The 243793-nt window shown below is 43.1% G+C and overlaps 4 protein-coding genes and 1 long non-coding RNA gene across 12 annotated transcripts; all 5 read right to left on the bottom strand.

Moving 5' to 3' along the window:
* Positions 1-671: 671 nt before the first annotated feature.
* Positions 672-68982, bottom strand: CCDC34 (coiled-coil domain containing 34). 3 transcript variants are annotated; one of them, XM_048948269.1, is made up of 14 exons: positions 68698-68982; positions 66830-66962; positions 64886-64993; positions 55240-55398; positions 53922-54063; positions 52342-52452; positions 47117-49446; positions 35196-35365; positions 25257-25395; positions 23309-23464; positions 20629-20784; positions 7494-7638; positions 4065-4181; positions 672-958 (listed from the first exon to the last, which is right to left on the bottom strand). In XM_048948269.1, exons 1-7 carry the CDS (start codon positions 68874-68876, stop codon positions 49436-49438), a joined length of 843 nt encoding a protein of 280 aa, XP_048804226.1. In that variant the 5' UTR covers positions 68877-68982; the 3' UTR covers positions 672-958; positions 4065-4181; positions 7494-7638; positions 20629-20784; positions 23309-23464; positions 25257-25395; positions 35196-35365; positions 47117-49435. The 3 variants fall into 3 exon arrangements, with proteins under 3 accessions (XP_048804226.1, XP_048804225.1, XP_048804224.1); XM_048948268.1 differs by lacking the exons at positions 35196-35365; positions 47117-49446; XM_048948267.1 differs by lacking the exons at positions 672-958; positions 4065-4181; positions 7494-7638; ... (3 more) ...; positions 35196-35365; positions 47117-49446 and having other exon boundaries at positions 49500-52452; positions 68698-68981.
* A 4418-nt stretch (positions 68983-73400) lies between these two features.
* Positions 73401-131898, bottom strand: LGR4 (leucine rich repeat containing G protein-coupled receptor 4). Its single transcript, XM_048948257.1, has 18 exons — positions 131389-131898; positions 110896-110967; positions 99033-99104; positions 97694-97765; positions 88536-88751; positions 87832-87903; positions 86686-86754; positions 86015-86086; positions 85857-85928; positions 85151-85219; positions 84821-84892; positions 84165-84230; positions 82901-82972; positions 81827-81898; positions 81416-81541; positions 79935-80056; positions 79254-79328; positions 73401-76325 (listed from the first exon to the last, which is right to left on the bottom strand). Exons 1-18 carry the CDS (start codon positions 131571-131573, stop codon positions 75046-75048), a joined length of 2856 nt encoding a protein of 951 aa, XP_048804214.1. The 5' UTR covers positions 131574-131898; the 3' UTR covers positions 73401-75045.
* A 3720-nt stretch (positions 131899-135618) lies between these two features.
* LIN7C (lin-7 homolog C, crumbs cell polarity complex component) lies at positions 135619-148269 on the bottom strand. Of its 3 annotated transcripts, none has more exons than XM_048948278.1 (5): positions 148121-148269; positions 143257-143375; positions 142193-142264; positions 141653-141862; positions 135619-139103 (listed from the first exon to the last, which is right to left on the bottom strand). In XM_048948278.1, exons 1-5 carry the CDS (start codon positions 148155-148157, stop codon positions 138948-138950), a joined length of 594 nt encoding a protein of 197 aa, XP_048804235.1. In that variant the 5' UTR covers positions 148158-148269; the 3' UTR covers positions 135619-138947. The 3 variants fall into 3 exon arrangements, with proteins under 3 accessions (XP_048804235.1, XP_048804237.1, XP_048804236.1); XM_048948280.1 differs by lacking the exon at positions 148121-148269 and adding an exon at positions 147930-148114; XM_048948279.1 differs by lacking the exon at positions 148121-148269 and adding an exon at positions 147399-147886.
* Positions 148270-174329: 26060 nt separating this feature from the next.
* On the bottom strand, positions 174330-205817 carry BDNF (brain derived neurotrophic factor). Of its 4 annotated transcripts, none has more exons than XM_048948272.1 (2): positions 205623-205817; positions 174330-175320 (listed from the first exon to the last, which is right to left on the bottom strand). In XM_048948272.1, exons 1-2 carry the CDS (start codon positions 205623-205625, stop codon positions 174559-174561), a joined length of 765 nt encoding a protein of 254 aa, XP_048804229.1. In that variant the 5' UTR covers positions 205626-205817; the 3' UTR covers positions 174330-174558. The 4 variants fall into 4 exon arrangements, with proteins under 4 accessions (XP_048804229.1, XP_048804231.1, XP_048804232.1 ...); XM_048948274.1 differs by lacking the exon at positions 205623-205817 and adding an exon at positions 204880-204970; XM_048948275.1 differs by lacking the exon at positions 205623-205817 and adding an exon at positions 204755-204813.
* Positions 205818-206387: 570 nt separating this feature from the next.
* Positions 206388-228797, bottom strand: LOC125694701 (uncharacterized). The gene is made up of 3 exons (XR_007377666.1): positions 228605-228797; positions 215270-215372; positions 206388-209899 (listed from the first exon to the last, which is right to left on the bottom strand). It is a non-coding gene; the product is annotated as an uncharacterized LOC125694701 (long non-coding RNA).
* Between the last annotated feature and the right edge of the window lie 14996 nt (positions 228798-243793).

Raw genomic sequence — 243793 nt, 5'->3', positions numbered from 1 at the left:
AAAATAAATAAATAAAAAATAAAAAATTATGGGGTAATGGGAAACTTAAAAACACAAGTCCAGCTGTATAACTCCCAGAAATTATCAACTCAGGCAAACCAACCATGTCAGAGTAACCCTCAAGAGGTGCTTAGTCACACTAATAAAGGAGGTGAAATGGAAAATACAGTAGGGCTGGAAGACACCCAACAAAAACTGAGAAAGCAGCCATATTCTGACAGACTGTGGGTCAAGAAGCAGATGAAGGCACACTATGCTTCACAGAGTCAGATGCTTTTTTGGAATTGCTTACAGTTTGATTCAGGCAAACATCCACAAAAGTCCAGACAGCAGAATCGAAGCAAACTCAAACGTTTGACCTCATCTAGTTTGCATGCCCAGCTGTATAGAGGAAAAAGCATTCAAAAGAAGGATTTAAACAGCAAGTTTTGAGTGAGATCCTTCATAAATATCATGATATTCAACAAATAAGAGTTTCTTAGGGAAAGCAGAACGTGTTGCCCTGAAAATTCAGAACATTTTGAAAATGCTGATTTGAATGAATTCAAATTAAAAAATGGAAAGAGAGTTTTTTTTTAAATCTCCATCCTGCATAATATCAAATTTTTAGTGGTAAGTTGAACAGACATTTCATTCATGAGAACTGAGGCTAAGAACTGGATCTCCAGGACCTCTCTTTTAAGTGCAGCTTTCCAGTGATGCTCCAGGATGAGACTGTGACCTTGGCTTCAAGGCTTGAATCATCTTGTGGAGATTTTGCAGTCACTTTTCCAGTCTTAACATCAAGAGATCTTCATAGAAAGCACTGAAGAGCTTGCTCACAGCCCAGCAGTCCTTCAGTTGGGCTCCAGAGGCCTCACAGGCAGGTTGACATGGCAGCCCTTTGGAGATGCTGGCAGATGCCCCTCTCCCTCTCCTGGAGAGGCAGGAGTGGCTGTGTCAAGGCCACACACTGCAGCTGTAATGAAAAACAGACCAAACCCCCAGAATTTGAAAAGACAGGCAAACATTTTTCATGCCAACTTTATCTTAGATCATACCACTGATGTCAGTACTGAGTGCTTCAAGGATGAAGGCAATCACAGCTCTCAGTGGGCTCTGCCTCTACACTGCTGGCAGAGAAGGAGCACATTTTCCAAAATATATTTTGGTGCAAATTCACTCTTCAGAATGAAGATCTGCCGTGAAGATCAGGAGAGCTTAATGATGCCATCAGTAGTTGGGTGCCTGTGCAGGATCTGACTGTGTTAACGGTTAGACAAGGCTAGTGCTGAAGGAAGGGCAGGGGGCTGGCATAGGACAGAAGTGCTAAGGGAGTCTGTACAAATGGTGTAGGACAAGCTGGAGCAAGACCAGGAAGTAGGATTCAGAAAGACCTCTGCAGCTACTTTCAAAGCACCACCCCAACAGCCCAAAACAGCCAGTGGGGTTTTTGCTCATAATTGATGGGCAGCAGGCCAGGTTCATAAGCCAACTCATATGTTTAGGGAGACCAGCTGTGGTCAGGTAATTATATCAGTTTGCCCTGCTGCAGTCAAACGCAGCCTGACAATCACAGAAACCAACACACCTACGCAGCTTCCCAAGAGCTGCCTGGGCCACTGACACCATGCAGAGGCATAAGGGAAAACCAAGCAGGTAAACAGCAAGCACACATCTCAGGCCTGAGGGAACCCACAGGCAAGGGATGTAGGACTGCTTTGTCCCAAGCCCTGAAAGAGCAACAGAGGCATTACCCACATGCCCCACGAGTGGAGGACAAGACATAGGGTGCCTAAATGCTTTAAGGGTGTCAATAAGTGAATCTCAGAGTTTGAAAGTGTGTGTTTTCCCAGCACATTCCACAGGGAATATATGAAAATAAAATCACTAACTGGAAAAAGAGGGCTTAAGAAGCTGGAATAATAGCTGATAAGGAAGTGGGAAGCTGTTGGAAACAAGGAGTATAGCACGATGGAAGAGGACAGGGAAGAATTTACAGCACAGAGAGGCCTGGAAAGCCTAGAGCAAAAGCAAGCAAACTAGCCCGAAAGAATTGCAAAGAGCCCTGCAAGTGATGATTTGGGAACAAACTGACAGAGGGACTTCAGCATGGTAGATCTTAGCAAATCATAATCGCTAGCTACATGGTCTTAAGGCACTCCCCAAAGTTCACCTGCCTGGTCAATCCAGAAAGGGAGTGGCAATTAAATTCCTGGCAGCCAGCCCACTAAACAGGCAGAGGGGAGGGGGAATGTGTAGGGCACTAAGCTAGGAAGCAGGAAATGCAAAAGGAAGAAATGTCCCTGAGATAATCCTATGTGACTTCTCAGCCCGGTTCTCAGCTGAGAAGATGAGATGCCTTGAGACCCAGACCATCGCAAGCTCAGAACAGCTTTCTACGCTGAAGAGCCTATGGTCTGTACACAACGATTCCTTGTTTGTTTTTTTTCTTTTCTTTTAAAATGTTGCTTTCAGAAAACAGGCTGCTGATTCTCATAATCCTTTAAGTTGTGGAAAACTGAAACTGCAGGCCCTCTGGTCTGAAAGGATTCAGTTGTGTGTTCCCTGGAGAGTGCTTCAATGTCTGAGATGCAAGCAGGTACACTCCTCCCTCTTTGAAATCCTTCCCTCGCAAGGCAGCAGATATCTCCTTCCACCAGTTTCCTTTTCTGCTATAGGCAAGCCCTCTCTGAAGTGCAACCTGGTTTGAGGAGGAGCAAGTCTACTCCTTCCCTGCTCCCTGACTGGAAGGTATACTTCTCAGTAATGTGAATTTAAGCACCTTAGATTAAGAAGTAGCACACTGAATTCTGGCTTGTTGGATAATGCCCCTAATCCCTCAGCTGTTACACCAGAGGACAGGCATCTTTCACTTGTGGAGTTCTTTGGCTCACACACAAGTGAAATTGCTTGACTTCCTATTCACAACCTGATTTGCTCCTTGCTCTTGATGCAAGAGAACAAGAAAAAAAAAAAAAGGAAATAAAAAGAAAGATTCTTCAGAGAAATGAGTGGAGCAACCACAGAGCAGATGACAAGTACCAATGGGAAGAAAAAAAACAACAGCTGCACTACCCAATAGTGAGTGCATGCAACAGAAAGGACAGAGGAAGCAGAACAGACAGACTTATGAGGAAGAGTCAGTGCTGTTTACTTTATTCATTTAAAATCTGTTTTGTTCCATTTTTGTGCTAGATCACTGTTTGCCAAACCTCTATTTCCCACAGAGCTGTAATGCTTGTTGGGTCAGAGTATTGTTCTCTGAGATATCTGGGTTATTCTGAGATGTGGAAATGATCCCTTTTGTATTTAAAAAAGAAATACAAATGCTGCTGTTGACTAGCTCACATTCTGACCACCCATTTTTATACCAGGCTTGATACGTTGAATGTTCTCAGCCTGATTGATCCCAAAAAATAACAGTTTAGCATAGAAGGGCTTGTTGGAACAGGCAGAAACACTTCAGGGAAACACAGATTTAGTCAGAGGATTTAAATGTCAACATATAGAAAATTATCTTGTCTGGATGAAGAATAGTTTTACAGGCTGGGATTCTCAAAAATAGTCAACAGGAGGTAGGCACCCCAATCCCATCTCTCAAAGCTTTTTTTTTTTAAATCCCATCCTGGAATGTGAATCTCAGGCTAGACGAATGGCTCTGATCCAAACATGAATAAATGAGGACAGCCTCAATACAGAGTCACAAAAAACAGAGAAAGAAAATACCTCACCAGGTCACCTGGTTTATACCCCTGCCCCAGGCAGAATTATCTATACCTATATCACTCATGACAGATGTTTGTCTAACATTTTTATAAAGACTCCAAAGACAAAACAACCAGCACCTTATTATCCTGTTAGAAAGCTTTTTCCTATTGTTTAACCTGCACCTTTCTTCCTGTAGAGCAAGATCACAACATTCTGTCACATAAACTTTTAGGAAAGGCTATTTCTGTCCCTCTGCATTCAGGATACTGAAGGTAGCTTGATTCTACTTTCTGCACATTTAAGGATTATCCCTGTGTCATCTTATGTCTTCTCTTTTGAAAGCTGAACCACGCCACCTGATTAGCCCTTCTTACCTCTTTGGTCACATTTGAAACCTCTTATTATACTCCACGCTTCTCATTGGATTCTTTGCAACCAGTCCACATCTTCAAGTGCAACACCAGAGGAGTCCAACTGATGTTTTTCCAATGCTGAAAAACAGCAGAAAGGTGACATATACATATATGATATATCTCAACGTTTACATCAAGCAAGCTACATTCCTCTTGGTGCATTTTGGTATTCAAGACTGCACTCCATCTTTTTTTCACAACAGCATGACTTATTTTTGACTCATTCAACTCCTAGAATAAAACTTCTCAACTTAGTAAGTTCTCTCCTTCCTTCTATGCTCCTCTTATATCCAGCTGTTCATCTCATTGAGAGACTTCTCTTATAGAATCTCCTAATTCAGATCCTGAGTAGCAAATTCCAATGAACTGATTATTTAAAACAGAGGAAGTAGATTTACCTCCTATGGAGCTTGCTCATTTTTCAATATGGTGTACTGTGAACAATTAGCAATTATAGAAATGAACTCCTCTATTTCCCTTTGGCCTGTGCAATTTGTTTAAAAACAAAAACAAAATGAAAACATTAGAGCATAATAGTAATTCTAAATAGACTGCAAAACATCAGCCAGCCTCCATTGTTCATTATAATCATAATTGGCTTGTAAGATTTCAGAGAAGAGCATGTCAGCTGATGCTAAACACATGTGCTCATTGTTATTAAGTGACAAATCTGATTATCAGCTGTGAGCACAGAAAAACTGATTTTTAGCTGAAGAAACCTTGCAATGAAATTCCCCTGCTAGGTAACCTGCACAGAGATATGTTTTCAGCATATGCTGCGTTTAAGGCTGCCATCCACCTTACCATTAATTGTGCAGTGCAGACAAATCCTTCATTTAGAGTGCTCCATTAACAGAATGGTGCAGAAAGCAGCCCTTCTCAAGGCTGTGAGCATGGGCTGCAGGTTAGTATCAGTACCTTGGCCAAATCAAGGCTGACTAATTTGTTGTAACAACAATTGGCTATTACATATTCAAGAGTTTCAGTTAGCAGAACACGACACCTAAGTTTCTGTATGTAATTCCCAGCGTATACAATTACATATACATTCTACTTGCTAAGTACTAAACAGCTCTGCCAGTACTCTCCAGGGAACACACATACTTGGTATGCACATGACCTGAGGAATGGTGGCAGTGCTGTTAGTTGTCAGGGCAGCCAGCATCCAGGGAAATCAGGCACAAAGGCTTGGAATACTGCTTGCTAGAGATATCTCAGTTCCTAACCTGCACAGACCAGGGGTTGCTATCAGGCTTAAAGAAAAACACATGCTCCAGTCTGATCTAAACCACCAGGCATCTTTGCTTGCTTACTGCAATGTTCAGTGAAGTCCGACTGGCAGCACATTAAGTTAGAATTTCAGTTCAGGTGTCCATCCATTGCTCAAAAGTTAAACAGGCTTCTCCTGAGTACTGAAGACATTCCCAAGGCCCTGACCAATGCTATGTGTGTATTGTACTCAGCTCTGTCAACATTCTCCATGCAGGATTAGATAAGATGCAAGATCTTGTCATGCCTACCTCACCCTTTTTTTTTAGTGATTTAAGACCTTGTGCCTACATGAAAGACATACCTATAAAACAACAGTGTGTATGAGATGGAGCTTAGATCAGCACCTGTGTTCACAAGGACCGTGATGTCCCAAGAGTTGTGTCCCACAGAAATACAAATAGATACTCCTACAAGTTTTTAGAGATATTTGGGCTCCATAGGTGCTCATTATCTTATTTGATATTTATTACAACGGCACCTTGCTAATGACAGGCAGTCACAGGAGCCTGAAAGGCACAGGAAGCCTGCAGCTAATCAGAGAGCTGAACAACAAGCCTGGATTGTTGATGGTAAGGCTGTCAGTACTATTTTCTAAAGCCACCAACATTTATTTCCCAGATGTTTCCACCATGGGTGAAACAGTAGAGAATACACACTTGCCATTGTATTGCACGTTTACAGTCTTCTTCCCAATTTTGTCACTGCTCCTGTGAAATATATGCACTGAAAATTTGAGTATTGAGATGGTTTCTCTGGAAATTTAGCTTTCGAGAACAATATTTTCCATGGATCTGTTTTTAATTCAGAAGTGATGTGAAAAGCTCTAAGTATTCAGTGTGTTGCATTGTTTTTGTACCTATTTTTCTTTCCTCCACAGCAGATTTCAGGAATTTGCTGCTGCCTCATTAGGGTGAACAGAGCATCATAGGTGAATACTGTTGGCACGTCTGATCTTGACACGTTTCAAGATTTCATTCGCCACCAGGAGGTGCAAATGATCTTCTCACCAGCACCACTTTGGTGCTCATAATTACCAGTTTCATTCAAGGTGGAAGCAACCTTCTCTATTCTTTCACTAGTATTTTTTTCCTTATTGCTCTCCCTGCACCCTTCCTACTCGCTGGCACTGACGTCTTTCAAAGCCCTCACCAAGTATGATTTTGTGTCTCTGCGTCAGCTCTGTGCTGCTGATGTTGCAGTCAGAAATATTTGGTAGTTCTTGCACACTGGAAAACTACCCCTACCATATCATGGCAGTCACAACAGATTAGTTCTATGGGGCTTTACTATCATCCTTTAAGCAGTATGGCTGGATCGCACAGTCGGTCCTGTTGAGAGTTCACTGCAAGCCACAGAGTGAGAGCCAAGACCATAACAAATAGCTGGGATACACTTCTCAAATGAATGCACAGCCAGAGCTGGTCACAGCCCCAAAGCTAATAGCAGGTAAAAAAGGAAAGAGCCCTGTCCTTCTCACCTCATGTAGATATGAAGGTGTTATGGACAGGTGGAGTTTCCTACTGCATGTACGTTCAAACCCAAATATAAATTTAGCCCCTATGAGAACTGGCATCTGAGCTGAGCCCAAAGCTAAGAGGAGGAATTTCTTCCACGCAGGAGCAGCCAAGTACGTAAGATATAATCACAGGGTGATGGCAGGCTCTCAAGATTAGGAGGTCTCACTGGACCTCTGGTAAAGATAGCAGAATTTTTAGCAGATTTAGCTAGCTTCCACACTTCTAACTGTGAGATCTTACAGCAGCAGCTCAGAGCTGAATCTAGGAAGCTCCTTAACACTAACTTCTTTCCAAGGAATTTTCTCTTAACCCTTTACACACAAACATACACTCACATACAATCAATGGGCAGCATAATAATGCTACAATATGACTGCAGTACCAAGTCTGCAAGACAATCAGCACTGCTAAAGCAGCCAGTTCCAGTGCTAATCCATGCCTCAGCCCACCTGAGCAGCCTGGCCTCTAAACTCCTCTGCTATTTCTGCCTGCGTAAGTAGGCAGGGTTACCTAGATACCCCTTTGCTTTAGGAGGAAAGTAACAGAGAGTTAGAAGTAGGCCACGCTTCACTGCCTCCCCACGAAGCAAACAGCACCATACCTTGATTTCCCCTGCAGAGCTGCTGGGCTTATGCTCCTTAGGAGAGAAGAGGCCCCAGGAGGAGGTCCAAAACCTCAGGGTCTCACAGACCACAAGCTGCAGCCTCCAGGATGATGTCCTGGCTTCCTCACAAGACCAGTGTGCTCTGTTAATGAGAGGAGAGAGGAAAAAAGATTAGACAAGTCAGCAGTTCATAGGCATTTCCATAGAGAACATGGTAATGATTAGCTTGCATCAAAAGAACTGCAGAACTTTTTTTTTTTTAACTCGTGTTTATTTTAATATTCTTAAAGTCAGGTGCATGTTTTCTCTGCAGCTTGGGAATTGGCCAAGTGAGGCAGCATTTGAAATTTCTTTCTTTGTCTCAGAAATTAAAAAAAAAAAAAGAAAAAAAAAGAAAAAAGAAAAACTCAGGAAAAAGGGTCTCAGTCTGAATGTGCAGGTAACTTTCTTAGGGTTAAAATAACACTGTTAAAGGGATATTTCCAGGGCAATTCCACAGTTCACTAGTGGCTGTGCACTGACCCAGGCCAGTCTCTACAAACAACAACATATATAGTCCTGTAGTTAGAATCATAGAATCATAGCATCATCCAATTTCCCTGCAATGAACAGGGACACCACAGCTAGATCAGGCTGCCAGGGCCTTATCCAGCCCCACCTCCAGGGACAGGGCATCAAGCACAACAGTGTTAGCAATCTGGACTTCATTTCTGAGCAGGGCATATGATCCACATCAATACTGAAGAGTGAGAAGAAAAAGAGGATTGAGATGCTCCAACAGTGCGGGGCACATGCAGCCTGGAGACATGGCAGTGAAGAGAATGCAGAGGGTTTATCTGCTCTGCATACACCAATTGCCAGTGCCAAGGATAAACTAGAAAATGGCAAACTGACAAAAAGCTTAATTTCCTCTTCACTGACAAGCAGATAGGCTGACACAAAAACATGCCTCTCATTAGCTCCATAGTTATTTTAACAGGAAATCTTGAGTTATCGAAGATTATGACAGCATTATTGAGTATGAAGTAGTCTAAATTCACTTATTTGTACCCTCCAGCAGACTCTAAGTACAAAATTGCAGGGTACTTATTTTTCCTAAATAGGGCCTCTAATTGAAAAAAATGATTATTTTCTAGTGCTGAGATTACTGTCTAGGGCTCAACTAGGAAGGAATTAAATAGGATCTGAAAAATAGTTAATTAGAAAGGCACGTGCAGTTAGCAGTTCTGGTTCCTTTTTGCCCAAGTTTTACAGCAATACTGAAAATCAGGAGCATCACGAACTGCTGAGAAATTATTTCTGGAATAACTTTCATTATCCGGTGAGCCATATTATGAGATCTCTCAAGTCAAGGGGATTTTTCCTGGTGACTCTAAGGGTAAATCACATGAGCACAGTGGGGTAATAAATTAATGTACTCTACACGAGCTGCAAAACACAGTGACAACACATAAACACCATTAAGTGGCATACAAATCATTTAAAAGGGGATCCCTTTGCTCCTTCCTTGGATAAGAGGACGGTGAGAGCTCGAGTCAAAAGGCACAGAAGCAATTTAGCAACAGACAAAGGTGACCAAAACACACACCGCTGGATGACCTCCAGCAAGACCAGCCACAGTAATGTGCTTCACTAAAACATAGGTGGCACATTTCTACCAGGCTTCTGTCTAAGAATGGATAGCTTAAGAGTACTCATCCTTTTGTGTCAGTTTAACAGTGTCTCAACAGTGAGCTGAATGTCTTTGACCAGAATTTTCCAGATCTGTATTTGAGTTAATCATAGAGCATAATCTCTAGCAATAATTTTGATGGGTAGTTAGGATTAACTCAGCACTAACGTATGTTAATTTTTATTGGAAGAATGAAACAGCTTTCTGATGCAGGGATAGATTTACTCGTTTACCCAACTACATGTAGTGTGCCAAGGATTTTGTGAGCATCCAAAGAAGAAACATGCACACATAAAGTGAGTCCAGGCTAAGTCTCACCTCAGCTTAGAAGAAATGAAACCAAGAAGTGGCCTGCTTGGCCATTTTTGCCCGCACTCTAATCCTAAGGCAGGCCTACAGCAATTGGACAGATTGATATGATGGGACATGGTGTTTCACCAGAGGTGTAATGACAAAGATATAAAGGAATGATATAAAGGAAGGGAAGAAGCTCATATCAGAAGATTCCAGGTTTGCAGGGGAGGGATCTCCGGAAAGAGCTCCTTCCCCAGGGGCAGTCAGCCCTTACATGGGGTGTAAGAGAAGCGCAGCCAGGCTCCAGCCCTTCTGGTCACACAGCTGAATTGCCTTCACCTGTGCTCCCAGGGCTGATCAGGTCCTTTCCCCAGGTGCTCAATCAGTGGTTCAGGCCATGACTCAACAGTTCCCATATACAGGCATTCGTCTGTAGCTGAACCAAAAAAGCACACTTACCCCAAAGGTAATATGCAACCCTTATAGCATTTAAAATACTGGTTTACTTGCAGGGAAACTCTTTTCCAGCTCAGAAACCAAATAAAACATTGGGAACTTGACACCCATGTAGTCTGGAAGAAGACAGCAGGAACTCAACAGAAGGTATAACTTGAATCACTTGTAACTTTGCAGAGAACATCAGAAAAATATTTTTAAAAAATATTGTGCTGGAAAAAAACCACAAATGATTAAAGTAGTTGGTGACCACAATGATGGGTACATTTTGAAAACCAGAGCAGAATACAGTTCTTGGTTCTTTTAATAACAAACAGCATGTTTCTAATCGCTAGCATCAGAGTCAAGCTAAACATTTCAAACCACAGCACCGAAGACAATAAAACTTCACAATCTGATGTGTCCTACTCAGCAAACTGTAATGCTGCTTTATGCCCACCTCATCTGCTGTCATATCAACATTCTTTCTTGTTGCCAGCTTCTGCTTGAAACACTACTTCTTAAGATCACTCAGTAATTCAGATTTAGGCAATCATTCAGTTCTCTTAAGAGACTTTGCATAAGAAATCAAGCAGAAGAGGCAGGAAATCAGCATGGCTGAGCAAGGACCTGCTGGTCAAACTGAGGGAAAAGAAGAACATGCAGAGGCAGTGAAAGCAGAGACATGTGGCCCGAGAAGAACACAGGAATGCTGTCTGGATGTGCAGAGATGGGATTAGGAAAGCCAAGACACAGATGGAACTGAACTTAACAAGGGATGTGAAATGGAACAAGAAGGGGTTCTACAGGTACACTGGTCAGAAGAGATAGGCAAAGGAGAGTGCACCCCCTCTGATAAATGAAAAAGGAGAACTGGTTATAATTGACATGGAGAAGGCTGAGATACGCAACAAATTCTTTGCCTCAGTCTTGACTGCCCATCAGACTTCTCACACCTCTCACACCCCTGAACCTCTAGGTGGGGGCCAGGGGAGCAAAATGCCTCTCTCTTTGAGAGCAGAGCAAGTCAGAGACCACCTCATGAGACTAAATATGTACAAGTCTATGGGGCCAGACAACATGCATCCAAGGCTCTGAAGGAGCTGGCTGACATGCTTGTCGAGCCACTCTCCATCTCATTTGAAAAGACATGAGGCAGCAGTGTGCTCTTGCAGCTCAGAAGGCCAACAGCATTCTGGGTTGCACAACAGAGGGGTGGCAACAGTGTGAGGGAGCAGACTGTCCCCCACTACTGAGCCTTTGTGAGTCCCCATCTGGAGTACTGCATCCAGGTCTGAGGCTCCCAACACAGGAAAGAATTGCAGCTGTTAGAGTTAGTCCAGAGGAGGACCATGAGAATGATCAGAGGGCTGGAGCAGCTCTCATAAAGGAAGGCTGAGGGAGCTGGGCTTGTTTATCTTGGAGAAGAAGAGACACCAGGGAGACCGGAATGACTTTATACTAAAAGATGGGAGGGAGAGTTAGGCTAAATGTTAGGTGAAAATTCTCTACTCAGAGGGTGAGGCACTGGCAGAGGCTGCCCAGAGAAGACGTGGATGCCATCCTTGGAGGCATTCAAGTCCAGGTTGTGTTGGGCCCTGGGCAACCTGCTCTAGTGGTTGGCAATTCTGTCCATGACAGGGATGCTGTGGTAGATAATCAAAGAACCGTTTGAGTTGGAAGGGACCATTAAAGGTAATCTAGCCCAACTCTCCTGCAATGAACAGGGGCACCTACAGCTAGGTTACAGTGCCCAAATCCCTATCCAGCCTGACTTGAATGTCTCCAAGGACATTCAAGGCATCCTCTATAACCCAGGCAACCTGTTCCATTGTTTCACCACCTTTATTGTAAAAAACCTTTTCCAAATCCAATCCAAAACTCCTCTCTTTTAGTATAAAACCATTTCCCCTGACCAATCAGAACAGGCCCTGCTAAAGAGCCTGTCCCCTTCTTCCTTATAGCCTCCCATAGATGATCTTTGAAGTTCCTTGCAACCTAAGCCATCATGTGATTCTATGATTTGTTCCCTTTAGAGAACTTAGTCAAATAACTCGTTATTCTAGAGTGCTTAATACCAACAACTCCCACAGAAACATCGCTGGGGAAATTGCTTTTAAAACCTATACCTAACTGGCCTTCTTTCAGAAGAAGCAGTTCAGTGATTTCACGGCATTCCCTGTCCCCTTCTCTTTTTGTCAATATAAAGCTGGAGGGCAGCATGATGAATACTACTGGCTAGCTGTACCACGCCTGCCTGTTCTTCTCATCAAGAAAAAGAGTAGAAGGGCTATTAATCTCTGGAGAACACAAAATAAAAGTTGCAGCTATCTGACAGGATAGCAGCCTGTCTGCCTGCAAAAGCTGCTAATTCATACAATGCTTGCATGATGAAGTATTAGCAACTTTTGGTTTTAGTGTATAGTTACAGATAATGCCATGTGTCTAACGAACGCACAGAAGACTCTGATAGATGGCTGGCAAACATTCATCTTGTTGGCACTTATTAGTAAAGGCCATAAATACAGTAATGAGTGAAAATGAGTCAGAATGAAAATATATTAGAGCTTGTCATAATTTCAGTGCTCAACTCAATGATTTTCCACTTACACCAGGGAGGAGACTCTGCAGATGAGGCCTCTGGAGGTCAGTCAGAAAGGATTCCTGGCTCTTCCCCAAGCTCCCTGTGTGATCTTGTCTAAGCCATTTTTTTCTTCCATACCTCAAGCCTCTGTCTAGCTCTAAAACACACTGTAAGTCTCTCTTGGAAAAAACAAAAGGACAGCACTTAGGTCAGATTAACCGACTACACAGATTCACAATAGAGAGCAATGAGCTAGGGTTAGACCTGTTATGAAAATAAGAGACCTTCTTTTTCATAACAGGTCTTGGAAGTTGTAAGGGATCACCAGCTGAGCACCAATCAGCCACGTAATCTGAAAAATACGAACACCTCACTAGGATGCAAGCTGGAGCAGAACATGCAAGTGTGCAGGAGTCCTTCATCTGCCAGCAATGCCTCAGCTGAAGAACTGGCTTCTCACTTTGGGTACATTTCAGGGAAGTTGAAGCACCAGAAGGTCTCCTGAGTAAGGCAAGAGAGGGAGACCAGAGGCCCAGAACAGCCACCCTACATGAAAGGCCTGAATTAATTGCTGTCACGTAGCCAAAAAGAAAAAGCAGGCTGAGGAAGGGAGGAGTAAAATAACAGAGTTCAAGGCTGTTGCAAGATGGAGCAAATAATCTTTCAAATATCTTTGGTGGTTAGGAAAAGAAATAAAAAGTTTAAATTGCAATAACAGAAATTTATGTTCAAACATTACAGGAAAAAATTCTCTAACAGGAAGGGTGGTAAAGCACCAGAATAAATTGCCCTTGGAAGCTGTGAAGCATCCACCTTTGGAGACTTTTAAGAACAACTGATGCAAACATCTCTCAGAAATAACACTGGGTTAGTTAATCTTGCCTTGGGGCAGCATGATAAACCCTGATCTTTCAAAATCCATTCAGCCTGCGATTCTGTGATAGTATCTGTGCAGACGTCATGTGTTTGTACAGCACCTAGCCCTCTTCTTTATTCTTGAAAGACAAACAATAGTTACTAATTAGTTTTATAATAATTATATTTCAAAACATACAAGTTTTATGCAACTTATATATTACTCGAACTCCAACTTCGTTTTCAACAGAAAAAGTTTCACTGGTTTCCCTGCTGAGACAGAGCATCTGTTAGGAACAATTGTTCATTTTTCAGTGTCGAATTTGCAAAATCAATTCACACAGCTCTGATCAGTAGTGGGAAGAAAGATCACTACTGCTTTGCCAATAAAGTCTTTTTCATTTTCACATACTCTTCTATGCTGGAAACAGGAAAATAAATACGTAAAACTTCCTAAATTATCTATTCTGCTTCTTAAAAATTGAACATAGCAAGGTCCACAACTTCCTCGTCAAATACCTTTTTGCCTTACCTCAATCAATCTGAAAACAAAAGCACCATAATTCCAAATTACATTGGCTCTTGATTCACGTGAGATTTATCATTAAAATGAAAACTACTTTATTCTTAACATGTGTATTTCAATGACAGTTTAGGCTTTTATACTCTCATACTATTATCTCTGTTCAAGTCCTAAAGTTGTGTTCTCTCTCTTGGCAGCCTTATTTCATGTGCATGTAGAGGCAAACCCCTTGACTGGAACAAAAATGTTGCAATAAAACAGAAGAGCAGTCACGTTGCTAACAGGAAAATTCAGTGGCCATGTTATTTTCCCCCTCACAGGTATTACTGGTTGTTTCTATTTAGTTCAATGCTTCATTATTAAACTGACACCAAAATCCCAGTAGGCAGTAATAAATTTAACCACTGTTTCATTTGTTGAAGTCTCAGATACACCCTTATGCCTAGCAGCAAAGGATGTGATTCACTTCAGTTCTGTCTTTTTAGGATTCTGTACTGCATCTAGACGTCTGCCCAGTGAAAAATAAACGACCAGAGCCCATCTGTGCTTCAGTGTAAATCTGACTGGGGAGTTGAATCCCATCAGACTTCCAAATTGGAAGTAGACTGACCAAGTAATGCAGTTTGACACAGTGATCCACCATCAGCTTGTAAAGGGGCCTGGAAAAAGAGCAATATGCAGATAGCGTGCCAGTTATACACTGACTTCCCAGGTATTGTGCTGGTCCACACATATTTTGCTATATTCCCATGTTATACAAGAAATGTTACAAATTCTCTCTCTCTTTTTTTTTTAATGACTATTAAGAAAAAAAATAGTATTTTCCCTACCCTAAGGCCGCAGAAGGTCCCTAGAAAGCAGCTCCTGATGTCATATTAAATATAGAATGGAATAGTTTAGTTGCAAGGGCCCTACAAAAATCTCTAAGTCCAACCACATGGCCACTTCAGGGCTAACCAAAAGTTACAGCATGTTATTGAGGGAGTTATCTGAATGCCTCTTGAACTCTGACAGGTACAGGGCACCAACCACCTTGCAAGGAAGCCTGTTTCCAGTGTCTGACCACCCTCACAGTACAGAAATGTTTTCTAATACCCAGCCTGACCCAGCTTGTCCATTAAGCCAGTAGGAATCTATTGACGAACAGTATTAAAACCAAAGTCATTAAAGCTTTTTATCCATTAAAATTCAGAAGGTGAATCACAATTACATGCAATTTTAGTTAATACTGAAGAACAAGGGAAGGAGAAGTTAGAGAGCACTTAGGTAGGTTAAATACGTTCAAGTCAGGCTAACATATACAAAAACCTGAGGAAGACTGGTGAAAGCCCCCCAGCAATTGCTTATCTGATGAAAACTATGGAGGACTAATAGCATGCCAGAAGACTGCAGAAGGGAGAAAATGGTGATCATACATACAGAGGAGCAGAAATAGAACAGCTGAGAATTTTCACGCTTGACAGCATATTTCAATCATTGAAAAAAATACTGGCATGTAATAATTAACTAATCTATGTGTAAACACTGAGAATAAGTTCATAAGTGGCAGTTAGCGTGAACCCAAGTTAAGAGAAAGTAATGTACTGCCATTCTAGTTTTTTCTCTATTATATTGTGTCAAGTCTTATGATTATGCAGAGGCATAGATAACACAAAAGTTTACATTAGTAAAGCTTTTGGTATTTTCTTACAATCACACTGATGGCTGCCTAGATTAAAATGCAAAAGGTCAGGTACAAAGCTGGTTAGAAAAGAGAACACTAATCAAATACTTATCTATGTTTAATGTAAATGGAAGCTAGGATTCTCCCAAGGATGCCACAGGATTTTTACTACAACCATATGAATGACCAGGACTAGGCAGCTAATAGTCAGGAAAATTGGGAGTGAGGCCATTAATTGATAAATGACATGAAGATAAGGGGAGAATCAATACACTGGAGACCAAACTTGATTCTACACAATAGAACTGGTCTGTAAAGAAGAGAATGCTGTTCCATAATGACAAGTACACAGGAATGGATAATCAGCCATTAGAATATCTGACAGCTAATGGCCGGATGGTAGGTTTGCATAAAGGGATGCAGTAGTGCTGCCAGCCTGAGTCAGCGGGTCATCCTCTGAAAAAAGTTTATGGCACAATGGGATGTACAGTCAGCCTGGAAGTCACATTTTCAGTCTACTTAGACGGGGCATAATGTCTAATTTTAGGGTGCTGCATTTCAAGAAAGAAGAGGAGGTATTGGAACTGGCCGAAAGCCTGGGCATGGAATGCTTAGCCTGCAGAAAGGAACATATAAGCCAGGCAGAATACTAAACAGAAAGATATTGCAGAAAGGACAGGAAACCTACTCTCAAGATACGTGAAGTATGAAATCAAGGTGGATTAAATTTCATGACAGAACACTCAAGAATTAATAAAATCAAATATTCTCAAGTTTGGGATAGTAGAAGTCAAGCATACGTTGACTGGAGAGAGTTCATCATTGTAGATGTCTAAGAATGAGCAGAAGAACATCTGTGAGATCTCAAGAATGAGTTGTCTGGCCTTGTATTGAGGTAGAAATTAAACAGTCTGTTGAGATCCCATTTAGTTCCATTTCCTTGGCATTCAGCATTTTTAAACAATGAAAAGACAAAAGCTCACAGCTTCTACAAATCACACACAATTCACTTTTATATGCTCAGAGTAGCGTTGCACAGCGTACACTCGGGGCACTAGGAGGAAAGAAAAAGAAATAAACCAAATCACATGGACTTTTTCTGTGGGAGAGTGACACTGGTTCCTTTACAGTCATAAGGCATTACAAAATGCCAACAAAAGGAGGAAAATCTCCCAGATTGCAGGCTCCTATCCTAACCACCCTTCAAACGTGCTCTACTGTAATTCTTTTCTAAAACTCTTCTACAGCTGGATGTTCAAAGGCTTCTCTCCTTTCAAGTGTGAGTTTTTCACCAACAGGGGTGAGCGTAATAACTTCTTCAGAGAACTAATATGTGTGGTGAAGAAGAAGTATAAATTAAGAAAATGAAAAAAAGGAAGGAAAGGAGTCCTCCAAAGACAAAACAGACAAGGTGACACGAAGTGGAAAGTCAATGGGAAGACAAACAATGTGTTTTTACTAAAGCTGTTAATTCACTCTTCACATCTCCCACTCAAGTCATCAATCACAACATAAACTAAATAGAGCTGAGAGCACAGCTGCTTGCCTGCCACTGTAAATGAACCTTCTGTATATGGAGTCCTGCTCCAGCAAGCTGGCGTCTTCAGAGGAAAAAACCTCAGCTAGAAAAATAAACAAATCAGGTACCACAATCCTCCTCCCTATATTTTTTTCCCAATGAATATATGCTACTAAGTTTTAACCCCTTACTGCTTGCTAACTAAACCAACTAAAACCTGCTTTCTCTTTTCTTGTAAAATTCTTCCTCCTTAACAGTCAGAGCTGAGGAAAGAGGCAAGGGGAGAGATCCAGCATGAAGCAAGAAATGTTTTCTTTTCTAAGTCAACTTAAGTCTTAACTCTTTTAAGCAAGCATTTTGACTGTAGAAACATTGCTTATAGAAGGATTGTTGAGCAGAAAGCTTGACAGCAGCAGGTACTAAATAGAAAGCCATCTTAGTCAGACATTGTGGAAAGCTGCAGGAAGAGTCAGCAAGTGTCCAGACTGGCCTGTTGCCCTGCTTGCACTTTGGACAGAACGGCTGTGTATTGCAGAGTCTTCATTCACCTTCTCAACATATAGCAACCGAAGGGAAATCTGTGACTCTACAACAGCTGAAATTCCTGCTTGGAAGTCACGAGCATTTGGGGTATACCAAGAATAAATATCTAGATGCATAAAGAGTCTTGCAAAGAGCAAAATTTGTTCTGTAAGGAATATATGTCAGCTACTATGCACGCATTTTACACTTTTTCCAAGCCTGTGTTTACTGCTGTGTCAGATTAAACGATACAGATGTTATACATTGGTCAGTGGCTCACAGATCCTGATGGTGACATGCAGGGATCTACCATGAATCTACATCTTACCTCTGTGCTACAAGACATACAGTGAAACATTTTGCCACTTACAGTCCACTGGCTTGGCACTTCGGGTTCTGAACAGCATTTCTGGTGCAGTGGCTTTAAGAAGTCATGAGAGAGAAAATGCAGGAAAAATAGGCTGCCTCCCTAAACCTCTTGAGCCTGTTGTCAGGCCTTCTGTGATTCAGAAAAACTTGGCTTTTTTCCTGGCATCATTCCTGAGCAGCACTCTCTCCAGCACTGTTTTATCCGCTCACACAAACAGAGCCATCTCCCCCTGCATATAAATACACAAGGAAGATTTCTAGTTGAACTATTGTCTCCAAAAGCTACTGAAAGTAAAGGCAGCATGAATTAAAAGCAGACATAAACTCTAAGGAAGACATGACAACAATGATAGTTAGGTCTGGAAGTTTGAGGAGGTGCTCTGTATTGCTTCATGAGCAAGACAGCAATGCTTCCAGGTAGAGTACCAATAAATGAAAGTAATCACAGACTTTGAGGCAGAAACTACCATTCAGAATGAGAAGTATTATCTTTGTTTTATGCCTTAAAATCATACTGAAACTATATAGTTTTGAATAAGAAAGGGTGGATCATATCTAGCTCCCATTACAACTCCAGGGTCTATTTTGGGGCATGCATAAAGTTTGACTGGATGAAAATTAATTGCAGACTTTTTGTAAGAACAGAATAGTGCATAAATACTTATTCTAAACTTCAGCAGCACTGCAGTGAAAAGATACAGAAATCACAACATATGATTTAAAGAAGAAACAAAATCACAGAGGAAGAGTAAAGTAAGGCTTTTGTTGGCTATGAATGTGGCTCAGATTGCCCTAGAAATACTATTTTATGACACAAGAGAAGTTAATCACATATTCCCAAATATAAATGCCATCATTAAGCAGTATGTTGGGTACAATTGTAAATCTATGTAGTGAGATGCAAATGCAAGTTCTGAAGAAATGTGGAGGTTACCTTTGCAGATGGTGTTGTGTTCCTTCTTTAATCCAAGAAATGCTACAGAACAGGTATGCAGCAACATTTCTCAATTTGTATGGTACCATACAGTTACTTATTTTAGAGGGTGCTGCACAAGCTATTAGAGTCTCACCTAAAAGGTTTTCAAAGTTGGAATACTATGGATAGAAAACAGGAGGGCAGAGAAGACCTGGTTTGAGTAAAATGGCTACATTTCTGGGAGGCAGACACTGTCAAAAGGATGAAATCCTGACTTCACTGAAGTCAAGGTTAGTAAGAGAGGGAGTACAGCATCTAATCACATCTGTAATTAGGAAGTTACTTTTCATACCACTGAGAATCCTGGGCTGAGTTAATAACAAAAAACATATTGAATCCAAATCAACTTACAAACTCCACTAGCTTTCCTGAGGCTAACATCAGCTCTTTCCATTCCTGTTATGTCACACAGCTTGCTTTGGCTAATCTCAGTTCCATGGGCTTAATCAGAAATAGGCATTTCCTGCCATGTTTTTGTTTGTTTGCCTTTTCCTGTGGGTGATTAGAGTATCTTTGTAACTACTTGCATTACAGATTAAATACCACCTGCAGGTGGGCTGAAGTAATCACATTCTGCTGAATGTTTATAAAAATAGTAATTGCTTTCATTTCCTCATATACACAGTGCACACACTATTTGTTGTATAAAATTATGTTAAAATAAAGAAGTAGAACTATAAACCTTTACAGACATGGAAAACCTCACTTAGTCTTCAGCTTAACTGCACATAGCAATTGTAGATGGAAACAACTTGTTATTGCAGAAGCTGGTATGCTTGAATAATTTTAAGTGCTTTGAAAACCTTTTGCCAGTACTTTACAAATAGGTAGCAGCATTTGGGATGCCTAGGAAGCTTTACTTGCACAAACACTGAATTAATCTGGTGCTCAGGAAAAATATTCAATGTCTGTCACAGGGCTTACCATATTGTTCTTTCTAATACACGACCAAAAAACTTCAGGAGTCCAAGTCTCCTTTTTGCATGGTGATGTGCAGTCTCCTGATTGATGAAACCTGTCCAGACCTCTGAAGTGCCTGCACTCCATCTCTCCAGTCCCAGTGATCCTCAATTTAAACAGCCTCTTTTTTTTTTTTCTTTTTTTTTTTTTCCCTTCAAACACTGCCCTCCTTGTCAGAGATGTTATCTGGCTAGTAGAAGAATGCCAAACGCTTTGAGTTCATGTAGACCTATACACCCACAAAGTCCTATGCTGATTAGAGCAAATAAGTCATGTTGTACAGTTTATGCAAACAAAAGTTGCACAACAGAATTTAGAAGCATTACAGTGGCCAGGTACTAACTGGAATCTGCTCCATTCCCCTTGTTTGATTATTCCCCTCAAAACTGAATGATGGTTTTTTATGTGTCTAATTCCATCAGTGGCAAAATAATTTCCAACATCAGTTGTTGGTTTTGACAATAGAACATGGTTGTTCTGATATCATACCATATCACAGCTCACTGAGCTTGCTCATGTGGGAGAGACCTCTGCTAAGCAAAACAAAGCTCATAGGAAATGCATGACTGAGCAGGTATTGGCTGAAAAGCCATGTACGTGAGGACACAGATCTTGTCCCAAGGAAATTAGGTTTTTTTCCTGGGAATCACTTCTTCCAGTTTCAAATGCAGCAAGCCCTGAGCCCACAGCACCATACCACTGATACCAACAAAGCATAAACTAGCATGGAAAAAACATCAATGCTTCTATTCATGCGTACCTAATCTCAGAGAGCTGAGGTGGAGTGCATCTTCATCACATCTCCACAGCAAGCAAGAAACAGGTATTCAGACAGCTTTCTGGCGTTACTGGCTGGTGAGTGGGTCTAAAAAGGATGCCACTAGTCAATCAGTTGTCATCTCTGGTTCAGGAGCTTCTTTGTTAAGAAAAAAAAAAAAAAGTATCGTTAGTTCTTTAGTCCTGTGTCATTACCATTCTTTCATTAGCTTACCTGTTACTAAAATTGCAACATTAACTAAGCTGTACTAGATTTATCTTGAAACAGATTTTCAAGATCATTTAAATCATTGGAACCGTCATAAGCCAATGTGACAGATAAGATCACAGAATGGCCTGGATGCAAAGAAGCACAACGCTCATCAGTTCCAACCCCCTGCTGTGTGCAGGTCACCAACCAACAGCCCAGGCTGCCCAGAGCCACATCCAGCCTGGCCTTGAATGCCAGCAGGGATGGGGCATCCACAGCCTCCTTGGGCAACCTGTTCCAGTGCCTCACCACCTCTGGGGGAAAAACTTCCTCCTAATATTCAACCCAAACCTCCCCTGTCTCAGTTTAAAACCATTCCCCCTTGTCCTATCACCATCCACCCTCGTAAACAGCCGTTCCCCTTCCTGTTTACACACTCCCTTCAAGTACTGAAAAGCTACAATGAGGTCTCCCTGGAGCCTTCTTTTCTCCAGGCTGAACAAGCCCAGTTCCCTCAATTTTTCCTCACAGGGGAGGTGCTCCAGTCCTCTGATTGTCTTTGTGGCTCTCCTTTGGACCCTCTCCAACAGCTCTCTATCTTTCTCGTACTGGGGGCTCCAGACCCGGATGCAGTACTCCAGATGGGGCCTCACAAGAGCAGAGAGGGACAATCCTGTCCCTGCTGGCCACCCCTCTTCTGACGGAAGATTGTTTCAGATGCTGTTATTGTTTTTCTTATTGGTTTATTGGTAATTTGGAGAGCCCTTGTATTCAGATATCACTAAGGAGATGCTTTTTATATGCTTTTTGCTTTTGACTGGTCTTTCTCTAGAGAAAGACTTACACACCAGCCACTGTAAGGGGCTGGGGATTGTACTCTGGATCCCACTTCCTATTCCACACCAACTGGGGAGGAACCACCCCCAAAATTCTGCTTGTGCGATGCAGCCAGCTGAAGTTGCTATGCACAACATCCTTAGTTACTGCTGGCTTCCCAAACATCTTGAAAATTACTCAAAATTAAATTAAACAGATAAAACATTTTTATTTGATTTGCCAAACTGATCTTTATAACGAGCTACTTGAATTCCTTTGTAATGCTACTTCTCGAAGAGCCAAGAACTGCTTAGGAATAGGCTTAGGAAAAAATAGGCTTAGGAAAATTTGCAACTCATCTTGACTTTTGGAAGTGAACATGGCTGGCATGGCATGGCAATCATTATTTTAAAAATGCAGTCTGTAGGCAGCTAAACATGGTATTTTCTTGCATATTAAATACCAGCATTTGGTTTCGAATCAATTTCACAACATGCTTGTGAATGCAGACCATACAATGATGCCAATGTACAGCATGAAGTCATCTCTGTGCGCTATTAGAAGAACAGAGAGTAATTTTACACAAAAGGTGTCTACATCTGGTACTGTTCATAAACACTTTCCACTTTTCCCATTCACAATAAAAATAGCAATGTAGGAAAATCTGGGAATCTTTCAAGAATTGCTATGAATTACAGGAGAAGGAAAGTTCCAGCAATTATGGAGATTTGCCACGGACGTTTGCATACTTATCCCAGCAAATGTTTGATGGTTTCATAGCAATTTGCAAACACATCATGTGCACTGATCGAGAGGTTGCTATTTTCAGGAACGAACCCAGGGCTCTTTACATACCTGGTGAAGACAAAATCTCTCAGGGACAACTTGGAGATAAAGTCTGAGGGGTTTTGTGAGCCCCCTGCTTCCCAATGACAGGGACTGTTTTAGGCCACACACAGTGGAGAGCTGGAGGATCTTCTGCTAAAATCATCTACCCCTTTCCCTTTCATTCAGACTCATCTTTGCATTCACAAAAGGGTGACCCTTCTGTGCTGCTAAACAAAATGTATTTCTTCTGCCTATGTTTCTTTCAAACTATTAGCATTTTTCTGGAGCCCACTTATATAAAAACTGAACTCCGCATCTGAACTTAGCAGTCACTAAAAGAAGCAATCTCTTCATCCAGTATTAAAACAAATTAAATGCATGTCAGTTTCCACCCCAGAATACTATATTCCTCCATTCAGTAATAACATTCTAATTTCTTCAACTACTTTCAGCTCAAGAGGACACGAAGCTAAAACAATGTGCCTAGTTTTTTAAGTAATATTTCCTAATGTCATCAGTGTTTACCTTAAATGTAAACATTCTCCATTCATTCCCTGGCATGCTGATGTAGTGATCTGGTAGAGTGTGTTAGAATTCCCTGAGCAGTTTTTCACACAGTGAAATTTTATGGATCATCCTACAGTTACATGCTCAAAAAATAAATATAAAATAATTAAAAAAAAAAACAATAGCAGCAACAGAAAATGCAGAAATTCAGATTCTAGTACTTTTTAATGGAAACAAACTTGGCAGAAAACCAAGCAGCAACCTTTCCTTTCCTTTTATTTATGCTGTATGCCTAAGAGTGACGGTACTTTTCATAACCAACCATTTCACAAACGTGCAGAGTTGGAGGGCTGGCACAATGCGACTCTCACAAAAGAGTATCCACTTTCAGCCTTTCAAAGGTTTGCAACAGTCCATTCCAGAAGCTGAGTTCTGCAGGAGTACCAGCTTAACAGAAGCCTTCCACTTCTTTAGTTGGCTGTTGACAAGGAAAAAAGAAAAGATAAAGACAACAGGGGAAGGTAAAAGCCAAGCAATTTTACTAGCAATACAATAATTGACAAAAATTTACACTGCATTAACAATTGGATTCATTCTAGTGAATGGCAACAAGGGTTTACTCGTTGAAAAGCACAGCTTTTCAGAAACCTGAATTTGACCTAGACAGGTACAGGGGGACAGACTTTAACTGAGACATACTGGCGTAGCCTCACTTCCTTCAAGTACCTATGCTTACAGACATGAACTGAGATATCCAAAGTTCATTTGTTTTTCAGACCACAAAAGTAGGGCTTCATGTTCTACCAATGTATTTTAGTAAAGCTGAGTAATGGAGTCTCACTTTGCTTTAGCCCACACATTTTCATGTTTCCCATACATCTGTTACCTTTTTCAGGCTTTCACTAAACCAAAAACACATCTGAATTTCCAAACATCTCCTGACTCGGTTGAGTTTGTTCCCGTTACTTCGTTTTTTCTGTTGCACATATATCAACTAATGTTAAACAATGAAGACAACTAAAGTAGTGTCTTCTCCACAGGTTATTAAATGACCATTAATCTTTTCCTTTCAGCTTGAAGTCCTCCACAGAGCGACGGAGTTAACTTAATTTGGACATTACACAGAAATTCAGATGTGAAAGCTGGAGCAGAGAACATGGCTGAAGAGGTAACCAGAATGGTGCAGCAAATGAGAAGACTTTGCACAATATCATGGCAGCCTCTCTGAAAGGCAAACTATCTAAGTTGTCAGAGCAAACAGATAGTTATCCAGCATCCAAAAATATACTTTGTTTGCACATATTTAGCTAAAGGAATATTAAATAGTGAGATGATAGTTAAAGAATAGATAATGAGATAATGAATGAAAGGGAAACAAAGAACAGGAAAATGTGATTAGTCATCTTCATTGCACTGGCCTCAATATTTTTGTTACTTAAATCAATGACAAAATCACTCTTAACTATAGGTGAAAGACGTTTGAAACCATTGTGTGTGCTTGCTTCTGTTGTGATAAGCTTCAAGCTGCACCTCCCAACATGTATTTGCAAGCACTCAAACAATTCTTACAGCACTATCTGTTTGTCCAAAACAAAACCACGGGTTTGAAGAAAGAGTACATGCAAAGACAGTATGTTGCAATTTGAAATGTCAAAATATGTTTTAAAAAAAAGTTCTAAAGTCACCTATGATACTTGATACTCTATTCCCATGTTTCTCTTAATTTGTTTATGTAACACTGCTGCAAGCTGCTGAACAGGAATGGCTGCATTTTTGGGATGGATGTAGTAAGCCCATAAGCATAGACTGGGGAATTTAGGGTGAGGGAGAAAGCGAGGCCATATACAAAGGACAGAAAGAGCAAGAGGGCTTCAAGACCTCAAGTGAGGGCAAATTCTTGGCTGCACTGGAGATTACAGGAGTTTGTTCAATTGTTTCAGGAGAATCTAGATGATAAAGGTGGCTATGATGCGCTTGTATCTTGTGTAATCCATCTCAGCTGTGGAACACAAGGACCAAAACAACCATTCTCTTGAGATGGCCTCCTCCTTACAAATTTTCAGTTCAAAAACCTATCTCCAAAGACAGCAGTTTGGCAGCTTTAAGACTGATTCTGGGATAAATAGGATATATTCTTTTAGCTATTCAAGTAAAGGAAGGAAGAACAAATAAAATATTGAGATTCTTCCTGCAGAGATATTACCACTCAGCATACTTGTATGTGTTAAAATCTTTCCTTTGGATTACTTTCCAGTGAGCTCTCACAGTACCTCCTGAAGTCTGCCTCAATCGCATTTCTGTGCTCTGCCAAATGTCTCCATGACTATATTTTCCAGTATGATAGGACTTCTGTGATGCAAACTGCATTACCATGTAACCATCATCTGGCTTCTTCCAGCAAACCCAGCCCTGCAGCAGAAGTGAAAGAAGGCACTGTGAATGTTTCATAACAACTGAGATGAATGCAGACTAATCAGAAGCAAATCTAAATTGAAATAATTGCCTTCGTTTGACAAATTAGAATTCATACAGTCAGCCTGACAAGAAGTGCTACAATTTCTTTCCAGTAGCAAATCCAAAATCAGCTAAATAATATTTAAACCCCTCTCACATCCACCTCCAGTTCATTTTCCACGAGGACACCCCCAGCTCATGCCGAAGGGCAACATGGTTCCCACTTGGTAATTCATCTTCAGTGCTCCTTCAAGCACAGAAAGTGTCAAAGCTGTCAGCTTTTGTTTGAGCTGATGAGCAGCGTGTAGACAGAAGGCAGAGAAGATGTACAGCAGGATGTGGTTGCACAGTAGGTGGCACTTTCCTCTATGAGGTTTCAGTCTGGCAAGAAGCCCTGGTCAGTTCCAGACAACAGATACATTGTCCAAAGGTTCAGAAATTGAAGTGTTATTTTTTCCAGTGCTTTTCACTTGCAGAACTGCTGATCTGCTGTTGTCTAAGAATACAGCCTCATGTCTCTCTTCGCCATGGGGAACGGGCTGTCGTTGGAATCCTGTAAATATTGTAGTGAAGTCTTGTGCTGAGTGTTCTGACCACATTCAAATCAGGTCAACTTCACTCCGCTGTGCAAAATGATCTTAGTGGTTTGATTTGGATGAAACTGTTGTGTGCTTTGCACACACCTCTTCTATCAACTGCTATTTCTGTGAGAGTGGCTACTTTCCAGGAATGGAGAAATTGATTTCTGTGTGTGCTTGAGAAGGTGAAAAAGAGACAATTCAGCTGAGTTCACAGTTCACCTGGCACTGTTGTTAGAATCTCAGAGGAGATGGTATGAAGCAGTGACCCCCTGAAATCCTTCATCAGGAATTAGACAATACAATAGTTACAGTGGTTTAAAATTAATTTTTTCCACGGGCCCAGAAATAGTCTAATCAAACAAAACAAACATGTGGAATGCATCAGGCTTAAATTTTCAACATCAGCAACACTAATAGACCTTTTCTATAGCCAGGCACAACCCCTGTAATTCTACAAATTAGACTGAGCCCCTGGGAACTGTGCAACTGCAGCTGCTACACAGATGTGCAGATAGAAAATAAAGCAGATTCTTCCAAATAAGACTGGATGGGGTTCTGAAGCTAATAAAATTACCACTGATCTAGTGTTGACTGATAACTTTCTTCATAAGAAAAAGCCATACATTTTACCCTGTAGCAAAACACAGTCAGAGCTGAAAAGCGTCTTCCCACGGATGGGTGACAAAATCAAATTCCTCTCACTATCTAAACTCAACTGTGCTGCAACAAGAACTGAGGACAAACTCCCACTTCAGAGATGGTTAGATGACTAAACAAACTTTCAAAAGTCTGGCCTTGAGCACTTGTTTTTTTGGCACTTTTGACAACCACAGCTCTAAGATCTAAAGAATCTGACCGTGGCAAGTTTGTTTGGCGTGGAGCCCGTGTGGTTCAGCAAAATGCTTTAACAAAATGACTTTATAGAGCTCCGTGAACTTTACCAATTGGAAACTATAAATAAGTCACCAATGTTCAGGCACTGAACTGAACTTCAACAACCTTTAAGAAATCCTAATTAACACAGACACTGACAGCACACCGAACACTTCGGACTGCTCCTTTATGTGGGCATACCCATTCACAGCTAGATTCAAATGGCCAGAGTGGAAAGAATCCCCCTGCACTTAGGAAGAGAGGATAAAAAACGAACAAAGCGGTGATGAATATAGAGCGTGAAGCAGGAAGGGACAGGAAACAAGGAGGAAAAAAAAAAGAGGACAAGGATTGAAAATGGACAAGAGTTGTAAGTGGATGTCACTGATGTGACAAATTCATAGGTGAGGGGGCAAAAGAGATCTTTATCAGTAAGCATCCTCCCAAACACACACATCTTACTGCAGAACTGTTTAAAACAGATTAGAACTGATTAAAACTGCATTGTAATCAAAAAGGCCTTTTATATGCTCCTCTTGGAACCTCATCAAAGTGTTGCCTCCTTAGTCAATATATTTCTTTAAGTCCCCAAACGTGCCTGAAACATTCCCTTTTGCTACTGCCGTAATGGCCTACAATCACTACGAGCTGTGGTCTTTTCAGCTAGGGTAAACAATATTGTGCCAATATTTGGCTGACAAAAACCTCCAGAAACATACCAGGAGCTTAAAATGGAGACATTGTAATTTTGTAGACAGCACTCCTCCCTGTGAATTACTGTTCTGCTAGCATCCTACCATGCCATTAGGAGACAGCAGTCTGATACCAGCCCAGCTAACCTAGGGCTTGTTTACAGTGCAATGTATTTGCTAAGGCATCACCACACCAACGTAACTACTCCCTTTCTGCTCTCTAGCCACAAGCAATCTCTCCAACATTTGCAGTACGCACCACAGAAGTTTCAGAGACCCTGGCAGCCTTTCACAGAAGTAAGCAGCACAACAGTGGTGCCTTTGCCCAGCTCCCAGGGCACACGCCACAAACATCTTTCTCAAGCCAAATTATTCCTACATAGCTTCCTTGGAGTGCAAGGTATTTCCATTCTATACCAGTCTAGAGCTGCTTATATGGACTAGTGGGTCATTGTCCATTTTCCACCATCCGAGTCCAATGACTGAGAAGACTTGCTCATAACGTGCTGTTTTTAAAGCTCTTTCCAGATAAATACATGATGATATTTTTAAGGATGCCTTCCTGCAGCAGCTGAAAACATTACAGACTCTGACACCTACCTCATGGGGAACGGCACGCAGAGCTGAAGCTCAAAGCAGCACTGAGGCAATATCACAGGGAGCTGATCCTATTCCTCACCCAGTCTTGCAGATCACCCCCTGCACGCGGCTGATGCTGTGGCTGATCAGCATGTGGTTGATCCTCCAGAGAGAGGCAGGTCAGCATGCTGCACACTGGCCCAGCTTCCTCCATTTCCACCCTGGAGGGGCAAAACTCACAAGGGGAACTTAGGTATAAAGAGCCATAACGCGCAGAGCAGCTGCTATTTCTCTTTGTGCCCCACTCAAGAAGCGAAGGGAAGAAGCTACAGCTTTGCTCATCAGCTTTTGGCACTGCCTCTTTCTTTACATGAGGATAACTGGAAGGCTGGATGAACTAGGGACTTGGTAATGAGTGATAAAATGCTTTTCAAACACCACATGTGCTTCTGATCAGTATTCCCTGGACAGCACTGCAGGGCTGCCATTGCTGCAGAACAAGACTGCCTGTTTCACTTTTATGTATTGCTGGTAACACAGAGGCAGCTAATCGTCCCGGTTCTGTAACACCGTAAGTAATAATGCTTGTCCTCAAAAGTTTGTATGTAAGACAGCCCGTGGAAGAAAGGAAATCATATCTTTGTTTTGCTATGGCAACTGATGCACTGGGATGTTTTTGCAAGGTCACATCGGAAACCTGCAGCTGAGCCAGAATTTGAACCTATCTCTTCTGCGTGCAATTACATCACTGCCCTAACAGGTCCTTCCTTCCTGTCATACATTTGTTGTCTGACTTCTAGCTAAAGGCTTGAACCCAAGAAAATCAGCATGGAAAACAAGCATTACATGGTTGCATCTAGAAAACAATTCCATCAGCAGTCAGCAGACAAAAATTCCTACTACACCTGCAGATCAAGACAGAGCAGTTATTCTACTGGCAAATCACAGTCAAATGCTACCTAGCTTTATTATGAGGCTCCCCATCGCATGTTCTAGGAGGTATAATTCTGGGCCAACTTTGAAAGCTATCCATGGGAAAAAAACAGCAAAGCTTGTTTGTATCTGTGCTGTGGAGGTGTGAACAGTACTAGGAGATGGAAATTTAGACCTAATGTACCAGCAGAAAGAGCTGGACATTGCTCAGCACATTGTTCAGCACAGCTGCTGGTTCACTGCCCGTTGCAGATACCTTTGCTTTCCTCAAGGAGCCCTAAATTAGAGCCTAGGATCTGACTAAGCAGAAATTGTTTGTTCTCTCCCAGAATGTCATGACAAGTGCATTCATTCTGGGGAAGGTTTGCAGATACAGCATCATCAGCGCTAATGTCTTTGGACTGATGCTGAGCTTGTACAGAGCACACTGCTACTTCTCAGAACAAGCACAGTAACAGAAAGGACAACGCAGAGAGGGAACACCAAGAAAACTCACAGCAGCAGATACTGTGAAATGGATAGCCTTAATTTACTGCATATTCTTCTCAGAAGTTACGGTAATAGAACATAAAAATAAAAGAGTTCCACATATTTCAGTTGTTCACAGAGCTGAATGAGATGCACGCTAGCATTGCAAATTCTACTCCAAAAATTTAAGTGCAAGTAATAATCTTTTTTCCCCACTTAGTTATTGCTGTAAATCTGTCACATTCAACACTTTCACTTCACTGAAAAATCCTAGTTCACAAAAAAGAAAAAAGAAAACTGGCTTAATTTTGGATTGGGTCAAAATGCTTGTGTGTTTTTTTGGGTTTTTTTGGGGGGGGGTGGAAGGGGGGAAATTTCCCTGAAATCTGATAAAGTACATCCATGTTGAGAAATAAAATTTCACAACAACAACAAAACTCTTGCTGTACAAAGCTGTACACGTAGCTTTGCTCCTGTGTTCCTGCAGGTCTACAGACTAATACACTTCGAAGAAACCTTATTTCAGAACTATTCAGTGGCTATGAGAGTTTTCAAGACTCCTAGTTCTTTTACTGCTTCAGCTGGGACCCTTGGGCCAGCCTATGCCTTGGGTTTCCGTGTTCTTGCCACTCCTTGGAAATGCAGCTTCTATGGCGTGGGGAAGGTCACAATTCAGAAAAGCCAAACACAAAAAGAGAACCAAGCCAGTCCAATACAAATCAGCCTTACAGGCAGAGTTTCAGTAGAGTTGTGAAGTTGATTTGGTGAAAACTTGCCAAAGTCTTTTATTGCAGAAGAGCTGCTTTAAATGTCAGCATGGGTTCTAAGAGAAAACTAGAACTATATGCCTTAAGAGACTTTGAAAGAGCAGTTAGATCTAGGGAAACCTGCCTCCCAAAAGCAAAAAAAAAAAAACCCCAAAAACCAACAAAAAAAGCCACAAAAAACCATTTATTTTTTCCAAAGTCCCTCTTATTCCAGAAAGTTATCAAACAGCAGTCTACACTGTCATCTTCTTGACAGCGACTTAGAATAGAGCCAAATGACAAAAGGCAATGTCGATGTATTTTGGTGGCACAAATTTCAAAAGCTCTCTCTCACATAAGGCCAAACCCTCCAAGAGATGCATGAGACAAAGTGGATTCACTGATTTTCCTGAACATACTTCTGAAACTTTGTAAAATGACTCAAGGAATCTAAACTGTCACGGTTAAAAGGTAGCAGGAAGATTTACAGGAACAAATAAATGAAACTGTATCATGCATCACGTTGACCTTCCAGCTAGAAATCCAGACAAAACAGGTGATAATATAGTTAACCAAAATTGAATCTAATGAAGGTAAAAATAGTTGTGCTCTCTTTGTGGACAAGATGTTATCTGGAAGGAAAAGCAGAGGGTGTTTGAAGACAGACAGATACATTTCTCAAAAAGTCTTTCGTAAAATACCAGGTCATTTAGGAAGTTTCCTCTTTGAATGCCTTTCCTTCCTGCCTTCTGTAACATGCCTTTCTCATTAACTTAAGTGGGAAAAGCAGGCACATTAAAATAGTTCCCCTAGGCTATAGTAGGGAATGTTTCTGGCACTTCCACCATTGTCTTAACTCCACCTACCACCAGAAAAACCATAGTGAGAGAACTGGAGTAAGGAGAGCATCTATGACCTTGTGCCCATTAAAAGTACCTTAATCAGAGTACGCAGGGATCTGCTATCTGAGACTAACAGGCCCAGTAGTGAAATATTACTATACAGAACCTAATTTCCAGATGTGTTTCCAGCACGATTACCTGGAAGCAAGCAAGGCTAGGAAGAACATAGGGACACAAAGAAAATCCTGATCCTAAAGCTCACGGGAAAAAAGAGGAGGTAAGGTAAACCCGATTTTTTGGTACTATAAAACACTTATTTGATTTGGTTCTCATAACTGTAATTAGTTAGCTGACAGGCATACAAATGTTGTTAAGCCAAGTAAAGCATGTAACTTTCTAAAGGATTTGCCAAAGTAATAATTAGATTTTTATGTAGCAAATGCTGTTACTACTCAGGGACTGCCCTCTCTACTGTGGGTATAAAAAGATGCTAGAATAGTATTATTAGAGCTGAGAAAAAGGCTTGTTAACGCATGAACTTCTGAAAGCATTTGTTTCAAAGTTAGCAATGCCAACTCTGGGTGGCTACAAATACAGAACACAATCTAATTAGACCTAATCCTTAGATCTAGTAAAATTAGGCCCTAAAACCACAAACTTTACCTGAATAGTAAGGGAGATTAGGATTTGATCCCATGTCCCTGATGTTAATTTGTCACCCTAAATTGCCTGGTAGTAAACAATGGAAGGCCAATCCGGTGAGGTTGCTAGAAACTTAGGGAATATAATGCCTGGCAAAGATAAAGAAAGAATACTGTCTCCTGTTTACACTGGACATCAGCTTTATATGATTATCCGACCAGTTAGGATTAACTGGGCAATTATCCTGGCAAACAATGGGACATTGATGATAGTAAAACAAAAGCATCTCAGAGCACCTCCTTTGTTAGCATTGCTACCAGCTGGAGCCCCACTGAATTGTGTCCCTCCTGGCTGTCCTCCCAGTGCTATCAGTCCCCAAACAAGGACTCCACAGTTACAGGGGAAGCAGCGAGGGAAACAGTTTCTCTAACCTGTGAGCATTTAAGAATTCAAATATTTTTCCTCACTATAAAAGGAGCTGAAAATTTGGAAGGGAAGATGTCCACAGACAAATCACATGCAGAAGAACAGATAGGCGTGAGAGAACAGTTTTGCTTTCCACCCTTTTGGAATATTTCCTTCAGATTTTCATCTCCTTTATCTGAGCAAAAGCTGCATTTCAACGCTGAATTTCTAAAAGAAAAAAAAACAGAGAGAACGAGAGAGAAATAGCAGAATAGGAATATCAAAAAACTCAGCTAGATTGTTGAATCTTTCCTGGCAACAATTCCAGTTCAGCAAATGGATTCATCTCATCAGAAGATTTCTGACTGGCAGTAGCCAGAGATACATAAAAAGATAAAAGAATGAAACAACAGCCTCATTCCCATGACTATTTCTAGCACAGAGCACTCTGTTAAGGCCTGGCATGGCAGCTGCCATACTCTGTGGTGCTGTTTCCTACCCAATACCATAGCAGGCCTAACCAAATCCCAATAATTCAGAAGCTTAGACCTAATTCATCATCTGGCCAATTATATTTAGCCATAATGTTTTCTCTCCTGTACAAGGTGAACATTCTCACTTCTGCAACGCATCAGGATGATGATGTCTGAAGAACACTTCATACTAAATCTTAAAACAGCTACAGTCTATAGCTAACAAAGTCTAAGACTTAATAACTTCCATGAATTCAAGTAGCTTTTATTTCTCATATTTCATTCCAGAGACCGATAGTCACTGAAACTTCATCAGCTTCAAATATACACTAAGTAAATAAGAGTGCTCTTCAGTTTAAGGAAATTAGTTGCATATACAGATATTTTTCCAGAAATTGAAGGCTGTGGTATTTCTTTTCTCCTGCTTTTTTGTGTCCAATATTTGGTGGAGATTTACTGAAGTAAAAAAGAACCACAAGAAAAGAGGAAAAATTACTTGAAAGTCATGCAAGTTAGCAAAAAGGAGAAAGCATGGAAGAGGGTCTTAGTACTTCATATTGCTAAGCAGGAAAGAAGTTGGGCAGAGATACTTTTTAATGAATGCGATGCTACATTTACATTCTTGTTCTCTCTGGAGATTTACACGTATTTTTAAGTTTTGACTGATAATAAATAGTAGATTTCCTGCCATTAACTGCAATGCTCCCTTTTCCCCTCCCAGGTTAATGGGCTCCATCCAACAGATCGAGCCCTTTGCACACAATAGCTCCCTTACTGCTGAGGCCCTGCAGAGGCCTGCTGAAAGCACACAAAAATATTTCTTCTGCTCTCTTCCTGAACTTCTTAAACTCTAGGTGACACCGAGTAAAGTACACTTTAATGGGGCCTCAGTCAAGTAAGCCAACCTTGCTGAACTAAGCAACGCTAGGTAGAAATAGAAAATAACTTTAAAAGACATTCTTGTTTCTTTCTGGAGGCTTGGTTCTTACTTTCCTTCGCAAGGAAATACTTATGTTCCCAGTTTTAATCCTCACATTACTGTAGAGTCAGCCAGCATTATTCAGATAAAGCAGCTACAGTTCATTATGCAGTGCTGCATTTGGTTTATGGCAGTACTTCTCCACTGCCACAGCAGTTGTCTGCTGGACTATGATTGTGATTTTCACTGAGTAATTTCCTCTGGTAGTCACCCAAGTCCAGTTAGCTAGAAGCAAGAGATGATCTAGGTCTTTTGTCACACTCCTTGAACATATATAATAAACACTGTCTTGGGACAACATTCCGCATTCAAACTGTACTTCGTATTGCTCAACAGCATGCTTTACAACATTAAAGAAAATCAGCAAAAGATTAAGAGAAACTTGTGCACATTAGAAATTCACCTTCACTCAGAAATTGGTTTAAAATCAAGCAAAGTATTCCACATCACAAGGATGTGCATGTACAGGGGTTAGACACTATCCTTCAAATATTTTACACTTTTATACTGTGATAGTACTGCGATAGTAGCATATGTTGCTTATTGATTTGACAATCTGTGTGCAGTAAACAAGCGAGGATCTACACAACTTACAAACATTCGGGGTCTACGGACTCCCTAGTGATACAAGTAAAAGAGTAAACATTGGCTGGCAGGGCTACTTAATGCTGGAGGTAGCAGGGCTGAGGAGTACACAAGGAATGAGCAGGCACGTAAGATGCACGGGTAGCTGGAAAATGTATGGGAGGATTTTAAAAAGCAGAAGCGTTGATTTCAACAGGATCCTTCATCCAAAGTACAGTGAACCTCTCAACTTCACGCAGGTGTTACAGACCATATCTTCCATCAAGACATTTGTGATCTTTCCACAGCAAGCAGAAGTAGTAACCTTAACCATCTCTTTCTCGTACACACCTAGACTAATATCCACCTTCCTTAACATTGATAGGAAACACTTCACAATTGTTTTTACTTTCAGTAGAAACTGAGAATAAATCACTCTATTCCACAAGAACATGAAATTTTCTATCTTTAATCTCAGTGTGATACTGCAATGAGAGAAGCCAGGAGTGTTTTAGTAGACATTATTTTATCCTTGCTGTGCTTTTCTCTGGAACAGAAGTTATGTTTAACTGTGTGGTCATGCAAGTGCTGGGAAAAAAGATGGAAGACATAAGATGTCTTCAAAAAGATGCTGAGCTACTAGTATTGTAAATCTCAGTCCTTATACACTCAAATTGCTATGAATATGATAAATCTACATTATCAAAATTGTGCAGTCTTGAAACAGTTTTAATTTGGATTAGAATAAGAGTCATAAAAGACCTGAAATCTGAAACAAACCCAAACCCCAAGCCTTGATACTGTCACACGTATTTAAAGAAATTTGACTATACCAAAACCTGTCAAAATTAGCTAATGAGCCATAAATCAGCATGAGCCATAAACACTCTTTCAGGTGTAGAAAATAGTGGGAGATGTAGATTCTTCTTACCAGCTTAATCTGCACTTTCTATTTAGGTTTTCTTGTCTTTCACTGACCTCTGGGCACAGTCCTGGTAGGGCTCCAGCATCAAATTTCTGTTGACAGCAGACTGTTTGCAGAGTCCAAAAAGATTAACTAAACTTTATCTTCCAGGATTCCACCTCCACCAGTTTCTTACGCAGTTGTGCATTTGCTGGATTTACATGTATCTAAAACTTCTTCATGACTGAAAAGACACAAATACACATTCCTTCATGCCTACTAGTATTTATACACAAGCAGCCAGTCTCTACCACTGCACAGCTACAGAAAATGCACCTCTTTCATGCTGGCATTAATGTATTTCATTCAATATTCAAAAGCAGTCTTAGGAAGGAGAGTAACATTTTCTTTAGTATTAAGCAGTTCCCAGTTTTGAAAATCTTACCACATGAATTAGATGGCAAGTCTATAAACCCTGAGGCAACGTAGGATACACACACTCCTTTTAATACAAGAATTTGATCATTTAAACAGCCACATGCATTCTGAAATATAGTCCTTGGAATTTTCACTTTACCCCCAGGCATTCTTTAAACAAAGGCTGCCTACATTTGCTGCACAGGTCTTCACACAGAGGTTAAAAACAACATCTTACAGTAAAAACCACAGCAACAAGAAAAACGCCAGTTTAAATGATGAGCCACAGCTGGGGATCAAGGGGTCAGCATTTTAACCTGAAGGAAATCCCTCTTCCACTCTTCTTATTATTTATTGAGCTAATTACTGAACTATACTGCCATGAAGAGCACTGTTTCTCCACTTTCGCATGTTTACCTCTATATTTAGAGCAACTGAACAAAAAATGGCACAAGTAGGAAAGCAATCCACAGCTACTACAATACCAACTGCCTCTATATTCCTTTTGCCTCTCCTTACCCCACAACCCACAACAAATTTTGCTTTCTCCATAACTTCGGTTCACTATATTTAGGTTAAACAGTCGCAGCCCTTAAGCTGAGATGCTTATCTCCTTTCAACTGCTAGCATCTAAAAGTGATCACAGTCCTCAGGCCTTTGTGAACTTTGCAACTTGCTGGATTTTTCTTCCTATGTGTCTATTCTAAAAAAACCAAACCCATGGAAAAACTAACTGAAACCAAATGCCAAGTGATCAGGGCCAACCATAACACGAGAGCCCTAAAATAACAGGAGAGACACTGCGGTAATGCCTGACCTTCTGAACTGTACATACGGGTTGAAACAAAACAGCCCAAATTCATGTCTTAAATGGTGCTTACTAATAGTTTATTTGTAATGCAGAAGAACACAGTTTATAGAGCCATGATTTTAAAGCTTCAACGACTTGCTTTGCATGCCAGAAATGACTTCACTTTTGGAATAAGCTTAAACAAGGTCACAGTTGAACTTTACTAGCTTGTATGGTCAAAAAACATTGAAGGAGGCAGTTTCAATGGCTGTAGACACTACCTCTGTCTTCTACCACGCTCCCACCTCAAAAAAAGGCAGGTAGTCTAGCAGATTTTCTGCTCCAAGTACAGGGTTATTTGGCTGGCTCAAATCTAGCAATTCTACAATTTCAAATCAAAATTTACAGACAACACAACTTCAACAAATTTTTTACAGGGAAGTTGCCAGCCTGTTTCGATGTGCACCCAGCCCTTAATCAAGTGGTACATCCATCAATTACACTTGGATTAGATCCATAGAAACGTGTGTGATCCTTATAATCTACCCATAATCTATAATCTTACTGAGGACAGAAAAAAAACCACAGCCCTTCGTATACATCTAAAGTGTTCAGATCATAATGCCATCAGGAGGCTTAGTGATGAGAAGCAGTTATCTTTGTGAAGATAAAGAAACAGTGATGCCTCAGTGAACAGTAACTTCAAACAAGAAAACTACTGCAGTGTTAATTCTACAGCGTCTATGCCACACATGTACAATGAAACCTGATTTAATCAAAAGCCCTGCTGCTGCTGGCAGAAATATAGACAACACTTCCTGTTCCTGCATATTTTTACTTCATTTAAAAAGTTTCATATGAATAACAAGAAAAATACAGTTTTATCTTCCCTTCCACCTTGGTGTTGAGTACATGCATATCTGTGTATCCATGCATATAGCCCTCTCACAGCAGAAGCTACCAAAGACCCTGGAAGAGATGTGCATGTAAATAGGTAAAAGAGCCCAAAACCATGCAATTTGCTATATTCTAATTGATAGATTAACTGAAATAAACAGTTTTGACAGTCGAGAAAGTGTTGAAAGAGATGTGACAGCCAGACTATAGAGGGGAATAAAAAAAATATTTCAGTAAAATGTTTCTTAATGTATGAAGAACTCAATAATAAAAACGGAATCATTCATCATACACAAACAGATAGGGCAGTGCAGCCAAAGGATGAGCTGTTACGAACAGCTCATTCTGGCTTAGGATCATACTTAACTGTACTAATTCCTCCAGCCCGTAGGTGAAGTCCTGCTAGAAATACTGCTGGGCAGAAACCAAACTTTCATCTGACCAGAACCACTGAACACAAACACTGAGACCTTTCCAACAGAACTCTTAAAGAGGAAGTAAAAATACGAGGGCTGCTTCAAAACTAACGTCTCCTATTTTATTCCAATGGCTCCACGCATCAGAGGTGAAATGTTGGTGATATGGCAGTACAAGTTGAACCTTCCTACCAATACTCCATTACATTTTGTTGTCATGTGACAGGTGGCAGCAGAGGGGCAGTCTGACAAAGTGGCATTGGACATGGAAGTACGTACGAAGCAAAGGTGTGAATCCTCCACGCAGAAAAATTGCAGCCACTGACAGTCACCAGTGCTTGCTGAATGTTTCTGGAGACAAGAGAGTGGATGTGAGCACAGTTTGGGGGTTTTGGTATCAAAAGTGAAGAATATTCCTTTCTTTTTTTTTTCAGCTGGTTATAGCTGCAATAGAAGAATACCCAGAACTAATCAGGGCTTTGACAAGGATGCCTATGACTTACAGGAAGCTGGCAAGGACATGGAGTACCAACATACTGCTCCACCATTCCATGTCTTTGTACTTGATCTTCTGCTGACAGCACTCATAACGTTTTCAGGATAGCACCACAAGATGCAGACATGACTTTGCAGGGGAAATAATAATTGCAGGCTGCAATGCCTTCCTTCTGAAATTCATAATGATTAAAAGTCCAATTATTTCATATGATCAAAACAGAAATCCTTCAGCCCTGACATCTGCCCAGTCCGACGATATGAAGGATGATCTTGATCTTTACAAAAACATCCTTGCGACATCTGCCTCCTCTCCCACCCCTTCAAACTACCAAGCTATTCTCAAACACTTGTACAAACAGGAAAAGGAAACTGAACTCACACTAACATTCTAAGCTTCAAAAATTACTGAGCTCCCTCGTGCTGCATCATTTGTTGCCTTTTGAATCTTAATGAGGCACAAAAGCTGTACTCAATTCTTAACAGTTTTAATTCTTAACACTGAGGGTTAATTTACAGCTTACTCCAAAGCAGCACAAGCAAACAAAGAGGTCTTACTCCAGAACTTTGAATTGTTATCTACACAGGATTTCAAAAGTTTTGATTTCTGATTCCAGAAATTTATCTTAGCTCTTCTGTATACTGTCCTCTCCTTCTAAAAATAATCTTAAATTCCTGACTGATAAATCCTTTTCTTAAGTCAAGAAAGCAGGATGATTTTGCAACTTTTCCTCTATTTATCTGGTATTTTCATAAGTGCTGGAGAGCAACAAATAGCAGAGACACTTCCTAATGATTTTGCCTACATCGGTTTCTTGTGAACTAAAAATTCACAATAATGCAGACCCATTAAAGAAAACATATTCCTAGCATGGTGTGAAAATCAAGCATCTGACAATCTAAGTAACAACACTTTGCCTGTTTTTGTTAAATTAAAACACTCAGACTGCAATTTATGTATTAATGAAAGGAAGCTCGTGTAATGTTGATGAATTTTGTCCTTAGTCCAGTTTAGAAAAACTTTTGGAAAGCACCTACATCAACACAACACTTCAAATGCAACGCCTGTAAGCAGCAAACTACCTCCCTGAATGAATGAAAACAAAATCCATGACTGTACATTTTTAAGACTATGACAAACAAACTAGCTTGTGTCTCATACCTGATTGTGCATTATTTGCCATGGCCCTCCCTTATGCTGGTCGGGAAGTTAAGACTTTGTATTCCTTTGCCTTTCTATAAGCTGACTGTGATACCAAGACTTCCTTGGAGAAGTAAGAGAGAAAGAAAATGATTATGGAGTTAAGCAGCCAGCTACACCAAGGAATGCCTGCAAGGCATGCACCGTGCTGCGTCCTCAAGATGAAATATTTGTTTTTCAAAGCAATTGAAGAGAAGGAACTTCCAACAACAAAAAAGGACCTAGAGATTCATTAGGATTTACAGTTCAACTAGATGAAAGAAAAATCCCACTCACTTCTATCAACACTTCCATCTGAACAGAATATACTGAAAATGGTTTTAGAGTCAAACCCCTTGGCTTTTGCCTACTGCACTCATCAACTGATATTTTCTTGGAATTATTAGGTTGCAAACTTTTAAAAATTATTATTTATTTAAATCAAGCTGGACATTCCCATATTCTGAAAAACAAAAGTTCATGGGAGCAGTAATATTGATTCTCATCTGGGTTAATAACTGACAAATACTGCAAACCTTCCATGAAGATGAGCTTGCTTAGGATAAACAGAACTGTTGTCAGATTCAAAAAGTAACCTTTCCATTAAAAAAGGGCGTATGTGCTGGTCATAACCTATGGATGAGCTGAGCCAGATGCATTTGTTTTCATGGTGTGATGGTTGTAAGACCAGCCAGAACGTCACATCACTGTCAACACTGCTGAAATGCACCACAGCGCTGCGCTCATATCCGCTGTTTTCTCTCTGGAAACATTCAGCAAGCTTCAATCAACGTTGGGTGCAATGCTTACTGCGTGGAGGAATTCAGTGACACATCTTTGCTCCACACACTTTCCCATGTCAGACACCATTCTGTGTGAGTGCTTTTTGTGATGTTTTGAGGGCATCTATGAGAGCTTCTTCTTCCCAACTGATTATGATTTTATTGTGGCTAGATGGCTAAATAGCAAATTACTTTCCACATATTCTGAATCCGGCCACAAGCTGCTACACCAACGTTTCACAGAAATTTCCAATCATTTCACTTGCAGCAGCATGCTTGGAATTCTAAGGACTTTATTTCAACTCATACAAAGTTTTCTCTCAGTTGCTGGAAAGCACTAGAAAGTGGGTATCTGAGCTATCTAGAAGGATCTGTGAATGACATTCCCTGTGACAGACCAGACTCAACTGAGGTTAGCAAATAAAATTCATTAAAAACTAGGCCAACAGGATAAAGCCCCTTATTAAAAATCGTAATGTGTGAAAAAACGTACCATTACTAAAGCATACACAGAGTATCTACGCATATCATCACCTCACCATTTTAACAACTTACAAGCTTCATTAAGTCTTATATATGTTTCCTCATAAAAATCTTCCAGATTCATCTTGCAACTTGCAGGGTGTTCACTTTTGCAAAGTAAATAAAAATAGAAGCTTTTTTTTTTTTTTTTTTGCTTTCCCTACATGGAGTGATTTTCTTGCAACCTGAGATGCTGCTACAGATCAGATGCAGAACCTATACTATACATTTATCCATGATTCAAGTTGGGCTTGTTCAGCCTGGAGAAGAGAAGGCTGCGGGGTGACCTCATTGCAGCCTATCAATACCTGAAGGGAACCTACACCCAGGAGGGGAGTAAACTCTTCAAAAGGGCTGACAACAGCAGGACTAGGGGAAATGGTTTTAAGTTGAAGGAGGGAAGATTTAGGTTGGATGTTAGGGGGAAGTTCTTTACTAGGAGAGTGGTTAGGCCCTGGAACGGGCTGCCCAGGGAGGTTGTGGATGCCCCGTCCTTGGACGTGTTTAAGGCCAGGTTGGACGGGGTCCTGGGCAACCTGATCTGAATATGTATGTTTGGTGGCCCTGCTAGGCAGGGGGGTTGGAACTACATGATCCTTGGGGTCCCTTCCAACCCGGGTGATTCTGTGATTCTGTGATTCATTTGTGCCCTGCTCCGAGTGATGCTGGACTGAGGACACACAGCCTGCTAGTGACTATCCCACCAGAAACCTGCACAAGCATATATATAAAATACATGTTTTATATTTTTAAAGCCTGTATCTTGCCTTTCTCCATCTTACAGAGCAAATTAAGCTTCTGATTAGACACAGTATATTTAAAACCCAATACACAGGTGCAACTTAAATGTGAGGCTCTGCACTGAAAAACTGCTATGCTGTTTTTGCTTGTTTAGGAATAACTGGAACCCAAGCAAAGAGTAATTTTATCTAGATTGACCAGGACAGTTCTGCACCCAAGAGTGCAAAGAGAATTAGCTGATCATCAGGAAATCAATGGAGGATTGACTTGCAATTCACAACACTGCTTCTTCTGTTTTAATAGTATTTGGAGGGGTTGGGGTTTTTTTTTTTCTTGTTTTTTTTTTGTTTTTTTTTTTTAATTATCATTCAACCCAAGACTGTAATGAAAAAATACCAAGTATAAGTCTTAAAAAAAGAGCTGTGACAGTAGCAAGAACGGCAGATAGTTCATTTTGAGACACAGCTAATGCTGCAGAAGCTGTGTACAAAAATGGCTGAAGGTAAACCTGACCAAGCAGCAGAGACCTACACTGCAGATATCATCATCAGAGACAGTATTCATGTGAAAGAAGAGTGAACTTTTAGAGTGCAATTTGCTTTCCTAGGAGACACATAACTGCATCCTGAGCATACAGTATCTATTCACTGATATAAAAGAACAGTCAGAGAAGTTTACATTGTAGGTTTCTCAAGTTAGGGGAGATGAAACCTAATCCATTCGATTTTTGGTTTTCCTTTCCCTCAACGTATTTGAAATAAACTTGAAGAAAGGTAAACCCAATTTAAAGTGATCAGGAGCTTGTCAAAATTCACTTCCCTTCAGGCATACCAAAAGTTGCTCAGCTAAGGAAAAAAATAGCACTTAAGATGTGTACTTGAAAGTGTACTTGAAAGTACACTGCAATGCAACCAATTCTTCACGTTGCAAATAATGTTTTGTTTAAAATAAAAGACATAGACTCACTACCTTCTCCAGCAACGGGAAAAACTTGTCCTTCCAAAAAGCTGGATTCCAAATTACACCTCAGGCTGCAGGGAGTCAAGGTTTCGTATTTATTTTTGGTGGTTTTTTTTCTTAAAAACTATACAAGAGAAATGGACTGGACTTCACATGCAGAAAAACTGCCATGTTTTCTAATTGATAAGAGAGAGGAAAAAGTGTATAAGCAATCTGTGTTCCAAAGATGTAGATGCTAATTAAGAGCACGGTATCAGATTTATAATCAGTTAGAATTTCCTCTATTGCCAAACATTTTTATTTGATTTTCTGGCAGGCATTTTTTGGCTTTTTAATTCCAGACATTCTTTGATTTTTGTTTACAGAAAGCTTTTAGTTTTTTAGCTTTTGAAAAAAAAAATAAAAATTCATACTGCCAAAGTCAATTTAGCTGCTTACCAGAGCACGACTTTTAAACTCATCATCAAAAACAATACTGTGGCAGTGAAGATGGAAACAAAACTAAACGTGGTGGAAAACATACAGTGATCAGGCTTCTAGACAGCATTTAATTGTATCTGCTTGAGACGGTGTCTCCTATAGCAGCAGATCATCAGTGCAATTAAAAGCAGTCCTGTATATGCTAGCCATTACAAAAAAAAAAAAAGACAATTCTAGTTCTCTCTTCTCATTCAGCTATTCTGTGTAACTGGGCCTACTACACCCTTTTTCATGTGTGCTTTTTCATGGCAACCAAAGTGCTAATTTACGAATGCTGCTAGCTTTCAGATGTTCTAACATTGGCAGGAAGAAGTTACTTTGCTTCTCTTAGATCTAACACAGAGTTGGAGGCAGAGCTAGATGTATAACTCAGGAGGTTTAAATAAAATTCTTTGATTTCATCTTGACAGTGTTCTTACCCACTACGCTGTCTCAGTGTTAATTAAAGAGTTTACTTTGGAACTCCACAAACTGACTGAGCTAGACAAGAATTATGTTTTGAGATCGTGATTAAAAAGCATATGATTATTCATTTTACTTCCTCTTTAAGAAGTCAAAGTGACACTAAAACTTAGCCAGATGTTTTTCATATATATAAGAATACACATGATATATAAGACTCCAAAGAATTGAACTTGAAATCCTTATGCAAATAAAAATAGTTTCATATGTGTTTCTACCCTTTAAAAAGTCCCAAGATAAAAAAGAACAGAAGTATTTCACAGCGTTACAAGGAAGAGGAAAACAAACCAAGCCCTGGATACATTTTGTAGATTTTATCATTAACTTGTGAAGCACGTCTTTTGTTTGCCAGTGATTTTGTCTAGAAAGTTTAGATTACAAGCTCTTATAATAGAGAACCTAGACATAATTTAACATCGAATATGTGCACAATTAAAAGGAAGAAGTAGCACACTATTGCAGTACTCATATCACAATTAAAGCAAAAATACTAATAGTTCTTCCCAGCTAGCCTCTGCATTCATCACACAGGGAAATAACATTTGCAGTGCACAAACAGGACTGGACATCCATGCACTCCTACTCTGCCAACCACCTGTGTGCAGCCAAATCTTAACTGCAGCTAAGGAACAGGGTGGTAAGAATAATTAGCTTTCTGGCATCAATAAAGGAGCTGTATTTTCCTATATAAATAAAGGATAAAAAATAAATAAAGGATAAAAAGTGCAAAATATTGTTCACTCATCACCAAAATTTTGACATAAAATAGTTTGTATTGTTTGCTATAAATAGAATATATGATGATTAAAAGATAGATTTTCCCCTAACCTCCTGACAAAACCAAACCACATTATTTCTAATAGGCAACAATTACTAAGAGTATCAGCGATTTTCATTAATTTCTCCCTTGTACATTCAGGTGAGTGGCCTAGTGACCAAATGAGAATATATTAACTGGAGATGTTCAATCCTTTCTGCTGGAAATATTTCAGTAAGCATACATAAGTAAAAGTTCATGCATCAGAGACTGAAATTCACACATCCTATCTTCCAAGCCAGCAGCTTTAGAATCATTATTACTATTTGTAAGTTATTTTCATTAAAAAAAAATAGCAATAGCTATTTTCAATAGCAATAGCTGAAGGAGGTCAAATGCTGTGAATTTATTAGTAAGGACAATAAACAAATGATAGAACACCATTCAAATGTATAACTAGCCATAAAATAGATAAATATTTTATCTAAGTGTATCAAACATTGGAACAGTTACACAGGATATACTTCAAAAACATCACAGGTTTATGTTTAAATTTGGAGGTGTGATTCTGCTCTTCAATAGTATTAAAAGCCCTAATGTTGAAGCATAATTCTATTTAAACATTCTAATCCTGAAATCTTATACCTTTGAAGCAGTCTCAGAAAAACCCTAACAGTTTTATGCACGAGCAGCACACCCAGACCACCTGAAATAACAAGAAAAAATAGGAAGGTGTTTGCTTTTTTTTCCCCCAAAAGGTTTGCGTTGGAATCCCATGAAACTTGACCAGCACACCCACTGCATTCAGGAGATTACATATAATCTTAGCAATTATCAAAGTCAATCATCTTAACCACAACAGTGAAGCAAAAAAAGATCCACAGTCAGTGTTTAAGAATGGACTATGATTCCCATATCTTCTGTTTCACTAGCAGATTAAACTAGCATCAGAGTTACTTCCCTTGCTGAATTTGTTGGGACTGTATTACTCACTTTCCCTATACAGATTATTTCAGTACCATTAAACCATTACAACTCAGTCATTTTCCAGCCTAATGGGAACAAGAAATAGTGCTAAATTCTGAAAAGCAAGGTGAGGTTGAGATTCACACAAGAAAAATAGGAATTTTCATATTGTTAATGCCAGCTAGGATAGCCTGACACATCATGGGCAAGTGCTAGCTAAATGCTAGCAAATCAGTTCAGCAGCTTTGGCCCTTAATTTAATGCATATCAGACTGCCTAGATTCTATTGACGATGGTTATTAAAGCTGTTGCCATCCAGACTTGGGATCATTTTGATATAACCCTGACAAACCATGGGTAGGGTGGCACAGAAAGAGAGATGGACAAGCATGAGAATTTGTTTGCTCCAATTAGACAACAAGTACACATTTATGCCATATGAAACAAGTAATGCAGCATGGTTACCATACTCTGCCCTTTCACAACTGAAGCCTCACTTGGATTTTTGTTTCCTGGAAGTTACACCTAGTACAGAAGGTTTTTGTAAACCTCACCCATCCTTCTACATTTATCATGGCCTAAATCAATATGCTGTGAGCTGGACCAGACATCCTTACTGAGAGCAAAATCATTTCTGAACAGTGGAAATAAAAGGCAATAGCACATGAATTTCCTAGGATCTGTCCTACATAATTCAACCAGAATTTTCCCAGTGAAGGCTGAAGTGTGGATTTCTCATATTGGCATCTTTGGAGGTCTCTTTGAACAATAGCATAACAGCCATCTTCTTTTATTTAAGGTACTTCGCTACATAGCTTTCAGTAATTTATATAACAGTGGATGCATGTGTGTCAAGTAAAGGGAAAACTGAAGAGGTTTGTTTTCAGCCCGACCATCTTCTTAACTAAAACAGCTTATGGATTTCATGCCTGCACATTCATATGTGTGCAGCACTATAAAACAAAGTTATAGGCTTACAGAGATGTGAAAAGAAAGTCAACTCTGCTCGGTGAAATGTCCTCCTGCCAACCTGCATTCATAGTCCACAGGTTAAGCTCAAGTCTTGCAATGCAGTCCAACATCAAGTGCCTTCTCAAATTCTGAAAATGACAGATCCATAGACCTACAGAAAGGTTGCCACACCAAATTCTCCTTCCTGTTTTCTTTTAAGGGAGTACTGAGGGTTGAGTGCCACAGCTGAGGTACAACAATGTATAGAGAACATCCTGCCCCAGCAACGGTAAAAATATATGAAGAGGAGTGGGGCTCCAGCTACAGAGAAGAAAATTGAGCCTATTTGAACTTTTCATACTGCTGCATTACTTATGATAAACTTGCTGCCTTAATGCCAAAACACATAACCCTACGCTATTTAAACGAATTACCCGTGGAAGTCAAAGACCCATTTTCCACTGAATCCATACACAAAAGCACCCACTAAAACATTTTTCTGGCTGGGTTAATGACTTATCACATTTGGTGCTAGTAACATTAAAATCAATGCAGCTCTGACTTCAGCAGAATAAATCTGTGTAACAATCCATCAAATCCATCACTGAATTTAATCACTGCAAAATTCAGTAGATTTTGCCATGAAGAGCTACAAGTATCTCAATTTTTTTAATCACCAGCTGGCCAATTTTCCATAAATGCGGATTTTACTCTGAATTAAATATTTGCAGCCTCTGCTTGATTCACTAAGTTCACAGAATCACAGAAACACCAAACTTGGAAAAGACCTACAAGATCATCCAGTCCAACCATCCACCTATCACCAGTAGTTCTCACTAAACCACCTCCCTCAACACAACGTCCAAAAGTTAGACCAAGCAAACAATTAAGTTTTTGGATACTACAAAAAAAAAGCTCTTGTAATTTTGCAATATTTTATGCCCATAACTAGCTTTAGAAATTGCTATAACTCATTGTAAAACAAGGGCATAACCTTACATATGAAACAGAATGCACGACAGCTTCAGCCCTGCTTTATCAATGATCTCCTAAGCACCTTTCAAGTTAATCAAGTGTTTATAAGCTTTACTAGATCAGGGTGCTCAGATTTCCTTTTCATTACTGAGTTTAAACAAAGTTCATCGTGTTGCCCAGGGGACAAGAGTCTGGAACACTCACCTTTTGACCACAACCACAAAGCACAGAAGCTTCCATATTTACTCACAAAAATCTCCCTGTGAAAAAGATAACAGGAGCACTGACTGCTCTTGCAACTGGATTCCAAAACAGCAAGTTAAGAAATCAATTTTAGAATTAAACACGACACTTGCAAAGTCATTATTAGAATTTGAAGCATTATCTGGTTAATATGAAACTCCAGCTACCCAGCAGAATTAGTAACAAGAATTCCAACAGCATGTTGGAACTTTTATCATGTCACATTAATGGGACTATTTTCTAAGAACACAATGCTTTCTACAATAATAGTGATCTCTTACTAACCATATTTTTCTCCTCTGTCTGCCTGTGATCCACTTTACTGCCTGTAGACTTTCAGCCCTGAAACATCTCTGGGGATCCACTGTCAATTACTAGGAAGTCACGCTGTTCTATGGAGCACCTACACAGCAATTTTCAAAAAACAGACAAGTCTTGTAGGAGATACAATCCTTCACAGTAAGGCTGAATGTGGTATTCTATTTGTTACTAAGAGACTGAGGTGAGAAACAATTGTGCATCCTAGGACACATAGATTTGGAAGTGGTCAATGAAGTCTTAGAAACAAAAGATCCACAAAAAACGAGTGAATGAAAATAAGGTAAGCTTGAGACTCCTATTATTTCAGTGGCATGCACACCAACATAAAAGATCTGGGGTTGTTTCTAATGAGCAATTATAGATCCTGCAACTTTTACTGTGAAATTTCACAAGTTGAGAAATCCGGGAGAGAATTTAAGAGAATACAGAATGCTGCTTAAAGCTTCAAAGTGTTAAGATCTTATCTTTCTAATGCCTGAGAAAGGGATAAACTAATTACCTGCCACAACAGCACGAACTTACAGCCTTCTGTAATAGACTGATACAGTCTTAAATCAGGGTACAAGGCCAGGACATTTGGCTTTGTGGTTGATAAACTGCTGGAAAAAATCCAAACAATACTTCTCTTCCTTGCTCAGCAAAAACGTTATGTTGACTGAATCAAAGCCAGTATGTACATTCATGAGCTATCTTGCCTTAGCCTTATTTGTAATCTAATTAGGACAGAATAGTATTTATGATGCTATGGATGAGGTACAGCAAGGGTCTCATTTTAAAGTTGGTATTTTGGGCGTTACAAGTCCACTTACAGATCTCTCTCCTGAATGAAACAGCATGCTTTATTTGAAGGCAGGACAAACCTTTCCAGAGAAAAATTGGCGGAGAAAAAATAATACCACCTAAGGATGAGAAAGAAAAAGAACAACAGCTTTAGATGTTTATTAGTATTTTCTAAAATCTCTAAACTAGAATTCCAATAAGTATTCAGCTGAATTATTTTGGCCGAGTCATCTGAAAGAAAACTACCAGGCTTCAGTTATTACTAATATATCCATATTCCTGAACCAAATATGTGTTTAAGATTCTTCTACTTGGGTGAGGACATGAAATCCTGAAGGTCCACTCTCTTTAATTCAGTGTAGAAAGCTCTTTTAAGTAGCTATCTGTTACTATACAAGCCAAAAGAATGCTTGTCAACTATGTGTTACAGCAGAATAGTCAGAGATGCTGTCAAAATCTGTTAACAAAACCTGTTACAAATACTACCAACGCCTATATTCACGATAGGCCATTTTACATCAAATAGATGCTATCGTTAGTTGTTACAGCATTATTTCACTGGTACTGGTGGCCATCTGCTATTTCAGAAAGACTGCCACAGAAGATATTAGCATGACAATGCAGAGCTTCTCTAAATCAGTGTCCTAAGAAATCTTCATCAATTAATCTAAAATTCATTATTTACGTCATGGTAAAATGCTATCTCTTCATCTGAGCACTGATAAACATCAGGTAGCTTACAATATTGCCCAACTTCTTACTCACAAAACTCCACATGGGAAGGTCAGCTCAAAAGACTGACAACTAATACACTCATCCACTGGTTTCATAACCCATTCAGCATAGATGCTTATAGAGAAAGCTAGACAGAGTTCTACATCCTGATGATATTAGAGATTTCTGCAAAGCCCCTATACTCCTAATTTACATAATTATGACACTCCACATATTTTGTGGTGTCCAAATTTCTCTTTTTATAGTCAAGTTAAATAGATACACAGGAGTGCATGAACAATTAAGCTTAATTTTTTGCCTTAGAAAAAGCAACCTGCAGTTTTACATACTTAAGAATATGACAGTAACCTACAAACAAGATTAAGGGAACACTGTAGTAAGTAATGGAAGTGACCTTCTGAGATCTTGCTGCCTTTCTTGATAGCTGCATGAGGAGTCTTTGTTTCACTTAGAGACTAGAAAAAATAGGAAAATAACTTGGTAAATAAATACAGCATAAAAGGACTAATTTCTATTTATACATGTATTTTTAACTGTTTGCCCTATGACAAATACTAGACTGCAGAAACTCATGAACTCTTAGCAGACATTCAACAACTAATATAATGATCACCTATACTGTATATTATATATTCATGAATATTTTACACTTTATTCAGACATTGTGACAGGAAAAAATGAACAGACCCACCACGGACTAAATATCTTAAGAGACAGTCGAAGTGAATCGCATTAGATCAGCCCATGCACCCACAGTACATGCTGAACCAATCTATATATTCATTAACACACGGCATGGTGTTAAAATACAAGCCTATACAGAAGAAGTTAAAGCTCTTAGATACTGGTCTATTGAACAAAGTCCGAGTTTTTACCAGTGGTGAATCAGGCTTACCTGATTCCCATTTTTGTACTATGTCACTGAGAACTAAACATACAGGGCTGCTGGCTGCAGAGCCTCCATCTCCTTCACAATAGAAGCTTTCTCTACGCAAGGATAATTGCACTCTAATCTACAACTCTGACTGCTTGAAGCTTGCCATTTCTCAGAAGAGCATCACGTCCTTACACTATGTGCTAACAGAAGGTTATTATTCTCAGTTACACAGATAACTTTAGGCAGACACCAAGCTCAGAGATCCAGTGAGAAACATTTCTAAGAAATACAAAGGTTCTCATTGTCTATTCAGTTATCAAAATTGGTACGTCATGATCCATGTGCTCTTAAGTACGTTCATAGAATAACAGAATATCCCAAGTGAGAAGGGTTCCGTAAGGATCGTTGAGTCCAACTCCTGCTTCCACACAAGACCACCCAAAAATCAGACTGTATGTCTAAGTGTGCTGCCCAGCTGCTTCATGAATTCTGCCAAGCTCAATGCTACACCCACTTCTCCAAAGAGGCTGTTCCAGCACCCTTATCACTCTCTCAGTGAAGAACCTTTTCCTGATGTCCAACCTAATCCACGCCATTCCCTTGGGTTCTGTTGTAGGTCATCAGAGAGGGGAGATCAGATCCGGCCTCTCCCGAAGAAGCTGTAGGCTATGATGTCTTCCTTCAACCTCCTCTTCTCTGAGCTGAACAAACTAAGGGACTTCAGGCACTCCTAAGTTTGTATGTATAACCAAGGCTGTCCCTTCTCAGCTGAAGAATTGGACCCTTCATGCAGTTGATGATTTCCCAGCTTTCTAATTTGTCTAATTTGACCCATCGGGTCCCTTGAACTTCTATGCATTCAGTTGAAACAGCAAATCACAAACAGTAATCCTTTTCCAGGAAGACAGTGAAATTTAAGAAAATACCACAATGCTCAGACTGGATTGTAGTCATCATTTGTAGTGCCAACTGTCCAATTATGGAGCACTTAAAAGTCAAAGTAAAACTAGGCAAGACTAAATAAAAAAAGCAGTTAGATCTTATAAAAGGATAAGAATGTTATTAGGTACAGCAGGTTAGGGCTTTTTCTTTTTTTCTCCCCCAAAGATGAGGATCAAAACAACAAAGACTGTGACTTCATCAGATTTCACACTCTTTTTGTTTGATTATCAAGTCTATATAACTCCTGCACTTTTTACTTCCCAATTGTTTCATGTATCATAGTTAGAGACTTGGAAGGTGGCATATGAACAATATATTTGAAGAAACAGTGCTCACTCAGCCTCGCAAAGAGAAGGCTCAGTGGAGATTTAATCTATATTCCAACATCTAAAAGACAGCCACAGAGAAGATAATCCCTTCACCACATGGTAACAAGGAGAGAGAATGGACACAGGTTGCTCCAGAGTAACTTGCATCTGCATGTAAGAAGAAGAAATCACCAAGAGAACAACTAAACATCAGGAAAAAGTTGCCCAGAGAAGTGGTGGAGTCTTACTCACTGAAAATTTACAAGATTGAGATTGACAGGACATCTGATAATGCATTTCAAGGCTCTCTTTCAAGAGGGGGCTCGATCAGATGATCTTGGGAGATTTCTTTCAACCTAGACTCCTGTAAACGAGCTTCTCTATGTCAACTGGGTGAGGAAGTCATCCATACCCTCCAGAAGCTCCCTTAGTCGCTTTTTCTCTGCTGTATTGCCCTTCCAGCAGATTTCATGGTGGCCGAAGTCTGTAGCAGATGTCCACAGCAGGATCCACACACCTTGGTCTCCCTTTAATCCTAACTTATAAGGTCTCATCTGGCTAATCATCAGTCCTTAGGTAAAGCTTCATGAGTTGTTGCTGCAGCTCTCTCCTTGTTGGCCCATCCTTTCTGTCCTAAAAGTGAATCCATTGCAGTGCTCCAGCAATGTAAGCTTTCGGAATATACTTCTGTGGTCCCAATGTCATCACTGTTCTGTAGCTGCACAGAGGCCTCAAGTTTCTTGTAATAAAGCCAGTAACTGTTTCAAAGTTTGTTATAATTAGAATTGCTAAAATAACGCAGTTATACTGTTGCCCAAAATCATAATCAACTGCACAAAATAAGCCTTTCAATGACAAAAAAAAAAATGAGGACAGCAACAATCCCGTATGCTTTATTGATATTGAAGTACAGTTCCATTAAAATTGCTAAATGTCACTTTAAAAAAAGAAAAACACATTGAAATCAATACACAAAAGCCCTTAACAATGTGATCAGTCAGTCACCTTCAAATACAAAACCTGGTCACAGCAACAAAAAAAGGAGACAAGTTTGTATGTATAACTTTATACTTATGTTCCAGCTCTCTCAAGCTCATAAGAAAGACTTTGCTTTCTGTGCTGCAACTACTTTCTATGAGAGGATTGTACACAAAGGTTGTTCTTGGGTTTATATATTACTGTAGGTGAAAACTTATGTGACCGACAAGATACAGATCTCTTACTGTTCTTCATGGTAAGAGCACTTTCTTCCTTTGGAGGAGGAATGTGTACTGGTTTCCAAGGAATGGGGTTGCAGTATGCTGGAGCTGGATATGAATTCCCATCAGGACGCCCTAAAATGTTTAGAAAATAAATAACTTAAAGTTATTAAGTAACTTAAGTAAGTTTTAAGTAACTTAAAATTAATATGTACTCAATGGGCTTTATAATGCATACAGTTCTAATAATCACCTAGGGTAAGACAGAACAATGTCTTCAGAGGAATACAGTAAATGCATGTGACAATTCAAATGATTCAAAGTGATACATCTTCCACCCCCTATTACCAATGACTGGTGTATTCCTCATCTGTATTAAAAAAAAAAAAAGCAGGTTGAATTCTATGCAACATTCAAAATGCTCAGTCTTTTGTATGCTTAAAAGATGCATGTGTGTGTGAACTGGCTACATCACATCACTTCAAAGCATTTATAAATATTACTTCCTGTCACCACATATATAAAATAGACATATTTTTTCCATCTTTGCTTAACTACAACTCTTCATTTTACCGAGTAGAAAAACATGTAAGTTTCCCACAATTTAATTGTTTGTTAATTATTAGCCTCGGGGACTTAGACCAGTGTAAGAAAGCCTAAAACACTGCAGAAGGAACACGTTGTTCTGTCAGTCACTTGTCTGTAGTGAAATTCCAGTGCACACATCACGAGGTTGAGTAAAACAAAGTCTATGACACATTCTATTGCATGAACACTACTGAGCATAGAAATACTTCTTAAAAAAAATGAAATACTTAAGTGTTTGCAGCTGTCAGGAAGTAATGAGCTACAAATGCAAAACATGAAAGCAAAGCGTATCACCATCCACAAGCAGATGTAAGCAAAAGAGCAACTGGTTGCTCATCTGCTACATGAATTTTCTTAAGCATTCAAAATCTAGGATCTAGGTCCTATAATACTTTCTGTCACAAACGCAAATAATAATAATGATTTGATTCTATGAAAAAATAAAGATGAAAGTATAGTCTATTTTGTTTTTTTTTAAAGGACATCTAATCAACTGAAATGTAATACAAAATACTACTTCTTACTGCTCTTCAGCTTTTGTATCACGTAGAATTACAAACAAAACATAATAACTAAGACTCTCAAATCTCCACACCATCATCAGCATTCTCTTTCACACTTCCCCTCAGAGTGAAAAAAGAATATGACAGCAGATGTGAGGAGGTGTGAAGCAATTGCAAAGCTAAATGGAAACTGTCACTCAGCATCGAAGTTAAATCCCACGTAACCCTTTTCAAGCAGAACTTCTGCCAGACCTTTATTAATCTCTGCATCTCAAAAACTGCCCCTTTTCTAACACGGATTCTGGTGCAACAAGAGGGCACACGTTTCCTGACACACAAATACTAATTTTACAACAACGTCATCACAGCTGATATGCTTCACAGGAACCAGTAATTAGCCTGATAAGGAACTTAACAAGATCAAAATCAATTATAATTTGGTATACCACATTATTCTCAAGTAGCATTCTTCTCCTCCTAAAGTCATTGCATATGCACGGTAAGAGTACAAACCTGCAGACTTCCCATGTGGAAAGCCATAACCATTTAATACAGGGCGTGGTTTATTTCTAGCATTACGTAGCCATTCATTAAAGATCTTCTCTGCTCTCTCTTTCTTCTTTTGCAGCTCAGCCTGCCTTTCTTTTTCTTTTTCCTGAAAACAGAATAACGTAAGATGCCTACAAAGCATGTCGGTATGTTTTTACAGGCACTGCAATTGGATTTAAATCAAGTTTAATTGATACTGTGAGCATGACTTACACGAACTTACATTAACAAAGAGAGGAGTAAAGGGAATGAATATCGGTTTAAATCTCTCTTAAGACTCCCGTTTACTTTGGTTTCAAGTTCCTTGTGTTGTGCTTTTTAGACACCAACAGAGACACAGAATTGGTTTAAACAGGATACGAACACAACCAGTACAGAACAGTTAAGTGTGTTCCAGTTATATGAGAAATTAGGAAAGTCTACAAAATTAAGTCCTTGAGGCCTCTAAATTGGTCTGAAACAACTTAGGGTATTTTTAAAGATAATCCAAAGGAATTAGTATATACACTTAAGAAATACGAATCTTTTTTGCACGTTAAGAACGACAGCTACAATTACAGCAGGAACATGGACAAATTCTTCTAACCACAATCCCCCTAACACTTAACAGTAGCGTCATACAAATTCAATAGAAAAATAAAACTGTACCATTAATTAAATTTAATTACAATCAATCAACTTTAAGCATAATAACTGTAGTTGCCCACTCATTTTCAGGCACAAGAATTACCAGTATGTAACATCTATATGTAATTTGCCCTAGGACCCAATGTCTGTGTTTTAGGCAGCTTACAACATGTAAGGGGTCTTCTAGAGCACACTATAAAAATAAATGGCAGGTTAATTATTCAATCTGAGTTAACATTAAAATTAGGACTCCCAGCATCAGACTGGTATAGAGAAATAGAGAGAAAAATACTTCTAATTTGAAACACGTTTAACAATCAAGATAGTAGTGGTACTGAGAGAAAAATGACTAGAAGGATGCCTATTTTCTGCTGGGGTTGAGAAATAGAGATACAGTTTGTGGTTCCTATTTCTGTTTCTCTTCTCACATCACCATTGCAGAGGGTTTGCTTGGCTTTGCAATAGAACTAGTAACAAATATGCATTTAATGTGCATCTTCCTTTGCTGGCCACACTTCAACACATCAACAGTATAACTTTTGAAACTATTCTTAACATACATCACTCCATCTGATAAATTCCAATTAATTTAATCAAGCACTACACTTAATATGTTAGGTAAAGCCATTCAAATACATAATTAACTGACAAATACCTTCTCTTTCTTCCTCTTTTCTGACTCTTCAGCTCTCTTCTTCTTTAACCATTCATTATACTTCACTTCAGCCTTTTCCTGTAACTGCATTTTTTCTAGTTCCTTTGTGGCTTTCTCTGCCATTTCTTTGCTCAATTTTCGTTCTCTTTCCCTCTTTTCCTAGACGAAAAAGATGAAAGAGGAAGAATGTAAATAATGCAATATATTTCGATGGGCAGTTATTTCGAGGAATGCTTCTATTGCATAATTACAAATAAAATTATCACAACCCTGAAAACGAAACCCACTCATCGCTAGACACAAGACATGATAAAAATCTCCTTTCAGACTCTCTGTACTATTATGCTTACTCTGACAATTGTTTATTTAGACATCTTTTTTAAAAGACTTCCAATGCTTTTCAGTATTTCTGGAAAAGAAATCTATGCTGCAATTCTTGATGAGCATGTTGTAGATTAAGAAGTCTGCTTTTCAATTAAACTAGAGCAAACCACGGTTCTAAATGGAAGTCAGTCTGCACCCTTCTGAGTCACTGCCACGCACATGAGCTCTGTCAGATAAGATACACAGAGGTTTATCACTTCTGTGTCTTTCCCAAGTATGTGAATATAATGGCACACAGCATTTTGAGAGCCATTCTCTAAGCTAACGAGCACATACTGAAGGAAGCATAGTCACATGAAGACTAACAGTACCCCTCACCGCTCTACCTTGTAGCCTTTCAGAAATGCCTGGGATTCTACTGGTTCAGTACTACCACATCTTAGCTCACTTAGCTCTGGAGAATCTGCATACGCACACAAAAATCTATACTAGACAAACTATACATGCGACATGGAGGAGAAACAGAAGATTTGAGATCAAAAATTTTGCATTCATAGAAAAGAACTGCCGAATAAAAAAGCTTTTAGGAGGGTAGGGAAGCTTCTTAGATAATGAATTCTTAATTACAATACGTTAAATGAGCTTAGCCAGAATCATACAATCGTTTTGAGTTGGAAGAGGCCTTTAAAGGTCATCCAGTCCAACTCCCCTGCAATAAACAAGGGGACCTATAGCTCCATCAGGTGCTCAGAGCCCCCTCCAGACTGACCCTGAATGCCCACAACGATGGGGCATCCTTCACCTCTCCAAGCAACCTGTTCCAGTGCCTCCTTACCCTTACTGTAAAAACCTTTTTCTTATATCAAATTTACTTCTCCCCTCATTTAGTCTGAAACTATTTCCCCTTGTCCTATCACAACAGACCTTGCTAAAGAGTCCAGCTCCTCCTTTCTCACAGCCCCACTTTAGATACTGAAAATCCTCTCTCATGACTGTCCAGAGCCTTCTCTTCTCCAGGCTGAACAGCACCAGCCCTACTATCTCCTTACCCTTCCTTGCCCCCCCCCTTTCTCTCCTGAGGCTCCAGCCCAGCAGTGCCTTGCCCTGCCATAAATGGTTAACACTTTGGTGGTTGCTGTTTCTCTTTGGGCCTGTGCCCCCTGTCACAGAACTGCAATGACACCAGGCAAAGTGATGGGCAGGACTGGCTCCCTCACCCTGTTTTTGATGCAGCCTAGGATACGGTTGGCTTTCTGGGCTTTGAGGCCATACTGCTGCCTTGAGACCAGCTTCCCATCCACCAGTACCCCCAGGTCTTCTTTGGTAGGGCTGTGCTCTATCCTTCCATGCCTCAGCTTGTACTGATAGTGGGGTTGCCATGACCCAGATGCAAGACCCAATACTAGGCTTTGGTGTACGTCATGAGCTACACCTGGGCCCACTGCTCTGCCTGTCTAGGTCTCTCTGGATGAGGAATGGATGGCATCCCATTCCTCAAGAGCGCAGACCACAACACACAGCTCGGTGTCATCCACAAATTTGCTGAGGGTGCACATGATACCAATGGACGTTCATTGAGAAATATGTTAAAGAGCATCAGTCCCAGTTCTGACCCCTAAGGGACACCATCTGTCAATGATACCCATCCAGATGTTGAGTCACGGACCACTGCTCTCTGGGTATAATCTTCCAACCAGTTCCTCATTCACTGAACAGCCCGCCCACAAAATCCATATATTTTCAATTTGGAAAGAAGGATTTTGTGGGGGACTGTATTAGCTACTATTTGTGCTGCCCCAAAGTTAAGCAAGTCCCTATGTGAACAACAACATGCCATGCATACGACCATGAAAGCCAAAGCTATTGCTGAAGTTTTACTTCCAATAAGGAATTGCAAGGACTGGGAGGGGCCCCTACAGAATTGCAGACTCCACAGCTGCCCAGAAATTATTCTGCAAATAAATCAGAAGCGCTTCCTTTTTCTCTCTAGCACAAAACAACTCCTTCAGAAAGGTGGTTTACATCACATTCCCAGCTGCTTTAATAATCTGGTTTGCGTCAAGCTCCTGTCAACTCCAGCCTTCCCAGCTTCCCCCCATTCTCACTTCTTGTTCTTATCCAAGTCTATCGAAAAGGCTAGGAATGTGCATGTTAATGCACATGATGTCCTTCAATCCGTCCTTCACACTGCTTCCACATACGTCAGGGGAAGGGAAATTATATAATTTGCTTATGTGTGGCGTTGATATAAGAAAAAACTCTCTTTGATCTTGTGCTCCAAACAGACATACCTATTATTCACTAAACCACCAGCCAGTTGACATATACTCTAGAATATGATTACACACGTTACATAAGTTAAGGTATTGATTGTAAAACATCCCATTACTTATTGCAGGAAGAGCCTGTTCTCCTGCCACTCCACCCAATCACATTATTAAGCAGAAAGGATACAAATCTGGCCTGAAGGTTCACTGCTATGGGCTGCGATCCTATCAGGTCTCGGAACCCAATAAAGACTGGGCTGGGTCAGTACTTGGAAACCCCGCACCCAGAACAAACCCAGCCATGGCACAAAGCAGCCCTGGTGACTCAGTGGGCAGTGTGTGCCTTACTGAGTCACTATCAAACCAGTGTCTCATCAGCAGAACTACTAAGCTTTCAAGAAAAAAAAATCAGACCTATGTTTATGTTGAGATTTGTCAAAGAAATTTTAAATGTCATGAGGCATCACACTTCACTTAGCCTTACTTACTGCCTTCTGCCAAAAAGAATTTCTAAGGCAGAAAATGAGCCCAATTACACTGAAACAGAGACAACGTTCCAGCTGGAAGAAAATTAATAAAACATACACTCCTGTATTTTCATATTAATAATTGACCGAGAGGCTGTAAAAAAGGATCAACTGTAGAGCTGCTTTATATTCTCCATTTTCTGTATACAGTCTCATGGCAGGGGGGGCAATCCTTAAAGGTCCCTTCCAACCCATGTCATGATTTTGTAAACAGAAAGATTTCCAGAAATTTATGCTGTTTCGATTTTTTTAGATCCTTCTCACAGCAACCATTTTCCTGTTTTCTACTCCACAAATATGACGTGTTTTTCCTTTCAGACGTGCCCGATGACCCTATTGCACAGTTCTGACATCTTTGTTTCTGTATTCCAGCATCATTTGATACTGAACGATTGATGGAATATAGGAAGAGACCACACTGTCAGCATCAGAACATATCTGCAAATTTCCTTGCATATCTTCACAGCAATCTGGAATGTCAGTTGCATTTAACAACTTCAGAAATAGGGGTCATTCAGCCAATTGTTATTATCTTTTCAATTTAATCCTATTACACAGCTCAGTCACCAACCCTGGCTCACTTAAATACGTCTATAACCTCTCCAGAACTGGCAAGCAAAAAAACATAAGAGGAGAGAAAGGAAGTCAGTGATACAGCACTACCAACAGGCAGGTTTACAACAACGTTCACACAGTCAATGTGGACTTGATTATGGTCTAGAAGTCAGAGAGTTCTAAGACAGAGCATCGTTCTCCTGAACTGTGTTTCTGTAAAGAATTACCATGTGGGTATTTAAACAAGTGGCAAGCAGAAAGTCTTAGTGTACGTGGTCCATGAATATTCTCAAGGTCTTCAGAAGAACGCAGACTCCGTGAAAGCTGCCACAAAACACAATTACTCTCATTTTAATCATCTGTCACTCTGAATTCAAGCTCTGCAAGACTACCCACAATTAATTTTGACACTAAATGTGAGAAATTGGTTCATTCTACTACAGAAATCTAAAAGTAAGCCTTACACAAAGATTCAGTTACAATCTAAAGTTATATACATTGGCCTTGCACAACCTCAAAGATAAACACAATGTGAAGAGACATCAAACACTGTATTAAAAAAAAACAACACTATTTTGTAATGTATTCCACATTCCGGGTTTAGATGCTTAGAAATATCACTCCCTCATAAATATAATGAAATATTCATTAACTGGAAGAAAGGCAGCATGAGCACCACTTTCTAGCTTGAAAGTCATGCTGGAACTGCTGAACAGTCCGTATGCTGTATTAACAATGGTGAGAGGTAACATGCATTCAGCAGTTTTTGGAAAAAGGGTTGTGATGCAAGTCTCTCTTCTGTAAGGAATCATACAGCATATCAAGAAAGAGAAGTTGTCTCCAAGAATACTGCCATTCATTATTTCATCGCGTGATGGTTCCAACTTCCATATTTCCTATTGCTTCTTCCTTAAAAGGACCGTCAGCCAAAAGCAAAATAAATGATAAAAAGATGGTTTTTTCAATGAAAAACCAGCAACAGCAAATTCTCCCATCCTGTAATTTTTCACATGATGGTGGTGATTTTCAGCAAGGAAGTCTTGCTGAAAGAAATCAAAGAGGAATAAAAAATCTGGCCATAAAAATTCTAAGAGTAACATCTTTTTTGCAATGTCTTGTTCTCTTATCAACAACAACACATTTGAGATGTTAGTCAAATTAATGTTGGGAGCAGATTTTTTTTTATTTCAGTGCAAGGTGTGTAATTTTACTCCTAACTCTCTCAGCTTTGCTGGATACCACATTCATATAACAATGTATTACATGCAAGTTAAAGGATATTAACAAGATGAGTTAGAGAATTACAGCTGTTTGGATGCAAACATTCTGCTTTTGAGATTCCAGTTACTCTTACAAATGTGTATTACATACACATACAGGTTTGGGCTGGCATTAAATTTTCTTCATAGTGGCTTATATGGTTCTGTCTTGGATTTGTGACCAACACAATGTTGGTAACACACCAGCATTTTCTATAAGACTGAACAGTCTCAAGGCTTTCTGTTTCTCATGCTGTCCAACCAGCAAGAAGGCTGGGGGTTCTCACAAAGCTGGGAGGAGATGCAGCCAGGACAGTTGACCCAAACTGACCAAAGTGATATTCCATATTACATGATGTCATGCTCAGCAGTGAAAGCTAGGAGGAAGGAGCAGGAGAGGGAGGGAGACATTTGGAACTACAGCGTTTGTGTTCTAAATAACCTTTAGGCACAACGAAGCCCTGCTTTCCTGGCAATGGCTAGATGTCTGCCTGCACTTAGAAAGCAGTAAATTAATTCCTGATTTTGCTTTGCTTGCACGTGAAGCTTTTGCTTTACACCTATTAAACACTTTTTATCTCAACTCCTGAGCTTTCTTGCTATCACTCTTCCAGCTCTCTTCCCCACCTTGCTGTTGCACTGGAAGATACAGAGGAAAGTGAGAGAACAGCTGTGTGGTGCGTGGCTGCCTACCAGGGCTAGCCAACAGTATATAATGGAAGTTCCTATACATAAACCTAAGTACATACACAAACTGATTTATCTTGATATTTATAAGTTTATATTCTACCAACGTTATAAAAATGAAGTAGTTCAGCAGCTAATAAAGGTGGATTTCACAGAATTGGAAAATACATTAAATAGAATGTAGACAGTGAAAAGAACTGCATCCATGTCAATTTAAGTGTTTAATCAAAAACTGCTGTTGTCAGTCCTTACCTTTAATCTAACTACTTTATCCTGCATGAATTCACAAGGGGTTTCTATAAGGAATTTATAACATAATACTCTAAGGAATTAAATGGTCACATTATTTTTACAGACGTTTCACAGTCCATGCATCCACGATGCATTTCTCAAAGCAGCTGGTACTCTGATTTGATAGCAATTAATCACTATATCACTACTTAAATGTACCTAATTTAAGCATTCAATCCCACAGCTGTTGATAGGAACCAAAGAGATTCACATCTGTGGATCAACAGTTAGGTAAAGAAGAAACTTTGCTACTGTTAACTACAAGCTTCCTATTCAACAAATAGGGCAGAACAACAGGAGTTGGTCTGTGTAACTGGGGTTCTTCACATATGGACTTGTAAGCACAGCAGTCTTGAAACCTTAAACCCAGATTATGCTTAGAATTATAACAGGAGAGGCTGGGACCCTGTTTACATGAAGAACATTTAGTGTGAGACTGTATAGAAGTCCATAATCAAAACCACCCTCAGTTCTTTTCAGAAATATCTGGAAGAGGATGTAGAGTAAAGAAGAAAGGGAGCCTGGAAGGACAAAGGTTTTATAAACCAATGAGTTCTGTGTACTGCTCCTCAACCATGAGAGAGAAGATTCTGAGAGTGAAGTCAAAAAAAAAAAGCATGAGAATGAACAGACATGAAGAAAACAAGCTTTCACAGCCACTGATTCTAACCTAAAGGAATGAGCCAGCAGGTAGTTTTCAATGTCTATTCAAACTTTAGATCTGTGATGACCGGGGGATTGGAGGATGTCAATTCCTTTATTTTTAAACTTCACAGTTCAGCTGTAAGTTGTCTGCAAAGAGCTTGTTACTGAACGACAGCAATTAGCAATCAAGCAATCATTTGAACATATCAGAAACATTAAGATACATTCTAATGGCTTTGCTCAAAGTGCAGTTCTGTGCACCAGTCAAATCCATTACAAAATAAGGCTACTTCAACAGTGAAAACGTGACGTTGGACAGCTTTGCTTTTCCAGCACTTGTAATCATACACAGCTCATTTTTTATCCATAAACCTCACAGTAATGAAGAAAAAGATTTGAGTGTTGGTTCCAAATTTTCTTCTGGAATCTAAATCCATGCCTGGAGATACCTTCAGAGTTAAAATATTTTGACCAATATTGCTTTGACTTGTAACACAGAGCTCTATTACATCTAAAACAGAACAAACCAGACAATTTACTGTCTGCCCACAAGTGACTCAACCTTCAGAGACAGAGAAAGTAAAATTATTTTTGCCCAGCAGAGGTCTAGTATCTTAATGATTTGTAAATTTTGAAGGCATTATTAGAACCACAATAGCACCTGACAGCTGATTTTTACTAAGTTTCTCCTTCCTCGTGAGCTGCAAAATTCCTTTGTATTTCCATACACGTTTCACAGCTTAGAACGTTCTCTGACAGTTCACTCTCAACCTTTGAAATCACAAAAACTTACACGCACCGAAGTTTATTAAATGGTGACCACACCTTGATTTGCAAAAATAAGGTATGCAAAGCGACTGGAAGCATGCAAATGACATTAAATAAATACTGTCCTCAAGTACTTCTTCCTAACTTGAAGCTAATGGGCTCTATGGAACAGTCAGAGCCCTACAACTGACACTGCCACGTAACCAAATGCTACTGGCTTGATAAATAGAAAAAGAGCAGAATTCTTCCAGGCCCACACAAATATTCTGGCATGGATCTGCCTTATAAAGATTTTTCCAGCAGCGTCCTGGAGCTGCTGAAAGACTTTGTGCTCAAGATGAAGGGAAAAGTTTCACTTACACTCAAGCATCCCTCACTGCCTTCATCAGTACAGTACTCAGCAAAGGGGAAGGATTCAGATTTGCAGAGATCACAAAGGTAACATCCCTGAGAGGATCATCTCTTGTGAAGCACTTTCTGTATTCTCTACAAAGAGGTGAGAATCACCAACAGGATACAAACAGAGTGAGTGCTTAATAGTTATTTTAGTGAAGAAAACTGAGTTTTGTCCTCAAGGAGCACCTTCTCAAGCTAACAGGAGGAAATAGAGACCTTTTGCACATGCAATTATATTTTCTGAGAAAAATCATAGCAAGTATTCATGAATCCAACCTCAAACTTCACATGAAATCTGTCACAAACACAGATTTAGCCACTGAATTGACATACTTATCATTCAGTAAGTGTTATCCACAGGCAATCTTGCGAAGACTTGCACTGCAGAAGAATATGCTGCAGAAATGTTAAAACTCTAGAGAAAGCTAAGCCTTGAAAATCAGTTTTTTCTTGCTTTGAGAGTGGTTTACAGAAAAGACAAGCCAATGAATCATCTGATTGAAATGAAAAACAGATTACTATTGGTAAGTGCTTGGGACGTGGCCTAAGAATGACCATAAGCTTCCAAAACATAACACGTACAAGTCCAAACACAAATACTTTCTTCCCCCCTGCTGTTCTCTGAGCTGATGCTGCCATCAAAAAGACCTGCTCATCCCACTGCCAACAGAAAGGAAGAAGTTAACCAGTAAACCCACAAAGTTACAGGGAGTGCATAAAGAGGTAGAGATGTACAGAAGCTGACTGAGATAGACAGACACCCAAAGAGAATATTCAGTTTTGAGCTGTGAAGTGAACCGTTTTAACATGTAATCACACTCGTTCAAGCCAATGAATAGTTGCAGGAAGCTGTTAATTTCTGTTTTAGAAGGGGAAAATGTCACTGTGCTGAATGATCAATCCTATGCTTTTTGCTGAATACTTCAGTAAGGAAGGTCCCCTTCCTCATCACAGCAAATGCTTAAATCAGGATTGCTGTGGTTCAAGGTTATGCTAATCATCCAGTCAGCAATGAAGCTAGGAGAAATTAGGGAGCTAGGTTCAAACACCAGTTTTTCTAGGGGTCCTAGACTAAATTAGGCCTTGATACCTAGCCAAAGCTCTGCTGTTGGGAAACTTTCCTCTGATTTTACTGAGAACCAGCAGTACAGAACAGTAAGAAATTGGAATTGCTACAGACCATAAGACAGTGAGCAAATATGCCCATGAATTACCAGGGGCTAAACAAAACCAAATCTCCCCAACTTTTCTATTTTTACCACTCAGGACACACAGTGTTTGTATTACAGAGAGCTGTACAGTGTCCTCTTGAGATCAGCATTCTGGCTGCTTCTGACATGGGATTTTGGCATCCTCTCCAGAGAGCTGAAAAGGATTGCCTGATCCCATTGTGAAATGACTTTTTAAATGAAGAAATTCCCAGTTGCAAGCTGTGGGCTACCGATAATATCCTGAATCTGGCCTCACACCTCAATTATCTCTCTCAACTCCACCATACTATTTTCCTGTCCACAATGGTATTTAACTGAATCCTTTTCCTGGCTCTGTTTGGTGTACAAGGCACTGCAGTTAAGTTGGAGACTATAATCAATATGCTAAGGCGTTGAACCTAGGAAGCCAGAAAGCTTAGGGTACACCAAAGATCAGAACCCCAGCTGTAATTAGCAGGCTGCTGCACAAGATGTGAGACAGCTATCAGTTACCTGACTACTCAGAAAACAAATGTCTTTGGGAAAAAAAGATTACAAAAAAAATCAGTCTTGGAAAATTGGTTAACTGTGTGAGCATGTTTTTGTAATTTTCAGTTGAAACAGTCTTTCTTTCAGCAAACTAAAAACATGGCTGTCCAAACAGTCTAAATAAACGGCACTCAGGTTTACTTAAGCACAACATGTGCCAGCATACTGGCAGATGACATATAATTTACCTCTTCTCTTTTTTTTTCCATCCATTCTCTGAGCTTCTTTTCAGCTGTCCTTTTCCTTCTCTCATATTCTTCCTTTTCCTTCATTTTCTCAAGTCGTATATTCATCTCCTAATCAAAAAAAAAAAGAAAAAAAGCACACATCTTCAACATGTCATGACCACATATACCAGCGTGCTCAATACTGGAAACAGTGCTGAAGTTAAAAAAAAAATTATTATTAAGCATTACATTTGGAACACTTCAAAATTTTGCAAAAAATGAATGACAGTTAACACAGAAACATTATGAAATATAACCAATGGAAATGTAGAACTTTTACAGTACGAAGGCAGGCTGAGGGAGCTGGGCTTGTTCAGCCTGGAGAAAAGAAGGCTGCAGGGTGACCTCATTGCAGCCTTCAGTACCTAAAGGGAGCCTACAAACAGGAGGGGAATCAGCTCTTGGAAAGGGTTGATAACAGCAGGACAAGGGGAAATGGTTTGAAGTTGAGGGAGGGAAGATTGAGGTTGGATGCCAGGGGGAAGTTCTTTGCTATGAGAGTGGTGAGGTGCTGGAACAGCTGCCCAGAGAGGCTGTGATGCCCCGTCCATCCCTGGAGGTGTTCAAGGCCAGGTTGGATGGGGCCCTGGGCAGCCTGGGCTGCTATGAATTGGGGAGGTTGGTGGCCCTGCATGTGGCAGGGGGGGGTTGGAGATTCATGATCCTTGAGGTCCCTTCCAACGCTGGCCATTCTGTGATTCTGTGAACTGGAAACAGATATTTTTGTTGGGCTCCAGAATACTTCAACACAAATCATTCCTTGGCTCATTTAAACATCACTCAATGGGATCTCAAGTGGTATTACTACTTTTCTGCAATACTTAAAGTTTAGATTATTTATTACTCTGTATTTAGGAAGGCATCAAAGCTAAGTGATGTATTTATCTGTGACATTTAACATCAAAACTATAGGAACATTAGGGCTTAAGCCCAAGTTTAAAGAAACCAAAATTTTTAAGGATTTCACCGAGTTTCAGAATAAGATCCATATTTTAAATGCAACAGAAGAAATTCTGAAGTATATCATCTTTGTAAGACACAGTAAATACACAATAACTTATGACTCTTTGAGGAAATGAATCAATAAAGAAAAATCATGATGAAGACAATGTAATACATCAAGACCATATGAGAAATCCTTAAACAAACCTACTTGCTGTATGACAGCAGAATGGCTTTTTTTTCATGCTTAGAAATCAAAACAGGGGGACAGTTGCCAAACTAGAATCTAAAAGGAAAGATGTGAAACGTGTAGACAATACAAACAGATCAGAAAATATTGCTCAAGTTCAGTGTTATTTTGGTGTTACACTGACCTCTAAAACACTGTTTTAAGACCTTCCAGTGTTGGGAGTTACAGAAAGAGCCTGAGGCAACCCATATATGATACATACACTTTACAGATTAAATGAATCACAGAAAAGTGAGGCTGCTGTTCAAGGTCAAATGGTAAATCAGTAACTTAAGTGAGAAAATATCTACCTTTGATGCGATTATTCTAACCACTACCCAGTTCTTCCAATTTGACTTTCAACAATAGTATCATTCAATCAACTGCAACAACAAATATATTAATCACAAAAAGATAGGGCGCTCTCACTTACTTCTGCCCCAATCTCAGCATTCAAGAACTGCTGGTTTGCAAGCGGGACAAAAGATGGAAGGAGGGAAAGAAATCCTGGGATAGAGCAGCACAGCCTGGGAAACGACACCAAGCAGTTGTGCAATTACCCACTGAGTGGGTAACAACACTGTGCCTCATGTACAACCAAGCAGCATGCAGTGCTTACACCCAGCACACACCCTGTCATGGCTAGCTTTTCTAAAACCAACAGAAAATAAAATCCTGGCATTTGATGCTTGCTATTTGCCACTAGATTTTATGTCAAGCTAAGATACATTCACCTCTGCAGCTCTAGCTTGTAAGTGGGCACGTAGTTCCTTCTCTTTTCCAATGAACCATTCTTCCCATGGTGAAAGATGATCTTTCAAAGGCGAGCGCTCATTTGCTTCTGTTATTTCAGAGTCATCATCCTTCCTGAGTGAAAAATGAGAAACGTACAGGAACGTTATCTGTCAGAACTCTGACTGAAAGTCCATCCAGTTTTGTTGTCTCAAAAAATCCACATTTCTCTCTATTGTAGCAAAAATTACATTATTCTTCCACTTGTGTAGTAACCTCCAGGATGGTAAACAGCATTCTTCTTGTGTTCCTCACCATCCCCCTTGCATTCTAGTTACCAAGTTCTAGCTTGTAACTTTTCTTTCTGTTCCATACTGTGGAAGAGGTTCAAACGTTACCTTCTATGAACTAATCAAATCCAACATCAGAAACATGGAAGCATTTCTGTCACTGAGAGGCTCAAAGGAAATACACCTTAAAAAATACGGCTTGTGCACACTTAGTGATATTATACAAGGTAAGACATTTAGCAGAACACTTTGCATAACTCACTCATAACTTTACTCATGAGTAATGCAGCGATCCTACCTCCAGGCCAGAAATATATTTTACAATATTCTGTACCTGTACTCCCTCCTAAGCAAGAGAGTACAGTAGGCTTTAATTGAAAACATGCCAGAAGATTTCTTTAAGCTCTTCTCTCTCTTACAAGAATTTTTTCTTAACAACAAAACAATGAGATCAGACTTCATGTTAATATTTTATATGAACACATGCACTCCAGAAACACCTACCTACACACTTCACTACAGGGAGCAACTCTGCTTGCTTAACTTAAGCTATGAAAGAGGCACCCAAACAAGCATATTACATAATGCTCCTGAAATTAATCTTCTATGCGTACGTTTAAGAATAAAACATATATAAAGTCTTGCACACAGAACACACATAGACAACCTGCAGAGAAAAGCATTGCAGGCCTAGAACTCCTTGCACAGAGCTGTCCACCTGCTGTGATGTGTTATGATCCACACAAAACCTGAATTTCGTAGCATCCCCTGCTAGGACGCCAGCATATTCATAGCCTTCATCAGAGTAATTAAAATAACAGACTTGATAAAGTAGTGCACTCTCAAGCATACATTTGTATTTAAAAACAAGTATCTTAAATTGGTTTAGATGAGTTTGGCACAGTACTGAAGTTTGATGAGCAGAATCCACATACAGTTACTGAAGTCACACCACCTGACATAATACTGATCTATACTGAAATTATGACCATTACACAAGGCCTCAATTTCAGCTCTTCTCTTCTATAAATGCTAATTTTCCCATGTTACAAGTTAGCCGGAGGCAGACGTTTACGTAGTTTCAAGAGACCACCACCACACACCAACTCTTTGAGATACAGTGGAGGAGTGGCTGTGTAAGAAATGGCTGTTATTATCGTACCTGCAATCTTGGCAGTTACACGGGGTAGCTACTAGATGAACATCTGGTGGGCACCCATTAGGATCAGAGAATGACTTGGGTTAGAAGGATCACCAAGGATCATCAAGCTCCAACCCCCTGCCACAGGCAGAGCTGCCAGCTGTGAGATCCAGAACTGGACCAGGCCTGTTCCGCTCTCTCTATAAAAAACTATCCTGGTGTCCAATCTAAATTTTTCCTCCTTCAGCTTAAAAGGTGTAAAAGAAGAGGAAAGACTGCAAGCAGGCTGACAGGCTGCTTCAACCCGGGGTTTCTCACTGTTCTCCAGATTTCTCTTGGATGTTTAGCTCTTCTTTCAAGAAACAAGGCGAAGCTCAGCGTCCCGCCTTCCCTCACTGCTCATCTCAGAGACGAGCTCTCTTTCCCCCGCCCCACCGACCTGCTCACTCCCCAACGGGAGGCCGTATTCGAGAGCGAACCGGGCCTCTCCTCCTCCTCCTCCTCCTCCTCTTCCTCGCGGAAGCCGCGCCGGGAAGAGGGGAAGGAGCAGCTGGAAGGGCTGCGCGGCTCTTCGCCCTCCGAGCTGCTGAAGGACGGCGGCGGCGCGGCCCTCCTCATGGCGGCCGACGGCTCGGAGGGGAGCTCTTACGCGCTCCCGCGCAGCACCGCAAGGCTTCACCACAGCGGAGCTCCCGGCGGCCACCGCGCCGCCGCCATGGAGACCGGCAAGCGGCACCGCCCCGCGCATGCGCGTTGTGGAGACAGCGCTCAGATGGGGCCTCACAAGGCAGAGCTGAGGGGACAATCCCCTCCACTCGAGCGGGTAGAAAAGCGCAAAAATAACCCCGGCAGACAGTGATCTAAGCAGCCCTGTAACACTGACTGCATCACTAAGCAGCAAATCCATATTCTTGGTGTTGAAGGAACTTTAAGCACTTATAAGTAGACCATAGAGCTGATCACCACCCAATAGGTTCAAGTCTCATTAGCTACAGTCTCTAATAGACAACTGATGACACCAGTCAGAGTAACAAAACGATTCAAGCACTGGAGACAAAAGTATCACTAGAAACCAAGCATCAGGCTGAGTAAAGTTACAAGCATTTTGTTGGCTTGCTTTTCAGATCATACAACACCAAGTACAGTATGCAACCTGTCAAGCTTTGCAACGTACAAACGACCTGTATCTATATCCGTACAGCACGTGTCCCTGTACATACTAAACTAAAGTTGTTTGATGCCCTGCTAAGCAAACAGCATGAGCAAAGCTTCACATTGTGACAGGCATGAAAACGTCAAGTATGTCAACAAGCTGCAGACCAAGATAATTTCAGTATATCTTACGAAAGCCAATTCATTTTCTGGGCAATTAAAGTTACTGAAACAGCAGAAATTCAGTTTGGAGAAGGCTCCGGGGAGACCTCCTTGTGGCCTTCCAGTACTTGAAGGGAGCATATAAACAGGAGGGGGAATGGCTGTTTACATGGGTTGGTAATGACAGGACAAGGGGGAATGGTTTTAAAGTGAGACAGGGGAGGTTTAGGTTGGATATTAGGAGGAAGTTTTTGACACAGAGGGCGGTGAGGCAGTGGAACAGGTTGCCCAAGGAGGCTGTGGATGCCCCATCCCTGCAGGCATTCAAGGCCAGGCTGGATGTGGCTCTGGGCAGCCTGGGCTGCTGGTTGGTGACCTGCACACAGCAGGGGGTTTGAAACTGGATGATCTCTGAGGTCCCTTTCAACCCAGGCCATTCTATGATTCTATGATAAAATCCATCTGCTGTGGCAATAATTAAATATGGTTATTACTAAAGCCTAAACCCAAGCTGACATGACGAAGAACAAAAGTTGCCACAAACGATGTAGAGAATGAATACATATGTAAGCATCCACATGTATACACACACATGTGCACACACCCACATGCCCCTACAGCTGTTACTGTTGTGAAAAACCTGCCAAAAGTGCTCACCTCAGAAGTGACAAAAACCTAAGCTCAGTCTTTCAGAGCTAACCAAATTTACACCATCACAGACTGCATGCTTTAAGCTATATAGCAAGAGGGAGTTAAATTCAGAGTAAACCCATACTCATGGACCTACAAGTTGGGTCTGTTCAATGACATGCCTGAACTTCCAAATGATCCTAACAACGTGCTTATGTAATTCCTAACTGTCATCCACACTACTTGAAAAACCATTTTCCATAGAAAATGGTGCAGAGAAACTAATGTTACAGGTGATGAAACACCTGTAAATTTCTGTAAACAGAAATGAAGTCAATTCTAGACCTAAATAAGCTACTATGAATTATTAGCTACAGCGATTTGACAACTCTATGAAATGTGAAATTTGCCAACAACTCCTCTGAAACATTTTTTGAAATTTAACTGTAATCTGATCAGCTCAGCCTCAGAGAACGTAAGGAACCTCTCAGTTGAATTTAATTAACACTAATCAGATTTAACAAGAAGAATCAAACGAGATTGCTCTCAGAAGTCACGTCTAGTTCCACACGTGCATTCAGGAACACAGAAAGAAAACAATCCAGCTTAAAAATAAGTGAACTAAATGAAGGCATAAACTAAGGCATAGGCTACATACCTTTAGTTAGCTGGCACCAACCAACCAGATGCCCACGAAGAATGTATGTCTACATTTTACTTGCCAACTGAAAAGACACAAAATAATCGGAATAAACGTAGTTCAGGTTAAGAAGTCTGAGCCTTTGCACTTTGTGACGTGGAGAAAAGTGGTGCCGCACAAAGCTACTTAGCTCCACACTCACAGTCAGAGCTGACCAAGCGCTCTCTGCCTGTGCACCAGTATTTTTATGCCTGTGTCTGTAGTTCTGCTTAATTAAAGTGCTCTCGGATTGCTTCAGTTTTCCTTCATTTTCCAGCCCATTCTCACCCTTGCAGAATGCCATTCCCACTACTGGTCCCAGTTCAGGCTTTCTGTTCATTGCAAATACAGAGCCATCTCTTTTTCAAGGACCGCAGCCTTGAGAATGAGCTTCTCTCTTCAAGGGCATGTGCAAGAATCCTATGAAACAAATCTACAGTGGAAACCCAGCTTTACAATGCAATAGCATGATTCCTGCTCCACTCAGTTGGCTGGATTTCAGCTTCTACGTAATCAAAATGCATCTGTTTTTGTACTGGTTGGAGATCATAGCACTACTACTGTTGAACAGCCTTCATTTTTTGAGCTACTTATGCAAAATCTTTACCTCAGCCCTCCTTTAAAACTTCAGTTTTTAGCAGATTTATTCGCTTACTCTGGGACTGACATTTGCAGAAGGCACTAGTGAGCTATGCATCCTTTTGTTACTGGAAACCAATGGTAAAACTCGTAAGTTGTTACCCTCAAATCTGAACAATTTCCTCATAGTAAATACAGCCACATTCACCATTAACTAGTACTCTCAAATAAAACCTAAATAATGATTGTTTTTTCCTACTGCAGTGCCACTACTGCAACAATATGGAACGTGCCCGTTCATCCTCCCTGCACAACAAGCAGTAGATAAAACACAGTCATTTATCATGTATTATCCCATTACACCTTTCATTTGTTCCCTTACTTTCTGAATCATATTCAATTACTAGCTTGAGAGTAAACAGCTCAGATTCTACTGCAGAGTATATGAAAGGCAATATTAAAAACCTCCAGCTAAAAATAAACTTATTATACTAGCAGTAAGAGATCAAAAGCATCTATGTAATTAGAAGTTATTAAATTGAGAGTACGTATGAAATAAACTGTACATTGTGCTTTTAATTAAAAACATTACCCTGTAAATTAAAACCAAAGGCTTAAAAATTACAATCAAAGTTTAAAGTATCCTGGTACAACTCTGAGATTTCTGAGTAAATTTGTGATTAAACTCAGGAATTTCTACCTTGATGGAAAAGGTCAGAAGGGAATTAAACCCAGCAGTTGTCAAGTGAATAAATTATTTACGTAATTTCAGATAAAGGGATCTCACCTGAATACTTTCTTAGAGCAAGTTGACAGCTGTCCATAAACTACTTAACAGGGAGAAGGCGTGGAATATCTCAGCAACAACTTCTGGCATCTTTGGCTTTTCCCTCTGCACCACTGCAGAAAGCTTCTTGCTCAGGACATCAGGAAAAGGAAGAAAAAGCGAATCCTTTCTTTACTGAAAAGCTTTCATTTGTTTAAAGTCAACAGCAAATTCTTTTTGCCCTGCTACACCTGGTGCTGGAGTCCAGTACAACAGATGCTTAGGGTTTCTGTGAATTCCAACAAGGATGTGTGACAAAGGAGGGATTAAGTACCTGGTGGCTGGATTTCTCTGCATTCTCCCCAAGTGATTGTCCACAGGTGCTGGGCATTTGGCGACCGAGACAGGCAAGTTCTGCAGCACTGCTTCTCAATGAATTAATTTGAGTAGCTACGGCCTGCATTCCTTCTCCTCTACCAGCTGTTAAAACCTGAGCATGTTGCAAGACACTGGACTGACTGCATTAAAAGACAACCGCCAGCACAACTCAACCAACATTAGTGCTGCATCATGAAATACTGCAACTCCAAATGAAGAACATTGGACCATTTCAAAAGCATCTCAGTGAAGGCTCATTTTGTAAAATGGAAGACAACACACATCTTTACTCAAGAGCACTGTGGAAAATTCAGCTGGCTTTTTGGAGCTGGATAGCTAGATTTCCTTCCTACTGTTATAAAATGGCATCTGAAATTTGTTTTCATTTTCCAAAATATTATTGTCACCTGCGAGTAGCCGACCAACGGAGGGACCATGTAATAAACCACCTCTTCCAAAATCATGGTTTCAAACAATGGAAATGCCACAGAAACAGTCAGCATCTGTACCATCTTCCAAGCCATATTAAAAGCTTGAACGCGATACATAATGTCTATTATAAAGAGACTGCTTTGCAAAAATGTAAGGACTTCTCTCAAAGTTTTAACCTTCTGCAGTCCAAGAGGCTGCATTAATCAGAAACGGTGAATCCACTGAATCCACAGTAAACTGGCAACTTTCTTAGTTTGCTGCCTTTTCCTGCCCCAAACCCAAACCACGTTAGTTCTGCTGGTTGCTGTCTGCAGTTTTGTGCCTGTGCACCATTTTCAGCTTTGGAAAAACAGATAAATAACCATCAATGTTCATGTACCCTTTATTTGCTTTCAGTGTAACATTCCATGCTAATTGCAGATGTAATATTCATGAGTATAAATATAAGAACTAACAGTTCTGCATTGGTTTTCTCCTGTTTTTACACGTGAATATTTTGGCTTACAAAATTAACAGCATACAGTAAATAATCCTCCCATATTTTGTACAAACTACATGATTTTGATATACAAGGATTCTGTTTTTATTACAGTGACAATATACAACCATGTCTATTTACAATGCAAAAAGTATATAAACCACATTTTAAACATTCTGCTACTGGCAGCCACTATTGTTTAGGAGGTAGCTTTAATTAACAAAATGAAGTGAAGCCACATTTCCCATCATGTGTTCTATCAAATAATTTACAATACAAAGATAAAAATTCATTGTATGAACAGTATATACAGGTTAATTCTCAAAAACTGCAATCTAGCTTTAAATCGTAAGAAGACTGTTTCCAGAGTAACTGGGATGGCAGTAAATTCGCTCCTGATTTATTTGTTCAAACAACATAACTACTTAATTGTGCATCCATCATTTCATATCGATCAGATAGCAAGATTTCAAACTAAATGCAGATACATTGGGATCACTTAAATCATTTGGATCTCAGGACATAAACGGTTTAAAAATAGCGCACTGACCAACACTCACTGTTCTTCTATTGCGAAGAATATTGCTTTCTGCTTCCTCCCCACGTGCTAAAATCTACAACTGCTCACACTGACATCATTGGTAAGCACTAGCACTCAACAGGCTGCAGAACATTAGCCAGACTTTTGTTTTTTTAACCAACCCACAAGCTGCATACGCTGGCAGCACTGCTAACACAGTGCCTGATGCATCCAAGCTCCTTCCAACGGCGTGACCCTACTGCGTAATACTGAAGAAGATGGCTGTGGTTCACCTGAAGTAATGCATCGTCACTGAAAAACATCTTCGGCCCTATTACTCCTGACAGCTCAATATTCTTATTGCATTCTCTGCAGACATTGCGGATTACAAGTGTTTTTATTACAACAACCTTTTTTAAAAAGAAAAAGTCTGAACATTGGCTTGAAATACAAAACAAAAATGGTATTCCCATATTGCTCTCACAGTTATGCATGGGAGAACTAATCCCTTTTTTGGCCCTGCAGTAAAATTCATCCTGAGATTCGATGCTGAATACAAAGCTAGCAAGAAAGTTGCCGCTTAATTATAGAAAAGTCACATTTAAAAATAATGTCTTTAATATTAACGGCTGTCCTTTATATTGTGCTTTGGCAGAAAGAAAAACAACACGTCAGAACTTATCGACAGCAGAAGTAAAACACAACTGGAGTACAACGTGGAAACAGATCATCAGCATGTAAAACCGGTATAAAAGGAACCGCTATTGCTTGGACAGAGTAAAAACATCGGGTAACAAATTTGGTCGACCAATTATTTACAGTCAGGGCAATTTATTTATTTGTTTAATTCTTTTTAAACGTATGGCTCAAGAAATGACTGCCCACTTCCCTTCTTTTAGAAATGACACTAAAGAATGATTACAAAAGTGCTTCCTGCTCGCAAAGGCTGAAAGAGGCAACGGTCTGTGAAGCGTGGCAGCTCCTCGTCAGGAGAGCCAGCGGCCGAGCCGCTCAGTCTTTGATTCTTGGTATGTTGTATGCGTAGCGAACCAGAGGGAAGCCTCGGCTTTGGTAGAAGCAGGCCCGGCCACAGGCCTGCACTTGGTCTGAGCTGTCTGACACGAAGGAATCGTCTTCGTCGGCGTAGTCAGAGTGGGCCGACTGGGTGCCGCAGTCCGACCAGTAGCCATCCGGCCTTTGGCAAGACACCACCGCCAGCGTGGGGCAGCTGTGGGATTTGATCAAGTGTTTGCATGGCACGGGCTTGGACAGGAGGAGCGACTCGCAGCACTCGCACACGGCGATGCTGCCGCCCTGCAGGTGCGTGTACACGCCGCAGTCATAGTAAAAGTCCTGCGTGGCGCATCCTCCCTGAGCGCTGACAGCAATGGCTACCGCTCCGCTCTTCCTGCTCACCTGGCGCCTGAGCAGCTTCCAGTCCTCCTTGAACTTTGGGTTGAAGAAGACGTACAGGACCGGGTTCAGGCACGCGGGTAGGGGAAAAAATATCAAGGTAACAGACTTCATGATCTCAGGGCTGATAGAAATCGCAGTGATCAGCGGCGCAAACGAGAAAAACGCGACGGGGCAGAAAAAGATGCAGTTTGTGAAGATGAGCCACGCCACGTGCTTAATCATGCTGGACTGCGAGTTTTCTGAGAGGTCCTCTTTTTCCAAGTTGCAGTACAGTTTAGTGTAGATAACAGCCATCAGCAAAAATGCCAACGAATTCAGAAGCACTAAAGTTACTGTGAAGCCCAGGGACGGCGTCTCTCCAGTGGGGAAGGGCAAGCAAAGGGGCGACGCCGAATACTTTGCTTTATGGAAAAGTGGTAAGCATCCTGCTACCACAGCACACAGGAAAGCAAGAACTGCTGCAATCTGAAACTGTTTTTGGTGATTGCTTTTCCCCTTTTTAATGATTTCCTTTGCAGAGAAGCTCCGTTCAACAGCCGCCAACATCAGGAAAAAAATGGCGCTTTCTGATGAAAATACCGCAAGGAAGCCAGTGACTCTGCAACCGCTGCCTGTCTCCCACCATATGCCAAATTCAGCAAATCTTCCCCAAGAGATAGCATCCAAGAAAGTTAAAATACCAGTATAGACTCCCATAAATAAGTTAGAGATGGAAATCAGACCTATGAACAGTTTGGAAGATGGCAATGGAGCACAAGATGCAAATACTGTTAACATGACAAGCAGGTTGAAGAACAAAGCAACCAAAAAAATAAACCAGACAGTAAGTCGAATCATCCAGCTTCCTAGTAAGTATTCACAAGGTTTAAAAGCACCTACAAAAAAACAAACAAAAACAGAAGGACAACAAATTTAGGGGGGAAAAAACCCAAAAACTGCCGTAATAAGCAAGATCTTCAAATGTCTTCCAAGAGTGCTACTTGTTCATTAATTGATGAATAGAGTACCCAGCTGAACTGCCAAACACTCACTTGAAAGTAAGCTGTTCTGCTGAAGCTATTTACTAATTAATTATGCCTGAAATAGTAATTACTGCGATGAATGGTTACTTGGGAATACTTTAAATAAACAAACTTGGTAAACACGCTTAACAACCTTTTAGCTCCTCAAAATAGCTTTTATTAGTGCCCCCTACATACTTCATTATTGTGGGTTTTTTTTTTTTTGTTTTTTTCTTTTTGTTTTTTTTTTTTAGATTTCATACTTTATGAAAAAGCTGGCAACCATACAAAATCAAAAGTTCAAAACCATCTTATAAGGGGCAAGGATTTCTTTTTTTTTTTTTTAAATTAACATGCTCTCCAAAAACACCCTTTACAAACATGCCTTTTGGAGATGCTTCTGATCACAAGGAAATACGTGTAAAACAGCCAACAAATTCAATTTATCAGCTTTAACAGGGACAGGAATTCACCATGAGTCCTCTCCCCAACTCTGACTTTCAGGAGAGCTTTGTGAGCTTGGAAAGCCATATACGAAAAAAGAGATTTTCTTCTTCTTTTGCCACTGAGGTGAAGAGCTAAGTGGTAAAAGAAGAAAAGTTTAAATAACAATGTCTAACAAGCAAAATAATATGAGGCAAGACCAGCAAAAAAGGTCACTCTTTCTGCTTACCCTTCTAATCCTTCTAATTGCTATTTATTCCATAGGGAAATCCCACTGATTTTATGTAACAATTAGAAGAATTTAACATCTCCTTTATCCGCATTAGGCTCCGCTAATTGTCCTGAACACAATACCAAGGGATCACTCCATGCAGTCAGGCCCTCTGTGAGCTGAAGGCAAAGCAAAAAGCCACCAAACCCCACCGCCAAACCAGGCTGGCAGAGCAGCTCCTGAGCTGTGCATCCAGAGCCCTGGGTCCTGGCCCCACACAGCTCCCACCCTCTTTTTAGGCAAGTGAAAGGTAAGCAAAACCCAATCCTAATGCTGGCTGCAAAGAAAGCTTCAACATCAGCACAAACATCTCCCAAAGCCTCAAGCAATTTGCAGAAATAACTGAGGTGACAAGACAGGAAAGAATCTTTTTTGCTCGTTTGAATGAGCAAGCTTAATTTCTGAGAAACAAAATAATGCTGCTAATTGGATTATCAGACCAGCAGAACAAGCAGTAAATCCCCCTCCCTCTTCTCCCTTTCTTTCTGCAGGTATTCCTGAGCAGGAGGTCCTCAAGGGACCTAAACTGATTATTCTTAAAAATAAAAACAACTTCCTATCTAAGAAATTTTAAAATGCGAGCTGTGCTTCCAGAATCAATTTGAAGTCTGTTCTCTAATTGCTGCATCACGGTGCATCTTTAGACAAGGAACAAGAACATTCCAAACCCAATGGGAAAATTCGTGCCAGGGAGAGTGAATTTTGCTGCTCGAGTTCAAAAATCCATTCCTGCCATTAAGCAAAGTGGAAAGTGGATCTACGGGCTGAGCAATGATTCAGAATTTAGGTGGTGGGTGGAGTGTCCTACTTATGACCAGACAACAGCACAGCAGGGAAAATAAGTTGTTAGCATGGGAGGGACTGGTGAAAAACAAGGCAAATTGTGAACTCGTAAAACAAGCTTTTAGTTCCTTGTAGAGCTACAGCATCTCTGGTATGGGCAAAAAGGCTTTAAAGATTAAACCTGTGTAACACATCATCTGAACTCATTCTGCAAACAGGAGCTCAAAGCACACAAGCAGCAAATTAGTTCTCAGCACACAGTTACGTTAGTAGTGTATTTCACTTTCGGACCACTTTTTTTTTTTTAACTGTAATCTGGAAATCTTTGTAATATTCTGTACACTAAAGCTAGAACTATCTCAAAAGATGAAGGGCTAACAGGTAAGTTTTCACAGCAGATGTTAAAATACCAGTCTAGGAAAAAAAGAATAAAACTTGGAAAACTTCTGTTGATCCAGAATCAGCTTCACTGGAAGCATACTTCTCCCCTGATCTGTGTTCTCCTATCCATGCAAACAGGAGGATACAAGATGTGTGAAAGTTTCTCTCAACAGCTCATGGCAAGGGTGAGGAAGTAGGAGGCACCACAGCCAGCAATTTAGGAGCTGAGCGGAGCCGTATGTGGAAACGCACAGTGGAAGGAAGATAAGCAGAAGGGCAGCAATGAAACTGCCCAGAAATATTTGTCTACAAGATCAAAGACTTTCAACACTCGTGAGCCATTCAAGCCCAAACTGGAGCTCTGGTACGCCCAATAAGGGTACTTACTGTACCAATATCCACAGCAGTTTAAGATGTTACTCCAGCTACTTGAAACAACCCTCTTGCTGTCAGTGCTGCCATGGAGAGGCTAAGAGAACATCGTCAGGCTTAGTTTAAACCCCAATGACAATAGTTTAAGCTTTTAAAAGCACAGGCTGACTTCTTGCTGAAACATGAGCATTCATAGCATCTGCTCTGCAGATACTTCATTGACAAGAGATACAGAATGAGGGGGCACTGCATTAAACACAGCATGCTCCAAATGTAAGTATCACAGTCTGGTACGTTCTGCTTATGGAAACTAACTTCAGTTTTTTGGTAATGTAGTTCTCCCATACGGTGCCATGTCTAAAGCTGAGCCTGATCTTTGTGACTGCACATCTAAAATAACATTAGCATCAAATGAAGTTTCCCAAGTGCTACAGAATTTAACCTTCTCTATATGGAGGGAATGAGGAAAGAAGTGTACTTCTGCAGACAGCTGTCTGCATAACACCGTGCATGAAGTTCAATATGTGGCTAAAGCACTTTATTAGATTTACCTGTTGCTGGTGTACAGTGAATAATAGCCTGACCCAGCTCCGCATTTTCCTCGTTTCTTAGACCATCTGCATCAGCTATATCCAAGCAAAATGAAAAACAGGTTAGTTGTAGAAAGAAAAAAACCAAAATGTAATGAAGCTGCCTAGGACAGAAACACAGCTTTGAAAGATCAAAGACCAAACACTTTGCCAGCTTTCAAGCCTGTAACAAGTGGAGCACTTCTGGTTTGCCCCATAAGGACGAACACTCAGTGCAGAAACTGCTGCAGCAGTTTAAGTTACTACTGCCTGTTGTAGCTGCTCACAGTGCTTTGTAACAAAGAAACATCTTTCATCACCAGGGAAAAGATCTACTGGCCTTGAACTAGACAGTGCAAGGACAAGCTTTCTGAACACGAGGGCTGAAACACTGAAATCATGAGAACAGTTCTGCTCTGGCACAAAATGACAGAAACAATCTTGGCAGTTTAATACAGTTTTAACCAAAAGAAAACAAACAAACGGGCACATCTCACACTATCAGATAAATCCACTTCACAGTTTTAGAAAGAACATGGCACCCGTCTATCTGCAAGCAGTTGCTCAGTGCTTTCAGAGCCAGTTTTCCATGTCTGCTTATTCAAAGACAACATGCACTGTTACTTGGTCCTGCATGTTCCTCATTAGGAGAAGTGCACTTACCCTTTTCACGATCCCCCGTGGCATCTTGATCTTGTTGACCAGAATCTTCAGTATTTGAGTTTAAGTAAGAATCACAGCCCCAAAACGCACAGCACTGGTAAGCATACGGTACAGATAGAGACCTGAAATACAGGCAAAACAATGAAGACTGTAAGCTGATGCCACTTTGAGGTTTGTCACTATTGTAAGTATTAAGGGGCACATTTACTGTTACAACTAAGATTTTTGTCGTGGTCATTAAGGAAAAAAAAAATTCAAATTGGATCAGCTGTAACCACTTTTGATGAATTTTTTTCACAAGAAAAGGACTGGTGATGCATCCAAGCCTTGCCTGCAACAAGAAGTACTAAGACAATTCTATGATGTTTTGCTCCCTTCAATCACCTTTTTCCTCCTTTCTGGTCAATGCTTGTGGTGTTACTGTACAAATTAAAACTGCAAATTAATCAAGTTAATTTACACAGAACTGTTTCATAAGAAAGTTAATTCCTAAACGATCAAGATGTTATAAATGCATTTTTTTCTTTAAAAAGAAAACATAAAATTGTTTTTGCTATTGTCTTTCTGCATGCCTGCCAGAAATGGCACAGGCTATTAATCCCGGTAGAAATGTGGTACACCTGCATTCAGAGATTTTAAAAGTCCATGTAAACAATTAGATAATAGCAGACCAAAAGCAACAAGTTTTGTGACTCAGGGCTACAGTATCAACTATCTGCACCATCGTTCAGCAACTATGTTGTTGTAAATACTTAGGAGGAAAAACGGTCTGAAGGCTCCCACAGTGAATTAGTTCTCAAACACAGAGCACAAGCGAAAAGCTGATCTGTTGTTTCCATGGCACTGCTGAGGCCCAATTCTAAGAGTGACACTGAATCCTCTGCTACTCTTACGCAAATTAACATATCTTCATCTCCTTTTTTTCTTTTTTCCGCCGGGCAGTATAGGAAACAATTTCTAACTGCTTCATGAAGACTGAAATACCAATGTACAAAGATCTTTCAGAAAGGAAATCAGTTCACCACCTCCTGATCCACCACCTATTGAAATCAGTAACAGGTTTCCCTTTGAACGATTACTCTCATCATTCACCTCCAATAATAAACAGCACATGTTGCAGATACGTGTGGTGATTATGGAATCAGGCACCTGCAAGCCTGTTCCCATTTTCCACACGCTGAAAGACAGATGTGCTCAGCTCAGTAACAAATGGAATCTATCCAAAACACTGCTATAAAGTCAGATGATTATATCTGCTTGAAAAGTGGCAGAGGAAAAATACAACAGGTTCCAGGAAAATAGCCTGCAAGTGACATTTCTATCAGAACAGTCGGGATGCCAACACTGAGGCACTACAGGACTTGCTGAAGGGCCTGATCATTTGTCATATTATCTAAGTTGTCTTCATTTATTGTCAAATTGCTTGCTACTAAGTAAGTGAGGAAGTAAGTGAGGTACTGCAGTGCTATTAACCAACGTACCGAAGCTTTGCAAAGTTCTTCGCCGCCAAAGCTTCTTTCAGCTCAGGATTTCCTGCAAGTTTAAGTTGGTTCAATCCACTCAATCCTTCTGTTGGAACTGAGGTGAGTTCATTGAAACTTAGGTCTCTGAAATGTGAATATGAAGACAGCGTTACAACGATGTAAGTTTGAAGCCTCTAAGGTCTCACAGCAAAGCTGTGGTCTGGAAAACGACTCTCAGTGCTGCAGGCACTTTAGAGTATGCCTCATTCTGTACGAGTACGCCCTGCATACATTCAGCTAGCAAGAGCCTTCATGATCCAGGAGATGAAATGTATGATGGACATGTGCCAGTTTTAAGCTAAAAGCATTTACTATCTCTGCAATTTAACGACAGAGAGAGGAAATTACTGTACAGAATTGCCTACTTACAGATTAACAATAGCTGCAATGGTGGTGAAAGCTTCCTTGTGGATCTTACGAATTCGATTTCTACTGAGGTCGCTGCAATGAAAGCCAACTATGATTATTTTAGCAGTTTCATCTAGCCTTTGCAACAACCACTGTTCAGAGGAAAAGTACATCCGTTATACATAATGACACATCCATTATACCTCTGATAGAAAGGCCAAACAGCCTTCCCACTTCCCTCCTCCCCTTGTTAGACAGGTGCAGTGGGGAACCTCTAGGACAGGCAGCCGTAACCAGCTTCACCCCATTCCCTGTGCGACCTGCTGTAGGGAACCTGCTTTGGCAGGGGGGTTGGACTCTATGATCTCTGGAGGTCCCTTCCAACCCCTATAATTCTGTGATTCTGTGATTCCCAAGGCAGCAACTATATCCACTAGAACTCCCTTTTCCCCTTTCTTCCTTGGCCTCGGCAGCTCAGCTGGCACCACCAAGGCAGAGGCAGGCTTTGGCATCACCTATTCCCAGGCTGAAGGTGCCAGGAAGATCACTTTGGTGACAGCCACACCTGCAGCAGGGCAGGAGGGAAGGGGTAGGGGGAACAGAATAAAGAGAAGGGCATCTCCTTTCTTGGATTTCAAAATCCAGATGCAGCTCCTGCTGGATCGCTATGATTTATATTAAGATATTCCTTTCAAAACCACTGTCAACTTCTGAAATTTCTTTCCCTGCTAACTTCACTGTTTCTATGTAATCTTCATACAGCTAGACACGTGAAGGCAGGGGATAATTTTGACTACTGGTCTGCTCCTCCCAAGGAAAACAGATAGACGCTTCAATAAACAGCATATAATGCAAAACAGCAGATGACCAAAAAACTTCTCTTTAGATACACATACATGTGAATGTCTACAAAAGCAAAATAGAGTGTAAAATCGGCAGCTGCTAATATAGAATCTCTTGCATATTGTTTGCTTCACCTTAGGATGCAGCATAGTTGGCCTTCTGACATAAGATTCACAACACCAAACCCAATGTCAGTTTACACTGGAGTCAAGATTATTTTGTTTTATTCAGTATGTGTCTATGTACACTTACAGCACACGAAGGGAGGACAGTCCTTGAAAGGTATCATCTGTGACTTCATGGATCTGATTATGCTGTAAGGAACTGTGAAGAAACAAAACTTCATTGGCAAACAGCCTAACTTCAAACCAAGGGATAGCTTGATGGCTGCTAATAAAAGGTAGCCTTCCCAGGGGCAAAGTGTGTTCTAGTTTCCCCTTACACAAACTACATTTCACATTAGCTACAATAGCATAAATATGATGCTCCCTTGTGGCACTGTTACTCAATCTCAATTCACAGATCTTATAATTTAAAGGAGATTGCTGAGTGTGAACAGAATTATTTCCAAGCAAAACGTAGCACTCGACAAACTATCAAGAGTCACTGAGATTTAACACAAATCTACTTAACCCTTCAAGGAATCTTTCGGACACTTTAATCCTGGGTGCACTTCCAATTCTCAATACAGAGATTTATGAAAGGAAAATGCTGAGAAGTGCTTCAAGAACTAACAGGCAAATTACATTTCCAACACATTTGCCCTCGATGTCGCTTTCCGGCAAACTCCATTGGTCCCCCTTGTGTATACAGCAACATGCTCTAACAAGGATTACATCAATGGTGCCTTTGTTGGAGAGTAACAGGCTTTCCTCACACACCATGAGCTCTGAAGATGCTTTGCCAGATGTTTTACAGCAAAAAACAGGTACAGTGAGCCCAAAGTTGTCGGAGTATGGTAGCAAAGACCTGTGAAAAGCCTATTATCCCCAGTCTCATTAAGAGTTAAGAAAGTAGAGAGCAAGGGAGGTTTAAGGAGAAGCAACAACACTGGTAGCTGAAAAAAATGCATAGCGTCTTGAAATAAAACTTCAGAAGCTTTATACCAATGAAATAAGGAAGAACAAACACAGGCTTTGAGACGGAGAATGCACCTCACAGGAACTACAGGAAAAGGTATTTTACCTGAGCACAGGCTGTTGGTTGAAGGTAACTGAAGTACGGAAGAAATACAAGGCAGGAAGGAAAACACCTCAGTGCTCATTACATTTTGTGCACATAGCAATACTTCTACAAAATTCAAGATTCATGCGTCCTTCACTCTTTTTTGTGCTATAGGAACAATAAAACCTGAGCTGCTGGAATTTTCTGCCCAGCAGCCTTCAAATGACTCAGCCACATGGCCTTAAACTTGGAAGTGTACTTATGATCAAAAGCGAAGCGAAAACATTTCTGGAGATCGGGACTCGGGGTACTAAAGAGGTAATAAAGATAACCACTGTGTATTTCTACTCACATTTCTTCCAAGGAGTGGCAGCCCGTAAAACTTGGGAGGTCCTTTATATTGTTATAAGACAAGTCCCTTCAAAACAGGAAATGGAAAGAGGATGCTTAGTTTAACTCTGCTCTACCTCAAACATCTCACCACTGCATGTATGCGTAGCAAAAAACCATACTGTGCAAGCTCCCTGAATTCTGAGAGCTGTAATATAAGATCACTTTTAGATTTAAGTGGCCACAGAGTATGAGAAATCTAGTGCAAATTTGGATTCAGGGTGCTGCTTCCTCCCAGAATTGTCCACGAAACTCAGCAGTAAAAAAAAAGACGAGAAACTTGCAAACAACATTTAAATACCTTGCGAAAGTTAAGTCCCACATCATCATCCTCTAACTCAACTCATCTTCTATAAAACAAAAGACACTCTTCTCTCTTTCTCAGGAATGGGTTTTGTTCTAAATTTTCTTGGGTATCCTTTGTAAACATGGCTTCGCCTACTCCCAAATGGTTTTGTTTTCTAGTTTGTTCTTTTGCACTCATTCTAAACATATCCTTACTGATTTTTTAGTCTTGCCTTTATAATAATACCTGAACAATACTTTAAGTTAGCTCTACGTTCTCTACATCAAAAATTTTCATCCAAATGAAAACAGGAGCAAAATGAGTACACTTACAAAGTTCGCAGCATCTTTTGCTCTTGGCATAAATTAACAGGAATACTGTTTATCTTGGTCCCCGTTAGAGTCCTATTAAAAAAAAATAAACATCACCAAATATAAATATCTGTATTGATTGATAACATAAGCAGCCTACCCAGGAGCAGAGCTGGGATGTGTTTGTAGCTGTCAGGTGCTGGATTAAGGCATTAAGACATTTATTGACAAGTAGAGAACATATACCCAAGTTGCTCTCTAGATCCCCTAAATCACATTTCAATCATTTCAAATCAGGCAAAACCAAAACTAATTTAAAAAACGGAAATTGCTTCTGCAGAAGATACTTACAAACTCTCCAGATTAACGGTTCCTGTCAGATTAGGAAACCACTGCACCATGCTGGCACCCCGAATGACCCTAAAAAAGTTCCCACAAAAATTAGCTGTCAGCTATCACGCAAATGAATCACGACACGCAGTCCTGCTATCGGGTAGATATTTTCACTAACATCCCTATCGCCGTTTGAATTTTATACATTGAGCTACTCTTCTAAGTGCTTCTTTTACTAATGATCTACTTAGAAAAAACTGGAACTCATCAGATTAGGAAGCAAATAACACCTACAAAAAGGGCGTAAACTCTCAGGTAGTTTGCAGTTTCAAAGACTGACATCGCACTCCATTTTGTTGCTTGTCACCCCCATACCTGACATCATTTGAGAGCATGCATGCACTGACCTGCAAAACATCCTCACAATGTACACCTCTGTTCAAAACCATATTGGAGTTTATTTAAGTAAGAACCTGAGCATTTGGCCTGAGGTTACGTCTTATGCAAGGTAACGAAGATGAAAAAAAAAAGGAGTTGTAAAACATATTTACCAGAGCTTCTGCACGTTCCTAACAACAGCAACAACAACAACAACGTTTGTTACAGCTAACTGCTAAAAAAGTTGTACAGAAAGAGCTAGAGGCAGCCAGGAAATTCTGCTAATCTGTTTTTCTACAGTATTTTATATTCACGTATTGGACTATTCAGTTGAGATGATACTTACAGGGAATGCAGATCTGACAGATTCTGAAACGCTGAGTTCCCCACAAAAGACAAAGGATTATCATACAAATGTCTGGGAAACGAAAAGCATGTTTCAATCACTGCTCTTGCAGTCGTTGTCTGCTACAGACTACAAATAGGTGCATGAAAATTACTTACATCGTTCTTAGAAGGGGGTTTCCTGCAAATGCACCATCAGGAATTATGGAAATATAGTTACTGTGAAATGCCCTAAAGATAATAGGAAAGAAAACCTACATTTAGAAAGATATTGCCAGTAGATTCAACCAACAGCCATCTTCTCTGTAGACACACTACACCTATGCAATTCCCAGCCCTGCCAAAATTAGGATAGTAGTTAAATACGACTACGTAAAACCGTAGCAGCAAGTCTGAAGGCATGATTTTTGTCTATGGCACATCTGCTGAACTGAAAGAGATTCACTAGGAAGAAATTATTCTGTCCAAAACATGATCTTATGCTTTCTCTCGTTTGCTTCTCTGTTAGAGGAGGGGACTAGGAAGATATGCACAATCAGTGCATACATAATTCTGCTACTGGAGGCCAAAACCAGCTCCAGATTAAGATCTATGCTAATGGTACTCCTGAATAAATTCCTTGGTTATATAACTCCAAAATCATTTTCAGCAGGCTCCCTCTGTAGTTGCAGATTACATTTTCCTTTAATTACAGCATCACTTAGCATAACTCGATCTGATTGAGGCTGCTGCATAATCAGATGAGTATTCTTAAACCTGGAAACTTCTTTTTTTCATTTATGAAAAGGAGAGAGAAAAACAGGTAAAAAGGAGTAACGGGCAATACTCACAACTCTTTTAGATTTGGGAGTGCTTTTATGGCTTCGGGGAATTCCACCATGTTATTATAATTTAAGTCCCTAGAGGAAACAAAGCAGGAAAGTTTAAAAAAAAAAGAAAAGATATTTAATCATGGTTATGAACTGTTAAAATCATTTTTATTTAAGACAACTCAATGAAAGTGAAAAGTTTTCAAAACATCTCCAACTACACTGCAGAATAACTTGATTTTTAACTTAGTTTCGGTCTTCTCATCTATTACACGCCTTAGAATCAGCTAATTAACTTCATAAGTTACTTAAGATTGTCCAGGATTATTCATGCTAAGTCAAATGACATTTGTTCACAGCAAAGCTCAGTATTTTCCACAGATTTTCCTTCAGATTGACGTGCCAAACAATGAACTAAGATTTCAAAATAACAACGGAACGTTGACCCACACAATTGATCTTTAAACATTTACTCCAAAATCTTTGATTCCAGGTTTCCTAAAAGAAACAGTAAGTAAGCCAGTAGGCAACAGCAGATCTCCTGCAACAAAATCAAGTCTAAGTATTGAAGAGAAGCACAGGTAAATGCCATCACACTGGAACAGTGCGTATCAGTCACTTATTTAGGAGCTGCCAGGACATTTGCAAGACAGTTTCCAGCAGTGCCCACGTAGCAGTAAGAAAGGAGCAGCAGAAAAAACAGCCCAGTGAGGAACTTCCTGCTGTCACACAATGGATTTGACAGCCTATTTTAAATAAGTTTAATCCCACAGCAAATCTGAGAAACAAATATTTGTCCCTTATCACATACAGGGCCACTCAAACACTTCTGATACATACGCCTGAGTCCGTGGAGTGCTGTGCAAAGACACACCAGCTGGATCAGTGCTAGGAACATTAAGAGCCACGCCATCCAGCGTGACATTTCACCCAGGCTAATATTTACCTGCTTCTCAACAAAGCTAATTACTTTTGGTGGAGCACTACACTGATATTAGCCTTCACTTCCGAAACCTGAGATGAACACAAGTGTGGGAGTTGTGTGTTGTGTTGCACACATGCCTTATTTGCAAAATCTTCACTGCAACAGTGAAGTACCCTTGAGTAGGCTGCAACGAGATAAATCGCACTGAATCACCAAAGAATTGCTTTAAGAAGCATACTTACAAGGTTTCAAGGTTGTCCAAACCATCAAAACAGTGTTTTCCTATTGTTTTTATTTTATTGTTATGAAGATGTCTAACAAAGAACAAAGCAAAAAACGAAAACAAGTGAATGACTTCATATAAACTCATAAATAGCAGACAATTCTGTGAAATCGAAATAGTTTAATGGCTTAGAAAAAACATTACATGGGATGGATTATGCAGAAGAATGTCTTTCACTTCAAGAAATAAGTCACTCTTGTATGGGAACAGAATGGACTGCCTGCAGTCAAGACAACCTCTTTTAGACCTTTACTCGCTATCCAGAAGCATGATAAAATACGATTTAAATGTATAGATAAAAAGAATTTTAATATTTATCTCTGGAAATATTTAAGACTAGATAGAAACAGGGTCTGTGGCAGGTAATATTTTCTTTGTATTTTATATTCCTTTATATTTGGAACCATTTTCTGACAGCCACACGTTTGAAACATCCATTACTAAAATGAGATGAAAGCACACAGCAATCTCACTACACATTTGTTGCACTTTGGAGTTTCTGTTTAGGAGAAAATCTTGAGCAGACTGACTAGTATATTTGGGAACAGCAACGTCCTGCATTGGTAGCAGAGGCTGTTACCAGGTCACTGAACTAAAACAAACCAAACACCATCTTTGGGGCCATCTAACGGGGGGAAATCTAAGTGAGCCATCCATACTCACAGAACAACAAGACTTGAGAGGTTTGTGAATGCGTAGTCAGGAATGTGCGTTATTTTGTTGAGGGCCAGCGTCAACGCCTGCAGGGAGGGGAGGTTGCTCAGCGGATGGATGGGAACTTCTGTCAAACTGTTGTCATCCAACCAAAGGTGACGCAACTGCACCAGCCCCTCAAAGCTGTCTTTGGGAACAGCTGTGATGTGGTTAGCATCCAAACGCCTAGATGAAAACGGGGAGAATTGGCACAGTCAAGTGCCAGAAGGACAAGTAAGTTAAAAAGTATTTTAAAGTCTTATTACTTGCAAACGTTTCTGTTACCTTGAACACATTATAGTGAAATTATTTAATGCCAAGAAGTTGCAGTGTTTACTGAAGTGACACGTGAATACTCTTTTGTAACACAAAGCTTCATAACAACTTCTTCTCCAATGCTTCTATTAAAACATTTGAACCAATTTTTATGCTCACAGTTGGCTTAACCAAGTGAACTGGAAACCGGAGAAACCTCCTCCCCACCAACCCTCCTGCTCCCCTAAGTACCTCACTAGAACAAGCCTTTAAAATGGCAACTCGACATTGTATCCGAAACTAGAGAGGCAGTTGCTGCTTTGAACTGATTACCCCTGGAGCTATGCTGCCAATAGCACTGCACGCTGCTATGTATCGCTCTGGGTACTTCTGTACACCTCAAGCAACTACCTTAGAAAACAGGATTATTAAAAGCAGTGTTCAAACAAAGCCACAGTTAGAAACGGCGTTTCCACATAAAACACTGTGTACTGTCAGCTAAAACTGAGACATTTCTTCCACTCTGGCAGCTCATCTCCCCTATCATGCTGCGCAAGAAATGGAAAACAGAACTCCAGCACTGTTTGGTGTTGCATATTATTGGATTTGCCATTGCATTTTTCCCTAAATTCACTCTGATCTCAACTATTAGCAGTAGCAATGACCGGGCAGTCTTTCTAAAAGAACAGCAAACCACACAAAACAATTGCAGTACAAAACCAGCTCACCTACGCCATTGGAATTCACAGCTTCTTCCCAATTCAAAGCATCCAAAAAAAGTAACTCCACACCTGGAAACCGAGGTGGTGAAATGCATGTCCTCAGCTAAGGCCAGCTATGAAGCCCCAGGGATAGGAGATTTTACTTGTGGTATCCTGCTGAGAGCCCCCATCCAAGGGAACAGATAGATGCAATACTGCCCAACGCCTGGCTTTGGTAGTGAACACTGAAACTCCTACGCAGAATCACATGTGCTTGTCCTCATGTGATGCACTCCGAAGGACAAGAGGTAATGGCTCAACTTGAGCCAAGGAAGGTTCAGATTGGATTAAGGAAAAATGTCTTCTCTTACAGGGTTAGTGAGGCACTGGCTGCCCAGGGTAGAGTCACCGTCCCTAAAGGCATCCAAGAAATGTGGAGATGTGGGAAACGGTCAGTAGGCACGGTGAGGATGGGTTCAAGGCTGGACATGATGGTCTTAAGAGGTCTCGTCCAACCTTTATGATTCTATGAATCTATTTGTTTTTTCATCTTTCTACAGCAGCAGCACCAGGACTCAGATAGAACCATTGGAAATCACAGCTATCAGGAGGTTCAGGTTTGCCAACACTGTGCTGTGTAGTCAGATGTGCCAGGAATGAAAACAGAAAAACAACCACAGTGAAGGCTTCAGGATATATGCAGACAAATGGGTAGCTGTGAGGGATAGCAAAAAAATACAAAAAAACCCCAGCATTACCAAAGATCTGTTCTTCATCAAGGGAAGGCATGAAAGGTGAGGGGCAGCCCACAAGGTGACAAGAAAGAGAAAGTGGTAACAGATCGGAGTCTGTAGGGCTGACAGCAACACACTACATTTGCCTGTCCTCTGCCCTAGATGCTGCATCCTCTGGGTCAGCACCACACTGAAAGATGGAGGCTTCACAGCCAGCACGGAAGAAAACAACTTGCATAACTGGTTTGAAGTGACTGTGTACAACTGCTGTCTGGGGAGACAGACTCACATCCACTCCATTAGCATCGATGCTCACTGTGATACAGATCAGCACAGCACAGGTTGAGTTATATTAAGCGCTCAGCGAACTCCTCAAGCCATGATCAGACATGCTCTTGAAAATCTAGCTGGATCAGTTTAAGCAGCTTCTGCCTGCAGCCATCTGCCAGGGCTCGCAGCACAGAGCAGGTGACTGCTCCATGTTTGTCCCCATGTCAGCAAGCAGGCCTCTGGGCTCCACCTCCTGCATCACACCCAGGAGCAGAGGATGGGAGCCAGTCTGTCCCAGTGGGCTGTACTGGGAGCTGGGGGGTCAGCAGAAGGGAGGCACCGCTTTACACTGCTCCACCTGCAGCCCGCTGAGACATCTCATTTCAGCCCTGCACATACCTGCAAGGAAACATCTGACTGCACTGAAATCAACCTTGAACAATTACAGTGCTAAAATGCTGGGTTTACCACAGTGGTCAGCATTAGTTTAATTATTCTCCCCCCAAAATTTAACATATATGGCAAACTCAGAGGAATAAGAAAAGCACAATCACAGGGTCTCAAGAAATCTAGCATCCCCAAGGCTGTGAAAGAGGGTCTTGCTTTGCAATGTATATGGCTTGAATATTTCCAACAATTAGGGAAAACATGTCAACACCAGAATTTCCATAAAATAAAAAGTCAAGAAATGCATGAAATCAAGCAGCAAATATGCCAATATAAACAGGAATCTACAAAATTGCAGACAAAAGGCTGCTTCCTAAGATGAGTGAGGTGCCATCAACTCTCAAGCTACACTTCAAAGAGCTAATTCCTATGGCTCATACACTGCCATCCCTTTATCAGTTGCCCCATGGTCTGACAGGTGTGTACACTACTGTGCTTGAATGCTTTAAGCCTGCATCAAGGCTGCAATATTTCAGAGAAATTTAATGTCTGGTGATAATAATAAAAACAAAGAGGAGGAAAGGAGTAGAGGAGAAAAGGCTCGGGGCTCTACTTCAGTAAAAAACAACAACAACAACTAGAAATTACCTGTCTTTCTTCTCCCTCCTGAATTCACACACCTCCATGAAGATCAAAAGAATGATCTTCCAGTGGAATAAACATATCTGAGTCTTCCCTTCAACTCTTTTTCATTCCAAGAGAAGCAACGTACCTTGAGAGGCAGGCAACGTTCTCAGTCCTTGTGACTACTTGCCTATGCCTATGGTTGCACTTTCGTTGTGCTCTTTCCTAAATTCCACTTATTCATGCAGATTTTAGGGGAGAAAAAAGAAGAGCAGACAGAAATAAACCAACATACAGAAAAAGAAACCTGAAAAGGGCACTCTTCTTGCTCTCCATGACTTCTTGGCAGCTAAACAAGCACAATGTCTGAACAGAGGTGAAAGCAATTAGGGATGCCAAATCCTAAAGCCAAAGCTAAGCACGCTGCAATTGCTTGCATCGCTGAGTCCTCATTGAGCCTGAGATCTGGCTCTGTATATGGCTGTGCTGGCCCCCACCTTCCCAAGGCCAGCAGACATCACAACAGAGGTTTGCAGAATGCTAGAGAACAGATTTGAAGTGAAACCCTGTGATTTATAGACACAGTAACATCAGAAGAACCATGCTGGGTACTACCAGGATTACACACAACAATAATTTATTGCTGCTTGATACCAGTTACCAGTTATCAGACCTCAAGACTTATCTTTAACTTATTCAGCCATTTTTGTCTCATTCATTTTCTTTTTTGCATTCCTCCACGCCTTTCAGTGCAAACAGGACACGCCATAATTATTATTGATTCTTTCTTCCAGGTAAAGCTTTATCTACATTGCGTTCACTGTGCAAATCACAGCTGCAGTGCTTCCATTAACATGAAAGGTGCAGAACGGTGCACTTCAGGGAACAAGGGAGAAGTACAATTGGAACATTAGGCAACTCCTGCAGAACAGCACCACTCAGCTAAGCACCGCCACATTTCTCTCTGGCAGCACAAGGAAGGCTTCACTAGCACTAATAGTTTAAGTATAATAAATATTTTTTGCTGTTTGGACTGAACTTTAGCAAAGTCTGTCCTCTTCCATTAAAGTGTTAAAGATAAGACCACGTTCTTTAAATTAGAGCTTGCAGCATATACTTGAATTCCTTAATCTTTCAGAAGCGACTCCAATTCCAGCTTCCCTCTAGGCAATGGCTTGTGAGAATACCTTTCCATTTTAGTCTATAAACTCAGAGCTCACTTGCTGAGCTGTCATCTTTACTTTTATTACCTGCTGGGTCCTCTCCTCACACAAACTCAAACTACGCAAGAAGAAAAAGCAGGAACACAGCAGAAGCTGACACATGCAGGAGCTCTCCCACGAATGTGCAGTGTATTGTTTAAGCAGATAAAGAACAGAACAAATTAAAGATCTACAAACTATTTGCCTTGCTTTAAGGCAGCTGTAAAACTAACAGCTTACCTTAACTGGAATGAATGCAAGCTCTGAAGCCTAACCAACACACGTGTGTGTTTATGTGGGCAGCAAAGGCCAGGCTGGATGGGGCTGTGAGCAACCTGGGCTAGAGGGAGGTGTCCCTGCCTACAGCAGGGGGCTGGAGCACCATGATCTTAAAGATCCCTTCCAACCAAACCGTTGTGTGATGCTATGATTCAGACCAGGCCTGACAGGGACATGGCAGCATGTGTGGAGCACAACCATTCCCAAGCAGATGCTGTTGGCCACGCCAGCACCCATTTGCACCACCACATTTCAGCCACTCAAATCGTAACTGCCTTGTGCTACTAGCAAGAGCCTAACATTGATGTTAACAAAAAGGAAATCACTCCTGACTCTCGTGCAGCACCACTTCTGCTCAATGGCAATTATTAAAGAACTTTGCTCTTTAAAGTGCTCCTTCAAACACCGCAAAGAGATCACTCAAATAACCCTGAAGTAGATTTTTAGGTTGTGAAGTTGAGTACTGATAAGCCTGATCTATAGGAAATTGTGCTACAATGAAGGCAATACACCTACCATGTTAACAGGGGCACTTTACCACACTTGGCTCATTTGCTCACTTCATAAAGCAGCTGCTCTCTGCACCTTACCTATTACAAACAGCAATGCAAGGATTTGCTTCATTCCCAGACAAATTTACAGCAGCTCTTAGAAACAAACGATCCATGCCAAAGCTATTGCCATCACTGGTGCTGATTGCCAGCACCTCCATTTCTCCCACTGGAATGTTTAAGGTGGGACTAATCAGAGAGAACACAGTTTGCTGCAAATAACACAGAAGATTCAGTTGATCTTCACTCACAATGCTGTGTAAAGGAAAATAAAAGCATTCATATTCAGCAATATTTTGTTTTCTTCCTGCAAAACCAATGTAAAGAGCATGCAAGCTTCTCCCTTGCCTGTTCTGGTGCTGATAGTTGCATTCTTCAGCTTAAAACCATCTCGCTTGTAGGTTCCTTCTATCACCTAAATAACAGCAAAGCAGAAACCTGGAAAGTCTCCAGAGAAGGTCCACTAAAAGTTGGATCAACTGAAAAAAGACATGAAGGAGAATACTACACCTGAGACAGAACAATGCTTTTTGACTCCTTCTACTTATTGTTGTTAATCAGTACCATCTACAGTCTTTCAGCAAAGATTAACCTTACAGATGCCCCTCCGTCCTTCAAAATTTGGTAATCCAGAAATATCAAATTATCAAGAGAAGGCATACCACTTTATTTTAGGTCAAGCACTGGAATGGGCTGCCCAGGGAGGCGGTGGAGTCACCAACCCTGGAGGCGTTCAAGGAACAGTTGGATTTTGTGTTGAGGGATGTGGTTCAGTGAGTGCTATTGGTGACAAGTGGATGGTTGGACTGGATGACCTTGAATGTCTTTTCCAACCTTGGTGATTCTGTGATTTTGTTTTTAAGGAATACACTGACAGAACCACGCATTTTTGCTATATGACAAGTGTTGGTATGGCCCGCTCACGGGTTGTCCATTCTGACACCCATCACTGCACTCGTGTTCCACGTTACTAAAACTGCTGTCATCCATGTGAACTACCACACGAAGCTGTGTGTTTTAATTACCATACTGGTGCAGTATTTCCAGAAGGGATCTGTGTTTTAATTGTTGTTTGTTATATACACAGGCATATGAGTAAGAACCCTTCCAAGGAGAAGCATTACTCCATCCCTGGAGACTTTCAAGGCGAGGTTGGATCAGGCCCCGGGGAATCTGATCTAGCTGTGGTGTCCCTGGTCACTGCAGGGGAGTTGGAAGAGACCTCTGAGGGCTGTGTAGTCCAACTCTAAGGATTCTATGATTCCATTAAACGATCTGAAACTTCTGTTTTGTTTTTAATGCGATAGTTTCAGTATCCATCACATTCAGAATGTTCTGTGCTGTGACCTGAAAATCCATTGGGTCACCCAGTGACTGAGAGCAATCACAGAAGTGGTGTAGCTTAATGAGCTGTTGTGCAGACCTCTTGATTTAAACCCCAGAGTAAGCAACGTTACAAAAAAGAGCTATCAGAATGGAATAGCTCCTTATGCCACAGCACTGAAACAAGGGTCTCCTGCCATCACCTCCTGCTCCTTCCAGGACTTGCACACATCACCTCAGGAACGCACCGCCTTGCCACTTCTGGCTCTCCATATAGCCTTGGACTGACAGTACACCTCAGCAACACCATCTCCACATTTAAAGAACGTAGCATGCCACTTCATTGCAAATCCTGCCCGATTTGGTATATGATAATGATGATAAAACGAGCATTTCCGCTCACCAGAACTCCTCCTTTCGGTAAATTTCGCTTTCATAAAGAATAACTCCATTCTAGCTCTCCTCAGGAGGCCAGAGCTGGGAAGATATCCAACATAAACAGAAAATAAAGAGCTGTCATTTAGTATTCTGAACCACGCTGGCTACTCTCCAGCGGTAACACAAACACCAGAAATCACGAAGCTCCTGTAACCATCTTCTTTTTTCCGACCCAGGTATGTTTACTGGGCTCACTCACACATACAAGGAGGCAGCTGCCTTCCTACGCAGCTAGGACTTGTGTGCATCAAGACAGAAACGAGGCAGTGCTACAGGAGCTGCAAACCCAGCCATCATCAATATGCTATAAAGCTTTACAAACGAGTAATTTGTGTCTTCACCAAGAAAAAATCCCCCTGAAGCCTACTTTAGAGCAAACTGGGCAACTGCCAAAAGAGAGTCAGTTCAACGATGTTGGAACTTGCAAGTTTTGGATTGGGATTATGTATTAACAAGATAGAAGCAGCATATATTCTGCAGTGAGTTATTTGTTTTATGAAGTCAGAGCAGCTCAGGATTCTTAAATCCATTCTGACACATTCTTTCAAAAAGACTGTGTTTTTCTTTGTCTTTTTTTTTCCCCTTAAACCAATAAAGCAGCATGCTGGCATTTATTTTTCCACGATTACTCCAATTCAGAGGACAGACCAACATTCCCTTGCCAGATGCCGCCCTCTGCATTAGCAGGGGGATCTAAAGAGCTACACTGTAATTTTTGCAAGAGATGTAAGAAACTGAAAGTTTTCCTGAAGCTTCTGAAAATGATGGGAATGCATTCAAGCAAAGTTTATTGATAGTGTAGTAAATATGCTTTACACTTCTCATGATACTCTAGAAGACAGATTATCCTCAAATGGCTACCAATTCTAACAGACAGTGGTGATCCAGTAGTGCAGATAGCTATCCTCTTAGGGACAGAGTGGGAGCCAACCCAAGGCAGGATCCACAAGAGAAGAAAAATCTCTGATCTTCTGACACTGATATTTGATGACCTCCAGGCTGGGTTTGCCCACTATATTTCTCACAGTACTTCTGAAAATTCAATCTGGTTTTGCTCAGAAAAAGAATAATCAAGTACCTTGCTACTTATTAACGCAACTTCCCCCTCTATCAAAGAAAGAGAAAGAACGAGATGCTGGCTCAACCTTTACACTTGCTGTCTTTCCCTTAATTTTACCATTTCTCATTTGCCAATAAAATTAACAAATGAGCAACAGGCCATTTAAGATTTGAAGTTTTAAACAGAGAACAAACATTACTGCAGTTAAGTAGAGACAAAAGCATACTCAGAAAATGAAATGAATTACTTCTAGGAAACTTGCATATTTACTAATGTTGTTTCTTCTTTGGCATCACAGAAATGCTGGAAGAAAGGAAGGAGTGCTCTAGCTCTTGCTTATTAGAAAAATGACTACAGGGTTATTCATGCCATGTAGTCTGGAGGGGCTTTATTACAATGCATAACCTCTGCCCAAGCAGACTGCAGCCCTCAGATGAACACACAGTAAAATAAGATGAACATCAAAGAAATCTGCAGAATTACTGCAAGTGGAAGCCCACGTTCCTACACCTGAATCCCCAAATCTGCCTGCATCAAACTACTGCTGTCTCCACAAAGCACCTTTGCAAGTTATTCCGTAATGCTCTGCAATGCAAAGAGACAGGATCTCCATCAAAAACTTGAGCTTTGGCACAGAGGGAACAGATAACCTGCCCTCTCTCTGTACGTTAGCAGAAAGGAGGAACAAGTTTGAAATCCCTCTGCTCCTCCATCACGAGGACAAGCATCTACCACCTAGAGAGCTGTAACTAACTACTAAGGTCTGATTAAGATGCTCCCTGAAATACAATAAGCCAGGAGATAGTTTCAGCACATCTGAAATACTTTATGAGCAAGTAGCAATAATGGCTGAGTGCTTCTAACTGTCCAAGCGATTTCAACACCTTCCAGTAAACCCAATACTACGCATGTCTCAAGCAGAACTCCTTCCCAGAAACCCTTCTTCCTCCTCCAGGTACAAAAGACTTGGGAACAACTCATTTTTGCACAATGCTTTAAAATGGCTTAAACACCTAAGGACATGTATAAGAAAGATAAATACTTTACCACCTCTACATATATACAGCAACCGTGTGCCTGGGTTTGGGTTTTGAAAGAGTTTAAGTCACCCCCAAAGACAGCAAATACAATTCCTTGTCAGCTTTGCTAGAAAAGCTTTGCCCCAGTTGAAACCACAGGATCAGAAACTCTGGGTCCACTATTGCTCAAACTATCACACTTCAGAACTTTAAACAACAAAGCAAACTTGTACACGGTGTCTGAAAGTAGAATATGGAGAATAAAAGCAAAGTGAGGAAACTTACAAGGACTGTAAACCACTCAATCCTCTGATGGCTTCGTTAGGGACAGTCTTCAGCTGGTTGTTCTGCAGGGTTCTGCAAAAAATCCCAGTGTGTCAGTGCAGTACTTGACAATAATATTTATATAGAATACCCCACAGTCCATTTCTAACCCGTGCAAGAGAATGTGGCATCATCGCATTCATTTTTCTGTGAAATCATCCTACATGTGCTACGAAATACACAAACCTCTTTATTTTTCTTAAAGCTGCATCAATACACAAAGCATTAAGAATCTAATTTACAAAAGTACACTCACAACCAAGCACCTCTGAGCTCAACAGCAAGAAGGTACAGAATGAAACTAGAGCCAAGCAGAATTATGTTACGCTGTATTTTTAAAAGCCCTCTCGTGAGACAACACACTACTGCATTATGAGTACTTCATATAAAGTGAATGCAAATAACTGCCATCTCACACGTTAGGTATGATTAGGTTTGGATGCACGTTAGGGTAACTGCTGTTGGACATGGAATTTAACTGCTAATTAATAACTAATTTTTCAAGAACTGCTAGAATTTCAGGCTCCTCCAGAGCCGAGTATCCCAATGGAAAGACTTTCAAAGGCCTTAACACTAGGCATTTTGTTCCCAAACATCGTGGCAGATCAGTAGTTTCCTCATTGATGCTGTGTGTTCATGCTTTTTCTTTACAATCTCAGAGTCTCTCTTCATCAGGTTATTTAAATATCTATTTAATTAACTATCTATTACCCTGCCAGCAATTGGGAATACTACCAATGGCTTAAATGCTACAGCAGAAAACCTTTTATCCTTAGCAATGGAAAAGAAATTGAAGCAAATGTTTTAAGCTTAGAAGGAAAACCACGATATGAGAAACGGGGCATCCAAGTCAAACTTTTGTTTATTTTTAATAAGAACTTTCCTTCCTAATAATAAGTCTTTTTCATCTAAAGCAACATCAAACTATCAAAATGATTTCTATCACCCTCAGTGGACAATGCAAAGGTCAACCAGTATCATTAGACTCTTAAGTAGCAGAAATCTGAGTATCTGACGGAATAGAATGAGGGGCTGAGAATAAGAAAGCTTTACAAACCCTTCATGAGCTTTCTTCCTTCTTAAGATTCTACTGCTACATGCTATACTTCAGAAAGAAAAGTAAGTGCTCCCATTAGATGCAGTAATTACAGTTCAGGCTGTTAAAGTAGGAGCACTGTACGTTTTTTGGGGGGTAACAATATTGTTTTAGCAAAGAAAAGAAATCTCCATCCAACCTATCAGTAAATGGGCTGGCCGTGCAGTAAGAAGGCATACGAAGCTCTAAAACCCAATTACTTACAGAACTTTGAGTTCTTTCAATCCAGACAAGGCCTTCGGATGGATAAAAGAAAGGTCATTGCCAGCCAGTCGCCTGGAAAAAAATTGTAATAATAATTTCAATCATTAAATACAGCACTTCTACAATCTTCTAACATGAAAAATCAGCAACGCAACAATTCCTGCAAGCAAGTAGGCACTCCGAATCCAAGTATGCCCTATGCTTGATCTTCCAAGTTTGTATCAGGTAGTTCAGTCATTACATACGTTTTACAACCAAAATTCACTCAAACCTCAGGGATAAACTTCTGCAAACATGCTAGGAAAAAAAACAACACAAAAACCACAACGCACTACAGAAAGATGAAGAATCTTCTTATTGCGCTGGGTCTGAAAAGTGTACTTCCCACCAACAACGTGACCCTCAGGCTTTTGGCTCTGCTTTGGTGAAACGCATGCTCTGATATCCATGTGTTTTTAATCTATGCAGCAGTTTCTTCAGAAACTATGCAGTGAAGGAAGACCAGCTAGATGCTAAGGAGGGGCAGGGAAAAGTTTGTAATAAAGTCTCAAGCACAAAGACAATACTCACATGGAGGCAGAATGTTTATGGTGTTGACAATTGACAGGAAGCCTGCCAACGTTATCAAGACATCACCTTGATCACCTTTTTTGGTGATTTGGCTACTTATTTGGACTTATTTTTCAGGAAAGAAGCCTGTTTTGAGGGGAGGGAAAGAGATAGGAAGGAAACAGAATCCTCAGCCATACTCGTGCTGTCTCAAAACGTGGCTGCTTTCAAACTCGGACTGCTGGACATCAGCACAAACTAAACTGTGAAAACAACTGTGATATTGGAAGCAATAAATCCAGGAGGCACTGCAAAAGACAAAGCAGGAAAGCAGAAACATCAGCCCCAATGGCTGCTTTCCAACAGCTCCACCCAGCCCCCACTCCTTGCTCTTCAACATTTCACCCATATCCTGAGCAGCAGACACTGTGTGGTCCAACCTTTGCTGAGCTCTCAGCGCTGTGACAAGAGGTTTTTTTCTTTTTTAGGGGTAGAAGACAATAATGCAGAACACCTGCTAATCCACAGCTGCCAAACGATGCCATCATTTCGGCCAAAGTATTTGCTTTCAGACTTGGTTTCACATCCAAGCTAAGCAAAATCAGCACTGGGAGAGGTCGTAAAATGAAATCATCTGGTGGAAATACTACGTATGATGCAGCGTTGATAATTCAAAAACCCTATTTGTGCTTTACAGGATACCAAAACACACCACTGTTGTTACAGGGAGTTGAAGTGAGCCAGCTATACTAAGGGGAAAACAGTATTTCTAAGAGGAAAAGAACAAACTAGCAACATCTGAAGTGCCAAGCTTGCCAGCACAAAGCAACGTGAACACATTTTTATCAGGGACCGCCCGAAGCATTTGATTCCAACACAGATCTGCCCGTAGCAGAATTAATGACTTCATAAAATGCTGCCTAATGGAGAACATGATAGCTCTATTTATCAAATCCATTTGTCAAAAGTGGGAGATTTTATTTCTAGAAGGAGGATTGCTCCCTGTCCACAGAAAAGTTTGGTTTTAGAAAACGGTTCCCATCACTCAAACAGAAAGAAAGAGAAGAACTGGTTCTCTACACCAGCTTTTTCTCAGTGATCTGCAGAACACGGTATTCAAAGGCTTGAAAAAGAAATTCTTAAATCAAGAATAACCTGAGGCTTCAGCACCGAACTACTCTGGCCTTTAAACAGCGATCAATTCCCACTGCCTAGCACCCACTTCCAAAAGCAGCAGTGCTGACCAACTTTTACCCAGCAGCTCCAGCTCAGCTGAGCTTCCCAGCGAAAGGAGTTGGCGTGCGACTTATCAGGCATACGCTGTAATTTCTTCCTCTCCCCAAAGAGACCTAGGATTATGATTTGTTTTAAAAAGCTAAACTAAAGCCAGTTGGATAACCTCCCCCAGCCCTACAGAGCATCGCTCGCCGAGTTCCACTAACACAATTTACAGAGCACTGGAAACTAAACACAGCAGAGCCTGAGCAAGGCTTGCATGACTTCAAACAGCAAGACTTAGCCTTCCTCAAGGCAACTCCTGTTTATTCAGCCTTTTGCAACCAACCAACAGAAAAAAAAGAAAAAGAAAAAAAGAAACAAAAACTGCAATCCATTACATTTCCGTTTCTCCTAAAGCTGGCAGCCTTCCAGAAAACAGGATACAACTAGCTAAGTGTGCAAACGCTTTGCTAATCAGTTTGCCAAATACACATCTATCATTTGTGTCCTGGCCTTGGGGAGCGCGGCTGCTCCGTAGCAGCTTGAGGTGCAGCTTTCCAGCAGGCAGAGACAATGGGTTGGTTTGTGCAATGTACCTGTGCCTGCTGCAGCCGTGCGCAGCAGGGCTGGGCTGCTTTTCACATAGCCAGCTGCATTTTCAAGAGAGAAAAGAGCAAATAACAAGGTGTTCAAGAGAGCTGCGGAGACGCAACGCTGAGGATGCGGTCAGTGAGCGCGGTGGGGCCTCACTATGCTGCTTGGGTCCAGCCTGGAAGCTTCCACGCCACAGCAAGAACTCCAAACTGCTACGAAGTGACGCCTGGAGGCAGCCCTACCTTTGAGCTGAGAACCCATCCTTCCCTCCCTTTGGAGAAGAAACAGTTTAAGAGACCAAGGCTGAATGTCAATCTACAGCTCGCTGGCCAAGTGACATCAATTTTCACTTAGAACTCTAGCTCCAAAAGGTGTAGGACTATACAACAGATTAATCTACAAAGACAGCCCTCTGTCCAGGGCTGCGTTAGTGCATCCAAGCTACCTCAGAGGTTCTGTGTTGCAGCATTACAACTGAAGCACAGTTTAATGAAGCACACGAGGTAGCTTTATTCTAAGTTGGCAATCTCTTTGGAGCTGTGTAATGTTGAGAACTGCACTCTTCTATTCTTACTGGGGAAGAAAAAAAAAAAAAAGGTATTTCTATAGGATCAAATTTCTGCAAATTTGGACAAATTCAGATGGACAAAATCTATTTCAGAGTAGCAGGATATCAGAGGAGGACGTATGGAGGACAAAATACTTCTGCTATCCTGTCATCTCTGGTAGGAGACCAGTACCCTCTAATCATTATTTTAAGGGCACAGTAAATGATCCTCAGATGTAGAGGACACCTTGTTGTTATTACAGAAATCAGGACACAATCTGGCTGGGGAATAATCTTCCACAGTATCTCACTCTAAGAATGCAAAGCAAGCACAGCTTCTTACACTGAAATTCTTCCGAAAGCAGCAAAGACTATTCTCTTTCTTTTGAGAAATTAACAATTATGAAATCTTTGTGGAAATAAGAAATGTGTGAAATCTTCTTCAATAAGTCCGGCAACCCTGCTGCATGTTAATAGGGCCAAGTTCATTGCCCGTGTCACTCCAAGATCAGGAAGGATGTCCCACAGATGCATTTTTGGCTGTAACAATTAAAACCATCGCTCTCATTTTGGTAGGATGCAATATGAACATCTTGGAAAACTCTGCTTGTCTTTCGCCCCAGATGGTGGTGATCCTCAGGTTACTGATAAAGAATAGTCTTGTTCTGTCCTTCTGAAAGCCTCACACTTGCACATGGGGAGAGAGAGAAGTTTTGCTGTGGGCTTTTTGTTTTCATGTGGGATTTTTTTGTTTTGCTTTGTAGCATGCTCCTAACTCTACCTGCCAATCTGGTCTCCAGTGATAAAACAGAGGGTTCTTCTTCCATGGACACACTGTAATCTTACCTTCTCAACAGAAAACCCGAAGACTCGCACAGAATACAATCCTTACACGTCATAAAAAAAAAAATCACATGATGCTTTATTTCCACTGCAGCTGCTTTCTGGTGAGACCTAAGCCTCCCACTCAACATCACATCACAGTCCATTTGCCACTGCTCCCTCAACACCTCCTTTTAATTCTCCAACTTCTGACTATTTTCATCCTAAAGGGAAATATTCCATTGCTTCCCCTCTTGCACTTCTGCCAGTTCTTTACTTCTTGCCATCTTCCACCTTCCTAATGTTCTGCCATCCTTATATACTTGTCCCAACCATCAGATTTTTCAGGGTTCTTCAGGCTTCGCACACAAACCTATTCACACCTTTTCCAGATAAGTGGCCACTTTGAAACAGACTTCAGTATTCTTAAGAGCAAAACACAGATAAAATGGCCGATTATTTAAGACAAAGAAAAAGAAAGACGAAAATGACCATCTTATATCCACCTTCTAACTTGCAACAACTGAAAAGCACTGGAGACACTGTAATGAGCAATGCCCATTACACTTGTAAATGGGAGCCCCACTGCTGAACTGAATTTCATTTTGGTTATCTGTGCAAAGCAAATGGCCCTTCTGGGACTCTGTCAGCTGCAGCCTGCTGCACTGCTGCGAAGGAAATCAATAACCTACAGATTACTCCAATTCCTCCATGCCAATTTAGCTTAACTAAACAGACACTTTATTCTGTAACAGAAAACACATTCATCCCCTTCTCCCTTTCTTGCAGTAGTTTCATTATTACACAATCTCAACCATTTTTTATAAAATAGCAATCATGTAAGCCAAGGCACATCAGGAGCCTAAAAAGTCTTTAACTAGAAACAGTGCTGAAACTTCACCAACTCCATCAAGCTGAGTAGGCGCTTCTCATCCCAAAGCTTTCAGAGAGCACGTACAGCTCTCTGTAAACCACACTGTACTCCAAGGTAATGGCTTATTTTCCAAATGCATTCCTGATCAGAGACTTAAACGATAAACTAAACTGATGAAAAAAGAAGTCTAATGCCTGCCCACAGTCCTACTGCTCAGTTTTCAGCAAGAGTCACTGGCACCCACTCCAACGACAGCTGAGACAGTAGATCCTCAAAGCTGCTTTATTCTGTCCACACAGCCTGTCTGCTGCCCTGACACTCACTGCACTTTCAGGCACGGGACATCTGAATGACCACGCACACAGCGGGTGACACTGCTAAACGTGGAAGTGGCTTACATCTGCATATGTGTGGCAACTAATTCTGCTGCCAGTTTTCTAACCACTTCAGACACACAAGAGGTAAATACAACAGCCAGGTTTTGCAGACGTCTCCACAATGAAAACCTTTGAGAAATAGGAGTCATTTTCACGATGGTTCTTCAAGTGAAGGTTAAGATTCAGGTTATCCAACGACTTGCAAAAGCTGAAGAAACCCAAAATATTTTATCAGAAACATCTACAATTTTACCTCTATAAAGGAGGTGCAGAAGAACTTTACATCAGTACGGGTTACTCTATCAGCACAAAGATAAAATCCACTGATGCTAATTAGGTAAGAACCTCAGCACTCACAACACTCACAAAAATATACCAAAATCAACAACCGCTCAAAAGGAGGGAAGAAAGCAGGCGAAAGAGTGATGCAATCATGTCTTCTTACCATGCCATAACACCAGAGCTACACGTGATTCTTTCCTGGGCTGGAGCCTGGGGCTCCCTGCACTCCTGTCTTCTCCCTCACGCTCAGTTCCAGAAGCTGAAAGGAAAAGCTGGGCTGAACAGCTCAGGCATTCTCTGGGGTCTCTGCGGGAAGGGAGGCCTCCAGCCTGAGAGCCTCTGAGGTGCCAGTGGGTCTGCAGAAACTTCTCGCCTAGTTTATGCCTTCAGACAGCCCCAAACTGGTGCTCAGGCAGCGTAATACAGCCAGACGTGTAGGACAGGCCTGCAAAGTTCAGCCTCCAGGCGGCTGAGCTGAGGCAGCTCCTGTGTGGGTGCATGTGAAAGTCCTGCTGAACACCGACTACAGGTGACAGATAACAAAGAAGCTTCAGTCCCTCTCAAACGTACTTAAAGCTGACATGTCTTGGTATAATTAGACACCACCACGATGAATTTCAGAGTTATTACATGAAAATACACACTAAAAATAATGGAAATTTTACTAAAAATAATGGAATTACTACAATTCATCCCCTCAGACAGCAAAGATGTGCAACTGTTTGGTACAAGGAGAACTTTCTAAGTCACATCAGGAGGACTGAAACCAATCCAGAATAAAACTGATTCAGGGCTCACATAGATAAGAAAACATTAATTAAACACTGGTTGGCCAACGTGTTTTTAAACATCATTTAGCATCTCGCGCAGACCGGGTAGGTGATGTTTAAAAGCATCTTCACTGACTGCGGTTAATTCTACTTGGGAGTCTTTGCCTAAAGGTTTGTCTTGACTAGAATTTGATGGTGCGAGCTACAACATGCCGACACGCTTTCTAAAGCTCCAGCACACACAAAGCAGCAAACGTTCCTAATGTATGCTAGGTGGTCAAAGCCTAGGCTCCCAACTTGCTAACACATGTGAAACCTACACCTCGCATTTTCTTCATTAGAACTTCACCTCCTGGAATTCAGGCTGGAGGGAGCAACTGAAGAAATTGCCTCCTCCAGCTGTTCAAATATTCAGAGCTGGCAGACGGATGCCGAGCGCCCATCAGCTCCCAGCCCCATGCCAGCCAGCTATTTCTGACATCCCATCAAGGGATGGCCCAGCTGACTGACCTGCCAAAGGAGCAGCTGAAGGGAGCTCCCCGCCTGTCCCACGTGCATTCAGTGGGAGCTGGATGGAGTCTAGCATGGCCTGTTGACTCCAGACATATCAGCCAGTGTCACAAGAGGATGCTTCAGCACAGCCTCGGCGACCACATGGCAGCTAGGCATCAGGAAAACTGTTCGTTCTTACTTTCCTACTCAAGATGGACCCACTGTCTCCAGCTTCCCCTCAGTTGCATTTACAAAAGAGCGAAGAATCACACCATCAGGCAATCCCAAAAAGCACTCTTCCCAAAGACCAAGCCTCCTTCCACCCAACGCTCCGCAGCCAGGTGAGAAAAGACTGCATCCCAAACTACCGGCTCAGCCTTGGTGGCCTTGGCCTCACTCCAAGACGTGTCTTATTCACAAAACCAACATAATAAAAGAGACAGACGCTCCCTCTCCCTCCTTGAGGATAACACAACTCGGTGCCGAGGCAGAAATTAGAAGGAAGGGGATCATCTAAATTACATACTGAAATAGATACTACAAAAGCAAGCAGCTGTGACGTCTCAGCCAGGTGGTCATCTTCAGCTGCAGTCAAGAGGAAAAATAACCCTAGACATTTCCCTTGCAGATACTTCCTGATTACAACCTTATGGCAAAAACATTCCGTTTTCCACTGCCAGCATGCATTTTAATTAATCCTTACACTCTCAAAATATATTTTGTCAATTAAAAGCCACAATCAGAGACTCTGGCTGGGGGAGGGGGTGAGTGAGATGTTTAAGAAAGACCTCTTAGTGCTGTAATCAGCACGGATATAATGAAACAGTCATTCCGTTCTCAGCTGGACTTTTTCTTTTCCTGAAAAACTACAGTTGCATGCTCACTCTCTGGCTGTTTACTCACCTCTCAAAAAGCAGATGAGCATTTCAGAAAGGAGAAACCTTTTATTGATTAAGACTTCCATTTTGTCGTTTTAATTCTCTGGAACCACTTTCACCCGCTAATAAAAGCCTCAATAAAATAACAATCTGAAGACACCATCACAGAAGACAGACTCTTTTGTATCATATGAAAAAAAGCAGAAACAAAACAGACCTTGGCACAGCACACATCTGCAAGGTCATCGAGCACTGCAGCCTCTTGGTGCCTTCAGGAGTGATGATTTTCTGGCAGTACACTTTTCAAAACTACAAGAGCCAGAGGGCAGCGAGCATCTTCCTCACCCTCATAGAGAGGGGGTCAGTGCCCTGCTTCAAGGCTGACAGCTTCAGGGGGCAGATGCCTTACTGTTTAAGCTCTACCCAGGGCAAAGAAGAAGGGAAGGTTTTAAAACGTTGAAAGGGGTGGAAACCAAAACAAGGTAAAAAGGTCATTAAGTCAGGGAGACATTTGCTTTAAGTGGTGCAAGTTTCTGAAGTCAAAATAGAAAACTGGCCAAGAATAAAAATCACTGCAATTTGCTTCCCTGAGAGACAGCCATTTATAATTAATCCAGCTGATATTTCACCCATGCAGTGAATGGAAATCACACAATCAAAATCCCTTATGCTACTTCAGATAATTTTATATGTTACAAGGAACTAAAACAGTTTAGAAAAGCACCAAAACATTGTGCAGCCCAGCTCTTCTACTTAAAAATTCACATTTGCAATGGTTTCTGCTTTCTAAAAACACTACATTATCTAACTATATTTTCCTCCTCTAGCTTTCTATAAATATTTTAAGGTGTGGTTAGAAAACTGCAGCCAAATTCTTCAAGGATTTTTAGTTTCCATACCAACTTCAGGGCTGTATCACATTTATGTTAACATTTTTTGGAGAACACACTTCTTTAACTGCTGTGGCAAAGCCCTTGGTGGTCCGCTCCTCACTGGCTCTGACCATTGCTGTTTCAGTCATTTGCAAATTACTTCCAGATGGGTATCAGTTACACAGAGATGGAGAATTTTTATAACATATATAAATAGTGCAAGAATCCCACAAACACATGGTAAGTGCACTATGCTGCAACATGCACAAGCTGGTGAGCAGGGGCACAAGGAGCACACAACCCAAGGGGCTGATGCTGCTTGCAGATTAGCTGGAATGCCTGTTTCTGCTAGTAGTACTCAGGTATCATCATGGCACAAAAACTCAGATGGTATCTGCAAATACAACACTTTGTAGGGCACCCAGTGCCCTGAGCACAGCCAGTTAGCATCACACAAGGCAGTCTTCTTCCACTTGGCCTCCAAGCGCCACTGCAGAAGGCCATCGGTCACCATCATCGGTGTGTTGGATCTACCAGGCTTGTGGAGATGTCTCAGACAACCCATCATGCCTGGAAACAGCACCAGATGCATAAGTTTAAGGCACCCAAGTCAGTGCCTCGGTGATGTGGCATCTTTAAATGAAGCAGCCAGCTTTCACACATCTGGTATGCTATTCCTCTCACCGTTAGTTGCTACTACAGGATTTGGAAAATGATGCTCTGAAGACTGTTGAGACTACCAAACTGCACAAAGGAAATGACAACCCCAATATTAAAGAACTCCTAATGCATTTTTAATCCAATCTTCTCCACATGTGCACCACACAAGACTTGACCTCCTGCATAATACATTTAATTGTGCTCCATTTACACTCAATTAAATTTTGCGATACTGTTTTGCAATACTAATTCTTCCAAGGCTGGAGGATTTGACAAACAGCAGGGCTAAGGAATGATACAAAGAGAAAGGTGTCTGGGGCTCATCCCCAGCACGAACGGAGTTACAGCTGTTCTCGGTGGTGTGGTACTCACTGAGTTCCCATTAGTTTGTGGGATTCTCATTTGCTGTAGGCATGTAATTCTTGGGAAAAGTTCTAGATGGAAAAGTTGCTCTCAGCACAGATTTCAACACCACTGTGCTTTAACTCTGTCTCTCTTTCTTTGGCATTGAGACTCACACCCAGGTCTGTGTGCTGAAAAAGCAGTTTTATTAGTGCCTGGCAGTCAGAATTTGGATCTGTTCAAGTGTAAACAAAATCCAGGAAGAAAGTTTGAAAATCATCTGTGAGTGCAGAGGGAAAATTGTGGTTGTACAGCGGGAAGTATGACTGTTCGTTCTAGAAACAACCAGGAAAACTGAAGACCAGGAATGTCTGTATTTCTGTAGCCCGTCCCACAGAGAAAATGGAATCAGCAGAATGAAACCCAGGCGTGTCTTGTTTGGTGCTGGCTATTTCAGATAAGAAGGTAAGCTTTTAAAGCTTTTGGGTGTTCACACAGAACTCTCAGCTTAATGCCAGCCTTTTTTTTTTTCCCTCCTGAGGAATGACATGTCGGAATTCGGGGGGACAACGAGGTGCGTGTAGCAGAGAGCAGTTAGGTTATAAGCACACAGATGGTGGCTGAAGGCTCTGCCTTTTTTCTTTACCTCCTGACACACCCCTGGGTTTATGGAAGTTACGCAATATGCACACCCACCAGTTATGTTTTATTGCTTAATTACTTCTAGGGAACAAACGAAGGCTCCCACACTCATCTCAACTTGGGGATGGAGTTGAGAAAACAGCTTTTTTGGCTGTTTCTACATGTGGTGTGAAATAGGACTTAAACGTTTTGGGGAAGAAAAGCACTACAAATATAGACTAACAAAACAAGATACATACATACAGTAGCACATATTACAAAGCACATAGGGAGCGCTGGCCAATACAAGAGCCAAGCAAGCTTCCCCCAGGCCTCTAATTTTTTTTTTTTTTTAATTGATTTCTCAAGCCATGCAGTAGCCTTTCTCATATCATGTCAATCATGCAAATGCACCATTTGAAATCCTGGTAAATAAATCTTTCTCCACGAGGTATGCTAGAATTTACTATAAATTTAAGCTATGCTTAAAGTAAGATGTAAGCAAACAAAACTGGTAAGCAGGAAGAAAAGTACCACAAATGCAATTCAGCTGACGTTCACAACTGCACTGAAAACCAAACCAGAGCTACTTAAGCACAGTGGAAACAGAGACATTTAAGTGTATTACCAATGGCAGCTGCTACACTGTCAGCATAGACCAGAGACCAAAATTCAAGCAAAGGTAGAACTCCTTATTAGACCCAACAGTGCAGCTGCAGCAGAAGGAACACACACAGAGAAGCCTTCAGGAAGACAAGCTTTTTTACAGCCATCTCTATCAGCTTCTGCATAGTTTTGGTCCACTGAGATGGAACAGATGTATCAGTTATAACATAACTAGAGTCAGAAGATTCCAGGTTTTATCTGTCATTTTCCTACGGTATCAGTTTAACCTGCTGCCCTCTACAACTGGCTTTTTTTTTTTGTTTCAGTTTCCTTTTCTTTAGAAGCTGGAACAACGCTTCCCTACTCCGTAAGGGTTTGTCTCTTCTTGAGAAATGAACTGTTATTTCCCTGAGATGCATTTATTGAAAACAGAATCTCTTAATATGAAATTCACAGTTCCAGTCTCTGCAAAATCACAAATGGGGACAGCCTTATTTTGTATTTTAAATAGTCTTTGACATGTGAAATACTACTTTGGCATAGTGAAAATGCAAGAGCAAAAAGTGGTTTTGCCTTCCCTGCTGCTTTTTATTGGAGGTTGAAGCATTACCCTACTTTACAGATCAGGAAACTAAGGCAGACAGAAGTCACTTGTCACTGCTTACTGAAATAGTAAGTCAAAGCCTTCCCCGTATTTATCAACTCTGAAAACAGCTCTCAAACCCAATCCCATTTAGTGCTATGCTGTTAAGGAGTGATTCAGCTGCAAAGACAACCCAGTGAACGCTTCGGTTCAGCAAAATACTGGGCATGTGAGCACGGGGGTTAAAGTTCAGAAGTGCAGGTACCACCTAAATAAAACCTTAAGGTGAGAGAGGGACAGGTCACAAGTGGGTTGTGGGAGCTGGAGAGCGATAAAAAGTCCTGAACCACAAAACTCAAGGTTCTGAAGCAGGTCAGGATGTGCTCCTGAGCACTGCCTCTGCAGCCTGCAGGGGCAAAGGGAGCAAGCTGCTCAGTAAATGAAACAACGTGTATTTTATGGAAGTTATGCAACAGCTATACTGTAGCTCCATCGGAAACAATGGTAATTACACACCTCTCATATCATCTTCGGATAACACTGTAATTAGGATGTGTCATCACTCTAGCCGTGATTAAAATAATTACCGTAAAAAGTCCCTTGTAAGTAGCATTTACTGTTCCGGTTTCCAAACACGTAGAGGATTATTATTTCTTTTTAAGGCATAATTGCTTTCTCTGTTCACAACTTTTCTCAGCGCTGTTTCCCCAGCCACCTTCCACTTTTACACAGCCATAGGATGTCGTAGCAAAACGAACTCGTGCAAAAACACTTACAGTTCTTCCAAGTAGGGAAAGTTCTTGAACGCATCCTCTGGTAGCCTGGTGATGTTGTTCATGCTGACATCCCTGTGGAAGAAGAAACAGAGATTTGTCAGCAAACGGTAAGAGATTTTCACACTGTAGGAAAAAAAAGTGGTGGAGGTGGTCTGATAACAAACAAGCTTTCAAGCATCAAACTCCAATAACTTTCTAGAAATATTCAAGCCAAATTTTCAAAGGCTAGTAACTTAAGACTCCAGCCCCAGCAAAAAAAAAAAAACAACCAAACCTTTATCATGAGGTGTTGATAAAAATGTTTTCTGCTAACAAAAAGACCAGAAGCCTACAGGGTACGCATGCATGGTAGAGTCAATATGGTGCTGTTATCCCCAGCACTGATTTTCACCAACTTCCACATGCACACAATTTCAACACATGGTTAAGGCCGCTCTAAAACCACCGCATATGAGAAAAAAACTTTAAAGATTATAGCCACCCAGCATTCAGATTTTCACCCCACAATGCCTTCATTTAAAAAACAACACACAAAAATAAATTGGGACATGCAGTGGGACTCAAACAGCTCCTGACAAACAGCTTTTGGAACAGAAACATGTCCCAGCTCCACCACTGTCCTTTTTTTTCTTTTCCTTCCTACAAAACCTATAGGCGTCCTCAAGGTAATAGCTTTAAGCAGATTTCACTCACAGGCCATGAGCAGAGGCAGGCCAGCAGCAAGTGCTTACATGATAGGTATGCAGACCTGTTCAGCTTTCTGCTTTCCAAATGAGGAATAAGTGGCAAACTTGGTGCCGTCACCTCAGTTCACATCTATGCAACCATCACAGATAATCTCCTCCTAAAGCAAACCATTACTCAGTATAAGAAGTAGCACAAAACCAATTCAGCTCGATAATTAAACTAATAACTGCCTAATACCAATTCAGGAAACACCACCAGTTCTTACTTTATACTTTGCTACTTCTTTGTTTAAGCATAAATTCAGTGAGTTTAAGGAGAGTCAGTGATGCTCCTTGGTACTGCTGTCACTGGAAAGCACTTCACAGTTGGACACATTGCAGCTTGTCAAGGACTCTGCATGCAACACACAGTGCCTCTTAGGACAGAAGCATGCAATCCCATCCATCTGAAAGCAACAGCCCTGAAGTTCCTAGAGCCAGAAAGGTCCAATCTTCAGAAGCATCCCAGGCAATCCTCAAAAGAGTTGATGGAAATCACGTAGACATCTTGCATGGCTGGCGTCCAAATTCTACGTAATTTCAGTTTTCTTTGGGATCCGAAATTAGCAAAGAATGCTTTGTCTGTAGCTCCAAGCGTTAGCACCTATCATTTCAGCACAGTAGACTCTCTGGACATAAGCACTAATCAGAACACCTTAACAATGAAGATTTGAGAAGCATCGTTAATATCCACAAACTCTAATCTCATTTTCAGCACAATTGCATTTCTAACAAAAAGACGCATTGTGATTCCAAACTCAGTACTACGATATGAACGTTCAGGGTGTACCTACCCCACTGCTCTGATGCAAAGCTGGTTTTCTTACCAAGTTGCCTCAAACAGAAGCGACAGCAGCAGACAGGTAGCAGGGGCACACTAGGGTTTGTTCTTTGGGGACTGCTCTGCACGTAATAGCAGAGCAACTGTTAAAAAACCCTGCTTACCCTGACTTTCAGTGGTACATTTGAAGCTCAACTACGCATCTTAAAGGCGGTGGGTTTGCACCCCAGACTTGCTGCTGGGATAGGAGCTCCCCAGCACACCACACTGCGGGCCCAACGCCGCTGGCGGCGTGGCCAGGCAGAGCTGCAGCTCCCAGCAGTTAGCCATTAACTCGGCTTATCTGTACGGAGGAGCTGCGCAAATCCCTGCTCTCTTACCACCTTCGGCTGGGGCAGGTCAGGGCGTGATCAGGCACGGAGCTGGCACCGAAACTGCAACAATGAGCAGCCCAAGGTGGCAATGCGTTGCACAACATAAAGCTGCACGGAGGGGATGGCATGAATCACGGCCCTATCGTTGCAATTAGTTTCGCCATTTCAGGCAGAAGAGATTAACAGCAGTAAACAGCCTGCTTCTCCCTCCGACAGCACTACTGCTGGGTGGCTGAGCCATCAACCAGGCTCGCACGTGGACAACAGCTGCGGCCTACCCTGCAAGTTTCAGTCTTCTTTCCGGACAAGGGAAACAGAAAGGAGGATGAACCACAAGCATCTTGCAGAAACCTACCGGGCAATATTGTTTCATTCTCCCAGGTACAGCAGAGCCTGATTTCTCCCGCCTGGCAAAGCTACAGCAACACCCACTAATGAGCACAGGGCAGGAGAACAGTGCTGGAGTGTCTGAACTAAGGGACATCTACCTGCAGTAGCCAGCGACTGAAAAGGAAAACCTCAGCCAAAGCCAGTCACAATGGGCCACTTAAAAAATAAACTCGAAATACTTCTGTGCTCCCCTACGCTTCATGAGCGGCTAACTTTTTTGTCCCTCCACCTATATCTTTTGTGAGCCTTAGAAGGAGAAAGGGAAGGAGGGAGAGGAGTGTTTGTTGAAGGAAAGAAGATCGTGTTTCAACAAGGCACCTTTAAAATCCTATAAAATACTCCCTCTGAGCAAGCTTAACCTGTTTGCTGATAGATAATAGCATGTAATACTGCAGGCTCCATTCAGTCTTTTCCAAGTTCTGGGCCCTCTGCCACTGAGCTATTTAATTATAACACTTACAAAATGATTTAAGTAGAGTTATCTATATTTGAATAAAGCCCTCCCACCTACTTGTACAAAAACAATTAGGTAAAAGGTCCTACTCTTATGTAAAATTCCCCAGGTAGTAACACTGATCTAGCTTCAGTAGTAATAGGAAAAGCTACAGTTGTTAGTATTTTTTAAAAACTCAAACATTAAATAAGCCAGATTACTGAAAATGTAATACAACACAGTGCTGGAAAACACTCAGCAACAGTGCGTTGTCCATTATCACAGGGAACATTAAAATCACAGTAATGGTTCCTGTCCCCCTTTTTAGACAGTCAAAGAACTGTTGGTCCGATACGCAGCTGTATGGCAGTGGTCATCACTTGGAACAGAATCCAGGTTAAGTCCAGCCAACAAAGCTTCAGAAAAGGACACGAGGGCGCAAGCCAGTGCAAGTCCCAAAAGTGCTTCTCTTACGACCTCGTTACTGCCAGTCACGCACCTCTACCAGCAATCAAATAACAGCAAAATTCAAACAGGACAACAGAAGAACAGTTCTGGCTGCACAAGGTCTCACAGGAGAGCTGTGCACACTCCGTACTGGATTCTTTCCGCCGGGCCAGCATCAGTGCTTGCTGCATCCACAGTAATGGGTCAGGAGCTCCACAGACAGACAGCAGGCTGGAGCAGAAGCCGAGCCAAGTGAACCAGGCTGGTTCAAGCAGCGCTGCGGGGCTCAGTGTTGAACCCCTTGGAGGAACGTGCTCACAGGATGAAAACCAATTGATACACAACCAAATCATATCCCAGCAGGCAGTCGCAGCGGAGACCAACAGCTGAACTCCACCTCAGCTTCAGAGTTACTTTCCCATTTGGCCAATTCCTTCAGGATAGATATAAAAACTCTCAGGGGACAAAGCAAGTCAGTTTACATTAACAGTGTCCCACATCTTAATCATATTTGGTATGTAATGAAAGTGCAGAAAGCCTGGAGGGTCAGCAGGTAAATTTTAATTAAATTCATTCAATTAAAAAGAGAAAACGTCGGGCTTTTTTTTGTTGTTGTTGTTTTCCTGTATATCCCTGATAACAAGAAGCTAACAATTACTTTCCAGAAGTGTTACTTCACAGACACCACACTGAACACTAATTGCCCAGACTGTGAATTCCATTAATGCAACTACAATATGGGGATCTATTATATGCAGGCATGCCAGCCCCAGCAGCTAAAAAATCACAAATGCCAAGGCAAACAAACATCAAGAAAAGGAAAGATGATGCCCACAGAAAAGCCTACACTTGGAAAGTGACCTTGCAGCAGTGTCTGAATTTCAAAAATGGTGACGTGATACGTCAAAAAATTTATTTCTTACCTTTTAGACATAACAGAATAGAATCATATAATCATTAAGGTTGGGAAAGATCACTAAGATCATCAAGTCCAACCATCAGCCCATCCCTACCATGCCCGCTGACCACGTCCCTCGGTGCCACATCTTCATGGTTCTTCAACACCTCCCAGGATGGCAACACCACACATTTCTCACTGCAAGGTTTGCTCACCTTGACCCGTGCCATTAGTTAACAAGCATAAAGTAATGGCACACAGATGGCCCAGTGTTTGCCACTGAGCTTAGAACTTGTATTCCCCAGCTTCTGATGAGGGCTAGGCAGGGGTCAGCCCAATTACCAATGGGCCAGGGCAGCTACCCCATATCCTCCCATTCTTACTGCCAGGCCTCAGCACAGTTTTCTCCTTCCAGACTTCATTTACCACTTCTTTTAATTAGAAAAAATGTTTGGAACCGTGTTTTGAATTACAATAGATGTTATTCCTCATTAATCTTAAATACAGTCTTATTGCCCCTGAAATGACCACAGACCTCCAGTGCTTGAAAAGCCCAGAAACATTTTCTGGACGCATAACTTAATTTTGCACTCACAATAAGCATATCAGTCATGCAATTTATGCAAATGTTTCCTTTTCCACTTCTAAGAAACATTCTTGTAAGAAAGGAAATATCCAAATACTTCAAGGCTTAGTCAACCTCTTCCCTGACCAAGGCATTAACGCTGCTGCATTCCCACCCAGCAAACACACCACTGCTTCCTACAGACCCACAGCACCTTATCACCTTTTGTTTGCACTGCAGCACGAAGCCAGGAGCACGGTTCAACGTGTCACCCTGACTGGCTCTGGACAAACACTTGGCTGCAGACACTCCTTGCCTGCAAGGTTTGCTGCTCACCTGAGCATTCAGCCACTCGAGAAGTTTTCTAGGCAATGCTCATTTGTGGATGAAGCACGTAATTTTCTTCCTCAGGGAGCCATTGCCATTCAGAACAGCCACAAATCCTGGCTAGAGAGGGGGCCAAGGCACACCGCAGCTTTAAGAAATGAGGTACACGGAGCCCTGCTTCAGGAAAAATACCTCAAATGCATATGCATTCTGTTGATGCCAGTCAGCCTTGGGCATTTTGCTGAAGCAGGACCTAAAACATTTTCACTGACAGCCACAGAAAGGCTAAAAAATGCCAGACAGGTCTGTTCCTGCAACAGAAGCAACATTCCCCTCTTTCCCCACCATATTTGTCCTTCCTTCTTCTCATGTCACATCAACCTGTTTTTTTCCTCCAACATGATGTCTTAGCTTTCTTTCAGACACAGTAACTAGCTCTAATGTACCCTATTCATGTGTCAGTCAAGCCATCATCAAGATACTGGAGGGAACAATACTTGTATGCAAAGACCTATTTTGGACTGGTATTTGAGTCACAGTGGGCCAGCCATTAAGCAATCACACGTAGGATTAATGGTCTCTGTTGACACATGGTGTGGAATTAACCAAGAGAGCTCCAATGAGTTATTGCTAAAGGGATCACAGCCCGGAATTGAAATACAGCTCGAGTTCCTGTGCTCCGCCATTCACTTCTTAAGAGCCACAAGTTCGGTGTGGGATTGGGGCTGAAGGAAGAGCTTATTTTCAGCTGGATAGAGAAACAAAATGCCTTTCGGTGTAAGAGTATTTCCCTTACAGATGTAGAAATTATTTAAAGCAGAGTAAAATGACACATCATTCAGGTTTTGGTATTTGCTTACTCTCTGACCCGGGGAGCGAGCACAAAAACTGGCCGTGACTGCATCAGGCACAGCAGACAAACAGCCTAAGGGTACATCTGTGCTGAGACACTCTTCACACACCCACAGGTATCTGTTATAGGATGGGACCAAGTGGCCCTTGGGAGGCTGTGAAGAAGTGTTGGTGGAGCAGAACAGAAGCTGGCACCTTCCACATCCAGGGTCTGTGCGGGATCCTGCGCGTCACGCTGCCACCCCAGCTCTGGGCACGGAAGCTTCCACGTGGTTCTATCAAAGCACTCTCTGACTTCCACGTTCTTAAAAGCCATGAAGTACAAACCATCATTGACATCCAAGGCAGCTGGGATACTGCGCTCGCCTTAGTGCAGACTTGCATCCAAACTATTCTTAATAACCAGCACTTGCTGGCAAAACTGGAGATGATCTGTAGAAGCCAGCCGAGGTGACCAGAAGGAATTTTCAATCCATAAGCCTCCACGCACAAATCTGACAAGTGCAGCCTTGTTGTGGGGGAGAAGAGAAGACAGCAACAGGTTGTATGCTTTAGGCTACAACCTATGGCACCCCCAGGGTGCAGTTACACCCTATTTGCTGACAAAGAAAGCTGACTTGTGTTCCACTGTGTAATTGCTTATAGGCAGCATGCTGTAATCAGATCATTAAGAAAAATCAGACCAATCATCTGGATATAAATAATAACCCTTCTGCTTTCTGTCCTCCCTACAGGAAGAAGGGAAGGTACTAAAAAAGGCAATGAGGACTTGACAACTAAAGAAGACACAACACACAGCTACATCATCAACAAAATCAACACCAAATTCCCTAAAGAGTTTGACAAAAAGACATTTGTTGTGCCTTAAGTAAATGAAGTTTAACACCGTGCTTGCAGCCCACCTCAAACAGGATGGTATCTCTATTTTCATTCATGAGTTAAGTCAGTCCCAGGTTAGGAACATGTCAGAGTTTTAATTTAAGGCTAAATCCAATACAGACACTCCACACATGTGACAAGGTCAATGTTATGTACACAGCTATTGAGGGAGCTCTCAAGCACTTTTCCTCTCATCAAAAGCTTTTGTGAGCAACTGCTGCTGAAGTATTAACGACAGCACCAATCTATGTAACCTAACCAGCTTAATAAAGCCCATCTTGCTTTCTTTTTCCTCCCCACCTCCCTTCTCACGTCCCTGCTCCTCAGCCACAAACACCCACAACATGCTGAGCTCCACGCACAGCTCCAAGGGCAATTCCAAGCAGCTTCAACGCCTCCGAGGGCCCAGAGAGCCAGGCTCACCCTTTGGACTCCAGGACAGCACATCTCGCTCCTCCTAGCAACAGCCCTACAACAAACAGTGCCAGCCCAGCGCTGCTGGAGGAGCTGGCAGCCTCTGGCCACAGCCCCGACCAGGCACCACCAACTCTCAAGAAGACGGGGATACAGCTATGGATACAGCTATGGATGTTTCTGACAGAGCCCAGCACTTCAAATCACCAACACAAACGCAGCACTATCCTTTTACATGCACACACGTATTGAAGTCTTCTGCTTTCGCTTCATCGTTTTGCTCTGTTACGAAGGAGCACGTGAACGGCTGCATATTCAACTGCACAAAAAAGCCAACTTCAGTAACTCCAAGTATTTTGCATTTTACTCGTTTTCTGCTGGTTTATTTTGGTCTGCTCATCTGTCCCACCCAATGTTTAGAAAGCAACTCGAGCCTCAGAACTCTGGGTAAGCCCGACATTTTTAGGAGACCAAAGCAAAAAAAGGCAAAACAAAATTAGCGTATGAACACAGTCACTGATAGGATTAAGTCAGAACAGAAAATATAAACATTTCAACCAGACCAAACCTATAGACAACAGTGCCAACCTTTGGGGATTTTTTTCACTTGCATAACACACATAACTTGGATGCAACTAAAAATTATTTCTGGCAAAAAAACAACAACAAAAACAAGCTTTTTCTGCAGTACAGCTCTATAATTATCTATATGCTGTGGGAAAACAAAAAGCACACAGTGCTGCTTTCTAGTGTCAAAATAGATTTCATGGCAGCACCTGGAACTGCCTTTATAGAACTCAATGTGCTTTCACATGGCACTTTCTGAGGCATCTCGAGCTGGCTAATGACAAACAAGCTACTCAGTTTTGCTAAGATGCAAAACGTAGGGTTTGGTAATTCTTAGTCGTCAGCTATGGCATAGCATTTTAACAGGAAAGTAATTCCCAATTTGAGTAAAAGGCTTTCCACCATGCTGAGTTATGCTGGTTTCAGCTACATTCCTCTTTTTGATCTGAGATGTATGGCCAAGTCCTCTGCGCACAGCAAAATACAGTGGTCATTCACGTCCACCCTTACCTCCCAAGGAGCCTTAGACACTAACCTAAAGGAGAGCCACACGAAATGCCTGCCAGGACACTCTCAGAGATCAGCTACAGGTTCAGCTGGTCAGCCCTTTCACTGCCAGCACATCTGCGTGTGCTGCCATCACTGCCAACACTGCACGAACAACTTCAGAACACTGCTCACACACAGTTCATGTTCTCAGCAGCTTGGCAGAGCTGGGGCCCTGCCCTGAAAGCAGCTGACGGATGACAAATATATATATACATACACACATGCACACACTATCATTATAAACCATGGCTAAATGCAGACTTTGGGTGGCTAGAGAAGGGGCCCCCACTGCCACCCTACTGCAATCACCAGCAGGCCTGCTGAGCAGCTAAGATGGATTTTGGCATAACAAACCTCAGTGGATGAACTGTGAACGAGACATGGCTTCTTTATCTACAACTGCCCCAAACTGGAGCAAACATCTCCAGGATCAACACAGTTGCAAGCCCAGTTCATCATCAGCCAAACCTTTTCATTCACATGACCTAAAAGCATAGGTTCCAACAAAGATATTTGAGGAAAAAGTAAAAACAAGGGTGTAGGAAAGGCCATTATAACATTCTGAACTAACTGACGGCGATGTGGGAGAGGAGGCTGCAAGTTCCCAGCTCAAAGATGCTTCCTGAGGTCCCTAAATCTTGCAGTTGTGGGCTGTCTGCTAGCTGCAAATGTCATTCTGCAGCTATATCACAGAGCAGCTAAGCATGGTCTGACGACCATAACAGGGTTAATGCACACTGCAAACCAATGAATAAAATAAAATAAACACCCTACAGTTAATCTACTCTGTCACACAACCTGAGTACACTGCTAGCACAGGGAACCCAGCCATTTAGGCAGTCCTACTCCAAGCCAGCATATTCACTGTAGTTTTCAATAAACATCTACACAAGTCACTGGAGGGGAAAAAAAAATAAAAAAATCTGTTTTCTTTCATACAATTCCACAAAACTAACTGTCATCACAACCATCCTTGTGGCAGAAAAGTCCATATTTGCCCGCAGTTAAATCCGTCTGCAGCTGCCCTGTGGAAAAGACAGCCAATAATTGGCTTCTTTCACCTCTGTTAACCACGAACAAAAGTGTCATTCAGCTCCCAAATGGACAGAAGGCACCAATGGATGGGCAGCTAGCTGAGCCAATGGGCTGGAATAACAATAACCCTGCAGCATTTTCTTTTTCCTTTTGTTTAGTCTTTCAAAGCCCTTAATTAAGACCCTCACAAAGCACCCCTACAGGCTCCTTTCAATGAGGCATTACACGCCTGTTTTCTTGTATTTAAGGAAGAAAAGTAACAGGGATTTCTGAAACACATTAAGCAGTATACACAATTTCCACGTATTCACCACCGAAATACTGTTACATTTCAGCTTTTAAATATTATCGGCAATAAAAGACAAGTTGGAGTTTGCTGTGTCCCCTCTTTGCTGTAGGTTCCTTGCTATTTTAAGGTAAAAAACACCAACAGCATGCAGTCGGCCATTGATGTGCCAGAAGGGCACGGGGCTCATCCAGCCCCACGGCGGGCAGACAGACGGAACGGATGGACGGACGGACACGGCCAGACAGCCCTGGCGGTCCCAGCATGGGCTGAAAATCGCACTTCTCTACACTCTGGTAGGCTCTGCTGGCTGGAGGGGCCTCTCCAATGATCAGCCTGCAATGCACGTGGAGGTCTTCAGCGTGACAAGGTGCCAGCAGACCTCCTGAAAGCACATGGTGCTCCTGGGCTTTGGCTGCGCCTCAGCAACGGCAGCCTCTCTGCTTCCTCTTGGCTGCTGTTTGTTTTACACTAACCCAAGAGCCAGCTGCTTGTGCCCATATTTACACAGCCCAGGAAGCAACTTGCCTTTCAGGAACCGTCCTCCAATGTTAGGCACCAAAATCCCTCTGAGTCTTCACTGAGACGGCCGAATTAATGGCCAACAAATACCCAATGGCTGTCACACAGCGTTCTTGCTTCCTCCTGCTACACAGAAATAGGATGTAGGTCTGCAACAAGGTAAGAAAAAAAAGAAAGGGGATTGGAAATATATGCATTTTTGAACTCCAAGTGTATATTTTCAGGAAGCCTGTCCACCAGGACTTGTTACAGCAGTGATCTTGCTGGAATTTCAACGTCGATCAAGCAGGAATTTGCTCTCAAGTTGAAGTATAAGAAGTAATTTAAATTTCAGAAATGAACATGAAGCATCATCCTAGGTATGTTTGGTGTTATTAGATACAATCCAAACTCATACTGTGCCAATACAAGTACCCCAACAAGAGCACCTGACACAAGACCCTTCAAAACAAACTCCCAAACCACACAGAATCACACAATCGTTTTGAGTTAGAAGGAACCCTCAAAGGTTGTCTGGCCCAACTGCAAGAAACAGGGGCACCTACAGCTCCATAAGGTGCCCAGAGCTCCGTCCTGCCGCACCTTGCACGTCTCCAAGGACAGAGCATCCACTGCCTCTAGGAAACCTGCAACAGTGTCTCACAACCCCCTACTGTAAAAAAAAAACTGCTTCCTTATGCCCAACCTCAATCTCCCCTCTTATTTTGAAACCGCTTCCCCTTGTCCTATCACAACAGAACCCAAGTTACACTGGAAGCAACAAATGCCACTGTTATAATATAGTGCAAAAAAGCAAAACAAGACTCAACTCCTCCCTCCCATGCCCAAAAAAGCCCCAGGCCCAGCCACTCAAAGGGGAAGACCTGTCTCTCACTAGTGCACGGCCCAGCACTCAATACTGATGGCTCTCACAACCGTGGCCTAAAAGCATAAAATAACATGGCCTGCTCTGCCAGCACAGTGGCTGCACAGGCTGGTGGAGGACTGCTCCTCCGTGCCCGTGTTCCCAGCAGAACGAGCTGCACCAGCACACAAGGTGTCCTGCTGGCACAGCGTCTGCCCAGCTTGCTTGGTTAGGAGTCACATCCCAGATGGAACAGTTGTGCTAACCAAATTCAGCAGAAGAGCTCTGGGCCTTCTGGATTCTCCCCTGATACGAAGGAAAGAGAATAATGCTTACCATTGCTGACACAAGAATCTAAGAACACTTAGTGTGTTTTCCAGTTTCTCAAAAGAAAATTCATAAATCTGAATGAAATCTTTCACAGGAACTCTGACAAAATTGAATCTGATAGCTGTTGCTTGCCATTATAGATAAACGAGGCCAAAGAAGCACTTGTTATGAGTAATCTTATTGAAAAGGTCAAGTTCTTCCTTCAGTCTCTTCAGCACTCACATGACTACACTATTTAAACCTAAGTAGATTTTTATCACGTCAAGAGAAAAACAGCATACTTAATGCAAATCCAACATCACAAGTATTTACATGAAAAACAAAGACCTACCACATGAACTATCTAGCCCACACTCTTTGCAACAGAGATTAAGGCTTGTCAAGTTTAATCATGTACACGAGATCAATTCTTTATATAAACACATCTAATGCACTTGCGATGGAAAAGCAGGAGACCCACGGAAAGCAATCTAAGTGATCTACCTGCACTTCCAGCCTGCCTGGCTGTGCGCCCTCCTGGCAGCACGCATTTTGATTCCCAACAAGAAAACTGGACTTGTGATCCTCTGCTTCCTCAGCTACCTCCACACAAAAACACACGGCTATGCACACTTCATACACACTTTTCCAATACCATCCCTCTAGTTTTGCCTGTAAACAACCATCAGGATATAACAACGGCAGCTTAATGGAAAGTCATACATAACATTGTCACATTCAAAGCACTTGATCTTTCCCACATATATGAAGATAGTCCATTTTATAAACACATTTGCTCTGTAATTAATAATAGAGTTAAATAACTTATCCTAATACAGGCACCATCTATCCCAGGGATCCAACACAAACTGAACTTTTAATCACAAAATAGTTGTGTACAGTTACACGGCATAGAAGGCAGCATTCCCATCCCTTTGATATATCAGATGATATATTTTGTTCAGCACACAGATTAATATAAGTTGCAGAAGACAAAGCTGCTAGAACTAATTCTGCACTGCCCCCCTACCTAAATGATTCTTCTCTTACTGCCTTAAAATAAAAAGATTTTAAGGAAGAAATATCCAATGATAAAAAAAAAAAAAAAAAAACCAAAAAAACCCCCAAAAAAACAGAAAGATGTAATCCTGAGAAATTTCCACCAAATTAAATATGTACTTATTTGCTATCACAGGAGCAATCAGTCTGGCAATACTGCATCACATTCATCTCATATGGAGTCACACTCTTTTGACGTTTAAATAGTATATGACTAAACAGCAGTTGCTTGTAAAAAGAAATGGCTGAATTAATGGAAGTTATTTACTAATTTATATTTCCTTTTACCTGAATCACCTCACATGCAGCACGAGAATGAGGTGCAAAGCAGTGCTTTTCTTCTAAGTACCTACTGCCTTTATTTAAGTGAGAAATTTGGTAGTTCTATACACCTAGCAGCTCACTGAAGCTTAACATGAAATGTAAAAGGTATAAATTATGTTTCCAGGACAGTTTCAGGCACTGCTGTGTTTGGAATTGCTTACTGAGCAACGTTGTTTCTCCAAACAGACTAACGTGCAGAAGGGTAAAGGGCAGTGAAGGTAATTATTGGAAGGAAATCTCTCCCTAGGCCAGAAAAGAATAATTAAGCTTGTGCATGTTAAATCACATAGGGGAAGTTAACAATGAAGTAATCAAGTACAAACGACAGTAAGGCCTATCCACAATTCTCTTGAAGGGAAATTAAGGCAGCAAGGTTGTTTCAGCAACACAACCATGGCATCCCCAAACTGTATTCATACTCTGTATATACGCATACACTTCCCCTAGACACACACACACATACACTCTCCCCCCCCCCAGAGAAAGCATGCAGTAACCCAGTAATTAAATGAGTGTGCTGAAACCCAGAGCAGTTAAACTGCATTCTGCAAGCCCAGATCCAACATAGTTTACTTATTGCTCATTAATCTCTCCACAGATAGCATCTTTTCAACAGTTAAAAAATGCTTAAAATACACCTGAGATTTTCAGCAGTGGAGGTGCTCACCATGCTTCCACCATTACATGGAGGAAACCATCTTGTTCAAATGGCTTTAACAGAAGAGAACAGGTGAGACGAGCTACTTGCCTAGCCCTTCCTCAGAAGCCTTGGGCTGTTGTGCAGAAACCCAAGGAAAGTCATTTGCACAACCCCGAGAAGATGGTGAAGCTGCAACAGCATCTCCTCCTTCTACACGAGTTGCATATCTGGGGCAGAGAGCCTTTCTAAGGCACAAGCAATGCCTTTTTGCTGGCAAGGCAGCACCAGAAGAGCATTTGTTTGCCTTTTTAATTACACAAACACTCAGTTATTATTTGCTGAAGCTTCTTGGATGACCTACATACATTCCCTGAAAATTAACTGGGTGCTAAGTGCTTTTAAAACAAAAAGCACACATGGAGCATGCACTCCTTCACAATTCAGGGAGCGACAGGGAAATTCATATTCAGCTCATACCTGTTGAAGACAGGCAAGCTGGAGAACACACGTAACCCTCAACACCACAACACTAACAGGATGGAAAGAAATAAGAAAGGCTGCCTTATTTAAAAAGGCAGCTAGAGTTTGGAAAGTCAATTTTGGGTGTTTACCATTCAAGAGATCCACGTAGGCAAGCACATACCACGTTTTGTCAGGAGCAATATTTACTGCTCCAAGGTTGTGGGAAAAAGCTCAACGTACAGCTGCACTCTCACCAAACAGGGAACTTCATGTTGGGGAGAGCAGTGTGTAGACATTCCTAACTGTGTGTTCTCCACAAGCATAACTGAAGCTCATGGAGGAAGATGATTTCACACTGCCCAAGTAATCACAACTTGCACACGGCATCCCTCAGACGTCGACAGGACACTGAACCCTCAGAGCTGCAAATAATGGCATTAAGGAGGATATTTTTGACGTTCCTGTTATCATTCCATTTTCCGTTGCTGATGGCACCAAATCAACCGAGACTCAGTGATGTGCTTTGCCTGAAAGAACTGTGGGATGAAGTCGGTTAGACAAAAATCCAGAGTATTTAGATACATGCATCAACCCAACGTGCATTACGGTATTCTTCCCAGCCGTGTGATCGATTCATTATTAGGGCACAAAACATTGTCTTGTGCGAATGAAGAGACAGCAACAGTACGGGCAGTCCTACTCTGAAGCAGGAATTCTGACACACTGTTGTTTAAACAAAAGTCTTCTCTTCCAAACACACTTCAGATTTATTTTACTGGCACGACTGCTCAGGAGAGATTCTAAAAAGGAAACGTCGGCTTTGCAGCGCAATTGCAGAGGCTGAAGCCATGAACGACTGCTGTTTATTATCCTCAAAACCCTACTTAAAATTCCTAACTGCACATTTCTGGCCCGGAGACCAGGGTTTTGTGGGAAAGATGGTAAAAAACAAACAAACAGATCAACAAACTCCTTGAAACTTCTGGAAAAGAGATTTCGAGCAAGAGTAAGTCAGTTCTGAATAGGTCACTACTTGAAGCTGGGTATTCAAGAAATTTAGTCTCCACTGAACACTCAGCACAGCGCCAGCAGATTTGCCCTTGGAAAAGACATGGATTTTCTACACCTAGCAAGAGCCACACTAGTTCTGTAAAATATTAACAGTTTGGTCAATATTAGCAAATCCATTTTACTACTTTTTTTTTTTTTTTACCTCCCCCTTCTTAAACCTAAGCATTCCAATTAGAATCATAGAATCAAATAATTATTTTTACATGATCCGACAGCGACAGGACAAGGGGGAATGGCTTTAAACTACAAGTGGGGAGGCTGAGGTTAGACTTTGGGCAGAAATTCCTCACTTGGAAGGTGCTGAGGCCCTGGCACTGCTGCCCAGAAGCTGTAGGCGCTCAAGCCTTGGAGGTGCCCAATGCCAGGCACATGGAGCCCTGGGCACCCTGAGCTAGGGGGGTTGAAGCTCCATGATCTTAAAGATCCTTTCCAACTGTAAGCCATGCTATGATTCTATATAAAAAAAAAGAAGATAGCTCCTTGCAAGCTTTTCTAACAAGAGAGAACCAAGTGAAGGCTGGACGCAGCAGCTCTGCCAAGGAGCAGACCCTGTGTGCTGCCTGCAAAGACAGGACTGAAGTATCCCATATGTTTTCCTTGTAGTAACAGCCCTATTGAAAGCACGGCCATGCCGCTCTCCCCGCTGAGGCACTGGGTCAGGCTATTCATGTGCAACTGTGCACATGTCAAGGAGGTAATGGGAACCCCCCCCCCCCCCCCAAAAAAAAAAAAAACTAACACATTTTCACAGGACAAGGTTATAAAATGCATGACCATGTTTGCAGCATCATTAAGCCAAATTAAACAGGTTTAGGCCTCCCCTGCATACTTCAGAAATTGCACATCCATTTATGATTCATTGTTAATTGTGCACCATTTAAAAGTCCAAACACATTTTCTCCAGCCTTTTGGAGTGAAGATAGTCCATGTGAGACCCAGCACTCCTCCAGGATTGGTTGGGGGAGAGAAAAGGAGGAGGTACAGTGCTTACAAAAGTCCTCATATTTGAATAAGAAAATGCTGCGAGTACAGCTGTTCGCTGCAAGGACCTGATTTTTCAGGGCACTCTTCACAACTTCACAAATTCTTTCCATTTTTTCCTCAAGGAAAAGAATTAGCACTTCTTTCCTTACCAGAAGGCAGCACCTTCTGTACAGCTTCTGCAGACCACATATGGGTGGTTTGAGGCTCCTCCCGCATTCTTAACCCAGGGCTTGCAGGAATAAGATGCTGAGTTTTAAAGAGTTTCTTATGTCTCATAATAGCTTGGGCTCTTTTTTTTTTTTTAATCCTGAACAAAATCACCTTCAATACTTTAAAGCAAGAGGTTTAATTAAATGTGTAATTATCAATATTAGACTTGAACAACAACAAAACCTATTGGTACGCTGAGGATCCCATTTCAACAAGAGAGCTGATAATGCCTCGTAGGAATGATCTTGTGTCATACCAGCAGACATCCAGCTCTGCCTCCAACTGGCATCACCTGAGAAACAAAATAAACCTCCTTCTATAGGACAAATGTTTTGCAGTTGTCTTGCCCATTATTTTTGAGATCATGGTTGTAAGAGATACATATGACGAACAGCACAACTTGATTGTACTGCAAGCTTTCTACATCAGCACAAGGCACTGACAGCAGCACTAACTCAGAACTTTGAAAAACAAGGTCAGCTCTTTTGCCAGGTAGATCACATGCCATTTCTGCATGATTTAATTACACTTTCTGGGCACCAACACATGGTAGATGCTCCCCATTTGAATCGTCTGAGTAGGAAGGGACCTTCACAGGTCACCTAGTGGGACTCCCCTACATTGCACGGACACCCAAAGCTCCAGCAGGTGCTCAGAGCCCCAACCCTGACCAAACTACCTTGATGTCCACAACTGCACCCAGTTCTGCGCCCACCACCACTGGCTGCCTCTGAGTCACAGAGGGAACGCTAACAACCGCAGTCACATTTCCAAAAGGGGGTCCAAGGGAACCCAAAAAAACCAATACCACATAACCCAAACTGTTCAGACAATAGTTAGAAAATATCTTATCAAAAAAACTGCAGCAGTATTTGAAAGGCAGGTATGAAATACTACCCAAGAGGATTTCCCTATAGCCAAATCCTGGGTCAGTGCCGCAGCAGATGGCAAGCCAACCAGGTAGGGAGGACAGCCAGGACTTCTAACGTGGGAAATGCTGCTGAAGGCTCTGTTTACATGGGTCTCCTAACATCTAAATCCTCAGCGCCTGAACTGACAGATTTCTTTTTGCCATGTAGGGATGGTTTCTTCTGTCCTACCCTATCCTGCCAATCCTCTCTCACCTCTGTCACCTATTTCTAGGATGATGCAGATTTCTCCAGTTCTTTCCCCAGCTATTTCAGACCTCCCGTCATCCCCAAAAACCCCCAAACCCACTAAGCTGCAGCCCAAAAACTCAGTCTTCCTAACTGAGCAACGCTGAGGCTAACCAGCCGGCAGCCACCTTGCTGCCTTGCTTATTTGCAAAACAAGCAGCAGGCAAACCTGAGCTGTTTGCAAATTCTCCAGACCATAAACACCACATGAGCTCATGCCCATTCCCAACATGAGGATGAGCTTCAGGAACGAGCACCAGGGCAGCAGAAAGGAGGAAAGAGCACAAGCAGACATGGGGAGACCCTCACCGAGCTCCCGCTCCCTCTGAAAAGGAGGAAGGGTGCTCAGCCCTTCTGAAATCCAGGCCAGTAATTTTCTCTGGGTAAATAAGAGCTTGTGTCCTGCAAAATTGCTGGCTTAGATGTAGAATACAAAACAAATAAAGATCCTTGCGGAGGAAGTTTCTTTGGGTTTTGTTTTGTTTTTGAGCCGTTCTACTACAGCTTCCATATTTTCCATCTCAGGCGGAGAGTCACCAGCAAATTCCTCTCGAGAACTGAAGAGCTAATTATTTACCAGCACAAACCTGCTTGCACTGAAGTCCAGTTGTGGTGGTTGTTTTTTTTTCCACGCTACAGACTTATCTCGATATCTGTTCCCCAAGTCACATTTACGAGCCCCTGCCAGTGAGCACCCAAGAAGAAATGACACATGGCTGAAATACGTGACCTCAATGTGCAAAACAAACACCAAATACCTGACAAATCATCTGTTACAGTGGGGCGCCGGGCCTTTTTCTGGGAGGAAGAAAAGGAAAAGAGAGGTAGCAGCCAAACATCAAGTTTGCTGCCAACAGAAAACATTCAAAGGATAAAAATACGCATCAAGCTTTGAAACAGCAACAGATTCCACAGAAGGGTTCCCAGCAAACCAGGGGCCTACAGCACCAGGGCCAGAGGGATACCCAGAGCAGAGACAGAGGGCTGTTTGCAGCCCTTCAGAAACGAGGAATGAGGAACAGGTCGGCTCCATTCCCTGGTTCTGGAAGACAGAATAAGCTTTTTATTACTTGCCAGCGCATCACTGCTGTGTTGCACAGGCAAGTGAAAAACTAAACAGAGTAACTGTAAAACCTTCAAACCTCTCATTAGATAAGGCCTTTCTATCTCAGGAGGACAGCAATTAAGCTACATTTTCCAGAGCCCTGGCTGTGTCTGGACATCCTTTCTTCTCGCGCGGCAGCTCTGCTAGACAGCATCCCCTGAGCCTCCTCCAGGTCCTTGCTGTGCAGACTGGACACCAGGGGATGCAGAGCACAGCAGGTGGGTACCCTGTGAGTGAGTACCCACTGCCTTTCAGTACCTTTCTGCAAATAAAAGTGCCAGGGGACAAAAAACAAAAAACAAAAAAACAAAAAAAAAAAGAGAAAAAGAAACACGCTCACTGTGCTGAATCCAAACAGTACCATATAATTTTGCCATTTATACATAAACACAGCAGGAAATTAACTCAAACGTGAGACAGGGGAGGTACTTCTGCACTGCCTATGAACTGAAAAGAAGGCAATCAGCTCCCTGCAGCAGCCAGAACAACCTGCATGACAATGGGGTCAAATAGGACCCTTCCTCAGTGTGACATCTTCATCCCATGAAGCTCTGGAATCACCCACAGCCGACTGTAGGGTACACAGGTTATAGAGACCAGCAGATAAGAGGGCTGCTTCATCCTGAACACCCAGCCCTGCGGCAAAAGTGGGTAAATGAGATCCAGCATTCTGGGAGGCAACGAAAGAAGGCAACACTGGAACACTTATAGTAAAACCGGAGTGTTTAAAACAAAAATGATAACTGTGGGGTCAATTCACAAAAGGACTGTGGGACAGATGGCTGTCCTGCACGCCCTTGGAAGCAGCCAGGCCCATTTCAGATATCCCTGAAGCCATTACCCAGAACTACTTGCTTTCTGTCTCCTGCAGACCACTCACACTATTTTATTTATTAAGCCCAAAACGAAAATTCCAGTTCTCAAAGCAGCACCGTGAGCACGCCCCGCTGTGACTTCTTCCCATGAAGATGAATGCGTTCCAGCATACGTGTGTGAAGTGTCAGAGCAAGGCTCAGCAATGTGCTGCACTGACTACAAAAGCCAAGCCACCACCACCTCAGCATTATTGCCCAGGCATATCAGCTCACTGGGTGACAGTTACGTTGCAACCAAGCAGAATCCCAACCTTCATAAGCAGAAAACAGGGCAGCTGGTAATTAAGAGCTACATAAACACCAACCTAAATTATACGGAACAAATGGCTGCCCACAGCAGAAGCATCAACTAATTACCCCTGGTCGTGTCCTCCCCACTCCCTCCACATTCCTCCATCCAACCCATCCCCTCCAGACCTTCAGACAGCTCAGATCCAATGCTGCCACACCTCTCTATCTTCCAAAATCCCTACGCTGAGATGCCTGCCTTCAGCTCTCCTGATTCAAGCCCTGTCTCTCCTGATTTAGAAGCAGAGCTGCTGCTCTGATACCACAATACCCCCGATGTGCTGCCTCGCAGCAACAGCTCTCGATCACCAGTGCCAAAACGCAGCCATATATTTGCTCCACTACCACAGAGCACTGTTTGCCAACCTGTTCTGAGCCATCCCTGTGCTACAGACCCTGCTGCCATGGCTGTAATCACAACAAGCCCCGTAGCAGCACTAAGGGGATTTCCTAGCATCACCGTGCTGCCCGACACGGAGCACAAAAAGCTTTCTTCTCTACACACCGCTAAGACGCTTTGCCATGACACAGACGTGTCAGCTGGAGGGAGCGATTTGATTTTATTTCTTTCTTTGCACAGCTCTCCTGGGCGCAGCCGGAGCAGGTTCGGAATAGGAAGCAATAGGAAGCTTGCTACTGAGCATTCTGTATGCTGAACTTCCAGCGGCCTTACTACAGGAGTCTGATTGAAGCGCAGAGCTATCGCGAAGGCACGCCGTTTTTGCGCTGTAAATAAGGGAAAAAGAAAAACAAACAGGGACCAACAGCATCCTTTACGATCAGCACAGCTGGGGAGCGCCTGCTCGGGTTCCAGTCACTCAGAAGCAGCCCTGTGGGAGCTGACCTGCACAGCAACACCAAGTTAAAGCTCTTTGTCAGCCCGATCCGCGACGGCTGCCGGCTCTTCGGACGCACCGATTCCATTTCACGAGACAACCCAACAACGCGGGAAGCCGCCAAACCCAGCGCAGCCCAGCGCTTCTCCCAGCAGCAGCTCCGATTCTCCACCTCTAGCAGCGGAACGAGCCTCGCACCGTGAAGCGGAGCCGCGGAGCTCCGGAGGCGCTGTGCTGCCGGCGCCGCGCCCCGCTCCCACCTGCCCCCCTCCGCCCCCCACTTACAGTGCGTGTGTGAAGGCGCTGAGCCCCGGCGGCACCGCGGCCAACCCCCGGCCGGAGCAATCGACTCCTCGATCCCCGTCGCAGCTGCAGGAGGCCGGGCACGGTGGTGGAGAGGCCCCGCCGCTGGGCCCGGCCGAGCTGCCCAGGCCCCAGGCGACGAGGCCGAGCAACGCGAGGCACCGCATCGCCGGGCACCGTACCGCAACGCGGCACGGCCCCGCCGCAAGAAAAAAATAATAATAACAATAAAATAAAAATAAAAGCGACGATTTAAAACAATACTAAAAAAAGATTATAAAAAATAATGATAAAAAAAAAAAACTAGCACCGCGGAGGAGGACAAAAAGCTCTCCCGGTCGCCGCCCCGCCCCGCCGCTCCTCAGCGCCGCAGGTAGGGCGCGGGGGCGGCCATGGCCAGCGGACCGCGGGGCGGACGCGGAGCGGAGCGCGGCGCAGCCCGGCTCCCCCCCCCCCACCCCTCTCGGCCTCAGTCGCTGCGAGCGGCGGCGGCGGCTGCAGCAGCTCTGCGCCCAGCGCCCAGGCGCGTATGCTAACGAGGCGGCCGCCCCCCCGCCGCTATTGGTGGGAAGAGGGCGCGGGGCCGATGAATATGCAAAAAGAGGCGGGGGCGCGGCCAATGGGCGGAGGCGGGCGAGGAGCGGGGCGGGGACTCGGCCTCCCACGGCTCGGCCCCGGCGGCGCGGTGCGGCGGGAGCCGGGCGCCTCAGGCGGTGGCGCGGGAGCCGGGGACACCGCCGTGAGGGCGGCGCCGAGCCGAGCGGACCTCCGGCGACCTGCCGGCCCGCCCGCCCGGCGGTTAGAGCGCGCCGTGCCGCTCCCTCCCATCTCCACGCGGGCTGTGGAGGCGCGGTCGACGCCTCGACACGGAGTCACGCCGCCCCGCGTTCAGCTTCCCGCTCTCTCGTTTCTGAGAGAAAGAAGGGAAAGAAGACCACGCGCGTCCTCAAGCTCTTGGTTGTGCCCTGTGTTTGTACCCAGCGCTGGAGAAGGGGGCATTAAAAAGGAGCCGCGTCCTGCACGCGGATCCACGCAACATCCAAACCAAAACAAATGAAAGCAATTGTTTTTCCATCTGGAAAAGAACAGTTGAGCGCTTACCCTGTGCCAACTGTCTCACTCCACTGCCCGCACAGAATGGCTGCAGGAGCGGCAGATAATGGGTACATTTTATCCAACACCAGATGTCACCAAAAATTGCACTTTGGAATTATCACAGTTGAAAGCTCAGGTCTCAAATAACCCTCCGTTCCAACAAGCGTCCTCCAAAATGAAGCCCGAGGCCCATGGGCACATTCCAGTGACAGGACCACCTGGAGCTGAGCAGAATCCAGCGGTGGCACCAGTCAGAAATAAAACCCTTTGAAGCCCTTTATCAAACACACCCCAATTCAGTGCACTGCCATCACTGTTTCCTTCTGCCTTGTGATGTAAAGAAACTCAAATTTTGCTCTATAGTGTAAAGTTAATGCCAGAGTAGCTGCGCTTGCACAACAAACCAAACAGCTGGAAGTGTCACAGATCTGTTCTCCAAGTGAACACAGTCACTTTCCTGTCAGTTGTTCATGTTTCCTCTGCCAACCTGCAGCCCCTGCCAAGCAGAACTTATCCCACGGCTTGGCTCCAGCACGCACAGGTAGAACGTATGCTGCAGAACCAAACCCAGACAAGAAAGTCTCCAGACCTTCCTCCACCTTGGGAATCTTGGAAACATTTATCTGATGCACCCTCTACCCTTCTCTCTACTTAGAAAATAGAAAGGTATGTAAAAGCTGCAATTAATTCTTCAGGTTTTGAGATCATCACGAAGGCCAAATGAAGATCACAAGATGCTTCTGCCTGGTGCACACACAGCATTTGACACGCACCAACACCGATGCTTTCCAAAAGCTCTGGGCACACTTCAAATACACTTTTGGTGTAGAACAAGCGGACCGCTCACTGATGAACTGCTCTTTTAATTTAAATGATTTCCAATATTTCTTCTGACAATGCTCTTGTATTTACTGAAAGATACTGTGTTCCTACACAGTTGCCAAATAGTGTGACACAGCTAGTGCCAGCAGCAGTTCAGATACATTCTACACATGTACTTTGCTAAAGTGTAACCCCAATCTCTTAGTCACTCCACTTGGAGCAGGCTTGAGATCACATTAAAAAAAGCATGGCTACTCCAGGCTCTGATTCAACTAGATTACGGATATGAACCCACCAAAAAATAATGGATTTTAATACAAGTGAGAGGCACGCTCACTCTCGTGCCTCTTGGAGGTATTTAAAAAAATAAATAGTGCTTCAAAGTAAATCACAGAAAGCACAGGAGAAATCAGAAGAAAAAAAAGAGAGCTTATTTACTGTATTTTCACTTCAGCTTTCTTCAGCCACAAACCCTACAATTTCTTAGCAATAGACTGAGGCTCCCTGGAGCCAAACTATTTGCTCTGCATCTGTATACTGCAAAATACAATAGCGTCCTGAACTTCCAGATGCTATTGAAATACACCTGACACAATAAATCACCAAATTCTGCACTTTACTCACTGCCACTGGAAGCAGGTGAGAGCTGTGATGACTGCACTGCTGCTAGCCAGCCTGTCTCCATTGCAGATCAGACTTTGTTCAGACAGTGGCACTGTCACTGCACTGCTCCAGCAGAAAAGCAGAGCTGCGAGAAGAACCACGTGCAGGTGACTTTACTTACCCTTGGAAGCGCACAGGTCAAAGCCAGCGTTCAGGAAGATGATGTTTTATTGTTGGTGAGTTCCTTCCCCTCACCCTGCCACTTTGTTCCACAGATTTAGCCTCCAGAAACATGGAGTAACTCACCTTCTTTAAATCCTTAGGCAGACGATGGACAAAACTCCACCAACTTTCTGCAAATTGGGTAACTTACGTAACCATATTTGTCTCCTATGCTAACAACTTGCATTAACTAGTCAGGAAAGTGGAATACTATCAAAAACCATGGAAGAGGCTGAAGGAAATTAACCACTGAGGGAGCAAATGGTTGTTTAAACATCTTTTCTCAATGGGACATATCATTTGAATATAAGCCACAAGACCAAATATTAAAATATATCACTATTACTCCATTAATTAGAGACGTTCCTGACAGGAAAACAATTATCAATACATCAAGGTACAGAATTAAACAGACACAGGATTTGTTTGAAGCAAGTCCCACACGCCTTGCATAGTAACACAGCTCTTAAAGTAGATTCCAATAAAGATTTTACAAGATAAAGGATCACAGAAACTCGGTCTGCTCCACACCTTCGGCTTCTATGCAACTTCAAGCAGTTGGTCACACCTTTCCTTGCACCAGCACAATTCATTTGACACTAGACATCATCCTGTGTTCATGCAACAGAAATAAACTCAAAAAACTGAGTCATAATTGGTCTCTGCTAAGATACCAAATTGAATCTGCTCAGTACAGAGTCAAAAAAAAATATCAGTGAATGCCACCACAAGCAAGCATGCAGTTGAGGACAAAAAGGCGACTCAGTTTATGTTTGTACACAGCCACACTCGGATACTTTTCAGACTCAGCAACTTTTGGTTTTTCTCAGTTTTTCTCCAATACGAATGTATCGTTTTTAAAACCAAATTGAAAATGTGGTTGTATTTCCAGCTTTGTTACCCATCTTCTATGTACTTACATAAATGATTGTTGCACACTGTCAATTTGCAGTCTGGCTTACCTGTATTAAAAAGAAAAACCTTTTGCATTCCAAACTGAAGCATTTCTCCCACCTTTATCTCGGTTCATAACTTCAGGCACATTTTTCTTGAAGACCTCACAAGGTCTTTAAGCAAGGAATTAAGTTATTTAACATCTCATTACCAGAGATACTTGCTTCAAACAATTAAAAGATAATATCTGACTCGGAATAATATGCACCACGTAAGCTCATGCAGTTGAAACTAAGGAGGTCTCAAAAATGCAGGAGGCCCAAGATACTACGTATACTTTACAGCGTTCTAATTCTCATCTCTCCAACAATTCACAAAACGTAGGGCAGAAAAGGGAAGGTTCATAAGCAACCAGGAAAAACTAAAAAGCTGGATTTGAAGTTTTTCTTTGCATGCCCACACACGCACAGTTTACACTACGCCCCAGAGATCATAAACACCCAACTACAGCTGCATGAAAAAAGTACCAAATATGGAAACTCAGGAAAAAAAAAAAATACACAAAAACAATGCATGTGAAATTTAACTTTTATTTTTCTGTTGATAAAACCCAAAGATTCCTCACAGCAGCAATAGATGCAGATCTGCAGAAATGATATCTCTTCTTAAACCGTTTGCATACCCAAAGATATCAAGTGTGTAGGGACTGCATATTAACACAGTACAGGCACTGCTCAGTAGTAAAAGAAATTAAGCTTGTTGGTGAATCTGAATCCACCCTTTCCTTACTGTTACAGGTTTCCATAGTATTAAACATGACGGTTAATGAGTTTTCTGCTTTTTTTTTTTTTGTCATTATTGCCATTAAAAAGCTTTTTATCAAATGCTACAATTTATATGCCCAGGTACCCTTCCCCACATTTTGTAGTGGATGACAAGCTGTATCCAAATGCTACACTTCAGAACGATGCTATTGCATTCAGTAGCTCAAGCTACACTAAAGGAAGTTACCTCAGAGTAACAGAAACCACTGCTTTGTTCAGTAATGCCAAGGGATACAGGTTCTAAAAAACACATTTCTACCTCGTATCCATACCTTTAATATTTATATATATATATATATTTTTTTATATAGCTCTAAAACAAATATCTACTATCTTACACTTAAATTAAAACACATCCACGATCGCGCTACCTAGCCATTTTGGTCTCAGTATTTTCAACATTAGTTGTTCCATAAAAATATACAATTCGACAGCACGGTCCTATCAGCGACATGAGGCCTTTGGATAGAGGCCTATGACAGATAATAAACCATGCAATTCAGTGCTCAAGATCATCTAACTGTTAAATATTTATACTGCATTTTCAAACTATCATTATCTTTAAAATCCCAGCTTCTATTTGCAGGCTTACCATGCTTACAAACATGCAGAAAGGAAATACGTTTCTCACCGGCCTGTCATGATCACAATTTTTCCTTCTCCAGCAAATCAACTGAAAATGCACAAACTTCATGCTGTCATTTTTAGATCCTTAACCATTTACTCTCTTCCACATAGTTGATTATTTCACAACAGACTGTACTGCTCCATGTGAACAAACCAGGGAACAGTCAAATGGTCAGAAATGCGCTTTTCAGTTTAAGCCTCTAAGAATCAAACTGCTCATACTCAATTAGGATGCACTCATAGCTGCCATACAAATGAACAGACTCCAGTAGACAATCAAGTTAATTATAGATATATACCAACAAGTGAAGCTTTTAAAATCAAGTATGCAAGTACAGCATCAAACCTGGTAGTTCCAAGAAGCGTACCTCTGTCCAGATAAAGTTTTACAAAATGGCACACCAAAAGCATGCCACCATCAACCAGACTTGAGCAAAGACACACAGCACTTAAACCGCAGGCTTCTTGTTACTATCCCAGCACCATTCCATATAAACTTTTAGAGTGATGTTGATGCTACCGTTTCTACAACCGCGAGCTCTTAAATGGGAAGCAGTTCAGTGATAAATCCCAAACAAGTTCACCCCAGGGTTACTTGACATGTAAGCCTCAGAATGTTTTACTCTTACAGATGCAACCATACGTGATTTTGGTACTAACTACTCCAAGTCCTGCACAGTTACTCTGCATGTATGATTACAGTAAGACATACTAAAACCACAAGAGTTATGACCATTAAAATGAACTTTTTTTTAAAACAGCAGAAAGTCAGGGAAACGCCTGAAATTCTTTTGAAAGCATTAACATATCTTCAGTCTCTGCATATAAAAATACATATAGTCAACCCAGAACTGCAAACGCAGTTAGCCCCCTTAACTGCTTGAAAATCAGTACAAAACAATGTAAGTTACAGGAATGATTGCTGTGATAACTCACACTTATAAATCTGTAAAGTCGTTATACGAGAACACCAATTGTACATTATTTACAGGTGAGGTAATAAAATTTCCAGAGTAACAAATTATGATTTAGCAGAAGTGTAAAAATAACGTACTCACCAAAACTTTATAAAACCTGGTAATTGTTATCAGCCATGCAGTTGATCACGATTACTTTTTGTAGTTGCTTTATAACATGTTCTTAAGAAAAGTGCCAAAATACTGCTACATAAAAATCTTCCTTTGCAAAATAATTCAGCGAGAAAACTGAAGATGTTAAATGAAAAAGCAGAATAGGAAAGAAGTCATGTCAATTGTAGAAACAGGTCTTACTAAATGCACTTGAAAAACCTTTGAATTTATTTGCATGCTTAAAGGTCTAATACGAAAAAGATGCACACAGATGCAACATACACACTTTCTTTCGGGTACCCTAGCTGAGTTTGAAAGGATGCATTTTTTTTTAAACTGTGAAAAATGCAAAGAAATAGAAAAGAAAACTTTCAAAAGAAGGGTGAACTGCCAAAGGCTGCAACTGGTGGCAACAAGTCCTGCTGGCAGCAAATCTCTACTGACATAGTGCAGAGGTCAGCACTGGGCTCCACAGCGCTTAACAGATGCATTAATAACAGGGCAACAGGACAGACTACGCTCCCTCCATGCCATTCCAATGAACCTTGAGAGGCTGCAGAAATCAACTATCAGGAAGCTCAAAAAGTAAAAGGAAGTGCAAGTCTTACACCTGGAGAGGAACGATCTACACCAGCATGGCTGGTGGCTGACCAGCTGGAAAACAGCCTTGCAGCCAAAGATACCAAACTGACTATAAGTCACTAACGTATCACTGCAGCAAGAAAGGCCAACGGCCTGCTGGTCTGCAGCAAGTCAAGGGAAGTGATGTTTCTCTTCCACTCAACCTAATTCATGTTACCACCTCTGGGTTCCCCAGTGCAAGACAGGCACAGGCAGACAAGATCATGTCCAGAGGAGGGGCAGAAAGTTGATTTCAGTGATTGGAGCATCTGACAAACAAGGAGAGAGGCTGAGACAACTGAGACTGTCTAGCCTGGAGAAGGCTCAAGGGTGTTCTTAACAAGATGTGTAAATGCCCAATACGGAAGAATTAAAAGAAGAAAAGCAGACTCTTCTCAGCAGTCACCCAGAGACAGGACAAGAGGCAACAGCCGTAAACTATAATATAAGCTGCTCCATTTAAACAGAAAAACATATATCTTTTAGCAAGAGGGAGATCAAAACACTAGAACAGGCTGCCCAGCGACTCTGTGGAGCTTCCATCCTTGGAGATGGCTCAAGACCCAACTTGTCACAGCCCTAAACAACCTGCTCTGGCTGACCATCCTCTAAGCAGGGCTACGTAATCCCCAAGAGTCCTTTGCAACCTCACTTATTCTACAGTTCTATGAAAATGACAGTAACTTGTGTACCCCTGGCACTGCACTGACCAAACTACACAACGTGAAGGGCGTGTATCTTCTTGAAGTCATTGCGTTCAACATCAGTTTTGCTGCCTGCGTTTCGCCGATCTCATTTTTTCAAATCTTGACTCCATTTCTTCCAGGACCTTCGGTGTGTATCGTACAACCAATTTGACCTTGCCTTGGGCTGCCTTCAGTAGCTCTACTGCTTTTTCATGGTGTTCACCTTCGACGCTCTGCAAAGCGTAAGTCATTAAGGATCATATTAGTGAAAACACACACTGAAAACACACCTGTTCCATTTTTCTGTGTCTATACAGTCAACTAAAATATTCTAGTTTCAAAACTTCACAAGAACATCATCCAAGCTTGGGATTCATTCTCCAGCAAATCACTACAGAGTGATGATAAATACACCAATCAGTAGTAAGAAGAGTAGTGCAAAACTTCTGGTTATGCTTAAGTCCTTACATACATTTACATCAGATAAGTGAAGTAGGGAGAATAGGCAATTTTGAAATAACACTCAAAAATCAACAGCTTCAGCACACTTTGTCTTTTAGTCCGAGATGGCTTTTCTTCTATAATCATGCACTTTATTGTCATCCTCAATTTGCCTAATAAGCTACTTCAAATTATCTTGCACTTAGCTAAGGACAAGAGCTCACAGATAACTGCAAGATAGCATAGGATAACATCAAAAAGGCAGCTATGACAAAGCAAATCACTGTCTACTGGACACCTGCAACAGAACACGTAACAGGCAGTGTACTGTTTATCTTAGCACTCCATACGTGTCTTATCTTCAGTGCAAGGTACTCAAATTCACTTCCTGTAAACTCATTAAGAACCACCTAGCCCCATGCTCTCTCCCCCAACAAGTCAGAACAGATTAAAAAACAAATAACACTTCACTAAACTAACTCTCAGGATTTATTACTAGATTCATCTGATTATATTTCAGCAACAGTTCTCAGCAACTTCATCCAAATACACATTCCTAGATGGCACACGTTTTATCAACACAACTTATTTCTCCCAAACTCATCAAACACAGCAGTGGGACTACCCCAAGCCTACCTCCCACGGGTGCTATTAGAAGCTAGAAGGCAGGTGATGTACCTGTTGATTGGAGGGTTTCCCCATTACTACAAAGTTACTTACAGAAAGAAAGACAACAGTTAAAAAAAAAACAAACCCAAAGTTATTTCTCTTCCATCAGACTCAGACAACGCATACATTTGAATGTTTTCATGTTTGTTATTCAAGTGGATGTGGTGGTTGTTCCAATAAAAAACTACTGATTGTTTGTGAAGTCTTAGTGTCAACTGTGCCAAAGCATAGAAAATTCTTCACTACACTTAAAATCTCCCAGTGTGAAAAGAGTAAATAAAAAAACAACCCAAACCACCACCAGAAGTGCTTTAAGACACATCCACTGCCATCCTGGCAGCAGCAAATTACTTCTTAAGTATTAAGTAATCATAATTGCTAACAAGAATGTCCATCACATATCAAGATGACAGTAATTAATCTGCAAACATCAAAAGCTTCTTCCTCTGAGCCTGTTTTCTTGCAGTGTTTTATTCATTCACTGTATTTTTACAATAGCTACATATATTTATGTGTGTATGTGCACAGATGCAGCCGTTCTCAGCTGGGATTACTGTCAAATGATCAGAGTTTTGGGGTGTTGTTTCTGCTTTGTGAGGGTCTGTAGGTGAGGAAGCCTTCACATGAAAACAGCTGCTGCTTTATGGACAGCTGACCTGTCCCTTGATGCCTTCAAACACAGGAAGGCTAGGCCAAGGATAGCTGCACCACTAAGGACACCATTACTCTCACATCTCCCACGTAACAGTCAGGAGCCAAGCATGACAGAGCTCTTTGCTAGCATGCACCTCCCAGAGTACCAAGAACCAGCAAGTCTCGATTCCTTTCATATGCCAAAAAACCCACTCAGGCTAAGGAGCATAAAGGCTGAGTTCAACTCTCAGTATTAAAATAAAGCTGAGTTTGTAGATGTAATTATGAGAACATTCGCATTCTAAGCATATGATGGAAGCCTCTATAAATAAATCCAGAATTCTGAGAGATTAATATGCATTTGACAAGCAGCTCTTGGAAATCAAAGCCTGCCCATAGCCTCCTCTTTCCAGGCGTTCTGTTTTTCTTCTTGTATTGCAACTCAGCAGAAGAGGATACCTCTTAAAAATAAATAGCTACAATAGCACATCAGACATGTACTCCTTAAAATATAAATACTTGTTTTGAAGCTTATAGCACTTAAGTAAAGATAACATCACCCTGTTTTTCCATCTTACTACAGTTTCATCAAGCAGTAGTGCTCTTACTGGGATAACGATGTCAAAGAGCCCCTGCTCAGTCTACAACAATGCATCACAATTTACTACTTACCTTAAAAACTGCAGAAAACTAAGTTAAAATCTGCATCGTCAAACTTGATCAAACAGGAAGCCATAATGGCACTTTAATACTATTTCAGAACACAACACCTACCAGATTTATACAGCTTCTCAGAATCTGAAACATTGATATAAATAGTGCCATTTTCAGTGGAAAAATATAACCAAAGCATAATCCACCAACTGTCACTGCACAGAATTAGGTTCAGAAACCTAAAGAAGATGCTCTTGAGAGGACAAAAAGAAGCAATTTTGCTAGGATCAAAAGACACCCTGAAGCTGTGCCATGTATATTCTACGTATGCCCCCAAGTGGAGACAAGTAGCTACTGCTAAAGAAAGTGGAAAATCGATTCCTACCACTCCGTTCACAGAAAGAAGCTGGTCTCCACGTTTCAGGCCTCCGTGCCTATCAGCTATACCACCAGGGATGATTCGGGAGATGTAGATGGGAGAATTTTGTTCTTTGCCTCCCATGATGTTGAATCCAAGACCTTCTTCAGTTTTCGGCAGTTCAACCACTCTGGGATGCGAGTGACCTTCACTAGCAGCAAATGCAGCTACAGTGGCCTGTAGGAAATAAGATCTTCCTATTTACATGAATATAAACTCCTTAGCTTGACACAGTGAGCAGGCTGAAAAATTGTTTTTATCTCAAAGTGCTAAAATATTACGACAAATCAGATTAATTTCCTAGACAACATTAGTATAAGAAATTTAGAACTCAAAGAATAAAGCATAAATGGAAGAAGCTTAAAAATGTTTTGTTATACCTTTTAATGACCTCATATGCTTATCCGTTTGATCAAACATCTAGATGGTACACTTCTGAAGTTTAAACACCTTTTCTCTGCTACTAAAGTAACAAACTACTGCACTTTACTCAAGTTTGGCATTTACCTTGGCTGTCGCATTAGCTCTCACTTCTGGGCTACTGCTGATATCCACAGTTTCATATACATGTTCATACACCTTGAAAGACAAGACAACTTCAGCATGGCGAAAACTGTTATTTTCCTGCTTAGGTAACATAACAATCAGTTGCAACTTAAAATTGCATAAATGAAACAAACAAACACCTCTAACAAATGAATCCCTGATGTGTGGTGCCAAGTAAGAATTTACTGTACAATGAAGAAATAACTCTCAGCGTCTTTACTGCTCAGTCAAAAAGCACACATTCTAGGTCTCAACCCAAATCCTTTTCCATGGAAAACATGCAGACCCCACCATGACATCTGACAGCAGGTATGGGCGACTACCTTCTTTGATTCAAGCTGGGACTTTTCCATAAGGATGCAAGAAAAATTATGCAAGGGCGGCTCTCCAAAGCTCACCCAACAATCAAGCCCTCCCCTTAAAATCTGCATTTTCCTTCACCTGACACAACTGATCGAATATCTAAAGAAAAGAAAGGCTATTGCAAGCACAAAGGCCATAAGAATGCTAATGCTAAGTGGGTTACTGATAGCTAACCCAACAAACCAGTCCTTCATAGCGGACTTCCTGTCTACAAACAGACCTTGCAAATCATTGCAGGTGTTAGCAGTGGCAGCGCCATCACCTGCAATGATTTGAGAACACATTCAACCATCTCAAATCTCTGAAAGAGCATCTGGAATGAAGAGGAGGTGTGCAAAGCCATGATGCCAATCTGGCTTAAAAGAAGAGGCAATTCATACTTTGCCCATTCTTACCAGCCAACAGGATAACAAGGTACTAGTTTCCAGCAAGGCAAAACTCTCATCATAACCTCCAAGAGGCAATTTGTTTTTGAGCCACTATTTAATACAACACACCTGCACTACCCTAAATTGTTTTCTTCTCAACTTGTAAAAAATATGGAGCTTAACAGAAGACTTCAGTCAAATTCAGTTCTATGAAGAAAAAAAGTGCTGTCGCATTGAATGTTTTTTAAAAGTACCACTTTTAGTGCAAGCTAATTGTTTGCACAGTTAACTTACCTCCCTCACAGCATTACAGAATTCACTTTGAAGGACCCTCTGCAAAGCCTGCAGTTTCTGTGGTGGCACTTCTCCACTTCTCTGTAATTTTTCCAGCAACTCAATTGCTCTGCAGATATCTACAGAAAAAAAATAAAGCACTTGTAATAAGGAATGCCTGAAAAGACCCTACTGATGGTTTGTTGGCTTTTGTTTTATAAACTAAGTTAATGCAGTAGCCTGTGTGTGCTTGTGTACACCTTACAGTTTCATTTCTTCCACATCACCATGTATCAACAAAATGTTAGAATAAAGCACTTTATTTTCAAACTGTTTAGATCAATGACAGCAACGCAGCCCTCTAAATACCTAGAAGCACCACAACCACATCTGTATTTTAAGCAATTTCATTTTTCCTTGAAATCAGGCTGCAATATTTCTTTCATAATAAATACTAGCAACATTTTGTATGCATAAAACTTCACAACATAAGTAATGCATGGCTATCACATTTTTAAAGCCATCTATAGTATTGTCAAGCACGCTAACACTCCTTTTATATTCAGAAACTAGTTTACCAGAAATACACCCAACACTTTCCCTACAAATAAGGCCAACTCAGGCATGTAATTATATTAATTGGATGCCAAACAGCAGCTGGAATCATAAAACCTTGATTAAACCTCGTATCAGTTTGAAAATACTTTACTTCCTCCACCTGCAGTGTGCCTAATTCATCACAGCGCTAGGAAAAAGAGCCCAATCTCCTCAATCACCTCTATGGAGTGTTCTGTATCAGATCCCAAACCCAACATTGTTTCCCAGTTGTTTTTTTTTTTTTTACACTTCCTGGAAGATCACACCGTCACTGAAACCAAAATCTCATCTGAGGAACTTGATTTCAAGACCAGTACCAATCAAGATGGGCACCAAACATGACATCGAAGCTATGTGACCTTCTGCAGGCAGCTCTTCAAGAGCAGGAAGGATTAATATTCCTCACTTGCATTTCTAGAGAGACCATTCTTCTGAACCATGGAAGTCCTTGACCAGAAGTAGAATGGCCTCTCAAAAAAGCAGATAGACGTTATGGCCTTCATTATCACAAAGGCACAAAGAAGCAGAGATTAATCTATTACATTAACGAGGCACAGATCATTCCAGAAGATGATAAAGTCTGGAACATGACCGTGTCCTAAATGCATTACTTCCCTTTTTCCATAATTAACCTCAGGGAATCATCTCTCACGTGGAACATCTTCTGTGCTGCCACAGTGCCACTCAACAGACCAGCAACAGCCGCAAACTTCGAGACCATAAACGTATAAGAGAGAAGTTGTAGCAACAATGTCCAGCCTGTCATGCTCTGAAATTAAGGTGTGCTGACAGAAGGCAACCCACAGTTCATGCTGCTCGCTTCTGTGAGGTGTCAGTCAGGTATCTCACAGACACTGATGGCAGCTGGCAGCCAAGCAGAGATGGTATGATGGAACTTCTTGAACTGCTCATCCACCAGCACTGTGTTTGTACCGCACACTGGACATCAATCATTCACGGAACAGCACCCAAATACTGCAGCTGCCATCGCACACAACGCTTCAGATGAGAGCATTCTATAAGATAGCGCAGCTGTGATTGATGATTTTTCTATCTTAATTATGTAAATCCATAAATATTCTCAGTAAACCCTCTGTTCAGCATCAATAGTACAAACTCTCTTTAATCTCGTGAAGTCCGGCACTGAACAGCTTGAAGGAGAACAACAAACAAATGGAAGGAAGAAGCTGTTCACATCCTTTGGCAATAGCAGGAGTTCCAATCCTACAACACTCCATATATTCACAAAAAGTCTGCTAAGGATGTAAACTGCAACACAACTATCAAATACAGATGTTTGCAGACTGTTTCAGGCATATGAAGAGCACAATTCTACACAGCAGCTCTCACAACCCGTGCTCTACGAATCATGGTAAGCTGTAATGTGTATGAAGTCATCTAACAGTTTGATTAGAAGACTGTAAGAAATTCAAGCGACCAAAGTTTACTAATCAAAAGAGAAGCTGCAGTAACCAGCACTCAAGAACTCCACTCACCGATTTCTTTATAACCTCAATGTTTTCTCAATAAACTGCACATACGTCCTACCTGGGTCTCCTAAGAACTGAATTCTTTGACTGTGCAGCCTTTTATAGCCTAAGGTAAAATTGGCTAGCTTGGGAATCAGCTGTCTTTTAGAAAGCGCAGACCAAGAGCACAGAATCAGCTCGTCAAGAAGGTACTGAGAATACACACAGGTTGGACGTGAACAGGATTCCTGCTAGGTGAAACTAACACAGAATATGCATTTACTTATTTTTAGAACTGCTGACAGACCAAAGGACTGAACTATCGATGTGAAAACCCAAAGCAGTTCCTACAGCTGTTTGTGAAAAAGAAGATGGCTGATTATCCTGTTGACACTGCCTGCCTCCTCATGAGCTGTACTCAGAACGTCATCAGCTGAAAGCTGTCCTCCTCACAGAATTACCATTACAGTTTAGCCAACATACCAAAACCAGACACGAGTTCTGTTCCTATGACGTTCAAGGAAAAACATATAGATAAATCCAGAAGTAAGCAATTAAAGATAAATAGAAAAAAACCCTCATCATTAACCACCACATAACTGAAAATTTTTCTTTTAATCTTTACAGTGTTTTTATATCAGCTCTTCAAGTTTTTAATTCTGGGTGTTTTTTTTTTTTTTTTGTGTGTGTGTGTGTGATTGCAGGATAATAATTTGAAGTCTTGAAAGAAAAATGCATTTAAATGCACATTCCTCAGATAGCCTCGCAGTCATGTAGGCCTGCATTTGAACACCCTGGTGAATCCCCTCTGCCTATATAGACCCGAGTGGATAGAACTACCCCAGGCAACCCACAGGCTTGGGGAGAAGTGGCTGCAAAGCTGCCTGAGGGAAAGGGACCTTGGTGTACTGATGGTCAGCTAATATGAGCCAGCAGTGTGCCCAGGTGGCCAAGAAGGCCAATGGCACCCTTGCTTGTATCAGGAATGGGGTGGTGAGCAGGACCAGGGAAGTCATCCTGCTCCTGTACTCAGCACTGGTGAGGCCTCACCTCGAGTGCTGTGTTCAGTTTTGGGCACCTCAGTACAGAAAGGACATGGAGGTGCTGGAGCAGGTCCAACGTGGTGGAAAAAAAAAAATAATACAGCAACAGTGAGACGCCACCACTCCTTGGTTTGGTGTGTGAACAAAACACAAGAGAGAACAGCGTCCTCACAAACACTCCTGTGGAACCACTTCTGCTGCCTGCATTCAAATAGCCTCAGGTACCCATAGACTTCCTACACATCACCACCAAACAGTAATTTGTAAATGTTCAACACTGCTATATCCCTGTACTCCAGCAAATTTGGGTAGTAGTTTTGTGTGATGAAGCTTGGAAGAAGGAACAGACTGGGTGAATTTTTCAATTGCCCTGACGGTAAGCATATGGTAACCATTTTAAATCAGCACATTTTCTACACTAATCTCTCTTTTTATATGCTATATACCAACAACATTAGTGGCATTCATTTTTGAGCTGAAAATGATTCAATGTAAGGTTACTTACAGTCAACCCCATGCAATTACCCAGCAGTTGTTTAAATCTGTAAATAAAGCTCTTCCTTTTGTAGGCCCACTACACTGTGCTTTTACTTAAAAATGAAAAAAAAAAAAAAAAAAAAAGCATTAAGACTAACAGCTCTTTTGTTCCACTGATCCCAAAGTAACTCCACACATTTGTTTGTTTTCACAGCAAGAGCATAATGGAAGGGTAATGAGGTGGAGGAAGATGCAGCCTGAGGTTTAACTCTACAGCCCAAGCAAAAGCAACTAATCAACTGCCAAAGCAGCTGCCCTAATTAAAAAGCTCTGGAGCTGGGTGGGTTGATGAGCTGCCGAGTGGGAAGCAAAGTTCTTACATAAGTCCCTGCTTACAGCCCTTCTCTCACACATCACAAGTGATTTGCTTGCAGAGCAGGAAGGAGGGCTGGGCACAAACAGCTGAGTTCTGTGATAGGCAGCACTTGATGTAGATATGATTACAAATCTACAAGGCACTCTGAGAAGCGGACCCAGAGGGGACGGCAATGAGAAAACACTCAGCTCATGCAATTACCTGCACTCCGCATAATCGCCATCCTTCTCAAACACACTCTAGGCGGTTTACCACCGTTTCCTAAAAGTGCTCGACAAAAGACAGCACAGATAAAAGACACTATAGAAAAAGTACACAACTAGGCTTTGTGCCTTATCCGTCTCTCTAGTGGCTGTAGTTACGTGCCACACCCCGCTAACGACACAAACGAGGCTGTGAGAGCACAATGGAGCCAGTTAGAACTCAAACAAGTACAGAGAGGCTCCTGCACAAGTCCTTCGTTGATTATAAAACAGAACCGGGACCGACTGCTAAGACACCGTCTAACACACTCAACTCAAAGCCACGAATTTAACAGTCCTGACAGGAACAAGGAGCTGGCACCAGGGGCGAGCGCGTCCATGGAAACCGACTGGAACCCGAGAAAAATGTCTCCAGCTGCGCGATTGAAAAATAAAGTAAAATAAAATAAAATAAAACCCACAAAGAAGCAGACCTAGCTAACGCACGGGGCGAAAAGAAAAAAAAAAAAAAAACAGAGGCAAAGTTCACCAAGCATCTGCTGCACGGCGCTGCCCACCCCGCAAGGAGGAAGAGCTCCCTCTGCCCGCCGCCGGCTCGGGCCCACGGGCTGGAGTCCGGCCCTGGGACCGGGGCAGCGGCAGAAGCAGCCGAAATCAGAGAGCAGCTAAAATCCGCGGAGAAAAGGGAAACGCGAAGGCCACGGCAGAATTCGTACTCGCCTCGTTCCAGACGCACCGGTTCACCCAGCGCCGCCATCTTATCTTCGCCGCGGCCTCGCCGGAAGTGACGCACCCCAGCCGGAAGGAGGAGCGATGCGCGGCCCCGCCGTTGCTTTAGCGCCGCCTGCCACGTCCTGTGAGCGGAAGCGTGCCGCGGGCGGGCCGAGCCGGTGTGGGATAAATAAAGCAGTCTTGACTGAAATAGCTAATGTTTGTCGTGCTTCCTCGCTCAACCACTCCTACTCCCCGTTAACACACAAGAAGTGCCGCCTACGGAGCGCGTATCTGTTCATGCGCCACGAGTGCCCCTGGAGACAGAACGATGCATAAATCCATCTCTGCCCGTGGGAAATGTGTAGCGTGTGGTTTGCGTGTCTGTTTGGCGCCGGGCTTGTCTACGTGCGGGGCTAACACTGCATGGAACGGCGGTGTTACATTGGAGATGAGTGACGTACTCAGGCTTTTTCTGGAAGAGAGTAGGAGACCACTTCAGCACGTTTATTTATACACTAATTTATTCTACGGGCTTAGCTCGGCCCATTTGGCTTTGATTTAGTCTGTGCCTGGTGCTTGCAGCTCTGAAAGAGAAGGGTTCTCGACAGGCCTCCAAATGTCAGCTAATGTGATGGTGATGTACTCCCTCCCCTCTGCAATCCGTTTTAATGCCAGCTCCTCTCAGTTTGAAGGATGTCGTGTGTGCATATCAATGGAAAGGTCACACGAATGGAATTCTGCAGGTGAACAAAATTAAATTCTCACAGGCTTGTTTCCTGCAAGAAAAAGTGTTTGAGCAGCTGGGAGTGCAGAATGTTTCTGGAATAAAACCCAGATGTTTCTGTCACACTGGAGCAGGAACGGCCATTCTGTTACCAGTGACTGAAATTGTAAATAGCCTGCCCTGACTTCAGACAGATGGGACTGTTGGAAAAAAAAACAACAAAACAGTTTTAGTATTAGGCAATATGTCAAAAATATAGCCTTGGTAGGGACACAGGTTTGAACTTATCTTTAGTGTAATCTTACCTTGACTTCTGTCCAGATGTTCAGAAATTGGAGCACTTGCTTTAACTTTCCTCTAGAACTAATCAGCTGGACAAAGTCATTCAGACCTCTCCATTTAAAATATGACATTATGAGTCTAAGAAAATCAGAAAAACAGATTTTGTGTAGTGCTTCCACTGTCTGCTTCATAACACTGTCACACTTAAACCTTAGTGCTCCAGGAATATGATCTGATTTATCCTTGTCTGCCCCAGTGAGGCATCTTGAATGCTTTGTTCATTTGTGGGCTCCTCAGTTCAAGAAAGACAGGGAACACTGGAGAGGATGGAATTTTCTCTGATTATCTTTTATTCCAGAAAACTTGATCTTTTTTACATCGTGAATTCTGTTTTTAGCAGGAAAAATAGCAGCGTTATAATCTTGCAAAAGAATTGGGTCAAATCACGCTCTTATTCTTTTTGCTGTTTTCTATCTCTTAACACCTATGGTACTCAACCAACTGAAAAATATCAGAGAAACAGTATAAATTTGACATTTGATCATTCTTTCTGATGAAAAAAAGCTACAAGTTGACATGTGCACCTTTTCTTTGTCTTCAGGAGAAACCAAAAATGACAGGAATGGAATTGCAATGCAGGACCACAGAGAAGAGAAGGAAAACTAAAGCTACAGATGATATGGAAAAAGGATGCATACCCACTTAATTTTTCCTTTCTGAAGTAGCACTGTTAATATAGTGCTGTATTTTTGCAGTGAGGTCTAAGTTACAAAGCTAGACATTTCTATGATGGAGATATTTTAGTGCATTTTTGTCTTTGAAAATAGAAAAGTGTATTTGAATCAAAGAATCAGCTGCTGTGCGAGTCGAAAATATATTTGTTATCTCCCGTCCCCACCCTCCCAAAAAGGAGAGAACTTCTGTAGCAAGTCATGGTTTTCTCAAGACAGATTAAAAGCATTGGTGGATGTTGACAGATTCCATATGAACAAGATAATCAGTTTGTGCCGTCATAGTCAGGAAATCCTTATTTTGTTAAGTGTCTGGAACAAAAACAGGTCGCAGAAGTGGAGTGTACACCTCCCAAATGACTCAGTGCACAGTGGTGGCTGAGGAGCATGGAAAATCTAACCACTAAACTTCAATTGGTGTATTTTGCTAAATATCATGAAATGATTAATTTAGACCCCACTGTCTGCATTGCTCAAGCTTGTGAAATCTTGTATCAGAGTTACTTTACTTCTGTCTTCATTGATGAATTAGCCTAGGTGTTAGCAGCTGCACTTTAATGCCACATGAAAGATGGTGCTGTACTCCATACTATGTGTCAGTAGAACCTCTGGGAGCAAGCACTTCCTGCCAGTCTTTTATGTACACAGTGACACCAGTGTTGAAGGGTTATCAATAATCAAGTGATATAGCTTAAGTCCTCACTGAAAGCAGTTGCATTAGCAGTCCAAGAGAAAATGGAAATCAATCTCCAGCATGAGCTAACTTGGAATGAACGTACAGTTTATTTCAGTTCAGAGGTTTTAGTGTATAAAAAGTTAATCCGTAAGAAAATAAGAAGATGAGCTTTCTTTATAAGTTAGTAAGGTCTCAGTATTTTTATGAGATTGTATCCAACAGCCAGCCCATCTGTTCTAGACATTCCAAACTGAACATTCTAGACAAACATTCTAGACAAGCCCAAATTGAAAGGTTTGGGTTGGTTTGGTTTGTACTTACATAGCTACCTAACTAATTGCTGTAGGAAGTATATATATCCAGCTGCCTCTAAGGGGGAAATGTTAATCATGTAATATAGTAAAGTGGAGTGAAACAAAAAATGGCTAGAATCCTGCATCACAATGCAGGATGCACTTTAAAAATTGCTGAAGAAACTCTGTCATCCACGAGGAACAACGTCTGCCCTGGAAACCAGAGAGGTGGAATTAACCATGACTTCTATTTATGATTCAGGGCAGTGAAGAGAGTGCAAATTCAATTGTCATGTTTTTAAGACATCCTTTTGCCTCAGGACTGCCATGTTCAAGCAACTTTATTGCTTTAATACCACAGAATTTAATCACTTTACAACTTTGGCAGTTGCATTAGTATTTGCAATTTGAGTTTGATTCATTGGCTGGTCCAGAGTGAGATTCATCGTTTGCCACACACTGGGATCGATTGCTGTTTTCCCTGTCAAAAATTCAGGTTCTTATCCATATTGAAGAACCTGGTACCTTTTCAGTCATGCACATACTTGCAATTTTTTCTGTCTTTGTGTGACAGAAGAGATTTTTCCTTTGTTACTTATTGCAGACAATGCATTTTGATTATTATCTCACGCATCGGTTGAATAACACTTAGAAAGAGTCCAGCTTTTTTGCTAAGTGCTGCCTAACCTTCATGCCAATTATTTTTTCCGCATAAAGCTTGACTACGTGAGTTGTCTCAGAATTCTTCTGGTCACTCCTGACAAATGTAGGAGAAAAAAACAGACGTATGGGAAAGTTCTGCCTGTTATTTTGCATTTATGGAAAAATGGAAATTATCATCCTCCTCTCCCCTCCTGGCCTTTTCTGTAGATGAAAACGCTTTTTACTGACAATAATGCTGACAAAGGAGAAAGAGTCAAACTGGGAATTTAATAGCATGTCTAAATGCTGATTAAAATTAATACTCCAAAATAATTAAATACACCTGTTTTTGCGTTGTTTTGTTTTCCCCTGGTCTTGTAATTGTTCCTTTCACTGAAATTTAAAATGCATTACAAAATAAATTACAAAAGGCTCCACACAGGTAGAGAAGGCTCATCTTGTTGTAAACTCACATTGCATGGAACCCCTTCACCACTACTTTTTAAGGACAGCAGGCTTGTGTCTACCTATGTCAGACAAACAACAAATATAGTCTTTTTTTTTTTTTTCTTCCCATTTTTCCTTTTCTTTAAAATCATAGAATGGCTTGGGTTGGAAGGGACCTTAAAGATTGTCTAAGTCCAACTTCCTGCCATGGGCATGGTTGCCAACCACTAGATCAGGCTGCCCAGGGTCCCATCCAGCCTTGAACACCTCTAGGGATCCATAGCCTCTTTGGGCAGCTTGTGCCAGTGCCTCATACTCTCTGAGTAATGAATTTATTCCTAACATCTAACATAAATCTTCCCTCTTTTAGCTTAAATCCTCTTGTCCTATCATTATCAGACCATGTGAAAAATGAGTCCCTCTCCTGCTTGTAAGCAACCTTCAAGTTCTGGGAGGTTGCAGTGAGGTCTCCCTTGAGCCTTAGAATCATAGAAACACCAAGGTTGTTGAACTTCATTTGACTGGCCTCAGCCCAGCTATCCAGCCTGTCCAGATGGCTCTGTAAGCCTTCCTACCCCTAGGCAGATCGTCACTTCTTCCCAGCTTGGTGTCATCTGCAAACTTACTGAGGGTGCCCTCAACACTCTCATGATCAATGATGATACTGAGAGGACAGGACCCGATACTGACCCTTGGAGGACACCACTTGTGACCTGTCCCCAGGTCTGCATTTAACTCCATCCACCACCGCTCTCTGGGCCCAACCATCCAGTCAGTTCTTTGCCCAGCAAAGAGTGTGCCTGTCCAAGCCACAGGCTGCCAGCTTCTGCAGGGGGACACTGTGGGGACAGAGTTGAAGGCTTTACTGAAGTCTAGGTAGACTACATCAACAGCCTCTCCCTCATCATCAGATGGGTCACTTGATCATAGAAAGAGATCAGGTTGGTTAAGCAGGACCTGCCTTTCATGACCTGATTAGCCTTGATCCCTCAGTCCTGCACATGCCGTGTGATCTCCCTCAAGATGATCTTCTTCATAACCTTACGTGGCACCAACGTCAGGCTGACAGGCCTGTAGTTCCCTGGATTACTACTACTATTCTTGTAGATGGGAGTCACATTAGCAAGCTTCCAATCGTGGGACCTTTCCAGTTGACCAGGAGCGCTGATAGATGATGGAAAGTGGCTTGGCCGTCACCTCTGCCATCTCCATCAGCACCATTCTCCTCTACAAACTGAACAAGCCCAATTCCCTCAATCTTTCTTAATAGGAGAGGTGCTCCAGCTCTTTGAGCCCTCTGTTGTTTGATACAAAACAAAATGTTCCTTTCAAACACTTATATGACAGAATTTAGCAGTTCTACGCAAGTGGTAATGGTATAATCATTAAGCTAGCAGAATGCTGACCTACAATTGCATTTTCCTTGGTGCACAACTGAAGTCATTCAGAGAATGAAATTGTGCTAATCAGGGAATTTCAGAAGAAACACTTTGAATGGGATGGGGATGTTTTTGAGGAGAAGTTGTGCTATTCTGTGCAGTCCTAGAGTTAAGATCGTGTTAGCAACACTTACCTGCCTCTCAAGTGCTTCGCTCAATGTCCTTTTAAAGTATTGTGCAAGAAAAAAGGATGTGCAAACAGATGGTGACAGAAAAATCTCATTTTACTTTATAAAAAGTTATTTAAGCCTTTAAAGGTTTGAGTGTACTTTAAAAAAAGACCAGAACTAAAACTACCCAAAATAGCTTTGTCAGAATAGCTTTTTGATACAAGAAAATAAACACGCTGAGGCTCCTTCTGCTTTCATCACTGTCAGAAATGTGTGCTTCCGCCCGTGGGAGGGTGGGCAAAAGGAGAAGCTCTGCCTCTGCAGCGTGCTCCTCTTCTCACTGTAACTTGGCAGGCGTTCTGAGTAGGAAAGGGGAGAAAGCTGAAAATTCACTGTGTGTCCTGCACGCATACAGGCAGGAATTAACAGTGCATTCCAAGAATCAGCTTTTATTGAATATATGTAAGGGAGTAGTTCATAGTTTCCCCCTAAAACGTAATAAAAATGTCTGCAAAGACTTTAATAAAGAGACTTAAGGAAAACTTTCCAGATCCCAATTACCATGAAAAATAATAAAATTATACTTGCAAAGGAATCATAGCAAAATATTTTTACTATGTATTAGACAGTCGCTGGTAATATGTAATTATTCCATGTTTTGTAAAACAGAACAGACTCTAAGTTGGCCAGACTTACAGTATTTTTTTTTCCCTACAGAATGTATGAAAGATTTTCTTCTTTACAGAAAAAAAAGCAAGATCCAAAGCTCGTAAGAGTTGTATGAACTCTTGCATTGTAGGTCTTCATCGGGCAATACAAAGTTTGCTATTTCCCATCTATCCTGAGCAGATGAACTGTTATCATCAGCACGGGTCACAGCACCAAATTGGCATCTGTGCAGGTCAGGCCCTTCTAAGTGTTTGGGCTGGAATGTAATTTCACCTTTTGTCTCTTTCCCTGCGTTGTGCTTCTGTGCTGAGTCTCTCAGTGACTCCAGTGTTCCCTGGCTCGTCCTGTTCCTGTGCAGGATTTCTGTTAGCTCAGCCATCTTGGAGGAAATCTCAGTGGGACCTGGAAAACACTGGTTTGACTGCTAAGATCTGAAGTTGTTCTGTTACGTCCAGTATAGTACAAACTTGTATGCATCTGCTGAAGTCATTAAATGCTTTTGACCAAACATGTTTTGTAAGTACTGTTTTCACAAGTCTGATTGTGACAAAGCAAGCAGCCAACAATGCTAAACTGAAATCACTGTCCAACTGCTCATGCTTACAGAAATGCATCTAGCATTTGAGGCCCCCAGCAGATTCTCTAGCTCCTTCTGTACAGAAAGGACTGCGTGTTCCAAGATGTTGACTGTGTTTTCAGTAACATCACTGAATGGAAATGATCTCTGAGAACCGTTCTAACCCTCACCACATCACTGCACTTTTAAACTCAGGAAAGCAAACATCTCGAGCACATATGTAAAACTTCCTTTCAAAATATTTGAATGTTAAAGCATTACAATTATCTTCCTTTAGACTTGTATGGGACCAGATGACTTGCAGATGCAGCTCTGTGCAACCCTATTTTCTGCAGGCTTCTAGCTCAGTGCTACCCATTGCTACAGTAGCAGTGTCAGCAGTGTTTGGTTCCTTTGATTCCAGGAGTTTTGTTGTTAATTGCAATTGTAGCAGGACCGGATCGACCTGACCAGGCGGCAGGACAGCATGATGCCTCTTCACGTACGCAGCATCATTTGTACCCTTACTATATTTTCTCCATGTCAGTAAAGTATCTGGGAGGTTATTTTCTCTATGCTGAAGAATATGTGGTTGGAAATGTTGTGCTACATCGAGGAGACAGAGGGAGGGACCTGGGTGGAGGTGGAGACACCATAACAGGAGGTGTTCAAGAAACATGGAGATGGCACTTGGGGCATGGTTAGTGGGCATGGTGGGGGTGGGTTGGGGTTGGACCTGGTGATCTTGAAGGTCTTTTCCGACCTTAAAGACTGTGCTTCTATGATATATATTGATCATGTCCCAAAACAGAGTCTTTAGCTGGTCTTTCTACCCCCCATCGATGGTGCCAGCCTGACAGTGCTATGGGCAGATATTTTAACATAACAAAATCCATATAGCTTGTTATCTTTAAGAAGGAAGTGAATTTGACAAATATTAACTAGACTGTGTTTGTAGTATCAAACTGGTACAGCCTGTACAGATGTAATACAATCTCCTCCCATACACTTTTATCATGTTACTCTGGTTTCTAATCTTGCAAATGTTCTCAAGAGGAATTACTCACATGCATAAAATAACCTCATATTCTTTAATGTTTGCAGGCTTGGGCCCCAACTTACAACGTAACTTGTATTGAAACTGTTTCTTAGAATAAAAGCCTGCTAATTATTGCAGATTCTTCATTTAGAATCGCATTCTCAAGGGAGAAGCATCTTATTTGTCTTATTCTATCTTTCCCTGTTTCCTTCTATCTGCTCTGTAGTTACACGTATGGGTAGAGCATTATGCACGTGGGAAAATATTTTGTGATTTGGTAATAAAAGCGCTCTCCATGCTCAAGAAATAAAACATTACAACTGATTTGACATTTCATTATTATTGTTATTATTGTTATTATTATGGCTGAAAAGCAGAAGAAGCAATGCAGTTTGCACTGATTTGTCAAGCTGTATTTCAGCGTGAAGTACAGAATGAAATCTGAAACATTTATTTGCTTGTGTGAGTGTATTTTATTAACAAGGGGTTTTAGCTTTCTTCAAGTGCACTTGCTTGTGTTCTACATTTCAACCCAAAGACTGAAATTAAATATGTGTAGGAAGCCAATAAAAGGGGTTTATGAGTGCATTTGACTTGCTACTTATTTTCAGCCTACGAGAAAGTGAATTTCCATGGCAGCTTGTAAATTCGTGAAATGTAGAGCTTCAGGTAAAACCAAAAGCAAATAAATGACAGAGGAAGCAAGGTGAATGTCAGTGGTTTATGGGCTGGTTTGGCCCGGTCCTGTGACTAGCAGGACAGAGGGAGCCATGGATCCATGCCCTGGAAAAAGGGGAAAAGGGGAAAAGGGTAGAGAGATGGGCTTAACAAAACAGCGGCAACGATCTGAGGAGAAACAAACTAATTTACTAAATAAGATGTCAGAATGCAAGATAACACATTATAATACAATATAATTGGAACTGAAACTAATAAATCAAATTAAATGAGTGTCCGAAAGCTGAAGGGCTTACTCTAATGCTGTGTCAGATGATCGAAAAGGGCCATCAGGTGGCCTACAAAGGCCTTTTGTCTTTTCCCTCAGAGCAGAACTGATAACAGAACAGCACACAGTCCTCTGGAGGATGTAGTAGTTCTTCTGGGACAGGTACCCAGACCTGGAGAATTAACTCTTTGACTCCCAGCGCACTACATGGTGTTATGATGTGGAATACTGATAACCAAACATCATAAAACCATGACAGTCATGATGCAAGACAGTAAGACTTGGTGACTCAGGCACTTCTGAAGTATGTTCATGTTTTTCTGCACCTTTGAACTTCAATACTTTCACCAGAATGGTAACTTTTTACAGGCTGGGACTGTGTTCCCTAAGTCCTGTTTGTTCTGTGTTTTCAGTGATGCTTGTCCCATGGGTTTTAGCCTTGCAATTCAGTGAAAATATTTCTGTATGACACTGACCTTTTAAGGTACACCTACGTGAAGAGTTTCTGCATTAACAAGCTGCCAAATCAAATTCTAATGCCAGAAGTTGAGGCTTGAGTTTCTCTAACAGCAAGGAAACTAGATTCCTCCTGCCTTAGGAGAAAAAGAAAACAACCCAACCCAACCTCTGCTGTCCCTTGACCTGTCAAACATTAAAACCGGTGATTTGTAACAGATGGGAAGAAAGACTGCTTGGATGATTAGGGGAGGGGAGAGCCTGTCTTACAAGGAGTTGGCAGAAGATATTTACCTTCTTTGAATAATACATGCTGGGTTTTGATGGAGAGCAACCTTCCTATGACAACGATTAGATATAATTTAGACAGCAGTAAAATTAGGAATTAGGAACAAGCTCTCTGCTGTTAACAAAATCCGATTCTGAAGCTTTGCATATGAAACAAAGAAAAAAAAATCCACCTCAAAACCACTCAGAAACATTTCTTTAGAAGGAAGACTAGCTCATTTCTGAAGGAAGTTCTGACTTTGCTTCTAAAATAGCAAGTGGTGGGATTACCTGCTCCAGAGCATCCAAGAGATTGATCCTCAGGACTGCTATCTGCATTTTAACTCTACTTTTTATGACATCAGAGCTTTTCACGCTGCCACAACTTTCAGTGACCTTGGAAGATAGGAGTATATTGAAATTAATACAATTTTTTTCTTTTTTATTCTTCAGAAAGACCTGTGTGGACTTTCAAACTTGTCATGTTGTCTGTTTTTGGCTTGCAAAGACAGAAATTAAACTGTATGAAAAGTCTAGAAAATCTCTGTACGCTGAGTAAACACACTTAAAAGTCAGGAGAGAAATCATAGCAAAATGCTTTCGTTTAAAACATAGCAGAAAAGAAAAATGCAATCAAATCGGGAGATGATCTGACCTGGAACTTTGAATGGATCTGGAGCTCAAAGACATCCCATCCCTAGGATTACCTTGGCAAACACACTGAATGAACTTGTACATATAAAAGCCTTGATGAGATCCAGGCTCTATCCCTCTTCCTCAGGTGCCATGAGTATCATGATGACAAATCTAGGGACCCAAAGTCACAATAAAAAAAAATAAAGAAGAGAGAACAAAACCATCTCTATTAGCTATGCAGGGAGGGCTGTGAGTAACCTTCATTGTTGTGCTCCCAGTAATTTGCAGTGATTCAGGAGTCCAGCCAGCTCCTGTCCTCTGCAATGCAAACACACTGCCTCTCCTCCACACCCTGCTGCCAGAAATAAAATGGGATTCTGTACTCTGCTGCACGAGAAAACTAAAATTATAACACTGAATTTGAAGGGGGGGGGGCAGTTAGGTTTGCTCAATTGCCCCTGCTTTCCCCCACAGCTGAGAGAACTGCCTTGATAAAGCTAATGCATGCTATTAAAGGGCAGCATCAATTTTAGAGTACCAGTCTATTTTATATGGCAGTGTTCAGCCTGACACACTGTCTATGTAAACTCATTCAGTTTCCCTTGCTTTATAATGCAACCTACTCACTGAGGTTGACCTGGCCAATGAACTGTCTTGCCAAATTAGCAGCAATTATTTGCTGATATTTCCTCCATTTTCTCGACAGGAATCACATAAAGGCAAAAGCTTGCTTTATGCTTGCCTTAGAACTGATGCAGAGCAGAACCATGGGAAGTCTCAGCCCATGCTATCACCCACAAGACCAGCAGTGCTATGTGGAGTTCCATAACCACCTTTTATTCAGGGTTACATAAGATCTTTCAAATGCCAAGGAGAGGGATTAAAAGGTTGTGTGGGGCTTAAGTGTGAAGAATGTTCTGGGTGAAAGGGAAAAAGCAGTAAATCCAGAACCTGCCTATCATTCCAGCAAGAGCCTGGTGCACTTAGAAGTGAATGCACACGACAAGGCTCTGTCAGAAAAACTGGAATTTAATGTTAGACCCCCAAAGACACTTTGTTTTTTTGTTTGTTTGTTTGTTTGTCTTCCTGTAGTTTTTTCCCCTTTAAATGCTTGCTTCAGTTTCAGTGCAGGCTGAGGCCAACTATGAGAATTTCAAGATTTTTTGTTTGTTTGTTTTTGGGTGTGTGTGTGTGAGAGAGAGAAAATAACTAACTGGGATAGAGTAACTTGCACTCTCTGGCTCAATTAATATTGATGCATCCATGCAAAATTAAACAGTTCCATTCAAAGAAAGAAGTAAATGTACCACCAGTTACATAAATCATATGAATATCTATAGCCCCCAACCAGTTCCAGTTCCAAATTAGGATCCTAAGCGGCCTATTTCCAGGTGCATAACGTAAGCAGCAGGATATTGCTTGGTCTCGAACGGCTTGATCATTTTCCTTCTTTCTCATACCTCCTTTTGACTGGAAATTGTCACTTGAGCCTAGCAGCTTAGTGGTAAAGACTTTTCTACGATGTCTACTTCAAATACAGTCAATAAAGCATTAATTTATTTTTCATTTACATGGAAAGGTTAATCAACTATTTATATTTAGCCCCCAAAATCATGCCTACCACAGTGTTCTCTGAACTATTTCTCTTTTAAAGGAAAAATAAAGTCAGTGTGTTTGAGTGGGCAAGCCAAGGGGCAAGGTCCAAAACCCAAGCAGCAATCCAGAAGCAGGGAACAAGTCAACGGGACAGCTGACTAACTGATTTTCAGCACTGTTCCTGGTGTTTTCCCCCGTGTAAGAGTGACAGTTCACACACATAACACTCTTGATAATGAATTTCTCACAATAGGCTTTTTATCCCCCAGGGCTCCCCTTGGAGTAACAACAGCAACAGCTAAGCCACGATGCAGCAGATTTTGTGTACAAAACCAATACTAAATGCGAGTGTATTCGTAGAATCATAGAATGGCTTGGGTTGGAAGGGACCTCAAGGATCATCAAGTTCCAACTCCCCTACCACAGGCAAGGCCACCAACTTTCATATCTAATACTAGACCAGATTCAGAGAAGGCAGCTTCAAGTTTTGCTCATGGATGTAAAAAGTTCTGTGTCATCTGAGGAGATCACCGATGCTGAAAGTGGTGTTCCTGCCATTGGAAAAATGGCACTTGGCTTATCAAACAGAAAAGATATAGCAGTTTGCAAACTTAACATTTAACATTAACATTTGGAAGTCCTTTCATGACAGCAGGCTCTCTTTCTCTCTTTCTTTCTTTCTTCCTTTCTTTCTAGGATTTGACCAGCAAGCAAAACAAAATTCAAGTCTCGGTTCAATGTAGCATTCTAATCAAAAGCAACATGAGATTAAGGTGAGTATAAATGAAGTTAGACCAAAAATGAAGAAAATATGTTTCTAACCCAAAAAGAAGGTTATGGAAAAGATTCATAACGGCGTTGGGGATGAAAAAAAGGGAGGAGAAAGTCCTTATTATCTAAGAAGGAGCCCAGGGATGGATGGGCAGGACTGCACACTGAGATTGCTTCTCAGCGCTGCTGCTGTGCTACCCTGCTCATGTCACTCTGTTGGCATGATGAGATCTTCTCATTGCACGTGCACTCCTGGGGAAAAGAAGTCAAAATGTGGCAACAAGCATGATTGCATATGGGAAAGAGACAATGCAGTAGGCTAAGACTCTTCCACTTGGAGACAGGATGGTTAAGGAGGAGCCCCGAATCTTGGAAGCAAGGAGCAGAGCAGAGCCAAGTATTTGCCACTGATCTTCCATTGAAAGCACTGGGAAAGCAAGAAGGATGCAGAAGTGAGCAAAGCACAACAAACAGCAGCCCACAGAACACCTGGCACTGCCTGCCCAAGGATGCTACCGAAACCACCATCCATGGCCAATGGGAGGCTCAGCCCAAACCAGCTCCTGAAGCTCCCTAATTTCAAAAAGTCGTTGCAGGGAAGCTGCTGCGGAAATACAAAATTTCCTTGCTCTGTTCTTATTTCTTGTCGCCTGCTCATGCGTTGCTGGAGTCAGCCCTTCTGCTTGACTGCTCTGATGTTCCCTTCCAATTCTGTTCAATAATAAGACTGCGGGGGATGATTCAAAAGCAACTTCTTGAATGACATAAGATAGATGGAGAAAGCATGGATAGATTTGTTTTCCTTGGAGAGCAGCCATGTGTAACTGGAATAATTAGTTCTGGAAATGAAGAGTGATTTAGCTGTGCTCCCAGCCACCTTCTTCATGTTCAGTCTTTGACACCTTTCCAGGGAAATAGCCTCAAGCCATGGGAAATTCTCCGATTCTCCATCTTTTGCAGAGTATCACTGACAGCAGCGCTTTTTCTCCAAGTGCACTTTCGATTCTCCAGCAGTCTATCTGTAATTAACTTCTCCTTGTTATTTTTTTAATTTGTTTGTTTGGGGAGGAAGGGGGGGGACACAAAGAATGAGAACAGATCTGTCAACATTCAGAAGTGGTCTTGAGGCTTTTCTGTGTTCAGACTGGATTAGAACACCTCAGAGAAACATCGCCTAAGAGCTGAGCTTCTGCCAATATCTGCACACTCTGGGTGAGATGTCGTACAGTAAAGGATGGCAGACAGAACACAAAAGAGAGGAAGAGAGGATCTGGATGCTTCTTCCTCCTCCTATCTCCCCCACAGATTCATAATTAAAAAAGACTGCATAATTCTGTGAAAATGCTCCAGCATCTGCTTTAGTTCTTTACGCCCAGCTTATAAAAATCTAGTGCAAGGAATGCATCACAGGAATACAGCTTTTCCACAACACACAGGGAAAGCTGTTACTCGATATACAGAATTAATGCTCTAAGTAAGTCCAGTGATGTGTTACTAAGAACAGGAACACTTTAATTGCCTTCTGGCAGTTTTGGATTACACTTCACACTGCTCCACATCTGTGCTGTACAGATGTTGAAGTGCAGACCTTTCTTCCAGCAGTAATAGTTTGGCAGCATTTGCAGAACAGATTGGTGGGGGTTTAAAATCCAGAACGTGGTTGTAACAGCCTGGTTCTACAGGGGTGTAGTATTTTTCATATTAAGTAACAATATGTGTCTTTGCTAATGTAGCACGGCAGTAATCACAGCATCTTTTCAGCAACCCATTTACGAGGGCCAAAACCTACTTCTGTCATTTGTTCTCATGCTATGTCTGCTGCGACACTGAAATCTCTGAGTAACCCTCTGTGAGCAGCATCTGCTTTAATGGATGAGGGGAGGGAGGGCAATGGGGCTCTTCTTCCTTCGGTCCATCCCAGCAGAGCCTCGTGATACAGCAGCTACAACCCAGCAGTGCCTAGACTCAGGTTAACTCTGTGCTGGCACTGCTACACCTGATTCTGAAGAGTTTCTCTACCTGTGAAAAAGCAGTTAAGCACATCAGATACATGGAATCATTACGAAGCAGAAGGCAAGCAGGACTGACAAGATCAGTGCACGATGATTTAACTCACTGTCGGAATAGTTTTTGATGTTGTATTCAGCTGTATAGCTCTCTACCCTTGCTTTGAAATAAATTAAAACATTTGTAGAATTATCCGTCTTACCAACACTCCTGTATGGAGGTGGCTGTGCTATAGCCATTATGGTTTTCTCCTGGGAGGAGCTAGCTTGATAGCTTGCTAGTTTGAGTTAAATGACTTAAATGGTAAGTGGCATTTTGTTCTCATTACACTGAGAAAAGTCAATCAATATAAAGCGCATCAATGCATTAATGTAAAAGCAGAAACCAAAGAGAACTGATATTAAATGGAAATTTAGAATCCATTATATTGAACACTACAACTCAATTTCCTGAACCAGAGTTGACAAACCACCAGTAAATGTCCAGCAGGGAGTAGTTCTGCCCTGATTATACTGAGTAGATGATTGAATGGCTCTTTTTCCTCTCTAATACCTATGAAAATATGAAAATCAATGTCAGCCCACTTAGTGAAAGTACCTTCCCTCCTTTGCATGGTTCGGGCTACCTGTATGAAACAACATGAAACAATGCCAGCAGAAACGGGCTGCGCATCACCTCCCTGCAGAGCCCTCTCCTCCTTGCTCATGGGGGATCTCGGCGAAGCTGGAGAAGTGAGTACCCCTAGCTACGAGACCAGGCACAGGTTTGTCCCACCGTTTGAGTGCCTCAGTGAAGCAATCGAGGAACATGCCGAAGAGATTTGCTGTGTGAGCAGATTCAGATTGCTTTGCGGCTCGTCACTCTGCCTGCAGGCTGCAGAAAGCTCACGTCTGAGGAGAAGGTGCAGACACCTCTGTACTTCCAACACCGGGTTGTGCTTCTCATTTCTGAGCTGTCATTTCATTTCATTTCCAGTAGATGCTACTCTACTCTGGATGCTAGGCATAGCCTCTAATCACTCCTTTCCTGAACACCAGACCAGCAATGCCTCTTCATGCATTCTCAGAATATAGGAAAACAGCCTTTCACCATCACAATTTGATCAATGGCATGAAACTTCTTAATTAGCAATCAAAAAGGAAGGAGCAGAGGCTCGAGCCAGATCCTGTGATATTCCTGCCTGACGAAGCCCACGCTGAAAGGCTATTGCAGGACTGGATTCGGTCATTTAAAGACATTTTGGTAAACATAGAATATGTGAAATCACATTATGTATGTTTCAGCAGTGCTGATAAAAAGCAAGGATGTGTGTTTAAGAAGTAATGAGATCTCATTCAGGAGTGAAATAAAGGAAAATGGAACACAGCATCCTTCCAGTAGAGACTCTGTGAATACAGTACACACAAATTTGGTCAAAAATGGTTTCGTACTCCCATTTATGACATTTAATATGATTTGCACAGCTTGTTTTTGAGATATTTCTCTGCTTTTCTCAAAAGGAACATGTAGCAGAATCCCTTTCACTGGATAAAGAGTTATCGGCGCTCTTGTAAAGTCTTTTGAGGTGAAAGTTACAGTCTAGCTAAAAAAAAAGGATTATTCCTGAGCCTTTTTAATCCGCATGTCCACCAATGCTCTGTGCCATGGACACCAAAGCCCAGCATCCATCATGAAGAAGAGAAAGTCTCCTAATCCAAGCTGGGCCAAGGACAGTCCCTTGCCAGGACTTGCATTCATTTTCTTTGCCATCACGTGCTTCGCAAGCTTTTGCTGGTGGCACTCAGGCCGTGGAAGCTGGTGGTGGGCATCTCACATCCAGCCAGAACCAAGCTGGGAAAATGGGAGCGTGACGAGTTCCCACAAGAGCCCTGCACTGACACCAAACGCCCAGCAGGGACGTGGGACATCCCACCTGTCGAAGGCACCCAGCACACGCTGAGGGACCCAGGGACAGAGGATGCCTCCCAAAATCAGGGCAAGTTCCTGCTGGCCCTTGGGTTCGTGTTCCCCTCCGGACCCCAAAGCTCATGCTGTGCATCAGCTGAGCAGCTCTCAGGAAGAGAGATGCATGCATGCTGACTGATAAAGCAAGAGAAATTCTGTGACAAAAGCAAAAAAAAACAAAAACAAAAACAAACAAACAAAAAAAAACACCAAGGAAGCGTGGCTTCAAACTACGTGAAGTCTACTATGAATAACACTGAGCAGCATTTTGGCCAATATTGCATATTTCTATAGCGACTCATCTACAGAAATCTTCTCTGCCTTCTTTCTCTTCTGATACTTTCAGTAAATTTAAAAGCAAGTGGCAGCATTAACTTAATTTTTTATTTAGCTAATAGGAGCAGGTTGCATTAGAGCTTTCCTGGAATAAATGTAAATGTGCTTTATACTGAACGCATAATGGCAAATCCACGTTCAGCTGGGAACTACGCTAAATACAGCTTTGTCAAATCTTGAGCTTTTATTGCAAGTGTCACGTTATCTGACCTTTTTCTTAAAGCTCTAGTTACCAGAATTGTGTTATTATGTGAAAATCTCAGCTTTTATTAGGGAAATAAAGGTTTCCAGCTCTGATGGCTCCAGAGAAAATGCCAATTCCAGAAGTAAACGAGAAGTACTTGAACACCAAAATGAAAAAGAGGACAGTCATCTCCATGAGTCAGGCACCTATAACCACGAGTGAGAAACCATGGGAGACAACACTGCCTGGGCTGTGACCCCACTGAACATTTTGGGTTCCCTAATTCAGCATCAGGAGAGAGATGACTGCAAGAGCATCCCGGGAAGTGGAGCAGGTACACATAGGGCAGCACATGCAGTCTGAGTTACATGGCCCTCCATGGTGCAGAAGTTCCATGGCACCAGGTCCACCAGTTCTCTAACTCTCTCTCAGGCTGGTGGCTCCCATCCAATTGGCAATGGGGACTTCCAGCAAGGCTGAACACGGTGGGAGAGGATCCTGCATGCCTGTGATGAGCACTAGGAGGTTAAAATTGCTTTGACCTACTCAGCAGAGCAGCCCACATTGCTTTCACTGCCTCCAGACCATGGATGGTGCTGATTGCCTGCAACACTTTCCTTGCAGGCACCATATTTCCTCATTGCAACACAGGGAAAGAGAGATGTGAGAATTTTCTCATTTAAAATTAAAGATGATAGGCCAGACTGAAAAAGAAACGAGATGTAGCCAATTCCACCATTGCTTCACAGTGAGACTTCAGCAAATCTCTTTATGCTCCATGTGAGCTCCCCCAACCAGCAGTACAGTGCCCAAGTATCCCACACTGGTGTCCTGGGAACAACAAATTCAGGAGTGTGGAGGGTCAGCTGCTCAAACGGAGAGGAGTGTTGTTATTTATTGATGCTTTCCTCTGCATTTTGTGCATTTCACAGCCCATCACGCGGCTGGGGAAGACCAAGGATGCCGCAGCTGTGAGCTCTTCCCTTTCCAGTCAGCGGTAACCTAGGCAATATGCAAACAGTTGCCAAAATGGGAGCAGGGCTTTCCTCCTTCCTTGCTCAACACCTTACGGCAGCAATTAGGAAGGGTCAGTAACCACACTCCAATGCTGGAAGTGAAAAAAAAAGAGAAACTGCAGTGAATCGCACACGACCACACAGTTAAATGAGAGAAGCAGAGAGAAATCATCTCTTAAGAAGGCCAGCTAATCTGTTAGGAAAAACAAACAAGCACTTCGTTTCTCCATTTTCCTTAAAATGCTGTTAGTGCTGAAGGAATGCCCTACCATGTTCCACGGTGCTTGTGCAGGACATTAATTCTCAGGTGAACAGTGAGAAACTGAGACAGACCTCACCAGAAAAATGGAACAGATCAGTGTCATGCCTCAGGTACACTGTAATTGAGCCATCAATTACAACACACACCACCTAAACCCCATAGGCTTGGTTTTACACTTTGTGGCTGGATGTAGCATAAATAATACCTTCTGTACAATGCCTCCACCATTGATTTCATTTGATTGTTAGACTGATATATTGATCCCGTTTGTGCATGTGTCAAGGTTCTCCAGAAAGGTTTCCCTATCTGGTCACAGCGCTCATGAAAGCAACACGTGCTCGTGGCTTATGAGAACAATGTTCCTGGTGCCACTGCTACCCTGATGTCTTTGGCTGCTGAGCAGCTGGGGGCTGAAGGTGGGGGAAAATGGGAGGGGATGCAGACACGTTCCTCGTGGTGCAGCGCGCAGCACGGGCACAAGGCAGACGCACAGCCAGGTTAGAAGAAAGCAGCCAGCAGGTGATCAGCGCATTGGGAATTCCACCTTTGGGTTTTTGAGCGATGCGTGTTGCCAAGCACCCGAAGAACCAGAAATGTCAATTCTCTTCTATCAGCAGCCAGCTTTTTCTTTTTTCTTTTCTTTCTTTCCTCACTCCAGTTTCTATAGATATCTCAGACCTTCAGAACCGGTGCGATGCAAGCACCGTTGCACAACCATGCAGTGGGGATGGCACCTAGCGTGGGGGTGAGGGTGGGGACGGGCAGCTTGCACACAGAGCTCAGGGGATGTCGTAACAGCGGTGCAGGGAGACATCTGCTCCTCGCCACAGTGCCTCCATTCCAGGCACTGCACAAGCACGAACAAGCCTGAGTGGAGGCTGCTCCTGTCTAAATCCCCGTGTCAAACTCACAGCCAAACGTCTGACCGCCCTGGGGCCTCCAGCAGGGCCTGTGCTGGACTCCCATTGACCCGCTCTGAACTGCCTCCTGCATGCATTCCTACATCTGGCCCCAGCAAAAACAGGCAGAAGGTGCTGGTCCCTGGCTGAGCAGGACTCCTACGCAACAGCGTGCAGGATCGTATCCACACCATGTGCCCAGCCCTGTGCAAGGAAAGACGAGGTGGAGGGGCCTCACGGGGAAACGATGCAGTGTTGATTTGTGCGGCCAAAACTGGCGTCTGGCACCCACATTTTCCTTCATTTCGATCCTCGATGCACTCGGTCCGCCGGTCTTAGAGGGAGTTCTAGTTTTGCAGGAGGGGAGTTATTCTGAACATCCTATAAATACCCTGTGGGTGGGAGTATTTCCAGTTTGGGCATGGTGCGTGTATTTGGGTAAATAAAATCAGCCTGCAAAGCCAACATTTGCATTGACAACCAATACAGCATGTGCCTGCACCAGTGACTCACGCAGCTTGTCGTTTTGTGTTCAGTTCCTTAACGTATGGTTCCATTTATACCGCAACGTATTTATAACACAGATATTTTAATATCAAAGGACAAATATTTGTTAACGTGTGTTTGTGGAAGGAACGGAGCCCTGCGTTGGGTGACGTGCTGAGATCTGCAGAGCTTCAAAACGTTTTATGGCGTCGTATGCCGCCCACCTCCGCCTCCATCGGAGTGCCCAGCGAGCAGAACAGAAACCAGACAAAATGAATGGGAAAGCGGAGCCGGGGAGCTCAAATGCGCCCCAGGCTGCGCGTCAAGTCTGCGGCAAAACCAAGGCACTGCGGGTTTCTTATCCCTGCGGGATCCATGAGGCGAACTGCATTTCAAGTACATTCATGTAAATCCAAACCAGACCGCTGGGCTGGCTTTAATTTACCAGAAAACCGAACTCGCTCCGTGTGGGAGTGCAAAGGCCGACCCGGGAGGCATAAGGGCCACATGCGGCCCTGCGAGGAGCTGGCAAAGGGCCCCCGGGGTGGCAGCAGCCCCAGGGCCAAGCCAGGCTCCGTGTCTCAGCCACACAGGCAATGGAGCATCCCGTGCCCCGGTGGCAATGCTGTCATTCCCTACTGCTTTACCTAGTCCTGGAGCCCCTCAGTTCTGCAGACCTGGCCCTTCGCAGGGGCAAAGACAGACTCTGCAGCTGACAAAAAACTGTCACGTTTAAATCACTGAATTAATGTGACATCAAGTGACTCAGTGAGCGGGCACGGTGGCAGTGGGCTGACAGTTGGACTAGTTGATCTTAGAGGCCTCTTCCAACCTCAATAATTCCATGACTCTAGAAGAGAGCAGAGTGTAAACTCTGGGAAAGATTCAGTGATACCCAGGCTTGCAGCTTTGTTCCAAAGTGCTCCGGCACATTGGTGCGTAGGTGGCACCCAACTGTAAATTATACTTTAGCGTAATGTTCTGCAGTTACAGCCATGTGTAATGCCTGACACAGCCTTTGTTTGGGGTGTTGCACCAGTTCTTAGAGACCGCAGATATTGGCTGTGTTGGGAAGCACGCAATGGAGGAGGCTGTGGTCCTCAAAGTGAATTTGTGACGTGGCAATGGCTTGCAGACCCCTAAAAAGTTTCTTGCCCCATAAACTGATTATTTTAGCATCTCCTCGTACTGACTTCCTGCCTTGAAAGTTCAAGCAAGGCTTCAGGTTGTCAGCCCATGCACTCTATTATTTTCCAGTGGCAGGCAGGGCTGATTAACATGTATAGCAGTCGCTTGCACTACTCTACCCTCATTAATTCCTAGACTCACCACGCAGGCAACAGTTATAAGCCGTAAGGACATGCAGAGCTATGCCTGGAATCTGCTTTAATTTGGAGGTGTACACCACAGCCGTGCTGCCAACTCTAGCCATAAACCCGGTGTTCTATGGACTTGTTTGCTGTGCTCATCTGCCTGTGCTCCAGCTGCACCATCTGGCTGCCACCAGGGCCTTGGCACAGAGTAAGGCTGCCAGCTCCTTGGGAAGCTGCTGGCGATAAGCATTTAGAAGAAATGCTTTTCTTTCCATAGTCCCTTTTGGGTGTTTGCCTAGCTGCCCTGGGAAAGAAAGTAGGAGGCAGTTTTATCAGGGCTGCACCAGTTTGTACATGAAGTGTGTGCATCCACTGAAAGCAGAATGTAGAACTGAAAGCAGCGTAGCATCGCAGGGCTGTTCCCTAAATCAGAAAGGCTAAGGTGGCAGCACTATTTTTGTTACACAAACATGGCCACATTGACTTCTTATTGTTTTAAAATAACAGATTCCCAAGGCTGGAGTCCAAATATAGTGAGGCTTCTATTAAGGAACATGCTGGGGTTAGAGCAAAAGTGAGTTTCCCAGCAGAGTGGCCTTTAGTTAAAGGTCAGGAAAAAAAAATCTAATTGGAAACCTTATTATTATAATTTAAAATATTCAGCATAGATGCCAGTTAAAGGAATATTTAGTGCAGCAATACCCTCAGCTCTCAGAGCCTGATTAGTTCAAAAGACTATCATAGAATCACCAAGGCTGGAAAAGACCTCTAAGATTATCCAAACCAACCGTGCACCTATCATCAAGAAAAAGCCCCACCAATCAACCCAAAAGCTTTTCAGTTCAATCCCATTGGTTTATGTCAATCCCAGTCTTAAGCTACCCTACTTGGTAGCAAGTGTTTAAAATTAAATAGATAAGTCTCTTACTCTTCCCCAACCCGCATCAGAACTCTACCAACTTAGGTGAGTCCTCGGTGCTGCTTCTACTCCATCCAAATAAGTGCATTCCTTCCTTTTCTTGCTTTAATTGCCCTGCCAGAAGGTATCTTCTCTTAATTAGGGGAGGCAGCCTGTGAAAGTGTATTGGATCCACCTGGGACAAGCTGAAATACACATCCTCGCCTTCTCACTGCACTTGATATTCTGTTAACTGTTTGCCACTCTTCTCTGGCTGGGTAATTTAAAAGCCTTGAGTTTTGCTGCAAGCGATAACAGCTATGGAATAATCTCTTTCCTTCCCACTAGACTGTTCCTGGGTAGAAGTAAAGGTTTTGGGGTGCCCATCTGTTCTTTAGTTACCTGTGCCATATATGTAGAACAAGACAACTCGGTGTATTCCCCCATCTCCACTGCTGTCTCGGGCAGAGGCTGGCAGCATGGAAAGCCCGCAGTGAGGCACGACACATCAATGGCATAGAACCACAGAATCCAACCACAAAGGTTGGAAAAGACCACTGAGATCCCAACCCTGACCCAGCCCTCAGTGCCACAGTTCTGAACACCTCCAGGGACGGTGAGTCCAGGGACACGGCCCCATCATTCCAGCCAGCAGCAGTTTGCCTATTTATTACGGCTTCTGTTGGTTTCTGCTAGGATAACAATAAGGCAGGGAGCACACGTGCCCGTGTGTTTAATAGAAATGATAATCTGCAGAAGCACTGTCTGCTGGGTTCTCGTGGAGATGGTACTGGCACCAACCTCTTGGGAAATTTCTGAGGAGAAGTTGTTTTGCTTTTCTTTTCTTCTTTACGTTATATGGAGGTTTTCTATTCATCACAAAGATTTATTGATTTTTCTAGGCTTACGGGATAATTAAATATACAAAGGCTTGGCAGCTGCAGCAGAGCATACTCTTTCAGAAACGCTATGTTAAATCTGAGCAATTCCACTCTCAGTACTGTGTGGGGGTCATAAATAAGTTCAGTGCAGTGGATATAAATATACATGACACCACTTAAAAATCAAGCGTAGGACTGGCCTGTAGCTGCGGGACTTGGGCCTCACGTACCCATTGCTATTAATGTTAGCGACTCCCCAGCACACTTCCATTACAGTCATCATTTTACAGCTGAATAAAATCATTTCTGTTTGTCATTCGTGGGTTTTTAGTCTCATGAGGACCTACGGGCCAGAAATATATGGAAATACATCACTTGTGAGCATCCTTATGTTTTATGGAAAGCAAATCCTTGCCAGCACTCCCGTCCCGATGCTAACTGTCCAGCTATGAAACAGGTGGCTATCTGCCCTCCAAGGGAGATTTTATTGCTAAAATAAAGTAAAAATTGTTTTAAAACAAAGAACACACATCTTTATAGTAAAACTCAAGTTTGTTTTACAGTTAGAGAAAAGAGTCACATGGTCCCCCAAAAAACCCCAAGTTTTATATATATATATATATATTGAAAATATATTTAAAAACATAAAAAACTCTATAGTTAAACATATATTAATCAGTACACTTAAATATAGCTTAATTATATTTACAATATGACGCGGTTGCTTTTAAATTTTAATGCCAATTTCAGTGTTTGTTTTTTTTCCTCCAAAAAACATAAAATTATATAAATATACAATAAATATTTATGTTACACAAGGTGAATAGTAGAGAACAAGGCCACAGACATGAACTTACATTTGCAAGTCTTTACTTAACACAGCACTAGGCCTGCTGACATGCATGATATACCTCTGTCACAAACAGACCACAGCAAGATTTCAATTAAGTGACATGAAGGAAAACCAAGCCCCCCCCCCCCCAACTCTGTGAACTGAACCGAGCCTGCCATCACGTCTGCATTGGGTCAAGCAATGGGAGCCACAGGAGCACAGCTTAACTACCAGTTTTCATGTTATACACATGTCGAAAGCAACAGCTGACATACATATGATGGGAATCCGCTCTGGGAGCAGCTGCAGGACATGGTTCCTCCCTCCTCCCTCAGTGCTGTCCCTTAGTTCTCCCCACAGCAAGGGCTGCTCCTTTGGCCGCGCTCAGCAGCACACGAGCAGAAGGGATGGGAGGAGAAACCCCATCAGGTGGCTCTGCTGGAAAAGCTGCTGAAGAGCAAAAGCCACCTGTTTGTGCTGTAACACAACAGCTGTAGTCCCTGCTCCCAAAGGTAATATAAAGTGGGTTTTCTCCATTTCTATTAACGCAGGGGTTACATTTTTGAGTTGCTTTATATACAAAGCTGGCAAGTCCTACTCATTTCAATTACTCAGAGCTAACAGCAGCGCTCAGACCTGCCATCCAACTGTTCTCACTGTGACAAGTGCAGCTGTGACCATCCCAGGTCAGAACGACTGAACTGAAGCTGTACCCACAATTAACTGTGAGAGATGAGGAGCTTTATTTCTAGCGTAGTTTATGCGCTAACACTTCTTTTGGAAATTCAGTTTGTTTGACCAGGGAATTATTTTGTTTTGATACTTTAGATTACCATTGTGTCCTAACTACCATTTTTTTTCCAAGCTCTAGATGATGTTGCTCACTCATTACTGCCACCAAACACACTTGTGAGTTGGGCTACTGCTGCCCCATCTCCCTGCAGCAGTTTAGAAACACGGCTGAGAACAACAGCACCCAAGAGATGTTCAGGTTACTAAATGCCACGGATTATAATATGCATAAACATCCTGGCTACAGAAAAAATAATTTTTTCCCTCACCACAAGTGCCCAGTTTGCATAAAGAACAGCTGAAGCTTGGGACATTTCAGTAAGATTTCCTTAGTTTCTGGTTTTTAGGTGGGAATGCCTCAAGTTTGAAGCTCAAGTCGGTCACATAATGTTCTCTTCTTGTTCACAGCCCGGCAAACGTGCAGCCAATACAAAATACGAAATTATTTTTACAGTGAGGATGACTCCACTTTGACATTCCTAGCAAAGGGAAGCCCTTTTACCCTAAGAAGAAGCCACTTACTCTGAAGGCGTCTATGCCAGCTCACAGAAGCTAGCAGACAGGGTTTCTACTAGGAGCGGTATCAATTCTGCGTGAAATATATTCTTCACAGGGGATGATATTTCAAATCAGCTGTGCCCAGCTTTTAATTAATTTTCACTATGCAGATTTCTCAATAGTTACGTCTTCCAGCATTCCCCTCTTTGCTCCAGCTACTTTGCCTAGAGGATTTACAAATACAGCATCTCTCTTTAGTGAGCTCACTAATGAGCTATGTCTGCCTCTCCACCCACCGTATCCAGATGAAGCGCTACGCCCAGCTCTGAAGCTTACAACCTGCCTTTTTGGAACTACTTCTGTCTAGCTCATTAGAGCGGCAGCACAGGGCCTAGTAAGCAGGTCAGAACCTAAGCAGATGTTAAGCCAGCTACTCCAGCCCTTGCTCTTCACTTCCTTTTAACGCCAGTTCTCATTTCGCGCAGGCTGACAGTAGCAGACATGCACATTAAGCGTTGGCTGCCTCCACCCCTGGCTCTCACACTGGAGCACAAAGGCTGTGTGCACCACGTGTGCAGGGCACAGCTTCCCCTCCAGGAGGAGATGCACAGGACCAAGTTCAGTCCCAACTACAATCCGGACAGCCTCAGTCAAACCTTCCTCTGAACTGACCGAGCTCTCCAGTGCTACTGACCTCCGATTCACCGGGGAGGGTTTCAGACCCTATTGCATTGACACCACTGCCAGGCTTCACTATGATGCTAGATCCAAGCACAGTCATATTACACTGTTATCACTGCTCTCAACGCTCCATAGAGCATTTTCTACGTGACAAGCTCCAGCTGTATGCAGAGTGAAATATTCTGAAGCTCACAGCCAACCTTCTTGGAGAGAGAAAAGGGGAGGGGACCCCAAACACAAACAAATATGGTATAAAGAAAGGCAAGTCTCAAAAGACAATGACTTACTAAAAAAATAACCCAGCAAAGCATGTTGACAGACAGTTAACTGAGTGCTGCCTTGAAGCCTGAAGTTCAACAATGTGAAGTGGAACATCACCATTCTTTTTCAGTTGCCTCTTTTTATTTATTTATTTTTATCAGTAGTAGTCGGATTGCTATTGCAAACACCTTCACAACATACAAGAAACAAATTTGTCTTTAATCCAGAATAAGTTAATGTGGTTTTCCTTGTTGTTGTTGTTGTTCTTTTTCCCAAATCTGATGGGAATTCAAAAATAAGAGAAACAGTAAAACTATGACAACAGCACCTTGACATTGTTTTAATTCCAACGCTATCAGAAGGTAAAAGCAGTAAACATATAGTACTAACAGGAATAAAGATACTTACTGTCTAAAATGTAAACGGAATGTTTTGGTTCAATTTATTTTTCTGAAAGAGGACAGTTTATCATCAATTCACAATTGAAGCAGCATGCAATTTTAATTTTTTTTTTTTTTTAAATCTTTTTCTGTTTTCAATTCTTGGCAACGGCGACAAACCACAACGTTATCGAGGAATGTAATGCAGACTTTTTAGTTTGTTTGCTTTTTTTCTTTTTTTTTTTTTTCCTCCTCTTTTTTCCTTTTTTTTTTGTTTTTGTTTTGTTTTTAATTTGTGCGCAAATGACTTTGACTTTTGTTCCCTTTCAGGTCATGGATACGTTCAATAAATAGATTGTGGAATCACTGTACTGTATAAACTTCAGTTATACATGCAGTCCATAAAATTATTTTTTTACTGAATAATTTACCCTGTTATGTATATATACAAATAGATAATTTCGTCTCAATATAATCTGTACAACACGAGCCCACTATCTTCCCCTTTTAATGGTCAATGTACATACACAGGAAGTGTCTATTCTTATAAACCGCCAGCCAACTCTCTTTTTGTTATCCATGGTGAGAGCTCTCACATAAGACTGGGTAGTTCGGCACTGCGAGTTCCAGTGCCTCTTGTCTATGCCCCTGCAGCCTTCCTTTGTGTACCCCTTGGGGTTGCATTTGGTCTCATAGAAGTATTGCTTCAGTTGGCCTTTCGGTACCGGGACTTTCTCAAGGACTGTGACGGTCGCACCAGACATGTCCACTGCAGTCTTTTTCTCCGCCGCCGTTACCCACTCGCTCGTGCTGTCGCAGACGCTCAGTTCCCCACGGCGAGCTGGGTCAGAGTGACGCCGGACTCTCATGGACATGTTTGCAGCATCCAGGTAGTTTTTGTACTCCTCAAGCAGAAAAAGCAGCGGGGGTTCCAAAGGCACTTGGCTGCTCAGCATGACTCGGGATGTGTACAAGTCCGCATCCTTGTTTTCCTCGCTGGGCTGGATGTCCTGATCCTCATCTAGAAGCTCCTCTATCACGTGCTCAAAAGTGTCCGCCAGCGACGCCAGTCCTCTTGAACCAGCGTTGGGCCCATTTAGGCTTTCAAGTGTCCCGTGGGTCCGAAGACCTGGGTAAGCCAAGCTGCCTTGTCCTCTTACACTAGCTTCTTTCATCGGGGCAGCTTTCATGCAACTGAAGTATGAGATAACCATAGTAAGGAAAAGGATGGTCATCACTCTTCTAACTTGGTGGAACTGTTAAGGACAAAAACAAGAAGGAAATTAACCTCAGAAGAACAAAGCTATCAAAATTCACCTAAACTGTCACAAGACACCATGCTTTTCCTGCAGAGATACACTGCATGCATGCAGCTGCAACTCAATACCAGCGGAGGAGCATACTCTGGTACAAAGGTGTTTCTTCAATTTAGATTTCCAGATAAATCATACGCGAAAACTTGGGCAACACTGATAACAGTGAGTCAGTTCATATGTGCCAATGTCTTGCTGTGATAAGTACTAGATCAGATACTACACAAATTCCTTATTTACTGAACTATTACACCTATTTCAAGTAACAACAAGAGCAGAACTGCTATTTAGCAACATAGCGTTTCAGCATTAAAAGGCAGCTTCACAAGTGTGGAAGGCAAGGAAGCGGAAAGCCAAATATTTGATTTTTTTTTTTTTTAAATATTATTTATTTAAAGATCTCCCTATGCCAAAAATAGTCAATTCCAAAAGAAACAGAACGGCACCAGGATAAATTGCATCTGTATTTTAAAAGCAATCCTCAAAGCACAGGAAGAGGCCATGCACCTCAGAGGTCTCACCAGGTCAATCCCTCAACTAGAAGTAGAGGGTACGTACACAAATATAGAACAAGAAAATGATGCAGGACTGTGCGCTTGTAACCCTACTAAATTGGAGCTGGAAAGATTGCTTGCATCATGTGAATGCCAGGGAAAGGACATACTGGATTACAGCACTGATAAAGTGCTCGCTATACCGAAATGACAGCGCCAGGATCGCTGTGCTGCGTTTCCCCAGAGCCCCACAGCAGCTAATCTCAAGTGGGCAAAGCACACATTTTAAGCCCAGGGCTCCCCATGCAAACTAACAGCATGGCCAGGCCACACCACACCGCCATACCTGAACAAAGAACAGCTTGCCTTGTTTCTCGCACATTCTGCCTCCAGTTCTGGATCATGTTAGGGGCCATGCCTTCAGGCTTATCAGTTGGCTTGGCTCTTTCCTCACTGAGCACACAGGGACAGCACCAGCTAACAGCGTCGGCAAGAAAACTCCTCACCAGCTTTGGGATTAGCAAAACTCATTCCTACCAGCACTCCAAACAGTTTGGGCTTGCACAACTGCAGCTACTCACGTGTTTTGCTAAGCCTCCATGTGTTTCTCAGGGTAGAAATTGTTTCTTCCTGAAGAACAGAGTGTGTAGGTAGGATACGATCACAACGAGAGCCCCCCAAAATCCTGCTGTGACACAGAGCTATACTTAGTCTGATCCCAAGTGCTACTACAACATCTATCATGTGTCCAGTTGTTGTATTTCCCTCCTATCTGCTCTCTCACCAGTTCTGCTTGCTAGAAAGCAATGGCATTGTTCACATTTTTGAAGCAGCAGCTAATGCTTATTTCGTAGCTTTTGAAGTTCACTCGGAAGTACCTCATACTTGGCAGCACTCACTGGAGTAAATGCTATTTCTGTTTGCCAACAGGGTGCTATGTAAAAAGCCTTACTTCATCTCCTGCAAATATGCTATGGGAAACTAGTACTCATAAGACTCCAATGTGGAAAGACAATCAATCACAAAACGCACAAAGAAAATGAAATATGTACTAGAAAGGCAGTGCCTGACACGTGGGTCTCAAAGTCTACTTAATGAAGTGCTGGGGGGTGCAGGGAATGAAAACCAACATCTTTTGTGCCCATGCCCTCCCCTCAGCTACTAAGCCAAATTCTGGCTAAGAATCACCTCCTTTCCAGCACAACTTCACTTTCTTGCCTCCATCTCTTTTCCTGTTTAAAAGTGTTACTGTGGCATAGATTTATTAAGATTAAACAAACCTGACATCTGTGACTCACAGGAACACAGTGTTTGCTCTAACCATGCAGAACATTAATATTTCGCATATTTTTCATCCTGGGATTTTAAAAACACATTTTACAGGGAGCAGTATCAGATTTCTTCCTCAAAGGGAAGAAACAGACACTAGAGATGATTTACCACACAAGGAAAAAGGCTATCAGTCTTCCTTGGTCAAATGTGGAGAGGCATGACAGGAGGGAGACAGAGCGGTTTAGCTAGCATAAAAGGACAGAGCCAGTGGGAACAAGAATCATACATTCCCTCTTCTGAGAATTCTCAGAATTCTTTCATGTGAAAGGAAAATCAAAAGCCGTTTTGCATCCTCTGACCACCAGAGCACTGAACATAACACAGAGCAGGCGGCTCCTAATCAAGTCGTCATTATTTTTATTAGAGTGGTGCCCAAAGGTCCCAGCCAATATCTGGACTCTAGTGGACGGATTCTGTCTGAGCACACAGCAGCCAGAGGGCCGCCCAACATGACAGCAGCAGGACACAACACAGGCGGGACCGAGGCAAGCACAGAACAAACAGGAGCTTGCATCCATCAGTGAAGCTTGACCGTTGGAGGCTGAGGATTTGCTAAGTGAAGCCAAGGATACAGTGATTCCTGGAACAGGACACATCCTTCCCTATTATCACTGAACTGTTTATTTATGATAGCAATGAACTTGATAGGATCCAGAGTGACTACAATAGCAGAACTTCATTTGAGAGGAAAACTTAAAGGAAGACAATATATGAGAAGCAGAGAGGTGCAGAGAAGCTCCATCAGGAAGCTCAGTGTCCTCCAACTTGCTGGCTGGTCACCAGATCTAGCAGCATTTTATCTCAGACATTAAATTAATCCTTTCTTAATTGGTTTTGCCCTCCATTTAGGAGGGAAACTGCTGTCAAGCTTGATCAATTTACATCCCATCTGATATCTGACCGTCACTATGATAGGTACTATGAAAAAACACAACTAGTCTCTGAAAGCCAACAACTTTATGACAGACATTATTCACAAGAAAATGTGACCACCTGAAAAGCCACCCCTTTCCCTCCCACTTATATCAATAGAGAAGTATGTCAAAGTATGGCTTAGCAGTGCAGACACGTGGAATACCATTAGCAAGCAAGCACACGGCTACATCTTTGTATAAGAGTTGCAGACTAAACTGAACAGCACAAGCAGGACATGAGAATATTCTCCTTTACCTTCACAACGACTAGAGCAATATACATGGTCCTCAGGTTTTCCACTCAAAATATTGAGCAAAATAATTAAACTTCTAGGAAGCATCTTCATTCTAAAGGCTATAATTTCTATGAGAAGTTGCTCAGAATCTGGTAGTTTAAGATACCACAGCAGATTAAGACAAACCTCATTTTGTGGATAGAAACAGCCTTCGAGCTACTGATGAACAGACTCACGGGTGTGCATGATTTCAGCTCTCACTTAGTGAGCAGGACTAATATCCCCGTGCAGCACTGGACACAGATTGGACAGCATCTTCCAGTCCTTTTTCTTCTACTCCCCAACTATCAAACACTTGTTATATTGCAAAGATTAAAGGTACTGGCTGTCTTGCTGCAATAGGTGCTGTACAAACTCCAAACACTGACAGACCACATACACCCCTCCAGTCACAAGGCAGGGACCACATCACCTGCGTGGAAGCGGAAAGGGCTTGGAACACAGGACAAATCCATACTTTCCCATTTTCCAAGCATGCTCCTGCTGAACATCTATTTACATAGGTGCATGCTAGCTGCCTTGAGACTCAGCATTGAACAGCTTCCTCGGGTCACACAAGATGCCTGTCAGAAATGAGGCTTGAGACCAGTTCCTTAAATGCTATCCATTCTCGTGGCTGTGAGAGCATCCTTCCTCCTCTAATGCAGCAACAAAGCTGAAGCCATGAAAACAGGTCACCCACCACGGACCAGATCTCAGAAAGACATGACCTAGTTTGTACTTCAATAAAGTCCATACAATTACAGCTAGAATAAAGGCACATAATTGTGGCAGCAGTCCCCACTAATGGGAAGGAGGCTTGTTAAATGAAGGTCATGTCAATTACAGCTAGTTTACATATGCAGTCAATTACTTAGCTGCACTATTTACTTAGGTATTTAGCATTTAATGAGAATTCACCAGCTAATTGTTTCATTTCATTATTTTTAGTTATTTTAAGCAGAAATCTAATGGCTTAGGTTCTATTTCCAGCAGAGAGACCTGAAGAACAACCGTGAACATGAACTTGCCTTCCTGCATCCTGATGCGCCATGAAAGTTGAAATAACTTTCAGTAGTGAATAGATTCAGAATCCTTTCATCTCCAGAAAAGCAGCATGCAGTGGAAAGTCAAATAAGCAGCAAGATAATCATTTTCTGCCTTGCCATTTTCTAAGACCTTTATACAGAAGTTCAGTTTACTAAATAGCACCGAATGGCAAAGGCACGAGTTCCTGCTCCACGCATCATTACTGGAGTGTGTGAACAGATACCAGAATGGGATGCATGTCAGCACATGCTTTACAAAGATTTAACGCACTGAGAACAAACAGCATTAACCTTTAATACACGCATAACTGGCTGTCTGACGCACTATGGTTATCCTCACAGCTATTCGTGCCAACTATATAATTAATTTTTATTGCTGGAAATAAAGCACCCCCCACACACACCTCTCATGTATACATACATACATAGGCACGCCCTTGCCCAATTTGTATTCTTTAAGTTGCTGCTTCATGTCAGGAAGAACACAGACACTTTTTTCCCCCCTCTCTCCTCACAAACCAAAACCAACCCAACCCAACTTGTCCCATAGACCAGAGGTGGGAAAGAACCCAAAGAAAATAATACAGGATATTAATGCCACAACATAACACCCTTGATCCCTCATAGAGTTACACATCAGTTTCCTACAAACATTCCTCATACCTTTCTGGGTGCTCAAACAATACAAAGGGCACACTTGCTGCAAAACTCTCAGAAGGAATTCAGCCGTTCTTAACATGAGCAGACTAGCCAGGCTCCTCGTTACAAGTGTGCCTGTAGTTCACTTGGCAAAGTACAGGCCTGAAGGAGTTCCCAGCAGGATTTCTGTCGGCCAGATCTTGGACCCAAGCTGCAAACACCAGGAAAGAGGCACAATAAATTCTGGCAGTGTGCACAGGCGAAGGAATAGCAGGCCAGGCTCACAGATGGTATCAGAGCTTTCACAGAGACAACACCCATAGAAGAGAACAGATGTGCACTATTTTTACACATTCACAATGGGAATTGCTGGGAGAGCCCATGGCACACACACTGCTTCTCCAGCTGTTCGTACAGCATCCCGCACAAGGGGCACCCCAACTGCACAGGCTTTGTGGTCATCCCTGTAAACAAACTCAGCTCCAAAAGGGACTGTGTGTTTGCCACATCAAGCTATACAGGGAAAGCCCTCTTCAAATAGCAACTACCAGCAGGTTTATGCTCACCAGGAGTAGCATGGGTAGGGTAACATGCCATCCATACTCCTACTGCCATACCAGAAACACCAGACAGCAGAGACAAGACTTCCAAATCTGAGACTATAGCATTAGCAAATTCCAGGTTGACAATTCACACCGCCTTCCAAGCCCAAAATCAAGCTGTTTTAGAGAATTTGCTGTGATACGCTCATGCCGTTTCTACGTTCATTCAGAAGGAACATTACAAGACTTAAGTGAACTTTAAGTTCACCTAGATATTATCATATTAAAAAAAAAATCTAAACCCACATAAAACAGCTAAACAAAAAGCCAACTACAAAACCATTCAATGGAATTATTACTCCCTGCCAAGATAATATCTAGATCCTCCGCAAAAGCAAATAATTACAGTTCTCCAAAATCATTCACTCCAATTTCCACTAGAGCTTTATACAATGCTAACCCAACCTGTGCATGAAAGAACATTAGGGCAGAGTCTCAGACCTCAGTGCAACATCTGTGGTTTGCCTCCCATTTTACTACGGCTCTTTAGTATGCAACACTGTGCTGAATCATCACAGGATAATGCTATTCTGCCAAGCACATGCATGCAGCTCCCACTGAAGTTGAGGATAATTGGCATTTGAAAGCAGGAGCAGAATGGAGCACACTGCAGGCAAACTAGCATGAGTTGGATCCTTTGTACTGTGACGTGTGTCCAGCAGCCCTCCAACAACCCAGAAGCTGCTGTACCAGTTAAGCTCGCATCTTACAAGCACCTATAAACTTCTGAACAGCATGTAAAGCATCCCACGCACCCATCAGCTCTGCTGCAAGTGGCAAGTTTCCCAGGACCTATAGAAAGTTATGCACTCAACGTGAACGTAAGAGAAGCTCAGCCAACGAAAAGCAATGGTTAAGAAGTTAAAGCATCAGACAGTTGCCCATGGACAGTGCCTCCTCTACAGCAAGGGCTATGCCCGCTTATTTTGCAAGATACGTACCTTCGCTGAATCCCTGTCTGTGTGTGGCACTGCTGTAAGGGAATACCTTGCTTTTAGCCATAGTCAGTCCTTGGAACAAAGCTGATCAGCACTGTGATGTGTATGAACCAGAAACTGGAAATGCCTGTTGTCAGACTCCTGACAGGTATTAACACTATGCCTGCTTCGTCAGTGGTGTTATCAGTCATCTTCTGGCTGCCTGCCCTCGTGTGCAGACTTTTCTCAACACATGTTCCATCCAGTTGTTAGCACAGCATCTCTGTGGTAATATTGTCCCTACAAGGTACCAGAACACCTAGAAGTACTGGAATCCAAAGTTACACAAGAACTAGCAGACCAGGAGGAGAAATCTCTAAGTTCACAAAGCCACCCCAATATATGTTAATGGAATAACGGACAGCTTCTATTTAATTGCCATTATTTTATTTAAACACCCTCAGAGGGGGCAGCAATCTAACCCATCTCACTAGGCAGCCAGCCCTGCACCTGTCCTGCTGTAAGAACTACTTTATCTTTGGAGATAGCACTGTGTTGTGAAGTTAATGTATCAGCATAACTACTGAAAACCCTGTGGCAAGAACTGCTGTCTTCGCCACTGATACTTTATTTTGACAATGCAGCACATCACAGCTTTCAAAGCATTGTAATTTTCAGCCTGCTTTCCCCCCTCTGTGATTTCATGTTGCAACAAGACTTTTGCTATCACTGTCGGGTTCTCTGTAAGCAACTTTAAAAATTCGGGGGCCAGTTTCAACTAGATGTAGAGGGACAAAAGTTTCATAGGCAACACTACTTCCACAGCCCTCAACCAGCAAGCCAGTAGCTGAGACCACCCAAATAAGCTTTCTGCTCCATCCCTAGTTGGGCAAGCCTTCACGGCACAGCTGCCAAGCAAGAAGAGAGCAGCACATGGGTTTACCCACAGGTTTACCCACGTATTTACAACACTGCCTTGTTGCTTCCACTTCAAATTTTGTATAGGAAAAGAGTCTGGAGTTAGTTTGAGGGGGGTGAGGAAGTGTATCTGACAAAGATGCAAACGTCAGAAAACGAAGTTCAGTAGCTGCACCGCTCCAGATCCAGACATCTATTAGAACACAAGGAAAAAGAGAAGTAAAACCTGCAGCCTTGCAGGAAGAATTATCAACCTCCTGCCTTTTCACAGTTGTATAATGGTGTAATCTCTCGCCCAGAGGAATATTACACTGTGACTTGCGTGAACACGGCACATGGGCATTAGGTTGTTCCATCCCCCCAGATTAAAGTGAAGTTTACCTGACTGATGACTTCTCATACCAGTCATTAGATTGGTGGCATCGTGGGAAGTTATTTTGATGAGAGCTGCTGAGGCTCACTCAAGCAGCACATATTCCAGCAGACCTAATTCTGGCACACACAGTCACTGCCTGGTATAAATCCACAGCGCTCTATTCATAGATTTGTACCAGCTGTGAAGCTGGCCCAGCATTTATGCAGTCATAAAATCAGATGGGGCCATCACCTAGACTATAGCTAATATCTACATCAGAACAACGTGCAACAGGTTTCAGCAGAACAGCTTACACACGCTCCCGACTCCCCAAGGATATGTGCATATTTAGGATTAATTACACTTTAAAGAGGAAGAAAGAAAGTTTCCTAGGTGTGCAGCCCAGCTCCCCCCTTCCCCCACCAACACAAGCACACAAATAGCCCAGACATGCCTATAAACAAAAGTATGTAAAACCCAGGCCAACACAATCCAACTTCCCTCCACTCCACATTAGGGTGTTTTGTTTCAGATACTCGCACCCCCAACAGAACAAAGCGGTTCTGCTGCCAGCCTACAGTCTTCACTGTAAGAGCCCTTAAGCTCCAAAGGGTGGGCTCATAGACAGGATTTCAGTAATTAGACATTCCTCTATAAAAACTTCAATACCTGTCCCTTCACATAAGCAGATCCTACTGCCCTGCAGGGAAGGAGAGCCTCTCTTCAAATAGCTGGGAGTAGGGGGAGGAAGCAGAAAGTCAGAGAAACAAAACTACTCAGTCGCTCCATAGAAAGCAGCTAGCTGTTCCCCCTCTCCCAAACCTCAGCATAGCATTGAAGATCCTCAAAATTACTAAAATTCCAAAATAAAACACCTTATCAGATACGACCAATAGATTTCCACGGGGAGTGAAAGCCTTGGAGAAGTTGAAAGAGAAGAGAGACCTGGTACTTACACTGCTGAGCCTCCGGTCGTGTAACACTTCTCACAAAACAGACTGTCAAAGCATCAGAAGCGCTTTGCAAACACAGAATCTCAGCACACTTAGGTGAGGAGAAACCACATTCAACATCCTATTTTCCTACTGGGTAGACTGAAGCACATGACAAAACTTAACTTTCCTCAGGTTGCACAGCAAGTCACTGGCAAACCACAGAACATGGGAGCTCCTGCTCCCGATCCCTTGCTTCAGCCCCTACAGAGCTACCTTAACCATATGCATCATTCACATATTTTGCAAATCTCTCTACAGTAAATTCCATATCTAACCCAGAAAGAGGCAGGGCAGCTGATTAAAACCTGAGGGATACTATTTAGAATACACATGCTAGCTCACTTCCATCTGTGTTGTTAATTAGTTCCTGACCGTAGGTTAAATGTAGGGCATGTTGTCACGAGCCTAAGGTGGGGTGGCAGGACCTCCTGCCATTGCCATATGGCTTTTTGTTTCTTCTTTCATTCTTCAGCTTTGAGCCTCATGCTTCTAATTTGTGGGCTCAACCATTGTGTAACAAACAACAAGAAAAGGCAGAACTGTTTCTGTTAATGCAAAAATATTATTCACCACCAAAACCTCTAAGAGGTTTGATTTGAAATGCATCATCCAGAAGCTGCTTTTACCCAGAAGCCTGCTATGAAATTCAGGAAATAGCTGTTCTCGTGAAGAAGCAGGTATTGACCAGCCCTAGAAATGCAAAACAGGCAGCTTGCCAGGAAGCAAAGGTCAGCCTTAACTTGGATAAAATAGCAATGAGCAAAGCCATCCTACGCATAATACAAACAGAGGCTCCTCATACAGGGGGTGAAGCCACTACAGCAAAGTCATCGTGATGATAATAAAAACGATAAAAGAAACACTAGCAGTGGCACCTCCATAAACACATCTTTTTGGCAGAAAACACGAAGGGCTCAGGATGGTCCTGGTCGAAGCTGCAGGTCACGTTTCAAAGTATGTCTGAACAAGACAAGATACGCAGCGCATCGACAATTCTCCCTCAGTCATTTCCCAGTGAGCACAACTTGAATAATAACAGCTCTGCTGATGGTTTGCAACTGAAGAGTTGCTCCGGAGCCTTTATCTTCCAGTAGAAATCGACGTTGTTTACTATGCTTCCTAGCTGCCATTGCACAGCTGGCCGTTCATTAGCCAAAGGCTGGGGAAATGATTTGTGTTATTTCCAGACACAGGGCTTCCAAATTTTCCTAACAGTTACAGGAGTCACAGCACACTAAGAGAACACCCGTGTTGAACAATTCTGATTAAGAACCAGCTGACCTGAGTTCATGCTGGAGCATTACAGAACCCAGGACGTCTCACTCAGGCTTGCCAGACTTGGAGATAGACCTCTTTGTAGGTGTTGACCTGTAAGTATTTTCTTCCTAACTTCTAATGGAGGTATGTGAAATTGACTGACATATCCTTTGCAAACAACCTTGCTCATCATTACTGCTACTTCTGCAGTTAAAGCTGCACTGAGGGCAGCAGAAATTAATCATTAATAGCAACTAAAAAAGAGAACGGGACTTGAAATGAGTCTTTCAAGGAAGCCAGCTTTTAAATCCAGATGCCAATCACGAGCTTGTGAGGGGAAAGCTCATTTTCAGACTTTATGCTAATCATTACATCAAATTTGTATTGCTGTAAGTAGATGCAAAGAAGCACCTGCTTATCTTTATCTTTGCACCATTTCATTGGCAACAACTTGCATGCCCCATACCAGTGCCTTGTTGTTGTAATGAGATGTTCAACATCGCCTCCCAATAAAAACAGCCTTTCTTCACCAGTCTGCAGGACATTAGATACCAAAAAAAAAAAAAAAAAAAAGAAAAGATGACACTGACATAAACCATTACACTTGTACCTCCAAAAGCAGAAATGAAGAACCTTGGTGGTGTTTATATCTCATTTTGGTTCAATCCATTAAAAAAAATAAAAGGCAATCGTGATGTTCAGCAGCAGACCTACCCCACCACAGTTTCCTGGCACAGGTTCTGGTTAAGTTACCCTTGCCAGCTTAACCTTGTTACCAGGATTGCTTCCCCCTTGGACTTGTGCTGGTTTTCGGTACAAATTCTATCAAACAACATTTCTCTCCTGGCATTTAAAGCTCAAACTGGATTATCAACTCAAAAGGAATGTAAATACCAAGTGAACATCCAAGTCTTAATGCAGGCAGCCAGCAGGCACAATTATCTAGAAATACCACAAAACTCAGTCCCATCTCTCATCCCAGCAGTGCCCATACCATTCTGTACTGTGGTGGCAGCAATGATGAAGAGTAGGTTGGTTTCCTTACTAATCCAGCCCTCGGATCAAGTTTAGATTCCATTTCTTTTTATTTCAGTCTATCAAATACTGAACACACTGAGGGAACCATGTCCAGCATAAGGAAAGGTAAACTAAACCATATGGATATTAAGTGTTGCACCAAGCTTAGAAAGTAAATGGCATAACAGACTAAGGAATTCAGAGATCATAACCTTTAATTCCTCGATCTAGGAAAAAAAAAACCACACACACACAAACCTGCATTTCTCCAGGAGCTGTTATGTTTAAAGAAAGCAGTGTTTTGATCACGTTAGATAAAGCATAACATGTGCTAGAGTTGAGAGGAGATTACGTTCAACTCCTTTATAAGGTACAGGATTCAGCAAAATGCAGTAAAGTAAAAAGGACTCTAGTCCTGTTCTTATTACTACAGCCTTAACTGCAGCAACATGCTTGGAGTCTTTCACATGCTGAGTTAATAAGGAGCATACAACAGCACTTTGCTGAGTTTCCCAATCATTTCCCAGAATCTTCTTGCTATACTACATGTATCTAAGTGCCTACCAGCCTACTGATAGCCCACTGCCTATGGAGGGGAGGCAGTTTGGATGCCAAACTCCAGGTGAACGGAGGGTAGTTTTATAGTTTTATACATATCAGAGTTTGGTATAAGAGCTGTATCCCTTAACCTATGAGGCTGCATGAACAGTCTGCAGTCACTTCCCTACTTGAAAGGCAAACACCCCTGTGCCACAGCACCTCAATTTCCCAAGGGACAGCTCAGTTCCCACATATAGAACACTTATTCTGATCTACTTTACACCAACAGATTTAAAATATTTTAAGAAATTACCGAAAGTACCACCTGGAAAGATAGGCAGCGTGCATAAGCAGTAAAGGGTTTGTATTTCCTAAGTTGCACGAGTTGGAAGTTCTCAGCTCCTACTGATGTTTGCTTGTGCTGGCTTCCTAACCCTGCTGGGCATTTGGACTGCTATAAGTCCACAGTTATTTTAAGAGCCCATAAATAATTGCACATAAGATTGAGTTTACTGACAAAAAAAAGGCATGTTGGACTGTCCTTATAACCAGTTCCTGGGAAACTGAGTAAGGAACAACGCTTATTCTGCTCTCCCAAATGCAGTCTGCTGTTGCTAAAAAAGTAAATCGCCTACAAAACATACAGATAGGGGTTATCAGCAGCCTGGCTCATTGCAACTGTCCAGGCACAGAGGAAGGGCCAGCCATAGCAGCGTGTTGTGCCACAGATCTCTAGGTGGCGGTAGCTGCTCAGATTTTAAGATACCAAAAGATGCTTATCTCAAATTTAGCAACCAGTATTCCTCCCATCCTCCTAGAACTGCCTTTCCTAATTTGCAATGTGACCCCCCCCCCCCCCCCCCCCCCCATTTTCTTCATAATTTATAGTAGTCTGAAGCTGAGTCACAAGGATTTCTGCGTTTTCCTAACCAAGTGCACAAGAAAAGAAATGAAGTGCCAAAGTATTGAGGTAATTTATAGCGTAAAGCATCGAGAGTTTCTAGTCGATCAAAGGACTCAGGGAAACAAACATAAGAACAATCATGCCTTCTGTTCTATACAAATGCCACGGCCAGAAATAACTGCCCTAATTAACTGGTTTCAAACTGACTTCTCTGAAAGATAGGAGATTCTTACTGAGAAAAGCATACCACTGCTACAGCCTTATGGCAGCTGTCACTGGGGCATGGAAATTCACTAAATGAAGCTTCCTTTTGCTTTCTCGAGTTGTCCATGGCACTCATCTTTAGACAGCTGTATCCAGTTGTGATGCCTAAATTACACCATAATGGGACCTTCTGCTTCCATTACTACCAGGGTTACTGCAGCATTACAGTCACCTCAAATCAGCATCATCCCAGCCAGCTCCCAAGTTCTAAGTGGTAAGAATTCGGTGAGGTGAAGTTGGCTTCTCTTTTTGCAAGACAGCTGACTATTACGTGGCATCTGTAGTGTCTTCAGCACTCCAGGCTGCTCTGACTAGCTGGTAATGGTTGCAGTTGAGCACAGCAGCTGAATTCTACTGACCTATTGTTGTAATAGGCCCAGAAAGCTGAAGAGCAGGCACTATGACGTTGACCCTGCCTACACTGTAGGTACAGGACTATTTGCCCTGTTCTGCACGGAACAGAATGAAAACAGCATGCGACAGCTCAGAGCCCGTACCTGTAAGCAACATGGCCAGTGTAAGCATGTTGACCACAACACAGTGCCTACCCGATTTGCACACACTTGTACCTCCCAAATTAAAACACTGCATTCTTCTAGTATATGCTAGTGCTTCCAAACCAAGTAGCATGAGCATCTGTTGTAACGACATGCAAGTCTAAAGCACCAGAGCAGAGTTTCCAGTGCTGTCTAGCAAGATCTGTTTAGTTTTTGTACTGAGGAGCTCTTGCCAGGGACCAGGGCTGCATGAACGGCGATCCCTGCCCCACACAGCTCACACAACCAGCGTGCACGAGCACAGGAAACAATAGGATCCATGAGCTGATCAACAGCAGGCAGCCCCATCCCAGCTCGTCTGTGGTGCAGCCTGCTCAGCTGGCGTCTGTGCCACCTCCTAATGGTGCGTGGTGGGGAACAAGGGCGTTATTACACACGGCACCTTCTTGCTTGGAAACAAAAGCAGTGGTTGTGGCGTTACCACATTTCAGTAACACACAGAAATAGCTTCGCATCAGTGCTTTTCAAAGGGTGTTCACAGCTAAGTACTTGCAGGAATGCCAGTATATGGACTGATCTAAGAAATGATTGAGAGCTTCCTAATTAAGCAGCAATTTAGCTACTCAGGAGGAACCAAGTGCTCACAACATATGCTTGAGTGCAGGTCAAGACAAGTTTGTAATTAACCTATTAAAAGCACATATCCTCTTCTCGTGGAGCCTCCACCAGCTCACACAATGCCTAACACAAGATTTCTGGCACAGGCACACACCATGTTCTCAGAACAACATTTCAGCTTTTCACATGAGCCAGGAAGGCAGACGAGTGAATGGCTAATCTCGAAGCAGGCTCACGCACGGAAGCAATGCGATGGTCTCACCCTGCTCCTCAGGAGCTGCGTTTATGCCCTCTCCCTGGCACACAGCTATTACTGAGCTGGAGATGCAATATGCTCTGCTTCCTCCCTCCAGCAGTGGAGCAACAGTTGCAGGAAGTACTAAGGGCAGTGCACAGGCTTTTAACTGCAGCTGCTTTCACTTCAGCATCATCACTGCGCGCAAAGCTTTAAAGAAAAAGAACGGATCCTTCTTTGCCACTACATCCTTCCACATTTTAATGCACCTCTGGAACGCTACACTGCATAGTATTCCAGTGTTCTGTAGTACTACAACACCGTGCCTTTGCTTTTAGAAGCACGCTGCTTGAAATTGAACTTCTCCAGATTAGCTTCCAAGATAAAAGCCATTTCCCTTTCTCCTCTGCTATCTCCCTTATCACATCTGGATTATTCTGACAGTGTCCGCACTCCTCCTGATCCGCTTACCCTAATTTCACCGCCCCGGAGCGCCAGGCAGCTCCAGGCAGCAGCCCAGCACGCCAGTGGGCTGAGCAGGCAGCACGCTGCTTACAAATGGATTTCCCCAGCCGAGGTTCAATGGAGCTGAACATTAAGCAGTAGTACTACAGCGGAAAATTGCTGCCTGGTATAGCATCCTGCAGAAAGCCTCTGAACTCAGCAATTACAGAATCACAGAATGGCCAGGGTTGGAAGGGAGCTCAAGGATCACGAATCTCCAACCCCCTGCCACACGCAGGGCCACCAATCTCCACATTTATACTAGACCGGGCTGCCCAGGGTCCCATCCGACCTGGCCTTGAACACCTCCAGGGATGGGGCATCCACAGCCCCCCTGGGCAATTCTCAGCCAGCAAGCGGCCGAAGCCGCCACCGGCTCCTTCCAGGTGCAGCCAGCGAGCTAGGGGGCAGGGCAGCGGGGCAGCAGCCGGGGCCAACGAGGGAGAGGGGCTCGGCTGACACGACGAGCTCTCGGCAGCCCATCCCCGTCGAGGCGAGGGGCCCAGGCTGGGCACACCGCCCTGCGCTCATCGCGCCATGAATTAAAGATGACTCAAACGCTGAGGAAAAAATGTATCGCCGGGATAGGTTCCTCGCATTCATTAGAACCGCGTTACTAGAAATATAAATAAGTAATGGCTATCGATCCCGCGATAGCGGTAACCTCGGAACTAAGCGGAGCGGAACGCTCAGCTCAGCGCACGGCGCGGCTCCGATGCCGCCCCCACGGCCGCACCGCAGCGCTCGGGCCGCGAGGCGTGGCCGGCCGGGCGCCCCGCGCTCCCGTCGGGCGGGCGGCGAGGACGCCGCGCTGCCGGCGCAGGAACGGCGCTAGCGGCGGGCGGCGTGCCGGGCATTCCGGCGGCGCCGGCGTCCAACAAGTGTCTCCCTCCCGGCCCCGCGGCGCTCCCCGAAGCGCCGCCACCTCCGTCGCGCGCCCGCCGCCAGGGGGCGCCACGCAACGCCCCACGGCCGCGCCCGCGCGGGGTCCGCGCGCTCCGCCACGCGCCGCGCTCCGCCGCCGTCGGGGCAGCGCCGGGAGGCGGCTCGGGGCCGGCAGGTGCCCGACGCGGCGGGCTCCCCTCCGGCACGGCCCGCCTGCCCGGCCCCGCAACTTTGTCGGCGGGGCGCCGCGTACCTCCGTCGTCCACACAAAGGCTGGCCGCTCCCCTCCGGGCAGTCACATCCTCTCGCGGGCGCCCGGTGCCTCCGGCCGCCTTCCGCCGCCCCGGCAACGCAGGCGGCGGCGGCTCAAGTGTCTCATCAAAGCTTGATGAGGGGCGGGAGGGCAACCGAGCGGCAGCCGCCCAGCACCCGGCCCGGCCGCCTCCCTCCTAAGCGAGCGGAGCCGTGCCGAACTTCGCCCCCCGCCCGGCGCTTGGGCCAGCGGAGCGGCGGCCGCCCGCCTCGCGCTGCCCCGCTTAAAGGCTCCGCGCCGCCGCCGCCTCCCCCGCCCCGCCCCGCCCGGCCCCCGCTCCCCGCGCCCCCCGAGCGGCGGGCAGGGCACGGAGGGGCCGGGCCGGGAGGGGGGCGGGGGGGGCGGCGGGTGTTGGTTTACTCTGGCGGGGCCGGAGCGATCCATTTAAATATCGCTCCCGCGCTGACCTCTCCTATTAAGAATTCAATCAAGATAATAGCGGGCATTGCTTATTGATGAGTGGCCCAGGTAACGCTACACCGGCGGCTCGCTGCCCGCACGGGGGCACGGCCCGGGCCGGCTCCGCCCGCACCCGACGGCGCGGACCGGGCCGGGACCGCAGCCCCGCAGCACGGCCGCGCTCCCGCAGCACCCGCACCCTCCCCCCTTCCCAGCCCCCAGCACAGTGCATTATTGATAGTGGAAAGTGCGCTGCAATGGCAGCCCCTGATTGAGTGGCTCCATCCGATCTTGGTAAAGACCTGTCCCGTGTTCCCTCACAGATCGGGCTTTCGCCCTTCCACACAACCGATGCCCCAGGCAGTTCTCCCCGCTGCGATCGACACCTCGGGTCCCACGCTCTCCTTTGTGCTGGGAGAAATGTGGGCGTCTCACTGCCGCCCCCGGGCAGTCCTGCGTGCTGCGCGATGAAACACCTGCATTTATTGGATCGGCGACGTCGTAAAACAGCCCCGGCGTTTGAAACCTGAGAGCACCAAAGGCCTCCTCTATAAAACTGCTTTTAATATATATTAAGGGAAACAATCCTGGTGGTTAATATCCTTTGCAGCTTTAAGAACTTCTTTAAAAATCGCACCTTGAGTCCTCCTTGTATGAAACTCCAATTCTGCCATTAGGAATGGGTCAGCCATTGCTTTCCCTCGTTATGCACCTGCATGACCTCGGACCGCTTGCTGGCACTGCAAAGTGGACCTTTGTGGACAGCCTCCAACAAGGGGAGCGCAGCTGGACGGTGCTATCTGCGTTTCATTTGTACGTCGGGCTTCTACCTGCTACACAGTTCAGCTTTCCAGGTACAGCTGTATGACAGCAGTGCCTGACGGCACTCGAGGTGGCACGTTCTAAGCTGCTTTTTGCATCGTGAGGAGGCTGAGCTGTGGCAGAGCTTTAATATTCAGCGTTCGTAGGACAATGCCTGCAAGTATTTGAATGATCCACCCGTCAGGTTGAACAGCAGCAGGGGCTGCTTTAATTAGCTGTAACGTAATACATTACACACGTGTTATTCCTGGAGGAGGGACTCTTCTCTTACACTAGACATGCAGATGAGCAGCAGCGAATGTCGTGCTGTAGAGACGCTGAAGCATCTGCTGGCTTGCGCTCAGGAGCGAGGGGGAGAGCTCATGTTCAGAAAGCCTGCTTGCAATCAAAGCAAGCTTTTAATTTTGGAAAGGAAGCATGTTCTGGTCTGCATGACAAATCTTTGCTTGGTCGTGGATGCGTTCAGCTCTGCTCTGCTGTGGACGTGAAGACCATCGGTTACAGGCAACCTCGTGCCAAAATTCCCAATTTGCTCTGCTACCAGCACTCTGTCTTTTGCCTCAGTATCAAGATCTTCCTAAGGAAGAGGTGTGGTCAGAGAGCTGCTGCATCTTGCCAGGATAATCTGCCCTTGGGGGGTTATTACCAGCCAGTGCTTGATGGCCAGGAAAATGAAAAAGTGGTGTAAATAATGATCTGCTTGCGTTCTAATCCAAATACAATCTGGGCTCCTTCGTTTTCAGCAGACGTTGACTTCCAGGAGAATGCTGTATGAAGGAGCCCCAAAAGACTGGGCCTGTGAAGTCCTAGTTTGTGAAGCAAACAGAAATCCTTATGGGGAGACACTTCCCTGGCCAGAGACTCTATTCTGTTTCTACAAGAAGTACTTAAAGCTTAGAGGTACACAGAGAGCCTCGCTTCCACATCCATATGCAAGGATCCGCAGTGCTGCTGCTTCCCATGGGTTCCTGGGTGCCCAGCGAAGGCAGCCCCCATTTCCCCTCTCTCTGCTGGAGTTGGGTTTTGCGGGTGCTGCAGCTCAGCACTGCTAGGTAGGACCTGCTCCTAGTTATTTCAGCCAGGTGACTGTAGTGCTTCGAATCCGTTGTGTCAGTGCCATGGCATGCCCGCTGTACGGAGTTCACATTGACATCCAGTGTCTTCTTCCTACTCCTGACTAGATAAAATTATGTTTCACATGCACCAGTTACACTTAAACCTTTTCCAAATGGCGACAGCGAAGGAGTACAACTAAGAGTTGTCCCTCCCTCCAATGTTGATTTATCCCTACAGCAATATCAGATTGCTTGTAGTGGGGTAGGACCATTGCTTTTTGCTGAATTCAATTTAAACAATAGCATAGGCACTAATGATACCGTAGATACCGTAAAGAACAAAGCAGCAGCACACACATCTGGTTTCTGTCTCAGTGAAGGCTATGCATTATAGTGATTGATGTACGAGGTCCAAATTTACTGATAATCTAATTATATGATGAAGTAGGTTGTGGGGCTCTCAAATTCCCCCATTGAGATTGTAAGAGGAACAATAAAAAAAAGTCGATATTTGAAAAGAATAAGGCAGCTCAGCCTCCCCCCACCACTGCACCTTCACGCTCCCTGCTGTAGGAACGTAGTATCTCAGCCTGTTTTCCAAAGAGAAAAAGGTCAAGAAGCTGCAACGTGGACTCCCTCCTGCCTGGCTGTCAGGAAATACAAGATAATCCCGATTACACAGATGTGAATGATGTTGATACGCTCAGGTTTTGACACTGAAGTATTTTTTCTATTAATAATTTTAATTGCCTGAGGTCAGTTCTTATATCACTACAAGTATTTTATGTTTCATTATGTTTATTCATGTTTCCTAGTTACCTATCTTTGCTATTTTTTCACATTAAAGGGCTGGAAAGTTCATTGAAATAAACTTTTCCAACTCAAGCAATGCGAAGAATTGCAGTGAGCTATAAACACGATTGGAAGTCGCAGGAATATCGTCTTTGGAAGGCAATGACTGGGCTGTGACACCACTTTGTTGATGTTAGTCCCACTCACACCAGTGGGACTGCAAAATCCTTTCATTATCTTTCATTAGATGTGATTTGCAGGCTGTGCATGTGTGTGTGCGTGCAGGATAAAGCACCTTTCAATCACTGGGGCTGAAACCACAACATTTTTGCTGAGGAAAATACCACCTAACAGCTCAGCATCATCACCCTCCAGCTACAGCAAAGAAGACTTTTTAAGAACTCGAACCAACAATTAAAGTAATTGGTCTCTTCTCATGTCTCCTACAGGTATGCCAGTTTCCCATCACACGGGAGATCTGTGCCCTGGATCTTGTCCCATGTGTTCTAGTCAGGGATTTCAGCGCAATTGCTGTGCGTGAAACTGCTGCCACAGCAAAGCTCTGTGGTAGGTGCAGATGAGGAAGTCATGAGTGAGTTGTACAGAGACACGTTAAGCCTCTCATGACTGTACTTGCTGTGGGAGCACACTTGGCCTGCGCTTGGGCCTTGCCACCCCTGTGCAGCCATCGGCGCAGAGATCAATCACGCCATTAGCACACACCATAAGCACCCCCCTCCGGCCAGCAAGAGCATGGCCTCTCCAAAACAGCCATAGAATCACACAAACACAGAGCATCCCCAGTTGGAAGTGACCATCGAGTTCAGTACCCTTAGCCCCACGCAGGACTGCCCAAACCCAATGTCTGAGAGCAGTGTCAAAACACCCCTTGAGCTCCAGCAGCTCAGGGCTGTGCCCACCACCCTCTGGTCAAAGCATCCTCCAGGTTAACAGATTAAAGCATTTAAGAGAGAAGTAGCTGAGAAACGGTAGACATTTTTTGCTAACTGTGGTATAAAATCGTCACTGTGGCCACAAAAAAGTCTCAGCAACAAAACCCAGATCACATCACGTCCTCCTCCCCCAGGCCTGTGACTTATGGTCTATGATGCAAACGCTGGATTCATTGCATTAAAGCCAAAATTTCCCTTAGCTAACACATTTCATTTGTTTGCTGTCTTATATGTTTATTGAACACTTGGGATTGTTAATCTTCTGCTAATTTAATAACTGGAACCATGTGGTTATATAAACGTCGCTGCGTTCTGCTGGGGAGATGAATGAGCATCATGGCACATGGCAGCAGGAAGCACCGGGCTGATGTGGGACAGGAGCACGGGGCTGGCCCTTTTGGGCCTGAAAATCCTGCAGTTCATATGCAGAAAACCAACACAAGGTTTTTAGATGTGTGTAACTGACTTTCCTCAAGCTCCACACAGCTTCTCAAATGTGAGGCTGCACAGTGGGGCATGGCCACTGGGAGGACCCCAGAAAGTCAAGCATGGGGCTGGTGTGCCCCAGCACTCACCAGAACCAAACTCCGGTGGGACGGCCATGGGGCCTTCTGCAGAGATCCAGTACCCACGCTGCCAGAGTATGAACTCAAAACCAACATTTTTAGTGCTTGTTTCCTGGACACTGCTTATTTTTCGTGTAGTTTACACAGCTGACATGTAAATGCTTACAAAGGAGTAGTGGCTTCAAACAGCGCTTTGTTTGCCATTAGTTACCCTGATGAATCTGCTATAACTAATTGCAACCTGACGATATATTCCATGGCCTCATTGTGCCTTCAATAACTTGAATATAAACACCACTGAAGGCAGCAGGAATGCAAAGCATGTAAATCAGCACAGAGCTGAGCACTAGGTTTTAAGCAAGGATCCTGCAGTGAGGAATTCAAACCATTATTCTGTATATTCCTTATATTTCTGTTTGATGCTTTACTCTTCTCCGTGCTTGGAGCAGAATCCATTTCCCTTCCAGGCATGCATAGCATGTTCCCCTTTGGTTTCCTAATTTGGGTTAGATCCTATCATATGAAAAATATACTCCGGTATTGCACCTAGAGCACATCGATGAGACCTAAAGAGCTCTTCTGTAATGGGAATTAAGATCAAAAAGGATACGGAATTTAAATATTCAACATTTTTTTCTTGGATATGAAACATACAAAAATTGTTTTGATGCAAAAGTTGCTGCGACAGAATACGTTACTTAAACTGCAGGACCATATTAGGGTAAAATGGCTTTTTAGAAAGGAATTGCACTGACAGAAACTCCTTCATGTGTAAATTATGACATTTTGTCTATTGCCTCTTACTAGAAATGTTGGGGAAAAAAAAATCTGTTAAAAAATATTCTTTTAGGAAGTTGTGTTGAGATAAAAGCAAATGAATAGGAATTGGTATAATTTAGAGGCTCATTTCTGATTAGTTTCTTAATTTATGCCCCATTAACTGCCAGAAATCTGCAGCAGTTCCCAGCGTCCAGGAAGCACAGTAAGCACAGTTGATAACACGGTTTATTTTGCGGTGGTGTTTGCTGCTTTTGTGTTGGAACCTCGCACTTGCAGTGAGTTGATGCTTTGTTGCTCCCATGTCAGGGACACAGGCAGGCTGGGACTGGGGTAAGCTAAACCTGCCCACAAACACATGCAGAGAGTGAGTGCATGAAACACACGCTGCAACAAGTTTGACCTAGCCTTCTGTCTGAATTCAGCTGCTATTTAGAGCCATTGGTCTTGACCAACATCCCACAGTCAGCACAAGCTCACAGAGGCAATGACTTCCCGCTCTGTGGTTTCGAATGCAGCCAGACATGATGCACCAGCAGGTCACCACGGGATCAATAGCTCTTCATCTTATGTCCCTGAGCACTGAGCAAGATACGCCTGTGCTCTTTGCTCATCTGTTCCTCCTGTATGGGCCCACCTGCAGCATGTGCACCATTCCACTCTCCTCTGCAAAGACCCCTTAATGGGGTCCTTCCCCACTTGGTATACCCCTCGCTTCTTCCAGGCTCGAAAAGTGTGAGAGAAACGCAAAATGAGAGATGAAGAGACCACCAGATTCAAACCAGGCTTGCATCGTGCCCAGTGCATTCCAGGGAGGTGGCAGAGACACTGTCCCAGAGGCGTTTAAGGAAAGGGTAGATCTGGTACTTAGGGATGTGACTAGCAGGCGCAGTGCGGATGGATCTGTGGTTGGACAGGGTGATCTCAGTGGTCTTTCCCAAACTGAACGATTGATTCCTGGGGCAGCAGGCACTCAAGTAAGCCCGACTGCTCCTGATAGGAACTGACGTGGCACATGCAGTTGTGCTGGCAGCCTGGCAGAGGCAAGCTGAGCTCTGCTGCTAATCAGGGCCGCAGGCAGCTGTCACGCAAAAGCAGCAGCTGGTGAAATGGCCTCTGGAGGTGCAGGAGGCAATGGTACTTTGCCTCAGCCCTCCCTGCTGCTCTTGAGCAGGCTGGCGTGCCAGGGCACAGGGCAAGCCCAGCAGTGAGCAAACTGGGAAAGTCCATCTTCCCCAGCTTCCCTCTGCCATGAAACAGCAGTCTGAAGTTGCGTCTGGAAAATCCCTCCAGATAAATGAATATGAAATTCTCACCGTTTAAAATTAACTTTCTCGTTTTGCCTGTAAAAAAAAAAAAAAGGCTCAGCCTTCCTGTCAGATGTTTTGATTGCTTTGGGCTCCCTAAAAATTGAAAGCTGGCAGAATTCTCCTTAGCGAGTGCTGTGGGAGATCTTTGATGGGATGATAAAAATAACTATTTGGTGCCAAAGGCGATAGGCTGGGGAACAAAAGCCTCTCTGAAGTCAGAAAAGTGGATTCTCTGAAAGAGTTAAAAATAAAAAAAAGAGCCTAGAACAGCAGTGGGCATCCTGGGCTGTGACCAAGGCTGTGCAGCTGATGGCTGAGTCTAGGTGAAGGATTTGGAAGCACGAAAACAACAGGTGGTGGGCGGGAAACGTGCGAGAATCAGATCTGCCTGGGGAATAGGCGGTGGATAGAGTGACTGGAGGTGATGTGGCACTGCAGGGAGAGAAGAATGGGACGAATCCCTGATGAAGCCCTGACCTCTCACGCCAGCAGGCCTTTGTGAAGAACGAATGCACAGCGAGAAAAGCAGAGGAAAAGGAAGAAAAAACAACAACGAACCAACAAAAAAACAGACTTCAGGTGTTCCTTTGGGAGAGGATGAGGGTGAAACTTGTGGCAGATATTAGTCATGTCACTTAGCAAGGTGTTCAAATACCACGGTGAATGATGAGTGCAGTATGAGGGCTTGGAATAACTTAGTCAGTAAACCAAACTTGAGGCGTGAAAAGATTCAGTGTTGCAATATTGCGAGCTTCACTCCTGGTGTGGATGACTTTCTGCAGCCGATAGACGTGCTGTTCATTTTTCTGATGCAATAACATTTCAACCACAGTGTAAGTGCCGTCACACTTCAGGCTGCAGCAAGTGGCACGTACAAAAGCAAAGGATGCTTGAGATATATTACCACCTGTCAGAAAATTCCAAAACTGGGATTTGGCCCCCACTTAAAAACCATTAGAGCTTTTTCTCTTGGGCAATTCCATTTTATCAGGTATCTGCTTGCAGAACTCAGCCAGATCTCCTCTCAGATGGTTTTACAAACTTTCAGCAGATGTGAATGAGCATTTATTTGACAGAGACAACTAACTACCTCGGCAGCTCCACCCTCCTGACCCTTGTTCGTGAATCCCCTTGGTCAGGTTTCAAAAGTATTTGCTGTCAGAAGTAATCCTTTTTTTTTTTTTTTAGCTTTTAGTAACCACCTGCTTCCCTGAAACCCATTGTCCTCTCATGATAAATTCAGTTTTGCACCTGAATATTACATCAAATGTCATCGTCAGGGTTTTGATGATAGTTTTATGAGAAAATATTGAAGGTCTCTTTGAACACGGTGTAAAACAGAACTTCCCTGACCCTCAGGGAAAACCTGAATAGGAGTTATAGTGAATATGGAATGACCATTGGGTTGCTATGCAAGCTTCTTCAGTTGCTGCTCTTTTAGGGATACAAACGTGTAAAAAAAATAAAAATACACCTTAATGCAGGATGAGGCCTGAAGTCAACATTTTGAAGTTTCCATAGCTGTACATATTCAGTGCCTCCCATAGCTACCATTCACATTTGTTTATTTAAAAAAATCTATCTCTAAAGAAGCTGGAGCATGCATACATGAATATCTATGTGTTGATCCATGGTATTTTTCACTCTACTCGTTGCTCAGAGGGGAGTTTGGTAACACATCTGTACCACTGATGAACATACAGTAGCAAAAGAACTGCAAAGATTTCTCACACAACACACTAGACATACAGGAACTGGAATTTATGCTCTCGGTTACTGATGGAGCAGCCAAGGAACCAGCTTTGCTGGCCTTCTCTGCAGACTGTCTTGAAGAGGATGTATGGAAACGCATATGAAGCAAACTCTCTGGACACTGCCCGTGTTCTTCCACTCTTGCTGAGCAGATGAGAGCAGAGTTAATCCCAAAATATTCTCACTTCCTCATCAACATGCCTCCAACTTCTAAGTGCTTCAGATTGTCTGTTACCACTTGTTTTAATAATGGAATCTAGTCAGAAGCTCGTGGCCCCATAAACTTTAGGCATAATTTTAACTATGTCGACTTTAGAAAGTCAGTATCTGCCTCATCAAAGGGCAGTTATGTCCAACGTGGGTGTCTCTGCCAATTGTGTTTCGAACTGCAGCAATAATCCAACCAAACCATGCAAATAGCTTTTCTACACCCACATTTTTTAATTATCATCATGAGACTGAGGTAGCTGAGACCAGATCTATAACATTTTCTGGATGTCAAAATGCCCACACACCTTCTGTAATCCTTGTGCTACCAGCCCCCTTTCGCATTGCTTTTAGCTGGCCCATCTAATTATCTATTACCTTCACTGTTTAATGTATTATTCATAAGCCCCACAAAGGACTGTCAGGAGGAAGGGGATCTGTTTAAGAAAAAGGAAACAACTTGTCTGACCAGACCACCTCAGCTGCGCCACCTTATAAACATTGCGGCGGTCGATACAGCCCTCCTCGCCCCTTTTCAGAAATGAACCGTTTCTTTTTTACTGCCAGGTGAGACCTCTGCATACATTGCAAACAGAAATAATGTGTTTTCGTCAGAGATTTGTGGCCTACTTCCCATTTTGAAAATAAATAAATTCATTATCTTCGCATGTGCTACAGTCAATAAGGATCTGAAATGGCAAAGCAGTGAAAATGTTATGACTTAATGAACGCGTTGCGTAATCATTCTTACCAAATGTCAAAATAAATTGGAGGCCAGTGTGTATGGTTTATGCTTGTCAAGTTAGGGTTTTGTTTGCTATTTCTGGAAGAAAAAAAGAAAGACCAGAACACTAAAAAGTAGGGGAAGAGAAGGCATATATTTGGGCACTGATGGAAAGAGTTTGGTCCATGCCAGCCAGCCGCTCACGCAGCCTGCCAGCAGACCACAAGGCTGTACTCTGCCATCAAGTTCCAGCAGCCCCAGGAACTGCGGAATACAAGGAATGAAGCCAGGTTCTGCCTATGCTTGAGGCCTTTTGGGATGTCCCATCACATCCAGTGCTGGCATGTAGGCATTGAGAAACACGGGATTCGCCTGTCCTAAGCAAAGAACTTTCTGTTTGTCCAAGCAGTGAATACCTGGGAAGCTCCAAGTCTGGAGTATCTGCAGAGCCAATGGCTTGATCCTTGGGTCTTCCCTCTGAGGGTGCCTCGGGAAAAGACCAATTAGGATTATGTGATAAGAAGGATGACTCCCATACTTACGTGATTAGGAAAACAGATCTCTAAAACAACATATTCAAAAGAAGATCAAAGCAGCACTGTTCTTTTGTGGTTAGATTTTGACTTATTTACGCTTTGCCCCATTGTGTACATGTTCTAGCAGCACCCAGAGGCCACAGCTGTGCGTTGCTCACTGCATCAAAGGCAATGCCTCCAGCGTGCCAGTATTCCTTATGGCCCGCATGAAACGCACAAATACACATATGTGGCTTTCATTTATTTTGTTTCATGACACAGGGAGGGGGGAAAAATCCTTTTCATACACCTACATCTATCACATAGCAACTAAGAATAGAAGCAATATTGAGACAGATGGAAATGTTAGCGGTGACAGCTCACAAGCACGAATCGCACATTTGTGAAATAATGAAATGGGTGGGCAGTTGTTATATGAACTCCATGTCAGTCGTTACGCTTTCCTGGCTATAATTTTGCAAGAGTATGTCTCAGAGATATTTTCAACCCAGAGGAGTTGGTGCCCTGCGCTGTGCCACACCTTGCTGGAGTGTGGGAGCGAGGACTTGGGGAACTGCCGAGTGATTTGTGCAAGAGCTGCTCATCACAAGCCCTGGGATGGTCCAGGACATTTCCTTGCCAGGACATCTCAGTATTTCCTACGTGTGGTGGGAAGGACGCGGAATGGAGTAAAAACATTTGGAAACCCAAGTGCAAGGGAAACACGGGATGCTCAGATTTGTTTCCAAAGCTTAGTTCTAGCCATATGAGTATTACGTGCTTACGTGTCATCTGCCCATATTCTGTGGTCCCTTCCCTCCATGAATGGCAACAAGTTAGCCCTGCATTCCTCACTTCAGTCTTCCCAGCTCTTCGTGCCCCAAAAGCCACTGTCTCCATTTTAAGAACCGCTTCAATGTTTTGCTAGCCCCATTTTCCAAGCCTCCATCCAAGGGTTTTTCCACCAACAAAAGAAACGCTGTGCTCTCAATCTTAAGTTAGCTCAAAGGGGAGGGAGCTGTGAAAGTGCTCCCCCATAAGTCTATCCATACGTCTGCCCATATGCCTTGCAGTCTGTGCTACCTGTCTGTTTCCCAAGTCCTGCTTGGGAACCTGCTGATTTTCTGAGGTACCGTTGCTTTCGCAAGATGCTGTTTACGGCATCATGTTGACATTACTATTTTTTGCTGGAGGAATGAACTAGATCTCCTGAAACCTTATGGACGTTCTCTTTGTTTGTGTACCTGATTAAAAAAAAAACAAAAAAACAAAAAAAAACAACAACTCTGGCAGCTACATCCTGGAGTGCTCAGTGGAGATTTACTACAGTGATTCATTCATGATAAGACTTCCAGCTCTGAGCAAAATTTCTCCTCGGGGATTCATCCACCTTTCCAGAATCTCTCATGGCTGGGCAATAGTGTGCCACTGCTTCTAGGAAGCAAAGTCCAGTTACTAAATGGCAGCCAGATGACATTTTCTTTGGGCATTTTGGGGAGCTCGAGAATACTGGCGTGGTAAAGAAATGAAAGAAATATCTTGCTGCACGAAATCAAGTGCACATCCAGCCCCTCAGCTTAACAAAATGCTACGCAAGCCTCCGTGCCTATCAGCAGTGACTATCAGGTCATTCAAAATAGGAGAACTATTGAAGGATGTTGAAAATCAAGTGGTTATCCAAAAGGAGAAGGATAAATTTTGAGACAGATCATGCCTACATCGGATACCACACAGAGAAACATCTCATACTGAATACAGATACCCGAGAGACACCAAAGCAATTAAGTTGCACCAGGGGAGGTTCTGGTGGGATGTTAAGAAGAACTTCTTCTCAGAACGAGCAGTGAGGCATTGGCACCGGCTGCCCAGAGAGGGAGTGGAGTCATCTGGAGGTGTTCAAGAAAAGAATAGATGTGGCATGGAAGAACATGGTCAGTGGGCATGGTGGAGGTAGATTGGGTTTGGACTTGAAGATCTTTTCCAACCTTTATGATTCCATGATTCTAAACCACTGAAGACAACACTTGTGGTAGTGGGCAAAATAAATGGAAAGCCATTAAAGAGGACAAAAAGAGGCTGTCACGTCAAAGCTTTGGAGGATGAAGTGAGATTCAGAGGAGATTGGACATTTTACAGTATCATAAACGTAAGAGACGGAAGGCAATGATGAACCACCACCAAATGGGTGACAGCTCCTGGAGAAATACTATGTACTAAAATCAATAAAGCCACTTGCAGATGAAGGCATGAGTCACTCGAGCAAATGCGACCAAATATGGCCCAGTGTCATTTGTTAGCAGCCACACGTCCCATCCATCTCACAGAGAGTTCTGCACAAACAGGGTGGCGGTGGCAGAAAGGGCAACAGTAGAACTGGGAGTTTGGAAAGGCTGCTGACAGAATACCGGGTGTAAAATTAAAGTGAATGAAGACATACACGGCGGTCTCCGGGGTGGGAAATTCACGTAAACAGAAGCTCCTTGAGAGCAGTTTGGGGAACTGGCTGGACTCCGGCAGGGCTCACCGCCTCTAGTTCGCAGCACACGTACTCAGCTCTCAGCCACCTGACTCCTTCCCGAGCGAGGAGAGGTCAGAGGATGCTTCCTTAGGAGTCTCACAACCAGGCGCTTCTAAGGAGCCGCGTTCGGGCTCCCTCCATCCTGCCGACGACAGCCGCTCCCGGAGCGGCCTCTTCCTCCTCCACGACTTTCTCCTCTCTCGGGCGCTGCCGAGAAACGTCCCGGCAGCGCAACTTTCCAACTGGCAGTGGAAAAACACCCGGCTGCTCCCCGCCCCTCCCCGGGCTGCCCTGCAGGGAGGCGGCCGCTCCCGGAGCGGGGCGGACAGGAGCCCCCCGCACAGCGCACGGCGCTCCTGCGGCAGCTCCATGTTGGCTCCGGGGCGATGGCATCCCCGGCCCCCGCTGCCGGGACCCCGGCGGGAGGCGGTCGCCGCGGTAACCGCGCGGCGGGGGCGGCGGGGCTGGGGCGGGGGGGGAGGGTGGGGGGACGCCCGGCCGTGCCAGCCGGGGTTCCCTGCTCGGCGCTACGTGCGAGCCGCCGCGGGAGCCCGGGGAGGCGGGGGCGCCGGGATCCTCCCTCCCTTCCTCCCTCCTTCCCTCCCTGCCTCCCCGGCGGGGCCGGCGCCGCAGCGGGGCGCCGCCGGCTCTGCCGCAGGGAGCGGTGCCGGGGTGGGGGGAGTCGGAGCCTCTCCACCGGGGAGGGCGGCCGGGATCCCCCGGCGGAGGCAGCACGGCCCCTTCCTCCTCGGGAGCCCCCTGCCCCCCAGCAGCCCGGGTTCGGGAAGGAGAGCGATGCACAGGCTCCACGCAGAACCCCAGAGCTTCTCTACCTGCTACACCGCCGCTGCTCCGCCAAACTGCTGACTTTCCAGAGCTTATTTTTAGCCCGGAGACTAAATATTATTAGCTACATTTCTACGTAGGAAGGATCGGAAGAGGGAGGGGAGGGGGGCACTCGAGAGAGGGAGGCGAGCAGAAAGCTTATCCGAGCCATCTCCAGGCGGGGGACTGCGTTTGGGTTTCAGGCTCGTCAAACACCTCCCCCCTTTCATTTCTAGGCAAGCGGCTGCGGACATGGGATCGGCAGCGCAGCGCGCCCGGCACTCCGCTCCGTCGGGGGCTGCACGCACGCACACATACACGCACCGCGGAGCCATCGGTGACCCCCGCGCTGGGCACCGGGCGGCTCCATGGAGGTGCAGCTCAGCTGCGTCTCTTTATCTGCGTGAGATCAGCTGTGCACAGTGCCAGCCAGAGCTGAGCTGCAGCTCTTCAGCTATGCAAAATCAACTTCCATCCTCAGCTAGGAAAAAAAAACCCGGCGCATCTGCTTATTTCGGTAACGATCGGTTGCATCTCTGCCCAAAGCATGCACACGCAGATCGAGATACGAGATTCCCAGATAATATCAGGCACAACTTAACTCAACTCGCAGCGCAATCTCATAACGCGTCTCCTACCTTTGCTACGCTCCACGCACAGCCCCGCCACAAAGGGAACAAAACTCGGCACAGAGCAGGAACCCATCCCCACAGCACCGAGCGGGAGGCAGAGCCAGAGGGGGGGGAGTCACCCCTCTGCTTACCTTGCTCACAGCCAACACCACCGGCAGTGGCTAGATCGCGGAGATAAACACTCGCATTTCCCAAAGTTGACACCGTCAAACCAACCCCCGGAGCTCGCAAGACTCTTTTTTTTCTTTTTTTTTTTTTTTTTCTTTTTCCCTCCCTTTCCTCCTTTTCCTATCGCAGCCCGCGCCGCTAGGAATTCAACTTCGCCCAGCTCCGGCGGGCAGGGAGGGGAGGGGAAGCGAAGGAGGGAGCGAGGGGCGGGGGGGTCGGCGCCGGCTGCCAGCGGCTCCCCTACCCCCGCCGGGCCGCGCAAGAGGCGCGCAGCGGGGCGGGACGCGGAGCCGCCCCCGCCGCCGCCTCTGTCCAGGGTGCTGCCCCGCCGCAGCCGCCGCCGCTGCGCGCCCGCTGCGCGCTTCCTGCGCGGCCCCCGTTGGCGTCACGTGAAAAGCGCGGCTCTGCGCGCCCTCCGCCCGGCCCTGCCCGCGCCCCGCGCCCCCCGCCCGCTCCTCCGCTCCGAGTTCCTCGGGCTTTCCTCGCAGCCCAAGAACGCTGGGGTGAAAGTTGCGCCGGCCGCACCGCCATCGCGCTGGGTCGGAGCCCCGGGCGCGTTAAGTACTCGAAAGCCGAGCCCGTGATATCACACTCTGTCGTTAAGCAACATCTCCAGCTTTTTTTTTTTTTTTTTTTTTTTTTTTTTTCCAGTTACAAAAATACGCTCCTTAAAAAATTATGATGATTTTTTTTTATAGGTACTCACCATTGTTTCTTTGCTGTCCTGGAGACAGAAGTGTCTTAAAACCTGGTCTCTCCAACAGATGCTGGAAGGTAATGTGTCTTGTTTGAAGTCATCATGTGAGAACTTCTGCTTTGCTCAGTGGATCGCCCACCACTTGGTGTGACTTATGAATCTAATAACCCTTTGCAATATCCGTGAGCTTCAACTCTCCACCACCTTGGTGCCTACAGAAGACAGAAAGCGACTGGCAGGGAGTTTTAAAACCTATAGATGTACGCAAACGCCTTAGCTCAGAGTCACGTTTCCCTCCGAGTTCTTACGTGATCCTAATGAATGAGAGGGGTTACCGGCTCGCTCGCTATAAAACGCGCCCGCGGCCGCCCCCGGGAAGCGGGACGGAAAGTTCCCGAGGAAAGCCCCGGCCCGACGCAGCCCCGGCAGCGCTCCTGCCGTCTCCCGGCCCGCAGGGCGCCGTGCCCGGCCCTGCCCGCGGGGCACAGGTAAGTCCACCTGCGGTCTTCCCGCGGGAGCGCTCCGGGACTTGTTGCGCACCCGCGGGGAGCGCGGCACCCTGGCCTGGGCGAGCCGGGCCGAATCCAGCCGCACCTTCCCGACCCGCTTCCCCGGCCCTCTCTGCCCCAAACGCCCCCCGATCCTATCCTTACCCCTTCTCCCCCCCCCCCCCCCCCCCTTCCGAATGAGGGTCTCCTTCCCTGCCCCCCGCCGTCCCCATTTTCTCTCCGTTTCTCCTCTCCAGGGACCGCAGCCCGGGGACCGCCACCGCGCCCACCCCAGCCCTCGGGAAAGAACCGCAGCCATCCGGCTCCGGACTTGCCCAACTTCACGGAGAGCCCCCGGAGTGCAGCAGGAGCCAGAGTTTGAGTTCCTCGCTCTTTGCCATTCCCTCCTGAGCGACTGCTACAGGTGCGTTTATGGGGTGCTCCCCCCCAGCCCCAGCCTTGGGTACCTCCGCCTGGGAGCCAAAGCGAGCAGCCTCTTCCATGACAACCACTTCTGTTGATCCATGCAATAACCAGCAGATGCTGCCCTAAGACTGGTACAGCTGGTATGTCCCTGCCTCGGCTGTCCTGGGGGCAAAGTGGCCAAAGGGAAGCCAGGTGGGCTCCAGCACACCTGCCTGGAGGAGGACTGCAGGCCCCCTTCACCAACATCACACGCTGCTGTGTGACACGTGGTGGGACGAGCGGCTCACGGAGGCTGGTGTAAGGCTGCACCCAATAAATTGCCCTGTCACTTGTCACCCGAGACCCATCCTGAGGCAACGATCATCCACCGGGAAGCTGAACTTCCAACTGCTGCAAGTTCTAGTAGCTCATGTTAGCAGCAGTTATGAAGTCATGCTAATACCACTTTTTAAATTCTGTTAAAACCACCCCGCAGGCATTTCAGTAGGTGGGATGGCTACGAGCTGTGCTCTTTCAGCCTTCCAAGCCAACAGCTTCCACCTGTTCCTCAGCAGAGCAAAATCAGAAAGTCCCACAGGTCATTCACACAAGTAAGTATCCCAGTCCTGAAAGTTTCTGACTCTGCAGAGTTCTCAGCAGATTTGGGTAGAGACAACTCTATAAAAATACTGTATCAATTTAAAAAATCACATCTACGTACTCCTTTCATAACTCAAGGAACTTTCATCTAGAAAGCCATTCCAGCTCCAGCACTTGTAAAGAAGTAGTCAATTCAAAGCACTTCTCCCTCCTTCTCATCCCATTAACTTTCAGATAGTTTCATTTTTTGTCACAGCTCTCGGTTGCTAGGAACATCCAGAGGAAAATTTGGCCAGGTCACACTATTCTGATGATGTAATGGTACTGAACTTACTATAAACTTGCACAAAATTTGTCCAGGAAATCTATGGCTGGAACAGGACACACAGCTGATGGGGTTTGCCAATGCTAGAATGCTGTCCTGAAATGCTCCTGGGAAACTGCTTAGGATAACTCAACCCAAGCCCTCCACCTCACTGTGGTAGATAACAGCTGATGGTCTCAGGGTATCAGACCAAATTAAGCTGAAGGGGTGTTCTGCTCTTCATCACTTCCATCATATCGATCTGAAGTAATTCATAGGGGAAAAAAAAAAAAAAAGTATAGTAATCGGGATAACAGAAATAAAAAGTATGGAAGAACAAAAGGTCATGGGTAGAGTAATACAGGATGCCCAAATGCATGGGAGTTACCTAGCAGAAGAGGAGGCTGTTGGATAAAGTGGTCATAATCCCATAGGGATGCTCACCGGTGACCAAACAGTCCACACTGTTCTGGGGGACAAGGGGCAGGATGTCAGTGGTCACAGAGAAACAGCAGGGAAAGGCCGCTGCCAGGTCCTTCATAGAGACTCCTGCAGGAGGGGCACTGAGGAGGGAATGAAGAGATTAAACCCAGATGTTCACTGGGTTTTCCAGCCGTTTACTTCTCCTACCTCTCATCCCTGACTCTTTTATCTCTAGAAGAACAGATCTCCAGGCCATGGGAGACCCAGCTATGAGACACCACTTGATGCGAGTAGCTGGAGAGAACAACTTCTCAGCTTATCACAGAAGGGCACAGTTATTTCAAAGTCATTCGTGTGGCAAGCCGTACGCTTCAGCAAAAGTCAGCCCTAGCTCATCGAGTCCGGTCCAAAATTTAAGAGCGACAATCAGGTGTTCTGCTTGCAGGGTGCTGAGACAGCATAGCTGTTGGCCTCTGCCAGAGCTGCGCTGCGCAGGGCTTGCTATGTTCAGGTGGTTCGTACATATAAGGTAATGTACTTCTCTTGTTCCAAGTATGTTTATCTTGGATTTACATTGTTACCAGATGAAGTATACAGCTGTAGGACTTGACTTCAGCGGGACTACTCGTATGTAAATAGTGACAAAACTGTTTAGCAGATGAGGCCTAATTAAGCAAGAATCAGTCATACATTTTCCCCTCTCTCAGACAAAAGAATGTGAAGAATACTGGAGGAGCATTGCTGGAAGGTCCTGGTGCCTTGAACCAACCCACCAAACACAACCAAATCCCAAGTGAGCTGCAAACATTCCTTCCCTGGCTTAAAGCGCCGGGCAAAAGCAGCGAGCTGTTATTTGTTGGCTTTTTCACATACTCGAAGCGTGCAGCTGGCTGTCCTGCTAAGCGCAGCCTGGAAGGCTTTTCACAGCCACCGTGCACTTACTGCTCCTTCAGAGCTCATCGGGAAAGCGTCTCAAACCCTGGCGCTGGCAATCCGAGCAGAATCAGACGCTAACAGTATCTGTCAACTTGAAGGAGATGCTTCTGAAACAAGAGCCATATTGCGTCATCGCTGCTGTGAAACGTGGCTGCCAGCATCTCTACATGCCAGCACGCTCATGGCGTGCTTGAAAGAAAGGTCCCACGGGGTCGGTGTGTGCTGGGTTGGCTGGTAACCTCCTGCCTCTGCAGCAGGCGGGTTTGGCACTGCCTGCTGCTGCCCAGAGGGGAAATACCATCCTCTCAGCATGCTTTTAGGGTTGCCTCCCATAAAGCGCTAATGATCTATGCCTGATTTCCTCCTCCTGCAAATTATCCTGTTCTGATATCTCCATCTTCTCCATGATCTTCATGCTGCAAACGTTAGCAGTCCCTTCCTCCTCCCTCCCTGGAATAGTTTTCCTTTCTTCCAAGCCCACTCGTCTTCAAACCGCTCCCAATTGCGTATTTTCACGCCGGTAACATGCAGATGAACATCGTAGTCATGATCCCACTCAGATACTGAACAAGCCTCCCACCAATGCTCAGTCCTCCTTTAAAGCACTAGAGCATTACATTTTGCTTTCCGTCTCCTCAAAATACCAGGAAATCCTATGGAGTAGGCAGGCTGCATCAAGTGTGTCTCACGGTTGCACCTTCAGGTGGACAGTGAGCAGCACGCACCCTCCAGGAGCACACTGGCATGGGGCGACGGCTTCTCCCCAGCACAGCAGTAACTCAATAAATTCTCAGAAAGATCTCGAGTTGTGGCAAGCTCACCTTTATGCTTGGTAAAACCAAGGGAGAGACCATGTGTGGCTTGAGCTCAGCACCCCTAGGAAGGCTGTAAATCAGCTAGGTTCCCACCGTCCCAGTGCTGAGTGCCTCAGACATTGCTCTCATGCTATGGAGAAAGCAGCAAAGCTGGAGTAGTTTTCCTTCAGCTACTTTTGTTATTTATGGAGAAGGTGTGATTCAGGACAACTTCTAGAATTAAACATCCCTGCTTTGTTTTTCCTCAGACTACCACAGATGCAAATGCAGTTCAGGCTATATCTCGTCTGCTTGTGTGGCACTCACTTAAGTTAGCTGCAAAAGACAGAAGATGAGATAAATGTAATGGAAACTATTGGCCCACGTAAGTTCTCCTGGATGACCTGAGCAAAATGAGCCACTGGGTATCTCTTACTAGAATAAAACCAGAGATAGGGAGAGAAATCAGAACCTGGAGAAAAAAGAAACATGACAGCCGTAATCTGTTACTATTGCAACCTGATTACTGGGTGCTTTGACATACTGGGGGACACTTTCCTTCTCCAATGAAGAATCCATTTCACTTCATGTAACCCCAGGGGAAGTATTTGCCGACGGATCAACCTTTTAAACTGACTCTCTTCACGTTCACGTTCTTTTTGCTCAAAAAGAGCAAAAAGGCACTGTGAACTTGGGGGAAAAAAAAAGATACACCTCACCACCTTTTAAAATGCTGTTGGTATAGCTCTGAGTTAGGGGAGAACTTCACTTCCAGAACAAAGAGGGATTTGTCTTAATTGTACTTATAAGTAAAAAGTAAACACACACTTCAGTTCCTTTATAAGCTAATGTTTAAAAGGAAACTATCTCCAAAACTGTATTAATCTACTTCTTTGCAGTCAAATACCCTATCAGCTTGAATGGGAGTTCTCTGCAACAGCTGTGTTTTTGAACCTCATTCAGTGTGATGGAGATGTGTTATTGTTAAGAACAAAATAGCTGCCGAAGGAACTATACATGGAGTTAGCAGCCAGCACCAGGAATTAGGTGCGTATCATGCAAGAATTACTGAGGAGTGCTGGAGAGTTCTGTGTAAGAGCAACCCTTGACTTTGTTTCTGCATTTATATGATGAACTTTTTCAAATGTAGCTGTGCTACCTTTAACTCCTCCATGTGAAAAAGGAAGAAGCAGGATGACAACGGAGGATGATGGGAACAGGGAAACAGCAATGTAGGAGAAAAGCACTCTAAAAGATGATAGGAAATAGAACTGGACTGGTAGGAGGTCACCACTGGACCAAGGGTAATTAGTAAACTAATAACCTCCATCTAGGCTCCAGCACTGAGGAGAAAAAAAAAAAAAAAAAAGAAGAAGAAGAAAAAAGCCAACAAAAAAAAAAAACAGTTCCCATACCAACTAGACTTGTAATTGACCAGGATATTTTTATCCTATCATTCTGTGACTAAAATGACAAACAAATTCTCCCATGAGATGATATTCACAACAGTCAGGAAATAGTGTTAAAGTTGACCTAAATAAATAAAGCTTTCCCTGCATAGGAATTCCTGCAAGGATCCTTTAACACAAGGTCTTTTCAAAACATCCGCTGCAAAGTGCACGCAAACCCCTGTGGTCAACCCACCTACCAGACACCAAGCCTTACCATCTCTGTTCTGAAGGTGGGAGCTTCAGAAGCAGGTTTTGGGGTGAAAACGTAGAGGCCAAGCCAGAAGGTCCCCCATCCTGCTGGTAGACCTGGCAGAGACACGTTTTCACAGAGGAAATGTTATTTTGCAGAGTTATGTGCAGGCTTGAGCTCAGGGCTGTTGGCACATGTGAAGCCTGGCGTACATTTGTTGTCTTTCAGGGATTTGCATGATGCTCTGTGCCTCACATGGTGTCTGTTACACCTGCTTAGCTTTTTGATAGGGTCGTTCACTGCTGTTACTGAGAGCAATTCCACACTCAACATGGTACATCTCTTTAGATGCATTGTTTATTGAGGTGAATTTTATCTCTTGATCTTAATCATTGTGACGCGGCAGAGTTGAAGTTTGAACTCTTTCCATCGTCAAACTGCTCAAAGATAGGGGCAAGCCTAAGGGAAGATTTTGTGCAAACTTAGTCAAGATTTTATCGCAAAGGCATCAAACCCAGCAGTGTTAAAGATTGCTGGTGAAAATACTGCTGCTTCTTGTCCTTGCTATTCGCATCACACGTTTGAGGTTGGTTTTGCTCACTTTGCAGCACCCTCCCCATTGCTCCAGAGGGGATGAAAAACCAGCTTCTGCATTTCCAAGACCAAGAGCCAGACTGGTATAAAAGCACCATTATTTCCTCTGCCTACTCACCTTAAGGAATCATGGAGTCATTAAGGCTCGAGAAGACCACTAAGATCCCCAAGTCCAACTCCAGCCCATCCCCACCGTGCCCAATAACCATTCCCACAGTGTCGCATCTCCACATTTCTTAAACACCGTCAGGGGCTGTGACTCCACCACCTCCCTGGGCAGCCTGTTCCAATGCCTTACCACTCCTTCTGAGAAGTTTTTCCTTATATGCAACCTGCACTTGCCCTGGAACAACTTAAAGATATTATCTCTCATCCTATCACCCATTTCCTGGGAAAAGAGGCCGATCACCACCTTGCTCTTCTCCATATGTTCCGTGGGTTGATGCTTGCCACGCACTGCACATGCCAAGCCTTTGGGTGTGCAGATGTCACTGGGAATCCGTCCACTTCAGCCACTCAAGTCCTTTCATCGCCTCTACTAGAGCTGAATTAAATACAATCTATACCCATTCCCTTCCACTTTCTTTTATGACGCCTTCTTCTAGCCTCATTGCTCCTCATAGGAGCTGAAGGTTTTGTTTGTGACCCAGGGAACTTTATTGAAGAAGTATATCCAGAAGTGTTCCTAACACTGAACAGCACAAAAACTGCATGATTACTTTTAGTGTCTCTCATTGAACAGAAAGTATTTTAATAACCTGAAAGACTCTTCAGTGAACGGTGCTGGATCTGCTCAATTTATAGCACATTTAAATATTTTTACATTGGTACCCCAAGATTGAATTCCAATACTTTTCTTTTGTATCTCTGAGCATTTTAATATGCTTCTGGGAACACTTACCTTTTATGATGAAAACAGTATTTTCTAACATAAAGCGGTGATTTCTGCTTAAGTGCAACCATATGTATCTTAGGGCAAGGGCCTTTGGTTCTAAATAACTGCTTAACGTTAAGGATCTTTCTTAATGGAAATGTCACAAACTACTATATAGCTTTCTTGGAGAAACAAAGATGAAACAGAGAGCAACACAGCATCAATAGTTAAGAGAAAATCCTTTGAGGCACAACTGCAAATTGAGATTTTCAGTGGAATCTGTTTAAATTGAGAGATAAGAGAAAAATACAAATCTACTTGATCTGATGAACCTGCTTCTCTTGTACGGACTAGATCATGTCCTGTCTTCATTTACCAATCTGATTATTGGTGGACGATCACACCGCTAAACCTAATTGCGCAGAACGACGCAGATAATTTATGCGCGAGTCCGTATGTCATACAGCCCTCATCAGTAAGAGCATCACATCCAGCCACGGTATTCAATGCAAAGATCTCAGATCCTTCATAAACGTGAACTAATCCTTATGGCTTCGAAGGAACTTTCTGTGACAGTCTTACAAAAAGAATTACTGGCGCAGAGAGCACTTAAGCTGACTGTAAATGACTGATTATTGCAACTCTGAGCAGTTTACCCACAATAAGGTCAGGATTTGGCAGTCCCAACACTTCTTTTTTTTTTAAAGAAATATACAGTGACTCTTTCCCCATACCCGCTAGGTATGTTATTTTGACACTGGGAAAACATGCATGCAAAGGCATTTATGTCATAATCTCAAGCATATGTGCCCAATCCTACTGCCTAGCTACAAAATACTGACAAGGAGCAATGATAAATTTTGGGGTAAAACGATTTTCATTGTTCAGGTAAATCAGAGGATAAAGTAGAACAGAGAGCAGCAATCAGATTTTCCAGCCTGCTTTAAGACTTCTTGGGCTCAGGGTGCTTTCCCTCAGGCTTTTATCTACCCATGGGTCACAGTGTGATTCCTGTGCCCTGTGCCTGCTCCCACCCTCAGCTTTTCATCCATCAGCACTTGGGACAACAAGTGGGCCTGAAGAGCTGATGATCTATGCCAATGTTTTCCCATCTTTTATTGGTGACTCATTTTTTTTTTTTTTTTTCTAAACACAGCCTGTTTTCTAATGTGAGGAGAAATTAACCCAGATACTACCAGGGAAAGGAGGTGTGAAGATTCAGATAACTACAATAAAAGTCACTCCAAATTATTTGTTAGGAAAACTCCAGATGACTATCATCATTGTTAGTAATTTCTGTCTCTGAGGTGTGCTTGGTTACGTGATATTGTACTGAAACTTGGCCTGAGGTTTCCCTGCCTTTCAGTGGGTCTGATTGCTCTTTGAAAGATACAATTGCTGTGAAGATGCTGTCTCTCATAATCTCACATTTATCTTATTCTCGGCCTTCTCACAAATCTTTCGACATGCCATGCTTAGGAGTAATCCTCAGTAAATCTAAAGTACGTGGCAGAACTCAGGAGGAAAAATCTGGGAGTGAAATCTAGAAGGAAAACCTTAGGCTGAAAAACAAATGATTAATCGCAAGTATGTAGGGAGGAAGAAAGTCGCAGAATACCAGCACTTTTCAATTATTTAAACTTAATCAGCAGCATATAAATCACCTGGTCCTATTTTGACACCTCCTTCACCACCCAGCCTCTTTCAAAAATGTATTTCGGGTATTGGCCTAAAGAACATTCTCAAAGAGTAGAGGAATGCAAATGACAGCGACAGCAAGACGAAATGATTCAGTCAACAGTTGCACGGTTAATTAATGATGTATAGCTACCCAAAAAGCCTTTAATGGGGTCTGAACAGCACAGGCTGAACCCTGAGCTGCCCTGGATCAATGGTTCTGTGGGGCCAAGCCGTGCTGCACAGGGCTGGGACCTGTCTGCCCTGCCTCAGTCCTCCTGCTGTCACAATGAAGGAAGCCAGCCTACAACAGCTCAAGCCACTCCAGCCATTGCTTTTCTGTACTGATAATTCGATGGAGATAATTAAATACTACCTTTTCTGCTTGATCCTTTATAAAAGGTTTTTACTGTGCAAGTCACTAGTAGAGCTTATTCGCCTCCACTTGTATTTACGAACACATACAGCCCAGAAGTGCCAGCAGGTAGCCTGATGCTCTCAAGCCCAGCTGCACAGAGGGGTCTGTGCTGACACCCATGTGCAGCAGATGAACCTGATGTGCTAAGCCCTATCACTAGCCAACAGGTGCCATTTTGTGGCCTGGCTTGCTGCTTAATTGCTGCTGGCCAGGCTTCTCCAGAAGGGAGTGGAGTGGGTGGCAAGGAGCCCATTAGGGACAGTGGGAAATGCCATGCCATTGGTGTGGCAGCAGCTGGGAAGAGATGGGGGCCACCAAAACACCTCAGATGCTCGGAGACTGCAGGTGAGAGTAGTCATCTCCAGGTGCTGCCTACAGCGCAGAGCAAAATTCTTGGGAAGAGATTGAAATCAGAGCCCTGTGCTTGGATGGCAGCCCTTGCAATCCACCTCTCCTCCCAGAGCACTTGAGGCAGGGGTGACGCGAGTCCTTCCAGACTTACCTTACAGAGACACAGCCATGCTTAGAGAAGGGGAGGCAGGCAGGGTATGGCTCCTGTCACTGCTGCGTGTCCTTGCTGGTGCCAGGGATGCCAGGCTGTCCTGCTGCAGGGCAGAGAGAGGCAGGGTTAGCATCTGTGGGAATGGCATGAGAGCTCCAGAGCCGAGGGTTGTGGCTGCACAAAACAGGAATACCATGTGCTAGAGCAGAAGGCTGGGCAGCATTCTGGCCTGCTGCTTCCCAACCTTTCCAGAACACGTACATGAATAACTCATTTATGTACACACATACACTTTCATGTGCATGTTAAGTCTGACTACAAAACAGATTTGAAGTACAGTGATAAGAATAAGAATGACAAGAATACAAGAATAAGAATCAGAGGTTACAGAATGGCTGATAGAGTTATTGAGGTTGGAGAAGACCACTAAGATCCCCAAGTCTAACTCCAACCCATCCCCACCATGGCCACTAACCATGCCCCTCAGTGTCACATCTCCATGGCTCCTGAACACCTCCAGGGACAGTGACTCCACACCACCCTGGGCAGCCTGTATGAGCCTCACCACCCCTGAGGATATCCAACCTGAACCTTCCCTGGTGCAACTTGAGGCCATTACCTCTTGTTCTATCACCACTACCTCAGAGAAGAAACTGGCCCTCACCTCGCTACTACCTACTTTCAGGTAGTTATAGAAAGCAATATTTATCCTGAGCCTTCTCTTCTCCAGACTGAGCAATCCCAGTTCCTTCAGCTGCTTCTGATAGCAACACTGCAGATGTGTTCTTGCTCAGCTCCAAGAGCTCTGTCAGTTGCAAAGGGCTATCTGAAACCTGCACACTGGAGGAGGACTGACAGCAGGGTTGCTACAGCAAGAACATGGATGGGGCAGTTATTTACCATGAGATAGAGTGGAAGACACCAGGAGTACTTCAAGTCTCTGACAAGCTTTCCTATAGGTCAGACCCCTTCCTGTGTATGGCTCCTGCTGTGTTGTGGGAGTAAGCAAGGCTGCAAGAGCAGGACACAAAGCTCCTAGGAAGTATATTTCCTCAACCCTAGCAGAACCAAAGCAATGTCAGAACACCAAAGCTGACAGCAACAATTTCAAGGTATGATTGTTATTTCTCACAAGTAATGTGTGGCTAGATTTGCAAAGGTCTTCTCACTTGGCCATTGAACTGCGCATTGCCTCTGAAAGCAGTTAAGTACAAAGCAGTAAGGACACATTTCTGTAAACCTAGAGCAGTGTGTGGTGTAAGAGCCACCACAGCAAATCTCACCTCCACATCCTACATCTACACAGCCTACGCGGGATGCAGGTGTCAGCGAAAGGGGGGGGCATGCAGTGCAAACCTGGATGTTCCAGGGCAACTCCAAACCCAACATCCATCAGCTCCCCCAGCCCTACCTCCAAGAAGATATCAAGAGCTGCAGGAGCTCCTTACCTTGTGGAGGGGCCAGGTGGCTGAAGTCATTAACACCAGCAAGGATGCACCAGGCAGAGACACAGGAGCAAGCACTCATACAGGTGAGCAGACTGACCGATTTGCAAGGATATAACACAATGGTTGTGCAACACTGCGGGTGATTTACATTCGCTATCTGCAGATAGGGCTGGAGCACGGGCTGCCTGTGGCGTGCTTGCATGCAGAAGCACGCACGCCCTGGAGGGAGTGCGAAGTGGGGCCCTTGGATCTCTGTCAAGGCAGTGAATCAGCAGCAGAGCCACATGCGGCACTGGGAGCTACTCGCCAGCTGCTTGTTGGGTGGGCTGGGGCCTGTTAACTTGTCTGAGCGGAGACAGACACTGGGGACACAGGAGCTAGAGGAGAACAAAAGCACGAGTCAAACTTCAGTGTCCGTTACCTTGACGTGCGGCTTGACGACAGTTTGCAAACCTGCGTGGGAGAACTAAATGGAAAGCATCTATTTTTCTGTTGTGGAGGGATGCTGAGCTCAAAACAAGACTTATTCCATGAAACACAGAGTTCTGTCTTCTTTTTAGTCTTAATCCACCTCCTGCGACACACTCCTCTGCTCAGAACAGCATATACCTTCATAACATCGCTTTCACGCGGGGTAGCGTTGCTTTGGTACAGGACCAAGTTCAGGGAGGAAATTGGTTTCGGATACTCAGAATGGCTGTGTAAATGAATGATGAATGAAGACGCAGGTGAGCAGAGAAACAAACTGATAAATAGAAGGGAGCACTGTGGAAAAAACCAAGGGGTTCTAAATTGCTTACACAAAACCTAGTAGTAATTTGCATGCTTAGTACTAGATATTAACAGCATCTCTCTCCCTGCTGCACCGAAACGTGTTCTATATGCACAAACAAAGGAAAGTGCCAACCACCCAAGTGTTTATGTTGGTTTGGGAGAACCCCCACATTTCATTTCCAAGCTTAAAAGGAAAAAAGAAACCTGGAGCTGCAGAGATCATTGCTGCTTCCTACCAGAGCAATTCTGTACATTTGACATCTTATCTATTGTTTATGTCAGGCAAACGGTGCCTGGACAACACGCAGAGTGGGCTGCAGCAGTAAGGTGGCAAGCGAATGCCTATGAGCTGCTGTGATTCATTGCTTCAGAGGAGCTCTCGCTTTAATCACAGAGGACTGGCAGATGAGGGAGGCCACGGCGATTTATGACTTTGGGGCAGAGTGACAGCTGTCCCAGGTATCCCAGCTCCATGCTACAAATCAATGCCTTTATTAGAGGGTGACAGCATTAGTGGCAAAGGTTCAGGCAGCCCTCGGCCCTCTGAAAAACTGCCGCATGAGAAAGCAAGCCTGCTTCACGCACAGAAAAAATCAATCTGACATGAAAGCTTTCCAGTGACTGAGGGTGACATCCACAAGGTCGTCTCTAGCAAAGGTAATCTCACCTCTTGCAGGGCTGGATGCCCATTTTATCACAGGCATTAAGTAGTGCAGCCCCTGCTGCCTGCAAGCTGTAAACAGTGGTACTCCAGGGAGCATCCCCTAGCCTGCCAGCATCCTGGGGTGCCCACAGCACTTCACTGCTCTACTTTCCAGCTCTGGCTACATCCCTTTGTCCCACCCTCTGCTTGTGTCCACATTATGCAGTGCGGAACACCCCAGAGCTGCCTCAGTGGCCACACAGCAACTGGGCCCTACCTGGGAGCAGCCAGCATACCAAAAGGAGCATTCCTTGAGAATGTGCAGCCAGAAAGCACATCTAGAAATTAAAGGTTCTGCAGTCATGCACACAGGAGAAGAGTTTCCTTGTCTGCATGCCTCAGTTTCTAAATTCTCCAAGTGGAAAGGCTGAAAGTTTGTTCACACAATCAATGCGAGGCTTAAGCTGGGTGTGAAGCATTTGTGCTGGCAGCAGCTCTGCCTAGAAATACCAGGAAGGTACTGAGGAGGGCTCCAAGGACCAGCCCACACAGTGGCTGAGGTGGCCTGCACAGTGCCCCACCAGCATAGGTTAAGGCTGGTCGATGCGTCCATACCTGTAGCTGTTGTAAAAGATGCAAGAACAGCCCAAATAGCCTAATGGGAACAAAGAAGGAGCTCAGAGCCTTGCTTCTTGACCAGACGGCCTGCAGCTCTTTGCAGAGAGCAAAGCTAAACTTTGAGTTCACAAGCCATTGCTCCTTTTGTCATCACGAAGCGTAGTAAGAAATGTATACATTTAATTTAGAGATCATCTGTTGAGCTGAGCATTGTACAGAGCAAGAGACACTCCATGCCACCAAAGCAAATCCCAGGCACTGCATCTGCAGAGCAGGGGACACGATGCCAGGCAGCAGCGGCCCATGAGGCCTCCACCACCCTCTTATCCAAGGGGTGCTCGGGAAAAGGATTTCTAGCAATGCCTCCCCCTTCTGCTTTCACTTCTGTAGGAGGTCACTTCCACCCCCATGTGCGCCACAGAGCCTCAGTTCTCAGGGCATCACCAGAAGGATGATCACTCGCTGATAGAGCAGATGAGCTCTGCCTTCCAAAACATCGATGTGGCTAAAAGTCAGAGATCAGAGAAGAAAAGCTAAAAATATTTTGCCACTTACAGACAGAGATGACTACCAAAAAACGCTTAAAGTTTCAACAGCAGCGTGAAGACTATCATCATCTTTTTCCAGAGAAGTTTATCATTTTCTTCGGAGAACAAACTCCTGTAGCGTTACCTCTGTATGCACAAGATGACGGTGTACTCAGCTAGTTCCTGCACTCTACATGTTTCCAGCTGAAAGGTCACAGAAGACGAAAGGATGACTGAGCATTGCAAAGAAAGGAAGGAGTGCTTGATGCTGTTGGGGCACTGCTGGTGACATGGTGGGTCCGAGGGAAGCTCCGCCAGGACACAAAGAAACCAGCAGCTCTGTTGATGGAGACCCCCCTGCCAGCATTTCAACACTGGAGGGCTGTGAATAAGCAGCTTCAGGAAACAACATGTTCCAAGACCTGACAAAAGAGCATTTCTAACATTTCAGTAACCTGGGAGTCAGACATTTTTTTCAGCTTTGGTCACTATTTCAGTAACATACTTCAGATGTTTTGCTTCTCCTCTAAACACCAGAGCCAGCACACAGCATAGCCAGACACTTGCAATATGCAGCATCACGGACAGACACCAGTGGAGTACTGCATATACAATGGAAAAAATGCAGTGGCAACAAATACACATCTATATATACACACACACACATTGACATTCAGGTGGGCATGTGCAGCTGGGGCTTTCAAGGCTGACATGTTATTTACTCTTCTCCTGGCCTCAGAACGCTTTCCTTGGAATTCAAAAATCGGTGTTTCAGATGAGCCTGGAGCAGGGAATTCACTGACTGTGAAGCAACTCTGACAGCCTGCTGCTCACCCGGTTTCCCAGCTGACTCAAAGCAAACACCACCCTCATCTACAGGCCAATATACTTGACCTTCGCATCTCCTAGATAAATGCTCAAATAACAAGGGAAGAGCAGGGAGGATTCAGGGAGAAAACAGTCCATGCACAACTCTGTTGAGCTGCCTGGTCGCTACGCCCTACCATGGGGGTGATCTGGGAAGCTTCTTGATGGTTTGCATGTCAACTGTGAGAGCTCGCTCTGTCCTCACCAGCACAGAAAGCAGTCCTGAAGATTCCAGAAGCTAAAGCCATGCCACCCGCCAGGAAGAGGAGCACATCCTTCTACCTGTCTGGCCAGTGTGGAGCTTCAAAGCCAAGCACAGCTCACAGCAATTTCATTTGTGCAAAACTCTGGCTAGGAAGCAGCAGCTGGTGCCTGGCATACTGTGAGGTATTTGGCTGTGTGCTGGCAAGCACACCTGTATGTGGGGCTCCCAAACTGACTGAAGAGCACACAGCTCTCCCCATCAGGCAGCAACCCTCACAGCACAGAGGGGAACTGAGGGTTGAGGAAGCATGGTGTTTTTCCCTGACCAACTTAATCATAAAACAGCTCGGAAGGAAGTCAGTGTAACTTGGGGTTCCATTTGCAGGCATGCAATTTGATTAATCTTTTTTCTCCTTTCAATCATCGCCCATCATGTAGGGCACAAAGTGGAAATGGTTTTGGTCTTCCTTCATTAGCTACATTAATTTTTAATTGAGAGCCATACTCTTACCATGACAACCAAGGAGATGGATGGATTTGATTCTAACTTCATTCAAACATCCTCTGGCTGTGCTTTGAGCAGTTTGTATTGGCTGGGACTAAAATACAAAACAATTTGCCAAATATTCTCCCCACTCAGAGTATTTGTGCACCTTTGCATATAGGATCTCCCCCATTCAAGAGAATCCTCACTAGTTGCTCTGATCCCCATGCTGCTCACAGTGGATAGATACAGAGCAAGCTGCATTGAGTTGAGCCCCGTGTCTTAGTAACCATGGCAGTGTGTGGCTTCTTTTCCTGAGGTATAAATTTTCCACTGGTCACACCTGTGGCCAATAAGGCCTGAGGGAAGAAGCTGTAGGAAAGCAGGTCATTAACGGAGCAAACACAAAATGATGCCATGAGGAAGCACTTGGCAGAGACACAGCCACGCTCTCCTGCTTTCCTGTGCCCCTAGCAGCAGGGGCACTGCCTCCACACTCCAGCCCCATGGGCAAGACACTGCAATAGCCTACCACGGCCAGGGCAGAAACGTAGGCTCGCTTTGCCATGGCTCAGGGTCGCTGCTGTTTGAGTTTTGGGGGCTGAAGGGAGTTGCCTGACAGCAGGGCCAGGCACGGGGCTGACCTGCGAGTGCCGGTCTCACCACCTTCCTCCTCACGGCAGATGCTGGCTGAGCTCTGCAGGAGCAGGGACACACGACTGAGCGGAGCTGTGTGCGGGACCGGCCCCCATGACTGGGGCTAAATGAAACACTTCACCGTCTGGCATATCACTCCGTTTCCCACGGATGGCACAAATAGTCACTGTGCGATGTACAAACACCGGGGATCTATTATTGGCACCTCTCCTTTGCTTGCCATAGTGACGTCCAACCCAAACGCAAGTGTTAATGCCCTTATAAGGCTCCCAGCACAAATTTAAGTTTTTTATCCTTTGGCCGATGATACAAACTGCAATCTCAGTAGCATACGGCATGGGGAGGTGGGAGATTTTCTTGGCTCTGTGGTGAGAGAGAGAAATTAAAAAGGAGCCTACAATGCTGAGTCACTGTGACAAATAACTTACTATGGCATACATTCAGGGTTTAGCAAAGAGGCAGCTGAGAGTGAGTCAGTGACTGACTAGTGCCTCCTAGATTTTCCTCCTTGGGAAAGATTCAATTCAGTGTAAGGAAGAGATGGCAAAAGTATTTCTCAGTGTTACCATTACCAAGTTGCTATCGCTAATTACACACACGTGGTTAAAACCATCAAGTTCCATTGTGTAATACACGCCTTCTGTTTGCTATATAACATCACCCATCACAGAGCAGTAAGGCCCATTACAAGTACTGGTTTTGAGATACAGAAAACTTGGCCAAACTTCAAGTGTTTGGCAGTGTCAATTCAAGCACCTCCCTTCTTTTGGTTGCTCAGCTTCACAGTCTTATCCGCATCCTATTTAGCTCTCTGGCTGAGTAGTCTGTAGCACCATTTACACCAAAAAATAGACAGTTTTGCGATCAAAAAAGACCAAGTGCAAAATGGATACAGTTTTGTGGAAGAACGTGTAAGAAGGACACAGTCCACCAAAACACCTAGTCCCAGTAAAGTCAGATTTGCATGTGCTGAATCACAGCCCAAGTTATTCTTGTGTCGTTCTGTTTTTGATGTTTCTAACCCCCTTCTCCTTCTGCTCAGGCAGACAAGTTCTTGTCCAGCAGCCCAGATCTGGGAGGAGAGCAAGAAGCAGGTCTGCATGATATCCTCTCCCCTCACCCCAGGCCCCATACCTGCCCATGAGAGAGAAGAAATAATAGAAAGAGTTTCCTGTCAGGAAGGGGCTGTTTACAGCTTTTCAGCTGTCTGTACACCCCCTTTCCCTTCCACCTGCTGGTTGGGGCTGCAGTGAGAACTGCACCAGCCAGCATCTCTCCATTTGTGCCTTGTTTCTCCTACATAGAGAGGTATCACTGGGTAAGCCCTGAAATTCTTCAGATACTATGCTAATTTGTACATGATGGGGAAAGAATATAACTGCTCCCAGTTGGAAGGAACCAGCTGGAAGGAATTTCCTACCACCCTCTTCCACATGAGCCACAGGGTTCAGCCTGGCAGTGGAAACATCTTGCCTCAAGTAATTCCAGTTGGGATACTGCAGTCAAGCCATCCCTTCTGAGCACAAATAAAGGCAGAGAATAATCCATTGTTCACTCAAAATGTTAATTAGTGAGTGAATTATGCTCATACTGTTCCCAGTCGAAGACTGACTGCTGAAGAAGTGTAATTAGGTAGTTATATCTGTTGTCTAGCTTATACGAACTACAGTGGTCCAGTTGATTGCGAATGAGTTCATAGAGCTGGTCAATTATTTGTACACGATGCTTTTGTTTGTTTCTTAAACAAAAATGCCTTTCCCCTCTCCTAAAACAAACCTTTCTTGAAAAATAGTGATATCATCAACAATTTCACGGTCTTTTTTTAGCTGAGTGCGTCTCTTTCCAACTGTGAGACAAAGGACTTCCTTATTTCCACCACAACCCTACCAAATGCATTACAAACCCCACGAGAGAGCGCCTAGCATGTCCCAGAGCTGCCATGTGATCCTAGGCAAGAGGGTACAGCTGAGATCCCCAGAGTCTTAAGGAAGAATTGGCTTTAAAGATCACACGCTGACCCTGCTTTTAAGAGCAGCAAATCCATATAATTTCAAGGAAAAAAAAAAAAAAGAAATATTTGTGTTTTCCTTCATGTGTCTGTGAAGAGCAGCTCTCAGATCTGACCTTTCCAAAATGCCTATCAGTGATCAGCTGTAAAACAAGAGATCTCTGTAATATTTTTCTAACGCAGAGTGAACAGCAGCCAACTTCCCATAGAGAAGGAGGAGGATTTTCTCAAACTAATTTTATTTCCTTATCTTTAGTCATCTGCTGAAAAGAAAACACTAAATATATTCCTCAGTCTACTCCTTCCAGTGATAGCTCGAAGGAGTAAAGAACCATATGCTCCTTCAGCTGATCCATACTGTCTCCATGACAATGCAGTTTACAAAGTTTGTTCCTGACAGCTCTGTAGTACGTGCTTCAGCTGCTCACATTTTGGGGCATGAGGATGGCTGGCAGCAGTGGCACTGGTGGCTGCCACTGCAGTGCTTGGGCATGCCCACCAGTGGCTCTGGTCAAGCAGTGCTTCTGCCCAAACCTCCCAGCCCCATGACCAGTGCCCACCAGTGAGCTCCAGCTCCAGTGGTGCAGCTCAGCCTGTGGCACCATCTGGAAGCTGATGCAGCCAGTCCCTCCAAATTCCTTACGAGCTTTCATGTGTTCAATGCCTTAAAAGGAGAAAGGTTTTCACCTCATTTTAGCCAATCAGAAAAATCTCGGTGAATTTACACAGAAAAAAAAATGTGTTCTCCTCATTAAAGTGCTCTTGGCCTTTGGGCAAGGTGAATCTCCTGGATCCTCCCAGGAGCACAGCAGAGACAGAGCTGGAGCTGTGCCACATCTTTCCTCTATACTCCTCCAATCCCTTTGCATCCCTATTTCATTTACAATGTACCACACAGCGCATAGAAAATGGACTTTACCTCCAGCCAGCCCAGGCAGGACACTCAACTTACTGACTGCTGTGCTGGACAAGATACCTTATTCTATGATGTAACAGAACAGAAACATTCAGGAACAGGCTGTGCCTGAGCTGCAGGCCATCAATTGGCAGCCTCCACCTCAACAAGTGCAGAAAGACGTGATATTGTTATTTTCAGAGCCTGTGTATTTCACTATTCCCCAATCAGCACAATAGCTGTCAGCACTCCTGTTTTGAATTTCACACACTTGTTTGATCAGAAACCAACAGAAATACATAACTGGCTGTGGCGGAGCATGAGATTCAGTTCTTTCTTATGAAGGAGTTACCCAATTTGTGTGTCACAGATCAGGTTGTCTCCATGCAATCATTTCTAAAAGCAACCACAGTACATATTTAAGAGCAGAAATAAAAACTTCAGCTGGCTAAGACTGAAAAAAGAAAATAAATATATATATATATATATATATATATACACGCATAGACACACACACACATATATATATATACATAAATACACACAAGCCTGACACTCATTTGAGTTGACAGGGTGAAACATCTAAAAAAATAATAAATTTTAAAATCTCTAATCCCCCCTCCATCACTATAGAATGGCCTACACAGCTGAATTCCCATAGGTTTGCCAGCTGTTTTGAGTTCTACCAGCCTGGCACTCAGCAGCAAGAAGCTTAATCAGGCTAGAGGGTTTCCCACCTGCAATCTCTTCTGCCCCTTGGAGCACAGAGCCCAGCAAGGACCCTTGGGCCAGAGAGAAACACTGTTCACTCCTTCAGAGTGGCCAGGCCTGGGACAAAGCTCACAAGATGTCTCAGCATTCCTTTGACGTATGCAGATATATGCCAAGTTCTAATTATGCTTGACTGTTTTCTAGAAATTCAGGCTTCTTTTCCCCCCCTCCTCCTTGAATATGCCAGATCTCTCCTGAATTCTATTTATGGGCTGAAAAATGAAGGCTTGTCTAATTAGAGATGATTCTCCTCTTATTCCTTCACCCCCTATACCAGGAGCTGAGACAACTTCTGCCAAAGAGGACTGGCATCTAGACTAGTTCCTAGCATTATGCAGTGGAGGGATGTGCACTGCACAGGAACAAGCTTCCACGGAGAACAAAGACAGCTTGAAGTCACGGCTTCCTTTCAAGCCTCTGAAACCCATGGATTTCTAGAGACTTGGCCCCCCAGCACAAAACACCCCTCTTTGGGGTTGGGGGGGGGAATAAAGAGCTAGGGCTCTGTTAATCTCTCCAGTTAGCAGGAAGGAGCACAGGACCCAGCACGCCACATGCTTTGGAGGCACTACTCAAAGTTACTTGGTGCCTTTGGAGGCTCCCCAGGGACTGCCAACATAAAAGATTTAACTTGCATGCCCAAACATCAAGCAAACGCTGTCTATTAAGAAGTTTAACGGAGGAAACACTTTCCAGACACAAAAGCCTTTTCTATGGGAACTGCTGCTCTGTAGGATGTCAGACACATAATGCTGGTGCCATAAGTGTCACTTTCCAGTAGTTTCATTCAGAAAATATATGATGGATGTCTAGAAAAGCCAATGAAATATATATTCCTTTTAATTATCCTTATCCATGCCGCTTTCTCCAGGGCTTCGAGGAACATACTTGAGGAGGATCTTTGAAGACTCGTGCAAAACCAATCTCTTTGGCTTTGAGGGCTGAGAAAAATCATGAAACTCACCATATCTCACCAGAGGGCAAGAATGGAATTCAGCCCTGGGAGATAACACTTGCACATGCCTGGCACTGCCCTGGCTGGCGGTGTAGGGACAGGCAAGACCCAGGGGCTTATCAGGCATCTTTCCCAGAAAAGAACCCAGCCCAGGGCCTGGCAAAAAGTTAAAAAAAATATATTCAAAAAACAAACAAAAGACCATCAGAACACATATGAGAGTTGCTCGCTCCTTGCTGGATAGTTCATATCAGATACCCACAAATACATGACAAGGGACAACAACAAGCCTGAAGACTTTGAAGTCTGGAGAAGCGATTTGGACAAAGCAAATACTAGTGTCCTCATTCTGCAGGGAGATTAATTGGTTTTATTTAACTGCCTCTGGCTCTCTTCAGTCAATAGGGAGAGTTATATACCTCCAGTGGATGATCCAAATCAAGTGGGATTGAAAACCCTGGACTTATACTTTTGCAAATCTTTAGACTGCTATGGGCTTCTTGGTTTAGCTCTGTTCATTAAATTAATGGTTATCAAGCTTGAGTCACTGGTTCAGAGCTCACCAATGCTGGACTGAAAGCGATAATGAGTGCCTGGAGGAGAACTTGAGACCCTCCTGGAAAACCAGGTCAAGACCCCTACAGAAGCAACAACCCCCCGTTTTTGCTATATTACTTTCATATTTTATGGTCACCAAGAATGTTTTTCCCGCCCTCTTGTTATGCTAGTGCCTGGAGTGGGCTGTTTGTCCCCCCAGCAGAAAATAAAGAGTCACAGCAGCACCAGAGGGTGTGGGGGCAGATGCTTTTTGGGCATCAGAACTGGCAGTTTTTAGAGCCTCCGAATGAGTAGGCAACTGTGCTGAGGCTCTTTCTCCCACCACAAATCACGAAGCCAAATATCTCAGCTGCACGGCATGTCTGCAGGAGCTCCTCCTCCAGTACTGGCTTGTGTGGGAAGGGCTCTGCTGGCATGCAGCTCATCTGAGCACTTGCGTGCCTGTGGACAAAATTAAGGCAAGCCTCTGTGCACATTCCATATACATGGGCAAAGCCCTCCTTAGAGCCTGCCTGGCTTCACAAGAGCAACCTGAAGCACTCTGAGCATTGGGGCCACATGCAACCAGCCAACTTTGGATACCAATGCTTGGGAAGTTCCATGCAGGAGCAGGAAGACATGGGGATTGGGGCACCAGAGAGCAGAAGTTTCCTTTTTTTCCTCCTCAGAAGGAAAAAAAATTGGCTAAAGGCAGTAGAAACAGATGTACTTATGTATCCCATACACTATAAAAGAAAAGCCCTTCCAGCAAAGCAGATGGGTTTAAGTGCCATTTAAAGCAACTTCTGCTTCACCCAAGGAAGCCTCACACAAGCTTTACATGTGGGTTACACAAGTATTTTAAACAAAAAGTCTCTGGCTACAAATCTCTAACATCACATGAAGCTTTCCTTGATGAAAGCTCATCAAGTGGAACCAAGGAAAACAGCCCCAACACCCCCAAACCTCAAACAGTACCCTTGACTTCAAGCTTCGTGGGAGCAGAATGCAGTTCTGCAGTGATGCTGCTTCCTTTTCTGCTCACATCTTCTTGTACCCTAGCCCTGGAGGAACATTTTTAGGAACACATAACAGCGTGGGTTCATTCTCCTCAATTGAGAGAATCATTGTGCATACACGAGGTGAAGAAAATTCCACAAATGAGCCACCACCCAAACAGATGTTGTCATGATAGATGTCATGCCTATGAACTTTTCAGTGGACAGAGTTGAGCCACAGGTTTGGCAGTAGTCTCACATACCTTGCTCCACATTAATTTTCCTCAAGGATAAGAAGAATTAGAACAGCACAATATGTTTCAGAAGCTCACCCTTTTCAGCCTTTTTTTTTTATTTTATTTTCCTTTTCCTACAATCATGTACTACAGACTAGAGTCATAACCAGTGTGTATTTCAGGCCCATGCACAGGTAGGAACATGGAAGATGGGTAACGTCTACTTCCCATTCTCTTCATGGAGAAGTTGCTACGTACAGAAACGAGTGGAGTTGTTTTCTCACATCCAGTCAAAGCACGACTTAACAGCCAAAAGCTCAGTAAAACAAAGCAATAGAAAAAAAAAGAACACTGAGCCTTTGTTAGCCTGGTCAATGTCGGTAGGTGAAAGATGAGTTTGGACAAGGTTAGAGAGTGAAATGTCATGAGCACCAGATTCCAGGAGAACCAGAACCGGTTTACTGTGCTAAACTGAGGAAAGCACACACAAGCCACAGCTGAACAGAAACACAGGGTAGACTAAAGTGTTTTTATAAGAAAAAAATAAAGGCCTAAGGAAAGAGTGACTCAAGACAAAAAGCTCCCAGCAGTAAAAGGAAGGCTGCAGCTTTAGCTCATTGCTTAAACCAATGTTTGAGAAGGAGAAAAAAAAAAAAAAAAAAAAAAAAAAAAAAAAGCCTGGTACCAACAGAAATAGGACCTGCTCAACATACCTGCTGGTGGCAATGCATAAAGTACTGAAGGATCACATCTTCTGCAGAAAAAAGCATCCCTGCTAGAGTGCTGCTCCATCTTCTCACATGCATGAGCCTCCCCACCACCAGCACTCATTTATTTCTGTCAACAGGGTACACTTGAGCCTTCTCCTGTGAGCACTTACACCTGTTCCCTGTAAAGGTGGTGATGGCTCTCACACTCTTCTGGTGTTGTCAAGTAGTCTAGGGATCAGCTGGCCCTTTATGAGCCATGGCTGGTAATTATTCATGCCTGCTGGGTACCCCACCTGCTCAGCTTTGGATCTGCCCCATTCAGAGTCCAGTCCCACAGCTCCCAGCAGGGTTGGAGTGAAAAAAACCAACAATCAATGGACCAACCAAACAACAACAACAACAAAAAAACATTGCAGTGTTTGTGATTAAGAGAGATGGAAATTTTTTGCAGCTGTCAGTCCAAATATACCTGCTTTGCTTGATCTTGTGATCTGTGTTGCTTGATCTTATGGAGTCTGCAGTGGTGGATGAGAATGTGGCTTGGGAATAGGCATGGGTGTGTTGAAAAAACTAATGAAGCTAAAAACTTTTACACATTTCAGACAAAAAATGCAAGAAAAAGAGATTTCTGGAAGAGGTTCTTTTTGTTTTTGAATTTGTTTTTCTTTAAATGAATGTATTTTAATTTAGCAACGTTCTGTATGAAGGCATAGACCCCTTCTGTTGTGCAGATCAATGCGGCTTGTTCTAAGATATTGTTTTGATCATAGATGAGTTTGTACAGGTGTAACTCTTCTCATCCCAGTGTAAATACTCCTGATATGCACCTTTCAACAATATGATGAAGCCTGAGCTGGGACTAGCTCCTCAGTCTCTTTGTTGGCTTTAGAAAACGTTGTAAACAGAACAGAACAGCTTGGTTCTAACAGAATAGGGACGTGCAGCAGAGTTCTTTTAATGCATGTTTATTGTGATATGCAGTCCTGAAATGCACGCCCCAGTGTAAATAGCCACTCCTTCAAACAAACTGGAAAATCATTACTGAGAGGGTATAGGACAGTAGTAGAGCACATAGATGAATGTGCTGTACCTAGTTCGTGTAAGCTTAAGGTAAATTAAATAATTCAAATGAACGACAAACTCAGTGTTTTATTCAGAAGGAAGAAAATGAGGGGTGGTTAAAGCTGGCATCAGGGTGATGTAGAAGTTCCTAAGGAAAGGAGAGGAAAAAAAAAACATCAGGGATGTTCATAGTGGAAAGAAGGAGGTGTGAAACACCGGAACCTCAGAGAAAAATCAGATTTAGGTACGCAGGAGTCAGATCTCTGGTTTGAGGAAAAAATGCAGTTACAACAATGCCATCAGAAGGGTTTGGGCAAAGCTGGAGAACAACTGAAACTAAGGCATGAAGAAAGGAGAGTAGTTAAATACCAAGACACAATCAGGTATCATTTAAATGTGATGGTAGTTTTTGGATCACTAATGTAGAAAATACTTAGGAAATAAACAGGTATACGAAGGCAAAAGAAGATTTCATTACAGGGCATTTGCAGAGCACTCATTGGTTTCAGTGGAGAAAGCATTCAGGTTATTTGCCTTAGTCTGAGGCTCCACAAAACGTTAAGACTTGCAGTTTGTGTTCCCAGGGATGAACAAGGTCCTTTCCTCTGTCTAGTTTAGCCCATCTGTTTTAAGGAATCAGAGTATTAAACAGGGTTTTCTCTCTGTTGGATTACAAAAAGAAAAAAGGTTGGTATAGAGTCAAATCAATGGTAATATTTTGCTTGCTTGTTCTTCTGTACTTGAGAAATAGTGGGGAAGCTTGACGTTGTCGGATGTCTGGAGACGTTCGTCATAAGCTGGGGAGGGATGGAACTTGTAGTCTTAACTCGGGTGACAAATAGAATTGAATCCATAACAAGAGGAGGAAATCCTTGCAGGTTTTTATTTCCAGACGTTCATTCAAACATTTGAGTTAAATGGTGTTAGCATAGAAAACAAAAAGAGCTTAAAATGGTCTAACCAAAATCACTCTTAATCAGGTTTTGTTTCCATGGCACCTTTGATGTCATAAGCCTAATAGCTCCCCAGTGATCCATAGAGTCTTCCAGGAAAAAAAAAAAAAAAAGGCTAGACAACCTGAATGCCAAATGTTGAACACATGCTTAAAAATATCCTTTCTGAAAAGTTTTCAGGCCTCCCTTCTCTTTTAAGAACTAAGGGAAACCAAAAATCAAACCAGGAATTCCCCACAAACACCCACCCACCCTGCGCATCGCCGGAAATCTGTGCACGGCCCTACAGATATAATATTAAACTGCAAAGGAAATGCATAAATAGGCTGTTATAAAAATAGCTGTAAAACACTTTTTTTTTCTTTTTCCTTTTTTTTTTTTTCTTTCATTCTACAGATGCAAAATTTCAAGAAACATCTTTCTGTCAAAACTGAAACAGATTGTGGTGTTCAGCAGCACATTTCTTTGCTAGGGAAACATTCTTGGTGCAGTGTTTTTGCTATTCGTCTCATGTTTTTTCCAAGGATTTTCTAATTAATCATGGTGCTGATGGATGATGGCTGTCCTACTATGGCTGCTATTAACATACACAAGTCTTGCCAGAGGTAAAGTAGATGCAATTTGCTTTTATTTAAAAGCTTTTGCTCAATGATGTTTTTACGGCCTGATCTGGCATTTGTGGTCAAGCAACATTCCCAGACCCTTCTGCCTTCAGGATCCTTATCCAATTCTGTAAGAGCTTTGCTTCTCTTCTGGTTTTCTGGTCACTGCTCACTGGCTGAGCAGAGATGTATTGCTCTGCCTGGTGCTTCTGGTATGGATAGCAGAGGGTCTGAAGCTTCAGAGGGCAAGACGTGTGGAAAATTGCTGCTGGAGAACTTAAACATCAAGACTCATACTAGAAATAAAAGCAAAATCCTAATCCGGATTGGAATCTTTGTATCATTGAAGGTATTGAATGTAATGATCCACCAAATCCACCAATTTGAACGGGAAGAAGAGCTTAAAAGTTCAACTTCTTTCAAAATGGAAGTTTATAAAACACTGCTTAAGAGGTGCCAAACGTGTATGTCAAACAATACGGATATAAAATGTGATATGAACAATGAAAAAGATGCTGCTTCAAAATAAAATCCAGCAATCAAATATTCTTTTGCTAGATAGCAAAATGAATCAACGTTCTACCCTTCCCAGGGCTGAATTCCACAACGTATATGGAGTGAGTCTGGATGGCATCAAATGAGCCAACATAGCAGCAAACTGTAACAATAACCTTTCTAGCAAAATAAATAAGCTTGTCATGTTGACATGCTTATCATATTTTTAAAAGGATATTATCTAATAAAATATCAAGTGTTACTTAAAAAGTGTGTTACCTCTCTCTATGAAAGTATTTGCACTAAAATCACTGTGCTAGTGAATTACTCTGAACGTTTCATGTTCTAACACAGTGTGACAGAGTCTGCTACGCCTTAAATCACTTGTCAGTGTCAGAATTTGGCCCCGTCACACTTTCTCCAAGAAGAAATATAGTGGCTGGTCTATTTTGGTTTGCAACAATAAGTTAATAAATAAAAACACAGATTCCAAATTAAAAACAAAACTGAAGCAAAACAAGGCACACGTAATTCCAAGTGCAGTAAATACAGATTAGTTTTCTTGTTTAGGTTACTGGCTTGTTTGCCTGGCTTCTTTGTGAATGAGAAAATGAAACATACTGTACTATATTAAAAATCGGGAAAAAGAATATTTTGTTTTTATAATGCCTTTTTCCCTACTTGTCTTGTGTGTTTTGTATTTCGTGTGATGGGACCAATTCGTTCAGATATTTATGTGCTATTAATTGTAATTCCTTTTCGTAACAAACATCAGAACTTTGATCTCTAGGAACTTTTCCAGGTCAAGTTTTCAGATGAAACACCCAACCATCCATACACAGACCTGTGTACAAGTTTTAGTATGCTTCCATTTGTCCTTCTTTAAAACAAACTTCTCCAGACAGAAGAGACTGACAGGCGCAAGAAAGACCACTTTAATCTACCCCTGTGGTCAGAGCAGATATATGAAGTGTAGCACAAACTGGAGGTAAGCCTTGAAACGGTGCTTCCCACAGTACTGCTGGGTATGAGAACATTCCTCAGTAATGAGTTCAGAAGAGAAGGATGGTGAAAAACAATATTAATCTGTGCGGCTGCTGTAGGGAAGAATTGACAGCTGAGCTTGGTGGATGCTGGTTGCTGATACGCTGACAGGCAGTGCTGGGTATGGCATCTACAGGTCACCGCCAAGCAGAGCACGCCCCACCACTCAGCTCATATAAGCACATACACCATCGATCTTGTGCAGTTGTTGTACCTGCCTTTTGTCTGGAAAATGAGCCACTGATTAAAGACAGGGGCTGGGAAATGTAGGGATCCACGACTGCAGCAAGTGGGAACCGCAGATTCTTTGGGGTGTTGAAGAGCGTGTTGTTATAATCCCTGCTCACACCCCTATGTGCACACGCTGCCTTGTACTAACATTTAATTTTTTCTGCGATTGGAAATGGAATGCAATCTTTAAAATAAAAACAGCTCTTACTAGAAGCTGTTAACTTTTCCATCCTGAAAATAATATTCTCCTCCTTTCTTCTAATTAGTCATAATTCCTCCTTCCTCATATTTGTCTCTCTCGCTCCCATGTTCTTTTCCTCTTATGACTAACAGGTTTCAGGAATGAACTTCAGACGAGTCTGAAAGAAAAAAATCTCTTCCAGGATGGCTATTTTTCCATTAACTCCTACAATTATATACAGCAGGCAGTTCAGAAAATTGGTCATAAGAAACACACTGCTCCGTCTCCACATTACCCTTTCAGCTGCAGCTCCAGGTAGCAATCAGTGTCAGCATAGCAGCAGACTTCAGCCAGCACCACTTCCTTCAGGATCCATCCTCAGGACTGGTTCTTGCAGCACAAATTCACCCTCACCAAAAGAAGACGTCCTTAACCAGCTCACCACTGCTCTCCATTCTTGGTCAAGACCATTGTTAGTTAGTTGTTTGGACTCTCTTTTTCCTTACCAGAATATTGCTTTCCCTCAAATCCGTCCTCTCTTTGCTTCACACATGTAACAGCTCTTTTCTTTACCACAGTGTGTTTCTTCTGAGGAGCCCAGCTCAGCCTAGAGCAGTAGGTTACCTTCCAAATAGCTCTCTTTGCTTTTACCCACTCTCCTCCCTTTCCTACCCTCCATCCAATCAGCAGAGTCATTCCAACATTAAAGATAAGCAGTTTTTTCAATCTCACTCAGCACTTCCATCCAAGTCAGTTAAACCATCTAGGTTTCCTATCCTCTTTTTTTTTTTTTTTTTAATTTACCTTTAATCTACAGTTTGACCATAGTTTTATGCATTTTGGGGACATGGTTTCTCGCATGTATTGTTCTTCTGCCCTGAAGTTCAGTGTAAGATCAAATATTCAGAGGTGCCAAGTAGCTCCCAATTACTCCAGATTTACCTCACAGTAATAGAGAAAAATCTGGACTCAAAATGACAGGATTTACGGGGCTGTGATGTCTGTGTCACTGGTTTTATTGTTATTTGCATGTGCCATAGTTCCCCTGATGAAAAGCACGTGTCTCTGATTTACCAAGCAGTCTTTAACCTCAGAGTCAGCTTTTTATTCCATAGACCCATAAAATGTACCTAAGGAGAAAATAAGGGCCAGGACTGACATAAAAGTGAGCTGAACTGAAGCAGCTTCAGACTCAGCAGTTCCTGACTGTTTTGCTTTGCATAGGATTGTAAAACTCCCCAAGCTGGAAGAGACTCACAGGTATCATTTTTTTTGGATCTCTCCTTTGCAGATGTTTGGTGGCACAGGGAGAAGCAGGGTGAAACTCAGAACACATTCATATTAATTGCTTATTTGGAAATTAAACACAAAGTATCTAGAAAACCAAGAGAGTGGAAGATACTCGGCTCAGCTCACTCCCCATCAAAGAGGTGCATACCAAGCACAGGGCAGATCCCACTGCAGCACCTCACTTCATTTAAAAAGTTCTTGTCTAAAGAGTAAGGAAAGATGATCTGTGATCCTTGGGCTGTGCTCCTGGTTCTGCACAAAATTCCTCCACACATAGAAAAAAAAGAAAAACAAAACTTTGGGGAGATTTCCAGCAGGGTACGCCATGGATCCAGGAGCGTGGTGTGATTTATAGAAACCACTGCTCCGGCCAGGACACTGCTGCGTCTGCTGTTTCAAAAGCCCTGCTTTATTTACCTTCTGAGTATGAAGAATCTCTCCTCGTGTGCCTTCACTTACACTTGCTGCTTGGAGCAGAACGGCTGGTTGGCTTCTGTGCAGAAAGATTGGGAATGGCCATGAGTGTGAGGGCAGCCCGCGGCTGTGAGATGCCCATCTGGTAAAAGAAAGAAAGAAAAATCACAGGGCAGTAGGCTGGGGCTGCTGCTTTTAAAGTTTCACTATACGCAGGATTTCAGCAACATTCTCCCCATTTTAATGGCCTTATGTAACAAAAATCATTTTTCATGTGTTCAGGCCACTTAAAGAGCTGCAGTGTATCTGCACCGTGGTTTGTCCATGCTACAAATTTTTCCTAAAATATGCTCAGAAGAGGGAATGTTTTTTCTCGTGATGGCTTTTGTGCTTGCTGCCTCTAGCTGTGCTCCAAATGCCTTTCTGCAGAGAGGTCTCCGTTGCTCAAGAAGTAGCAGCTGAACGGCCAGCTTGCAATTCAGAGTGCTGAGGAAACCTATGCTCAGTGCCTCAAGGTAAACTGGGGGCTGGCAGCAGCTGCTGAACAGCCAGATGAGACACCAGCCCGGCACGGCTGGGAAAAAGGGCAGCATGGAACTCTGCGACAGATCGCTGTTTGTCACAGCTGAAGTCATTCCAGCTCACCAGTCACAGCCCCTTGCATCTCAGTTGTCACTGAAACAACATACTTCTGCACAGTCTCAGCTGTACCTAGATAGCTATAAACACAAATTACGGCTGCCGTACGGCCCCTCTGCATTGCTGGCAAGGTGACATGAGGTCTACACTGAATAAACATTGCTGAGAGTTTTTCAAAGGTGCAGGCTTTGGGACTTCTGACAATAGATTATCTCAATTAAATGTAGTTGCTTGTGGGGTTTTTAAAATTTATATCACGTCATTTTCTGCTGCAAGCGGGAAAGTGGTACGCAAAACATGAGTAGGTCAGAGAATAACAGTAGATCTGGTGGTATTGCTTCTTTGGATTGGTGCCTAAGCAGTCTAAATCACATATACACATGTGGCATCACTAGATGCCAGATTACAGAAATGGAGAATTACATACGCCTCTTTAGTAATTAAAATTTCCTTTGTATTTGCTGCCTTTATTAGGAGTCCCTGAGCCCTCTTAATTCCCACTGTTAGAATCCCTGCTGCCTATTTTTAATATTCTTGCAATTTAAATACATTTTTCACACTGCTTTAAGGACCTTATATGAATAATATCCAAATAAACACAAAACAGTGAATCACATAACTTTTGGATACTTTACATGCAAGTTCTATGAATTCAGGTCATGGAGTGCGGTGAATTTATGAAGATGCTATACTGGCTTCTAAGGCCAATTAAACAAACAAAACAAAAAAAAATGAAGGGGATTTCTTTAGCTGCTTTGCAACAGAAGAGAGTTTGCTTATTTCGTTTGCATGTTGCTCACTGGTGGCTCCCATGTAGCTCCACTCAGCTGCCCATCCCCATGAGCTAGACCTTGCCATTTGCATTTTAGCACTGCCATAACACTGTAGCTGTGGGAAACAGCCAGAAGAGGCCATTGGTTTTAAAAGAGCAAAACTCCATATTGCCAGGGAGGGCTGGAAAAACAGCATACTGTTTGCTCTGCTGTGAACCAGTCCCTGCAAGCAGTGCTCATTTCCACCGCTGAAGTCAGGAGAAGGCCATAAACAAAGTGACTAATGGAAGGAGTGGGTGATGTGAATACCATCGTTCTTGGCGTATATGTTTCTTACACCCTCCTGCTCTAAGACATCTTGCTGAACTCTGTGCACCGGACTGGACTTGCAGTCCTAAAGCAAGGCTGAGCTGAAGTGTCATTCTCAGTGCCCTAGACAAGAGTCCTAATGTTTGGGGCTCAGAGGTGACTACACTGAATGCTATATTTAACATAACTCCTGGATTTCAAACTGATGTAACAACAAAACCTCATGGTGTTATTGGAAGTTGGATGACTGAATAGGCAAGAAAGGAGGAGGATCAAAAGAACTTTGTATAAATTGCTATTATGCATCCAACTGTGCTTAACACTGAGTCTAAATTAGATGCCATTGCTAATTAATGCAAATGGAAGGGTTTTACTGATTTTTAGTGCTTAATGTTTTGCTTGGAAGGTGCTTGAACCTTCTATCAGACTGACACGAATCCTGTCTTTAATCTGGACCTCCTTGCTAAAAAAGACCAGTAGTTGCCATAATAAACCAATCTGACATCTCTGGGAAAAGGTCAGTGCCAGTTATCAATCATGGAGCTGTTTGTATTTGGCATACCAAAACTGAGAAGTGTCGGCAAGTTGCGACCTGAAACCTTTTGCCCCGTGGTTTTAGGAGCAGATGCACTGCTACGTCTTAGTTTGCAGTTTGCCATGTGTCAGAGCAGGCTCCATAGTTTTTATCAGCTTCAATGTATTACAGACACTTTGTCACAATGAATGGGGCATATGTGCAAATGGAGATACAACAGCTTCATACTTTGCTCTTCCAGAAAGGTCCTGTTCTCAATTCTCAACTCTAGACTAGGGAAGAGTATTCCCTAGCATATATATTCCAGGAAACACGCTGGTGTATCTGCCTCAGCAAGGAGAACAAAACTTCAACTACTGGAACAGCATGTTCAAAAACAAAGGCGCTATTGGTTGCAACACGGATGAAAACAAAGGCATTTCAGTTTATTGAAGAAATGTCCAGATGTATTTTCTTGTTTTCATCAAAACAAAGTGTTGGACCATATTTTTAAACAGTATGCAAATTTTAGTTGCTAGCAACTGATTTTTTTTTCCCAACAAGCAAACCTTTTCGTACCACCAAATAGCTGTGTTTCTTTTGGCTCACCAAAGAGCTAGAAGTGAGAGAAAACAATGTGTATGTCAAGCACATTCTCTAGAGTGTCTACAGGCACAACGTCATCTTCCAAGCCCTTTTGCTGAGAAGGTGTCAATGCTGTATATTTCCATACAATTTTCAGTGATGGCATCTGCTACCCACCAGATCAGGCTGCTGAGAGCCCCTTCCAACAGGCCTTGAACACCCCTGGGGATGGAGCATGCTCAATTCTGCTAGGCAATGCACCAAAACACCTGCACATATACGTGCCTCTGTTTGCATACCATACAAATGCTTTGGGGTCAGGTGCGGGCTCTGAAAACAAAAGTGCTTTCCTCAATGTGATTTCTCTCAGGATTTCCTCCTCACCTGCACCTTTCTGCTCTCCTGCTTATATTCATTTAAATGACTGCTGAGACCAGCAGCCCTCTGGGGGCTACCTATGCTCTGATTAAATTTAGGAGATACATTGTCATGTCCCTCCAGCACTCCAGTGTAAATAGAAGTACAAGCCCCCTAATCCTAGAATCACAGAAATGTAAAATGGTCTAGGTTGAAAAGGACCTCAGATATCTAGTTTCAACCCCCCTGCCATGGGCAGGGTTGCCAACCACTAGACCAGGCTGTCCAGAGTCACATCCAGCCTTATCCAGATTTCCATACAATAGCAAGCTGCCAGGCTTTGGTCACTTCCTGCTCATTAGAGCTGTGCCCAGCAGAGATCCAGCAGTGCCACCAAATCCTCGCTGCCCATGGTTGTGGCTGGCTCCTCAAAGCACCAACAGAGCCATCACTGCAGAAACAAGCTGCACTGACCCAGGTCATCTGATGACTAGGCCATTAAGATGAACGGAAGCAAGTCTGTTTCCTACACAGACTGCATCATCACCTGCTTATTGAGGTTCAGCAGTAGCTTCCCACGTTGTAATCAAACAGGAAAGGTCAGACCTCAAAGGAGCATCTTCTGAACTGTGGTGGAGGAGGATGTTCTCCTCTAACCTGCAGCTGCAAAGCAGTGGCACGATTGCCTCCTTCCATCTTCTTTCCTCTGTTCACCTCCTGTATTTGTTTCAGGGAGTGCTGTGGAAGTGAAGCTGCGCATTTAGAGATTGTGCTGCTCTGTTGGATGCTGTACACATCAGGCTTTCACTTCTTCAGATTTATGTCCAAAGAACTTCCCTTATTTTCAGGTGTTTATTCCTCACTCGTCCCCATGACATCTGACCAGACAACCTGGAGTGCAAACACGACCTCTGCAACATCTTCCTCTTCCCCAGCGTGGGGGCATAAACACATATACCTTCATTGAAGCTAATTTAACAACATAAAAAGCAACACGCTCTACATACATGATCCAGAATCATCATTTTCTAATGTCAAAGGTTACACGAAATACCTCTTACGTTGTATCAGTCTATTTCCTGGCATAGAGTTGTAATCTCCTAGAAGGCATAAATGTTTCAGTATTAGTACTAAGAAGCCACATGAGGGAGCATTTGGAGAATTGAAATGCTTTCCTTGCATCAGTGTAAATAAGTGAGGGAATCAAACTCGATCCCTCTGGGATATATATAGAATTCAGACAAATCTAGATGTTATTACTCATTTCTTGACTCTTGCAGGATTCAGAATTCAAAACTCCCTCTGAAGACTGAAACAGACAGTTTCTCACTTCTGCCCAGGTGCGCTTTGGCCAGCACACCCGGAAGTGAGGCTGATGAGTGGGTTTACGTTTCAGCTCAGTGAATGTGTGAGGTATTCTGCACAGGTTATTTCGGGCTGACTGTGGCAGCGGTGCCAACTTTCCCAGGTTATCACCAGCCCCAGCAACAGTGCTGGTAGAAGGGAGCAGCAAGGCCCAGTATCTGCACTCTTCTGACCATGCACCTTGCTCAGCCAAATCATGACAGCATTCACAGCTCATGTTTTTATATCTTATGCTTGACTAAAGAAAATAAACCATAAACCCCACAGGTACATAAAATGAAAGCAATCTCAATGTTTTTGTAAGCTGACTCACTTTTTTTTTTTTTTTTTTTTTTTTTTAAATATGTTTGAGGTTGGCAGTACTGAAGCTAACCAAAACAAAAGATAAAAATGTCAGCATGAGCCACAATGGGAAGCAGGTCTACATTTCTGCTCTGCACTGAAGTCTCAGCGAAAAATCAGCTTCAGCTTGGGCTGAATTCATTGGCAGAGTCATCCCTGTCAAAGACCAACATCCAGTGAGCGTATCAAAAACATTTTTGGTGGTAGTACTCAGCAGGTGTTGAGTGAATAAAAATTGAGCACTCTGCCTCCAAAAGTCAACATCTGTTTTAACTGTTGTCAATGAGAAAAACTCACATTAAATGTCATTTTGAAATCAATAGAAAAGCACTTCACCAAGAGCCTAGCCTTTTCCTAATAACTGAGCCTCATTATTTAATACTAAAATTAACTGAAGAACAAGTTATGAAGGAACTGTAGGAGAACTGAGTTGTAGCTATGGTATTACAAGCACACATCACTCCATGCATTTGGCTAAGAAATTTGCAAATGCTTTTATTGGGCAGATGTTCCAGCAACACCTTTTTTTTCCTGCAGACTACTTTACATACTCCAGCTGTTGCAGAAAGGTGGAAGAAAACCTAGACTTTTACAGCGGCTGTGCTTCCTCAGGCTTCATTGAGAAGGTCTGGGACGCTCTCTGCAGTACCAGTGGCAGAAGATTTGAGCTGCATCTGCCCTGGAGGACAGCTGTCTCTGAGCTTCCAGGCCGCCTGCGGGAAGCCCTGCAAATCACAGCATGGAATTTATCCATGTTTGAAATAATCCCTGTTTTCCAAAGGATTAAATTGAACCCAGATGGCTCCTGTGAGCTGGTTTACAGCTCAGTCCCTTGCACCACTGCATCCCTGCCACCAAGGGGGGAGCAAACTATGGCACTGGAGCAAGGGCAGGACATCCACAGGTCTGCTCTGCTGCTGGAACCAGAAACTGGGTGACTTACTGGTCTTGCTTGCATGAAATCATCTGACCATTCTTATCAAACCAAAGAAGGTCTGAAAGACTGGAGTTTGCCATTATCCTCATCTCTAGAGAACAATTCTTTGCAGCTCCAGTAAATAGGACTTAAAAGGTAAATGGCATTATAGTGTTAATTTCAAAGTGAATTATTCAAAAAGTGCTCCGCATGTCAGCAAGCATCATTTTGTGGAACAATATTAATGTCTTCCTTAAATACAGTTCTCCCTTTCTAAAAGCTGTTTTATAGATCCAGGAAATACGTTTGGTATGAAGAAGTGCTTATTGTAAAGGATGTTTTAGCAGTTGTGTGCAATTAATGAGGAAGGCAGGATGTAGCCCTATATAAGAAACAGCATAATAGCAACAATTCCTTGGGGCACAGGAATCTTCACACTTTCAGTTACCACACAGATGTCTGTTCATTCAAGATACCAGCTCAGATTTGTTTCTTATTTTGTATTTCACATCAAAAAAAGGTAATACTTCCTTTTGACAAAACTCTGTAAAGAATTGAGAAGCTAAAAAATAAACTGTTGCTTTTCAGCAGAGATGACTGAACATAAATCCCTTAGGAAAGACCCCAAAACTTCCGCCATCATCAGAAACAAATAGAGAACTCACAATGCTGACAGCCACGTGATCCAATAACTAAGGGGCCAGACCACAGAACTGCATTTGATTCCACTGAATTAACCATCGTCTCCCTTCAGACATTCCCCAAATTCAAAAGATAGCAAGAAGATATAAGAGCAGTGGAAGACCTCTCTAGATTTCCCTGTATTGACATGTTATTGGGCGCTGCCAAGCAAACAGACAAACAGCAGCCTTGATTTAAGGGAGGGCATACGTGCTTTGAAATTGTGAAGCAGAACGGGAGCACTCAGTGACCCGAGCAGCAGATCCATTTTTCTGGATTTCTCCTGTTCAGTTTATGGGAACACAGCACCCCGTTCTTTTACGTTCTGCATCCATCTCATGAACTCTGTGGGGCTGAGGATTAAAAGCAAGCACATGCAAATATTAAGAGGATTAAGAATGTCTGTGAGGTGGCCGTGCCCCTATCATCTTTTGTAAATAACGAAATAAATAACGGCTGCAGTTATTTCTATTTGTATAACCAAATTGCTTAGGAGCTCAGCCAGGCTTGGGATCCTACAGTGAGGACCAGTGCAGATAAAGACACGGAGGTGACAGCAGGCAAGTATTACTCTCATCCCTATTGCACAGGGGATAATTACAGTGTGGGAAGATTACACACAACTGCAGAAGACTCTGTCTGTGGCCACGCTGAGAACTGAGCACCAGCTGCAAGTGGGTCCAGTGAAAATACCAATGGAAGTGATAGGACAGAAGGCCACAAGTGCCTCTTTGGACTCTCTATTCACAGTGAGTGTGACTTTCCCTGTGTCTAAATTGAACGTCCACAGTGATAGTTAATATAAGTATCACTTCAATGTTTCATTACCTGCGATGACTTCTGAGTTCCGTTTCTCTTTCCTATTAGAAAAAATTGATCCCATTCAAAAAATATAGCGAAGGCAATATATTTTAAATTGTGAAAAAAAGTCCACTGGCATAGCAAATTGCCTTACAAAAATTGCTTGCTTGGTAAGCGATCAGAAAGAAACACAAGTCTAGGGTGTTTTCTTATGGATAATTAAAGGATGTGAGCTCAGAATCCAGACCCTACCTCATTGCACATGTTGCCTGTATTAAGACAAACTGGCTCTGGCAAGGACAGGTGCCACACGTTTGCCATCGAGTTACAGTAGCATTATTGCTTCCTGACAATGTTTTAACTGCTGTATTGTGGAAGCCTCGCTCGAAAATATTGCTCCTATTATCATTACGTAGCAGCCCTCAACCTTTCATCAGGTCCAGACAATGCTGTGGGAAGTGCAGTGCAGGAAACATAAAAGGTAACCACAACTCTTTCATTCTGGACTTACAAGGGGAGAAGCACCAGGGGGAGGAGAACACGGCAGCAGCCTATTCCCAGCAGCCAGAGGGAAACCTGGAGGGCAGCCCGGCCTCCTGCACATGCTGACAGCCTCTGCTCACACACCGCACTGAGCTCAGGCAAACAGATTTCTCCGGGATTTACAAGTTGGCCGGGTTTCAGAAGATTTTCATGAGGATGGATAAAAGCACATCGCTAACATCAGGCTGACAGACCTGCTTACTTCACCCAAATAATACTTAGCCAAGTTTTGAATTCCTGCTCTCAATTGCTATAAATGAAACAACTTTTTCTAGAGCAAAAGCAGAACAGCAAAACAATGCATTTTCCACTAGCTTTGCTCCCCAGTTTACACCACGTCTCATACACTTACCTAAATCAGCTTGATGCAGCATTCACCGTGAAAAAGGTAATTCACAGCAACTGCATCCTGACAGAGGGAAAAGCTAGATAAAAATTGGGCATTACTGGGTCATACCCAGCAGCTGTTATGGTGTTGCTGTGAGTAGAGACAAAAATATTTACACATTTAAGCAGCTTATGATGGACAACTAGCATGAGAACAGATCTTGGGAGGAGATTTGAACAAAAAAGGATTACAGTGAGCCCTAAAAAGCAAGGTGGGGGTGAATGATGTTTGGTGTAACCATACCTTTCTTTTCTCAGTTTTAATCCACATATGCTCCTTCTTATGAGTTAACCTCTCTGGAATGAACACACTTCAAACCATCACTATGAGTCTGTTTGGTACAGACATTTGTAAATGGCTACTGTGCCCACACTGCCCATCTCATCTGCTGCTGAAGGGGGAAAATAGATGACTGCGTCACAGCACAGGGGTGGGACTAGACAATCTGTAAGGTTCTATCCAACCCAAGACATTCTGTGATTCCATGATTCGGATCTCAGCTAATTTGTACAAAGACTATCAAAGAGTTGAAGTCTGCTGGCCTTCATGTTCAGCAGTGAAAGGGGGGACTTGCTGACACCAAGAGAAAATGTCAGGTGCGGCCAGCTCCTGTACTCTGCGGTGCCATCTCATGTGCCACCAAGCACATCAGCTCCCAGGAAACCTTTTCGAGAAGGAAAATATGTTTTTTTTCTCAGCATTACTAA

The sequence above is a fragment of the Lagopus muta genome, chromosome 6 (genome assembly GCF_023343835.1).
Source record: "Lagopus muta isolate bLagMut1 chromosome 6, bLagMut1 primary, whole genome shotgun sequence".
Taxonomy (NCBI): Eukaryota; Metazoa; Chordata; class Aves; order Galliformes; family Phasianidae; genus Lagopus; species Lagopus muta.
This window is presented reverse-complemented; position numbering and strand designations above follow the sequence as displayed.

Excerpts from the sequence above, each read along its gene's own strand:
- CCDC34 (XM_048948267.1), bottom strand. The coding sequence starts at position 68,876 with ATGAGGAGGGCCGCGCCGCCGCCGTCCTTCAGCAGCTCGGAGGGCGAA. Across the intron at positions 55,399-64,885 it reads TGGAAAAAAAAAGAGAAGAG|GAAAAGAGGGAAAGAGAACG; the intron begins GTAAATTATATG and ends TTTTTCGTCTAG. Across the intron at positions 54,064-55,239 it reads AAAAGAGGAAGAAAGAGAAG|GAAAAAGAAAAAGAAAGGCA; the intron begins GTATTTGTCAGT and ends TTCTGTTTTCAG.
- LGR4 (XM_048948257.1), bottom strand. The coding sequence starts at position 131,573 with ATGCGGTGCCTCGCGTTGCTCGGCCTCGTCGCCTGGGGCCTGGGCAGC. Across the intron at positions 82,973-84,164 it reads TGCCACTCCTTGGAAGAAAT|TTCCTTACAGCATAATCAGA; the intron begins GTGAGTAGAAAT and ends GTTTCTTCACAG. Across the intron at positions 81,899-82,900 it reads CTGTCCTCCCTTCGTGTGCT|CGACCTCAGTAGAAATCGAA; the intron begins GTAAGTGTACAT and ends CTTTCATTGCAG.
- LIN7C (XM_048948278.1), bottom strand. The coding sequence starts at position 148,157 with ATGGCGGCGCTGGGTGAACCGGTGCGTCTGGAACGAG. Across the intron at positions 143,376-148,120 it reads ACCGGTGCGTCTGGAACGAG|ATATCTGCAGAGCAATTGAG; the intron begins GCGAGTACGAAT and ends TTTTTTCTGTAG. Across the intron at positions 139,104-141,652 it reads TTCTTTCTGTGAACGGAGTG|AGCGTCGAAGGTGAACACCA; the intron begins GTAGGAATCGAT and ends TACGCTTTGCAG.